This window comes from Drosophila teissieri, chromosome 2L, assembly GCF_016746235.2.
Source record: "Drosophila teissieri strain GT53w chromosome 2L, Prin_Dtei_1.1, whole genome shotgun sequence".
In the NCBI taxonomy this organism is placed as follows: Eukaryota; Metazoa; Arthropoda; class Insecta; order Diptera; family Drosophilidae; genus Drosophila; species Drosophila teissieri.
In genome coordinates, this window is record NC_053029.1 from 18,466,775 (window position 1) to 18,707,588 (window position 240,814).

At 44.2% G+C, this 240,814-nt stretch overlaps 25 protein-coding genes, 1 long non-coding RNA gene and 1 other non-coding gene across 45 annotated transcripts; 11 read left to right on the plus strand and 16 right to left on the minus strand.

Moving 5' to 3' along the window:
* Positions 1 to 970: 970 nt before the first annotated feature.
* On the plus strand, positions 971 to 81,057 carry LOC122624846 (matrix metalloproteinase-2). Of its 2 annotated transcripts, XM_043804582.1 has the most exons (8): positions 971 to 2,018; positions 24,339 to 24,440; positions 24,553 to 24,755; positions 76,916 to 77,056; positions 77,446 to 77,591; positions 78,601 to 79,328; positions 79,394 to 79,535; positions 79,620 to 81,057. In XM_043804582.1, the coding sequence occupies exons 1-8, from the start codon at positions 1,857 to 1,859 to the stop codon at positions 80,153 to 80,155; spliced, it is 2,160 nt and encodes a 719-aa protein (XP_043660517.1). In that variant the 5' UTR covers positions 971 to 1,856; the 3' UTR covers positions 80,156 to 81,057. The 2 variants fall into 2 exon arrangements, with proteins under 2 accessions (XP_043660517.1, XP_043660525.1); XM_043804590.1 differs by lacking the exons at positions 971 to 2,018; positions 24,339 to 24,440; positions 24,553 to 24,755 and adding an exon at positions 33,813 to 34,396 and having other exon boundaries at positions 79,620 to 81,056.
* On the minus strand, positions 30,696 to 30,767 carry Trnam-cau. The gene has a single exon. It is a non-coding gene; the product is annotated as a tRNA-Met (tRNA).
* A 933-nt stretch (positions 81,058 to 81,990) lies between the features above and the next one.
* LOC122612867 (alpha-tocopherol transfer protein-like) lies at positions 81,991 to 84,054 on the plus strand. Its single transcript, XM_043786735.1, has 4 exons — positions 81,991 to 82,144; positions 82,876 to 83,222; positions 83,282 to 83,654; positions 83,716 to 84,054. Exons 2-4 carry the CDS (start codon positions 82,909 to 82,911, stop codon positions 83,968 to 83,970), a joined length of 942 nt encoding a protein of 313 aa, XP_043642670.1. The 5' UTR covers positions 81,991 to 82,144; positions 82,876 to 82,908; the 3' UTR covers positions 83,971 to 84,054.
* LOC122612886 (glutathione S-transferase theta-1) lies at positions 84,005 to 85,040 on the minus strand. The gene is made up of 4 exons (XM_043786758.1): positions 84,843 to 85,040; positions 84,689 to 84,791; positions 84,311 to 84,627; positions 84,005 to 84,251 (listed from the first exon to the last, which is right to left on the minus strand). The coding sequence occupies exons 1-4, from the start codon at positions 84,958 to 84,960 to the stop codon at positions 84,103 to 84,105; spliced, it is 687 nt and encodes a 228-aa protein (XP_043642693.1). The 5' UTR covers positions 84,961 to 85,040; the 3' UTR covers positions 84,005 to 84,102.
* Positions 85,041 to 85,153: 113 nt separating this feature from the next.
* LOC122612876 (glutathione S-transferase theta-3) lies at positions 85,154 to 86,360 on the minus strand. Its single transcript, XM_043786746.1, has 4 exons — positions 86,148 to 86,360; positions 85,960 to 86,062; positions 85,585 to 85,901; positions 85,154 to 85,523 (listed from the first exon to the last, which is right to left on the minus strand). Exons 1-4 carry the CDS (start codon positions 86,263 to 86,265, stop codon positions 85,375 to 85,377), a joined length of 687 nt encoding a protein of 228 aa, XP_043642681.1. The 5' UTR covers positions 86,266 to 86,360; the 3' UTR covers positions 85,154 to 85,374.
* An 859-nt stretch (positions 86,361 to 87,219) lies between these two features.
* LOC122626749 lies at positions 87,220 to 98,347 on the minus strand. Of its 2 annotated transcripts, XM_043807122.1 has the most exons (4): positions 98,222 to 98,347; positions 88,163 to 88,474; positions 87,734 to 88,100; positions 87,220 to 87,672 (listed from the first exon to the last, which is right to left on the minus strand). In XM_043807122.1, exons 2-4 carry the CDS (start codon positions 88,459 to 88,461, stop codon positions 87,400 to 87,402), a joined length of 939 nt encoding a protein of 312 aa, XP_043663057.1. In that variant the 5' UTR covers positions 88,462 to 88,474; positions 98,222 to 98,347; the 3' UTR covers positions 87,220 to 87,399. The 2 variants fall into 2 exon arrangements, with proteins under 2 accessions (XP_043663057.1, XP_043663056.1); XM_043807121.1 differs by lacking the exon at positions 98,222 to 98,347 and having other exon boundaries at positions 88,163 to 88,586.
* Positions 89,118 to 91,291, plus strand: LOC122626750 (alpha-tocopherol transfer protein). The gene is made up of 3 exons (XM_043807123.1): positions 89,118 to 89,810; positions 89,871 to 90,243; positions 90,591 to 91,291. The coding sequence occupies exons 1-3, from the start codon at positions 89,512 to 89,514 to the stop codon at positions 90,843 to 90,845; spliced, it is 927 nt and encodes a 308-aa protein (XP_043663058.1). The 5' UTR covers positions 89,118 to 89,511; the 3' UTR covers positions 90,846 to 91,291.
* On the plus strand, positions 91,147 to 92,489 carry LOC122626734 (allatostatin-A receptor). Its single transcript, XM_043807109.1, has 3 exons — positions 91,147 to 91,173; positions 91,227 to 91,856; positions 91,916 to 92,489. Exons 1-3 carry the CDS (start codon positions 91,147 to 91,149, stop codon positions 92,459 to 92,461), a joined length of 1,203 nt encoding a protein of 400 aa, XP_043663044.1. The 3' UTR covers positions 92,462 to 92,489.
* Positions 92,599 to 104,518, plus strand: LOC122626746. The gene is made up of 13 exons (XM_043807117.1): positions 92,599 to 92,852; positions 93,933 to 94,786; positions 94,839 to 95,013; positions 95,067 to 95,233; positions 95,294 to 95,359; positions 95,413 to 96,147; positions 96,210 to 97,299; positions 97,357 to 97,739; positions 97,798 to 97,979; positions 98,586 to 99,358; positions 99,422 to 99,598; positions 103,670 to 104,087; positions 104,146 to 104,518. The coding sequence occupies exons 1-13, from the start codon at positions 92,684 to 92,686 to the stop codon at positions 104,468 to 104,470; spliced, it is 5,514 nt and encodes a 1,837-aa protein (XP_043663052.1). The 5' UTR covers positions 92,599 to 92,683; the 3' UTR covers positions 104,471 to 104,518.
* On the minus strand, positions 92,903 to 98,354 carry LOC122626751 (RWD domain-containing protein 2B). Its single transcript, XM_043807124.1, has 2 exons — positions 98,222 to 98,354; positions 92,903 to 93,777 (listed from the first exon to the last, which is right to left on the minus strand). Exon 2 carries the CDS (start codon positions 93,773 to 93,775, stop codon positions 92,909 to 92,911), a length of 867 nt encoding a protein of 288 aa, XP_043663059.1. The 5' UTR covers positions 93,776 to 93,777; positions 98,222 to 98,354; the 3' UTR covers positions 92,903 to 92,908.
* LOC122626747 (streptococcal hemagglutinin) lies at positions 99,594 to 101,501 on the minus strand. The gene is made up of 2 exons (XM_043807119.1): positions 101,046 to 101,501; positions 99,594 to 100,984 (listed from the first exon to the last, which is right to left on the minus strand). Exons 1-2 carry the CDS (start codon positions 101,315 to 101,317, stop codon positions 99,931 to 99,933), a joined length of 1,326 nt encoding a protein of 441 aa, XP_043663054.1. The 5' UTR covers positions 101,318 to 101,501; the 3' UTR covers positions 99,594 to 99,930.
* Positions 101,845 to 103,465, minus strand: LOC122626748 (putative N(4)-(beta-N-acetylglucosaminyl)-L-asparaginase GE19290). The gene is made up of 2 exons (XM_043807120.1): positions 103,217 to 103,465; positions 101,845 to 103,163 (listed from the first exon to the last, which is right to left on the minus strand). The coding sequence occupies exons 1-2, from the start codon at positions 103,324 to 103,326 to the stop codon at positions 102,086 to 102,088; spliced, it is 1,188 nt and encodes a 395-aa protein (XP_043663055.1). The 5' UTR covers positions 103,327 to 103,465; the 3' UTR covers positions 101,845 to 102,085.
* LOC122626752 (60S ribosomal protein L31) lies at positions 104,485 to 105,365 on the minus strand. Its single transcript, XM_043807125.1, has 3 exons — positions 105,250 to 105,365; positions 104,763 to 105,022; positions 104,485 to 104,699 (listed from the first exon to the last, which is right to left on the minus strand). The coding sequence occupies exons 2-3, from the start codon at positions 104,984 to 104,986 to the stop codon at positions 104,549 to 104,551; spliced, it is 375 nt and encodes a 124-aa protein (XP_043663060.1). The 5' UTR covers positions 104,987 to 105,022; positions 105,250 to 105,365; the 3' UTR covers positions 104,485 to 104,548.
* Positions 105,366 to 105,943: 578 nt separating this feature from the next.
* LOC122625462 (transmembrane protein 234 homolog) lies at positions 105,944 to 106,543 on the plus strand. Its single transcript, XM_043805548.1, has 3 exons — positions 105,944 to 105,962; positions 106,013 to 106,318; positions 106,376 to 106,543. The coding sequence occupies exons 1-3, from the start codon at positions 105,947 to 105,949 to the stop codon at positions 106,480 to 106,482; spliced, it is 429 nt and encodes a 142-aa protein (XP_043661483.1). The 5' UTR covers positions 105,944 to 105,946; the 3' UTR covers positions 106,483 to 106,543.
* LOC122625447 (uroporphyrinogen decarboxylase) lies at positions 106,480 to 107,968 on the minus strand. 2 transcript variants are annotated; one of them, XM_043805541.1, is made up of 3 exons: positions 107,799 to 107,968; positions 106,930 to 107,673; positions 106,480 to 106,876 (listed from the first exon to the last, which is right to left on the minus strand). In XM_043805541.1, the coding sequence occupies exons 1-3, from the start codon at positions 107,811 to 107,813 to the stop codon at positions 106,565 to 106,567; spliced, it is 1,071 nt and encodes a 356-aa protein (XP_043661476.1). In that variant the 5' UTR covers positions 107,814 to 107,968; the 3' UTR covers positions 106,480 to 106,564. The 2 variants fall into 2 exon arrangements, with proteins under 2 accessions (XP_043661476.1, XP_043661474.1); XM_043805539.1 differs by lacking the exon at positions 107,799 to 107,968 and having other exon boundaries at positions 106,930 to 107,757.
* Positions 107,969 to 108,374: 406 nt separating this feature from the next.
* Positions 108,375 to 110,875, plus strand: LOC122625404 (SET and MYND domain-containing protein 4). Its single transcript, XM_043805536.1, has 4 exons — positions 108,375 to 109,057; positions 109,113 to 110,133; positions 110,187 to 110,508; positions 110,564 to 110,875. Exons 1-4 carry the CDS (start codon positions 108,405 to 108,407, stop codon positions 110,830 to 110,832), a joined length of 2,265 nt encoding a protein of 754 aa, XP_043661471.1. The 5' UTR covers positions 108,375 to 108,404; the 3' UTR covers positions 110,833 to 110,875.
* On the minus strand, positions 110,791 to 113,329 carry LOC122625421 (5'-nucleotidase domain-containing protein 3). 2 transcript variants are annotated; one of them, XM_043805537.1, is made up of 7 exons: positions 112,791 to 113,329; positions 112,265 to 112,668; positions 111,887 to 112,182; positions 111,630 to 111,816; positions 111,432 to 111,572; positions 111,219 to 111,370; positions 110,791 to 111,152 (listed from the first exon to the last, which is right to left on the minus strand). In XM_043805537.1, the coding sequence occupies exons 1-7, from the start codon at positions 113,047 to 113,049 to the stop codon at positions 110,948 to 110,950; spliced, it is 1,644 nt and encodes a 547-aa protein (XP_043661472.1). In that variant the 5' UTR covers positions 113,050 to 113,329; the 3' UTR covers positions 110,791 to 110,947. The 2 variants fall into 2 exon arrangements, with proteins under 2 accessions (XP_043661472.1, XP_043661473.1); XM_043805538.1 differs by having other exon boundaries at positions 112,840 to 112,965.
* Positions 113,330 to 113,591: 262 nt separating this feature from the next.
* Positions 113,592 to 126,338, plus strand: LOC122625370 (CCR4-NOT transcription complex subunit 1). 4 transcript variants are annotated; one of them, XM_043805527.1, is made up of 10 exons: positions 113,592 to 114,412; positions 116,201 to 116,407; positions 116,468 to 116,995; positions 117,051 to 117,513; positions 117,576 to 118,793; positions 118,873 to 119,655; positions 119,789 to 122,361; positions 122,429 to 123,600; positions 123,663 to 124,022; positions 124,494 to 126,338. In XM_043805527.1, exons 1-10 carry the CDS (start codon positions 114,308 to 114,310, stop codon positions 124,600 to 124,602), a joined length of 7,518 nt encoding a protein of 2,505 aa, XP_043661462.1. In that variant the 5' UTR covers positions 113,592 to 114,307; the 3' UTR covers positions 124,603 to 126,338. The 4 variants fall into 4 exon arrangements, with proteins under 4 accessions (XP_043661462.1, XP_043661470.1, XP_043661454.1 ...); XM_043805535.1 differs by lacking the exon at positions 124,494 to 126,338 and adding an exon at positions 124,213 to 124,428; XM_043805519.1 differs by lacking the exon at positions 113,592 to 114,412 and having other exon boundaries at positions 115,940 to 116,407.
* Positions 126,339 to 128,766: 2,428 nt separating this feature from the next.
* Positions 128,767 to 131,159, minus strand: LOC122618578 (membrane-bound alkaline phosphatase). The gene is made up of 3 exons (XM_043795122.1): positions 131,003 to 131,159; positions 129,235 to 130,391; positions 128,767 to 129,166 (listed from the first exon to the last, which is right to left on the minus strand). The coding sequence occupies exons 1-3, from the start codon at positions 131,070 to 131,072 to the stop codon at positions 128,846 to 128,848; spliced, it is 1,548 nt and encodes a 515-aa protein (XP_043651057.1). The 5' UTR covers positions 131,073 to 131,159; the 3' UTR covers positions 128,767 to 128,845.
* Positions 131,160 to 131,692: 533 nt separating this feature from the next.
* On the minus strand, positions 131,693 to 133,169 carry LOC122626561 (odorant receptor 45b). Its single transcript, XM_043806870.1, has 6 exons — positions 132,646 to 133,169; positions 132,401 to 132,588; positions 132,169 to 132,344; positions 132,007 to 132,105; positions 131,800 to 131,952; positions 131,693 to 131,743 (listed from the first exon to the last, which is right to left on the minus strand). The coding sequence occupies exons 1-6, from the start codon at positions 133,167 to 133,169 to the stop codon at positions 131,693 to 131,695; spliced, it is 1,191 nt and encodes a 396-aa protein (XP_043662805.1).
* Positions 133,170 to 142,760: 9,591 nt separating this feature from the next.
* LOC122626156 lies at positions 142,761 to 143,816 on the minus strand. Its single transcript, XR_006326689.1, has 3 exons — positions 143,695 to 143,816; positions 143,411 to 143,595; positions 142,761 to 143,355 (listed from the first exon to the last, which is right to left on the minus strand). It is a non-coding gene; the product is annotated as an uncharacterized LOC122626156 (long non-coding RNA).
* A 2,223-nt stretch (positions 143,817 to 146,039) lies between these two features.
* Positions 146,040 to 147,953, plus strand: LOC122623459. The gene is made up of 2 exons (XM_043802639.1): positions 146,040 to 146,314; positions 146,824 to 147,953. The coding sequence occupies exons 1-2, from the start codon at positions 146,137 to 146,139 to the stop codon at positions 147,765 to 147,767; spliced, it is 1,122 nt and encodes a 373-aa protein (XP_043658574.1). The 5' UTR covers positions 146,040 to 146,136; the 3' UTR covers positions 147,768 to 147,953.
* A 3,687-nt stretch (positions 147,954 to 151,640) lies between these two features.
* Positions 151,641 to 185,803, minus strand: LOC122622921 (myosin-9). Of its 6 annotated transcripts, none has more exons than XM_043801723.1 (20): positions 185,493 to 185,803; positions 183,754 to 183,870; positions 182,942 to 183,375; positions 182,541 to 182,787; positions 182,423 to 182,478; positions 169,142 to 170,500; positions 165,992 to 166,081; positions 165,687 to 165,932; positions 164,756 to 165,244; positions 164,395 to 164,427; positions 163,202 to 163,318; positions 160,860 to 161,042; positions 160,397 to 160,717; positions 159,835 to 160,023; positions 157,806 to 159,572; positions 157,277 to 157,528; positions 156,751 to 157,193; positions 156,225 to 156,359; positions 156,094 to 156,157; positions 151,641 to 156,027 (listed from the first exon to the last, which is right to left on the minus strand). In XM_043801723.1, exons 1-20 carry the CDS (start codon positions 185,626 to 185,628, stop codon positions 155,992 to 155,994), a joined length of 6,714 nt encoding a protein of 2,237 aa, XP_043657658.1. In that variant the 5' UTR covers positions 185,629 to 185,803; the 3' UTR covers positions 151,641 to 155,991. The 6 variants fall into 6 exon arrangements, with proteins under 6 accessions (XP_043657658.1, XP_043657626.1, XP_043657616.1 ...); XM_043801691.1 differs by lacking the exon at positions 169,142 to 170,500 and adding an exon at positions 184,583 to 184,819 and having other exon boundaries at positions 185,493 to 185,801; XM_043801681.1 differs by lacking the exon at positions 169,142 to 170,500 and adding an exon at positions 184,583 to 184,822 and having other exon boundaries at positions 185,493 to 185,801.
* A 4,821-nt stretch (positions 185,804 to 190,624) lies between these two features.
* On the minus strand, positions 190,625 to 200,135 carry LOC122622933 (protein Wnt-2). Of its 2 annotated transcripts, none has more exons than XM_043801746.1 (5): positions 199,085 to 200,135; positions 192,560 to 192,772; positions 191,631 to 191,914; positions 191,372 to 191,559; positions 190,625 to 191,056 (listed from the first exon to the last, which is right to left on the minus strand). In XM_043801746.1, the coding sequence occupies exons 2-5, from the start codon at positions 192,750 to 192,752 to the stop codon at positions 190,744 to 190,746; spliced, it is 978 nt and encodes a 325-aa protein (XP_043657681.1). In that variant the 5' UTR covers positions 192,753 to 192,772; positions 199,085 to 200,135; the 3' UTR covers positions 190,625 to 190,743. The 2 variants fall into 2 exon arrangements, with proteins under 2 accessions (XP_043657681.1, XP_043657673.1); XM_043801738.1 differs by having other exon boundaries at positions 192,560 to 192,777.
* A 3,608-nt stretch (positions 200,136 to 203,743) lies between these two features.
* LOC122622911 lies at positions 203,744 to 238,685 on the minus strand. 6 transcript variants are annotated; one of them, XM_043801625.1, is made up of 20 exons: positions 238,227 to 238,679; positions 235,036 to 235,634; positions 234,450 to 234,975; positions 217,228 to 217,319; positions 214,191 to 214,258; positions 213,959 to 214,094; positions 212,790 to 212,861; positions 212,573 to 212,717; positions 212,261 to 212,316; positions 210,866 to 212,197; positions 209,807 to 210,796; positions 209,147 to 209,745; positions 208,961 to 209,074; positions 208,794 to 208,903; positions 208,573 to 208,689; positions 207,830 to 207,897; positions 206,995 to 207,767; positions 206,856 to 206,930; positions 206,504 to 206,617; positions 203,745 to 206,442 (listed from the first exon to the last, which is right to left on the minus strand). In XM_043801625.1, exons 1-20 carry the CDS (start codon positions 238,309 to 238,311, stop codon positions 206,367 to 206,369), a joined length of 6,147 nt encoding a protein of 2,048 aa, XP_043657560.1. In that variant the 5' UTR covers positions 238,312 to 238,679; the 3' UTR covers positions 203,745 to 206,366. The 6 variants fall into 6 exon arrangements, with proteins under 6 accessions (XP_043657593.1, XP_043657601.1, XP_043657560.1 ...); XM_043801617.1 differs by having other exon boundaries at positions 203,746 to 206,442; positions 209,807 to 210,799; positions 238,227 to 238,685; XM_043801647.1 differs by lacking the exon at positions 208,573 to 208,689.
* LOC122622944 lies at positions 229,783 to 230,491 on the plus strand. Its single transcript, XM_043801757.1, has 3 exons — positions 229,783 to 229,977; positions 230,042 to 230,209; positions 230,270 to 230,491. The coding sequence occupies exons 1-3, from the start codon at positions 229,783 to 229,785 to the stop codon at positions 230,438 to 230,440; spliced, it is 534 nt and encodes a 177-aa protein (XP_043657692.1). The 3' UTR covers positions 230,441 to 230,491.
* LOC122622949 lies at positions 230,684 to 231,334 on the plus strand. The gene is made up of 3 exons (XM_043801772.1): positions 230,684 to 230,878; positions 230,947 to 231,111; positions 231,164 to 231,334. The coding sequence occupies exons 1-3, from the start codon at positions 230,684 to 230,686 to the stop codon at positions 231,332 to 231,334; spliced, it is 531 nt and encodes a 176-aa protein (XP_043657707.1).
* Positions 238,686 to 240,814: the final 2,129 nt, after the last annotated feature.

Below are 240,814 nucleotides of genomic sequence, written 5' to 3' on the forward strand. Positions count from 1 at the left end.
AAGAAAAAAGCATACTTATTTATATATCATAAAACCAAATTTTGCTAAATCATAAAGTTTTCCGTCACTTCTTATATTTTAGAATTCAGTTTGGAACTACTCCATCAAACAATATTTAACGCCATCTGCTTTGTGTTTATTGTGCAATGGGTAAATGTGGTTCAAACTTGGCGGAAATTTGTTAGACTGACACTTTTTAGGTAGCAAACATCAAAAAGCATAAGGCAGCTAAGAAATATAAAACCAAAGAGCATAAACGATCGGATGCCCTCTTAAATACTCTGAAATAATTTCACTCAAGAAAATAACCTACACAAAGCCTTTATTTTTTTCAGTTCGAGTGAGGTATTCTAGACTCGGTATGACAGGTAAGTATGGTTAAGAACATTTTGTGTTTCAGTGTCACAATAAGCAACAGATGTAAAAACGTCATGCATGTTGAAGTATATGTATGGTATAAAATTATGATAAACTCATCAAAAACTAATGTACTAGAAATTTAATTATAAATTATGTGCAATTCCTTTTCCATTTTATTAATTTATTTCTTTATTGGGCTTGTTTGCAAAATATCAACAAGAAGAAAATGAGTACATTTTTATGAATCAAACAATATTTTGAGTTCTGAAGTCTAAACGATTTAATTAAAAAAACGTAATTTTTTGCTGCTTACTTTGCTACACTCATATAAATAACTTTAGTACCCATCACTACCTTACTACCCAAGGTAACTATTCTTTTTCTTTCTGTGAACTTTTAAGAGAGCGTAATAAATTTCTTACCAAGTTGAGAATGTATTTTCAAATTAAAACCGCGATCGCTCTCTCTTCTCCGCTCTTTTTTGGAGTATCGCGCGCAAATGAAGAGGAAGAGAAGCGACTCTTTGTGCCTTTTGTGCTCTTTGTGCCCGCTCGTTCAAGTCGCTTCACGTCGAGGCAAGTCAGCAGTTCAGTCACATTTAGACATCCGCGCGGTAAACCCGCTTTTCGGCGGTGTAACGAGATTTTTCAGTTCGAACTCGACAGAAACAAATAATGTAGAAGTAAAAAGCATCGAGATTTATGCTTGCACAAAACACGCAAATAAAAGAGCACCGCCCACTTCTTGAGTTTTCTTTTGTGGGGCGAACAAAGCCGCGTAACGGTTGACGGGAATCGGGTAACGCGAACCGGGAATCGCTATTGGTATCGGGAAAATACTAAAAAACGGATGAACAAGGAAAGCCTTTCCTTTGTGCTGTCACTGCGAGCTATTTAATTGTGTCTTGGTGGCCAAGTGGCTAGTGTGCATTCTATACATCAAATTTAAATTCTATCCAGCCCAACCCAACCCAACTCAACGCCCCCTGCTCCTTGTTTTCCCACCATTCGTATGCGTCATATGTAAAAGAGCGCAAAAGGGCGGAAGGAGAGAGAAAGAAAAGCCAAGGAAAGAAGCAGTGGCCACAACAAAGCGGCAGGCACAGAAACACAGAACGAGAAGCGCCAAACGGAAAAACTCCCCACCGCTCCCCGCCACAAACCAACACTCCTTCCGTTGTTTTTGTTGCTGCTGCAGCTGTATTTATGCTGCCGGCTATTTGTGTGAGTGCCGCCAATGCGCATGTGTGTCTGTGTCAACCCCCGCGGCCGAGAAAACAGCAACAACAACAGCAGCGAATCTAAAACAAAAGTGAAAAGTTCAATTCCCAGCTTAGCACTACGAATTGTTAGTCCACCACATCGGTTAATTAGGCCTCGAACAAAGAATAAAGATAAATACATAGTTGTGACCCCACTGATCGAGAAATACATACATTGTATTGTATTCAAGTGTTTTCTCACCGGGAGCGAAAGAGAGCGGCGAAAGCTAGCGAAATGTGTTCCAAATATGTTCTCGCTACCCTGCTCGCACTCGTTGCGCACTCTATGTGCATCCAGGACCTGTCCCCCGAAGGATCTGCACCCACCGCTGAACAGCTGGACATGCAGGCGACCAAGCCCAAGAAAGCAAAAAACCCCATCTCCGAGGATATAATGGTAAGGTTGCAATATTTCCTAAATATGTTTATATGTTTTGTGAGACGATATACCTCAAGGTTGGGACGTTGGGATGTTCATACATAGTGGATGCATCGACTAAACTATTTTAAAAGTAAAGAGTTCCCTAAAATAGCACGAAATGTAATCAATCATTTCATGGCTGATGGTAAATGCTTAAGCTCTGTTTGACCCAATTGCCCATTTCAATAAAAATGCATCAATAATTGACTTTTGAACCCCAGAGGGTTTGCAATAAAAATTGAAACAGCAATTATTGCATGTGGCATAAATAATTAAAGATTCTAAATAAGAAGATAAAGAGCCAGACGGTAAATTAGAAAGGGAACAAAGGTAGATATCAGTCTACTAAATCAGCCTATAGGAGACGCATTTTCATTCCGGCAGCTCAGATACTCAATCCGTATCTCTGCATTCGGTAGCAGACAGTAAATCGAGGGGCGGGTTAAGTACAATCGAGATATGGCGGATCTGAAGGCCCCTAGCACCCCTCCTCCCCCCGCGATGCAGATGCTGCTGTGGCTGCTCAAGCCTATGACCTCAAAATCCCAATGGTCTACATATGCATAGACAGCACGAGACATATATGTATGTATCTATGATTTATGACGACCTTTGGTTTTGGGAGAACTTTTGATCGGTAACATTAAATGTTTAAACAAAGGACCAGTATCAATATTTATTAATTTACTTGAATAACATTTACGACTTAATTAACGTTTCTGGAAATTTTGAAAAAGCTAAATGGTAAAGGGTGAGGAAATATAATATAAGGAAAAAACAGATTCCAATTAATTTTAATAACTTCTGATTTTTATTACGCGGAAGAATATACCACTTACTATATACTTACTTCACTAAATGAAGGCCGTCTTACTCGTTCGAAACGCACTGTACATGTGTGCATACAGACGCCACGAGATGAGGGCCCCCAGTAGTCTTGGGTTTGGCCACTGCAGTTTGTAGTGCACAATGAACGCTTATTGTTTGGGGCATGCATCCTATGGCTCTTAATGCATTTGTGGGTCTACCCCCATCTTTAACCCCCCTTATCTTACCCTTTACTTCGGCGCTGCTGCCCATGTGCCACTGGCCACTAGGACATGTGCTCGCGGATTTCTGGAGTTAATGAGCGCGGGCGCCTTTTTAATCAGAATAACAAAATATGACCAATTTACCCATTATGCTCGCCTTTTGTTTTTCTTGCTCGTGTGTGCCAAGGAGTCGCGGTGGCATTCTTTAAGGCGCGCCAGGACATTGAACCCGCGCCACTGACTCAGCAGCGCCAGACATGCGGCCAGGATGAACTATTTATGTACAGCCAGCCATTGCGGCGATTCTCCTCGTGTGGCTGTCCCAAATCTTGGTGTTTATTAAAGTACGAAAGCCGTAATTAAAGGGCCTGAAATGTTTGGGAAAATATAAGGGATTGAGCGAAGTAGGACGCACCAAAGGTTGTGTGGATTTTTCCACATTTTAGAACCAACAGAACTTTAAAATCGATTGATGTAAATAATACTGAAAATTTAACTCGAATTTTAAAATTTAAAATTTTAGGTGGGGTTCTCGGATTTTCTTTAAAATCACTTAATAACATTAACTTTAATTATAACTGTTGTAATATGTATTATATATAGAACTAAGCCCTATAGTTCGAATATTCCTAAAGTGGTGGTATCTCAGATAACTGATAAGATTGAGAGAGTATCCCTGGAACAGTGCTTCGGTCGGGGTCTTCGCAGACCCGCATTTTGTTTATTTAGTAAGGATACCGCTTCCCAGCTGCCCGTTGGATGAGCGAACATATGCCATAAGAGATAGGTATATGCATATGCATATATGGAGCACTATATATAGCTGCGATATGAGCGGAACTGAAAACAAAAAAAAAACCAAGAATCCGTGGCGGACCGAGCGGGCAAGTCGGCGAGTTGAGTTGAGTCTTACTGGGTTGAGTTCGCCTGAGTGTCGCCAGCTAGGCGATGCCATGAAGTCGGTTCAATAAACGTACTCATACACCCCCCCGCCCGCACACATACTGGCACACCCTCGGCCCACTCACACACTCAACGGATGGCTCGCATATACGCACGCACTCACGCTTATGAGTGGCGTGTAATCAAATAAATGATGGAAATGGAGCCAAGACGAAGTGCAAGATGCCGTACACGGAGAGAAAAATGCAGGACAATATTGGTTGCAGATAACAAATGGTGCTAAAAGTAGGACATGCTTACTCTCAATTGCAAATTTATCAAATTTCTAAACGAATAGCTAATTTTAAATATTTTTCTAAGTGCAATCGGTCCTTTTTTATCTTGGGGTGGCGGGAGTAAGCCCTTAGATACTAGGAAGGACGGTGGGTGGCGGGTGGCAGGGTCACGGCACGGCGCTGTTCTGCTCTGCTCTGCGGTTGCATGCCCCAACGGAAGTAGTCCGGAAAATGTACATATACATATAGAAAGTGAAGTGAAGTTAACTTATCTGCAGGCGCACAACCACACACATTTGCATGTCGCCACGCAGTAGCGTTTATAGAAATGGGGATATATCTGTCTGAGGGAAAGGGGCCTGCCAAGATGTATGTATAAGTTCCCGCTGCCGCTGCCACTGCCACTGCCACTGGGACAGGGACAGGGGCAGGGACAGAAGGAAGGCGGAGTGAGCAAACTGTTGCTATTTTCTTTGGAGTTTCGCAAAATTCTAATTGGTACAACTATGGAAGGAAGCGTTGTCATCCGCAGACTTCGGGGACTTTCAACTTTCGTGTTTGTATTTGTAATTGCTATTTGCGGCCGAGGTCTTTCTGCCACTCAAGGGTAGTTTCCCAATGAGTTTGGAAAAAGAAAGCACAATGAAATTTTAGTCAGCGACAAGAACAGGTGTTTCCCGTTCTTCATTGGAAATAAAAGTGATCGAAACATGGGCTTGATTCATTTCGAATGCGTAAAAAATCTCTTCAATATCAATAACGAATTCCAATCACCTTTTTAGAATATTTCCTAAAATGAGGCGGAGAAAACATAAAATGTATTGTGTATTAATACTATACCTGAATAGTTGTGATGCCTCACTGCTTTGACATCATTGTAATGGGGTTCGCAAATAAGAATCATATATACACTATTTAACTTCATTTATTTCTTCATATACAAAAATCACGTCTGATCGCTATGACCGCAAATTACAAGAGAGAAAGAAAGAATACAGTTCAGTTCAATTAGCATCGATATATAAAATGTTAATCCGCTGTTAAGACAGCTGAAGCACCGGGTGACTCCGCTCATAATCCGTACATGCCGCCCGCCAATGCGTCGTCCAGCATGAAGGCTCCTTGTGATTCTTGATCCGTGTGTTGATCATAATTATGTTGAAATCGGAAGTGGACAAAGCTTTGTGATTGACCTCTTTTGAATGCCAGATTTCGTCTTTAATGTAACCACTCTGACTAGCGAGTCCGATCCAGGGTGCAGTTCGACGACTCGGCCTATAGTCCATTTAGCTGGTGGTAGATTATCATCCTTTATAATGACTAAGTCGTTGATGCTAAGATTATCTTTGATTTGGCACCACTTTGGCCGAGTTTGCAAGTGTGATAACCAATCACGAGACCATTGAGACCAGAATTGTCGCGTCATGTGTTGTTGTGCGAGAAATAGTTCACGCAAAGGCTTATTATTCGGCCGACCTTGTGGCGGTGCCAGTAGTGCGTCACCAATTAAGAAATGTGCTGGAGTTAGTACTTCTAAATCGTCAGGGTCGGCGGTTAGCGGGCAAAGTGGACGTGAGTTCAAACATGCTTCAATCCTGATCAAAACTGTAGTAAGCTCCTCATACGTCTGCTTGTGGCTGCCGACGATCCGTTTAAGATGATGCTTCATTGCTTTCACGTTTGCCTCCCAGATGCCACCAAAATTGGGAGAATATGGAGGTGTGAAATGCCACCTTGTCCCATGTTGACATGTCGATTCGTTTAGGGCTGCCTTGCAAGTGATGGGCTGGTTAAGCGATGTACTCGCGCCAACAAAATTTGTGCCGTTATCACTATACATATGTTGAACTTGTCCTCGACGTCCGGTGAATCGCGTAAATGCTTGCAGGAAGTGCTCTGTTGAAAGTCCAGTGACGGCTTCCAAGTGGACCGCCTTGGTTGCTAAGCATATAAAAATGGCTACATAGCCTTTGTAGGTGGTTGATCCTCGTACACGCGCGGCTTGAAGTTCAATCGCACCAGTGTAGTCAACTCCTGTTGTAATGAACGGACGAGTTGGGGGGTTGACTCGATGTAATGGCAAGTCACCCATCAATTGCTTCGCTACGACTGGAGCTACTTTAAAACATGTGACGCATTTCCGGATGATTCGCCTGACTGCTTGTCTGCCTCTGGGAATCCAGAATTTGTAGCGTATGTGAGCCAGTGTTAATTGAGCGCCGCCATGTAGAGTGAGCTGATGAGAGTGTTGAATTACCAAATCTGTAAATAGGTGACAATGAGGTAATATAATTGGATGTTTTCGAGAAAAAGAGAGATTTGAATGCTTGAGACGGCCACGAATCCTCAAGATATTGTTGTCAAGAAACGGTGTAAGATTTGAAAGTGTGCTACGGGGTGGTAACGGCTTGTTCCTTTTAAGCGCTTGGATGTCGGCGTGAAATGTATCGGATTGTGCAAGGCGAGCTATGCAGCACAGGGCCTCATCCAGCTCGTCAGGAGAGAGTGATCCGTGACTTCGTTGTGCTCGAGCATGAGCATTGTGGCAGAATCGTAACATGTATGCCGTGACACGTAGCAGTTTTGTATACGACGAGAATCGGTCAATAATAGAATCCTTTGTGTCTGACAAGGTAGTGAAGGCTCTAATTTTTATGGATTTGGCCTCCAGATCCCGTTCTTCTGGATTGAGCAATTGTGATTGCGTGTTTGGCCAAATATTGTGTGGTTTGCATAGCCAGGATGGGCCATGCCACCAAATATCAGGTATTTGGCTCGGTGGTAAGCCTCTGGTTGCGCAATCTGCTGGGTTTTCCGATGTGTCTATGTGGTGCCACTGAGCCGCTGAGGTGTGGTCGAGAATGTAAGACACTCGGTTGGCTACAAACGTTTTCCACCTAGTAATGTCTCCTTTAATCCAGTGCAGAACAATGGTAGCATCGGTCCAGTAAAAGGTAGATATATGTGCATTGGTCCATCGGTTATTCTCCAGCACCCATTTGGTGAGTTTGGTAGCTAATACTGCACCGCATAGCTCAGTGCGCGGTATTGTTAACGGCTTGGTTGGCGAAATTTTTGATTTTGCGACGATGAGCGTTGTATAGAAAGTCCCATCAGACTGTTGGGTGCGTGCATACACTGCTGCTGCGTAAGCACTGGAGGATCCATCGCAAAAGGTGTGCAGTTGTATCTCACTACTAAATAGTGGCGTAAATTTGACGCTGCGTGGTATTTTGATCGTCTTAACCTTCATTAGTTGCTGTCGAAATTGTTGCCATTTGACGGCAATGGTGTTGGGAACTGGCTCATCCCAATCCAGTGATGTACTCGATCCGTCCTCGCGATATTGCTTCGCTAGTGTGATTTCTTTCAATATAATCTTTGCTGAAATTACAACTGGAGCGATTAATCCAAGAGGATCAAATAAACGTGCTATGGTCGATAGGATTTCTCGTTTTGTTATACCGGCTGGAGTATTTGCTAGTAATTTATAAGTGAAGCAATCTTGCTTGGGCAACCAGTACATACCCAGTGTTTTGATGGTGTCCGCATTGTCCCAACTGAGGGATGTCTGCTTGCATCGATGCTCGAGAGGTATCGTTGCCATCAGATCCTGGTCATTACTAGCCCATTTTCGTAGCTCCATGCCAGAGGATTTTAAAGCTAGCATAGTTTGCAAACTTTTCCGTATTGCTGCCTCTTGTGAATGATCGCCTGAGAGAATGTCGTCGACATATATCTCATTTTTGAGAACGTTGGATGCCATAGGATATTTTGTCTGTGTGTCTTCAGCTATTTGATGGATGACTCTTATAGCTGTATAAGGTGCAGACGCTGTTCCAAACGTGACGGTAGTTAAGCAATGCTGTTTGATGACTCCATCCGCCGCCCGCCATAAAATCCTCTGGTACTGCGTGTCATCAGGGTGGACATTGATACAGCGATACATTCGTTGTATATCGGCAGTGAAAACAAACTGATATTGTCTCCAATTCAAGAGAACGGCTGGCAGATCATTTTGCAGCGTGGGACCTACACATAGTACATCGTTTAACGATCTGCCATTTGAGGTCCGGGCCGATGCGTCAAAAACGATACGTTGTTTTGTGGTGAGGCTTTCTTCTTTGAAAACTGCATGATGTGGTAGCACGCATGATGCAACATGCCGACCGTAGGAATCCGTGGTTATGGTTGAGTTTTCGCTCGTCTCTGCCAACGTGATTTGACCTAGTTGAAAATATTCTTCAATTCCTTTGCAGTATCTGATCCATTTGTCTGGGTCCCTTTGAAGGCGCCTTTCGAGTTGAAGATATCTGTTCAGGGCGATCTGATGAGATTTTCCGAGCGTCATACTGGGGTCAAAGTTCCTCTTGAATGGCAAACGGACTTGATAACTGCCGTCTGGTTGACGTTGATGGGTCTGCTTAAAGAAAGACTCGCACCATTGATCTTCTTTGGAGAGCTTTGGGCGTTCTGGAACTGATTCTACCTCGCAAAATACCTTAAGCAGCTCTTCGGAGTTTATTATGGCATGATTACATCGAATGTGGCGTGTAATATGCGTGTTGCCAACATTGCCTAACAGAACCCATCCGAGTTGAGTATTCTGCGCTATGGGTTCGTTTGGCAAGCCAATCTTAGTTCCAGGTAACAAGAGTTGTGCCATAAGGTCGGCTCCAAAAATGATATCGATTCGCTTGGATCTATAATAATAGGGGTCTGCGAGCATGAGACCATGGATATGACTCCAGTTTCCTGCTGGAAAACTTTGACTTGGCATGTGTGATGTCAACGTGTTCAAAACATAAGCATCGTCGACCTTTAACGAGAAATTTGGGTTAGTTGCTGTTTGCACCGAACAACTTACGATGAATTTGCAGCGTCGTCCTGAATCTTGACCGACTCCGGTGATTGAAGTGCGAGTTGTGCTTCGGGAGAGCTGGAGAGACTGTACAGCATGCTCCGAAATGATAGTTGCTTCCGATCCTTGGTCAAGAAGCGCGTTTACCGTGGCCTGGCATCCTGTCTGAGTGTTACTGAGTACAACCCGAGCTGTTGCTAGTAGTACCTTTCGATGAGTCATAGATGAAGTTGTAGTTGACATGCACTGTAGAGTCGGCTTGGCATCTGAACTGGCTGCTGAACTTTGGCATGATGTCGAGGAGGGTATCAGCGTTGGCTGTGTTGCTGGAAAATGTAACATCGTGTGATGACGTTGACCACAATGAAGACAATTCTTGTTGCTGGGGCAGCTTGCTTGTGTGTGCGATTTTCCCAGGCAATTGAGACACAATTTTGCCTTGCTGGCCACTTCCTTCCGTTGGTAGCAATCCATTGAAAGAAATTGCGGACATCTTCGAAGTATGTGTAAGTTGCCACAATGATAGCAAGCGGACGCGGAAGCACCCGACCTGGTGTGGGCGCTGTGCACACGCACGCGTTTAGTACCGTCTGAAGTTTCATTTGACTGTTTCATGCCGCTGCACGCGTTACGGCTTTCAATAGCGTCTAACGTAACAAGTCGATCATTGAGGAACTGTTGCAGATCTTTGTATGAAGGAACGTCAATCTTGCTGCCCAGATGATGCTCCCAAGCTGTGTGAGTGTCTTTGGGTAGTTTGGTTGTTAGATAATGAGTCAACCAAAAATCTCCTCCCTGTAGTGGCGCCTTGACGGTATTGCAAGCGGCAATGCAGACGTTGACTGTGCTAACCATAGACCGTATGTCAGCAGATTTTTCTTTCGAAAGATTCGGTAAGTTGTAGAGCATGTTCATGTGGCTGGCGAACACAATTCGTGGGTTGTTATATCGTTGTAGAAGTGTGGTCCAAGCGACTTCATAGTTTGCTTCAGTTAAAGCGATTTGGCGAATGTCGTTGTCCAGGCCTACTGGTAATGCTTCCTTTAAAAAATGGAACCTTTGAATCTTATCCAGACGCTCATTATTGTGAATTAAGCGTAAAAATGCATCATGAAAACTTGGCCAGTCCGCGCAGTTGCCAGAGAATTTCGGAACTGGTAATTTTGGCAGTGGTATCCGTACTTCCTCTACATGTGTTGTTATTGTAGAGTTAGCTGATTCGTTGTGCGTCACTGTGCCTGGATAAATTCGTTTCTTTTCTTCGGCCACGAAACAGTAAACTTCCATGCCCAGGTCTTCGAATTGGCTGATTGTATTTTGTTGCTTATACACACTTTCTTCGTAGTCTGCCATGCATATAAGTGTGTGATGCGCCTGATGAAATTCTTTGTTAAACTCGTCGATTTGATTCAAACGTTTTTCGAAATATATTTCCGTTTTCCGCGCACTCGAGTCTTTTTTCACATTACTGAACAAGCGCTTCAAAGACTCAATGCGGTCAGTTTGAACTCGCACCAGTTGATCAAATTTCGACATTGTTTATACTGACGTTGCTCCACTGTATGTAATATGCACAAATGCTCGTATGTTATCGGTGTTCTTCTTTGACGTCTTGTTTTTTTGAGTTGGCAGAGATTCCGGCAAATCTAACGGAATCGAAGGGCAACGGGACTTAGCTCTGTCGTGATGAGAGCGAGCGCGAATGTTTGCGTATACTGCTCTGTCGTGATGAGAGCGAGCGCGATAGAAAACGTAGGCACGGTGATTTATCTGGATGAAGCCGACCACGAAGATAAAATTGCCAAACAGCTTTTAGCAATTATTAATTATGATTCTTATGAGCAAGGTTCCCCTCATGGGCCACCAATGAATAGTTGTGATGCCTCACTGCTTTGACATCATTGTAATGGGGTTCGCAAATAAGAATCATATATACACTATTTAACTTCATTTATTTCTTCATATACAAAAATCACGTCTGATCGCTATGACCGCAAATTACAAGAGAGAAAGAAAGAATACAGTTCAGTTCAATTAGCATCGATATATAAAATGTTAATCCGCTGTTAAGACAGCTGAAGCACCGGGTGACTCCGCTCATAATCCGTACAATACCTTTAAATAGATTTTCTCGACTCGAAAATTACTCTATATTCCTTGGGACAGTTCTTATTTGATCAATTTCTTTGGCAAAGAACCCATGTTTAGTGTAATTCAGTTTAATAAATCGGCTAAGTTGAGTTGGAGTATGTGGAAAAATGTATGATTAACGAAGGATTTCTAATTATGGAATATGTGCAGTGAGTGAGAAGTGGTGACTATACAGAATTAACAGAATCCCTGCATGAAATGCCCAATCCTTATTTATGCAGCCATTTAAGGCAATTCACACAGTGCAGTTATACGCTTTATTACTCATTTTTAATTGATCCATTGTCAGACCCACCAAATTCCTCATTTTCGGAATGCAATTAACGCTGTTGCAGCTGATGGAAGTCATTCTGAGCATTTTCGTTGATTGTTTTACGGCTTCCTGGTAGGAGAGCCAGTCCCCAGCTCGAGAGTCAACCCTCCCCGATCGGTGGCATTACTTTTATGGCACACTCAAGACAGGGAAGGGCACCCCCAAGTCTCCGGCAAGAACAATCAGCCTCTTAATAGGCTTATGACAATTCGTGAAGCGCCAGTTGAGTGTGTCGAGCGGTAACAGTCATATGTGCACGTATACAGCAGCAGCCAGATCAGATCGTATAATATTTTAATGCCAACTTCATACGCGATAATCAGACACAGGAACAGCCAGGGAGTGAATCGAGTCAGATCCAACTTGGAACAGATTAAATTTGCCGCTATTAATTAACTGTCGACGGTCTCCAGGCACATTAAGTCAAGTCAAAGCTGCTGATTCAGTGTGGGCCAAAAGCCCGGGAAATACAGGGGAGAATTTTAATAAATTGAGCAGCACATTAATGTTATTATCAATTACAATAACAGATATTTCCGCTGGAATCGTTGACACGACACCGATGCCGTTTCCCTCGAATAAATTATCATTTTTGTAAGGCAATTTGTCAGTGAATGAGTGCGACCCACTGACAAATGCCCCTTGACACCTGTAAAATGCCTTAATGAGACCTGCCCGGTTACTTAGAAAGTTCAATAAAATGATTCGAGAGTAGGAAATCCCAGATCCCGTATTAAGTCAGTGACTAACAGCGTGAATTTTGCGTGCGTTTCATGGGAATTGAAATCACTAAGAAAAATTAAGAATGATATGTTCATTGGGTCTACAAAAGCAAGGCAATATTACCAGAATCTTAATCTTTATTACAAAACTCAGTTAAAATTTCATTACATTTTATAACTCTTTATAACTCTTAAGTGATTTCTTTAATTAGAGTATTTTTTCGTGGAAAAGCCAATTTTCCACTGGCTCTTAGACGACAAAAATGTAATCCTGTGTGAAGCAAAAGGGCTCAGCTCACTGGCGCCCCCTGCCGGCCAGTCATGCAACACAGGCGTGCATTTACGTGGCTTAAAAAGCTTTTATTAAATTTCGCTTTCAATACATAATGTTGGTGGGAGATGCAGTTGCTGCGGGCTTGTTTCCTATTTATTTTTTTAATTGTGTCACGTAGGGACCTATAGAAAAATCCAGCTGCCTTTCTGGCATTGCTTGCTAGCAGCCCAGAAAAAAGGTATGTAAAATAAACTACATCCGATACGTGTTTGTGTGTGCGCTGCACCTAAACACGCATTGAAATGCAAGAAGCGGAAAAATTTTCGAGCCGAGCACAAGAACAAATAATGCCCAATTTGCATTGGTAAAGCAGCGGAATACAAAAACTGTGTTAGTACCAAACAGAAGTTTATGTGCTAAAAAAATATATATATGTATGTAGAATGAGAAATAAATAGGATTTCATCGAAAACATAACATCCATTTTTTACAACACGTAATTTATGTTGAACTTTTAAAATGATGTATTTTTCATTAATAAATATAATAAGTTGCATTTGAAATCTTGCGAAGAAATAAACCTCTTAATATTCTGTAGAACCTTAATACGTAAACATCTTCTCTTGATATACCCGTTACTCGTATAGTATTCTAGATTCGTTGTAAAGTACGTAATACGTGGGATGCTTTTTAGACCCTATAAAGTATATACCTATCGAAGTATGTATATACCAAAAACTGCATTACTTTTGAAGTCATTGATAAACTAACTAAGGACGTCGGTGGCCGCTAGGTGGCGCTCGTGTGACTCAGTTTGAAGTCGTTGCCTAGTAGTATCTGATAGTCGAGGATTTCTACCATTCATTATTATACCCGTTACTCGTAGAGTAAAAGGGTATATTAGATTCGTTGAAAAGTATGTAACAGGCAGAAGGAAGCGTTTCCGACCATGCTAAGTATATATATTCTTGATCAGGAACGTCGAGATCTCAGAAACTACAAAAGCTAGAAAGTTGAGATAAATCATACAGACTCCAGAGACATAGACGCAGCGCAAGTTTGGTGACTCATGTTGCCACGCCCACAAACCGCTCAAAACTGCCACGCCCACACTTTTGAAAAATGTTTTGATATTTTTTTATTAGAATTGTAAATTTGTATCGATCTGCAGAAAAACTTTTTGCCACGCCCACTATAACGCCTACCAGCCGCCAAAAGCCCACACTTTTGAAAAATGTTTTGATATATTTTCATTTTTGTATTAGTCTTATAAATTTCTATCGATTTGCCAAAAAAAAATTTTTGCACCGCCAACTCCAACGCCCACAGACCGCCCAAAACTGCCACGCCCACACTTTTGAATATGTTGTCGAAATTTTTACACATTTTTGTTGGTCTTGTAAATTTGTCTCGATTTGTCAAAAAACCTTTTTGCCACGCCCGCTCTAACGCCCACAAACCGCCAAAAACTGTCAGTGTGGAAATTTCAGCTTTGCACTTCCACCAGCTGAGTAACGGGTATCAGATAGTCGGGGAACTCGACTACAGCGTTCTCTCTTGTCTTTTGTTTTTAATTGCGATCTCAGAAATGCCATCTTCCTTGCAATTACGCGGCGTCGAAATAAAAACGTGCTCGTTTAAGCTAATATGTGCAAAGCCGAATAAATAGGAAGCATTACGGTTTATATACGTTTGAATCATATACTTAATTAATGTACTGATAACACAAAAAAGGCGCATCAAAAAGGAAACACTCAGCTGGGCGATAAGCCCGCAGGCAGAAGCATCAACAGTAGACCCCGATTTCCATTGTTGTTGTCATATTCATTAATTTAATGTGCCATTGATTGATTTTTAATGTCACTCGGGGAATGGGAAATTTAGAGACAGCAAGAAAGAGTATGTAGAGATTGAAGTGTTATCGTCTGGCCGACCCACGCGGCGTATGATTGATGCATTTATGTTGATTTTCTTTCGCTTTCCGCTGCTTTTTTCGTTGTCTCACTGCATTTTATGCATCATTATGGCTGCGTACCCAAAAATATGAGACATTTGTTGTGCATACACAATTTCTGACAGTCTGCCTGCCAACCAGCGCTCAAACTCAATCTGCATGCACATTAGCCGATGGAACGCCAACGCGGATACGGATGCGGACTCCAGCGCGGACATCCGTACGGACGACCAGTCCTCTTTAAACTTTCAGCAACATTCACACTGATGGGTGTATTCACATTTACTGAGCTGTCCTCAATGTCGGTTAGCAGTTGCCATGATTCATTCCCTTAAAAGGGTGAATAAAGGTAAAATTTCTGGGGGAAGAATCCGATAGCTCATATTTTAACAAAGAGGATAGGTGAAAATATGCTATAGGTATTTTTAAATGGTTAGGGGCATAAGCTATTAAAATATTTTATCATAAATACTTCATGTCTTGATACTAATTACTTATACTAAATACGCGTTATATAAATTACGTATACTCCTTAATTATTAAAGTTGGAGAATAAATATACCTTGGTGCCTTTTTGAGCTTTCGAGCAGAACAATCAATGATTTTCTAAACAGTCATGAATTTATGCTTTTGCCACTCGAGCATATCACTCAAATAAGTGCTGAAAAGCAAATAATGCATTATCGGAATTGCACAATCATTGCGGAAAGTTCCAGCTTTATCTGTTTTGCATTTCACTTACGCAGAGCCCGAGGAGGACTAAAAGATATACTCGGGGTAAAGTGCTGAAAGGAGCTGAAAACCGATCCGGACGTCCACCCATTAGCAGAACACATGCATTCACACTCCAAAACCCGTATGCAGATTTGTTTCCAACGGTCTATAATGGCAGGAAGAATAAAAGCGCAATAAATCCAAGAGGTTGGCGCTGGTAAAGGTGGAAATGCATAAATAAATTTATATGTATAGCCCAAGCCAGAAGTTCGTTGGTGGATTTGGTGGAGTTCTAAGAGCGCCACGAAAAGCTTCACAGGGAAGAAAAACATAAACAGAATATAAAACAATTGGATTGACCCAGATTCATTCATGCCGCCTGTTCCCCCCCCCCCCCCACCCTTTCTTTTTGGTTTTTTCTTTGTTTTTGGATTTTGTGCTTGTATTAATTATCACATTTTTGTGCCACGACGCGCGCCTTTGATTGCAGCAGCTCAAAAAAAACATCAACAATCGGAAGCATATAAAAAGCATTTATTTTCGATTTATTTATTTTGGCTTGCCTTGATTTGGGGGAATCGAAATGCCGAGAAGCACGCGAGCTAACGGGAGTTGTTAAGCCCCAGCGAGGGGTATACGTATACCCCAAAGAATCTACCCAGGAACTGACATCTTTGATATTTTGGCAGAAGGCAGCGCCAGAAGGCAGATCGGAGGAGTCTTGACTCCTCTGACTTGAATTTAATGATGCACAAGATGCCGCAGCTGCTTGGCCTGGCCTTTTCCAGAGAAACATCCAACCACTGACATCCAGCATGCAGCAACCAGCACCAAGCAACAATGGCAATGACAACGCCTTTTTTGGGCGACATTTGTGCAGCGAGCAGGTTTCCTTTTAAGCGCTGAATGTGCCATCAATTATGCGGCATGTTGCCGAACTGAGGCTTTAGCTCCAGCTGCACTTACAGCTTCAACTCAACGCGGCTTCAAACCACAAAGCCAAAGAAGGTACGAAAGGAACAACATAACACACATGTAGAAGTCATTCGTGCGCACTGAGAAAAACTCTTTTAATTAGCATTTATGGTTTCTGAAGCATTGTTAATGAAGACAGACCATGAAGACAGAGCAATATTTTACATCAAGTTCAAAAATATATATCGAAGTATTCAATAAATTTACTGAAAAAAGATTTATTTATTATAAGGTGTAGTAAGCTTTAATAGAAGATATAATTGGTATTCGCAATTGTATTACAGATATCATCTCAGTTGTTTTTGCTGGTTTTAAAAATATATCTTTTGAGTCATCCTTTTTTTAGCGGTGTGAATTGACTGCTTACCTGTTGGGCACCAATCATTTAAGCCCAGATCTCTGAGTCAGCGACATTCCCTCGAAGCTCTTTCTCATCCCAGTCTCATCTGCGCATCAAAGTGCACAAATATTGACCAACTCATTTGGCCGTTCGGGGGTTTTGTTTTTCCGCTTAGCCACCTAATTTTGCCACACTCGTCAGCTACTCAGCTAATTTCATCAAACGGCAGTCGTGGTATGGCCAAAACGGGTTTCAACGGTGCCGTAAAATTTATACATATATGCAGCAAAAGATACTGACGATGGTTATCCAGCTAGGTTGGTCAAATTAATAGCAGTTTGCAGCAGGTTTCTGGCCTTATTTATGTAAGACTAACTACACAATTGGCGCCAAACAACCAGTAGCACTGCAGAAGATAATATCTCGTCTCAGTCCGTCTAAAGTAATTTTAAATGTACTTTGCATTCCAGTGGGAGGCCAAGAAATTTAATCCAAACGAAATCAGATTTCGCAAAGGGGATGTTTCCAAATGAACAAACTAAACTAAACTAAATTACGGAAGTACCTATAAAGTCCAAAATAGTTTTAAGCAAAGTGAAATGTTTTATTGACCTTGTAAAGAGATTATAAATATTTATATGTTCAGTTATTTAATACTGCAAATTTTTTATTTAATACTTTAACATGTTTTTTATAATAATGCTCCTTCAACAACACTCTCCGCATGTTTTATATGTCTCCAACCCATGACGGTTGTTAGAGGTGCTGCCGCTAACCAAGGAAATAAAGTTGGCTAAAACATGGCACCCTCAATTGAATTATTAAGCGAATTTATGCACTATCCCCTGAAAGCAGAAAGCTGACTCGAAACGACGGGGCGCGGAGGATTCCGACCATATATCAGCGACCATATCGAGTTGCTTCGTCTGCAAATGGTCTTAATGTCAAAAGTTAAAACCTTTTAGCCAGGCTGGTTGCAGACTTTGCATACAAGTGTAATTGGCTAGCCATATGGCATATGCTGCAGCTATTCCAGGTCTCGGATCTCAAGGCGTTGAATGTCCACACATCGATTTCTGTTTATTTAACTGTCATGCCGAGTCATTGAACGCAAACTTGGATGCTTTGTTTTTGAGCGGAACAGAGCGCCGAAGTGCGTTGATATAAATAATGATTTATTTGTTTATTGCAAATTGCTCTCGGACACAAAGCGCAGTTAATCAAGAGTGCAGTTCGCCTTGGAGTCCTCACTCTTTGCCATTTCCATTTCCATTTTCATCTACCCATCTTTGCTATTTACGTCGCCTCTTCTGGGGATTGAACCTATTGTCTGGGGCGATTGAGGGCGGGTATAGACTGATTGGGAAGGGAATGATTGAGGTTGAGGTATCGTGGAGTTAGGGAGAGGGAAAGGGGGGATTGGGAAGTGGAAGTGGAAATGGGGTACGCCTTTGATGACTTGTTGCTCGGACGCGGCGACAAAGTAAACGGTCGGGCCTCGAGAACCTGGCGGCTGGCAAGTGGCGAGTATCTCATCACTTTCCCATAAACTCTGGTCCCCAGATGGGGCTGCCAGTGGGCCGTGGGTCGTGGGCGGGGATATTGCAATTTACGTCCTGTGGTCTAATTAAAGTGCAAGCACAAACACAAACACAAGCACCAACGGCCAACTGCCAACTCAACTTGTGGCAGGTTGAAAGACGGACCACGAGCTATTCGCCAGGCGCATTGAACGTTGCGTGTTTGCAGCTTTGCGGTGGGTTCATTTGATCGACTACACGGCGAGAAAATATATTCAATAGTGCCAGCAGAAGTATGTACATACGTCTAACATGGATGTATTTCGATATGTAAATTCGATATGCGAAATTGAAGGCAGTAGTAATAATAAATTGTCGAAGTCCTTCCTAATTGGCTATTCCTTTCTCCCTCTGTACTGGCGACGATGGGGCCAACAAAGCAACTTTCAATAATATAGTATCCAACCCTATCACTCTGCTCTTTCCTTTGGCTTCGTTGCTTTTCTTATCCCACATTAATCAATGTTGATTTCAATTAATTTAACCATCTCTTCACTTTGTCCAGCCTTTGAAGGAGTGCGTGGGTGGGTGTGTGTCTTTTTTATTAAATGTTTGCCGTGGTGGGCGTGGTCATCACTCGAGCCGCTAGCTGGCACATCCTTTTTATTAAAATTCGCAGTCTATAAATTGCTAAGGAGCCCATGTGGGATGGGCGGGCGTGGGATTCGATGGGCATGGGGATTCGATGAGAGGCGGAAATGAGGTATGACTGGCGCACATGTTTCAAAAGACGTGTGTGTATCCAAGACTTTTATGAGACAGCAGCAGGAAATGCATGGAAACGGTCTGGGCTGGGCCGCCGAAAAGGGGAACGTGTGTTGCTCTAAATGGAGCAGGTCAACCGAACAGTTTGGAAATCTGAAGAATGCTACTGAAACAGAAAAAGAGAGTCCGCAATTGCATATAAGAATAATTGTTACAAAATCTGCCTTGGCATACAATTACTTAATACTTTGCACCAGCTGTATTAAAAAAATTAAAGATAGAAGCTATTATAATCACGTCTTTGATTGATAAAGTTGCTCGAGTTTATAATATTAAATTAAATTGAGAGCCTAGAAACGCTTTAATGTAGATCTTGAACAAATATACATGATAAACTTCAAATTGTATCTTTCAATGCTATGCAAACCTCTCACAAAATGTGAATGTATGATTAAAACCAGATTCATTATCATTTTCAGTGCGAACTCAATAAAGCCATTAATATTATTGATGTGGAAACCATTTTACACACTCACTTGCAGCAAATTTGTTTGTGGCAAGGACCTGTTGTTCTGGCGACACATTTAGGTCCATATCCTGGCAATTTGGCCTCGATTTCATGCTCTTTGTGGTCTCTCCACTTCTAGAATCCCGCTCCATCTGCTTTCTTTCTTGCTCCTTTGCGCATTTTGCAGAATTTGTGGCAGGATCTGAGGCTATGTCCTTCTTGGCAAGCACAGAATGCAAGTGTTTCGAAGGAGGAAGGAGGGCTTAGATGGATGCGCTCGTTTGTTGCAGTTGCCTGTCATTTTTATTGGTTTGTTTGCCTGCCGATCCGACGACATTTGTAGGTGGTTTTTATTAGCCACTGCCGCATGTGGAGCACTGCGATATGGCCGGCATTTTAGCCATTATGATTTGTTTTTGCGGTTTCGATAAAAGCAGCTCGAAAACTTGTGATTGTTTTTTAAAATAAAGCTTACCACACAAATACGAAAGGGATGGGTGTATGAGTGGCGCTCTATTTCGTTGTGAAACATATATATATTCGTTCCTAATTACATTCAAAATATTTTAATATATAATTTCACAAACTTCCCCCTTGTATAGCTCACCGTATTGCCATGATTTTAATTACTTTTGTTTTTGCCTTGACCTCACAACACATTCTACATCCATGCCCTTTCCACACTAATGAAGAACACACACTCGCCTCGGAATTAATTGAATTAGGCGCCCGGATAAGGCCTTTATTTTTATTTCTTTGCGACCCGCGCTCGTATATTTATAATCCAATAAAATAATAAACATATCGCCTCGTCCATCGTTCAATTTACTTTCACACTTTCACCAGCAGTCGGTGGCGAGAAGTTTTCCTTGAGACACACCAACTTAACTAAATTAAGCCCCACAATTATTGGATGGCAGTGTGGAAAAGCCGTTTACCCATACCCATACCCATACCCATACCCACTCGCCCGTTGCCCCTTGCCCCTTGCCCAGCCATTCGCACTTTTCTCAATTGTTTTTCGTTATTGCTGTTCGTTATTATATTTTGATAACATGATTTTGTTTACACGACAAATACTCACGTAGCAATGTTTTACTGTTATTGTTTCTGATTCTGATACGATGCTCACCTCTGTTCCCCGCCTTCTTCCACTCCACTGGCGCTTTTCTATTAGTCAGAATCTTGGCTTGGCCACGTACGTAGACCCCACCGCCAGTTTCCCGCTTTCCCCCGATTTTCAAACACGTAGACCGGGCCACAAATTTCCCATTAAAAACGCAAAAGGCCAATGCATAAATGATTGATACCAAAGTGGGGGTGGGGGAACGCTGTGCAACAGCGCTGGAGGGGGGTCAAATGTGAGCACTTCCGTCGCTTGAAGACGAGCAATTCATTCACATACCCATCCATTCATAACTACGAATTATAGTTTATTGTTGTCGTAAAATGCTCGCTTCTCTGCCATTTGGCACACCTTTCCTAAGTACTGTTTACAGCCCGCAAAGCCTTCGATTAGCCAAATTGACTAGTTGCGTTCGCTCGAAAGGAAGCCAGGCTCTACCGATTCCCTCCATCAGTCAGCTCCTCGATGGACGGGTCTTCCATTCATTAAGAAACTTGAGGCGTATGTCGGTGTGCCCGCTGGCCAGACATTCGGCTTCCGCTGTGTGCCACATTAGTCTTATCCCCACCCACAGATTAAACAGGCAGGTCCGCCTAAGGAGAACCCAACAAAAACATGAACACATTGATACGATTAAACCTAACAATATAAGCAAAGAGAATAACAAAATAATCGAAATGACACTTCCCTATCTTGTTGTTTAATATTTTATATATATACTTTATATATATATATATATATATATATTTTATATATATATATGCAGCTATTCTGTTTGTAGAATATATAGCTTTACTGATAAGTTTGAATGAATACATACAAATTTATTTATTTTGAGAGAGTTGTCTTGTGGAGTTTCCACAGTACTTGGATTTCGCCTTTGCATTTCAAGCAACAAACATTTATTAATTGATATTGTTTTCGTGTAGCCAAAGAGGAGTGGGGGAGGGGGCGAGATAGATGGGGCATAAAGACAGTGGCGGAGACAGAGAGGTCCACATTGCTACGGGGATCGTTATGTGAATTTCAATTCGCTAGTGTGGGCTTTCTTACATTTATTGGCGTTACGTATGGCCGGTGCTTCGCTGGTGACGCGTTCCGAGCAACGTGACAGCAGACCCCTCGAAGGGAGGTGGGTCTAAGCCAACTTTTTGTGACGCACATTCGGCTGGGATCTGTGCTTTCCTGGGGTCAGGAGCTGGTTAATGCTTCACCTGCCCGGATCCACTGTCGGGTTTATTTCCATTGCTCCGCCTTCCTCCTTTATAACGGACCTGATGCACTTGCAGCGCTGCGGGAGTTAAGTAAAAAAACAAGAGAGACCGACTATCTGATACCCGTTACTCACCTAGTGAAAGTGCGAAGAGAAATTTCTAAACTGACCGTTTTTGGGCGTTAGAGTGGGCGTGGCAAAACGATTTTTGGTAAATACAGTTAAATTTACAAGACGAACAAAAATGTGAAAAAATTTCATAACATTTTTCAAAAGTATGGGTGTGGCAGTTTTGTGCGGTTTGTGGGCGTTAGGGTGGGGGTGGCGAAAAGTTTTTCTGCAGATCGATAGAAATAGACAATACTAATAAAAATATGAAAAAATATGAAAACATTTTTCAAAAGTGTGGCGTTGCAGTTTTGTGCGGTTTGTGGGCGTTAAAGTGGGCGGGGCAACATGAATCGATAAACTTGCGCTGCGTCTATGTGTGCATGCTTAATCTCAACATGCTAGCTTTTATAGTTCCTGAGATCTCGACGTTCATACGGACAGACAGACGGACGGACAAACGGACATGGCCAGATCGACTCGGCTATTGATCCTGATCAAGAATATATATACTTTATATAGTCTGCCTGTTACATACTTTTCAACGAATCTAGTATACCCTTTTACTCTACGAGTAACGGGTATAACAAGAGAGAATGCTATTGTCGAGTTCCCCGACTGGCAGAAACCCTTTAATTCGCTAGTGGCAGGGAGAAACGAGAAATTTCAACATTTGCTAAACTTTTATAGTTCCTGAGATCTCGACTTTCAAACATACGGACAAACGGACATGACCAGATCGACTCGGCTATAGATCCTGATCAAGATATAGGGTCAGAAAAGCTTTCTTCTACCTGTTACTTACCTTTTTACGAATCTTGTATACCCTTTCACTCTACGAGTACCGGGTGTAATAATAAATAAAATGGCAGAAGCATGCGAAATGCTATTCCGGCCAAGAAAGTTCTCGCCGGTTTAAACTACATGTGGTTTCTTTAGTGTTGCTTTTGTGGTCTTTTAAATGTCGCATTCGGGGAAAAAGTCACAAAAGTGGAATCAAATCTGCGGATTCACTTAGCAATCAACCCCTGTTTGCTTTTATGCTCCTTTGAGAGGAAACAATTCAAGGCGGAAGGGTTTCTCGAAGTCATAGCCAATCTGTATAATTTAGGACCAGCTGAAAGTTGTAAAACAAACAACTTTTCTCCGCCAGAAGTTCAGCTTGGAATTATTAAAGACCAGTTAGTAATGGGTGCATTGTTATGCAGCGCACATAGCTACTTTTCAGCACCTAAACACGATGTGGATAGGCCATTCATCATTCGAAATAAATCCCAACTAATCGCCACACATCACGTTGCCGCTATAAGAATACCACTACCACTACCAATACCAATGCCAATCCGGCCAGAACTTTTGGCTAACGATTCTTTGCATGAAATTTGCAAATCGTTTGGCCATTCAAAAGTTGGTACTCTCCCCTCTTTGTGCACAATTTTTTAAGCGACTGACAATAACAAGAAAGGCGAAAATCGAAAAGTTGCGAGCGCGGGGGGCAAGCGTGGTGCGAGTGTGACAATTTTCTCATATGTGGGAAAATGAAAGAGAAAATTAAATTTGCAGGTCACGTAATTTGCTGGTGTATGTGTCAAGTTTGCTCTGCGTGCCACTGTGTGCGTTAGTTAATAAATATGCGCGCACGCGATGTAAAAATATGTAAATCCAGAGGCAACGCACATATGGCCACTGGAATCGATTCGATATTCGAGCTGGGTTATATTTGTTTTCTGTTTTCGCACTTTACAGTTATGACCCAGTATTCATTCGTGTTTGGGATCTGTGCAGAATTCCCTAGGGAATACTGCCGTCCAACGGAGAATACATTTATAACATAGCACAATCCCAAAGATAAAGTTCAAAGCGTGCTTGATGTGTTAAGGAAAGGAATTCGAGTGCATATCCTATCATTATTTGTATAATAAAGCACAAGTCATGTGATTTTACAGCTTTTAAAACTCTTCAACATTGGAAAATAACACATTTATCAATACCACAAATAGATTTAGGCGTACTGGATCATAAACCATTTAAGCCAAGCGCAATTTGTTTTCCATAATACATAACAAACTTCGCTGATTGTTGTAAAAATATGCATAAATGTGTGGCAATGCCTTTAAGCACTGAGTGGCCCGGGAAAGCAGCTTTATGATTTCGGCCAGGAGATATGGAAATGGCTTACATCCCTGCCAAGCTTTCTTCCTTCGAGCACTTCTCCATCAGCGTTTCCTTGCACTTTTTCTGTGGCATACTTTTTTGGTTATTAATGTTAAAGTTTTTGTTGCTGTTTATGTTCGGTTGTTGTTGCCGCCCTATCTGGCGTTGCTTTTATCATTAACTTTATGCAAAAAGTTTTCGTCCTGGTCCTTTTTCGGGACGATGGGTATTTTTTCTTTCGTTTTTTGTTGATGCTGGCAGGCAGCATCATTTGCAAAACGACAAATAGTTTGGCTCACCGAACTGGCCATATGGCAGACAGGGCCATTGTTGAGATACCCGTTCCTTTGGCACACTTCCCTAATGTATCTATCCATCTCTCCTTGCAGTACAATTACCTCATGCAGTTTGATTATCTACCCAAGTCGGACCTGGAAACGGGTGCTCTGCGCACCGAGCACCAGCTGAAAGATGCAATCCGGAGTCTCCAGGTAAGAGCCATTCCATTCCATTCCCTCCCCGCCATGCCATGCCATCCCACTAGATACCATCCACCCTCGCATCTATTATGCACAATTTCACAACTAACATTACCGTCTGCAGGCTTTTGGCAACATTCCAGTTACTGGCCAAATCGACTCGGCAACGGCCCGGCTAATACAAAAACCTCGGTGCGGCGTGGGTGACCATAGATCCGCGGACAGCTTCTCGCCAGATAACCTGTATCACGACACCGGCTCCAATGTGCGGGTGCGGCGCTTCGCCCTGCAGGGACCCAAGTGGTCGAAACTGGATCTTACTTGGAGGTAAGTCAGCTTTTTGCAGCTCAATAGGAAGGAAAACGAATTGGGAGCACACGTTGAATGGTTATCAATGCGTCATAATATACGGACTTTCAATACTGTCCCCTCAGTAGCTTCTACTTAATATTACAATTATAACTATTAAATCCTAACAAGTCAACTTCTTATGGCTTTACTATCGTTCAAAAGACTTGTATACTAAATATGTATATTTTTTATTAACATTATGTTAACCCTAAGTTATTCGGATCATCTGATGAATTTTCCCAAATGGAATAGGTTTCTTAACCTTGCTCCCTAGCAACCCATCATTATGCACCTCCGTTGGCAACCCCCCATCGACTGGCTTTACTTTCCCTCCTGCGGATGTTCATTTCAATTAAACTGCATGCAGTTCATTAATTTTGCAGCGTTCATTTAGATGCGAATTTATAATTTACAAGGAGCTGTAAGGCGGAGGAGGGCTCCTGCTCCCGAGAATCCTGTTTTTGCTCGGTTGTCCTGTGCACACGGGCTGTCAATTAATTCAAAACTCAAACGTTGCGTAGCTTGTTAATTTTTATTACGGCCATTGCACTGGCCCCCAGAATGGGATTGCATAATTTGGTGCCCGAGAGCTTGTTTTTATTTTTATGTAAAACAATTCAGTGCTCACCGAAACCTTAGTTGGCTACGGCTTCCCGGTTGTTCCCGGTTGCTCCCGGTTGCTCCAAGCTGTTGGCCAAGATGACCCGCTGGGCAGGAGAAACTCGAAAGCCGGGCGGTGGGTGGTTGCCTTTCATTAAACACTTTGCGCCAAATTGAATTTTACGATGAGCCCAAACGAAGACTCTCTGATTGCAGCTGTCACTTTTAGTGTTGTGTTTGATTTTTAATGCGCAGCTGCATAATTGCGCTTGAAATATTAAACAGGACAGTGCGCCGGAGGAGTCTATCTCATTAGGAAATTTTCCAATTAAATTTGCATAGCTTCGAGGAGCTGGCTGGTCTTTCGCCAGCGAGCGTTGCATACTTTCGGGCTGAGCTGGTAAAGTGCAAAAGCTCATCACCACATTGCACATACGCCGTGGTGGCCCTTAAAGCTGCTGTTCTCTCTCCGTTCGGTTCATTGGGGTTCATGCAGCGATAGCTATTTAATTATTTCTTGTGTCGTCTACCCTTAATTGGCCATTAAGTGGCAAGCGACCAAAAGGGGCAGAAACGGCAGGACAATATTGCGACTAAATTAAAGCATTACGCAGCATCCAGGGTCCCCAGATCCCTGGACTCCCGGCATCCCGGATCACAGCGGTGGTTGCTCGCATCAAATTGACTTTACATGAAATATACATATACCGATGAGGTTGGCAATGGCATATCAATATGTATTGACCTGCTTTTCGCCTAGCTGCATGTGTTCTCCTTAATTGCAGCACAAAGCGAAAACGAGGAGACGAAATGAAAGCCGGGTGGCAGTGGCTTCAGTTTGGCTGATTGTGTGCTGGCAAGTGTTTTTCCATTTCCGCTCAGCATGGAAATTGTGGGACGGAAGTCGTTCTTAGCAGTTTTGTACTCATTTTGTTTTCACCGCGTTCTCGCGAAAACACACAATGACAACATCCTGCCACAAAGTTGTCGCCATCTCAGAATTCTTTGGGATATTAACTGTCGGAATTGCTGTTGGCTGCACCGAAAGAAATACATTACTTATTTACTTCTGTTTTTATAACCATATTTCAGAATTCATAATTAAATCCAAAATAAAAGTAAACAAATTGCCGCAGTAGGTTTTAATACATGCTTCAAGTATCTTTACTCATTTCAATATAGTACATTTAATACATTTCGATTGCAGTGCAGCCACAAATCAAGTGACAGCAGCAGCTTCAGCGGAAGTGACCAAAAACTTGCACTTTGCGCAAATGTTTAAACTAAATTGGCAATTGTCCTGCAAGAGAATAGGGGGAGAATCCTTGTTTGGCAGTGGCAATAGTCGTAATGTGGCATTTACTTGGCTGCAAATGAAGCTTCGCCCATTGTGAAGTGTTTACTCACTTTTCCTTTAACTTAAATCTGCCTTAATTAAGTCAGTTATGCAGTCGGGATTGTGCTTCAAAGTCAACTTGTCAAATAGCTATTGAGGGGAGGAAAAAATGCTTTTCCTTCATTCACTTCGTTTAAGTTTCAATTTTTCATTTTCCATTTCTCTCTTAATGCATCGGCAAACAATTGTCCAACCAGGAAAAGTGTCAATAAAAGGAAAACTGGTCTTCACACCTGTTGCTCCTTCCCATTTACCTTTTGTTCTTGCTTAACCGTTCGTAATTCTTTCTTCCTTTTTTTTTCTTTGGGTACTAGAAAAATTGTTGAAAAAATTCTTTAAATATTGCAAAAAGAAAGTTTGTACGAGCTTCAGAGGGTTTTTTTCAAATTGAGGCGAAGTTGTTTCATTTTGACCAGTTTTTTTTGTTCCCAATCCTTCTCTCTATTAGCAGTAACAATGTGGTCAAGAGCTGGCCATTAATTGCCGCTTTTTGTGGCATTAATAAAGAGCAGTGAATGTGCATTGCGCACTTACTGGGCATTTGTTAGATTTTTAACAACATTAATAAAGTGCACGGCGAAGCCAAAGGACCAATGTGCCGAGAGTCCTTAACACGCACATTCTTGCGTTTGCGTTTATGCTTATTAGCGTGCATGCGAGCCATTAACACGGTGCACAGAGAGAAAAAAAGGGACTAGCACGTGGGGCGACCTTTTAGCTCCAGCTGTTTAAAGCGGAGACGTGAACGGATGTCTTCGGGCAAATGTCATAAAAACTATGCGCCACTCGCCAAAATATCGAGCAGACAAGGACTTTCCCAAATGCGCCATCCTGCTGCCCATGTTACAATGATAAAAAGTAATTTTATGACGGACACTCGCACGCCCACAAAAGAAAAGGACCGGATCCTTGGAACAGAATGCAGCTCCACCACGAGCTGCACCACTTGGTTTCGGGACATTGTGTCCTAGGTCAGTTGGTGTTGGTGCTCCTTATGGGAAAGCTTTTAACCGAAGGATGTAACCGGGAACCTAAAATCTCTTTTGGATCAGAGCTTAAAGCGTTAATGCGTACTACACAGTTTCACAATTTTAAGTTTTATAAATTCTTTATTAATACAGCTATAAGCCAAAAAACCACACATAATAGTCATTTGCAACAGCTGTGACATATACAAATCAGCCAAAAAAGAGATTTGGCAAAATCAGTTTTGGATGACTGCACAGTCGCAACTAAATTGGGGTCTGCTGACTTCCAAAAGGAAGATACTAACTGCCTCAACTTGTGAAACATTTATCCCTCTTATATTGCCTTTATTTATAACCAATTTTTTACGATTTTTAATTTGCATATAATAATTTTCTGATCAACACCAGCGAGCGTTTTTCTCATCATAATTTATTCGCCAGGCATAGTAAATCACACGCACTAGGCCGAAAGAGACGGCAGCTACAGCGTGCGAAAGAGAGGGCTGTAAGGAGGGAGCGAGAGGGAAAGGGCATTTAATGCCGCAAACAGAACATGGCAATAGTTTTATGCTGCTTCAGCTTCAGCTCCTGATGCTGTTGCTCTTTATTTTGCAGCAGTCATTTGCAGAGTTGCCTTTACTGCACTTTGTCCTTTATCCGTCTCATCCTTCGCGTCCTCCGCCTGTGACCTCCAACCCCCCATTTCTCCTGACATTCCTCTGTCCGCCGTCGGTCCGTTGTGCATTTTTTCGGGGGGCGACGAGGGCTAATGGGCGTCCATTGGCCATAGTTTTCTGACTTTTCGTATGCTGTCAAGTGCTCGGCACTCGAAATTATTATCTGCCATTAATCATGGCCATAATGTTTGCCAGCTATAAAACGGAGCAAGTGCAGCCAGAACAGGACTGCAACAGCGAACCGGACTGTACCCAGTAACTGCTGGCAGTAGGCAACTGGCAGAGGGCAGCTTTAAGAAACTCCCCGATGGAATATTATAAGTACGAACTAAGCTATTCGGCAAAAATGGAATTGCACAATGAAAAGGCTCTTTTAGCAGGTGAATTTCAGGGCGCGTAATGGTAAATTGGATGCCACGGCAGGAAATCGAAAGCGGCTTATGCACAGTCCTTAAAAGTTCACTGGTACTTGAGTTCACATTTACCTGAAAAATTATGTGTATGTCATAGGAATAACTTTTCGATCTGCCCTTCGGCGGGTCAGTTATAATTTCGTACATTGCTTTATTACTGTGACAATTATTTTAACTGCTGGAGATTTTTATTATGATATTTTTTCATAAAATTCCGTATCTGTATATTTTTTAAGTCATTTGCCCCTTGTCCGGGTGTCTTTATGGGCCAAAAGAGTGAAAACACAGGGTACCAAAGAAACAAAAGTGCGCGTACAGTAGGGAACAAAAGCTGCTTGAGGTAAAGCTAGCAAGTATTGTAAACTAAGCTCGTGCATAAATAAAATCCTCAATTTGGGTTCATATTAAAATAGACATTTTGTGCTGAGCTCAGACGGAGCTCAAGGAAACTGTGTCAACATCTGTCTGTGTGCGGGCAGTGTCTGTGAAAGGATTGCACTGGCACACACCAAGACACAGCAAGCCACACCAGCACATACACCCACACACCTCGTGATATATGCCAAATTTATGATGTGGCATATTTTCTTATGCTGGCTTGGGCCTTTGAATTTTGCATGAACTTTGATAGCATATAGCTAAGGGTTTCCTTTCGTTCAGCACACACACAGATATGCACGTGCAGTATATCTTTTGTCTTAGCGATTACTCCTTGAGTCGGCAATCCGATACCGCAAAAGGTGTAGCATTTCAAAATTTAATAACCAAGTGGGCTGCAGGATTGCCACCGAACAAATGCCTATAAGTCCCTCGCTTCCTGTTCGAGCTGCGGGCGAACCGAATTCGAGCCGTCGAATCCTCGGCTGGAGGATTGGGCTTCCGAGGGACGGAACCCATTGAAAACCCATTTGCCAACCGCCCGCTGACACAGCCGCAACAACAGCAGCTGGCTGGTGATGGGTAAGAAGGGGATTGGTGGGGGAGGGAGGAGCGGATGGACGAGCGGTCCGCTTCTTTGTACGTGTCAATTCGGGGGCCAAAGACTGGTTTTTGCACACACAAAAAATATGTTAGCATGTCCAAATGTTTCGCTTCCCGCTTCAAAAAATTGGTAACTTGGAGAAAAAATTAAGAACTTAACTACCCTTTATGAACAAGAAGTGCAAAATTATCGATTAATTATTTAATTTATAAAACTGAATAAAACATTGTTTTAAGGCTTCAAGTTTTTCATTTCTTCATTTAAAGATATGTACTATTGCAACTCTAAGAAGTATACGATTTATTTTTCTAAGTGTAATGGGCTGGGTCTGTGTTTTTCCGCTGACTACTAGTCAGTCAGGCTGGGCATTTGGTTTTTGTGCCACATCAGTCACTGCGCCACAGAAACATCAGGAGCAGCACAAACACACCCGCCGTTGCAGATCGTCCTTTTTGGGCAACTTAACACTCGCAGCCTGTCGCTTAGCCATCCTGCCACCCAAAAGCACCCAGAAACACCCAACTTGCCTCACAGAGCCGTTGGTGCATCAATTTTGTGTGCTAATTTAACGTCTAATTTTCCATGGACAGCAAATGAGCAGCTTCAACTGACGATTTTCGGGTGCCTTTGTTCCTCTGTTGTGTCAAAACCATCAAAACGAGACGACGCAGCATTGAAGCCACGAAAGCGATTGCATTTTGTCACTTTTGTGATTTGACACTGAAATGTGCCCAACAAAACTTCATTAGTAGCATACAGAATGTTGAGCGACCTATAGCGGGTATACATACATTCCAATGTGGATTGCAGTAGGTGTTTATATGTTTGCGACTTACATAATAAAAAATAAATACATATTATACAAAAAATATTGCTACCCTAGCAGAGCAAGGTTTCGATCCTCGGACCTCTGGGTTATGGGCCCAGCACGCTTCCACTGCGCCACTCTGCTTATACGGAATGTACAAAATAGATTTCGAAATATCAGGGTGACACTCTGAAAATTAGCGTGGATAAACCAGATTTGATACCGACTAAACTGAAGGTTAGCGTGAATGTATGATAGGCAATGATATCAGAACGGGATTCTATTCGAGATTAGATTAAACAACAGGTTGGAATTTGATAAATCTATCAATGATAGTAAATAGAATGGCCAATAAAAACAATAGCACTTCAAGAAATGTCCTTAAATATCCAAGACAAATTAAAAGCTACCTGAAAATGCAGCTCCCAAGGCTGTTCCATACAAAATGCATCGGAAAACTGACATAAATTAGCAATGACACACTATATTCCATGACGCAAACGCCAATGACGCTGACCAGGAACCCAAGCTCACTATTTATATAAATGTATGTGCCCATACATATGATCCTGCGGTATTATTATACACGTCTGTATAGCATTGGCATCCGCGTAATTATGTTTGCCTCCGTGGCCAGGAGCAGCGGCAACCACAAGGATGCGGATGGTCAGGATGCGGAGTTCGGTCCTCGGTGGCGCGGGAGGAGGCGGAGCCAACAATGTGTGGCTTGAAATTTGACACTTTCACAGTTGGTCAGTTGATTTACTCGCCCCCGGAACCACTCCTCCAACCCCCATACAGGCTGTCTGCATTTTGTTAGATTAATGTCCTGTTCAATCATCAATGGTTCAGAGTACAGCGCCGTCTTTGTTTGTATAGCACTTGTTTATCGCTGTCCTGGATGAACGGAGACACTCGCAGGGCACGAATAAGGGTACATTGAGAAAAATTCTGTACGGCTTTATATCTGCTTTGAATTGGAATAGAATAAAGAAGAAGCGTTTAAAAATTCAGGTTAATTAAAAAAAGTAAGGACCTAAAGTAGAATCCTAAAAATAATTTAACAGTTTTACCATTTAACATATTCGTCATGCCAAGTTAAGCAAACACCAGAGCACGAGGAATAAATAAATATGATGGCTAAAATTTTTCTCAGTGGAGGACTGGACAACGATAACGGTCATCGTTGGTGTGACAGTGTGCGTAAGCGACCGCTGTTTGTGTTGGGTTTTATCCTTCGGTTGTTGCCGCCGCTTTTCGGTTTCCTTTTCAGTCGCTTCTTTCCTTTCGTTTCTCGTTCATTTGCTCCATTCCGCTTATCCCTGTTCCTTTGGTTCTTCTGTTTACTGTTGTGCCCCGTGCATTCATCCTTTGCTTTGTTCTTTCGTTTACTTTTAATTCATTTAGGTTTCGCTTTGATTGATGACCACTTTAATTGCGGATATTAAATGACAAGCGCCAGAATCAAATCGAACTGAAAATGCAAAAAATGAGCTCTCTAATTTTCTGCCATTTTTCCCGACTACAACCGTTCCCTTTGCTTGTAACATGATTTGCAGTATACATGGGATTTGAGGCTTTCCGCGTTCAGTTAATCAGAATGGGGGAATATAAAAGACAGGGCCTTTCTAGGAAGAAATGAGAAGATTTTTGTACTGGAATGCTTATTACCGAAGTAACACGGAAGTACTGCAGTATGTATGTTTTTATATCGCCTATGTATAGAGTTCTTTGCGACATCCACCTATGTAATGCATTCAAGGCACATGTTAGGAAGGTTAGATAAGAAGATAAGAAAAAAAATGGAACTTTAGAATTAATAAAATTTGTGGTTCCTAATGTTACTCAAGAAGTAGAAAATCTGCTCAAAAAAGCGGAGACCCTCTTTATTCCTCTCCTTATTTTTTCCCTATAATTTTCCGTCCTTTGCCCTGCGACATTCCTGTGAACTCTGCACTACGCATACGCCCAGGGAACTTTTGATTAAAGGTCTCTTGTCCTCACAATTTTACGCCTTTGATGTGGCCGCGATATAATGCTGTTGATATAGTCCTCTGGAGGAAGGGGCGGAAAGGGGGGCATTGCAATCGCAAGTGGGTTATACTCGCTGTAACTACATAATAATTCTAATGAAAAATGTCAGAAGGCAAATTTGATTACTGGCTTTGATTGTCAATTAAAGCCCAACAACAATTTGCCGTGCGGTGGAATCTCGTTACGTTTATATGGCCGCCAAGTCGCCCGGCAGACAATCTATGTATGTACATACTTTGTGCCAACACATATTTATGGCGCTATGTGACAGAGTTGATGACGAGCGAATCCTAATTAATTTTGCAATACATATGTACATACAAACGTAAATACGTGTGTTTGGGGGAGCCTTGCATTAAGTGACACAGCAACGATTCACAGTTCGCCCTCTCATTAGCCGCATTAATTGATAAATTGATATTGGCTTTGGGGCAAAAGTGGATGGGGCATTGCTCGGAATCCGGCGAAATGAATTCCTGGACTCCGTGTTACGCTGCACTGGCCTTCTGGCCGCAAAGTTTCCACTCCAAGCTGAAGTTTTGGGCGAATCGGAAAGAACAACATCAATTCCGGGCATCCTTTTCGGTTCTGTTTGTCTGGCTGTCAAATCAAACTTTGATTTGATTCGATACAGCAACTGGCCGGTGTCCAAACTTTTATTCAAACTGACAAGTTTCGTGGCCAGACCAACAACAATCAGTTAATGCAGGCGGTGCGGCATGGTTTACTACTTTTCCTTCATTTTTTTTATGTTTTCTGAGCCTTAGTTGATTAATAGATGGGCGCTTTAGTGTCACAACCGTCTTGATTAATGTTTGGTCCAGCAGAATTTGTTTGTTTGTTGGGCCCGGAAAAGAATGTGAGGGATGCCAATTGTTAATTGTGGTTAAGCGCTTTTAATTTTCACATGTGCGTCGAGGTGAGACAAACACGAACCGAGGCAAACGAGCCCGAGTCCGCCAACCGAACTCATTAAAAAGCCGAGCGGCAATTAAGGATGCGTCTGCGCAGCAATCTCTTATACTCTCCCGAAAGCTCTGCGAAAAAGCTCCGAGATCGAGCCGAGCTTGGTGACACTTTTCGTTGAAATACGGCGGCACACTTGGCACGGAGCTCAGTTACTGCCAAGTGGTCAGTGTGAGTGGTGCTCCCAGGGAAGGACCAGCCTTCTGGAGAATGGAATGGAAAGCCTCAGCCGGAGAAGGAGCCCTCCAGTCAGACCACCAAGATCATCTCGGCATGGAACTGGAAGTGGAGGTGTATGTGGAATTGATGATGGCGATGCAGATGGAGATGGAGATGGCAGAGGAAGTGAGCCACTCTAGACATGAATCGTGAATCAGCGGCGCATTCAGCGTCAACACGTAATCCCCGAAAGGACTCGTTCTCGTCGTTCTCCTCATCTTCGTCGAGGTGGAGGCATCATAATAATGCCCCCGATTAAAGAACAAAAAGCCAGGCTGAAGTGCTGCAAGTCATTTGTGTGCTCATTGTGCAAACAGATCCCGGGTCCTTGTTCCTGGTTCCTTCGCCGGAAACGCTTTAAGAGCCCCGCCAGCCGAGGGCTTAGTGCGGGCACATAATGTCTGCTAATATTTGAAGAGTGCGTCGCATTAATTGACATGAAAGAGTCACGAAAAAGAAAAAAACGCTAAAAGAAAAGGACCACCGAGTGCAGCCAGCAGAAAAGGATGTGCGCCTTCTAATGAGTGCACGACAAAGCGGAGCCTTCTTGATGGGTAAGTGCCTTTGGCTAAGACGACTTTAGACCCCAACCAACCAACCAACCAAACAGCTAGTCAAGCCAAACTCCTTCGAGTGCTGTGATTTTGCCCTGTGCAAGTGATTTATGCGCCAATAAATGCAGGCGGCCGCAAGGCATTAATATTAGATTGCAACCTCGACCATCGGGCGGGCCATATATTCTGGTCGAAATTAGCCTTGATACCCTCTGGATCTCCTATTCCCAGTGATTCCCGGCTCCATGTTAATTGAGTGTCGTGCGAATCTCTTCATAAATTACACAATTTTCACCCGCTTTTCCGGCTACGGCCATTAGCCTTGTTGGCATATGCCAGCAATCAATTTGAAATTATACGCCACAATTTCTCATCGCCACCACCGATTTCGATTTTGCCGCTGTCAGCCTGCCAATTAGGGGATATATATGCCTATATATATGGCACTAAAATGCAAATGGGTTTGCTGATTTTTGTTGTGTCCCCACTTTGTCTGTCTGCAATCAACCATCAATTGTCAAACATTTTCTAGTTGATTACTGACTTTTTTTGAACTGGCAATTCTAACGATTGTCATTTTTTGTTTGCCGTTCTGTTTGGGGTTTTAAATTTGGTTCAATTGATTTTTTCTCTGATACTTTGGCATGTTTGGTGAAATTAATACTATTTATTTTGCTTTTTTATAAAGTAATTATTCCATACGGCTGATTTGCATTCATAATACGCTCTTGATACTTAATACAAATATATGGTTATTGTTATGTCAAAGCGATTGGCAAAAGGTAAGAGAATTTAATTAAAATTACTCTATTAATGCGGAATTTTTAAGTACAGATTTCTATCTAGTTCAAATACCTAAATAATAGAAATAAATGAACAAGTTTCAGGCGTTGTTCATGTAGCAATTAATCAAGATTTTAACTTTGCAATTAATAATAAAAAGTACCGATATATGTGCCATTAATCAAAATCTCTGAAATTAAACCTGGTTCTTGGCTTATCATTTAATCCAGAGCTATAAGTCAGCTGCATTTAAAGAAAGATTTATAATACATGTAAATCACCCACGAAATATACAGTATCCTAGAAACATGCCAAATTAGCTAACAAACTTTGCTTTCCCGTCCCCCACTCTTTTTAAACCTTCGGCTTTGTTTATGGCAACTCCCACAAACAAAACCAAAAGATTTTAACCCAAAAAGTCAACCCTCCCCTGCCTTTTGGCCATTCGCCCCGAGACTTAGAATCTTTTGTAGATTTGCGTGAAAGACAAAGACTGCCTAAAAATTCAATTAAACAGAAAGGAAGTGAAAATCGTTTGTCGCCGGCACAAAATGTTCCATATTATATTTAAATGGAATTAGTTTTAATTAAGTCCCTGGCTAGGTTAGGCGAGGCCACAAAGAAAATTCCCATCCTGGCCAGAAAAATGTTAACAGACTCAAATTACCACCTCCCAGCCCCAAAAATCCCAACAAAAAAGAAGGACTCAACCAAGTTAAGCAACAGCAACAAACTGAAACCAAAATGTAGCCGCCGAAGGAAGTGATTAAAATTTTACCTAGCCCCAAAGCCCGAAACTCGGCCATCAGACCCAAAACCCAAAAATGAAGACCAAGGAATCTCACTGCCCTTTTGCTACCTTTTACCTTTGCTGGCTCTACTACGCATACATATATATTTTTTTTGTAATAAGTATTAATTAATGCAAAATGAAGACGAAACGTAAATAGGGCTTCTGCCGATTTTGCTCCCGCTTCTTCTTTTACAAACGAGCAGCCGTTTTGCAGTTGTTCCCTCATTTTTAGTTGTTGGTTGATTTTTTTGCCTTTTTTTTTTTTTGAAATTTGATACCCGCCGTCCAAGCAAAGTGACGCAAATTAAGAGAACCCCTGGTCAGGAGCAAGTCAAGCAGAAGCAACTTAATGAAAACGAAATTGACACCTCCCTACCTGGGAATGGGAATGTCTGTGCAGCTCCTTCGGTTCCTCTGCCCCGTCCTCCGATCCTGACCACAACTGTAAGGTTATACGCACGTCTGTCGTTACCCAGTACTATGGTACTGTGGTGTACATGGAAGGGCGGTTCGGTTTTTTTGTTCCGGGGGAAAGGACATGTCAATAGTTGCCCGCTTCGCACTTCCTGTGACATTCTGCTGCCCATCATCGGGCCACGCCACTCACATCCTTGTGTGTCCTGTCTGCTCATAAATCTTCCGCTCGCATATTTCTGGGTGTGTGTGCTTTTATCTGGCTTTCACGCTTCCGGGCGCTCTGCCATGACCCCCAATTCTCGGGGCTGGAGAACCCGGATCCAATACGAAAACCGAAAAACCGAATTGTGTCTCCAGTTATTTGAGTTTCGGTGTTTAGCTCATAAATCTGCTTATCTGGGGAGTCGGATCCATCCGCAACCCCTGGAATAGGACTAAAAGTTTCTTTCAGTTTCAGCTTCAGTTCGAGTCAGTTTTGTTTTCCCAGCTTTTCCAGCTTTCCCGGCAGCTGCGTGGCATTAAAGGCTAGGGCTTTGCAACTTGACCCTGTTGCAGTCATGCATAAATTTCTTAGATTCCCAGCCATTGACAAGCCGCACACACTCAAGAAATATAAATTAAAATATGTTTCAGTAGTCAGCAGCAGCCGTATTGGGCCCAAAGTTATAAATATTTTTGGGGGAATTAATTAAGCCCTTGCACGGGCCGGGACCGAAAGGAAGGACCAGGAGCAGGACCAGGACCAAAATATTCACAAAATGAAATTAGAGCCGAAAAAAGATAAAAACGTAATGAAATGAAATGCGGCCTAAATGTTTTTAGACATTTTGGGTTTGTCGCAGGCGGCAGAAAAACAATGAAGGGGCAATAAATTGGAAGGATGCGGCAGGAGGCAGTAGCCCAAGGAAATTGAAATATGTTCGGCCTACAAATGGGTTGGAAGGATGCTGTGTGAACTGGAGTGTAAAGTACAGGCTCCTAATGAAGGATTATGGGGCGGGGAAGTGCCGTAAAGATTATGGTTGCAGGTTCGAGATGATCCATTGTTATCGACAGAGAACAAGTTGGGGAAAACACAAATTGCCAGAGCGATATATACAACGAAGGATTTAGGATGCCTTGGTCTCAGGAAGGGACCGCCCAAGTAATGGGGCGTTAATTGTGAAAGAAGATGGCAACGATGTACCAATTATCTTAAGACGTTTAGCGCATTAAAGGCTTTTGTGTAATTAAATTATTAACTTTGACTGTTGCCAATTAATAACTAAGCCCCAATTAGTCGAATGACAAGCTGAGCTTATGAAAATTCTTAACAAAGTGTTCGAATACTTTCATTTATTTAGCAGCTTAACCTTTAATCCGGCATGCTGTTTAATTTAAATTTTTATGTGCGGTCGAAAATTCCTGCCCGGTCATATGCGACAATTCCTCTCCGTTATTTCTATTTTTATGTTGCGCACGTAGTTTTTCCTTGGCCGAGCAGCAGGATGCGGACAGGATGCGGACAGGGCGCACTGCAGGACACTTTCGGCTGCAGTCTGCATACGTCATCGAACTGTTGACCGAGTTGGCGGCTGGCCAACATGTTGCCTGTTGCCTGTCAGCACAATTTCCAGATAGGCACGGACTCCGGCTCTGGACTCCAGTTACAAGACTACCAAAGATTCAGAGCCCAATAGCTGAGCCAGGACACGCAGCTAGGACACACTGTTTTATGCATTGCATGCACTAAGGCGCAAAGTGTTGATAGAGCACACCCATACTCATACCCATACCCGCACTTACTCCCCAGGACACGGACTCCTCTGACACAGACAGATGCAGATTTCTGCTGAGGCTGCAGGGGGCTCCAGTGGCAGGACTCGAAGCATCCTGCAGCTGGCCTCGTCATAAAGAAGGAAACTGAGCTGAGCCAGAGCCAACTGCAATGGCAACTACAGTGGGTGCGCACAGAAAGGCAGCCATAAAATTTCAAAACTCATGTCTAAAAAACATGGCGAAAAACATTTTCTTTATGCAAGACAACACTGCGTTTCGGCTTGCCGGTAACTTTGTATTCTATCAACCATTTTCAACATTTTATTTGTCGCATTCAGAATCTTAGAATTCATGACAAAAATTATGTCATCATTCAGTATGAAATAACTTTCACTAGAATCACCATTTAAAATAATATAATAACTTATAAAAGCAAGCAATTTTTTTAACGAATTATGGTAGTAGCAATACCGGGAATATTAACATAGTAAGAGTTTCAGAGTCTATTGAAAAGCAACATTTCTGTATCCCATTTTTGAGAAGAAGCTTTATTAAATGTGTCACTTCTCATTTGTTAGCGGCATGCTCTAGATTTTGCAACACATTTTTCTGAATGTAAGAGTCTCTGGGCAACCGCAGAAAAATGAGTGGAGGCCAGTTGGCCATTTTTACCTGGCCGGCCACCCAGCTGGATCCCGCGGAATCCGGGGCTGCCGTTCGGCCACTGATGATGCTGCTCGCCTGGCATCCATCAAACACCGCCATATTGAATCAACGCAAAATAATTGCGTTTTAAATGGGTTTTTATGCCGGCACCGGGTGAGAGAACAGTAGCTGGATCCTGGACATGGCGGAGGGCCATAAATTCAAGGAATCGCCACCTTATAGCCGCACAACTGCCCCTGGGGTGAAGTTTTTCTCGGCACGAATCGGGATTCGCTTTTCTTCTTGAATTCCCGCCGATTTGTGAGCTTTAATTTTCAGATTTATGCCCATGGCTGCAAGGACGTTTTTAATGAGATTTCGCTTGGATAGTCCGAGAAGGATAATGGGTGCGAGGAAGGGCGGTGGCGGGAGCAAGGGGAAGTGGACGAGGAAGTGGAGTCCGAGGCGTTGACAGACACAGATTATGAGAGATATGCCAAAAAGTTAGTGCGGTTAAGCAGCTGCTTCGTGTGGAATGGAATCGGACTGGATGATGAGTTCGGGCCAGGATGGGGTCTGTGTGGACGCCAACTTAGGTTTCCCATCGGATGATGAAAGTATACATAATTTGCTGTGTCTTCGTTTCCCGCTGGGCCACAGAAGTTTTCCTTGTTTTCAGTAAATTTGCGTTCGGCGAAGTGGTGAAAATTTGCCACCCATCGCAATAGCCATCTTTTCTCGGCGGGGCATGACAACATAATTAGCTCATTTATCAACTGAATTTGTTTTGGTTAAGTTGGATAAATCAAACGGAGAAAATTTATGTTCCTGCTCATTTTTTAACTATTTTGATTTAATGATTTCTGCGCTGTTGTTGGTTGGTCACGAAAAAGTAACATCAATTTGGCAAAGACGTTACCATATATTCATTAGATTCTTGCAATCTGGTCCAAACATGCATTAAAAAAAAAAATATACACAATATGGGATTTGCTTAGCGTATTGCATTGTGTCCTTTCAGCTTAAATTAAAAATGCCATGTTGTAATAGCACGAAATAAAAATAGAAGCAGGGCCGAAAACAAATTGAATATTTTCTCGCTGACAGCAATCAAATACAATTTGCATCACGACCACGAGAAAATCTAGAGCGACAGGGAGAGGTAGACTGTTAGGGCAGAGGGAGCTATGCGAGTCATCGAGTTTGTTTATGCGCGGACTTAATTGAGATCAACTGAAAGTGTCAAGTCATGTGGCCGAACTTCAATGCGAGGCTCATACGCAAATCGAGGGAAAGACCGTAGAAATTGTATCTTGCAGAACAGCAATATATAAGTAGTTTACGGGCAGCCAAAGAGCTCATATCACTACCCGATAATTGCACACATCTGCAGAATAAAAGATAATGCCTGGCTATTACGGAAAGGGCGGAGTTGGCAAAAACGCAGCGTTTTAGCACTTCCGCTTTGGCGCCGGAAACGGAAGTGTAACTGCCGCAGAGGCGCATGCACTGGCTCTTTGTCCCGCCCTCCTGGCACTCCGCTCCTTTTAGGCCAAGCCGTAGTCGGTTGCATTTATAATTAACATAATGATGGCATTTTGCTAAACACCGTTTTCCGCATGTAACACACACGTCCAAAGAGATAGGTTGAGTGGCAAGGATACGGCGCAGGAGTGGGGGATTTGGGGATTCGGGGTGGCACTCAACAACGGCTGCATAGTTGACATGAAATGCCAACTTAATGTCAGAAAGTTAACATGCCACTTGAAATTAACAAGCCGCGCAGAGTCCTTCTCCTTCCCATTTCCCACGTCGGAAAACCCACCTCATCAACGGAATCCTTTCTGCATTGTTTTGCGCATACATATACATGTTTTACATACATATATATGTGCACTCGTCCTTATATGTGTCGTCCCGCTGAAGTGGCTGGCCCGACTTGACACAGGCCACTGGCTTGTCAGGTGAGGCGCATAAAAAAAATTAGAAATGTAGAATTTCATCTTTTAGTCAGCAATTGTAGCGTTTTTGTCGAGTGTTTTCGGCCCTGTCTAAGTCCCAGGACCTCGAGTGCATGGCTTTTGTTTCGAGAAACTGTCGCGCTATTTAAAAACCACATGCGAAAGGCCACGTTCTTTTAGCATGCGGACTCAATAATTAATTTTTTCGCACACACGGAATTTTACATTACTAATAAAGGCATCTCCACCAGGAAATGTTGTGAAACAAAGGAGATTTTGCATAATGAACCTGGGCGGGCGCCCAGGAGACTGGCACCATAGGTTCATTGGGCAGCCCGAAATTGATTGGATGCGTAAATGCCAACCACTTTACTAACACACAATGCAGTTTATTCAACTTGGATGGTTTTGCGATTGCGCTTATGATTTTTGCGGTATCTATGATCCCATAATGTTGGGTGTTTGTTTCTGCTGCTGAAAAGTGAACAAAATTCCTGGCGCTACTGCAGGAATATCAAATATGTACAAATTAAAATGACCAGCATGGAATTCCTTCATCAAGTACCCGGGATTTTTATTCAGCACGAGAAGCCTGAACTCACTTTAAAATACATTTAATTTAATATTCAGAATACAGTGATACAGCAGCATAAAAAACAACAATGGCTCGGGGAAGATATTTTAGGGCCCAAATTGGTCGTTAGCACATTGGCAGGGGGTAGTGGGAGGGCCTTGGGTGTGGGTGGTGCGTGGGTGGAAAAGGTCGCTGCAAATTACACGTGACATGCCAAATGGTTGGGGTTCGGATGGGGAGGAAGATGTTTCTGGGTTGACAGAGGCACACGTCCTGCCCCCGGTTACCGGGCCAAAATGATCATAAAATTAGCGCACCAAAGTAAAACATATGAGACGCGATTTGAATTTGACGTCATTACCTTCATTTGGCCACAGTCATAAGCAGTGAGAGAAAATCAATGCCTTCGTTACTTTCTGTGCGTTACTGCTTTCATAAAAGATATGAAGTTATAGCTCACAAACCACATAGATAAGATTGAAAAGAAAGCTTAAAACGTGTAGTTGTATCTACACTACATATGTATACTCAATATAAAGAGCACAAGATTTGAAAGACAGGCTTTGCTGAATGTGCTGTCTTCAGTCCTGAGAGCTAACCTTGAATAACATTTTGTGCAGTGCACCATCAGTGGCTGAAGAATCCAGTGCCCGAAGCGGGGGCGGCCGACACGCATAATGACGCACCAGGCGCCAAAGTCATTTGCATATGCCAACCTAACCAAAAAACGGCAAACAAGCGAGCACATCGCGCTCCGTGCTGATAGCCGAAGGATGTGGGGGTGGTGTTTGAGCTGTATTTTTATTGGCAGCTGCCTACGGCCGGAGACTGCGTCTGCCTGTCTGGCATACTAAGTGGGCTTTTGCCACCCCTGAGAAGTGGGGGAAGTGCCCCAAAAACCAACGCCCGCCCCCATCGCCCCCATTGATAATAATCGTACATTATAATGTGTTTGCTCACTGATAGCGTTAATTATGCAGGGTCCGCAGCACTAATTATGATTTGTAAGCCTCGAATGTGTTTTGCACTGCCTACTTGCAGGCAGCGCGTTTTTAATGAACCTGTCGTACGTGTTCGCCGGCCAATCAATGAGCCATTGTTGGATTCGAATTTCGAACTGAACTGAAAATGTGCGCAATCTGCAATCGCCGAGAAAGGATGGTTAAAATGCCACTTGAGGCGGACAAAAGGATGCTGCAACATCAGGAGCAGGAGCAGAACGTATCTGGCGGATACAGCAGTGCCGCAATTATGTTACAAAACGTTGCAATTAAGCAAACTGTAACAAAGGCATGACCGGGTGTTGTAACTAAATACGAAATGGGGGACCAGGACCAGCCAGGAGCTGGAAAAATCGGAGAAACAAAAAACTTCCGCTGTCAACGCCGTTTCTGTCCCCGTATCTCCTGTATCTGCCGTACTTTCAACTCAAGTGCACTCTAAGCTCGACAACTTGAGGCGGAATTCGCCCTGTATTGTGTGTGTGGAAACGTGTTCAATTGATATTTCTGAACGCGCAAGGGAAAAGTTATAAATAGCAAGAGGAAGCGGCAACTTGAGCCAAAAACTGCAATATAGCTTTTCCTTCGCTCTCCTCCGAAAAAAGGAAAGCCAGTCTAGTCTCAAAAAACACAAACGAGATATGGAAAAAGGGCCGTCGTACTCGGGGGACGGGGTCACTTGAGGGCACCTCCGGACCCAGAAAGCTGGTCGAGGCGAAGCTACTTTGCCTCAAGTCTTGGCCGTGCTAAGAAAGCCAAACAAGTGGCTGCTCCATATTGATTGCTGAGCCAACGCTCCAGGATGCACTCGACTCTTGTCCGCCTTACTCTCCACTCTACTTTGCACTCTCGTTGGATGTCACACTCCAACCAACACTAAATGAGTTCCAAAAAACAGGTGCGCACTCGGAGAAAAGCATTTAAATTTATCCTAGATTAAATGAAGAAGTCCTCCATTACCACAACATTTTCTTTTTATATTAATAGATTCTTAAAGAACTTCAAATACGTTCAAAAATACGTTTAAATGTATTTAAATATATATAAAGTTATCCTAATAAAGGTATGCTACACTACTTGTCCAATTACCAGTTTGCCCAGTGTAACAAAAATCTGAACCCTGACCCACCTGGTCCGATGCCCAAATGACTTTTACCAGCTGCATATTGAAATTTTATTGCATTCAGCCCCGGAGGGGCGGGAAGCAGGAGGACGAGGCGGAGGTTTGATCCTAGAGCCAGACTTTTGGGTCGCCAGTCAAGTCAGTCAAGCGGCACAAATTCAAACATTTGTATTGCTGAAATTGAAAAAGGTGTCGGGATGAAAATGAAAAATTATCCCCCCCGAGGAATGGGGACTTTGGGAGGCCGAGGTGGTCAGTCTGGCGACTGGGCAGAGATGATAGCAGCAATGTTTTGTCTTCATTGCCGGGTAGCCACCATGCCCCTGCTGATGGGATGATCGATGTCTGGCCAACCTGACGATTCTGTTCGGATTGGTTTCGTTGGGTTGGGTTGGGTTTGGTTTGGTTTGGTTAAAACAAGAGTTAACCGTTGATTGGCTGCTGCTGGTGGCTTAATTGTTATATAGCGCCGCAGTGCTGGGCTTAATGAAATGAAACACCAGCCTTAATTGATCGATTACATTTGCATATACATACAAATACGTGAATGATGAACTTTATTACGGAAAATATCGGCCACCGTCGTTATAAATCATCGTCGCCACATAGTTGCAAGTACATACATTAATACGATACAAAACGAAAATGGCCAGAGTTATATTTACGACTTTCCAAAACTATTAAAACTGGTTATTAACAATGTTGATTTATTGGGCGGCATGTGCCAGTGCTTTATATCAATTAATTTGTCGATGTCACGGGACTGTGAATATGGCTGCAATTATATTTGGTAATTAATACTTAAAGCTACGTGATTTAAAGGCTAATTGAAACTTCATATGTGTATAGTCCAAAGTTATTTGTACTTTTACAAAACACTTAATTAATATTTATGTTTAATCAACAAGCCTCCCAAAAAACTTTAAAATTGTTCCCTTTTTACCATATGTATATCTTTATGAAATCCCATTTTTGATTGCAACTTTCTTATTCAGTGATTTCCGCGCGTGTGCGAAATTTATCTTTCGTTTTGACGCTTTTGATGATACCACAGTTGGATTTTATGCAAACATATGCGGTGCGAAAGGCAAAAGTCGCGGTGCTGGCTGTTGGAAAAAAGCGTAGACATGCCAAAAAGTTTTTACCATCATTTTGAGGGCCAGGAAAACCCGCTCCGAGTCATGAGCCTCGGCCAGACAGCTGTCAACAGTCAAATATGCAGGCAGCAAACAATGCAGGACCAGAAAAGGGCAAAAAATCCTGGCTAGAAGGACGACAAACCTATGCGCGATTCCGTTTTTGAATTCCTGGCTGAGACTGACATATGTGGGGAATTCCGTTGGGCTTATTCCAGCCAGCTGGTCGAGGACGCCTTTTTCACACCTTTTTGGCCAAATGTAGACGTATACATACGTATTCAATGGTTCAAAGGAGCGGGCAATTTATTATTCAAGCGTAAGCCCCATTAAAACAGCTGACTCTGATGTCAATCCAAACTGAAGCTATGGCTTAAACGAAATTTCAATAATTCTAATTTAGCAAGAAAAACACGGCGGATGGCTAAAAACGCTGGGAATGTTTACTGAACGCAAACAATGCCCACAGACAGGGGATAAAATGAGGAAAATAAAAAGGGACTGGGGGATGCCACATCCACAGTAAACGTGCAACTCACTTCTCCGTTTTGTTATTTTGGCTTTTTCATGCTCCATTTATATAACCAGTGTCGGCAGCTCTGGCAGCTGAGACGGCTTCTCGGTTCGGGGTCCTGGGCACTCCGTCTGTGGTCCTTAGTCCTTGCCCTTAACCCAACGATGCCGTCTTCGGGTTGGCGAAGAATTTGACGTGTGCTCGTTTATCATTCATTTTGCGCTCGCTTACATTATTCGAACGGAACCTGAAACATTAAATTTTAGCACGTTTTGTGCTAACGTGCGCTCATTTCTACTTTGGCATTACGCACGCCATAATGCTTAGCCTTTTTCCTCGCCAGCTTTTCCTAGCTTTTCCTTTTACCCATTTTTCCCACCCTCTGCTTTTCATGGACCTGGGCATCAGCCGTAATGAAGTTAAGTGACGGCATTCTGCTGGCGGCTTAACAATCTTGTCGGATGAGGCGAAATTGTTACCACCATCATTGTAAAACAAAACAATAATGTCGAGTCTCGAGCAAATGGATTCAAGAAAATTACCAGTACTCCTCTTTGGCTTGGTTAGACTAAGGGATTTTCAGGGGAACTTTCAGAAAGTATTTAAATGCCAGTCCACAATCAATCATTACCTGATTGCCAAAACCTGTTAAATCGATAAATAAAAACGGCGCACTTGATTTCTAAGAAAGTATTTCCAGAGTTAGCAAATGGTTTTATCCCATAATTAGTTGAATATTTCGGAGTTCTTCGATAGCTTTTCACAAAACTATTTAATCTATATCTTCATTTATATTCATATTGACCACCAATCATTTTAAAATACACACGCGGTATCGAGCATTTTGTTCACTTTATTTTGGTCATAAATTTGTTTTATTAGCGAATATTCATTAAGTTAGTTGGCATGTATTTGTAAATGGATTTGCTATTGGCTTTTTGCTGTTTGCATTTTTTGAGTCGCTTTCAATGGGCTTTTATGTCAACATTTTTTGGCCTGGTTTATTGCGCAACAATGTTTTAGAGCTCTTTGCCGTGCGAGGTGTCCTCGTCCATTAGTCCTCCCATAACGGCTGCAATTTAATTATAGGACAGCGGGAATACACCTGATAATTTATTTATTACGCACATAGCGAAAGAAAAGCGGAAGCAGCATATGGCTTTAAAACGGGTAAAATGTGCCGGCCATTTCCGGCGTTTCTTGCCGCGCTAAAAGTGTGCAGAGCTACCCCCTTTTTGCGACATTTAAAATTCAATAAACATAATTAAATGGCCAAAATGCCGAAGGCAGTTGAGGAATCGCTAAAAGCTCTGCGATGAAATCCGAAAAATCATGCTCAGAAATCAGAAATGTGAACAGAGGCAGGAGAAACAACGGCGAGGCATAACTTTTAATGTTTCTAACTACTCGGCAAGCAAAGTTGCCTTTCCCGATCCGGATCCCGATCCCGATCCCATTGCCCCGTGCTCGACGTGCTGCCATATAATGGAAAACTTGTTTAAAACTTTTAAATTAATTTTATTTTCGCCAGCCAGCCATCCAGCCAGCCAGCTCTCCTGCACAACTTCAGATGCAGCGTTAGATTTAGTTTTCGTAGCGTACCATTCCGTTCAGCTCCCATTTCTCGCCACCCATTATTTCCTGTTCCATTTGTCTAGAATCTGGATTGCGGATTGTTGGCCCGCTTTTGTCGCAGTCCATGTCAGTCCGAGCCAGCAATTAAGACAACACAATTGCACACAAGTTTCGGTCGCACATCTCCATCTGCAGCTCCATCTTTGTATCTGTATCTGTATCTATGTATATATGCATCTGTGTTTCTGGCTCTGCACTCGCATTCGCATTCATTGAGCTTTAGATCTCGACCGTCTGCAGTTAGTTATTATAATTGCACTTGACTCCCGACTTGGCTATTTGGCTGGGGAAATTGCCCGGGGAGAGCGTCGTCCTCTGGGAATCGTGTTTAGTCTGCATAAATTTATAAATGGCTAGGATTTCTTCCGCACAAAAAGATACAAACTGTCACCATTTACTTTTGATCTGCATTTACAATAAACATAAAACAAAAGATTGAGGTCCAAGGATATTGAGTTTTCGCTGTTTTTGATAACACAAGCCTTAAAAGTCTATCTTTATCTATTAGTACTATAATCACTTAAACTTATAATTACTCAAACCTCATTTAGTCAAAGTTACCTTTAAGCTATCAAGTTTGGCCATACATTGTTGTTCCAAGGCTTTTGTTCTTTATTACCCAAAATGAACCGAAAGTTGTGGCCGAATGTTATTAATTATTACTCCTCGTAATACCATTAATATTGATGTATGAGCTATGGCAATTGAACCGTAATTATTCATATGTAATGAGTTCTACACGTTGGTCTTTCCCCGGAAATCGTATTGAATTAGATTGACGCAGATTGAGCCCGTCCGGATCAATATGGCCGAAGGTCTGTGTGGAAAAAGTTGAACACGCAAACAACGCGAATAGGAATCCTGGGGCAGCAGGATAACAGCAGTTAACCCAACCAGCCCCTGGGCGTGGTTGTCTGACCATTTTGCCACGAAAGGGGCGTTTTTTATGTGCGAGCATTTTGTTTGTTGTCGCGGTGTCACCGTCGACCCCCTCACACGTCCACATGCCCGCCTATGTACACAGACCCCTACCAAGAAGTGCGGACTGATGAAACACGCACAGTTTGATCAGTGTGGGCGAAAATCAGAAGGGGAGTGGCCGACGGAAAAAAAAGGAAGCCGCTGACCAAGTGTTGTTTGCCCGAAACAAAACGGCAGCAAACAGTTTTCAAATTCCATTTCGTGTTCTGCGATTTAACTTTGTTGCGATCTCGTGTATTCAAAACAAACTGTCTACATTTTTGAAACTATGTATGCATATACATAACTATATTAAATGTAAAAGCATTAATGTTGCCTAACATGCAATCTATTACAGCATAAAGAGTAGAGTAGGGTCCATCAAAGCCATACACTTTTAAAGATGGCTTCATCGCAAGAACTGTCCATCAGTTTGATCGTAACTTGTCTACCCAACACAAATCTAGGTACATACATGCACCATAAAACGTCATCATTGATACAAGTAAAATAACTATAGATTTAAGCAGAGTTCTTTATTGTACTCTTACTTCTTATACATGAACAACATCTGAATTTTTTTCATCAGAAATCACTGGCCATAAAATTTACATAATAACGTTTCCAGGGTCCATGGGCTGGTTCCACCGACTTAGCCAATATATCTATTTATAGGGATGGCATAACGCCACAAATTAAATAAACCCAATGTAAATATGGCCCCTAAACTTGTTAGAACGGCCAGGGGCGTCAGTTAACTGAAACTTGTAGTCGCATAGCCTTTATTAATAATATTTCCTCTCTTTCCGTCTCATTGCAGGTATGTATCTATCGATATGTATATGCAGGTATGTATCTATAAAGTGGGCAAACGTCAAATAGCAAAAAGGGTGCCATTTTCCGCTGCCGCAGCGGACTCTCATCCTTCCATTTGGCAGCGGAAAAACACGGGGCGAACGAGGGGCTTACAACATGCTGTCGTTATGGCCAAGGCGACAGTTTTCCGCTGCAGCAGACTTGCTCCATTTCGGCTGCACTTGGTCTTTAGTCTTTGCCACTCGACTCGCAGTAATTTCTTGGCGTTTATTTTTGTGCTTTCTGCGGTAAGTTTTTGCGCTTGCCGCTTGCCGGTTGACAAAGTTTCAAGTGTTCGCTTTCTAATGTAATTAAAATGCTTACAAATGTTTGCCAACAGCGATAAAATAATCATTTGAAGCTGCCAGTAAAAAGGGAACAGAACAGGAGCAGGGTAGATAAGGGTGGCAGCCCGAAAAAGGACCCAAATAGAATTATAATTTAAGTGGAGCATGGCAGCGTTATCAACATCTAATTTGTAGCATCAAATAAAAATCAAATAAAATTATCAGTGCAACGTGTGAATGCTTAACAAATTGACGAAAGCCAAGGCCCCGGGTTCAGATACAGATACACTTACAGATACTTTCTTCATACACTGGCCGCCACACACGTGGCGAGCTGCGACGCCAGCTGGCTGCTTCACTTGGGCTTCCAGCTCACGTAGGCGATAATGTTTGCCTGCCAAGTGAGTTCGGTTCTTGCGTGGAGGGGGCCCAGGATTCGAGATCCTTTGGGCGAGTCAGACGCCCCCAGGCTGACACGTCACGTTAAAGCCAAGGCAAAAAATTGCAAAATAGTGCGACGTGTTTTGCTGTGCTTTCTGTGTTTTTGTTATACTCGCATAAATCCTCTTGTTTAACATATGCAGGAACAAACATATCCCCATTGGTTTTATATATATAAATATATATATATTTTTCCATGGTGTCACAATTTTATTTGCCATAGCCGGGAAAGTTAAATTTTTCACATCGCTCGTAGGCAGACAAGCAATGCTATTTATTCATTGACTTGCAGTGCACTTCCCCAAAAGTAATTAAACCAATTTGTTCATTAAAACTGACCTTTTATTTATAAATGGCTCAACATTTCAATTAACCATTGACAATATTATGCAACCAGGGAGGCAGATATAAAAAAGTAATAAATGCGTAAAACTGAAATGCTGCAAGTGGGTTCCTTGCATAAATACCGGAAAATGGAAAGCAAATTTTATTATCTACTTAAACCGTAAAAATTAAATTACTGTCATGATTAAAGTTTGTACAGACACAGTTAAATAGCAACATATCTCCGGGTGATTTTATATACAAATTATTAGAAACATGGCCATAAGCGTTAAAGGATTCAAAGGACTTTATTCAACAGAACTCAGAGTCACCCAATAATAAATAAATCTCTGCATAATGCAGTACTAAAAAATCACACACGATCCTAGCTGATAGAATTGTTGGCATGCAGAGTACGTTATATTTATAGTTCACTGTATCGGCCATAAACCGTTTTCGAGTGCCAGGCCGACCTATCTCAGGCCCACTTGGCGCTCTCCCACTCCTTTGGCCATTGTCACGCAACCGCAAAACAAAGAGCGGAAAAAATGGGAATGACGAAAAAACGACCATAAAGCTGCTACAATGCCAGATATTTATCTGGCTTTATTGACAAAAGCGTTTTGTCGATTGTTCAAATAAATTATGCCTTTATCAATAAAGTCTAGGTTCCCGATCCTCGTGCCCGCCACACTTTACCCACTTTCCGCAGTCATGGCTGTTGCTACGTGACGTTGGCCGTAACTGGGGCGAAGATTTGTTATAGCAATAATTCAGTCCAGGCCAAAAGGAGAAACACAGAAACGAGAGTGGGAATATCCAAAATCAAGTGACTTTATGCGTGTATTTATGAACTGCGGAGCGCAAAAACTCTATAAATCTTTAAGCAGGAGTGCTGAGAGTCAGGCAAATCAAATATCAAATTGTTTAAGTGATTTTTCATTTTGCGCTTTCACCTTGTTACCGGTAACATAATTTCAGGGCAACAACTTTGCCATAAGTGATTCCAACCACCCATCCACCCAAACCACTTGCACCATTCCATACCATTTTTTCCATCAAGTATATTTTGCTGTTCCCACTTTGATATAGATTGTTCAGAACAGGGAAGTACTGGGATGTGCGGCAGCAGCCGTCATTTAATTTTATCGTGCGGAAGTTCTAAGTGCAATGAGGTTGTTGTTTCTGTCAGGTGGGGTGAGTGCCACCGCCACCTTGAACATTGCTTAAAAGCCCGCTAAAATGTTCAATTTACGTGTACTTCTCCTTATTTTTTTTACAATTATTTGAAACATTGAAAATAAATTGGAACTGCGGGCTGGCTGGCTGCGTGTTCGACTTTCCGCCCTCAAAAAGTAAATAAAAAGGCTCGCTCACTACATGGGACCCCCTCACATCGCGCTGTTTGCTTCCACAATATATAATAATAAAAACTGTATTTATTTATTATGATTTTCCATTTCGTGCGGAGTCGGCAAAAAATTTAAAAATTGGCACAAACTGCGCCCTCGGGCGCTTTTCTCCATTCTCCTGCGCCCCTGTGAAAACATTTGTTCCCTTGTTTAACAACGGGAATGAATAGAGGACTGAGTCGAAAGTTGAACAGAAATTAGTAAAAATATTTAAACTGTCCTCGGGGCCAACGAATGTAGGAAAGCCCGAAAAGGAAAACAATGAAAAATAAGTAAACATTGGTCACAAGATAATGTTGATTGCAGGAATAGCGTCGTGGGTTGGTGGCCATTTGAAAAAGGTTCATCATCCAACTCTTATTATTTTTATTTCGCAACAAGGAACTGCAGCCATAACAATAAATGAGCTCATTGCTCATGTCGGTCGGGTATAAAATGTAAATTTCTGTGTATCTATCTATGGCCAAATCCGTGGTAAAATATATACCCAGAAGTTTCGCAGCGCAGAACATATATCAAATAATTTTTCAGAGACTGGTTCAAGTACAAAGTCAGTTCAGCTGCAGTCTGGCTTCTTCGCTAGTCATACATTTATGGACGTGTCCTTAGCAGCACCAGGAACTCAATAAGCCAGGCCACAACTTGCTCGAAAAAACAGAGCAAAAAATAACAGCGGAGCAAAATCGCTGCAAAAAAATATACATAAAAATGGCGAGCAACAAGAACAACTTTCAACAAATTTCCCGCATTTTGTGCGCATATTTTAACTACAGCGCATTATGTTTTGAGTGATTTACGGTTGCGGATGGGGGGAATCGAGGGGTTGGAACAATGAGAGGCGAAAATACGGCAAATAAAAACTAAGCCATCTCCTCTGCCCTGTTGTTTCTGCACTTGAGCAAATGATTTGCGACGCCGCGGCGGCCAAGGCGAAATGCTTATGCAGGAAAGTATGCTACACAATCCAGCCGGCGAGGCTAATGCTGTAGTAGTTGTAGTGCCACTGCCATTAGTGTCGCCAACTAACTTTAGATAACTAATTAGGGGGCGACGGCCAGAGCCCGCTGACTTACTGTAGTTCTGTGTTAACCTTAGCGCAGCTAATTACATTTAATGTGTCTAGTAAGCAACTTGGCAGCGCGAATTGTGTTACTTCGGGCCAGAAGAAGTGCGAGTCGGAGTGGGTTACAGCCGGCTTATTAAAACACTTGGAGGCGGCACGTAGAGTGCTCCGGACTCTGGAGCAACGTGTCCTCCGACTTAATTATAACTAATTTGTAGCATATGTGTAGGCAGCAGGCGGGATGGAAAAGTGCCAGGAACAAACCTCAACTTTTGCGGCTCAAGTGGCCATTAAAGCATTAAAGCCATGCCCAAAGTGATACAGCAATTAGCCGGATGTACGTGTGTAGGTGCTGTACGCACATCGAAAAAAACCTATATTACATTTAGGAGAGAAGGCATCAAAGAATATGACCAGCAAATTATGAATATGTATAGTATTATGAATAATAATCAATGCATTTCCTTATACATTAAATACGTAGGATTTCGTTCAGTGTTAAATGGCAAAAGAAAACAGAGAATCTGTTTCACGCTAATCGCATTTCAGCGCACATCGTGATGGTATTTGCATAATTATTAACGTTGATTTTTAAGTGCGATTCCAATTTAATACCCCGCGCATTCCGCCCACTTCCGGGCTCTTTGGTAGAAACCAACTAACCGACCGACAAACTAACCAAGTGAACGAGCCACCATCCAAATGATTGAAATTAAAACCACAAACGAACATAAAAAATCGCTTACGTTAAAAGCTCATACAAGAGATACGGTGGAGAGCGGTTGGTCGGCAAATCGGGAAAGCGAGAAGACAGAGGAAGGGAGGGGCTTTGGGGTTGCCGGAAAGCGGCACCACTCGAATGAATTCACGTAACCGCATAAAATCAAACGAAATAAGCCAAGCGCCGTGGAAAAATGGCAACAAAATGCACTTTATGGGAAACTACAAGGGAACAACTCCACGCCCACTCAACATCGCGCTCTCAACTCACTCGACTGCCACCCACTTTCCCGATCGAGTGAGAGGTGTAATAATGGCCAACGGCACGCACATTGGACCAACCGCAAGACCCACGGACAAATGTTCCCTACGGGCTTCCATGTTCTCAGGTTCCCTGTTCAGTGGCCATCACACAATGCTGAAATGCATCGGGGTAGCGTGGTAGCGTGGTAGCGGGGAGGCCGGAGCAAAATCCAGAGGATAGTGGGTGAAAAAAATGAAAACTTTTAACCATAAATGTAGGTAGCCACCCGAAATGGGCAACCGAAAAAACACTGAGGCAGGAAGAAATTGCCAGAGCAAATACGAAAATCAAGTTTAAATTTGGTGAGCTCGAGTGCGAACACAGTGCCGGATAGCATGACATTGGGTTTTGCGTTTTGGGAAAAGGGGTGGCCCAGGTGCCCGAGCAGAAAATATTTAATTTTCCAGTAGTAGCGAACAGAGATTGCGTTAAAGTTTCCATTGCAGCTACTCCTGTTAAATGGCTGAGTAAACGCAGCTCTGGAAAAATAGTTCCTCAATTTAACAAAATTCACCGAAGCTCGAAGCATTAAATTCAAGAAAGATTTTTGTAATAAGCTCTCGGGGAAGCGCAAGCAATAAACTAGCCATTCCACTAATTGAAATCCGAAATCAATGTATAAACTACTGCTCCGGTAATAAGCCAAAGACTAAGCTTCAATCCGTCATCTCGACTCTTGAAATGCATTTCCATCAGTTAACTATAGAGCATTTAATAAATGGCTTTACAAAACCCCATATGTGATGAACAATTAATCAATCAATCGGTGCTTAATACCCTTTTGTGTCAGTCGCCCAAAAGCACACTCATAAAACCAAATTATCTTCAGGTGCTTGGAGGCTGTCGCCTGAAGCAATCGAATGAATATTGCAGCCGAAATCCCAGGCTAATGCCGAATAGTCAAATTCGATAAACATTGTGAGGGCTCAGTCAATTGGCCATGGACAGATATCAACATGTTACGTGCAACATACTATGCCAGTGGCAGATGACACGGCAGGCAGCAAAGATTGCTGCTCCCTTGAGCCGAATTCGCTTGCATTTCCAATTCCGAATGCAACTGGAGTAGAAAGACAATAACCCAAATGCAACTGCCAATATTAGTTACGGTTGCCAACAGCTTGCCTTCGAATAAAATCGAAAAATGCTGAATGGATTGGCTTCGAGTGGCTGTTGGAGACGACAGATGGAGTTGGTTCTGAATAGGGAGTTGGGAAACGACATAAACGACATATACGTGACAGAATCGCAACACAAAAGGCGCTGGAACGGGCGAGCACTGACAGCCAACCGTCAAAAAGTAAATATGCAACAAACAATAGCATTATATAACTTAAAGTGCACTTCGCTGCTCCAGCAGCTTCACAACTGCCAGCACAATGGCTCGGAAATCGGATTAATGCAGCTGCTGCTACTGCTTCTACTACGGACGCTCCTGGTGAAAAACGGGGAAACCCAATCCGCAATCCATAGAGCTGCTCCTCCGCTAAATACAATGAAAAACTTTCAACGAAAGACACACATTCGCACGGACTCGCCTCTCGCATGGCAGGGCCAATAAACAAAAGGACAAATGCGACGCGTCGCGCCGCCCCAGAGCCAATCAATCGCTATGGCACCCCAGGGGCTCAGAACCCCATCGAAAAGGGGACAAGTGGGTATAAGGGAGACTTGGGGTCGTAGGAGGCGAGGCGATTGAACGCAATCTGACACGCGACTAGTTCAATGCACGTTGCCCCTCGCATAGGTCAAAACCCAAAAGCAAGATCAAAGTAATCGATTTTTTTATACAAGAATGAAGAATTGAAACATGGCGGAAAATCCAGTTCCGAAATCCATATTTTTAAAATTTCGAACTAAATTTGTTTTTTGGCGCCCAGCGTGGGGCATTTGGATAATGGGTCATGCTATTTTTGTGTAAATTATCTATTAAAAGTGAACAAGATATTCATTAGTAAATACCAGTTTAAAGAAAAAAAAAAGTTAAAAAGTTACTTTTATATTTAGAATTAAAATGTGTTTCCTCAGTGTAAAACTTCAGAAAAGCACATTTCCTTACTGATCGATAAATGCATATCCTCCAAAACCATAAGCTACTCAGGTAATTCGATAAGTACATACAATTTAATGCAATCAGCTTACAACTGTTGACGACTTTAAATTCAAAGCTAATCGGAGCTAAATCCCAGATCCCCTTCAGCTTCGATTAATGGTGGTTCGTGAAATAGGTTTAGGTCTCAAATCAATTGCATCGAATGTTGCCCTAACACACCCTGCAATCGAGGACGGGTCGTTGTCTCTAGTCGCCTAATTCAATTACATACCCGGTACCCGGTAGCCGGCAGCAGACAGTATTCGGAAACTTTAATTTGTATGCAAAGTCAAAGCGAATGAAGGGGAATCAGTGGATACGAGGGGAGAGGGACAGGGCACCATGCCCACACGTTGACGCATCGCAGTACTGTCATGTCCTTGCGCACTGAAGCGCTTAATCCTTTGAAATTGCCACGCAGCACTCGCATGTGCATGAGTGATGCGGAATGTTCGGGGCCCCGGGGCGTTTGAATATTACGCATACGCCGCGTATGCAGCCACTCATAAACAAACTAGACGGCGAAATAACATTCAATTTTATGCAAAAGTGTTGCATAATAAGATTACCAGCGCTAACTGGCGGGCGAAATCAGTTAAAAGCCAGAAAAAAGAGCAGCAAACGGAGCCCCTCATTCATTTACAAATAATATTCGGCATTAAAATTGCATGGCATAAGCGGCAACAAGCCACCGCCCATCGTCCCCCGAGCTGAAATATTTTCTCATTTCCGCAACGGGCGAAACATATTTTTGCGATTTCCGCACGGCCATCGACGGGATCCTGGTGCCTGGTGCCTGGTGCCTGGTGCCTGGTGCCTGGTGCACGATGCCTGGATCCTGCTGAATCCTGAATACTGAATCCTGGTGCGGCGGCCCAGCATGAAATATAAATACAATACAAATAAACGCGTGTCGTGCATATTGTACAATCTACAATGTTGTATTTATTTACACGCCAACAGAAACGGCAACCAGCAAGAGAGCCCGAATCAACAGAACAGAAATGGCAACAAATGTAGCTTGTTTGGTTGTTCTGCTGTTCGGCTCTTCTACTGGCTGGCCGCGTTAACAATTTGTCTGCCACCCATTTAGCAAAGTTAGGGCCACATAAGCTGGGCAGAACAACGACCTCGCTGGAAAATGTTTGCAAATGTGCTGTGAAAATTTGTCGCGCGCTGCATTAAGCTCGTGTGCACGGGCCAAAACACTGGAAACAATAATAAAATGGCACTATAAACTATCTGGTGGGACAAACAAGAATAGGGTGTATTATGTGGGCAAGTCCTGGAGGGTGATTTAGATTTAGATATTTATGCAAAGAGAAGCGAGAATACCTCGGGCTGCTGGTATGTATATACTTGTGATTTTATTTAAAATGCAATTACACTTCAAAAATGTATAACTTCCTAACATTTATTTAATATTTTGAGTATTAGTATGTTTTTTTCTTCTTTCCAAAGAACGCATGATAAAGTAAGCTTTAACTAATACTCCCAGATTTTCTTGCGAACAAGCAAATTGTCTTCACGTTTTCGATGTGCAAATATGAGTCGTCGACTTAGGAATTGTGCTCCAAATTATATGCATATTTCTCCTTTTCGCATAACCCCTTCGTCATCCCGTTTCACTTTGCTTCTCGCAAAAGAAGCAGTGCAAAGGGCAAAGAGCGCCGAGGCAATGAAATGAATTTGCACGCGCTCATAAATATTTTACATATGCATATTGGCCAACTCAGAAAGCCGTAACTCAGTTCGCAACCTGAAGATGTTGGCTGCAGCTACGTGAAATGAATAGATAGACACAACACGGTCTCTCGCAACCAGGCTGCAAATTATTGTGACATAAAGTGCTTTGACAGCAACACCAGTTCCGAGTTCACAGGACACCAGCTCCAGATCCTTGGGCTTGCTACACTGGAAGAAAGATCTAGATCGGATTGTTAACTACATCGTGCCGGTAAAAGCGTTCAAATTAACAAACATTTTAACACTTATCGATATAAAAGAGTATACAAGAACTAAAACTCAAGAAGAATGGTCTTTAAGAAAGGTGTGAAAAAACACACAAGAACAAATCCTACCACATTACACAAGTATGTTAGCACTGCATAAATAAATCGTGCTGTAAATATCGAGGGGATAAATGAATAAAGAACATATTTTGAGTGCTCTATGCTTTAATTATAAAATACATTTTTATGGAAAGATGGTAGAGAAGGTCCAACTCTTTACCCACGAACACTATATTCAACACTATATCAGCATAAGCATCTCCATCAGCTTCTTTAGCTTGGATTTTTTTGCGTGCAGACCCTGAGCATCCACATTCACATCCACATTCACATCCACATCCACATCCACATCCTGGCTGACATTTAGCTGGATGGCGCTGCTGATGGTGACATTCATGCGCTACATATTTCATTGCACACTTGGAGGGGCGTGAGCCGGCATTGGAAATTCAAATGCTGAGCCGTGTGATTAGGCGGGGTGTCGTCGGTGTGTCGTGGTGTGCACATGACATATTTAAGTGGGTTATGTGCCGGCAGGCAGTGCGAACATTTTTGCTCATTACGCCCGGCGCGCCGGGTAGCGGGGACGGGGGAAGGGGCAACGGGTGGGTGGTGAAAAATATCGAGGAGAAGGAAAAGCTCGTAAGTCCTCGACAAATGCTGCACGCACTCGCATAGACAGAAGCAATTACTGTCTGCGTAAGCGTCTTGGTCTTGCAGACGCCTCGTCCTTATTGCATCGTCCTGACTTATATGCATATGAGCCAAATGCAAATTTATCCATTCGTATACGTTTAAAGCGATTTATGCCTGTATAGCTGTGTTTTTTGACAGTATAAAGTGTGAAACTAATTACAGTTTGGGCAATTCATTCAATTAGCACAGACCGAGTGGAGAGGCTTCCACTTAAATTGACGTCTCGATTTAATTACTCACTGTGAGGGAAAATTTTGACTCTTGCCGGAAAGTCTCGATTTATTCATTTGGAAAGCCAAGCATCAAGGAATCTCTACGGCTGCATTGGTGATTAATCACGTTGCATAACTTGGGAGCCCCAAGTGTTTTTCCTATCCGATTTCAGAACGAAATCCCGTAACGTAAGCTAATGAGATCAACATCTGCCCATTCCATTCGCTTACGCAAATCACTTAAGGCGGCGGAGACAACGGCGAAGCACTTTCCTCCGTCTTTTCCTCGGCTTTTCTCGCGATTTCCTTCTGACTTTCTTCGCACAGGACACTTTTCGCTTCGTGACGGCTTAATTTTTTCGTTATTTCTTTCACTTTGCCTGATCCAAAAGCAATTATTTTCCATTCAACGTAATAATGACGCAGGCCCAACGATAACAGCGAGGGTCCTGTGCGGTGATAAAGTGAGGGGAGAGAATTAAATTATGCGCTGGACTTTATTTTTTCCCGACTTCTGAGGCTGAAGCCGCAGGCGCAGACAACACTTACAACTACCGTGATGCTGGCAAAAAAAATGGCATTACAAAAACAAACAAAAAATATTACAAAAAAGGGGGGTGTGGAAAAAATCGCACAACAATAAGTGCTGGCGGCAATCTCGCCGTCGAGGTTTGTTGAATGTAGCCATAAACCGGCTCAGTGCACTTGATCGACGGCGAAAATGGCTTTAGCTTTGGCTTTCGAACACCCCGTTATTCGCCCTTTTAGGCCGGGCTAAAGTGTACGCCTCGGTGGCTTTGTATGCGTTTATCAGACCCGTTCGTCCTGCGTCCTGCGTCCTTCTTATGTATATGTACATACATGCTGAATAATGTGTGCCATATTTTGTACGTATTTTCCGCTCCACTCTGGCATTATCCGATTCGTCTGCTCCACACTCCATTTCTATGGCCTGCACATTATAACAAATTTCTCGCTTGCATAAGCAACACGCTCGACATGCATGCGTCTGTGTGGGTGTGTTTTGTTTACTTGTGTGGGTGAGTGAGTGTCCTGACGGATGCGACCCGTGCGTTCATATTTTTCAGAGGTGTGTGCGTGAGCAAAGCGGAACAGGCTATTTATGAAAACCATTACTCATGAATTTAGCTGTACCTAAGTATTCAATATCTATTAAGAAAGGTGCATGATATAGAAGCTTAATTTATTTTAAAATATATACTTTTAGGCTAAGTAATAAACAAACCAAATATGTAGGCATTGTATATTATGTTTATGACATCCCTTATCTTTATCTCATCTTTATTATAAAACAAGGCAGATTTCTCCTTTCTATGGGCAATCCAATCTGTCATCCTGTTCTGGCTTATCACGCACCCATCTCTAATGGGATTGTTATGTAAAGCACACAAAAAGCTGCTAGGCTAGCCTGATGCCATATCACTGTATAACAAATGGTCGACATACACACACACACACACCCGCAGACACCGTCTCACCCACACACATGCTCTTGGGGGAGCAGCACAACATGCTTAGAAGCGGAGGGGGACAGTCTGATGGCGGCAGTCCATAAAAATGGAACGGAACTGCAAGTAAATTAACAGGCAGGACGCATAAAGATGAAGGCGAAGGCGGTACATCCTGCGAATCTGCATGTGTGAGTGTGCGAGACTTTACACAAGCAACACGCCTCCCCTTTTTGTGCAACATTTGCCCGTCCGCCCACCCGATTTCCCATTTCCCCATTCGCATGCCGGCTACTTAAGTTACACAATGACATTTTTCAATGTGTCAGAATTTTATTGTTGCAACTTGGGGCATTGTTGTTGACAACTGACATCTTTCTTTCTGCAGCTGTCAGTTGGCTGCTTTTGTTGCCTTCGTTTCATGGCTGCTGATACCGTAGAAGCTGATGCCGCCGTTTCTGCTGTTTCTGCTGCTCTTGCTGTTTTGTCTTGGCTGGAAATGTTGACAACTGTTTTGCCACTTTTGCCGTAATTGAAAAAATGTATTCAAATTCAGTGCCTCGGCTCGGTGTTCCAGTTCAACAAAAAGTAAATACAGAGAGCTGGTAACACGCAGATTTGTATATTCAGCAGAATAATCAAATGGGGGAAATAAAAACACTTCCAAGCCTGCAGGGCATTGCAAGGCAATATTTAAAAATGTTCAAATAAAATGTAGTTGCAAGAGCAAAGATTGGCACTTGAAATTATCTATAACAATGTGCCCAGCAATGTTTATCTTTTAAATATCAACACTTTGCTTTTTCCCTACTACATTAATTCCAAAGTTTGCTTCTCTGATTCTGAATCCAATTCAATCAGTTTTAAGCAAACAAATCGGTCATATTTATTGTATTTTTCCTCTGGCCTCTTCTTTATGATGCGGCTTCTTTGTAATTTGCCAAAAATGTCCGTAAACTTTGCCCAAGAAAGTGACGGCTAAAAGGGGTCGTTAATGGATTAAGCCAAGCTGTACAATGAATAAATTTGTCAGATTGCTTGACAGAGAAGGCAGCCACAAGAACGTTTCTTTGGAGATAAAGCCCTCCAAAGTTGCAAAGCCGAAAAGGGGAGAGTTTGGCCCTACATTTCAATACTTTCCCACTCCTAACATTTCCGGCGGCCTTCTAAACGGTTGCAAATGCCAACTGTCAACTTCTTGTGCGTGGTTTTTGTTTTGAAACTTAACTTTTGCCGCTTGGCCAGATCGCAAAAGGACAAACAGAAAATATTTGCCATAAAACCAAACCGAATCCACCCATTCAGTTGGTGGCCACTTTGATTCGACTTTAAGCTGTGCGTGGGCCTTAACTGCCGGCCACTCCAATATCCAATTTTGCAAATCAGCGTGCAAATTACCCGAGCTGAGGCTGATTTGTTGAGCCGCCCTCTCCCGGAAATTTGCCTTTTGGTCCATGTAGCTAGCAACTGTATTAAGTTCATTTTTCATCCGGCACTCATGCATTAGGCAGCGAAGTAAGTTGCCTCCAGGATTCACACAGATACTGACACACACAGCCAGCAGTCGCACACACGCGAACGCCAAGAGAGTGTGTGTGTCCACACACACACACACACAGCCACATGGCGAGTTACTTTTTCACTTAGGGTCTTTGTGTGCTGCCTTTTGGCATGCAAATACATCGGGCAAGGCAACCCGAAACCCGAAACCGAGACCAAAAACCAAGCCAAGTTAAGCCCAACACGTTAGAGAACACAGCGCGCACAATTTGCTAGGAGCCCTCTTCTTGCGTCCTGCCGTTCCCGGAACAATAAGAAAAATGTTCAAGTGCCAGAATGTGTGCAAAGAACTCAAGTTTGCCGCACACAAGCGCGAGGGGCAGGCAGGACGAACCAGCAAGGACCAAGGAAACCAACTCCAAACTTGCTTTGGATAGTGAGTCCGGCTGCAAGTCCGTTTGCATCTTCAGCAGTCCGTACAGAGTGAAAAAATGATTCGGAAATACAAATTAATTGGACTCGCTGCTGTTTCACAGTATGGTTATCGAAAGAGTTTTAGTTCTTATAGTATGGTCTCTTTATTGATTGAAAGAAATTGAATGCAATCATTCTCAAGATCAAATCTCAAGATTTTTAAAGATATTTGAAATAAATCAATATTTAACTAATTATATTGTTTATTCTACGTTTAATAGAAAAATAAAAATAACCAATTAGATAATTGACCTTATGTATGCAAAATAATACATCAATCAATTCAAAATTACTATAAATATTTTGATTTCTTGTTCATAATATAAATTATAAAATGCCACATATGATATAGATTGTTCTTCAAAATTTTGATTTGAAATTTTAGGACAAGTTCCCATGTTTTAAAAAGACTTTTCTCACAGTGTACGGTATTGTTTCGCTGCATTTTCACCCATTTTGCCGCTTGCAGATAATTTGAATTTTTCCCATTTGCTGGCTTGGCTGTTGCTCCTTTTCAGAGGTCCTGCTCCGTTTCGAGACTCATTCCGCGTGCTGTTTGCTGGTGGCAGGTCAGTTTCGGTTCAGTTTCAGTGGCATGCCTCGCCGCTTGGCTGTTTTAAGAACTGTAAATTGCTTTAGTTGGCGCACATTTTCATCGCGAAAAGCGAGGGAAAGCGGGCTGCTGTATTTATGGATGCGCGGATGGTAATAGCACAGTGGTTCTGGGTTTTGTTCCTCTGCCAGTTATGCAGGAAACTTATAGCATGTGCTTATCTATGCAATGGAATGGCAGTCAGTAGTTCTCTCACTTTTTGCCATGTTTTCTTGGGCCCCCTTTATTTGCTCACAGTTGCACTTCTTGGGCACTCGAAAAATGTTTCGGGAAATTTCTTGAGCCAGGAGTTGGTGGCGGTGAAAGCTACTGGTGAAAATTAATTTTCAGCTCTTTCCTTGTGGGTTGAACCCTCAATAAATATTCCATTTCGATCCTCTAAAATGCATAAATTCCATTTCGCGTATTGTTTAAATTGCAGGGCGAGCTACTTGGCAATTCAGTTACAACTAAAGTTTTCGCCAATATTAAATTGATTAGCAGCTGCAGTTGCTTAAGAATTTAAAAAGAATTGTTTGCCGTTTTGCCAATACTAGTAATACAAAATGAAAGAGAGTTGCAGTTTGACCTGTTTCAAAGCTAAGTCCAATTTGATTTTTAAATAGGTTATATAACTTCTTTATAGTGAAATGCCTTTAGAGTTTTTAATATGAAAATCATTTACATGGTTAACTGTCTACTGGATAAGAAGTCTACTTTTCAGGACAATCACCCACGAATGCCAAGTAGTTGCCGCTTCTTACACAAGCTGACACATAATGCACTTAAAACTTCAGAGATGTCTCGTCAATGCTTGAATATGGCACCAGCAGCAAGAGTTGCAGCTGCATATGCAACTGCAACACCCCACCAGCGACTGGTGGCACTTGCAACACGAGCGGCGGCGACTTGAGTGCAAAATTCAATTAACTTGCTTAAGCACGGACACATGCAAACCACACACACACTCCAAAATGCACATGTGGGTGAGCTATCAATTTCATGTCCAATCAACCTGGCAGACAGGACACGCCACACCGACCCACCCACCTGGCCACTCTTCATTTTCTGGGTGGCACAGAAGCATCGGAATCTGCTAAAGGCCAGGTGCTCTGCCATGGCCCAAAACCCCGGGCCACTTAAGCAGATGTCAGCTTGATTTTTGCATATGCGATAGCACTGGGAGCTCCAAACATATATGCATATGCAGCTATACCTATAGCTCAATGGAAAAACCTTGGCGTGATTCCGTACTTTCCCTGCCAGAGGATCCCGACCAGCTGCGGCGTGGCTCCTGCGTGTCCTACCCAGTCTGCTAATTGTTTTGCGGTTCATTGTTTAATTATTATGTGTGTATGTGCAGTACACGCGGAACAAATAGTGCTGCATTTCCCAGAAAAATATTATAATAATACAATATATTTAGGTAGCACCTGAAAAAAGTTCAAATCTTCCAAAAGTTAAAAAAAAGGTTTACCTTATTCATTACCTATTTTCTGCTAGTTTGGATCTACATACAAATATTAAAAGCAGACTTGTTTGTTCTGAGTGTGCCATTTACTGTATTTTATATTTAGTAGAGTTCATTGTAAGTGCGGTGTTTTCGGCCAGATGGCTCCAGTGGAATTTTGGCCGAAGTCTAATTAAAGCGCTTTGCATAATAAATCAGGCGTGGCCTGCGACTATAATTGTGGCCCCGTCTGTGGTCGCAGCTGTTCGTTGTAACGGCGTGTCACTGCCAAATGGCCTGTCAAATAAGAAGTCATTTTGTCCAAATGTTGCCGTTGCCAGCACACGAACAACTGGTTCGGCAAACAAGTTTGACATTTTATGATATGACCACACTGCCAAGCAAATCCCCGAAACCTCACCCCCTGAACCGTGCTGCCCTTCTTGGCTGTCAATTACATCAAAATTGTGAATTTCTCTCGTTATGCATTTGACATTTTCGACTCAATATAAAACGGAAATAACTCACAAACACTCGCACGCAGTGGCTTCATTTCGATCGGATATACTTATATACAATTGAATCTGTCAAACAACGCTCTGTACACCTTTCGCATGCCATACATAAATAATCAATGAATTTGTGCCCATTTCAAATCGTAGCAACCTCGCAACATGCGGCGTATACGTAATATGCAGAGCAATTCGTTTGCCTTCCAAAGGATAATTTCACTTTGTTCTGATTTATACAACGGAAAATGACGAAGAAGGAATGGATATTGGCATTCTAAGAATCGGGTTGAGTTAAATTGAATTGAATGTTAAGTGCTTAATAAGCCGTTAAGCCTTGGGCCAAAATGGCTATTAAATGAGGGGATATTAATTCATCAGTTTCAGCTTAACAAGCGTTCATCACACATTCTACAAGGATTTTCAGCTCCACGGGAATTCATGTTTAATTCACAGTGAGATTGGAATTCATTTCAGTTCGCTTATCTCCCCAGAAGGCTAAAACTTGGCTTTGGCTTGCGCCAAAAACTGCACTCAAAGCCATTCGACTTTGTGACTAAACTTTTGCCAAACTTCTTGTTGGAGAAAATAGAAAAATCAACACCAGAAATAAAATGCAAAGTAAATATGAACACACAATGGCAATCCCCTGCGAATAAACTGGCAAATAGAAAAACGAAAGAGAAAAACTAAGGAGAGATTCAAATAAATGCTTTAAAATACACTTTAAAATAAAATACTCGTACACATTAATATATACAAAAAAAGGCTAATTGTTTAATGTTCACATTTTTATTTTAAGCAATCGAACTTCGTGTTTGCCTAGTTTTCTTCCCAAATACCTCTTATCCTGTCTTATACCATTTTCATTATCCTGTGGCGGGACAAATGCTATCCGCTTTCTTTGGGATTGGCTTTTGCCCACCAGTTATTTATTCCCACCGGCTTTGGTTTAGTTTTCTCTCGTTTCTTTGCACCTCCACCAACTGCAAGGCAAACGAACCAAAAACCCAAACAGCCAAAGGATAAAGCCGAGCAGAATGAGGCAGGCAGCACAAACTCGTGTTAACTACACATTTGGGTATTTGTGTATTAACACTTTGCCAGGGCGCCGCATAGACGGATCCAGGACTCAGGACTCTGGACTCGGGATCCAGTGGAGCAGGATCGGGAGTCAGTTTAACACAAACAGACAGTGGCCAGTTGGCCATTGGACTGATGTTCCTGGGGTTCAGGGGCTAAAGTTTAATTGGCTAGTTTAATTGTCAGAGGGACTGGCATACACACACACACACACAAACCCACACACACACACCCCAATAAAGACAACAAAGAAATTTAATCAAGCGGCGAACAATTGCAGGGGAACAAAAATAAAAAGTGCAAACGTTTATTGAGTTTAACGAGCGCCGTCTGCACTCAGTCGCTCTTGAATGCCTGCATCTGTGTGCGTGGGCCGCTGTCTGTGTGACAGTATCAGTGTGTACACGAAAGGACTTTTAGCGATGATGGGACTGGGTATTGGGAAACACCAACACCACCAACAACAACGGCAACGGCAGCAGCTTAATTTAAATGTCACCTGCACTAAACAAATACGCCAAAGGGGTGGCCATCGGGGGCCGGTGGACAAACAGAGTATGATATTGTTAGTGACACTCTTTCAGCATTAAGTGTGTACATGACATGCACACCCTCACACCCGCACTCACACACCCGCACAGCCAGGCGGGACTACAAACAGCATTACATATGGCCAAGTCCCGGGAAACGCTCTTCAGAAGCCACTCAACTCATCGAGCAGCCAATCGAACAGATAAACAAGCTCACAAAAACATTTGGGTGGTATTTCCCGAGTGATAGGATACTCGATAGTTTATACAAAGATACGCATGCAAAGATACCGAAGAAACCGAAAACCGCAATTTAAAGTTCTGCTCCTAAGTAGTTGGTTCTTTACATGAGAAGTTAGAAAGCGACATTATAACAATGCTTTTAAATATCAAGCTGGCGGGATGTATTTTATGTGCGAAAATCATGGTCATTTTACTTTGAGTATAACTAAAAAGTGATATTTTTAAGCTGGTCAGTAGAAGAATACTCCATAGATTGACACTATCCTATCCATATTCTGCGCTTCCTGCAGCTGCTTAAATATTTGGATTGAATGAAATTAAAATAAACAAAGTCCCTTGAGCAGGACTTCACCCAGCTCTATTTCCATCATCATTATCGCAGCCAGAAATCATAATGATGCCAATAAAAATAAATAATTGACAAGACGGCAAACTGTGCGGCGATGACACTGGCCATTTGGCTAAGCAGAAACGTCAAAGTGGTTAGCAGTGGGTGGTATTTACTGTTGGGTGGGGCTTATATACATACAGCATACAGCATAGTATAATGGCCAGAACTTAGCTCTTCAGCCCTAGATGTCCTGAGCCCTGTTCCCTGCGTGTGGGTAATGGGACGCGTCTCGCGTCCCATATCATTATGCATCATTAAGTTGAGGGCTCCCCGGCATCGAGACACTTCGATTTTATGGATGTAGCATATGGATGGCGGTCCAGTCCCTTTGCCAACTGCTCCACCATTGCTATTAACCACATATTACTCATCGAACAATGTTTTGTGGGTCCATTTGGCTTGCCCATAGTTTTATGCGCCCAACTATGTACAATGGACTAATATTTTGATGGGTTTTGTATCGTCATGTGCGTTTAGAACTGGAAACATCCGGAAGTGTTGCATCTTAGCACGAAGAAACTCAATAGGAGTTCGATTCTTTCAGTGGATATTTCGTTTAACAGCCACGTCTATAAATATTCAAATTTAAATGCTTGCCAAAGTGAACTTTTACCATCGGTTTTATAACATTATTGGTGCATTTAAATGCCCGCCAGGTCTTCCAATTAGTACGCAACCTTTGAGGTGAAAGTATAAGCTTCCTTCGACTGGCTGACGTAAGTCCTTGCGTCATTGCATTAAGGATTCTCGACTGTACTCTCTTGTTTGCCTCGACGCGCTGCTCCTTTCTGCTGTTTCTGTTTCTGTTTCTGTTTGCCTTGCCCTGTTTGTTTGTTTGTTTGCTTGCCATAAGTTACCCATTGGCTGGCATCAACTCTTGGCACATTTGCTTGACAAATTGTTTTGTTTTTTGGCCCCGTCGACGTCACTTGGTAATCGATATGTAAGCGAGGAAAAGGATACAGGACCCACACCTTAGACCCCATGCCGCAACCCCCACTTCTCAGTTGTCCCCAGCAACCAGTTTTCGCGAGCTTACGTCGTCAGCAAAATAAACATAAATATGTATATGGAGGGGTGCACAACTTATATATAGTACACATATAAGAGCAGGGAGTGTTTTCGCCATATACAATTGACTAAAATTTCAATTTCTTTCTCTGGTTTCTTTGCAGGTGAGTTTGAGTTTCTGAGACACTTTTCCTTCGCTTTTGCCTTTGCCTTCGCCCGGCGGGTTGTAAAATCAAAGTACGTACTTCGGCTGACACCTCCAACACTCCCCCAAATAGCACAATGGAAAAGTGGAGAAGCCGTAGCCTGAAATCAATAAAGTCGAGCGTATCCGGCTGATAGCTGTTTAATGTTTACAATATGTCTTTATCTTCCCACTGCCACCCGGCACCTCGCCAATTCGCCAAAGCGCTTCACCAAAGCCATGACTTTGACTTTACCTTGGGCCACAAGTGCGGGACTGACTGCCCCTGCAGCGAATGCCATGCAAAGCGCTTCGATAATGCCAAGCGTTATGGCCAACTGCATCTGCATCTGCATCTGCAGTTGTTATGATAGCCCTGGGTGTGAACTCCCGGCAAGGAAACGCACTCCTAATGCCAAACAATTTAGTGCAGTGTCGACGCCCCGGCAGGAAAAGGTATCCTCTGTTATCCGATTTGCATTTAGGTGAATGCGCTCAAATGTGCAATTCAATTTGGGAAACTCCATCCAAACAAACAAGGCAGTACAACCAGAGCAGTGCACTGCGAGAAACATCTTTAGCTAAGAAAAAAATCTTCATTTGAATATCCAGCTTTATAAGTTATTCTAACAACTTCTTGAATGCTTAGGCACAAGTTAGATACATGTTTAAATATGTTTAACAACTATCTTGTATCATATAACATTTGATAATCGTCAAACATATCCCGCTACAGAATTGAACTTTTCATGGAGCGATTCAAATTTCAAGACCTCATTCCCACATCGAGATCATTTTTAGCCGTGGCTTTTGGGGGCAAACCGAGGACACGGGTTCGGCATGCTGTTAACCAGAAAAGCAGCGCAGAAAGCAGCTTAGCCTGCCTGTGAACCGGAGGAGACCGCTTGCCGGGGTCGACTTAGCGCATAAAAAATTCAAAGTCAGTGAAACGCAGCTTAAGCTGTTTTTTACACAGCCAACAAAACACACAAAGAGGGGCGCACAAAATCGGGATAAACACACATGTACAACACAGATGCCGGCGGATGATGATGGGTTGCAGGTTGGGAGTGGGATCGGGACTGGGATTGGGGGTCAAGGGTCGAGTATTCCGGGTTCGCAGGCTCTTCCGAGGGAAATGCCGCGGAAAAGCGAATGGCAAACGGAGGGGGAGCTGCAGCATAAGCAAAGTAGATTAAACACCGCAAAGCAGTAAGCGCCCAATGAGTCGACAGTGGCTAGTGTAAATACCGGCAAAAACGTTGCTTTTTGAGGCCAAAGCAAAGCAGGGAACAGCAAGGCAAAGCAAGCCGACAAAGCGCGCTTAAAAATGTCCAAAAGCGAAACCAGGTCGTCCTGCTGTCCAACTGATGGAATCTCTTTTTGGACCAATCCCTGCGGCTCACTGGGCTTAAATATTTAGCAACAGTTTGCAGTCTGAAGTTTGTTGCGGGGTGGGGGAACCAAAAAAGTTATGGAACACATGATATATGTCTGATATTTCTGGCCGTTTTGGGACGAGTCGTAATAACGTAATTAAGTGGCTCACTTGTTGGAAGTTGGCAGTAAATGGGTTTAATTTTTTGGTTACTACACCGAAAGCGAGGCGAAAGTCAGCTAGTTGCAGTAATAATGCAATATCACAAACTTTCTAATGAGTTGTGGCAAATATTTGCAGAGTAAAAAGCAGAAACTTTTGAAGCACGGGAAACAGATTACTATTAAAATTGTTTAAAATATCAATATACTGTAAATAATTGCGAAAGCTCGTTTCTAAACTACCAATTATGATACGGACAACTCAATGTGCATTTAAGACGTAATTATATTATTATTTACTTACTTAAACTTTACTTATTTGGTGTTCTTTGTGATATTCCATTTTATTGCCCTTTTGGCATATTAGAGTACTCATTAAAATATAATAATTTATTTTATTAAAATGCAATTCAGCAGACAAACCACTGAGGGGAAAATAAGAACGCCCCATAGTAGCGCTCATGTTAATTATGATGCTTAAGAGGCTTCAAGTTATTTGCCAGATTGATTAAAGTTTAATTTTCAAGTTTATTGAGAGGCCTGACTCAAGACATTTTAATTGCATGTATGGATGGCCCGAAGTTATGCAAATTCATTTAAACATTTGCCACTGCTTGACGCACAGATTGCATATTAAATATGCATTAACCGCAGTTCACTTTGTGCCTTTCCCTGCTTCTTGGTAACCACCGCATATCCGCAGGATACCAGGATACTCCCTACCCATGCGGCCCCAATTTGTGCGCTACACTTTTCTCCGCTCGGTAATGTGTTAAATTTTCACAGTTGAATTTGTGTCTGTGTGTGCGCTGAGTAAATTTGAATTTGATTGAAAAGCGTGTGACAGCGCTTCGATCCTTTCACCTGGTGGAGAGGGAGAGGGAGTGGGAAAGGGAATGGGGTTACCTCTTCACCGCCCCACCCCACCAACATTTGTCGAAGTTTAGATAACGTTGCGCATCATTTGGCACCCAGGCTCGACTGCTTACTTTGCCACGAGATGTGGTGCGCCTTTGCTTGTCAAATGGTTTCGTATAGATTTCCCCCATAGTTTCCCATTTCCACGGAACAGCCAACCATGCACCCATCTCCGCCCACCCACTTTTCCATTTTTTCCACCGCACTCGTCTATATGGCATGGGTTTTTGTGACAGCTTGTTAGACGTATCCTGGCAGTTGCAAGAAAAACCGGAACAGCAATGGCTCGAACTGAATGGAGCATTGTGTCCTGACGGCGATGAATGTAAGCGATTTATTTTATGATTTATTGCGTATACTTATTGTGTATGCTGTCCGAGGATTCACTTCACCCACACATCTAACTGCGCCCTATTGTTAACACTTGCAAATCGGCCGGGCTTTGCAGCAATTCCTGTTCCGCAGCAGGAGCATTTAAAAATTTTCATTCAATCAAGTGTCAAATTAGTGGGGATTCTTAATTTAAGCAGCCATTCCACGTCATGTCCCTGCTCTTTTCACCCTACCTACACCCTTCATAAATAAACCATTCGGCTGCCACTCAATTAGGGCGTAAGTCCGGGTCCGTTTTTCGGGTACGAACTCGGATACGAATTCGGATTCAGACCCTAGTCCAAACGCCCAGCCAGGACCTACAAATCAAAAAATGTATAAAACATGCAATTTGTTTGCCAAAAGTCATGCGTAATGTGGTCCCTTCCCAGGCCCTTTCTTGGGTCCAAAGGATGCGGACTTGGTCCTTCCACTTCAAAATGAATCTGTTGCTGTTGCTGTTAGTGTTGGTGTTTTTGTTACCTAAGCCCCGGCAAAAAGTTGGCAAATGAAGTGCCAAAAGTTGCTTGTCTAGACAAAAGTGAAACCGATGCAAAGTTAGCAGCATTTTGTCTTGCTTTGACTCACTCAACCTGGGTGTGATGTTATTTCGATATGGTATCCATCACAACCTCCTTGAGTGAGCGATAGCAGGACAGAGTATCCACGAAACTAACTGGCACCAGTGAGTTATAATGAAAATATCACAAAACTATAAGTCATATAACTGACCGTTTAAAATGTGCAATCAAACGTTAGGAATTACAATTAGAAGAAGAAGCTTCATCCACTTTACGGATGTGATTTTATATCTTTTGGTTGCAATTTAACTTAAGTGAGTTAACTTTAAATAAAATTCCAGCAAGATAATTATAAGATAAAATGATTACCTAAAAAGCCTCGTTTGTTTTTACCATTCTGTTTCCCTGACTATCTATGTATATATGGGGAAAGTAATCAAATCAAATGTGAAATGAAAACAGACGACTCAGGTCTTAAAGCATCAAGAATTTAGAGGCCGCGGGCGAAATTCAAAAGCATGTCAATTTAATAATGCTTAATGGCAAGAATCATTTCGGGCAATAAATGTATAAGTGCATATGGCACTCGCAGGAAAGGAATGCCATTTGATACAGCCAGCTTCCGGAACTCGGAGGCTCCTCCTGCCCGCCACTCCTGGCTTTCGTTCCCCGGGGACAAACGGATGGGGGCATGATATGGATGTCATGGCATTCTCCGAGCAGCTTCTTGTGGCAAATATTTACCTTTTGGGGCCTTTGGCATCCCGCATGTGTCGGTCGTCGGTCGTCTGTCTGGCTGTGTGCTCTCTATGAGAAAATAACATTTGCAATTTTAAGCACTTGAGACTTGTCACTGGGAGGTGGCTCGGATATCTGTATACTCGTATGCATATATCAGCACGGATATACCCCTGTCGATATCTCGAATCTCTGGCTAATGGTAAATTTCCAGTTATTACTCTCTCGTACTTTTTCGTTATTACTCTAGTGGCTAAATTGCGATTATTTATTAATTAAATTTGTTATGACAACACAAGATGCAAAGTCATTTGTTTGCCTCGCTGCGTGTGGGTTTCTGTGGCTTTCGGCCAAAAGCCAGGGAAAACCACGTAAAATACAAGAGGACTGTCCGTTCGGGCTATTATGTCAAGACTCAGCCGGGTGGCCGTTCTGCTCTTAAGCTATTTTATTGAGTTTTCCCCTCCCATCCGTCCCTTTTCAAACCCTTTTTGGCCCACGCACACGCACACACACATTGCACAACAAAGGCTTTCATTTTTAATGCCGAGCAGACGGTTAAGCATAATTATGTTTGTCGATGGGGCGGAGTTCAGATTTTCGACCCCGAACAGGTGCACAAAGGTAAAATAATACAGCTCCGGCATTTTAAGCTGGCTTAAAGAGCTCGGCAAAGTTTATCCGCTTGCTTTAAATTAACCCCGATTCAGTGGCTCTTCGGCCGTAATATACAGAATAAACCAACTTGAGCTCGACACTTATAAGACATGTTCCTGCCACTTTGCACTTCTGCGAAAATTTTGGCCGCCAGCACTTTTTCCTCTCATGTCGAAGTGCGTCCAGCTGAGCAACAAGAGTTATGTAATTGACTCGAAATACCCTCGGAGCATTTGAAATTTTAAGCAGCAGTAAAGTTTCGCGTGACGACAAGGAAAAATTGCCGAAAAAGGAAGATTTCTCATTTTCCAAGCGTTTTAATTTGTGCGAAATTAAGCAAAAAATAAACTCATTTTGCTAGCTGCAGTAGCAGCAGCACAAACATGGCGAAACTTTTTCGATAGCTGTCTGACAACAAAGCGAAAATCTAAAAAAAAAAGAAAAAAAGCTGGAAAAACTTTCAGCGGAAGTTGATGGAGGGAAAACTCGAGTAAAATGTGCACGAAATTGTCTCTGCGCGGAAGAAAAATCTATGCGATTGAGGAGAAATTGCAAAATTCAATGCCCGCAGTAGTCTGAGCCTCCGGCCTTTTCCATTACGGCATCTTCATTCCGGCTACGTCTACGAACATGCCACGCCCCCCCCGCCACCTGACCGCCTCCGCATTTTGGCCATGACTTAGTGCCGACTTCATGCAAAGCTTTCCCGCTGCCGACGGTGATTTAGTTGTTAGCCTGCGGACAAACATTTCATGGCTCGGTGTGCTCAATTCAATCAATTGCCATCGACAGACGGCAGTCTGCAAGGATACCTCCCATCCGTCGACCGCCAACCCGGTGCAATTTTAATCAAAACTCGCATGTGTGTGTGCCAACTGATGTATGGCAAATCGGCTGCCTTTGCCTTTAGTTGTCACCGGTTGGCGTAATGGCGACATCGCACAGGATGAACAAGGATATCGAGGATTTGCTTGCGGGTCAAGCCTTTGTTAGCCCACTTGATATTTGGTTACGTTGTGCATTGCAAAAAAATTTAAAATCGACGAAATCAACTTCCCCTAACTCCAAAACATTTAAATTTAATGAATTTATATATATTATATATTCCATCTTTCTATTTGGCATCGTTAAACAGCAACACTAACTTGAAATATTCGAAATCAAGTCCTCAGATACCCAATAGCCAGCAAGTTATACATTTTCCTTAGATACTAAACTTAACAAGAGAGAATGCCATAGTCGAGTTCACCGACTATGCGAACGAGAAATTTCAACATTTTCTGAAATATCGGTAGAAATTGGAAACAGTTTTTGGCGGTTTGTGGGCGTCATGGTGGGCGTGGCAATATCATTCACAACATTGCGCTGTGTCTATGTTTCTGGAATCTGCATGCCTAATCTTAACTTTCTAGCTTCCTGAAATCTCGACGTTCATACGGACGGTCCGACAGACGGACATAGCCAGTTCAACTCGGCTATTGATCCTGATCAAGATTTAAGTTTATTTTTATAGGCGCGTAATAGATCTAAGAATTGGTTGTTCCGCCCAATTGTTTTTTATTTTCTCAGACCAATTTGCTTTCAGCTCGTCTTTAGATGTAACCACATACAGTAAAAAATCTGGAAGAACTCTTGATTTATGCCGAGCAGCGTTCAAAAAGCCTCAAAGTATTAGATTTTTTCTGCATCGAAACTTAAAGAAGAGATGAGATCTCCTCGGTCTAAATAGTATTTCAGAAATGTCACATACTCTTCCGTATTTGGATCGCCCCTTGCAGATATGCCCTCCTGCTCCAAAATAGATTTCAAAACATTCACCTGCATTTCAATCATATCGTGTCGGTATGTATCGACATCATTAAAAAACTCGCAAAGTGTTTTAATTTTTCATTCAAGGGAGCCCTTTTGGCCAGAGCCTTAAAATTACTGAAATCATTAATATAAATTGTGCATTTCTTTAAAAAAAAACAGACAGAAACGTAATGGCGAACATTCTCCTATAGCTTGTATACAACTGACAGGTTTTAAGCTATAGACACCATTTTTTTTACTTTCGCGAATGTAAATTAATTCTTTGGGTCAATGACGTCGAAGTAAACTTCAAGCTGTATGATGCAACTATAAGAAAGCATTTATCTTATGATTTATATATTGAATTTGCAAGGGCTAAGAATTAGATAGAAACAATTAGATAGAATTAGCGAATATATTAAACGAGTAAATTTACAAGGTAAAAATCTTACATTGATAAGTTATTACAATGTCTCGGCTGAAACATTTAGTTAACCCCAATGTTATATGTTCAAGCATTTCGGCTGTTGGTCATCACGAGTGTAGTAAGGACTGTTTGTCAGCGCAAAGGACTCGCAAGCAGCGCAGCCCAACGATTTCCTTTTGTTATTCACAGGCCATAGAGAGTGGGCTCCATCCATTTGGCTAATTGTTCAGTTTGTTTTACGTGTAAGGCTACAAATTGGCCGAAGCACACGTTTCCCCAGACAGTTAGGTAGTGCCGTAGTGCCCGTAGTGAAAACCCGAGTGCACGTTCCGCTTTTCCGTGCCACCCCACCCACCGAAATAACCAGCAAAGGGTCCTGCCGCCTGTCGGGTTCATAATAATTTAAATGCTGGGCACACAGAGTGACATGGCAAAGACAAACAGAGGTCAAGCTGCGTCAGTGGGGCTGTTGCAGCAGAAGCAACTGCAAATGGCTACGTGACCGGATGCACTGCAGCGGTCTGCATTTAAATCCAAAGGCGGCAGCATCAGAATTAGCACGACAAAGGGTTGCCAGTCGGAGTGTCCTAACAACCGGGGGATTTGGCAATCCGGAGTGAGCGGGAACCGGCTTGAGTTAATTTACCCTGGCAAGCAACAAGCTCTGCGCAAATACCAAACGACAAACGGTCTACAGTTCTGCCACCATGGCCTCCATAGCCACCCTGGAACCATGGCCACTCTAAGCCCCATTCCAAGCCCGAATCTGAATCCGAGTCCGAAAGGCTTGGGCCTTTCAGATCAACAGCCGAGCAAACAAATGGCGTTGCAATTGAGCACGTTTTTGTCGAGCAGTGGAAATGAACTGCGACACGGTGATTCAGTTTGGCCAGCGCCAGGAGTCGAAATGGAAGTCGGAGTCAAAGTTCGGGCTTAAGTTTTAGCCTGTCCATTCTGCCCAGTTCATGTGGCAGGTCAAGTGGCATGCGGCAGCTGACAGGACGTGCGCCCAAAGATGTTTTCACAGGATATATGTGTCACCGAGTAAGCATGCTGCTGCAGGATGAGTGGAAGCTGATCCGCGCTGAGTCCTTGTGCGCATTCCGACGGAAAATCAAAAGCTTTTAGGAAAATTCATAGGAAAATGGCACTTGTAGCACGCTGAACATACAGAAATGTATATTGGAAATAAAAAACACAAATCAATACTAATTCAAAAATAAACGGTTTGCAAATGTAAGACAAAAAACTGTGGGCTTTCTTATGCTTCCTGTTCCCTAACCAGTATGAAAAAGCTACATTTGAGGCCAGTCAATCTGCATGCCCCGGCTTAATGGATCGAACAATTTTAATTGGAAACGAGGCGGTTTAGCAGGGACAAGGGAAAGTGCAACAGCCCGGGTGTCCCATTTAAGTGGGGCGATCGCTCCGGCTGCAAGTGGCTAAATGCCTCAATGCATATTGAGGAACCACACGCACCTATAGAATCCTGGCCAAAAGACAATGGCAGAAAGTCAAACTAGGCAAAGAAGAAAAAACTGCGGCAAATTTGTATGGAAAAAGCATACGGCAGAGAGACAAACAAGGTCCTGGGTAAACCGCAAAAAGGATCAACTTTCGGCCCCTATTCTTTCTACGTTAGTTTACAGCAGCAGCAGACCGGGTACGGCATAAAAGAAACATAACTAATTTGCATAAAATGCGGAAACACGGCAGCGGCACACAGATATCTCAGTTTGTCCGGAGCGGAGGGAGTGGAAATACAGAAACTTTGTTGACGGAAATGGGGCAAAGTCGCCATTGGAGAGTTGACGCCAAAAGGCAAACCCGCTGCGGTTTTGAGCCAGGTTTTGGCTTCTCAGGTACTATGTGTGTTTCCCAGACTCTTTCAGACAGAATTCACAAAATTCTAAACTAAGTGCAGACCACCAAACTCTGGCCCGCCCATATCTTTAAGTAAGAGAAACTTTTGCATGCCAAAGTGAAAGTGGAGTCTGTCGGCGGGTGAAAGTTGGCACTGGCCACCATATTAGCGGTTTGCAAAATATTCCAAGATAAGACAGAGACTAGGTGCCTACAAGGCGTGCACGGGAAAGAAATGCTAACGCCAAGAACGTTTGAGTATATCTATATAGCACAGGTTGGGACTTTGTTAGCTGCTCAATATCCACAATTATAATTATGCTAATGTATAAATATACATTTAAATATACAATTGATATAATAGTGTAACGTTGCTCAGTATATCTGTATAAGCTCAGGTATATTTTATACCCTACAAATTTCTTCTCTCTGTGTGAGCCAAACTTACCCTGGCGTTTCGAATTATGCAAAGGAGAGAACCCTTACAAAGTGGAATATCTTAGCAAGCTGATATCATGTTTCCCTGACTTTCCTTGCAGCTTGGTCAACCGGTCGATGCCCGACGCCATAAAAGTCCAGAAGATGGTGAGCCGTGCCCTGGGCGTGTGGGAGAACCACTCGAAGCTGACATTTCGCCAGGTCCACAGCGACCAGGCCGACATCCAGATACTCTTTGCACGGTGAGTACTCAGAAATCTACGGGGATTGCGAATCGGGGATTGGGGATGCATGGATACGAGCACGCGTAGGTGGGGAGATCATAAAAAAGCGAGTCTTTAGTGCCATAAACAAACGCACATAAAATTGCACTTAAAAGCAGGCGAACGATAAATAAGCCAAGTATTAAATCCATGGAACGACGCCGATGATGAAATGCCACCGATGACAAAGTCGATGGGCGTGCGAGGAGCTCCGTGGCTGGCGTGTCTGAATCAAAGAGTTTATGTGGCAGCTGCTTGTTCTTAGATAAGCTGTGAATATGATTTCCCCCTGACCGTGCTCGTAATTCCTCCGAAACACCGAACTAATCCAGAACATCCACGCTGGACCTTTTCTTAACGCTTTGCAGGCGCCAGCACGGCGATGGCTATAGATTCGACGGACCTGGTCAGGTGCTGGCCCACGCCTTCTATCCTGGCGAGGGGCGTGGCGGAGATGCCCACTTCGATGCTGACGAGACCTGGAACTTTGACGGCGGATCCGATGATAACCGCGGTGGGTGCAGTTCATCAAGTCCGTTGGCCATGCCACATAATAATGTTCTTCCTTTGACGTATACTAATTGCATAAGAGGGCGATAGTTTTTTGGCTTTGCTGTCTGGTCCTTGGTTTTTTTGGGCTTACACTGGCGAAAATGTTATTATATTGATATAATGTTGTATACTCACACATTTTTAATAATTTGATTTATAAGTTCAACTTATTTATATCTATCTATTTGATCATTCACTTAAATAGTTTAAGTGTTGCAAGATAATGAGTGAACTGCTAAATAATGAAGTTGTATAATAACGTTTTTTGTGATGAGCCCTATATTTTTGTTAAGTGCAGGGCGTGATACGTACTTTTATAGATATTATTTCAAATTTCAAATCATTTTTATCAATTTGAAAATTGATTGTTAATACTATAAATTATAGTAGAGCACGATTTGCTTGTGAATCTAGCTTATTAGGTTGTACAATGAATTTGTTGGCATAATTGACCTCTGTTTTTTGCTAAGTGCAGGGCGTGTTACACCGAAACCACACGCGGGCAAAATCAATAAAAGCTGCATACGCTGCTGCGGTAGGGAATAAGGAATAGGTCGGGAAGATGGCCCACGTCGGAGGGCAGGAGGCAGTGGAAGAGAAGGCCATGACTGGCGACGCGTTGCCTGCAGCCTGCCGCTTGCGTTTTGTAATTTAGCACAATAAATCGTCAGGACATACCCCAAAGACCCCGTAGACCCCTGAAAGCCCTGAAACCCCGCGGACCCCGAATTGCGCTTCGGCATTTTTAATGGTTTTTAATGCCAATAAAAAATTGTCAGCATGACGCGTGACGTTGGCAGCCATTTTAAAATGTTGCAAGCGTCGCCATTTTTATGCCACTTACAAAGTCGTCAAGGCGACGAGCCCGTCTTGCCCCCCCTCCTGCCCCTTGGCACCCCTTTCTGGCCCCTTTTCGCCCGCTATTAACCAGTCAGCGTATTTATGTTGCATTCCGTGTCCTGTCGTTGCAGGAACCAATTTTCTGAACGTGGCCCTGCACGAACTGGGTCATTCTCTCGGACTGGGCCACTCCGCGCTACCGGATGCGGTCATGTTTCCGTGGTACCAGAACAACGAGCTGGACGGCAATCTGCCCGACGACGATCGCAACGGTATCCAGCAGTTGTACGGCTCCAAGGAGAAGACCTGGGGGCCCTATAGACCACACACCACGACCACCACAACTACCACAACCACGACGACCATGCGCGCGTTGATTTACCGATTTACAGATAAGCCGGTCTACCGGCCCAGGAACAATCCCAACAACAATCCCAACAACAATCCCAACAAGGAACGGAATCGGGCGAGGGAGCGTCAGGAGGAGGAGCGGAGGCGTCAGGAGCAGCAGCGACAAGAGCAGGAACGACAAGAGCAGGAGGATCGTCGGCGCGAAAGAGAACGTGAACGCCAGTGGGAGAGAGAGCGACAGGAGCGCGAACGGAAGGAGTGGCTAGAGCAACAGGAGCGCGAACGGAAGGAGCGGGAGTGGGACCGTAAGAATAGGGAGCGGAATGGAATCCAGGAACCAGTTACTCCTCTAGCCAGGACCACCCTTAGACCCACCAGCAAGCCATATCCCACTGCGGGACACCGGCACAACCATAACAAGCCCCGCAAACTCAAGCCAGACACCTGCATGACCTACTACGATGCCATCTCGATGATCCGCGGTGAACTATTCATCTTCCGGGGACCCGTAAGTTTTTCAACCTGGAACACATGTATATTACCCACGATTACCTATGAAATCTCGTTTGACAGTACCTTTGGCGCATTGGAAAGTCTGGTTTGTTACCTGGCTATCCCACGGAGACCAGGAGACATTGGTCCGCTCTGCCTGAGAATCTCACCAAGGTGGATGCTGTATACGTTAACAAACAGCGACAGATTGTCTTCTTCATAGGTGAGTCTTAAAACTTATATTTGAGCACATCTTATAAAAGCTTCTTGAAATAAACAATCATTTCACTGCTTTTTTGTGCCCTAGGTCGCCAGTATTATGTATTCAACTCGGTAACGCTAGCTCCTGGCTTCCCGAAACCACTTGCCAGTCTGGGTCTGCCACCCACTTTGACCCACATCGATGCCTCCTTCGTGTGGGGCCACAACAACAGGACCTACTTGACCAGCGGCACTATGTACTGGCGCATCGATGACTACACGGGTCAGGTGGAACTGGATTACCCGCGAGACATGAGCATCTGGTCGGGAGTGGGCTACCACATCGACGCGGCATTCCAGTACTCGGATGGCAAGACGTACTTCTTTAAGAACCTGAGGTACTGGGAGTTCAACGACGATCGCATGAAGGTGGCCCACCCCACGGCTAAGCTGTCGGCACGAAAGTGGATGCAGTGCGCCCGGAGTGCTAACGAGGTGGACGACGAGCAGCGCTGGACGGCCCCTTTGGTATCCGGGGAGAACGAAGACGAGGAAACGGGAAGAAGCGGATCTAGGGAGCTTAGAGTTCACCTATTCCTTCTTCCGATCCTTTTGCTAGCCATCGCCACTTGGCAGAGTTAAGATTGAAAATGGAGCGTATCCTAAGAAATGCCTAGAATTAAGAGCCATGGTTCGCCTCGTATTTTTTATAAAGAATAATGGTTTTGTAACCAAAAAAGAAGCATATTGATCTGTTATGGTATAATTTTTTAAAGAACTTTTCGAAATTAAAACAGGTAAAGCTACTATTCAAGGACCCCAAAACTGCTATGCTGCAAATTACTTAAGCAACAAAAGTGAAACCTAAGTATAAGCTTGGCCAGTTTTAAATTAGAAATTGAAAAGTGTCCAAGATTTAGCTGTAAAGTTTAGCGGCTTACGCAGATTTAATAGGATCTATACTGCAGAGCGCAACTGTGTGACAGTCTGGCGCTCCCATGCCCCCAAAGACGACACCGAATGGCCTTTCCTTAGATTTAAGGCAAATAAATGAACACACCAGTGAAAGTCGCACATAGATGACAAATCTGCGACTTGCCACTGGCCGATTTATTCATGGACACTTCCAATTGGGCACACTGGCGCCATCTATTGGACAAATAGCAGGGCTGTTTTACCAGATCTATATACCGTACATATAAGATAAGTGCACAAGACTATAAGGTAACTCTTAGTCTACTTAAACGTAACAACAAATATGTTCTATTTGTATACAGAAACAATCGAAATTCCAATGTTGAAATTCGAGACCACTACTGCCTTATAAATAAGTAAAAGCTATGCCGTTTATTAAAGAAAGTGGGACGCTATGGTCCGCTTTTCTTGTTTCGACGAACCTTTCTAATTATTTATATAGAAATGTGATATTATCATAAATTCTGAGCGATTGTAAGCAAAAGATAAACTGAACAAAACAATAACCCTACTTTTTGGTTAGTTTTTAATTGTATAAACATAAGATACTTAAGCTGCAAACTATCATTTTCTACTCGTTTTTACATAAGGAAAACTATATACTTAAATAAAGAATTATATATTGCAAAATTTCGACACGAAAATTTAATAAAGTCATTTATCTCTACTCGAGTGAAGGGTTTGAAAGGTAAATTTTTAGTTAGTTGGTTACTAATAGTCATATAGGCGACATAAACAAATACGTTTCCACGGATTGTGGGGTTTGTAAAAAAAAACCCCCGAAATGGTGGAAACCGACCCAATTTCACGGCCCTGATGGGCACACAAATTTGATATAGCCATGATGACGGAGCTAAAAACCCGAAGTGGGAGTTCACTTCGATCCAATATTATCGTACCCTATACATGTATACGTATTACTGAAATAAACAAATGTATCATACGCGATAATATCGTTATCTCTAGATATAGACAAGACTGAGGAGAATCTGAAAAGTTAGTGTGCCAATAACAACGACGGTTGCCACCCGAAAATGTTTGCAGCCCTGCAGGATATACAGGATATGCAAATTAGAGAAAATGTACAAAGCATGTCCGCTTAAACGGAGACTTCCGTTCGGCTCATCTTTGTGCCACCGCTATCTGGAGCACTTTACATCCGCTATAGATCCACGGCGATCGTAATGGTACTGTAATGATAACTCCGCTGTTAATGGCCTCCGATGACTTTATCTTATCGCCGGGAATTAGCTGCCGTTTGACACAAGGTGTTAATTTAGTGTAACAATCACCAGCTGTTTGGATCGGGCAATGGCAACGACATGCGAGATCTTTCGCTCGGTTCTACCGGCGTATATCGCTCCCGCTGCTCGACTGTCATTAGGCTTTGCGTCACCTCGCCTCGCAGCCGTGACGTCCACACAGCTCCACAGTTCCGCCGTTCTCCATGTAGTCCCGTCCCCAGAACCATACCCAGAACCAAAGTAGGCGATTCCACGGCGAGTCGGTGACAGTCGCGCGCCCACAGTCAAGCCCAGCGGTACAGCACTCGATTTTGGCGAGGAGGCGGCACTTATCAAGTATACGATATCTATTATATACATTCATATATGCATATATGCATATAGGCCAGCTCGTATTAAATTAAAGACAATTGTGAGTAGAGGTCGCGACAACGCAAAGCTAGACCCGAACGGTTGCTTTGATCCCGGTGCAAGACAACCTGGTATCTGGGTTTACGAGCACTTGAGAACTGATTGGTGATCCCTGCCGATAAGCGGTATCTTTTGTTGCCCCGGGGGCGGTGTGTTCTTGATTTCGGATAGGGTCTGAGCGCCCATACTAATTACCATGTAACACATACGGCAGTTAATAATCCGGATAGTTAAAATTACGTGCTAATCTAGAGCTTACTAGCTCCAGAAATTGCTTGTGGATCTATTGTTTCCTTATCCTTGTTTGCCTTTTAACATTTATGGCATAAAATTACCGGTTATTACACAAATATTTTGATTCTGGCTAAGCAGTTAATACATTGATAAGACAAAGCAAAGTTGATTGTTTTTGTGTTCCTGACTTAATACTACTGTTAACGGTCCTCGCATTTACTAATCGATTTAAGACTGTGACACACTGCAAATTCTACAGAGATTTAGATCTCTACTTAAGTAGCAGCTATTTCAATCTAATCGGAAACATAGCCAAGACCATGTCAAACTTCAGTGACGAAGAAATGGTGGCCATATGGCATGGCTGCTATCTAATCGTTCCTCAAGAGACACCAGTTACTGTCATAACTAGGCGGAAATCAGGGCCAAAAGCAACCGGTTGACTAATCGCACCTGGAAAAATTTCAATAAATCAAACCTATGCTTTGCATCGAACAGGTGGTGATAAGGGAAACCCAGCCAAAAGTAGCCATGTCGGAGGCCTATTCGAATTCCATACGCAGCCTGAGTCCAGAGCTGGCGAAAAAGGCGCACGACGAGCTGGGAGAGGTTCCCGAAAGAATCGATGAGGATATCGAAACGCTACGCACTTGGATCTCCAAGCAACCTCATCTCAAAGCCCGCCAGGATGCCCAGTTCCTGGTGGCCTTTCTGCGGGGCTGCAAATACAGCTTGGAGAAAACCAAACTCAAGTTGGACAACTTCTATGCGATGAGGGGAGCCGTGCCAGAGCTCTACAAGAATCGCATTGTGGGTGAGAAGCAGCTAAGTATTCTGGACACAGGGTGAGCTCTACTAGAGACATTCCACCAGACATATCCATTAATATTTTCTAATATTACAGTTGCCTGCTCCGATTGCCACAGCCCCTGCAGGCTGATGGTCCTCGGATTCACATCTCACGCTACGGCCAATACGACTCCAAGAAGTACTCCATTGCCGAGGTCGTCCAGGTAAACACGATGCTCGGTGAGATTCAGATAAGGGAAGACGACAACGCTATGATATCCGGCTTTGTGGAGATCATCGACATGAAGGGTATTGGGGCAGGTCACCTATTCCAGTTCGATGCGGTGCTGGTCAAGAAACTAGCCGTTCTGGGCGATAAAGCGTATCCCTATAGGCCCAAGGGCTTCCACTTTGTAAATGCGCCCTCCAGTGCCGAGAAGTTCATGTCCATTGCCAAGAGTCTGATGAGCGAAAAGATTCGGAAGCGGGTGAGTTTTTCAGACATATCTCGAAAATGTAACCACTAATGAACACTTTCTACCCCCTTAGTTTCACATCCACTCCAAACTGGACAGCCTTTACAAGTACGTGCCTAAGGAATGCTTGCCAGCTGAGTATGGGGGCAGCAATGGAACCATCCAGGACGTCGTCAGTACATGGAGGACCAAGCTCCTGGCCTACAAGCCGTTCTTCGAGGAGGAGGCTTCTTATGGCACGAATGAAAAGCTAAGGCGAGGAAAGCCCGTTAATGCCGAATCACTTTTTGGAATCGAAGGTTCCTTTAGAAAACTAGATATTGACTAGTCTAGAGCGAAACATATCAAACACAGTAATTTTTAATATTTGTACAAACGCAGACAAATCAAAACTAAACAACTAAAAACTAAATTGATAATTGTAAATTGATTAGCCCGGATCTGGTAAGTACTTCAGTCCTTACAACTTTGCTGCCGTTGCCTGCTTAGATTTTCGGTCAATAAAAGTCAGTCCCTCGTCATGGTAGGGATTTGTGGTATCCCTTACGCGTTCCAACCATTTAGCCACCTTTGGGAACTTTACCTCGTCCACTCTGTATTGGCAGAGCCCTTGAATGCAATAAAAATGATTAGTTTCATTAAGTTAACTCCACTCTAGCTTAACGCACTCAGCTGGTTAATTTCGGAAGAGCCAAGGATATCAGCCATTGTCAGGGTTTTCCCCACCAAAAAGTCATTTTCCAGCCAAAGGAGCTCCAGGAGACCCAGATTGGTTTCCACTCCCTCAATCAGTGCTTGAATCTGTTCTGGCTTGGGCTTCGGCGCTATTCCATTCATGGGAAACAGCCAGGCATCTCGGAAGTACAGGGAACAGGCCAGTCGAATGTTCAGGTGTTGCCACTCAAGGAACTCATCCACCCGGGCACGAGACTCCACTGACTTTGGGTAGAGCTTCTCATCGAACTGACCTTTGTCTGCAAGGTATCTGGAAGGGGCAATGTACGATCCAAATGAGAGAAGCAATCCCAATGTTGGCGTCCCCCTACCTTATAATCGCTATGGTCTCCGACAAGTGGAAGTCACCATCCACAATGGCGGGCACCTTCTGGAATCGATTGATCTTCTTGTACTCGTCGGTCAATTGCTCAACTAATAAATCGTAAATGAGTCGGGGCGGTGGAGATGATTACTTTCACTCACATTTTCGCAGGGCAATGGGGCAATACTCAATGGGCGAGTTGCCCAATTTTAAACCTAACCATAGACCACGGGCGATCGGGGACAACAAATCGTAATAGAATCTAATTGACTTGGACATGCTGCTCAATTGCCCTCGTTCCTCAATCCCAACTGCCGCTGCCAAACAGCCGGTAAACCAACCAGATGGGAAAAAGAGAAATCAACAAAGCTCCAGTCCAAAGATCATTAGTGCCACCTTGCAGCACTGGTTGGGCTATTATAGTTGTCCCACTCTAGGGGGCAAATTCAAAAGTGGAACCTAACTTCCAATGTTACTATTATATTATATCATCTTATATTATTTAGCTGTCAAATGATAGTACCCCAGTTCAGAGCAGTCGTAACTCTCTCTCGTATAATAGCCTAATTATATTTACAATTAGCGGTTTCGCAGCACAGAACTGAACACAATGAACATATAAAAAGGCACAACATGGATTTAAAATCCTAATAAATGCAATAAACTAAGAAACTAGTCAAAATCGTAAAGGAATCAGTTTTTGGCCTTGGCTGCCTGCTGAGAGGTCTTGTAGACAAAACTGTGGGCCTCATCATAGTAAGGATTGGTAGCATCTCGAACACGTTCCATCCACTTGGCCACCTTGGGGAATTGCTTCTCATTTACGTTGTACTGGCAGAGCTCTAAATTATGAATGATGATTAATGGAATTCGTTTTATATTCTGCAATAACCTCAGTCTTACTCATCTGATTGATTTCTGAAGCGCCAAAGATGTCTGCCACGGTAAGTTTGTCTCCGATTAAAAACTCCTTTTCCAGCCAGAGGCGTTCCAGTAGACCCAAATTGCCCTCTACATCCTTGATAAGCTTCTTGACAACCTCGGGTTTTGGAGCCGGCGCCAGTCCCTTTGCCGGAAGTAACCACACCTGACGGAAAAACAGGGAGCAGACCAGGCGGACATTGAAGTGCTGCCACTCCAGGAACTCGTCCACTCGCGCCCGATCCTCTAAGGCTTTGGGGTACAGCTGTTCACTGAAGACTCCTTTGTCCGCGAGATATCTAAAATATGTATCTGTTGTAGCACCGTATTATCCAAGCTCTGGAAACTTGAACTTACCGCACTATGGAGACACTCTCGCCCAACTGAAATTTACCATCTACGATGGCCGGCACCTTTTGGAATCGATTGATACTCCGGTACTCGTCGGTCAATTGCTCCTCTGGAATATAACGAGCCCATATGTTAGTAGATCAGCAGATGTACATATATGCTTTATATGTAAGTAACTTTTTATTTATTCTTACGTTTTCGCAGAGCAACTGGGCAGTCTTCAAAAGGGGTTTTGCCCAATTTCATGGCAATCCAAAGGGCGCGGGATGGCTGCGACAGAAAATCGTAATAGTACTTAATTGCCTTCGACATTTTGGCAATTTATTTCTCAGTTAAATTAAGCAAAACCGGTAAACACGAAAACAATATAGAATTTTTAGCCGCTGAGGAAATGTCAAAAAAGCTCGAAGCAACAAGCTTTATGCCGGTCCAAAGTTCAATTTGGTCGCTATGCAACACTGGACCTAAGTTGATATAGTCATCCCATTCTAAGTGGAATCGGAAAGGGCGGGCAAAAGTAGAAGTTCAAAATGGTCAGGTAGGAAGTATGTTAGAACAAACCAATGATCAATAACATGAAATACTTTCACCTTGCTCTTCACATAACCCAAAGTTTATTGATATTGCTTATCAGAACTTTAGTTCAAACAGCGATTTTTCAAGCAGACATCAAGCACCAAAGCGTTTATCTCGACCAGGTAAAACACTTTACCCCCATATATAAGGAATAGAACCCCAAGTAATACAATTTACGTTTCTGTTATACCGACATTTAAACAAATTCGTTTTAATTTATTAACGCACTCAACATGGGGTCTACAGTACATTGTCACTTTTAAATATAGTCATTTAACTATGTATGTATTATCCATAAATATAGAGATGCATGTATATGTGTAAACTAGTATCAAAAATTAGTAGAAACGACACTTAACCAACTGAAAAAATATCGAAAATATATATATACTCATGTACCGTATTTATAAAAGTATGCGATAAAATAAAAGCCAACAACAACTTAGCACGCAAGTAGAAGACGTTGAGGATTTCGTCATGAAAATGCTTTGTGGGATCATGGTAATATGAATCGTTTGGGGATAGTTTACACCCCGCGCGACCGGACGTTAGAATGTGTATAAGTATGTGCGTTGAAAAGGACAACAATAAATTAAAATCGACAAACTTGTGAGGTTTTTGTGCCATTTGATGGCGATCCATTTGCTTCTTTTTTCGTTTTAGTGTGCACTTGTCTATAATATTGTTCAATTTGCTTTGAGTTTCGATGTTCCTCCTTTATGGTTTCATTTATAAAATATCAGGTTCTGCTATGACCAAAGATCGCTGTAGTGTCTATACATTTCAGTGTGTATATATAGGGCTGTGTGTTAGAAGGGCGTATTTATAGGATGTGCATCAGAATATAAAACTAACTGCCCGATCATTGCCTCAATCGAAGTTTAGCTTCCGGAAAGTTCCGTCGTTAGGAACGCTGGCCGCTAACGGTGCGGCCCTATCCTGATTATTCTCACTGGCCGCCCGCAATTTCTCATCCACTCCATATCGCTCGTCTTCTTTAAAGTATGTGGAAAAGCTGGTCAACTGTGTCTCGTACCGCGTCATCGCATCCGCCAAAGAGCCATTCTCGCCGCCCATCTCTACGGGCAAATACTCCTTGCCAATGGCCTTTTGCAGAGACTCCACGTTAGAGTGGATGTGTAACTGCAGGAAGGGTAGCAAAGGGTTAGTAGTTCGAAATAGATTATTTTCCCTTTAGACTCACCAGCTCCTTTTGCTTCATGACATTCCGAACTAGGCCCAGGACAAACTGCGTCTCCCTGGAGGCATTAACAATGTGGGTGGCCACCAAATTCGCTGGAATACCATGCTCTAGGAATGCATTCATCCGCTTGAACATGCCAGGATCGAACTGCAGTAGCAGGGAGTAGGGGATCTTGGTGAAATCGATGATCTCCACAACGCCGGATACGTTCCAGTTGTCATCCGTGTTGATCTCGATCTCTGCGCGAAAAGCGTGGAAGCGGAAAATGTCGCTGACGCTGTGCTTGGAAGGTTCAATGTGGCCCATTCGTGTGTAATGGATACGGGGGCCACCAGGGCCAATAGGTTTGGGCAATGTGGCGAAGATTCTGCAAAAGAACACGATTTTCTTAAACACCCATCTCCAGAAAATGGGGAGTCCCCGACTTACCCTGAACGAGCCAGTTCTAGCAGCTTATCGTCTACCAGGCGACCCTTGAGCAGTTCTCTCTCCTTGGATTTGTAGGTGTAGTAGAAGAGTACTCTCTTCTTGGCCTCCTCCACGTCCCAGTGGCAGAAGCGCAGGAAGGCCACCAAGAACTGATCGTCGGTCCGCGCCTCCAGGTAGTTCTGTTCGACGATCCAGGTCCTCAGGGCCTCGATCTTCGCCACCATTAAGGACGGATCCTCGCAGAGCTGCGACCGAGCCACCTCGGCCAGCTCCGGCACCAGCGATCGTATCTTGGCCATGGTCACAGGGGATCTGCAAATCGATCGATACTTGCCTTAAATTTTGAGATACGATACCGAAGGCTTGGAGTGTGCTAAGGGATGTGTGTTCTATGGCCAGGTGCGAACACGACTAACAGAAAAGTTTGCGGTCGCCTGCTTGGACTGGTATCCGATTCTGATCGGATCGGGAACCCTCCCGATTCGATAGCGGGCACACTGGTGCAGAAGTACCCGAAAAACACTGCGACACGGAGCAAACTCACAGTGACAAGCCATTTGAGCACCAGATTATGCGATATCATTGACCGAAAGAGCAAACACAAATAGCAATGTTCCGTGGGAATGATAAGTACACTAGGAAATAGTGAACCTCACTAGTTTCGGATAAGCGCATGAATTGGTAATAGATGTCAGTACTTAAACTTCATTCATATTTCCTGCGTTGAAATAAGATATATAGTAGTAGTATGAAGTTTTAATTATTTGTATATGTGCTTATGATAATCATGTGGATATTTTAAATTTACTCCTAAAGCAACCCGCATTAAAATGGTTAATTCAGGGGGTTTTAAAAATTTCTTACTCCTTCGATAAACTAAAATTTTTTTCAATTATGTTTTCTATTTTTAGAAAACACATCCACTTAATATGACATTAACTTTTAAAACCCACAACTGGGTAATTCCAGCCAACTGTGCTTTTCCGATCCGGCGATAAGATACGCATACTCACAACCGTTTGAACTGTGGCGTGTTTCTATCCACAGACTCTACCGCCTTTTCGCCAGCTGCACTCATACGCGCCACAGATGCAGTCGAGCCCTAATCTTATCTCCTCCGGCAAGAGACTTCGACCGCCCACACAACAGATCGGGTTGGATTTGATGGGCCGTCGGAGCAAAAGAGAGTGGTGGAAATGGTCGTGCGCGCTATCAACAGAATGAGTGGCCATAAAAGCACCAGATTAGCTTTTAACGGTTCCGTTTCGGCCTGGGATTTTGGCCGCCATGCGATTAGGAAGAGCGTTTAGTAGCCGTCCAGCTGCCACGAAGCAAGCGACTTCCCAGAAATGGCCGAACTGCGACCCCTGAGCGCCGAACTTCGTCGCATTGCTGAAACGGAACTAAATGAGGTGGAGGAGCGAGTGCCAGCGGATCTGGCAGCTCTTCGGGATTGGTTGGCCAAGCAACCTCATCTGAGGGGCCGTCAGGATGACCAGTTCCTGGTTGGCTTCTTACGAGGCTGCAAGTTCAGCCTAGAGAAGACCAAGTCCAAGTTGGATCACTTTTACACTATCAAGACGCTTATGCCAGAGCTCTTTGGCAAACGATTGGTGGACGATAAGAACCTAATCTTGTGTCGATCTGGGTGAGTTTAGACGTCATCATCCTTATCAAGAATATTTAAAACACGTAATTTCCTATTTAGAACCTATGTTCGATTGCCCAAACCTTGGGGCACCGATGGACCACGCCTGCAGCTTACGAACTATGAGAAATTCGATCCCAAGAAGTTCAAGTTATTGGATCTCTTCCGCTACCAAACCATGATATCGGAACAGTCAATCCGTGAGGATGACCACAGCAACATTAGCGGCTACGTCGAGATCATTGACATGGCCAAATTGAGCCTAAGTTTTTTGGCCCAACTAGATTTCACGCTCATCAAAAGGATGGGAATATTCGCAGAAAAGGCTCAGCCCACTCGCCTGAAGGGAATCCACCTGATCAATTGCCCCAAGGAGGGAGTGGCGTTACTGAATCTGGCCAAGAGCCTCATGCCCAGCAAGCTCCAGCAGCGGGTGAGTAAGCTAGAATAATTGAATACTCGTAGCCACTTTTGCTAATTTATTTTCGTTCCCTTATCGGACACTTCACCGAGATTATCAGCTGGTCTAGCAGGCAGCTGATAGGCGTTGAAGAGCTCTGGCACTCTCTCACCCTTGAACTATTATTTAATATTTCTGAAATCAAAGCAACTAACTTTATACAGTGTGCAGAGCAGCATTGCCTAAGGTCAGTTGACCACGCCATGGGCTCTTATCATTGAAACGTTAGGCCGGGGTCTTAAGTAGGCACAAGGGGAAAGTGCAAGTTGGAGAATAATCTATTTGCCTGACTCATCCCATACGGCGCTCTGCTTTTCCAGTTTCACGTGTATAAAAACCTGGAGCAATTAAGTGAGGTGATACCACGCGAATACCTGCCGGAAGAATATGGCGGCAACAATGGACGTATAGCCGACATTCAGGCGGAGGCGGAGAAGCAATTGATGTCCTATAAGAGCTATTTCGCAGAGGACTCCCAGTACGGAGTGGACGAGCATCTGCGACCTGGAAAGCGTGTTAATGCGGATTCCATTTTCGGCGTTGAGGGATCCTTCCGAAAACTCGACATCGATTAAAGTCGAAACGTTTTCTAATTATATTAGTATTTGAAGAAATATGAAATTGGGAAATACCTCAATAAAAATCAAAAGCACTCCTCGAAAAGGCCAAGTATACTTCATGAGAAGCGCCGAGAGCGGCGCGACAGATGGTCAAATCACAGAGCCATTAGCTTTTAGCTAGCCCTATCTGTGACACCTGTTAATAGCTTTGTCAATCAGCTAACAAAATTAAGTGGGATCAAGTTTTGGTCATGTTAATTTGGCGAACGCGAAGGTAGTTCCTCTGCGGAAGGCGTCGAAGCAGGAATCCAACGGAATGGCCTTGTTTTCAAGCAGCGACGACGTTAGTATGAGCAATAGTATCCAATTGCACAGTAGTTTAACCTTTGCCCCTAGTTCGACTTTGGCAAGTGGGACTTCCCAGCCGAGCGCATTTGGCTGCACAAGTCCAACGGAGAGATCACCTGGAAGATCTGCACGTTTGTGCCACTGATTGCCTTTGGTCTGTATGGAAACTTCACCATGCTTTTTCTGATAGCCACCAACCGTTCATTGCGATCACCCACCAACCTGATTATTGCAAATATGGCCGTTGCGGATCTTCTGACCCTGGCCATTTGCCCTGCAATGTTTATGGTGAACGACTTCTATCAGAACTACCAGTTGGGATGCGTGGGCTGCAAGCTGGAGGGCTTTTTGGTTGTGGTTTTCCTCATCACAGCCGTGCTTAATCTCTCGGTAGTCAGCTACGATCGTCTCACGGCCATCGTGCTCCCAATGGAGACGCGCCTCACCATAAGGGGCGTCCAGATAGTGGTGGTCTGCACCTGGGTCTCGGGTATCCTATTGGCATCACCCTTGGCTTTCTATCGGTCTTACAGGGTGCGCGTCTGGAAGAACTTTACGGAGCGATATTGCAAGGAGAACACCTCCGTCCTGCCCAAGTACTGGTATGTTCTAATCACCATTCTGGTGTGGCTGCCACTAGGCATCATGCTTATCTGCTACATAGCCATATTTTATAAGGTAAGCAACGATAGTAAACTGATTTAGGGGTTTCTACTAATGAGCCACCTCAAACACAGCTTGATCGGTATGAAAAGCGGGTCCTTAGTCGGGAGAACCCGCTTACAGTGAGCTATAAACGCAGCGTGGCCAAGACATTGTTCATTGTGGTCGTGGTCTTCGCAGCTCTACGGCTGCCATTTACAATCCTAGTTGTACTACGGGAAAAATACTTCGGTGAGGATGTCTCTGTCAGCAGTGGAATGCAGCTATTCTGGTACATCTCACAGTATTTGATGTTTCTGAACGCCGCCGTCAATCCGCTGATCTATGGATTCAACAATGAGAACTTTAGAAGGGCCTACTACCAGATCTCGTGGGTTCGGCGATGGCGATTTGCTGCGAAAATGAAGAAGGTTTCGGGAACACCAAATCACTGCTGCTACTGTGCCTTTATGAAGAAGGGCAGACGGAGCCCTGAAGCAGCTCAACAGGCAGGAAATGTAAAAGAGGACATAAGCAAGGATATATCTTCGGAAAAACAGTCGGCCAAGTCCACTAAGATAATGCAAAATAACCCTACTGATTTACTTGCATCAGAAATCGAAGCAGACGGGTTTATATAATAGAAATCAAAGAGAAATCTTTAAAATGCTGATGCCACTAATGCAAAAATACCAAAATATACACCCACTATGAAATAGGGTACCCAAACATCTGACAATATCTTTAAATGGAGCTTTAAGAACCGTAGAGTATCATGCCTGGTAGTAAAAGTTATTTTGCAGCCAGTGCACGTGGAACAGTTTCAATGTTACGTTTTGTATAGTTTACAAATAAATAAATATATGTATCAAATGTGTCGCTATTTGTTTATATTGATCTTTGCTGGTGTGATCGCCCGCGCGATCAGTTTAGAAGTAAGCTTCCAGGAAACCTATCCCACACACTTCCTGAACTCAGATCAGACATCGCTCCACAAACGGGCGGCTGATGTGCCTCATTTTTTCGACCAAGGTTTGTAATGATATAACAAACTTTATTTACATTTCAAATTTGACTGGGCACTTTGCTCAGGCTAAACCAAACAATTCAGACTTCATGTAGCCAAATCCATGGGCTTCGAGGAACCGAATGAACTGGCCCATGTTCATGACGCCCTCTTCGGCATTGAAAAGCTGTTCGCTGAAATCCTCGAATCCCCGCTTGCGCTGCCGAGGCTCACTCCGCACCAGGCAGATCTTTTGCCACCGAAGGGCCTTGATTGAGCGCCAGAATTCGTGAACATTCGCGGAATCACCTTCCACGCATATGATGCCAGGTTTTCCGGGTCTACTGAATCCTGTGAGTTCCAACTGACGGGCCTGTCGAATCAGCTCCTGCCGCTTGGCGGTGGATTTAATGTGGTGGGAATAAATCCACATTCGCTCAAGATGCGTAGCTGGTGGTTGTTGCGCGTCTTGTGATGCTACTAGCAGCACCTCAAACTCGGATGCTGGTCGTTTTAACAGATCCTCTATGTGCTCCTGCAGCCAGCTCAACAGCTGGAAGATGTACGGCTCGGCGTCCTCTTCGCGCCTATCACTCTGATACTGCTCTAAATCACTCTTTAAACGCTGCTCCCTTGATTTTCCCAGTAGCGTAGTGTGTACACTGATGCGTGCCTGTTCCAAAAGTGGATATAAATGCGGCAGCTCCACTCGGACTTCCACGCACTGTTTGCCCGGTAGAGTTAACTTCACCACATACTCCAAATGGGAAAGAAGGCTAGTAGCAGGTTTGGTCTTATCTTCCTCCAGGAACTCATTGAAGTCAGCCACCACGCCGGCATCGAGCATATGCAGCTCTCCGGGCGCGCAATATATGGAGCTCAGCAGCTCCAGCTCCTCCAGCTGCAGGCCAACGCAGCGATGGTAGATTTGCAGCTCCTCCTCGGCCATGGCTAACGAAGAGTTAGAAAGAATTGTTTGGTTTAGTCAGCGGCGACGCATAACGTACTGCCCTATCCTAGGATGAAAGCGATTTAAAGTACAAAGAGCTGAAGAAGAATCGTATGTGATTAGTTTTTATAAAACTTATTGTCTATGCCTCTCCCAGCTAGCTTCAGTTTCGATGGACTAACACGAGTGGCCTCCGTGCCGGTGCCCTTTCCCCTCGATATTTGCGTCCTCCAACTACCCACAGTCAAGTACGCTACGGCTTTGCATAAAAATACCGCAGGACTGCGTCACTTTGCCGTCTATATCTGGCGTCCATCTGAGCAGGACTTCCAGCTCCTTGTGGAATGGGAAACACCTAAAGCCGTGGCACTGGATTGCCTGGCTTTCGCTGGACGTGGCTACGTTGCAGTGAGTTACAATCTTACAGAACCCGTAAGTCAGGCCCGTGAAGGATCACCCATCTATGAGATTTCCCCGGAAACGGGAATACGGACAGTGCAATATTTTTCGGGAACCCATCTGAGGGGAATGTACCTTCGGATCAGTAGCCAGGAACTTACTTTACTGCATGTTTTCGAATCGGAAGCTCAGTGTCCCTATTTCAAGTGGATGGGCAAGAGTTTCCAGAGACTGGGTGCGATTCGCTGCAGCAATGCTCGAAGAATGGAGGCCTTCGGCATCGACTACACCGACTATGTGGCCGTAGCCAACTACGCAGATTCAGAGGGACGCACTGCAACCCACTCAGAGATCTTCAGATGGGATGCCAAGTCCCAAAGATTCCAGCTCTTCCAGCGACTGCGCAGCAATGGAGCCGTGGACGTAAAGTACTTCAGTCTCCCAGTAAACGAGGTCAGCCGCAGGCACTTTCTCATCCTAGGCAACACATTTGGTGGAACTGGCGCCGAGGTGGGCGAAGCAGACACCGTGATCTATGTCTTCGAAAAGGGACAGTTTGTGCCTTATCAGCGATTGAGTTTCTATGCATTGGAGAGGGTTTTGCCAGTTCAGGTAATTTCGGATTAAACTTTTAATGGCGTTTAATATATGTTGAATCCCTTAGCACTCAATATCGGAGAAGTTTCTACTCCTGGTTGCTTGTAGTAAACAGGATGTCAAGATCTATAACCTCAACGACTGGAGATTCGAGGAATCTAAGGTGCAGTTCACTGAGGGAGCTTTAAGTCGTGGTGTGGCACGTATGAGAAGCTATGAGGAGAAGGATCATAGCTATTTGGGTATGCATTTTTAGCTTTCTTTACATCCTAAACTGATATTTTCCTATATACAGTGATTGCGAATGAGAATATGGCTGCCAACGAGACAAACATCTTCCAGCCTCTCTACAAACAAGATGAGCATGCCAACATACTCCGCCAGCAAATCATTGACTGGGCTCAGGAGCAAAGAAAGCGTTTGGAGCAAGTAAATTTAGAGCAGCTCTTAAAAAGACTGGACGTGAGTTTTGTGTTTTATAAAATTCGATAAATACATGAATTCTTTACCATGTATTTATAGGACAAGTTAAAGCACCGGGAGGAGAATCTGAAATGGTCGGTTATCAAACAAGTGAACGCCAAATCGGTAAGAAGTAGCAAGAAAATCAAATTATTTTGATAAAAAACTTTTATTTTCAGTTCGAGGATAAGCACATGAAGCTCACACCTAATTACTGGAAGGCTTTAAAGCTAACCAAGCAGGCCTTGGATAAAATCGAACAAAAAGCGATCTCAGCAGGTTCCAGACATCCCAATAAGAGATCCGTTGGTCAACCAAATGAGGAACTCAGCTTCGATGAAGTCACGGTGGACACTCTGGTGGTGCACGGCACAGTTAAAGCAGACCATATCAATGGAGTTGATACGAGGAACCCTGTTTACGACTCTGTGACTGCCAATAACGTTTATGTAAGCGCGAAATACACCGAACCCGCCGGAAAACAAAGAAAACCTCTGCTGGAGGAGCTATTAGTGAAGGACCTACAACTTGGCGGGCGACTGAATGGCCTCAAATGGACAGAACTTTTTGATCTCACTATAAAGCGCAGCAGCAAAGATGTGCAGTTTATCAAGGCAACTGTAGACTTGGATCATCTTGAATCCGACGCTGTCCAAATCAATAGCAACGAGATTAACGATCGCCCGTTGGGACAGCTGATTCCAGTAGATAGTGGAGACTTCATTGTCCAACACGATGTTCAGTTTTCCCAACCAATTCAAGTGAACCGGCTGCTCATCAACCAGCGGCTTAATCACATCCACGTCGATCGTCAGCGCTTTGATGTCCTCACCAAGCAGGCAAATCACACTCAGGTCATCGAAGGTGCTGTTCGATTCGAGAACGTTCGCGTAATGGAACCGATTACCATTGCGGTAAGCAACCACAGATATTTTATTCTTGGAAAGTAATAGGTTTTAAACATATATTTCTTCAGGGTCAAATTATGGGAGCTGAATTGAGAGCAATGTCACCCGCAAAAGTTACCCACAAATCGCTGCAACTTAATGGTGATTTTGTTGTCGACGGCGATGTAACCATTGGACGGCTACTGCAAATGAAAGATTTTGTGGACGAGTCTACTCAGAAATCCGCAGCAGAAGCATTGAGTCGAAGCATGCGATTGGATAAACCTTTGGAGGATGTGAGTCTTAACTTTGTAGAAACTCTTATAGCCAACAATACCGAGCTAAGCTTCCTCAACACAAGAGATCTGCAACATTTGGTTAAACTGAACGTTGGTGAAGTGCAGTTGGTGGAGGCCAGTAAAATATTTCCCCAGAATGTAGAGATTATTGATGGGTTCGGTGAGATTAAATGGCTAAATGGGATTGATACGGAAAGCCTCCCGGAAATGCTACTCAGCAAGAGTGGCAACCAAACTATTTTGAGTACAATTCAATTACAAGGCGTGCAAACGGACCAGGTCACTTCATCGCAGGTGTTATTGAATGGGTTGGGAGTTGAGGATTACCTTCAAACCGGTCAGGATCAAAAGTCAAATGGAACACTGTATATAGACAACCTGGATGTGGGGAAAATGAGCGCGGATGATCTGCACCTAAATGGCCATCTCTTTGGCCAAACACTGTCCTCCATCTACGAACATGGAAGCAAGTCCCTGGACAGCTGGCATCTGCCACCCGACTTCAATGGCACCCTTCACGCCCAGAACCTGTGGCTTAGTGACAGTATTAACAAAGTGAAGGTGATCCAATTGGAGCAGCAGTTGCAGCAACTAGCGGGCAACATCAAATACGTTGGCGACTTTACTTTTGAGCATGATGTAAACATTAGTTCCCTCACCTTTCAAAACAGTCTAAATGGAATTGAAGCTAATAAATTTGGTAGCTGTTGGTTGGAAAATGAGGGCGACCAGAATTTCACAGCCCCCCAGGAGCTGACTTCTTTGGACAGCCAACAAGGCCTCTGGCTAAGATGGCAGCTCAACAACCATACCTTAGAAGATCTGGAGAACCGAAGCTACAGGCTTAACGCACCGGAGCACCTGCAATTAGTGCGATTTGGTGAGTAGCATGTAAGCTAATACAATGTTAGTATCCTATAACAACATTACCTCTCAGCGAATCCCATTGTGTTGCAATCAGAGATACAGTTAGATCATTTAAATTTACTCCGCGTCCCAGAGGACGTTATATACCATAATGGTGGAGGTTACATCTCTACTCCAGTTAGCATAGAAGGTAACCTAGAGGCAGCAGAATTGTCTAACATAACCAGCCTAAATGGGTATCCTTTGGAGGCGTTGGAGATGTATTTAACTGGACGAAATGTACACACATTTGTAGCAGAGAATGTAAGGTTTGACGAAGAACCCTCTTATCACCTTCTAAATGGACACAATCTGGGAAACCTCCTAGATCAGGTGTGGCTGGACAACGAGCAAATTAATTTGGGAGAAATAAGACTGGAATCTGGGCAATTCGAAGGCCTGCTGGAATTCCAAGTGAGTGGGCTGTCCTCATTAGAAACCTTTACTGTTTACAAAAACGCCTTTCCCGTAGGGACCCATAAACGGACACCAAGTGGAACACATCAGACGTAACTACTTCAGCCGGACGCGAAGCAATCTGCTGAAAACTCCCCTTAGCTTCCAGCATGACGTCACATTCACACAGCCTCCTGTAGCCAAATACGTAAAACTTCGACGTGGCGGAAGCGACGTTTTAATGGAGAGCTCCAGTAGGTAAGTGAAATTGTCCAAATAATCAATGGGCAAGGGGTAATGGGCAGGGGTAATGGGCAGGGGTATTGTTGGTATCACGTTTCACTTTCGCAATTGTTTACGCGCTAACAGTTTTAGAGGCACTGCATCAGCACAAGTCAGCTGTGCATTCCGTTTGGCAGGTGAAATTTCTGTACACGTTTGCAAATAGCGCGGGGCGGGGGTTGCACTTGTTTCGGACACTGGCAGATGTGCTTAATTACCTCGTCAATTGGTCGCTTATTGGGTTTGGTTAAATGCACTTTTTACGGTCGGGCAGTTTCGGCAGAGCAGAGGTTTGTGATTTGAAACAACAAAAACGTCTTAGGAAGAATCCCAAACGCCTGAGAGCTAGAGATGGCATAAGCACTGGTCTATCGATTGTTTCAAAACTTGTATCGATCTTTACATGTATCGTTGAATTTAAATATAATTTATTTTCGGTTCATAAATATTAGTCCTACTATAAATTCTATAAGACATTTGTAAAATTGATACATTGCTTATTACCTTAGAATGTTTGGTAAAGAGTTCGGTGTTATTAAATGGCTTATACTAATATTAAAAGAAATCTTTATCTTTTCCCAGCAACTTCTCTCTAGATTTTGATGATTTTGTAGCTCACTCATTGAAAACAGCTGGATCTCACTCTATAAGTGGAAAATGGGAACTGGCAGAGGGCATAGTTTTCGGAAATTTGAACCATGTCAAGATAAATAACTTAAACCTAGCTAATGATATCGTGAGAATACCTCATTACAATGACAGTGGCAATTCTCCAATGACAATCGAAGCACTGAAAACCGTGCAAAGCTCCATTATAAATCGCCTTCATACTACCACTGAAAGCCAGGTGGCGGAGGTCCCTGTGGCCAAGTGGATCAATGAAGCAGCCTACCTATACGGGAACCACAGCATTGCTAGCACAACCTGTCTGAATAATGTTAATCTCTACAATGATCTTACCGTTAAGGGGCCTGTAAATGGTGTCCTCTGGCAGACGGACAAGCTCATTTTGATGGACAAGGAGCAGGATGTACCGGGCTCCCTGCTGGTAGAGAATAGTTTTCCCGAGCAGCAGCGAGTTATGAGCAATAATGTGAAGAATCTCTGGGTGGATTTCGTCAACGATCTGCCAGTAAACGAGTTTCTGGTCAACAAGGCAGAAAACCGCCCCTATCTTCATGTGGAGAGCCAACTGATCTTTACACAGCCACTAACTGTGGGTCACTATGATTCGGGCAACGGAAATGGGTTCCTGGATAATTATTACAAAAATAAGCGGGGTGTCAAAACGAATGACATTCAGGATTGGCAGCAGCTTCAGGAAAATGTGGCAGCTATCAAGAACAGATTGACCAGTATGTTAGAAACATATCAATTCAAATTCTCCTTTAGTTATGTGTATTCAACTCAACCAACAGAGCCGCCTAAAGTGCTGGAAGGCTTTTCAGTGCTGCAGCAATTGTCTCACAAGGCCTCGCATATGAAGATCATCTCCTTGGACAACGATGACGTCCTGGCCATCTGGGAGCATACGTGGAATAAAGTAGTCTCGTACACCTGGCAACCGGATAAACATCTTTTTGGCCGAACTTCAAGTAAGTTATGTAGATTTATTTGCATATGAACGTATTTAAAAATCAAGTAGCATATTGAACCTTAAATAGGGACAAATTCGAAATCTCAAATATTAGAAGTACATTTTAAATTAAGCTTTAAAATCTTTTCGTAACTGTAATGAACACTCATAACAGAACTGTGGGTAAATACCTCATACAAGTTGCCCAGTTTGCACACAACGCAGACGTTTAAACACGGATAAAATAATACGATAAATACGAGAAAGGGTTCAGGCAGACCTACATAACTACCTTCGATTTTGTCTAATAAGTATGCTGAGTAATCATTTAAATTGCGAGTATCAGTCGGGCTACTGCTCCAGTTCGTCGCTCTGCACATCAAGGATGGCGCGCAAGATGGACAGCTCAAGCTTGGCGGAGGCACGCGAAGAGAGTCTGTTCATCACATTGGCCACGTACAGCCCGAGAGACTCGTGTCGCGACGAGTTGCACAGATTCTTGAAAAAGGTCGGCGGCAGAGAGTTGTCAAAGTTCCCAAGGTTGATAATCTCTGGTGTATTGGAGGAGCCCGCGTTGATCTTCGGGTCGAAGATAATGTCATTCTTGAAATCCAGTTCCTCAATGTGTGGCGAAAAGCCGTTTGTGGAAGCCACTGAGGTGGAAGCAATGGTGGCGGCTGTCGACGAGTTCGGTCCTCCACTGCCACCGTTAATCTGTTGCGCCGCTGGAATGGTGATGATGTTGATGCCCGGCGGCGGTGTCTGGTTGTCTTCACGCTCCTTCTTTACTTGCATCAGTTGGGCAGTTGTTGTGTGCACCACATTACTTCCCGCCGGCAGTTGATCTGGAACGCTGGTGAGCGCTGAAGTGGAGGCTGATGATGAAGCTGCTTGTTTCGGGCTCGTTGTCTTGGACTGCTTTTTTGGCGCCGATGACGAGGTGTACTCCTCCGAGAGTTTGCGCTTTAGAGAATCTGGCAGCTGAATGGTGGTGCGCGAGGAGCTTGATCTCTGCCCACTGACTGGCGCCTGTTGCCCAATCGTCGGTTTGGATACAAGACCTGCTCCGGAACTGGGCGTCTTCTTCACAGTGATTCCCTTTTTTTGAAGTACTGCGGCGGCGGCGGACAGCGAGCTACTTCGCGGTGTGTTATTAGCCAGTGTGTTGAGCAGCTTTTTCTCCTCAATGGCTGGACGAGGAGTGTCGACGTTGGGTTTGGCGTACACCCGTTCTTCTTTTTCCGGCGAGCCGGTGCTGTGGGATTTCGTTGGGCTTTCGCCGTCAGAGGACGCCGAGCCGGTAGAGTTAGCGGTTTGTCCATACTGATGGGCGTCATCCTCGTCCTCAGGCTCCTGCACCTCCAGCATTTCGTACTCCTCCACCTCGTCCATGGGAACTTGATCACTGCGGGAAGTTTGAATTATTATTAGTTTTTCATGGTTTGAGGATTATTTACTCCACTTACTTCTCCTCCTTGATTGAGATCTTGGGCTCCTGGTGGATCTGATGCATCAAGCTAAAGAGCTTCCACGCGGAATTGCCCTTTAGCTTTTCCTGCTCGTACTTTTTCTGCAGTACTATGAAGATGGAGCGAGATTCGTGCACAGAAAGCTTGTTAAGACGCCCGATCCTGGCCCACGCCTCCTCCTGCTCCTGCTTGCTGGCGCCGCCATTGTTTGGATGCAGTACCTTTTCTTTAGCGATGTCCTGCAGAATCTTGTCCAGTTGAATTGCCATCTTAGTCAGCGACTTGCGGCCCGCTGGTTGCGCGTTCCTGATAATTTTGGAGGCTTTTTTGTTTACACGCGACGCACCAATAATATATGTAACTAAGATTCGCTTGTTTTTTCTCCGCTTTCGCACCGTTCGCTTCTCTTTTCCTCTTCTGTATTTGGCGTCGGTAAATTGGCGGAAAATGTGACCGTGCGACATCCAAATACCAGAAATGCCGCTTTTTGGTACAGTAACTTAGGGATGAGAGAGTTTTTGGCAACATATATGCTCACAGTACTCGCTCGATGTACTGAAGAAGGAAACACAATTATTTTCATTTAATTAATAGTAATACTTTTATTATTTTAAATTAAAAACTAATACACCACGAATAAAATAAATTTAGGAAGTACCCAGTTCTACATGTAGTCGAATTATTCAAGTATTCCCGTTGGGATCAGATATTATCAAATATTTCCAACATTGTTTTTTAATTTATTTTAATACTTAATTTATTTACCAACATTTATATTTCGATTATATAGTTATCACAGCTCGTGATACATAAGTGCGGATTTTTAACTGCACTTACCACTGTACTTAAGGGTGACCATAATGTTAGGATTCTTACACATCGATATTTTTAGTACCACCACTATACGGTACAACCACTCGCCTATCGTGCTGCCGATAGGCTCAAACAAATACCGGCTTTGTAATACCACAATGTTTTATGACAGAATTCCCAACGAATTATACATTTTATTGAAATCCTTTACAGTTTCCGCCATCTCACAATGAAACGATATTTACTTTGTCTTGACCAGCTATACATTTGACCGTTTCCAAGCGGGTGGGCCCATCTGTTCCGGATGGACTGCTTACCATAAAAGGGAATTCGTCCATTCCGTAGCAGGCGGCGCCATACCTTCCTAACCGATCCACGGCAATGAGGGCACCCATAAAGTCCTTGTGGTGCTTAATAATGCGGCGAAGGCTCTCCTGAGCTGCATCCGCCGGAGGATTTCCTGCTCGCATCGCTTCAACCGCGAGCAGTGAGGGCAGGAAGCGCATCATCACATCTCCGTCTCCGGTAGCTACGGCTGCACCCACCTCGTTGTCTGCATAAGCACCGGCACCCGGAATGGGGGAATCTCCGACCCGTCCGGGAATCTTGTGACGCGCCCCGTTGGTGGAGGTGCCGGCGTGGATGTTGCTTTCCACGTCGATAGCAATCATGCCAATGGTGTCGTGGTTTTTCCGTCCGATCTCGTACTCATTCCGGGCACGGTCCTCCTTCCAGCGGGTCAGGGGAGTCGGCCGCGGCTTGTACGGCCCGCAGGAGACCTTGGGATCCGGGTGAACGTTCTTCCAGAAGTTTGGCTGGCAGTTTTCCGCCGTCCACTGCAACCACATATCCTTCGACTCCGGCGTGACCAGCGACTCTGACTCAAATCCCATAGCATTGGCGAAAGCGGACGCCGCATCACCCACCAGCATTGTGTGTTGCGTGTGTTCCAGAACGTGCCGGGCCACCTTAATGGCATCCTTAATGCGTCGCAGGCCAGCAACTGCCCCCACTTCCATGGTGGCCCCGTCCATGACCATTGCATCCAGCGTGGTTTCACCCAACTCGTCCGGGGATCCGCCATAGCCCACTGTCCGGTCACACTGCAGTTTCTCACACTTCGAGCAGCCCTCCACTACTGCGTTCCGCGTCTGCCGGAGTCCACCCTTGCTCTGCTTGAGGATCCTCCAGGCCAGCACATTGGCGGCCGTGAAGTTCCAAGTGTTGATGACCATAGGTAGCTCACCCGCCGTCCTATTCGCCTTCAGGGCAGTGCTACCAGCGTTTGTTTTGGATTTTCCACTGCAGAGGGGTGGATCTTAGCGAACAAAGAATAGCTTGTATGCGTTGCTCACCTAAACACCGAAGCCAGCGTTGGTTTGGGCGAAGTGGTCTCCGCAAGGCTGGATAACGCCGTGGAGGCCAAACAAAGGAGCCACAGACATGCCTTCAAGTGCCTTTTCATGGTAAACTGTAATGGTCTGACGAGAAGTTGTTGGTCTATCGGAATCTGTTCTGTTTCTGCCGGAAAATGGTCGAGTTTTGCTTTTAAATGCTAGCAGTCTAACCTCACTGGTTTGCTTTCTTATCTGTTGTTTTGATATACCCTTTGAATGAGTCCTAATAATTTTTAATTGGGTCTAAACAACATCTTAAATCAAGAAAATATTTCAACCTAGATTAAGATATAGACAAAAGTTTGTCTTAAAAAAAAACAAAGCGCCAATTAATATCCACAACTTAAATGGAAATATAGGAAGGGTATCCCAAATTCCACATAAATATAACTGAATGCTTTGCATTTGTAGGCTTATTCACACCGACACAGCCAAAGAACACAAACTTGGATCAAATCGCTGAGGATTCACAAACCCCAAAGAAACTACATTTCAGATCATATGGATTTCAGTGCCGGGCACTACAAGAAGAGAACCAGATAGTAATCCGATGCCTAGATAAGCAGAACAACAGCAGGGAAGCAATTTTGCCCAGGCGGGCTGTAAAACAGTTGTTAGCGGTCGCCGATTCAGATGAGATGCCCATACTACTTCGTTCTCCCAGAGCGGTGGAGCTTTGGAAATGGAGTAGTGGCGATTACTCCCTATCGAGCACGCTGATGGATGGGCAGGTGGACCAAGTGGAGCTTAGTAAGGGAGGTGTTGGCATGGAGAGCGGATATGTAGCACTCATGGCTTCATCGCCAGCAGCAGAGATTCGTATTTACAGGTATATTCATGAGCACTTCACTAATTCTGCATTTATGAAGGTTTTTATCGCTTCGCAGCTTCGACAGCACAGACACGAGCGGCTTCCAACTGGACCAAGTCCTCGAACTCCAGGACGCTCAGCAGTCGCGGGTAATGCGCTTTATGCATCTGCCAGAATCCGATGATCTACTGCTCTGCGTGTCCAACGTCCTGCCACAGCAACCGATTAGCATCTACCAGCACCGCGGAGCAGCGGGATTCCAGCAAATCCTCGGCGACAGTGCCTTGCCAAAGGGTCATGCCTTGGAAGTGCTCCAGCTGCCCAGCCACAAGCTTCGACTGCTGTCCATGGCCACGCAGAAGGCAGTCTACTTGCTGCAGCCGCAGTTTACCACACTTTAAGTCACTTGTTTTGATTGTTTTTTCTAAATAAAAATTACTTTTTATTAACCGTGTTTTGTTGGCCGTCAATTACGTTGCTTAGTCGTCGCTGGACTCGACGTTCTCGGTCTGCAAGTTCTTGAACGTGGACACCGGCACATAGGTCACGTAGGTGTACAGCTTGTTGGGAGAGTCCTCATCGTCGTTACGACGACGCGCCAGGCGCACGCGGATGCGGAATGGAGTGGACCTGGAAGGGATTAACGGCTTATTACAGAAGATTCTAGTTCAGAGCAAAATTCGGACTACGCACCTGATACCCTTGGACCAGATGTGCTTGTTCAGACGGGTGTCGATCCTCACGTCGGTGGTGCCCATCTCCCGCTCGGCGAACTTGCGGATCTCCTTGATGGCGCGGGGCGCGCGCTTCTTGAAGCCGATGTTGTGGACACGCTTGGCCAAGTGAATGGTGCACTCGCGGGTCACGACTTCATTGATCGCGGATTTGTTGATTTTCTCGCCCTTGGTCTTGGTCATTGTGCTGTTTAGCCCGAAACGGTGCTACTCAATATCCTGCAAATGATTAACAACGAACTTTAGATGATGCCACAATATAAACAAAACTGCTATGGAATATTCCATCCGCAAATAAATGACTCCGAAATTGCTGCACAGGGAAAATGAACATACGCCGTGATCGGTTTTTCGACGCCGAACATTGTGCACACAGCTTCATTGCATTTACTTCGTGGAAATATTCGATGTTTCTCGATTTAAATATAAAATCGCAAACTACGAACCTCTTCCGGAAACGCAGCGAAAAGAAAAGGATAGAAGAAGAGATGCTAGAGGGGAGCAGAAAATAGTGTGACTGCGTTATCGTGACTATCGTATTGCCTGAAGAACTAGCTTGACGGTATTCCGTAACGAGGGTATTCCCAAAATAGTAATATTAAGAGAATAACGTCTTGAATTTTTAAACTAATTGACCCTGATACCAAAAGTTTAAGTTGTTTTTTGAATTTGTAATTTTTAAATTGTTTTGTCCAATTTTCAATTGTTTTGTTCCACTGTTCAATTCAATTGAAATGGCTCTGTTTTTCTTTTTTGAATGTGTCTAATTTAAATCGAGTAAAGTTCCTAAAATAAGCTAGCTTAACTCTTTTAAACAAATCAAATTCATTTTTAAAAAGTTAGGACATACCCAAATGCTGACTTTATAAAAACAATATTATTTAGCATAATGCTTTTAAATTCGCAAAATTTTAATCCAGAATTGAAAGGATTTACTTATCTTTTTTCGATTGAAATCTCTTGAAAAATCTCAAAAAACGTTTTGCACATACTTTAGTTCAACGTGTTGTTTATTAAATAATAATTTTAATACAATATAAAATTACTTTTGCATTGTTATATAGCTACTAATGGAATGCCCTAAATTGTTGTTTTAGAATATAGTCCAAACTGATGAGGTACAGCTGATGTAAACAAATTAGAATGCTGGAGATTGCTGGTAAATAATCCAAAATAAAATAGTTTTTAAAACTCAGAAACTCTTTCTAGCACAACTTCTTGCCGTGGGGCTTTTGTGGGGCGTTACCAATCCTTTCCTTCGCCTTGGCAGCCAGGGAATCGAGTCGGTCAGAGATACGGGCTCCAAGTGGAGCAACTTTGTCCAGGAAGCACGCACAATCGGCTCCCGGTGGCGCTATTGGATACCCTTTGGACTCAACCAGTGCGGGAGTGCTCTGTACGTATGGACGCTCCAGAGGGCCAGTATTACAGTGGCGGTACCAGTGGCCAATTCCCTGAGCTTCGCATTTACGGCAATAACCGGATATGCGCTGGGGGAAAAGCAGCCAGGAAGGAGTAAGCTAAATGTTTATGTATAACTTGTTGCACATTGTATACTATATGCTCCTACAGAGGTCATCCTGGGCACCCTGCTTGTCTGTTGTGGAAGTATCCTGATGATTTACGATAAGATTCTGCAGGAACAGGCTCAGCACCATCAAAATATAACATTCCAGTGAGGTTACCCTAAACCCAAGGCCAATTGTCTTTATTGCATTCGATAAAAGCATCATAAAATTAAAGGTTACAGCACGGATCACCTTAGAGAGCCTTATGCACCGCCTCAACAAGCACTTCCATGCTCGTAATCGGAGTCTGGGGCGTGATTCCGTGTCCCAGATTGGCGATGTAACGCGACTTGCCGAACTTGTGCACCATTTCGGTGGTCAGGTTACGCAGTTCGTCAGGGTCGCGGTACATGTCCTGAGGGTCCAGGTTGCCCTGCAACGTAATGTTAGGTCCGACCAAAGTGCGTGCCTCCAGAGGATCCACAGTCCAATCCAAGCCAATGACATCGTAGCCCAGTTCGCTCTGCTCCTTCAGTGAGTGCCCAGCACCCTTAGCGAACAGCGTCTGCAAAGAAATTCCATTTATTAAGCACGATAAGATGTTTTAGTCCGATTTACCATGGGGACCACGGGGATGGCCTTCTTTGTAAGACGGTCTACCAGCTCGTCACGAATTCTCTTCAGGTAGGGCACTCCCCACTGTAGGAACTGCTCCTTAGAAAGATGCTCGGCGGAAGATTCAAATACCTGCAGCATTTGAGCGCCAGCTTTCACCTGCATTTCCAGGTAGTCTACAATAGCGTCGGTCAGCAGGTTGAGGAAAAGTTTAGAGTCTTCAGGATGTTCGTTGAGCCAAGCTTTAGCTTTTGACATGGTCTTGCTGCCGCCACCCTCGATCATATATCCCATCAGTGTCCATGGCGCTCCTGTAAAACCGATTAGCGGCACTCGACCTTCCAGCTTGTGGCGCATCATGGTGATTGCGTCGCCCACGTAGCTGAGGCGGGACAAGGCGCCGTCCGGCGTAAGGCGCTTCAGGTCCTCCGGCACCACAATGGGCTGCGGCAGTACGGGACCCACGCCCGCATGCATCTCCACGGTGAGGCCAAGTGCTTGCGGAATGACAAGGATGTCCGAAAAGATGATGGAGGCGTCTAGGTCAAAGCGGCGCAATGGCTGCATGGTCACTTCGCACGCCAGTTCCGGGGTGCGGCAGACGGTAAAGAAGTCGTGCAGCTTTCGCAGCTCCTGGAACTCCGGAAGGTAGCGGCCCGCCTGACGCATCACCCACACGGGCACTCGGTCCACCACTTCGCCACGTGCGGCCCGCAGCAAGTTGTCATTCTTGAGTACGGGAAAGGGCTGAAACTCAAATCCAATTCGGTCAGTTTTCACGTTTTTCAGCAGGAAAATACAGAAACACAACAATCGAAGTCCAACCGACATGATGTAACTGCGGGGGCCTTCCGATCAGCTGGGAAACTCACCTTTGCGTCTTTCATAGTGACTATTGGCTGTCAAAAAGGTTGTAGAAAGCTACTGCAGTTATTTCCACTGATGAATCCCGTAAATTTGATGAAATCCGTGACGGAATTCTGCAATCCTGCATGAGTGTGCGTTCTGCCGACCTTTGTTTACGTTTTCCCCTGGTGGTGGGAGAAATCCGATAGTCGCCGGAAGATCGATAATTAGAAAATCTTGACAGCTTTTCGTTGGCGCTTCAATTATTCAGAAATCATTGTTCAGTCCAAAAAAAAGGCTGTACCTCAAGTGTACGTATTCGTTTGACTAATAAAAAATGAATTCGTTGTGTTTGAATGGGTTTACTTGTCGAGTTTTCGTGAAGATAATAAAGATTTTGATAAACGCCGCGATCCATAAAACCTTTAATTTTAACCAGTTAAAAGGATTTCTGGTTTTGACGGACTTTATAATTGCCTATTAGTTCAATAAAACGTGAAATAATTAAAGACCAAAAAGAACTGAAAACCTATTTGAAAAATAATCGATTCATTAGCGGCTACCCCAAAAGCACCTAAAAATTACCAAACGCCTGATTTTATTTTTGTAAACAATTTATGTAGCCGGTGAGCATGGAACGTTTGGCCAGAGTTTTCTCCCAGCAGGATGAACTGATAACTCTGGATACGGGTTACAAGGATGAGTTCGAAACCTTTAAGGCACTGGCCTCACTGCCGGCGGATAAGCTGCAGAGATTGCAGCAGCTGGCGCTCAAATTGCAGCAGGATTTAGAGCAACCGCACGACAGAAAAAGGTGCACAGAAAGATCGCGAAATCTGCGCGAGGAAGGCAACCTTGTGTTCAGAGGTTCTGCGACTGGATCCTCCCAGGACGCCGTCCTGAATGCCTGCAGGCTTTATACGGCAGCAGTTTTCGAGGCCGAGGATGCTGTGGATGAGCTGTCGCTGGCGTTTGCGAACCGAGGAATGGCTTTGCAGGAGTACGGGTACTACAGAGAAGCCTACGACGACTGCGCCAATGCGCTGGAGTGTGGATATCCGGAAAGGCTGCGGCACAAGGTGATCATGCGGCAGGCCTACTGCGCCTGGAAGCTGAAAAATATGGCTGCCCTGGAGGAGCACTTGGATTGTCTAGAGCAGCTGCAGCTTAACGAGAGCTTCCAGCAGCAGCTGGACAACCTGAAGCAGAAACTGAATCTACTAAAAAACCAACCCAACGAACAGGAAACTCAAGAGAAAGTGGAGGATAAGGCTTTAGCGGAAATGTAGGTTTTCAAATTGATACTGACCATTTTTTGGTTTGTTACCTTTACTATTCAGCCTTACAGATCCTGGTCAGCGTGGACGATATATGGTGGCTAAGGAAACCATTAGCAAGGGCAAAGTAATCTTTTCCGAGCGAGCCTCCTGTTTTGTTCCACTTGAGCAACTGCTTATTTGCCAGCAATGCGCCGCCAGTTTGATGAGCGCTCCCATACCCTGTCCCAAGTGCCATCAACGGGTCGTCTACTGCTCTCGGAAATGTCGGGAGGCACACTCGGCTATCCACAAGTTCGAGTGCGCCGCCTACAGAAAGGATCTGCTCAGACTGTTGGGCGTTTCGCATTTGGCCTTGCGATTGGTTTTGGCTTACATTCCCTACATAATGCCTCATTTGGAGGAGAGGACCACTGCAAAGGATATTTGGGATGAAATTATGAATCTAGCCCGGAAACCGGAAGCGAGTGAAAACGCTCCAGAGTACTTAAGAAGTCTTCGCATGGTCAGTCTATTGGGTCAGGCTTCCAAGGCGGAGTTAACTTACCACATCCTCTGTGCCAACTTCCTTCAACTTTATCTGAAAGGACACACCGATTTCTTCGATCAGTTCGACTCATTGTCAGCCAGCACTGAAGATTGGCAACTGATTATATCATCACTGATTCTTCGATTCGCTGGTCAGTTGCTGGCGAATGGGCATGTGGGCTATGCGTTACTACCTGTTGGCATGGAGCCAAAAGAGTTTGTCGGGCTGCAGCCGGATTTGTGGCAAAAGCCTCGACACCTGAAACGCGGGCAGCTGCACATTCTATCCCACTCGGAGCTTATTACAGCTATCAATCTGCCTTACTTAAGCTTGTGCAACCACTCCTGCGAACCCTCGATTCGCACCAAGTTTGATGGCTGTTCCGTGGTGAACTACGCTGCAAAGGACATTTTAGATGGCGAGGAGATCTTCAATTGCTATACAAGGAATTACATGAACAGCTTAAAGCTTCAGCGATGTGAACCCCTGAAGGACGTCTACAAATTTGAGTGCGCTTGCGCTAAGTGCACAAAAACTGATCCCGACCAAAACTATGTAGGTTTTTAATCCAAGCAAAGTCATTTGTAAATGTGTTTCTTACCTTTCAGCTTTCTTTCCATCGTTATCGCTGCGAAAAACCCAACTGCCGACAAGAATTCGTCCCAGACGCCAGAGTCCAAAGGAATAATCTCATCTGGTGGCTGGCATCCAATGCAGAGAACCCGATTATTTGCACAGTGTGCCAGGAGCGTCAAGATTTCGCTTGGTACAATGAGTTCCTAGAACTCATCTGGAGCTGCGCCGATTCGTCGAAACGGCAGGATCTTTTTAAGGCATTCAATGATCTAGACAAATGGCTTGTGGATTACCACAGTCTAAAAAGAATTATGGCCGATGAACTGGTAACAGCCTGTTTTGTGGAGATAGATGGTACGCTATAGCTTGCTTTAGTAATTTCGTAATTTATAAACTACTACTCAATTAGAGGGGACTTCCCTGGATGAGTCGGATTATGAAAATCTTGCGGGAATTATCCGAAAACAGCTGGAAGGAACTGCTACGCAGTGTGGCGATACCTCAATGGAATACATTGCCCGCATGACCTATTTGTGGGATATCATAGCCCAAAAGAAATGCCGCACCAACGAAAAGGAACTTCTGCAGATGAAAGGTAAGGTGGAATATCTGGCTAGCGAGCATCGCGAGGTGTTCTTGAACTATTACAACGATTTTATTGAGCAACAATGTAAATAACGATATACATACACGCATTAAATTCACTAGTTTCGAGCTACAAGCAGTATGCACTGGCACTTTTTTTACCTACAACTAATCTGAGTTTCCCAACGGGCATTCGTTTGCACTTTCTCTAGATGAAGTGGGAGGCATACTCGTGGGGCATTACACCCCGTCGTGGGTAGAAGGTGTGGGTGGTGGAGAACTTGAGCAGGTTGGTTATGTCGCTGGTGTAGATGTCGGCAAAGCGGAAGAGGCGTCTTGAGAAGTACGTAGGGTTATGGTAGGTGCGGAAAACGCTGCCAAACTGCTCGTTAAACACGTTCTTCGTGTTGTTGCTGTTAAAGGTTGGAGAGTAAATGAGGTATTATCGTTCGCTACTATACAAATGTATATTTTCGTACCGCAACTGATCACGCTCTTCCATCCACTCCTTCAGGCAAATCTGAGCTGCCTCGCTATCATCGTCCTGGGTCTCCTCGATAAGCTGCGTTAGCATTTGCAGCCAGTTGGCGCTCATCTTAAAGTCCTTACGATTGAGGGTTTTAATTTCGTGCTGCAATAGGGAAACACCCTTAGAGGCTTTTGGTTTTAATGGTTTTCTATAAAACACCCACAGCAAGTTCACTGATGATAGCTCCTGTCCTCCAGCTATGCTTAAGAGTAACATCTGCTAGATCGCTGTACGGATGATCTCCGAAATAGAGGACAGAGTGACCACGCCAGCCCTTGAGCTCTTGAAGCTGTCTCACCGAACCCTGGAAAGAACGTCAGACTACAGTCTTGGTTACTCAAATTGGAATGGGAAGCCTTACCTCGTAGTAGATTTTTCCCTTCTCCAGCTTGAATACCCGATCCCACAGGTGCGACTGAGTTCGCTCGTCGAACAGCCGTATAGGTCGAGATTCGTCTGTAAAGAACTTTGGTTTGCGAGCCTGCACGATGACCACATCAAAGAAATCACGCCAGTTGGAGCCCACCAGAAAGGACATGCCACAGTTTCTACAGATGCAGACATTATGATTAGAGTAATTGTTATATTGATAAAATTAAAGATTTTTAATTTCCTTACACAAACGAGTACGGGCTATTCGTGACTAGAAAGAGATTCTTGCCCGCCTGCTGCAGCTTCTCGAAATACTTGACCAGTTTCGGGTTTCGTTCTATGTACTTCTCGGTGTTCCGCATAACCTTGCCGTGCATTATGGGATGGCAGGAACCCATGGCGGTCCTGGTGTCATGGAAAACAATCTCCGGATTATAGTCGATGCGATTGCGTTCAAAATATTCGATTACATTGCACAGCAGGCACATTTCAGGTACAGAAAAAAGGTCTGCCAATTGAACCATTTTGGAGTTGGTGTTATGCTGTGCGGAAGGAGATTGTAAATCACTGATTAGTAAACACAAAACCCAATCGCAAGCCAGATGATAAGATATAGAAACGAACCCGGTAGCTATTGTTGGGCCCCTCCACGTAGGCAATGGGCAGCAGGCGGTTGTGGTAGAGCTTCAGCACCTCATCCGCCTCCACTTTAGTTCGACCCCTGTATACCGAGCCCAATTGCAGCTGCAGGAAGCTGTCCAGTTTCACCAGCAGCCCCTTCTCCACGTCATAGTGCAGACCGCGCACCGCAAAGTTCGGCTCGTATTCCAGCTGGAGAATGTCCTCCGGGTAGCGGAACCTCTTCACAAGCATCTCGCGGGCCAAATTGTAAAGTAGGTCCTCCAAGATAGGCTTATAGCAGGCCAGGGTGTAGTCGTAGTCGAATCCGTACACCTGCACCTCGCTGAGGTCGAGCTCGTTGCAGGCGAACACCGCATCTGGATGCACATCAGCGGGCAGCTTCTTGGCTGAAAATGTCAAGTGGTGCGAATCGGGGGTGTTACTAATGGGACCAATTTGTAGCTGGGTATTTATAGATCGTGCACATACTACGCATATATGCATATGCCTGCGACTGGTTGAGGCTTACATTGGAACTTCTTTTTGGTGGCTTCGTGAAGCTTTTGGAAATCACTCACTGTTTTTGGGTGCGAGATCTGAGCGGGCGCAGCTGGAGCGGAGGCTCCACCGTCCGACGCGAAAGCGCGCGCCTCGGATCTATAGTTCGGTTTGCACGGCGAGGCGGACAGGCTGGAGATGGAGTCCCAGCTCCGAAGGACACCCCCAGCTCGCAGGAGCACATTCTGCCGAAGGAGCGCGCTGACGATGGGACTGCCTGCCGCGCACATTTAACTGGTTACTAAATTGCCAATTAAGCCCGTTTGTTATGTACACTAAGTGGGGAGGAGTGGGTTGCTTGCGGATGGGGTGGGGTGTGACCGCACAGAGGGCCCCCCGAAAATACCGACTTGCGGTTTGACTTACTGTGGTCATAAGCGTATACAAATTCATTAACTTAGCATATTCAAAACTTCTGACTGTAATTAATCTAATTACCACCTAGATACTTATAATTGCAGACATGGATTACCGCAAACATTCAAAAGAAAGGGTTAAAACTAATAGGAGCTAGAATAGGAAACAAATATGTTATACTGCTTTATTTTAAAGGTGAGTATATGAATTAACGTTATTGCTTATTGTATATATTCAGTTACAAGTTTAAATTTTAACGGAAACATATCGTACATTTATTCGTTACTAATCGGCAAGATTGCAGGTTTTGGTAGTTTGCTTTTTCTGGTATAATTCATTGTAGGCGCTAGGGATTCCTATATTTCAATCACGAAATCGGGATTTGTTACCATTCGTTGTGAATGCCAAGTAGTCGTGACTGAACTATCGGTTTCTGAACACGCTTCCATGCGAATGCATAATATTCATTTTCGGCAATAATTAAAAATCCACGAGTGCAAACAAATCTGAAGTTATTTTCCCAGCAAACAAATACAAACGAACCCAAGGCACAACTAGAAACCCCAAAAGAACCGGAAGGAAGTTGAAAAGGAGGGCGACGAAGAGCCACCACATATTCTGCCCCCTTGCCCGTGTGTGCGTGCGTGTGTGTGGTAGTAGTAGTATTTTTTCATTTCTGTTTTCGCTGTACGTGCGGATTGATTCATATTGTTTCATTACGTGAGCTATTGCAATATTGTACATATTCAGCCGAGGACAAAGCCAATCGGATTTATACCAGACCATGAACCCAAGCTTATTGTTTATTTGATTTATGCCTAAATAGATGCCGCCTGCGATGTAGAGCTGCTGATGGCCCCTTTTATACGGGGGCCGCGGCCAACGAATCTACAGACCCAAAAACGAACAAAAAAAAAGAAGGAAAGCAGAGACAAAAACAAATTACGCCGTAGCTGAAAAGAAAAGCGCCAAGAAGCAGAAGAAGCAACAGCGAATACGTCAAATATCTCTAATCTCCAATACAAGTGCAAACTAAACGTGTGTGCTCAACAAAAAATTCTAGTGCCCCCCAACAAAAGCAACAGCAACAAGAAACATCCGCTGAGGAATTGACAACTGATACGTAGAATTATGAACGTAGAGAGCCAACTGAAGACACCGCTAACGCACATACGAAATCTGGTCAAGCACGTGAGCAAGCGAAATTTTAATGAGAGCAGCGAGCAAATAAAGCAGGTGGGTGCCCAATTTATTCTACTAAGTTTCCATGAACCATTTCCAATCCATTTTGTCAACAATAACAACAACAAGGTGGTGGGGGTTAGAGTTGCCAAACCGAAAACATATCGCACCTGGCCAGAGTTGCCAATTGTACGCACTCACGAGTTGGCTATTGTCGAGAGCACTATTGCCATTTCACTCGCTCGTGCATTTTTGCCGACGCCATTACAGTTTTTGGTAAAGGCAGCTGAAAAAATTTCTCTGCACGGCGTTGCGCGTTTTGTGAGCGTTTTGTTTAAGCTAAAAGTCTTCTAGAATGTGTAAAACCAGGCTAATTGTGTGCGCTTAGCCACGCACATATTTCGTGAGTGGTCGGCAGTGTGAAATTCGCAGCGGAGTAGTGCGAAATCGAGTTGCAAAAATCGAATTAGGAAGCCCAAGCCAAGCGAAGGGCTTTTCGGCCCCGAAACTTCTTTTTTTCATTGTCAATCGAGAGACCACGTTGAATAGTAAGTTAGTGGGGCAAATCGCGTAGGAATATTAATTGCGGCCGCTTTCTTTTCGCTAGAGTTGCAATATGTCGCACTTTTTCCTGTGACCCCCTTCCTTTCTCGCACCGTCATGCTCTCTCCTCTCCTCATCCATGTAACGTTTCGCCAGTGCGTGCGAGCGAGAGGGCGCGAGGGTAATTTGTTGTGGAGCAGCTGCGACGGCGGGGCCACAGCTGTTGTCTCGCTCCCCCGCTCGGAGAGGCCTTGAGTCCGGACTCCGAACTCCGGATCACATATTTCAACAGTTTTTGGTCCGGATGAGGGACAGGGGATATCTGGCAACCTCGCAGTTTCCCAATCAAATTGGTATCAATAAATACTTGATTTAGAATACCCAACAATCCTCTAAAAAGATATGTTTGGGATATAATATCTTACAGATCCTGTCTGACTGACAAAAAATATCCCTCTACATTTTTATTTAAAAAAGGATAATAACAAAACGAAATTGATATACTCCAGTATTCTTAAATACTCAACAATCTATGCTTTTATTTCAAACAGTCTAATAAGTTGCCAGTTATTATTTTTTTTTTTTTTACTGTTGGAACACTACGTTTGTTAGAGTACTAGAATAACACAGAAGTACACGGAATTTATAGTAAGAAGGGTCTAGTAAAAAGAGTCTAGCAGACAATTAGTCTAAATACATTCCACAACCTACCAATTAATGGTTAGAAAATGAATTAACATAGCTTAACGATAGCCCAATTAGTGATACAGTTTTCGAGTGGGCTATAGCAATGAAGATATTCTCAGGAACCTGTAAACCCACCTACAGTGGAATTCCCAGAGATAAAATTCATTTGTTAAAACTTAGATTCCGCGTTTAAATATCAAATAATCTAAAGAGTGATTTTAATTTTTCAGCGGAAAAGCAATAATGACTAAATGATTTTATTTTTGAAAACAGTTGCCTTGAATTAAAAATAATCCCTCCAAAATGTTAGTTTAGATCTCGCCTTGTATCCGAAAACACATTTCCAGCTGAACAGAAAAAATTGAGACACTCACAGAACATAATAGAACCTGTCAAAATTTCCAAGTTTGCGATGAAAATCATATAAAAAATCCCGGTCACCGCAGAATCTGAGGAATCGTTTGAAACATTCACTGTCCATTATACAGTGATATGTGTCCCAGATTGCGGGCAGTCGCTGTCAAGGCACTTCTACTGGTTTCAAAACCCTGTGCAATGCATCTCTCCGATACTAAACCAACCGATACTGATAGCTTCTCCGACTTCTTGCAGTTCGTTAAAGAGCACGGCCTGGAAGCGGATCGCAGCAGCCTGCGCCACCTGTTCTCCGTGATCAACTTCAGCGATCCCGCGCCATCAGTTACCGCCCAGCTGCAGGCGAAACTCTTGGGCGCCCAATTGCAGCGGCAGCTGCAGAGTTCATCGTTTGTTTCCAACATCTGCTACGCTTTTGACCAGTACTTCGCCAGCAACCAGAAGGTGAGTTGTGTGTAATGCCCAATAAGATTTTATTACTTATTAATACTCATTCTTGAGCAGTCCATAAAGGCTGCTGCGGTAGCGGATCTCGTTGGCCAAGTCGCCCGACTGACCGGCATCAACAAGGTTTGTGAGTGCGTCTTTGCCTTGGCCGTGACCCACTCCTCGTACACAGAACTCAGGCATTCGGCCAGGAACAACTTAAAAGGTAGCCTCAGCGAACTGATAGACTCTTATTTGGGTAAAAACAATAGCAGCCCGGCTAGCAGCGGTCTTCAGGAGATCTCCTTCGATCTACTGCAGTATTTATTGTGCTGCCTTAGCGAGTACGTAAAACCGCAGCTGGAAGCACAATTTTTAATCAAGCTTCGGGAGGAGTTTCCGCGCCAGGCGGTACCGCTGGTTTTAGCGCCGTTTCTGTACGGCTCGACGACGGCGACGATTGCGGGAGCAGGTGCCAGCGAAACGGATGCGGAGGCCGAAGCGACGACTAGCAGCAACAGCTCCAGTTCCGAGGCAGATGCTCTGAACGAGGTGGGAATCGAGGATATTTATGACCATTTAAGCGAAATAATATTTACCAACCAGGTTCGTAAGAAACTTATAGAAAAAGACAATTCGCTAAGTTAATCTTATGTTACAGGGCAAAAATAATATTATGGACACATCTTGGATTAATCTAATCCTTGAAATCGGTTATGAATTTACATCGAGCGTTGAAGAGTGCAAGAATCATTTGTGTTCCCGTGAACGAGAACGCGCTGAGCTCCAGTCCAAAGATGTCGCCAAGATCGTGGGTCTTATGTGCCGCCGGCACTCGTCCCTGCTCGATTGTAATGTGAATCTACCGACACCGGCCAACTTTTGGCCTGGTCAGGGGCAGGGCGCTGGCAGCAACAGCAGTGGGTCTTCGCAGACACAAATCACTCCGCAGCAACAGACCCCGGGCAGCAGTAACAACAACGATGGCAGCGATGGTAATTCGTCCAGTGATAAGAAGGACAAGAAGGAGACGACGGATGCCACGCAAACTTGGAAGCCAGATGTCTTTGTGCAGGCGCTCAAGGAGGTGGTGCCTCAGCTCAACTGGAAGGATGTGTGCATGGGTAATATCTAGTTAATTGCTTCGCCATCGTCAATCTAACAGAATATCATTCTTTATTTTTAGAACTTGATCATCCCGAATTCGTGTTGAAGGATCGTATTGGTTTGGAGCTATTGCTCACCATCCTTCGGCTGGCCACTGGCTCTAACATATTTCCACATCCAGAATGCATTTACCGTCACTGGGCAAACACGGAAGGTCAGCTGTCGCTTATCGCGACAATGCTGAAGAACCCCGATCTCTTCTCCTTCGCCGACTTTGTTTTTAGCCAACCAGCGTTGGATGTGCTTAAAACGGCTCCGGATGCGGACAATAAGGAGATCTCGGCCTGGAAGTCGCTTCACCTGGTGGAGGTGTTGCTCTCCATTGCGGACAAGGGATACTATACGCAGGTCCATGAGCTATTCAAGTTCCCAGCGCAGAACTGTCCCGATGTGCTATTTTTGGCCTTATTGAACACAAGTCCGCCTATGACGCCACTACGTCAGGATCTGTTTAACCAACTGATACCAACGTTCCTTGGCAACCACCCCAACTCGAACGTGATCTTGGCTAGCGCCTGGAGCTCAAACAACTTCCAACTTCGGTCCAATATCATGAATGCTATGTCAGAGTGGTATCTGCGAGGCAATGAGTTCGATCAAGTAAAACTGTCGCGAATTCTGGATCTTGCACAGGATTTAAAAGCGCTTTCGGCGCTGCTCAACGCCCGCTCGTTTTTATTCATCATCGACCTGGCTTGCCTTGCCTCTCGACGCGAGTACCTGAAGCTGGAAAAGTGGCTTACTGATAAAATTCGCGAGCATGGGGAGCCTTTTATGCAGGCTATAATCAAGGTTCTGCACCGCCGCTGCCCACAGGTTATCAACGCCAAAGTGCCAGAGGACCAGCTGCCTCCGAAGCAGGCGCAGCTCTTGCCCGAGACAGTTACCACCATGATCAACTGTCTGCAAACATGCATCAATAACTGCATGCAGCCGGAGATGGTCGAAGTCATCATGCAAATGACCGCAAACGTGGCCATTATGGCTAACAAGGCGCGTGCTCAACAGCAGCAGCCAGGATTAGTTCCGCCGCCTCCACCAACAATTCTGCGCGGCCATCGTGGTATGGATCTGCCAGGGGGCATTGTCCCTCCGCCACCGCAGCAACCGTTCTCCGGAAACCTCAACGCGCAGATGTTCGGACCTGGAATGGATCCGTTGACAAATATGTCCAACAACATAGCCGGCCTCAACCTGAGCGGCCCGAACGGAGCATTTAATTTTGGCAACATGCTGAGTAAGTGGCATTCATTTGAAAAAAAATGCTTAATCTATTACAGATGTTTCTTAATCTTACGTTCTTCGTGCAATTTCAGCCTCTCCATCGCGTCTGATGACTCCGGGAGCCAATCCCTATCCGCTGAACCTCATGCAGATGCCGCAGGCTCCACCACCACCCAATGTAGGCAACCTCGGCCGCATGCTGCCAGGGGGTCCACAACAGCAGACTCCAACGCCGGCTCCAACAGCCCCTAATCCAAACAACCCTGTGATGGCCGATCTCCAGATACCTGTGTCGAAGGAAGTTGAAGACGAGGTCAACTCATACTTTCAGCGCATCTACAACCACCAGCCGAATCCAACGCTGTCCATCGATGAAGTGCTGGACATTTTGCAACGATTTAAAGAGTCAAGTAACCGGCGCGAGCAGGAAGTCTTTTTGTGCATGCTGCGCAATCTTTTCGAGGAATACCGCTTTTTCTGTCAATATCCAGAGAAAGAGCTGCAGATTACTGCGCAGCTATTTGGTGGCATTATTGACCGCAACCTGGTGCCCACTTTTGTTGCCCTGGGTCTTTCTCTGCGCTGTGTCTTGGACGCTCTCCGTAAGCCCGATGGATCCAAGCTTTACTATTTCGGTGTGACGGCACTAGACAGGTTCAGAACTCGATTGCATACCTACAACAAATACTGCGAGCATATCCGCTCTATTCCTCACTTCTCTGACTTTCCGCCGCACCTTATTCAGTATGTGGAATACGGAATGCACGGCCAGGAGCCGCCGCCGCAGAAGTTGATTGGACTCAGCAATACGATTCCTTCTGCGATATCCAGCGGACCAGTAACGGAACCAATTTACAGGAACAGCTCCATGTTAGGTAATTATGAGTAATTTTCTTAAGCTGGTATTCGTAGTACTATACAAAACTAGCTCTTAATCGATATGGACACTATTGAAAGCTAGAAATAATCCTCAGATAGTAACGTTGACTTCCACTCTTGCTTTTGTAGGCAATATGCCCGCTGCCACCCCGGGATCGGGGCCGAAATCAAGCTCTGCTATATCACATGCCACGAGGATGAAGTCAATCGCCAATGCCACCAATATCGACACACTTTTGGTGGCCAACCAGGAAGAGAAAGTGACTGTGCCACCAGAACCTGTACAGGACAAAACTGCCTTTATTTTCAATAACCTGAGCCAGCTGAACATACCGCAGAAGTGCGATGAGATAAAGGAGATTATGACCAAGGAGTATTGGCCGTGGCTAGCGCAATATTTGGTCCTCAAACGTGCATCAATGGAATTCAATTTCCACACACTCTATTACAACTTTTTGGATGCCCTCAAAAACGGCGAGATCAACCGATTTGTAACCAAAGAGACCCTACGCAACATCAAGGTACTCTTGCGCTCCGATAAGGGAGTTATTAATTTCTCCGATCGTAGTCTGCTGAAGAACCTAGGACACTGGTTGGGCATGATGACTTTAGGTCGCAATCGTCCCATCCTGCAGTTGGACCTAGATCTTAAATCCCTTTTGGCGGAAGCTTACCATAAGGGCCAGCAGGAACTGCTTTTTGTGGTTCCTTTCGTAGCCAAGATCCTTGAGTCATCCGCCAAGTCTCGTATTTTCCGATCGCCCAATCCATGGACAATGGGTATTATGTACGTGCTTGGTGAGCTTCACCAGGAGCCGGACCTCAAGCTGAACCTCAAGTTTGAAATCGAAGTACTATGCAAAACACTTAATCTAGAGTTGGCCAAGTTGCGACCAGTGATCTACCTCAAGGATCCCAGTCGTGCTCTTCTTATTGAACAGCAGATGTCGCAACCAAAACCGAAACAACTTGAGGCAGTGGTTCCTGCACCCACACTACCGCGTGAACAGCAATCCCCGGCACAGCCCCCGCCGCCACCGCAACAGCAGCAACAACCGCAGCAGCAGGCACCTCCCCCGCCATCCTCTGCGGACGTGGACGCTCAAAATGCGGCCGCCATGATGATGGCAGCAGGAGGAGCTAATAGTACTCCTGGATCGGTATCTTCGCCCAATCTACCCACCGATCCCAGCCAGGTGGTACTACCGCCACCAGAGCCGCGCTATTCGTACGTGGACGTAAACGTGAGCAACTTCCAGCTTATTGGTCAGCAGTTGGTACTTCCACCCAATACACCGTTCCTGCACGCCAATCCCGGAATCAAACATATTGTGGTCAACGCCGTGGAGCGCACGATAACCGACTGGTTGCAGCCTATTGTGGACCGAAGCATCCGCATTGCCTGTGCTACCACCGAGCAGATCATCCGCAAGGACTTTGCCTTAGATGCTGACGAGAACCGAATGCGCACTGCCGCTCATCAGATGGTACGAAACCTGGCCGCCGGCATGGCTATGATTACCGGTAAGGATGAGATAGCGCGTGCTATTAGCCAGAATCTGCACAAAGCCTTGCTGTCGGCTCTAAATGGGATGCCCAGCATGGCGGAGATTCAAGCTGCTGCTATGCAACTAGCAAGCGAAAATGTTGAGCTGGTTTGCGCTTTCATCCAGAAAACATCGGCTGAAAAGGCAGCGGCTGAGATTGATAGGCGCTTAAGCACCGATTTCGAGACCCGGAAAATTGCTCGTGAAGAGGGCAACCGTTTTGTGGACGCCCAGATCCTCAGCTATCAACAGGAGCGTCTTCCAGAAGCAGTGCGCATCAAGGTGGGTCCGGCTCCAGCTACACTTTATGCTGTGTACTCGGAGTTCGCTAGAAGCATACCTGGCTTCCAGCAGATGAGCGATCGGGATATTGCTCTATTTGTGCCCAAGCCGACGGATTTGTCGCAGCCAAATGTGTTTGCTAATGATGAGAGCAGCATGGTATACGCGGAACTGGCAAGCAAAATGGAGACCTTTATGAACACGGCCATCGGAGTGCCGTCACTCCAGATCCAGGCTAGCAAGATGCACATGCTTCTCAACGCGTTGATGGCTACGCGTCGACTGCGTGACCAAGAGTCTGCCTTTAACCTGCTCACCCGCGCGGTGGAGGGTTTGACAGAAGGCTTGGTTAATATGCATGAAAACATGGATCAAATGAAGCTGTATCAAAATATCCATCTTCGTATCATTGGTTTGCTGCACAATAGTTTTGGTGCTCCAAACACAGAGCGAGCGGTAACGAAATGTTTCTTCGACATTCGAGAGGAGGCGCGATATAACGTGGAGGCAGCTCGCGCGCTGATTACGTCGCACTTTGTCAATCTCAATCAGTTTGACGGAATGCTACGCGACTGCATGGACAACGGAAACAATTATGTGGCCACATCGTTCGGTATCGCACTGCTGGAGCGCCTAATCATGGACGATCGAGTGATTAACATTGTTTCGGACAACGAATTCATGGCCACTGTTGAGCTTCTAGGTAGGCTAACTCAGCATCGCCATCGGTATCCAGAATGCATTGTAAATGCTATTGATACGCTCTGGAGCGGAAACTTTAACTCAAGCAGCGACTACAGCCCGTTCAACGGCAGTGAGCGTTACTTGTCGGGAGCCTCCCACTACATCCACTCCGGCATGCATCACGTCAGGGTAAGGACGAAATATCATTTTGTTTTATAAATTTAAAAGTAAATTGCTAACGAAACGCTTTCATTAGTCTTGCGATACAGATGATCCGCCGGGCTTGCAAGAGAAGACAGAGTTTCTTCTTAAGGACTGGGTTGCACTGTATACACAACAGAACCAGCAGTCTACACGCGATGCACGCAACTTCGGAGCATTTGTTCAAAAAATGAACACATATGGAATTCTGAAGACGGACGACTTGATCACCCGCTTTTTCCGCCAAGCCACACACATTTGCACGGATGTGGTGTACAGAATGTTCGCCGAGCCAAGTTTACCAATAAACCAGGCCAAGAACAAAATATTCCAATGGATCGATGCGTTCGTCCATCTAATCGCAATGCTCGTGCGACACTCAGGTGAAGCAGGTAATCCAACTACGAAGATCAACCTTTTGAACAAGGTGTTGGGCATTGTGCTGGGAACGCTGCTTAAGGACCATGAGATGCGCGGCGTGAGTTTCCAGCAGGTTGGCTACCATCGCTTCTTCATGATGCTGTTCATGGAGCTGTGCTCGGCCGATGTGATTCTCGAGTCTCTTATGCACAGCATTGTGTCGGCCTTCGCTTACACATATCACTTGTTAAATCCCAGCGTGGCTCCGGGCTTCTGCTTTGCTTGGTTGGAGCTCATTTCGCATCGCGTCTTCCTGGGCCGCATTCTCGTCCAGATTCCCGGGCAAAAGGGCTGGCCGCTTTACGCCCAATTGTTGCAGGACCTTTTTAAATATCTTGCGCCCTTCTTACGCAACACTGAGCTTGGCAAACCAGTCCAACTTTTGTACAAGGGGACGCTGCGTGTTCTACTCGTTCTACTTCATGACTTCCCGGAGTTCTTGTGCGATTATCATTTTGGGTTCTGTGACACCATCCCACCCAACTGCGTCCAGATGCGTAACATCATCCTGTCGGCGTTTCCACGCAACATGCGCTTGCCCGATCCCTTCACGCCCAACCTAAAGGTTGACATGCTGTCGGACAGTAGCAATGCACCTAAGGTGCTTAGCAGCTACATTATGAACATCCAGCCGCCGAACTTCAAGAAGGATTTAGACTCGTACCTCAAGGCTCGGGCGCCGGTTACTTTCCTATCGGAGTTACGTGGTCACTTGCAGGTGACTAGCGAGCCAGGAACTCGTTACAATATGGCACTGATGAATGCTCTGGTCATGTATGTGGGAACCCAGGCGATTGCGTTAATCAGGTGAGTTCTAAAAGTAACGCTACTCTGCGAAATTGTTTGCTAATCGAGATGAACATTTTCAGAAACAAAAACTTTGTGCCGAACACCTCGAACATAGCACACAGCGCTCACATGGATATCTTCCAGAATCTTGCTGTTGATTTGGATACGGAGGGTCGCTATCTGTTCTTGAATGCGATTGCGAACCAGTTGCGCTATCCCAACAGCCACACACACTACTTTAGCTGCGCTGTGCTGCATCTGTTTGCCGAGGCCAACTCAGAGGCAATTCAGGAGCAGATCACTCGCGTGCTTCTGGAACGTTTGATCGTGAACCGCCCGCATCCTTGGGGACTGTTGATCACTTTTATTGAGCTGATCAAAAATCCCATCTATAAGTTCTGGGACCATGACTTTGTGCACTGTGCGCCAGAGATTACCAAGTGAGTTCGCTAATACATGGCGTTTTTGATTTTTATTATTAATCAAATTGATCCACACCGAATTCCCGCTAGGCCTATTATATGTAGTTTGTCGTAGATTTGCATTACACGCAAAAACCGAACCCGGCTTATTTCATATTTAACCCAAATTCTTACCTAACTTACATTTTACCACCCCTTCTGTTTTCAGATATTTCGGTGAATGTTTGATTGTAGTTAAGCGGTTTGAGAATTCAATTGGCATTCAGTGTGCATCGTAGCAAGAAATCAAGTTCAGGTCTTAAAGCGAATCAACCAGCCCCATTCCACTCATTTTGCATGTTACCTTTCTTTGTATTCGTTTGTAAACTCCTATTTTATACAATTTAGCATTAATCTATGAAAATAGAACTTTTTAGTAAGCAAATTTATTCGTTTTACAGAGCAAAACGACTTTATATTAAACCACATCGTGTTTTTCATATTCCATAGGCTTTTTGAATCGGTGGCACGGTCCTGTCTGGCCAAGTCGAACGTCACCCAGCAGTTGAACATGCCCGTCGTCGATGGCGAGGCCCAGGAGGTAGCCAACATCAACTGAGAAAACGCCACCGTCCGACGCTTCTGCCTGGAGGTCTGCGCAAAACCCAGACGCAGGCAGTAGCTGCCTGGGCAGCACACACCACAACACCACACCACACAGTACAGCATTCATTGAATTCTACTAACCATTACTGTGTTTAGTTCTTAGCAAATCGTTTTAAGGAGACAGTGAAATCAGAAACAGCACACACAAACATTTACAAAACAACCGCAACAATAAGAATAGGGAAACAGCAGGCCAGGCCAACCGCTGCGCTGGAAACCGAAATTCGACATGTATTTAAACGAACGGAAGCGATATTTTAAATGCCTCCCCCTTCGCCGGGGAATGTTACAAATTTTTAATTGAGTTGTATTATAAATGGTAGATGAAGGCGTTAAAGTGTTGATGACAGATACTGTGTAAAGAAATCAATCAAACAGATTAAAACAGAAAAGCGAAAAACAAAAGAAAAAAAATGAAAATTGAAAAATGAAAAAATATTTTCTACAAAAAAAATTGCAAAATGTACAATGAAAATGCGAAAAAACTAACAAATGCGAACGGTCACATATGAAATTTGTGTACACATATTGAAAAGCTATGGAACCAGGAAGCAGAGACCGAGTTAACCTACTCTCAACGCCGCTGAGAGCGATATTTATAGACGTGAATGAAAGAGCAGGAGCAGAAAGTTGAAAAGATCCTCAAGTCAATAATAATTCGAGTTGTCAAAGTAGCTTACCTCCCAGCCAACTCAATGATGTATCATTTGCAAATTCGTAACCTCTAAGAGTCCTCAGTTAGTCTACTCGTATACGTTAACTTTTTAAAATGTTTCCGCACAACAAGAGCAGCCACTGCAACATTAACCAGAACCAACCAATGTTTGATCTTCTTATACGCAATGTAAGCGATACGTTTTGTTTTAACCTACATAATTTTATGAACTGATTATTAACTGAAATGGAAATACATTGAACACCTCTAGCTTGTTAAAAGTATAATCGATCCCCCATGTAAAGATAAACGCTGTTAGAATCAGAAAGTTGTAGAGAGAGCGCGGCGCTGAGTCGATGCCATTATCTATATAGATCAGATCTTTATATATATAAAATATGTATTTCTTAATATAAATACGTAACGTAAATCGAGTTTGAATGATGCGCAGTGGGTGCAAGTGGAAGAGCAGCAAAGCGAGATCGATTCTAAATTCATTATCCTACGTTAGGCAATTTGCGAGTTATGTATGTACGTGTTATTCAGTCCCTCTCCCACTCGACACTCGGCAGCCTGCAGCAAAGCAACTCTATTAGTTTGTAGTCTATACCGCAAATGAACATTCATTGTATTAACGCAAGTCAAATCTATTTTGAATTAAACTGAATTGAAGCCTGAAGCTTAGTGAAGCAAAGTGCACATGTAGAAAGCGAGAGGTGTAGAAGAGAGTAGACGATGGAAGAAGGGCTAGCTTTTTAGCCAAAGGCCCGGCCCAACTCATTTATAGACTAATTCCGTTTGCAATGGCTAAGAAGTATGTATATGATGGATGTACAGACATTCGTTCACCGATCGACCGACACATTCATTAACGAAAGCTGCGACACAAGAAACCACAACAAATCTACATTGATTAATAATAATCCATTAAAGTCGATATAAGTAACGGTATGCATTAAGAAAACAATATATATATAAAAATTAATATGTATACAAAACAAATATTAAATGTATAAATGGCAAAATTTTAAAAATCACCGTGTTTAAGCTACTTTGTTCCCCCATGGTCGGTCCTTGTGTGTATCTGCGGCCGTGTGTGTGGGCAAACACTTAAAAAAGCTCGTTTCATTGGAGCAAAGGCCCCACATACATGCTTAGTACATATGTAGCCCATTTCCGCACCCTGGCTTACATAACCCGCCGCCCCCTCTCTGGCTGGTTGTTGGGCGCATTTGGGTTAAGTAAACACAAACGTCGATAAATGCGGAGGGAGCGGCCGCAGCTTGGCAAGCCGAAATGTGCGGCTGTATCTATCTATTGTGCGACACGAATTTAGCATTAATTGAAATGCTGCAGTCATCGCAGTGTCCCCGCCACCGCTTGTTTTCGTTGCCAATTCACATGAATTTGTCATAAGGCTGATAAACGACGATTGTGTAGAGTGCACTCTTCAAAAAACTAACCCAGAAACGAAAAAAATTTGTTCTATTCCAGACTTTTTGTTTCTCGTTACTTCTGTACTTTGCGAACAAACATATATTTGATCTAGGCGTGAAATAAATAACATTTTCCTTTAGCAAATCTTCAGGATGACGAGGCTAATTTTTGTCAAGTGTATAGTGTAGAGTAAAAAATGCCCACCGAGCTGCATAAGTGTGTGTGGCGTATCTGTGAGAGCGCTTGGAAACAGAATGTGGCACACTTAGCGCTCTGCCGACGCGTCGCTGCGAAACAGCAAAAAAATTCCCCTACTGCCCTGGCCGTACATTATGTGGCCCCCAATCCGCGTCGCATGTATCCGAAAGATACAAAACGCGAAAGAGCGGCGCTGCAGCTTTGTGGCTCTACATGGCCATTTGAATCGGCTTAGAAGTGTGCGCGCGCCGTGCGAGAGAGCCGGATATGGAGTTTCGTTAAAAAGCTCGCCAGTTCAGTTCAGTCCAGTTGCTCCAACACAGTCACGTGTTTTTTGTATCTGTGACGGCGTATCTTTGTATCTTTGCGGCAAGCTTCTTGGCTGAGTCAGCTATAGCAGCACCATTAGTTGTGAGCACATTTTGTGTATGCTGCCATTAGTTTTTTCTCTTCTTCTGTCCCTGCAGATACAGATATACATAATTGGTAGAACCCCCCGTCCTGCGGTGGAAAACCCAAGAGCCAGACCGCAGCTGCATTTCTTTGGCGCTATTGGCCCCCTATTTGCCAGCGCTCTTGATGACCCAATTTCAATTTCTCTATGACCGTTGCACCGTCGCTTTGACCAAAACCCTGTGATTAGGCCCAGTCCAGTCGAATCTGGGCTTTTCTTGACCGCACAAATCGAGACTCAGTGAACTGGGGCTCCTCTAAAGCAGAAATTGTTGCGGAAATTGCCCGAAAATAAAATCCTCTCACAGAAAAAGTGAAATCGGAAATGGAACACATGCCATTACCAAATATTCCTGTTCGCCTTTGGGAATCGTCAGTCATCGCATGTTGACACCAAATGGGAATCCTAATTCAATCACTCAGGCGGGCTTGTTATGGGAAATTATTTTGGAAATAGGTTCAAAAGTTTAAAGTGATACAAAAAGGTTTATATCTCTTTAGATACTCTGGGGGTCTGGTTATCTATATAAAAATTACCGGTAAACTTAGCATTACAAAAATTTTAATTTAATTAAATTCTAAATTGATAAATTAAATATTCTTGATATATATTCAGATGGTATCAAAGACGAAGCAGACCTTATTATTTTTCTTAGCTGCTTCTGTTGGAATAATGAGAGAATATGTATCTGCGTAGATTTTTAATATATTTTCTTCTACTGCTGGAAATCGCTTGGCTGATATAATCAAAAACTAAGAGTAATATAGCGTAATTTCAACGTTTGGAATTACTGTTTTTTAGAGGTGTCATTGCGTGCTAAAGTTTTAGAAAATGACCTTTTTTGGATAATAATAGTATTATTGGCAATATTCCGAGAGATATGAGAACGAATTTTTGCACTGAATATTGTTTTCGAGCAGATGATTCCAGCCTCAATGCAATTTATGTATATATTTATTTGACAATTAAAGCCCATGACAAGCCCATTAGAGACCGTTAGATATTCATTGCCAGCTTTCACTCAGGGAATGCACGGATTATTGATGAATTCCATTTAAATGTCATATTTTCTCACTTTTATGATGAAACATGGAGGGGTTGATGACGTACCGTTCTTTCTGGCCGCGATTTTCTCTTCATTTAGCCAGAAACCACCTGGTCAATTGCCTCAGCCCCAAAGTGATTGCAGCTGACTGATTGAGGCTGCCTGCAGGTTTTCAGATGCCAGTTGCCATTGCTAGTTAATTGAATTTGCCGTCAGGTGGCATTTATTGGGGGGCAGCTCCCCTGCTCCACAGGAAATTGCACAGCTTGTCAGTTCAATTAGACGGAATTTGATTTGCCCCATACCCGGTACTGTTTCCCATGCAAGATTCGTTTGGCAATGATGCATTTTAATTATTCCATTTAAGCGAAAAGAGTTTTGCTTATGCCAAGAAACGCAGGCTGATCCTAGGCAAAGGGACCGATTCCCGCTGCTCTCGCCATCAAAGCCGGAATATTGCTCTGCTCGTAGTTGCCACTGAAGTACTGGGCATAGGGTCCCGAGGCGTACACCGCCACATCGTCTCCTCCGTGGGTTTCGGCATCCAAGGGCGCCAGCGTGGGATACTGATAGTCTGTGTCCGCCACGAACTTTTCCTTTAGAAGGGCACGTCCCTCAGCACGATTGTATCCTGAGTAGTAGCCAGGTCCATTGGCATAGGACAAAATCGTATAGGGCAGATTGTCATCTGCCAGCTGAGCCAACCCGGTGATCTCCTGGTCACGATACTGCCGAAATAAAGAATTTACAAGTCAAAAACCTATTGTTTAAAAAAAAGAAACCTCCAGCTACTCACAGGATAACCATTAATGGACATAACATGAGCATGGTCGGCGGTCACAACGATTAGTGTGTCATCCTCAGAGGTAAGTTCGCGTGCCTTCTGGACCGCCCTCGCAAATTCCTCGGTATCCTCGAGAGCTCTCCTGGCAAAGGTATCGTGGTGGGCCATGTCGATACGAGCACCCTCGACGAAGAGGAAAAATCCCTTTTCATTACGACTCAGAACCTTGATGGCGGCCTCTGTGAGCTCAGTCAGCGAAGGATCCGCCAACTGACTACGTTTCCTGTCCCGATCACCGTTGTACGGCAGGTGGTCGTTGGCAAAGAGACCCAAGAGATAGTCCGTGTTCTCGAGATCCACCAGACTGAGTCCCTTGCGACTCCAGACGTAATGGGCTGAGACATTGGCCTCCTTCTTTTGATCCAACCAGCTGCGGATTAAGTGGCGACCGTCGGTACGCTTCCCAGGATATCCCTCCTCATCGTTCACTGTAGTGTCGATGAAATTCTTGCGCCCGCCCCCAAGGATGACCTTCAGCTGCTGACCCACAGGCTGCTCTACGAGCTGGCGGGCAATATCTATGGTCTGTTCGGGATCGCACTTCCCGTTGGCCACCTCCCAGTCGTTCTCCCAATTGCGATCTGCGATGTGGGCATAAACGCCAGCTGGTGATGCGTGAGTCACCCTGGCTGTAGTGACCAGCCCTGCATCCTTGCCAGCCGCCTGTGCCCACTGGGCGATGCTGAGCACCTGATCCTCCTCGTTTGCGGCACCATCACAACTGTACCTGGACACATTGGCGTTCACGCCAATGGTTCCATAGTTCGCCTTCACTCCACCCAAATAGGCAGTGGCCGTGCAAGCAGAATCGGCCACCTGGCGGTTCACGCAGTAGGTCTTCGACAAGCCAGTGTAGGGAAATCCCTCGAAGTACACCTGCTTCGCACTGTCGCCCAGAAGGTTCCGTGTGGCCGTGACCGTGTGAACGGACATTCCGTCGCCCAGGAACATAATCACGTTCTTTGCCTTGTTTGTGGTCGCGAACTGCTCCTCGGCCAGTTTCGTTAATAGCTTCTCCTGGGCCTTGTCCACCCAATACTGGGTCTGCTGCTCCTCTGCATATTTGATGGGATGCGATTCGGCATCAAAGGATCGCCCTCGAGGGTGGTCTAAGCAGAAAACAAAAGCAGCTTATGTAAATAGTGCTGAGCATTGCTGGAAGCAATTCCTTGAACATAACACCAGTACTTTATATTGAGGAACTTAAATGGTAAAAATACTTTTGAAATTCTAATTGATTCAACAAAATTATGAAAAAATTGCACTTCAAAAATATAAAATTATAAACATTTCTGTATTCATTACTCTACCAATCAGGGGTTTTCGGTAAGCCATTGGTACAAAAAACATAAGGGTCATAAATAATTGAGTTTGGGTGTACTGTAATATATTAATGGGTTTAATTAAGTCTTATCTCTACACATGGCTTACCAGTACACATGGGCGATAAGAAGTTATTCTAAAGAACTTAATCTCAAAGTACCTCTTCCTACACGCTGAAACTTACTACCGCTAATATAAATTAGCTGCTGGAAAAAAGACAAAATCCTTTGGGATTTCAAACATCGAACTGAATTACTTTGGTTATATATAGTCTGTATACCAAATAGTTTTAGTTACTGAATCTAACTTAAGCAAAATACCCGAACATTTTCCAAATATTTTTAAAATACTTTTGAGGTATCGCAGGGTTCTAAAATCCAGGATCAGAGCACTTTACCTCTTTGACCGCTGGCACTTCCGTTCAGGCAGACAGCTATGACGAGGACAAGAATGAATATCCTGGCCATTTTCAGGTAATCCCAAGTGAACTTGGTGACTTGTGTGGAGGTCAGACCTTTGTTAAAGACTGAACCGACTGACCGACCGAGGAATTGGACACTGCCTCGCAGTTATCGCTCAGTATCAGAGTAAATCTAATCAAAGGGAACTAATCTAGACGGTTCAATCAAATCATCATTTATGGCTGGCCAAGAATAAATTGACAGAAGTTGTAGGACAGACCGAAACCGATGCCAAAAGCACACTCACGTGCCTTGGTCCCAAGCTTTATATGGCTTTGAATAACCACTTGCATATACGACCTAGATACGTAATCAATCTGAAGCCGGGCAATCCTGTTTCCCTCAACTTTCAAACATAGTTATTTGATAATGCCAGTAGCTTTGTAAAACGACGAAAAGTAAATGGCTTCACTGCAACTAGAAAACTTTCTGGTCTAAACTTCACCTCAAGCGCCTTAATCGCACCTTTGAACCCTTGACCCCGGCAAGTAATTGACTTTGAGTCTGTACAATTGTTCTTGTGTTGTGTGAATTGCATACTTTCGGGCTAGGCTGCAACCACAAACAAATACAAAGAGTAGCCATTGAACTGAAGTGCATGTTGGTTTTTTAATTCAGCATTCTTTTCACAATATAGTCTTAGCCAGAGCCACAATGGAACCTGTAAACTTGATGACCTAAAACAAGGTTTTGGTTAATGAGTGCACTCAGTGCAATACAGATTGCAACCCACCGATGTGAAGACTGGTAACGAAGGTGCAAAAAAAGGCACCCTTACTGTCATGGGTCGTTGAGCTCGCAGGATAATGAGGTATACCCTCCTGCGGGTCTCCCGATCCCAAGTATACCAGGCACTACTGTAGGCAGCTTCTCCCAAGGAAAGGCTCTAGAAACGAAAGAGGAATATCACAGGTCACTCAAGGGACTCGGCCTCACCCACCTCAGTTGACATTTCTGTGCCTCCATAGCAATAGAGAAATATCGCCGAGGAAACCGTGAAGGTGTACACCACGTAGCGGATGATGTTATAGCCGGAATACTAAAGGAATGATTTGTTTGAGGTAGTGCGCATAACACTGAACACTGAAATGACGGTTATTACCAATAGAATATCAATGACGCTGGTGGCTATTACTAGGCTGGCTGATACAAAGTGAACGAAAGTGGGAGCAGCCATGATTCCGGAAAATTCCTCGACAATCTTCTCCATTTTATTATGGCGATCCACGATGTCCTCCAATCGCTGACAGCAGATATTGGATTCCCTCACCGAGGGATCTATAAAGAACATACCCAAAATTTATTGCTTACCCTAAACATAGCGCACCACCCACCGCTTATAGGCTTGAGGGCATCCTGAATATCGTATCTTAAGGCCCGAAGCAAGAAGGCCATGTAGAGGGTAAAGCCAAAGAAAAAACCATCTGTTCCAACGAAGGCGTATACAGTGACCTGACCACTCCAAGTGGAGTAGAGGTAGAAAACTGGAAACCAGGGCATGCGATGGGCAAAGTCGTGGAACCTGTGGATCATCTAGTCAGATATGGGTCTTCACTGACATACATAAAACATCACACACAGCATGCGAAAAGGCATATCGAATTTGAACTCCTGATACCGCCGCACCCACATTTCCCAAAGCGATCGCAGGACGAAGGCTCCAGTGGTAATGCTGCCTAGGGTGAAGACCAACATCCCGCACCTGGTGACCATAAGATAGTAACTCCGTTGAGCCCCTTTTCTCCGGGAATCCTCTTTCTTTTCCTGCTCCCCGATGAGCAAGCGGATGCGGTCCATCAGATCAGCTACTTCCTGGCGACGCCACCACATCCATCCCAGCTTGAAGAGCGTGGTGAAACTGCAGGCCAGCGGACAGAAGGCATCCATGGCGTCCACGGGACTGGTGCGCAAGTGAGTCCAGCCGAAGACGAATTCCGCCTGGCAGCAGTGCGCCAGGTTCACGAAATTGAACACCAACCATGAGAGGTGAAGCCACGATTGCTCTTTGGCAAATCTCAGGCCCAGCAGGCCAAAAGAGTATCTTGTGACAAAGAACAAATGCTTTGCCAGTGGATAGTTACGGCCTAGAAATCGCGGATACATGATTTTACCCGCTTACAGAACCCTTAGCTTATATAGTGCTCCCAAGAATACCTCCTAATGGTTTAATTACTGTTTTGCAGCCAGAACAAACGACACCTGGCCGTGTTTAATGACGGGATTACTGGCAGGACCTATTTGAGTGGGCGATGATCCCTGACGGTCAGGACATGTTATTATGGTAATGAGCCAGCCCTTATAATTAAAAATGAAAATGTTCCCGTGGGTATTCTTGAGATACATTTGATATATAAGAAGGAAGAAAGCTTGTTTCGACAATCCGAACTTTATGAACCCATCCAGTAGTTATATATTAAAACAAAAGCTGGTGTATACCAAACTAGAGTACTTTGCGTTCAGAAATATCGAATATATTAACTTTATGTGGCCTCAAATGACTTCTTCTCTGCGTTGCAAACTTCTGACAGAAATCCAAAAAACCTCTGCAAGGGTATACAAATGGAACTAAATTAGCAAAGGAATCACTTCAAGTATATACAATAATATTTGATAAATAAAAGTTTGCATAAATGTTTTGTTTCTTAAGAATGAATAAAATCGCTTTACTATCGTTTATACTATATACTTGTACTTGTTCTTAGGGAAAGCGAATATTACATATGCTCGATTAAGGGAGAAGATATTCGTCAGGCATTTTAAAGCACTTCTTGGCCTGCGCCCAGCCAAACCAGCATCCATAAATATGAGCTCCTTTTGTTGTGGGTTCCGAGCATAAATTTGTGTTTGGCCTTTTTGCTGTCTTTTGGCTTGTTGTGGGAAGATTGCCGGAGTGCCGATGAACCCGCGACGAATTCGAATTTCAAATCAGCAGGAGATGTGGGTCAGGCGATTCCCTTCCCGGATTTGCATGGGATTCGCCGCACACAGATTTATGTTGATGCATGCAACGTTTGCTGGCTTTGGCCCTATGAGGTGAATCACTTTTGATTCAGTCCCAAGTTCTGTGCGCGGTTCACATTGCGTATGAGCAATGCTGCATTCTGCTACGGTATTGATTTCCAGTTCCAGTAGGGCACTCTTGATTATGATTATGCGGACTGAGGGTGGGTTTGGTCTTAGAGCTTCGTTCTCCGAGCGGAAAAACATCCACCCTAAGGCTGATATCATCGCACCACCCACCGAGAGCCCAAGCCGCAGAATTTCGGCGCCTCGTTTTATGGTTAACCACCCCCGAAAAAACGGCAACAAAGGTGACCCCGACACCGTGCTGAGCCACCCGGCCATCTCCTTGGAAATCTTGACTGGAAGGGCCCCATCTCATTACGTTTTCCCCTCATTTCGCCCCTAAGCCAGATCCTGCTACAGGAAAATGAGGAAAATCATCACAAGCACAGCACAGCAAGTGGAAAAGCTAGGAGTGCCAGTGCTGGAAGCGAGGAAAAAGGAGGCCAGCGTGTCAGCGAGTCGCCAAAAAACAGTTGCAGAACCCGAATGAAAAACCCGTTTTCCCACCAACACAGAAGACACGCTGGTTGGCCCACATTCGCCTTGTGTCGCTGTGGAAATTGGAAGCGAGTTTTCCTAGTTTCAAAGGGGCGGCGAGGGCGGGTGGGCACTTCGAAACAGGTTGATTTTCCTGCTGACGCCGTTGGCCATTAGCCAAATGGGATTTCACACGCTTCCTTTGGGCTCCGCTCTGATGCGTCGCCTCACGTCATGGCCCAGTTGGAGTTGGCGTCGCTGGAGTCGCCGTATTCACTGGATTCGGTGCCTGTCAGCACCACCATCCATTGGACACCATATTCCACGGCCCAGCCCCCAGTCCCCAGTCTTCAGCCCCCAACCCCAACCCCTCATCACATCCCGTCATAGACACCGAGAATAAAGGTGATGTAGTAAACTATATATATTTTTGATAAGTGAGTGATGCGAAGCAGATAATTCACTTCCTTCCCCTCTCTCCGTTCTACCCAAAAGAATTTGTCCAGTTAAAGTAACCTAATCATAATCTAAGCTTTCTCCCTGTGTAGCACCCCATCTCATCCGACCCACTCAACTGCCATCATCATCGCATCCAGCTGCAGGCGGGATCAATTATTAAGGCGCCGCTCGGGTTTCATGTGCGACAACCTGATTGACAACCTGTTCAGAGGCTTTCAGCACGTCATCCGAGTGGCATAAACTCATTCACGGTTGACAATCGGTTGGGACAGTAATAACAGCCTAAATAACAGCCTTAAATAAGTTGAAAGGTAATCTAGATATGATTTTCAATAGCTGTGATCCCTCCTAACAAAAAATCGAATATTACATAACTTCAATAAGGCTAACACAAAGTATTGGATTGGCAACTAAATTAAATAATACAAAGGTTAGGATCAACTCATAGTTACTATTCAGGAGACGGTGGAACCAGATTTCTGAGAACGAACCCACTGCCCTATAATCTAGATAGACAAAGCGAAGCTTTCGCTTTAGTTTTATAATGTTTTGACATGGCATTCCAGTTGGGTGTGCGTGATCACATGGACACGCCAGAAGCAGTTAACCCAAATGATTTTTATCTGAATGGAAGCATTACCTCCCGATACTTTCAGATGTTCTGCACTAATCCGAGCCAGCTAGTTTCCCTTGGGGTAGCCGACAGTACGTCAGATCAGATGCTTCGTTTTCCGCTGGTTAATTTGCAAAGCGGCGTTAATTATAATTAAAACAGGCCAACTAAATGAATAAACGTATAAATAGCATGTACATGACTATGTGGCCGAGTCACATCTATGTACTATGAGTGCTCGCATATACAGATATGTATATGTACATATGTATGTACTATTACAACCTAGCAAATGTACACATGAATATGAGGGGTTCATATCTCCGTTCGCATGGCCGCAGATCGAGCGTGACACAATACAATTTGTGGCGCTTTGTTCTAAGCGCTTGAAACTCTTCGTTCTGCCCCCGAGTTTCCCCCCTTTCGGCTGTGAGCAGACGTGACATAAGCTAAATTGTTTTAAATTTTGTTGAATCGCTTTTCCAATGACTGCCGAGCGTTCTCAGTACGATAAATTGGAACCGCTTCGCATGTCATGTGGTTGAGTGGTTGAGTGGATGAGGGGGTGGTACTATCTGGTTCTGGGAGGGTTGAGGTCTGCGGCTTGGGGCTAACTTAGCCAGAAGTGAGATCTCAAGGCGCTGCGTTTTCCCCGCGCCAAAAGTGCAGCGGATAATTACCGACCGAATGTAGTTGTCAGCTGACCGACAGGCACTCCTCCCCCCACTCTTCCTTTTTTCCCAGGCAAACGAACGCCGCTCATTAATGACAATTAGCGCGGATCGTTGGTGGATCGATGGTGGATCGGTGGACTTCAGTTTGGCCACATTACAGCCCGAAACATGAGTGTTCATTTCCGCTAATTCGGGGCGACAAATGTGCTGACATCAACATGCTCCGCATTACAAGGCTGCAAATGGGGCACGGGGTGGAGTGGTGGTGGAACCAATTCGGCATTAATTAAGGCCCGTTTAATGGAAGAATGTAATGAATGAAAGGGCCAGATAAATGACCAATCTTACACAAACCATGCTTTTGACTTATAAACAAAAACGTTTTATCAGCCAAATACTAAGCATCCAGATGGTAGTTGTTAAAACATAAACTTTCCTATCCGAAAGGAAATAATGATTTGCATTATATGGGCATCACCAGCATCTCTGTTTCTCTGATAAGTTTTTAGATATAACAACGTTAACTGCAAATAATGGTTTCAGGCTGAATTTTCTTGGGAAACTTCACTTGGCCCCTTTCTGCATCCGAAGCGAAGGGTAAAGCTCAAAGCTTCACTGGAGCCAAAGTCTAATTCAAAGCGAAGGCAGGCTGCTCCAACCGCAAGAATCCCCATTAATCACACACACTCGGCAAAAGTGTTGTATTCTCGGGCCGAAGTGCGGCTTAGAAGCACAGAACTCAGAACTCAGAACTCAGAAATTTGAAACTGGCTGCCTTCAAGGCCAACTTCTTATTAAATGCCAAGATGTGAGTCGCCGATGTGAGTGGAAGCCGCACCGAAAAGTTGCAAGGGGCAGCTGAAGGACTGGATTGTGGATTGGGTTATAATTACACACCGAGCAAAGATCAAGAGTGGGACGGGCATTAGCTAGTTCAGTTCTATTGGTTTATTGTAAAACTAGCTTTGAAGATCGTCAAATGCAAGATGGCGTCATTTCAACTTAGCAACTGATGTGGAATCTACCCGGATGGGTGCTTAAAGAAGGGGTTCGGTTCGGGGGTTGGGGGTTGGGTGTGTTGCTGCTTATGAGTAACAAGTATGGGCATATACTACAGTACGACTTCCAAAACCAGAATTTACTAAAATGCTTATATCACTTGTGAGTTGCTACTTTATGTTGCGTTTCCGTTCTAGTGCGATGTCTTATTTCTTAAAAAAGGAAACCCTATTCAATTCATTTGACAACTAAAAATAACTCTACTTGAACTAGAACTTCCGTTAATTGTGTTTGCTACTTTATCTAACTACTAAGTATAGTTACTATTACGGACCTTTAGTTATCATTATTGTTAATTGACAATTGGATAGAACTAATCGTTCTAATGTTCTAATCTTCGCTATTAGTAACTAGTGGTTTAGTGGAACTATCGAGTATCGGGTTATAGTAGTCGCACTGTAGTTATAGGTATGTCTGTTTGCCTGTCTCTTTCTCACCGCTTTGTTTGCCAGTCGGCTTTGCTTTGTCTCGTTCTCAAGGTCAGCTGCTGCAGGCGTTAGAGAGAGATAGAGCGGCTCGACTCCGGACTGCAAAGTCAAAGTTTCGAATGCAAAAAATAAATTATACATTGCGAATAGCAATAGTAATTGTGTGAATTTCCAAGGTCCAAACGCAATTAACTCGAACATTGTGTATTCTGTGCAAATATAATATCTCTAATCGAGTTGTTAACATGCCATTTCATATATGTATATGTATGCACATTTATTTTTTTCCAAGCGAATGATTCGTGTAATGGCCACCTGAAAATACAATTTATAAAATTTTTTGCGAAATAATTTCAGCGACGGCGAAAATTGCATCATCAGCAATTGCATTTCTTAGTCATATGGCCTAATTATTGGGAAAAATAAGTGCCTGCAAAAGTCGCATGACAAATGGAGATTGTTTATTAGTCTGAGCGACTCATGCTACGAAATATGAATCATTCCATCGATAGAAACTCGATTTTCTACTTCTCCTTTTCGAATAACTAGAAACAACATACAAGCGCACACACACACACAGTCATGCGTAGACATGCGTGTTTACGTAAGTTTCGCTTTTGTGTAGTTCGTATCTCCCCCTCTGTCTTTCTCTATGCTTCTCCGCCTCCTCTTCCTTGCCCATTGTCGCTCATTGTACAGTTTCATTTGCTGCCATACAACAATAATATATCATTCACTCTTGGCAACAGCAAAAGACCAACAACAAGCACGCGCTGTCGTAACGGTTCTTGGCGCGCCCTCACCCTCCCACCCGTTAGCTTTGCGCTCATACATCCAAAACTTTGTGTGCGTGTGATTATTCGTGGATGGTTGGTGTGGTTGTGTGTGTGAAATGATAAAACATAAAACGTGTAATATAGCGATTGGAGAGGAAAGCAGAGAAGAGAACACAATGGAAAGAGACAAACGGATTCGGTTGAATGGCTGTTGCTGGAAATATAGAGGGCATTTATTCATTTCAATTACAAATATATCTGCTTAATAATACGTCACAAAAACTATAGGTTTAGTCGTGCCATGATGATACGCCCGCAATTTGTATAGGAGAGAGAAAAAGACTGACTATTTAATAAGCACAGTGAGTCCCCGTCTCGCTCCCACATAGGTTGCAGTACGTTACGTTGTTGTTGGCTGATAAATAATATAAATTAGTCCACTGTTAGTTGACTGAAAACACTCGCGGTCGCAAAAAATTCCATTAGATTGGCGCGAAGGAGAAGCGAAAACCGCGGTAAAAACGCGGCCAACTTTGGTGGCTGTGCAGCTGCAAATGACGCGAGTTGACGAAACACGAAGCGAAACCAAGGCAACAGACTTGACGAAAGCCAAGCTGAACGAACCGAAAGCGTTTCGTTAGAATTCACGCGTGCGTAGGCATGTATAAGCGAGTGTTTGTTCCATAAAAATATGACGTCGCCGGAGCTTTTTCGCTCTCTCCTCTTTGGATTTGGGTGAAAAAATATGTACGTGTGCTTGTGTGAATTTTTTCCGACTTGCCGTTTGTCTTCCGATAATGAAAAGCACACAATTACGAGGCCTTAGAAACACGCGAGCGAAAGAGACAGCGACAGCAGGCAGCGCCATTTGCAAGTTGCGTAATTGATTCGGCAAAAGAAATGTGTCATCCAGTTCCTGCTGCCATCTCCCTCTTTTAGTTTTGTTCTCCTTCAAACTCCTGCTCTTTACGTAATCCGAGGTTTGATTATACATTTAAATTTTTTTTTGTAAATTAAATTGCCTGTTTTCTTAAGTTGTTTTTGATTTATGGCTCTGCAGGCAAAGTTCACTGGGAAAACCACCACCAATTGGACCGCCGCGACTATTTTCGACGTTAGCAACAGCGTAGGACGCGCTCTCTCTCTCCACCAGTAGCGCTCTTCTTGGGGTTTTCCCATGCAGGGTTTTATTTTTTTTTTTATACTGGTTTATACTCTGCGATTTGTACTTTGTATTTTGTATTCCTAACTGCAAGCGCTGAACCAACCGCACTGTTCGCCGTTCGACGACGAATGAAACGCAGAACGGAAAAACGCGAGCCAAAATCGCTTCCAAACGCGATAGTGGAGAGTTGGCGTCGACGTCGACGTTGTGGAGAGTTGCGCGCAAGTACAGTGCAGCGCTATATACTCCGCGCGAGTGCGAGCGGGAGGCAGCACAAAGCTTTCTGTGCTGTATATAAACGTTTTATATGTGCGACAGTCCGTGTGCGCGAGTGTGTGTGCTGCTTTGTCGCTGACACACATTTGTTGTTGCTGGTTTTCCATTGAAGTGTAGCTTTGTGGCCGTGTGGCGCATTTTTGATGAAATTTTCCGCGTCTCGTTGTTTTTCCATTGAAAGGCAACCTAACCATGTAAATTACGAAAGATAAACCTACAATCTAATTAGAAATCTGCATGTTGGCCAAAGAAAGTGGGTTAGTTTGATTAGTTGTAAGGCACACACTTATTCTTGGCAAAACATGTGTGTAAAAGTGTGTCATCACTTGCTATGTACTGAGTACATATGTAAGTATGCATGCATATACCAGTTTTTCCACTGCACACATACATACACACACATACATACACACACATATATGTACACAGATATTTCCTTGTGTGCTACTTGCCAACTAGAAACGGAAAACTGAAAACTGGGTTATTAGCGCGCGAATCTCTTCCTAATCGTGCCTCGCCTCTCTCTTGCTACATTAATCTGCTTCTTCTTTCTCGCCCTCCTCTTTTACTTGTTCTTCCATTTTCCACTTGGCACGCAAAGCTGCAGCTGCACCGCTGTGTTTGTTTCTGCTTCCAATTCTACATTTTCGGTTGCCAGGCAACGGGAGCTAAGGGGGCGGGCTTGGAAGTGGGCGGATGTTGATGCAATTTTTGGGATCTTCGCGATGACGACATCAAAATTAAATAAAACGGAAAACAAAAAACACAAACCAGTTCGAAAGCGAAACAAATTTTGGGCGATGACGCCACAATTGCCGCTGCCTTTTGCGTTTTATGTTTTTATGCTCAAAAATTAAGAGCCGCACGGAAAGAAAACGAGAAACGCAAAAGAAAGCTGTCAGAGAGCTATTGCCATCCCGCTCGCTCTGCATACGTGCGTTGCATATGATTTCTTTTAATTTTCGTCTCTGTTTACGTTTACTTAACCGCAAAACAGAAACCGAAAAAGACCAGAAAATCTCTTGTCTTTTTTTGGGTTAAAAGTTAATACGCTCCAGGCACGAATCTTTTGGTTCTTCCCCTCAATTCTCCGCAGAATGTCTTTCAATTACGCGGGACACGCATTGCACCTTAAAAAACATTATTTTCAAATTATAAAAAAGCTCGAGAATCTTACTTGAATACATATGTACAAGCATACATACATATGTATGCGTATACATACATTTGTAGATACATACATACAGTATGTAATCTTATTGTTCGTAAAAACCTTATACTATTTCAACGTTATCATTAAAAAATACATATATATAGGCAGTAAGCTGAGTAATTTTGTTTATCAAATATTTACTATAAAATTCGTTTACTATTTGTTTACAACAAAATCTGTCTTTTTCCATTACAATCAAATAATAACAACATACATGCATATGTACATAGATAAATCCCTGAAGTTCCCTTCTATAAAACCACCTTTTTCACGTTTAGCATAGTTTGCCACATTCATTGAATGAAGGGATTATGGTAGTACCATATGCTTGATTTGCTCTTAGGACCTCAGTGCACAACGCAAGAAGATTTGAAGAACACGACGCTGTTTGGAGCACTTTCAGTGGACTGGCTGGGTAGCCGTCTTGAAACAGGTTTCTCTAGCCCCACAGCAAGACCAGATTTTAAATTGTAGGCGAGCTACAGCCTTGTGGACCGAGCTTTTGAACTTTAAATTCTAATCCATCAGCTGGGGACTGGGAACGAAAAGCCGTACACCTTGAGCAACCCACACGTATTAATGACTAATTAGAGAGTCCGTCGCCGAGAACAGCTAGAAAAATCGATGTCGAATAATGCAGCTTCTCAGCCGTATTCGCTGAGTTCTGTAATTTTATGCAACTATCGTGCAGGTCTGCCGCTTGCCAATAGCTATTAATACTAATGGTATGTAGCTGTCCCGACACATGGGCATCTGGTCCAAAGTTGGACTTTAAACATTTAAACAAATGCTATTTGTTCGGGGTGTGAGGCGATGTCGATGGACGTAATGCCAGCGCTGTTATCAATATGCCTACACCATGGGGTCGACATTCCATAGCTATTTCTTATTTGTTGTAGAAAACGAACCAGTGCCAGATCCATACATTCAATAGTAACCAGGTACGAGTAATAGGGCAGAACTTTCTTTGGACCTTTTTTTGAAAATATTTGTTGTACTTTTTCTGCACTAAAAAGTCCGTTGAACGAATTTCCCACTTGAAACATAGAACCGCAGATGTTTTAAGGCACTACAGCTCCGACTATCAATTAAGATGCTGAACGGTAGCCATATAGAACGCACTTGGCATCGATGTTGGCACCGAATCGCCAATACAGGGTCAGATGTTTCGGAATAGAGACTGCCGACTGCCGACTGTCGTTCGATACTTACTTGGTCCAGATTGTCCAGGAACTGGTTTATCAGCCAACTGATAAGCGAAATCGCGCGCCACACACCCATACACTCGCCTCCGCGTGAGCAACGCGTCTAATGCCAGCGGATCAAGATTGGCGAATGCCCCATCGGACTCCAACTCGCATTCTGTTCGGCCAAAAACCTATCGTTTCTATATGCGTAACACGGACCCCACAAAAGCCCCTGCACATGGCCATAAAAGTGTACATAAAGTTAAGTTCTGTATAAGCTTTTTCATGTACTTTGTGGGAGGTATGTGTGTGTGTGTTTGGAGGGGGGGAGTGTTTTTGGGGCCTTTGGGGGTGTGCCAGTGTGTAGGTCACCGAGGCACGACGTCGACTTCGATTTCGCTGCTCGCGGGGCCACCAAGATGTCTGCGACAGAGTCTCAGACCTCGACAAGCCCCATTTGGCGCACAAAGCTCGACGTGGGACGCTCAATGGCAGAGATCTGAAGAAGGGGGACTGGGAATTGCGCACAAAAGGCGGAAAATCTTGGTCAGCTGCTGCGCAGTTGATAGGGAAAGCGAAGACTTGGTCACTTCCAGGCGATAGAAGTTCTGGCGTTTCCGCCTTTGAAATGATTAGGCCATTACGCCACTGGTGGATGCAGGGGGATTTACTGCCTTGAATGAGCTGCAGGCTGAATTTTGCGCGATAAGGCGCAGCTCGCTGTTTTGGTACTTCTCCGAAACAATGGCCGTTGCAACCGCTTTCCTTTTTGAGAAAATCTAGTCACCCCTGGGCTTTTTTCCCGCCTCAAAACCTCAAACCCTCCCTGGAAAGTCGGGCGGTACTGCGCATGTTTCCACATTCTTTTGCAGTTCCCTTTTGAGAAGCGATTCGGCCTGCATAAGTGGAACATATAGGGACTGAAAATGCCTCTTTGTTTCTTGTTCTTACCTGACGGCCAAGGAATTTTTCATTAGAATGATAACTTGACAAGAAATTGCGTCTTATCAAGGGGCTTCCGTTTCCTTTGTACATTTTTATTTTCCCCGAATACAATTGCAATGCCAGGGGAGGTTATTTTGGACTGGAACCAGTTTGGTGGCTTTTCCCTATTTGTGTACGTACATTGTACGTTCCTGTAAAAGATACAATATGTAGATCTTATAGCAATGGCTTGATTGAGCGAGTTTTTGGAGTTTTCATTACAATGAATGCAATCAGTTCGTTTCACTTACTGTGGCAAGTACACATGTCATTGGAAAAGTCGCTAACCTATTTTATCTTGCAGCCTTTTAAGGCATCTAAAAATCTAAAAATATTCGAAACTGACAACTATAAGGTGACTTAATGTGTTATATATACGGAAAATGAAAGATTGCGACGAATGAATAAGCACCATAGTCAGAAAATTTGTATATGTATGTAGATATGTCGTTTAACTTAATATATGAAACTAAGAACTATAATCTTGTATAAAAAGTAATATGATATGATAAAAGATTGAATCTTCTCAATATGTATGAATACTTTACGATAAGAAGTATAGTATATATTTGTAGCTATAAGAAATACATATGTACTCGCCATGGTCAATATACTACTAACTTGATACTCCAAGTCAGTACCTATGTATGTATGTACATACATACATACCTATTAATGACCCATTTAGGGATATCTTTTTGACAGTGCTGAATTTCCTGGCCACAATCTCGGTCGGGGCAAACAATCCTCGCCTAATTGGTAACCAAAGGAGCTGGCTGCCTCTGAAAGAAATATAATTAGAAGGTCTCTGCGTTTGAATCACGGATTTCGGGTATGAGTTACCGTATCAGCATCAACGGACTGTTTTCGGATCGGCGGTGGTGGGGGGATGTCCTGACGGGTCAGGTAGAGGTTGCGAAAATGTAAACCGAAATGATGGCGAGGGGAATGAGAAGGTCGTTTGCCCGAACTCTGGGCACTCTTCCCTTCGAGCGGGTCCGGGAATCCGTGACACGGAGTTTCCATAGGGCCCCCACATGCCCCCTGCCCAGTCTGTGTGCGTCGCTAATGAAGGCATTTGAACCGAACAAGTTGCAGTGCCCCTTCTTTGAAAGAGGAAACCCGAAAAAACAGAAGAAACTGCGACTCCGGAAAGCAGGCGTCCCAAAATGAGGGAAAAAGAAAAGGCAGCCGACACTCAGCGACTAAGCAGCTAAGTAAACAAAAAGAGGGGCCCAAAGAAAACAGGGAGCGACGGAGAGGGAGAGAGAGAGAGAGATAGATAGAGAGAGGTAGAGAGCGAAGAAAGGAAAACATTTACAAAAGAAAGTTCAATGAACCGGTGTGCCAGCGCGTTCGTCGCTGGCTACTTCACTTATGAGCCATGGATGTTGATGACGTCTCGAGGTTGAATTTCAAACCAATATGTGCTCCAAACAACCCAGAAACGCAGGAGTTTGAACGTCAGTGACCGCTGAAATTTCCTCCACCCCCCACTTTTCACAGTCGGAAAACTACTCTGCGAACGGAGATCGGCTTGTTCTAAGTAGAATCGGAATTTAACCAGAAATCAAAACAGTCAACCAATTCTGATGTAGAATCTAAAATCTTACAAAAAGCTTTTTTTTTTTAATTTTGATAAGAAATTGGAAGAATCGGGAATAACCGGTCAGTCGCACTCAGGCTAAAAAATTAAATATGTTCGTATATACATACATAGGTACATACATATGTAAAGATACTTCCACATCTTACAATACCAAATTATTTAAACAACAAACGTTCAAGCTGTTGAATAGAGACGCTATAGTCGAGCTCACAAAGTATGTATTAAGTACTCTGCAACCAGCTCATAAGATAATATTCCAAATACATATGTATGTATGTATGTATATTCATACGTATGTACATATAAATGTATATATACATGTTGTATGTAATGTCGGAAACGATTACTTATAAACGTTATGTATGTATGTATATACGTCTTATGTTTAACAAGTAATGTTAAACGAGATCTAATTTACTTTTAAATTAGAATACAAAATATTTTGACACAATATTGTAACATTTTTAAATTATGAAATTTCATGAATTACTTCATAATAAAATAAAAGGGTAGCGTTCGGTCGGCTTTTTTCGTGGGTATTCGTAGCACGAGCTTGGTGCGAAATTTTATCAATAAGCAGTCAAACAAACTTACGTGCAGCCACAAAAAACACACAAAAATAAACGAAATCAGTACAACGCTGCATTACACACACGCCAGCTCAGGTATGAATGTGTACGTACATACGCGTACATACCATGGACGTAGTCGTGATAAGATTAGTAGGTATATGCATGTAGGTGAACCAATACAACTCATTGCACGCACAAAGAAAATACGCTTATTAAATGGTCAGGTGTTTAATAGCGATTATTCTAAGCCACATATCCACGATGAACCCCTTCTGCACACCTGACTACGCCCATGGTACATACGCTGTTCGTTGAGTTGGCGAAGCCGACTACGAATGAACGAAACAAAAACGATGAAGAACAGAACAGAAGGCGATGAAACCGAAACGAAAACCGTATGTATGAGCGTGTGTGTGTGAGGCGAGGGACGGAAGAGAACAACGCGCCTGTTGCAAAATTTCAGTGCTGCACTCTCATTCGTGACGAAAGGATGTACGCCCGGTTGTAGTCGAATGAATCCGTGTACATCATCGCCCCCCCAGATGCCACGTGGCTCTGGATCCGTGGAAAACTCCACCCTGGAATCTCACGGCCTGCAATTGCTCGAGATGCCTGGAAAGGAGGACTACGAGGAGCTGCGCGACCTTCTGCAGTCGTGGGATGTCGCCGATCTGCTGCCCCACCTGCAAGGTATGAACATACATATATACATTCTTACGTGTGTATGTCCGTACTTATATATCATATGTAAACAAAGCAAAGCGTAGATGCCGATAAAGAGCGAGCAAAAGAGGCGGCGACTTGAACCCTGTGTTTTTCGCTGGCGGTTGGTTTTAAACTTTGGTTTCGTTGAGTTGAGATCTGCATACTTCGCTTCCGTTAGATTTGGAACTGCCTATAGTTGTTGTAAGGGTTAACACTTTTGTTTTGTTTTGGTAGATATGTATGGTGCAAGTAACAAAGATTGCGACATGACGGAAAAACATACTGTAAATGGTTTAATGTGCAATAATATTCTTAAAGCAAAAGTCTTTTAGGATGGCCCAACTCTATTTAAAAAAAACCTTATAGTCATTCCTCTGTCTTTATTGATAAGAATATAATTTCTTGATAGTAAAGTTTCCTCAATGTAGTTTTATCAGAAGAAACTATCGCTCAGCCCAGGAAGCCTAATACACTTTTGCCACCCCGTTTTTCAGATGAAGCCATCAACGTGGACGAGCTGCAGATGATTAAGCGTCATCATCTGTCCGAGTTGCTGCGAAACTTTCGCTTTGGAACCCGCATTCGCTTCGAGCACCACTTGGAGCGCTGGCGCCGCTGGCTGAACGTACCGCTCCAGGGCGCCCAGGGGCAGGGATCGAGCCACTGCTCCGGCTGCCGCTGCCCGGAGGTTATGGGCCAGTCACATTGCCAGGGACAGTCGCCGTTGCCCATGGACCAACCTTCAGAGCAGGATGAGGTACACAAACTTGAAGATCTGGCCAAGACAATACCGGCAGAATCGCTGGTGGCCCTCAGTGAGCACAGGGAGATGCCGGTTCCCTTTCCATTGCCCTTGGTTCATCCGCCTGCGCAGATAACCAACGACATGATGATGGTCAAACAGGAGCTGATGCCGATGCAGCAACCTAGGAAACAACCTGAAGCAGTATTGGTGGCTGGGTCTTCAGGAGGAGCCTCACTCGGCAAGGAGGATGCAAGTGCCGCTCCCGACCAAGAAGTTAGCATTTTGGGCATTCTGCGATCCTCGGGTATGAAGGCACAGAGCTTGCTGGAGCGTATTGGCCTGAACGAGCCCCTCGATGCAGTGCAGCGCCTTTTGCTCATCCAACTGGTGTGCAGCTACTACGAGGAGAACCAGCTGCACCTGACCCTGCAGAGGAGTCACCTGCTAGAACGCGAGATACTGCAGCTCTTCCCGCAGGAACAGCTCAGCTACTACCGCACCGAGCGGAGGGGCAAAATCTACGTGAGGTTCACCAACATGAAGCGAAGCAAGAGGCTCAGTTCGTCGCGCCAGGAGCTCAAACGACGCCGTTCCGAGCTGACAAGAGCGATTCCAACTGGTCAAGTGCACGATGCTAGTGCTAATGTGACCTTTGCGGGAGACCAAATCTCCAGTCCAGATCGCTCCGATTGAGCTGGCTTGTTATGCAGTTAAGCAGCTGAACCCAAAGCCTTAACGCAATGCTTATCCTAAGTCTAAGTAGCTACTCGATGTGTAATTTCTTGACTTTATATCTGTGAACCGACCATATATAGGGTATTTTGCGGGTCGACGCGATCCGCCGACTGACGAAACTAAATCGAAACTGAATTTTGGTTACATGGCCTGTTTTTTGTCTTGAAGGAGGGTTCTGTTCCATTCTGCTGTAGCTGGAAAAAGTGATTACATCAGCGGCGAAAATAGCTGGGCGACAGCGTGTTAACAATCGGCAAACACGGCAAGCGCGGCCAGCGACTTGCTGACTAACTGCTAAGTGCGGCCAAAAAGTGTTTTGCACTGTGCAAAAATATGGCTCAGTTTGGGACAGTATAGGTTTTGAAGATGTATCAGAGTAGTGCTGATGAAATGTCTAAAAACGTACGCAGTTAATGCTACGAGTTTTACAATCAATATTGCATATTTTTGAAACAAGGTAAAAATACCTTAAAAAGGTTCTTACTCTAGAAATTGGAATCTCGATAGCCGTTGGGCCGAGATACGGCGGACATTTGCTTGAGATACATGTCAATTTCAGCTCATTTTTGTCTTTGCTTTCTGTGTGCTGAAGATACGCGAATGGCAGAGGGGGCGTTTCGCTCGAAACTAATTAATTAAGTTGCTCGCTTAGCGCTGCGCTCTCAGTGTTTTTTTTAGTCAGACGTTCTGGTCTTTTCTACTCTCCAGTTTCGCCGCACATGTTCGCTGCTAATTGCCTTTATCAGTGTCGCGCCGGAGAGCAAACAAAACTATCTGCAGGTTCCAGAAGATAGCCTGTAATTGCTTTTTGGGGCTGCGTTTAACATTTTAGCTGCCACCTACGGGGGCGGCGATTTTTTGCATTGCCGCATTTTACATTTCCAGCATTGTTCGATTCCGCAGGCAGCGCATTCCAAAAGATCTCTCGGATACCCCTTAATCTCCTCCTTACTCTTTTCAGTGTTTCCAATTGTTCTGTGCATGTATCTGATGGATACGCCGCAGTAAATAGGTCGCCAGCCACATGGCTACAAAAGTGGTTGGCGACAAGGCGACAAACTATTTCAATTGTGGTCAGAGCGTATCTGTGAGCTTTGCTGGCGGCAAAAGCTCCTATGTACTTCGTATCCGCAAGATACTTTTTAAATTTTTCCTGCTTTAATTACACAAATTCTGGTTTATTACACACGATCGGGGTTCTTGCACATACATATGTACATCTGTGCTCACATCGCAGTGACTTTTGGTGAGTAATGCCGAACTTGTTTCGTTTATCTTATCTAGGTTTGTGCTTTTTCAGCCGCTGCTCGTACCACTCTTTCTTCTTCTTGTTTTTTCCCCACTTTTTCTATGGCATCCAAATAGCTGGACAGGCAACTCACACTCACAGTCACACAGATACAATTTTTCGAGTGGGGAAAGTAGGTCAATTACACGTGTCGTGTGTGTATGTACATCTGTATTTTGTATTTCGTATTTCGTGTTTGTGTTTTGTATCTGCGGCATTCGTTTGTACATAGGGGTTTTTATGCTTGGCCAGCATAATCAAACAAGCGCTTTGTTGTAGCTTCTTCGTGGCCCGTTCAAAAGTCTACTACTTGTCGCCCAGTGCTCCATTCTCCATTCTGCATTCTCCATTCTTCATGCTCCGCTCTTTGATTTCTCTTTCTTGGCCCCCCTTTTGGACTCTTTTCTAGGCCAAAACGCTGCAATGGGCGTTCTTCTTGTTTATCTTTCAGTGGAGTTTTATGGACGGAACTCGGACCAAAGATAAACCTGCTAGATGATAAATTGGGGCCACTTCAATGTAGCTCTTTGTTAGGCAGAGATTGGGAAATTTTCGGCCTAGAACATTGTTTTCCAGTCTGTGAGATAGCTTAACATTATAGACCGAAGCTACAGAAATGAATAGCTAGTAATTAGTATGTACATATGATATACTCGTATAATATAAAGTTTTCTAGCACAAAAGGGGTGCTGATTAGATATTGTCTTATATACATTGAACTTACCTTCAAAATGAAACTATTACTAGTTAGCAATGTTAGTTAGTTAGTTAGTTTTATTCTTAGGACCTTTTTTTTGTAAAAATAGTCTTCTCACTAAACAGTCCTTTGGAATGTATGCGTTTTTCCGAGTGGAAAGGAAAGGACGTTGAAAGGACAAGGAAACCATTGGAATCTGCGGGGGTGGCTACAAGTTACATACATACACACTGCGAATGGCGCAATTTGGTGGGTGGTTGGGTTGGGTTGGATTGAGTTGGGTGGGTGGGTGATATAAAAAAGCGCCCAACTACTTCATGCCCGCAAATTGGGTCAATCGATAAAAGAGGCAGCGACGGAGGCGTCGACTGCGGCACATGCGCCAAAAAGGGGCGGGGGATGGGTGGGTGTGGCGCCCAAGGAGCTTTTCCAGCGCTTTTCCTTTTTCCGAGAGCCTGTTGTTGGTAATCCAATTGTAGGTGGGCCAGAAGCGTGCTAGATACATGGGGCCATGTAATGTATACACTGCACATAGGAGTCATGTGCCTTATGTACGGTGTATATATGTACATAGGTGGATGTATATAGAGTACCCTTCCTGCGTTACATGGCTCCAGCAATATGGATTACATCACACGAGGCTCTGCAGCCCGTTCTGGCTGTGTGTATATGTGTATGTGCGACTTTTAATATTTTATAGGGCAGCTGTCACTGCTCCACTTGCCACCCAACGAAAACCCCCCAAACCCCCGAAAGCCCAGCAGAAAACCACCCGTCACACCCACTAACTGCGGGCTGGGAAATCGGAGTTTGGGGCATGTTGTCGTTGCAATCTGATAAAATACATAAGTAAGGAGCCGTAATGAATGTTTCTCTTCCAGGGCTGATTAAATTTTTGCCAGCAATTCTAAATATCTTATCCCCCAGGAATGTTCAACATTGCGGTGCAGGCAGGAGTTTCCCTGGAACTCGAAACCTCAAAATTGATTTTCTAAGTGCTTGGGGCCACTCTGTTTCAAAATTGGCAGGAGAATGTTGTGCTTTTCTGTAGTGTTCTTTGTACAATGCGATTTTTTCGTATTTGCTTATATAAACTAAACAGAATGCTTAGGCCGCGGGGAACGCTTGTTCGGGTCCTAAGAATGCGAAAAAGTCGTAGTTTCTTAAAAATAAGTTCTTCAAATTCTTGTTGCCGCCGCACTTGAACCTGCAACAGAGAACTGCACCAAGCCTCCGGCACTCTAAGTGAACCCGCTAAACACTCTATTTGCGGCAATTACAAACACCCACATGTTTTGTCACTCGGGTGTTTTTTGTTACTTGCATAGAATCCTCGAGTGCCTGCTGCGCAACAACGCTGCGGGTGCGCCGACGCACAGCAACACAGCAACTAAAAACGGAGGCTATCTACAGATTTTTGGCTTAATCGAGACACTCGAGTGCCTACGAGACTCGTAGATGTGTGTTTTTGGCACCCAAGCCGTTTTGCCTTTTTTGTATCTGTCCTGCAACTTCAACGTAACAAAAAGGCACATTATCTATGTATCTGCGTTTCGTCTATACTATTGTTATCAGAGTTCCAAACCATTGTACATACATGTAATTTTACATACAACTTACACCGCTCACTTACAGAATCCATGTAGAATTAGAAAAGGTTGATATGGCATCGCTGAATGGGTACGACGTGGCAGCGCTATTCGAAACGGCGCGTATTTCAAAAATGGTAGAATGTAAGAAACTTAGCAATTTTCATAAACTTAAACTTCCATTTGCTTAAACTTCCTTCCCTAGCAATAAGAATGCCTTCCGAAAGCATAGGCAGTAAATGGGACACTGGCTGATATTATTTGAAATATATTTTATTGGTAGGCAGTTTTGAAGAACATTTTTAATGACATTTATATATAATGAACATGTTTCAAATAATCATTTTCATCTCGCTTTCATTTTGCTCGACTTTCTCCCATTTGTAATATTCTTCTATGTATGTATGTATATAATAAATTTATTTACTTTATTATTATAATATTTTCCCACCTCACCTCTAATCGTTTACTTTGTTTAGTTGCTGCGGTTGCGTTTTTTTGTTGTTTACCTTTTTGTTGCTCTTTTTTGTTGTGGTTGATTCTTAATTTGGTTTTGTTGTTTTTGTTTCTGTCATATACCTTGTAAACTTATGTAGTTTCATATATGTATAATTTATATATATGTGTGTATATATAATGGCTTACTATAAGTTACTTAAAAAACATTATATAATAAATATTTACTCGTACTTTATGTATGCCTCCCCTTGTTTCCGTTCTTATTTTTTGCCTACTCCTGCTTAAAGTCCAGTGCTCAGATCGGCAAGATTTATCTGTTCCAGGTTTTAATCACAAGGTTTCAATGGAAATTTGGGAAACGAATTTGGTAGAATGGTAATTCTACAGCACAGTGTGGTCTCTTAACTATCGGTGATTTTTGCAATCTATTGACAAGTCACACTGTGCCCAAACATGACTTAGTCACTTCACAAGTCCAAATTGTCGTTCTGAGTACTGGGCTTTACCTCATATATTTGTATAATATATGTATGTGTATATATATATATCCTTTTATATTATTTTATTTATCAATAATTATTACCAATATCGTAGATCACCAAACTTGTTTAAAAAAATGTTACACGAAATTGTTGTTCTTCTTTTCCTTAATGCTTTTGTTGCTCATCTGCGGATATTTCGGTATCGGTTTCAGTTTGGGGACTTTGTTTCTGGGGGTCTGGGGTTCTGGTTGTCTGGGGATCTAGACTCCTCTGCTCTGCCTCCTCCTCTCCATCGAAGTTTTTGCTCTGACTACGATCTTCGGCTTTGATCTTGATGAGTGATGCAGTAGTAGTATCTATGTAATTTGCGCTCTCTTTCCATATCTGCTATGTATATGCTTTGTTTCCCTATATTCCTATATTCATCTATCGTATGCTTTGCTCTAGTCATAATCGTAAGTATTTATATATATAGGTCTATGTACAGAGAAGTACACACTGGGGCTATAATTCTTCGCTAGCATAATCGATAGGTAACGCTCGACTCCCGATCGAGACTCTCCCCTATAAATTCATTAATCTGCCATCAATCCTCGCCTGATATTCGGGGTTTTGTTTGCGAGAGAGTGTCTGCCTATATTGGGTTTACAATTTGCTAAATTACATTATACGAGAATTGGGGTTTGCTGTTTGCTCTTTTCTGTTTTCTGTTTTCTGTTTTATCATATATCTCTTGTTATTGTTATGTTCGCTAGATCTGTATAGAAAAAGTTGTCGAAGCTTTTCTTGCTATCCGATAGTTTCGTATTTGTATTTGTAAGTAGGGTACACGACGGCGGGGATAATATGATTAAAGTGTTACGGCAAATACTATAAGTAGATAGACCGTTAGTTCATGTTCTTAATCTCAGTTTGTTCGTCACTGCTGCTGCTGCTGCTGCTGTAATTGAGACTATCTAGGCTAACAATACGATACGTGGTAAGTTAAGTTAAGTAGTTAAAGGCAAACGTTTCTTCCTCTATAACTGCAAATCGAGATCAAGATCGAAGGTGAAAGTGACCAGTGGACCAGTGGCCCAGTGGCCCAGTGACCGGTGACCTACTAATCGAGTGACCAAGAAATCCACTCGTAGCGCTAGGAAATCGCTCCCAAAATGTCGGTTCGCATATGTGATATCTGGGGCTTAGTTGACATAAGATTAGCGCCACCTCGACTCGGATATGTTGGCTTCCATCTAGCGTCAATGGATCGTAATCGAGGGGTGTATATTGGGGGCATCCAAAGGGTGTTCAGTGTTAACGTGTATTTGTGGGTGATTGTATTGTCAACGTGGTGTGTAATTTGTTTGCAGCTTCGGTAGCCAAAGTGATGTGTCCTACGGTGAAGTTTGTTCGGTTTGATTTGTCGATAGTAATTGTTCTCGTGTTCTCAATGGTCTGGATATAGATTGATGATTACATTATATCGTAAATAGTATATTATTTCATATATTATACAGCTTCTGTTATGCTTACATAACTAGACACTTATGTACACTTCTGTCGAGCACGAAGATGTTGCTAACTTTTACTTGACTCGCGAACTCGTATGGCTTTCTGCCCTCCAGCCGCACGGTGCGTAAACCCGAGGTTCCTGGTATAGGAACTTTTTGGGGAACTCATTTGGCGAGAGAGGGGCAGGAAAAGCAGGACCCTAACTTATGTACACAAATCGAACGATTGCGAAACCGAAAAGAAAGCGGAGAGTGCAGCTCTATCGTAGTTTACTTGGTCGTTAATCGATTACCTAAAAGGTGGAGGAGGGTGCTTTTTCAATTCAACAATCGATCGTTCTAGAATGGGTGGAAGGATCCGAGGACAATGATAGCGCTAGGGTCAGCTATCCTTCGTTTCTGGGTCTATGATATAGGCTTGAATGATATGATTGTGGTGTGTCTTTTGCTGAATGTCTTCGTGGTTGGTTTCTTTAGTAACCGAAAGTCAAATGATATACTAATGATAGGCCCTAGGATTAATCGGATCTTACATTTCCCCATCTATCAATATTCTTGCTTACACTGGCAGTGATAACTCCATACTTCGTTCTACCTTCGTATGACTTGCTTCTTCGATTCTCTTCGATTTCTACTTCCTTCAAGTTTAAATTATAGGGAACGAAATGTACTCAATGAAAACACTAGTTCATGCTAGTCAATATGGTACTCTATAGTTTGTACACATTTGCAACTATTCCTCTATAGCTATGTATGCATTACAGGGGCATAAGTCCTTCATGTCTGATAACAATAACACACTTTCGCTCCTTATCTAAACCAAAAGCAACGTTTCGAGTGACCTGGACTAGAGTGGAACTATCGATCTACAATAAGTACTATACAGTAAGTACTACAAGTACTATACTCGTACTATGCGCATTCACAGCTGACTTGGGTAAAGCTTGCGTAGTGGACTCGATCTATTTAGTCGGGGGTTAAGGAACGTGGGGGTATCGTGTAGATTTAGCTAATTAAAATAGAGATTGCACTTGTTGTAGTTGACGTTCGAGTTTATTTTATCGATAATATCCATAATAGCTGAATGGTAGGTAGTGATCTTCCTTCGGGGTCTGTAGTGATAGTTCTTTGGTACACGGCTAAAGGCTAGGCAATATAATTTTATAATCGCAATAATTTTACATATGGTACTCGTATCTATATCATACTAGTATAATCTGTGGTCTATTATGTATTGCTCTACGTAGTGTATCCGTATCTGTATCTGTATCTATACTTTTCCGCCATGAGTCCGATGCGAATGACTTATGTACAGTGTGATTGATGGGCGTAGGATGCTCATGTTTGACTAACTATAACAGAGGCTAGCATACATATATGTATGTATATATCATCGATAATTGTAAGTACATGCTGCACTTTGGGCCCAAAGCAGCACTCAATGAATGCAATTACTGCTCTGCCTTTCTGCTCGTTTCAACTTCAATGCCATAACATTCGCCCAGTGGGAAAACTAATGACTAATGGGTGGGTCTTGCAGAAATATTACTGGGCTGATGGGAATGGGGATGGGGATGGGGATGGGGATGGGGATGCAGTGCCCGAGGACGTAGTCTACGTGCTGCAGCTCCGAGCGACAGAGAAAGAGTGAAGGACAGAAGGACTCTCGAGTTGGGGTAATTGGGCTAAGAAGGACTTGGTGTTTGGCTAACGATAAACTTTAAGTTGAGTTCGATTTTGAGTTCGAAAAGGATTGAGTTAGTGAGTTAGAGAGAGTTAAGAGAGTTTACAAAGTACGCTATACGAGCTGACTTTTAAATGCATCCACAATTTGAGTATAGCGGCAACCTAATTACACAATACACATAAATATCAAATAATATGCATTTCGCATTGCATTTACATAGTGTCATTTACAAATGTGTGTGTCCCTGTGTGTTTCAGTGTGTGTTTCCGTGTGTGTGTAGAGTGTATGTGTGTGAGAGTCGTAGAAATACTGCATAGTTGGTATTGGTATCGGCATCGGTAGTATACAAAATAGTAGACAGTGCTTTTGGTAACTTCTTGCTGTTTTTGGTTTTCCATTATCGCTTTGGGTAAGTAGTACGGGTAAAATCCTTTTGCCTCATCTGCATCACTAGATGTGTGTATCTGTGGCTTTGCGAGGGCACTGTTTAGAAAAAGCTCTTCAAGAAGCCAGCTGGCCCAGCCTGAAAAGGGATACGGACCGGGTATTAGTTATATCTTTGAATACCATTAAGTGGGTCCTAACTTACATCCTGCTGTTGCTGTTGCTGCGTTTGTGCTTGTTTGACTTTGGCTTGAGCGATCTTTAAGGCTCTGAAAAATAATATCAAGGAATGAGTTCACTGGGGGCGTTGAGGCGAGAAGCCACTGAGACACTCACTGTTGCAAATCCATGATGGTCTTCTCCTTGGCGTTCTGCTCCTCCTGCGACATTTGTACCAATTGCAGCAAACGCTCCGTCTCGGTTGCCGCCTTCTTGTGCTCCTCCTTTGTATTCTGAAGCTCCTTGACGCATCTGAAAAAGAGTTACAACAACATATAGTACGTGGTATTTGTTGAATAACAAAAAAACAAAAAAAACAATCAGATCCTATCCAATCTTTCCACTTCCGTTTGTCCGTATTTCTGTCCGTATAAACGTCGAGCCGTCCGTATTTAGAGATCTTTAACTTAAGTTTCTGGAGGCATATGAATGGTAGCTTTATATTCGAGCTAGTTGACTATAGCTTTCCTTATGTTTTCGTAAAGCTAAAGTAAATCGCATTTCGGGCTTTATCTTTATCTATGCTATCGCTTTTGGATGTCTTTGAAAACGCGAGCAATAATAAATATTAAATAGACGTATGTTTTGAAGCAGTGGATCTGCTTTGGTATGAAGATATTTCGCTGGCTTGTGAAACACTTACGCTTCCAGCTGTCGCTGCGTGTCCATGAGCTTCTTGTTCAGCTCGCCGGCGGCCGCCGCTCCGCCTCCTTGCGTCTGGAGGGACTTCTCCAGCTGGTCCATCTGCTCCTTGCGCTTGCGCAGCTGGACGTCGAACTCGGCCATCTTCTTCTCCTTTTCCTCGATGTCCTTGCGCTTGGCGTCGATCTGCTTGCGCTGCTCGTCGATGATCTTGCGCTCGCCCTCGGTGGCCTTGGCCTGGTTGTCGATCTGCTTGCGCACCTCCTCCAGCTGCTTCTGCTGCTGCTCCAGCTGCTGGCGCTGCACGTCGGTGGCGCCTGCTCCCGCACTGGCAGCCTGCTGCAGTTGTTGCATCTGCTGCTGCAGCTGTTGTACCTGCTGCTGCAGTTGCTGCACTTGCTGCTGCGCCGTTTGGAGCTGTTTTGTCTGCTCCTGGTTGGACATCTGGGAGGGAGAAAAGCGATTACCGGATATATGATTAATGATTAATATATGATTATAATGGCATGTAATGGTGGTTAACCCACCTTGCTCTTCTCCAGCTCCGTGACCAGGAGCTCCAGCTGCTGCTGGAAGCGATCCCGCTCGGTGCACGCCGCCTGCAGTTCGCCCCTGACCTTGTCCAACTCTTTGGCGTCCGCTCCGCCGGCACTTGCTGCGGACTGCTGCTGCTGCGCCGCCTGCTGCGCGGCCTGTTGCGCCGCCTGCTGCTGCTGTTGCATCTGCTGCTGCATCTTTTGCATCTGGGCGTGCTGATCCTTGATGTGTTGGTCCATAAGCTAAACCATTTTAATGCATTAGAATCATAGTTTAGCTTATTAAAGATGTAAAAGTGTAACGTGGAACTCCAATAAAGATTGATCAACACCCATTCAAAGTAACGTAATTTCAAACGCAATAACCAAATGATAACATGAAGTACTTACATATTGATATAAAAATGTGTGGAAATAAGTGATTTAATGTGTTAGAAAGTATCAGAATGTTTAGTTGTGTTAAGGACCAACTCCTTGTGCGCATTGTGTCCTGTAGCAATTCACCCACATCGATCCTCACCTGAATGCGCTTGTGCATCTCCTGGGCGGCCTTGTCGGCCATGTCGGCGCGACCCTTCTCCTGCTCGATGACCTTGCGCCATTGCTCGATCTCCTCGCGACTCGCTCCCGCCGCCGCGGCAGCCTGGGCCTGCTGGGGACCGGCGGCTTGCAGGGCGCGCTCCGACTCCTGTAGCTTCTGCTGGAGGGTCTGGATCTCCTTCTGCATGGCCTGGATCTCGGCGGGGGAGCCTCCGGCGGGTGGAGCGGCGGCAGGCGGCAGTTGGTGACCGTTGCGCAGCTTGCGGTTCTCCTCGCGCGTCTTCTGCAACTCCGCCTCTGCGTTCTGGAGCTCCTTCTGGAAGTTCATGAGGATCTCCTGGCTCTTCTCCAGTTGCAGGACCAGCTGCTCCCGCTCCATGGCCAACTGCTTGACGTCTGACTCCAGCTTCTGGACGTGCTTCTCCAGCTGCGGATGGGGGGCAGCGCCTGCTCCGCCGCTCCGGCTCGCTTGACGCAGGGCCTCCCGTTCAGCCTCTGCCTTCTCGAGGCGATCGTGAAGGCGACCCAGCTCAGCGCCCATGCGCTCGAACTCGATGCGCGTGGACTCGGTGTTCTCCTGCTGCTTGGCCAGATGCATTTGCGCCTTCTCCAGTTCCTTGGCCAAGCGACCGGCCTCCAGCTCGGTGGCGTCACGCGACTGCAGCGCCTTTTCAAGGCGATCCCGCAGGCGGTCGATCTCCTGCCGCTCGCCAGCGGACAGAGCGGAAGAGGAGGACGTCGACGCTCGGACCGGATCGCCGGGGCTCACCGAGGACTGTTGCAGGCGCAAACGATCGACCTCCTTCAGTAGTTTCTCATGCTTGTCCCGGGCCTTCTCCCGCTCGATGTGCGCCCGTTCCAGCTCGGATCGCTGCTTGTCCTGGTTGGCCAGCATCTTGGCCACCTCGCCCTTCGATAGCTCTAGCTGCAGGCTGGTCTCGTGCAGCTTCGACTCCATGTTCTGCACCTCCATCTCGATCTTCTCGTACTTGTCCTTGTACTTCTCGAAGGACTCCGACTCGTACTGCGACTTGCCGCGGATGGTCTCAAGTTCCATGAGCGTCTTGTCCAGCTTCTCGCGCAGCCGCTCGTTCTCCTCCTTGAGGCGTCGCGTCTCCCGGCCGAAGGTGTCTGTGTCCTGCAGTTTGCGCAGTTCCACCTGGCTCTTCTCGTAGCGGTCGCGCATCTTCTCAAGCTCTACGGCATAGTGGGCCGCCTCCTCCTTGGCCGCCTCCACGCTGGCGCCCGCCTTGGTTTGGGCGGCGTGTGCCCGCTCCAGTTCGTAGGTGACCCTCTCCAACTCGGACTGGAAGTGCTCCTTCTCGCCCTGGGCCCGCCGGATGTCCGTTTGTAGCTTGTCGAAGCGATCGCGACTGTGCTCCAGTTCGCTGCGCGCATTGTCCTCGCACTCCTTGGCGCGGCTCAACTGGAGCGCCGCCCGATCGCAGGCCTCCTGCAGCCGGGTGCTCTCGTCCTGCAGCTTGCGCAGATCCTCGCGAGCCTTGCTGGCAGCCAGGCCAGATCGCTCCGCCTCCACCTCCAGGCGGGCTCTGTCCGCTTCTGCCGTATCGCAGCGGGACTGAAGGCGATAGATCTCGTTCTGGGCCCGATCGTACTTCTCCAGCATCTTTTCAAACTCCTTGTTGGAGGTGTCCTTCTCGTCGATCAGCTTCTGGCTGGCGTACAGTGCCTTGTCCAGTTTTTCCTTGAGGATCTCGACTTCGGTGACCGCATCGTCACGCTCCATCTGAAAGGAAGCGATAGGGCACAAGGGGTTAGGTCTGGGAATTCGGGTTTCCAATGGCATGTAGCTACGGATTTACACAAACAGCCAATTGTTCTGATTTCTCAATTCAGTTCTCATGCGGTTTTTCAAACAATATGCAGTACAGACAACGTATTTTAGTATAGAGTTTAGTAGGGGTGATAGCCAATAGTTTTGGGTTTCGTTTTCGAAGAGGATACCTGAAGAAATTGCCTTCGCTGTCGGGGGTTTGGGTGTCAATTACCTGGAGTTTCTGCTGGATGGCGTGTGACTTCTCGTAGCGCTCCTTGAGGACCTCCAGATCCGTTTGCATCGCCTCCCGGTCGCGGGCGGCCTTCATCAGGAGGGTCTGTGCCGATTCCGAGCGCTCCTTGAGCGTCTCCAGCTCGTCGGAGAATTGATCCCGCTCCTTCTGGATGCGACCCAGTTGCACCTGGTATTTCGTAGTTGTGTGGGTGTTTTAGTTGTGAGTGTTGTGGGGTGTGACAGTCGAAAGATAGTTACGCATACGTAGAGATATATGTTAGGGATAAATAGTTTTAGTTATGTACAAGGCGGGTTAGGGGTTGAGGGTTGAGGGTGTTCTGGGTTAAGCAATAGCAATCACATCGATCTAAGCGAGGTTTTAGTGGCATGTCGGTTAATAGTAATAGTTTACTCGGGGGGTTAGCACAACACAGTTACGGCTACAGTCAAAGATTTTCGGTTAGCTAGTCTCTTCGAAGATGGGTGTGTGGTTCAGAGAGTGTGTGGTGTAGGTGGTTGTGGGGGCTGCGACTGGGACTGGGACTGAGACCCGGGCATACCTGCGTCTTCTCCAGCTTCTCGCGAATGCGGTCCGTGTCCAAGGAGAGGGTCTCGCGCTCCTTCTGCATCCTGGCGGCCTGACCCAAGGCCTTGTCCAGCTGCGACTGCAGGTTGTCGTAGTCGTAGGTGAGCTTCTCCTTCTCGAGCACCAGGCGGCGGTTCTCCGTGCTGGCCTTGTCCAGCTTATCCTGCAGATGATCGACCTCGTTCTGGGCCTTGTCCAGCGAGTTTTGCAGCTTCTCGTGCTGCAGCTGCGACTTGCCCAACGTGGCCTGGGTGCGCTCCATCTCCTCCTTGATCTTTTCCACCTCGGAGAAGGCCTGTGCAACGGATGGTGGTTTGGGTGAGTGAGTGAGGGTGGTTGGTTGGTTGGGTCTTTCATGGGGTTCATTGGGGGTTTTATTCGGATTTGGGTGCTATAGCTATATTGCTATATAGCTATAGCTAAGCGGTTTTGCCTACCCGATCGCGGTCGGCGTGGATGCGAGAGACACCGCTCTGCGCCTTCTCCAGCTCCTGGCGCAGACTCTCCTGCTCACCCTGGGCGTTCTCCAGCTTGGCCTTGAGTCGGTACACCTCGCCCTGGCTCTTCTCCAGCTTCTCCTGCAGGGCGGCCGCCTCCTCGCGTGCTCTTTCCGCATCCGACTGTTTTCGGGTTTTGGTTTGGTCGGTTTTCATTATCAATCGATCGTGGGGGATCGAGGGGTTTGTCATGTTGTCGGGGGGGTAGAGTGGATGTTGGATAACGGATATTATTTACAGGCCATTATGTGGGGCAAAGGTTCTTAAATGACTGATTCGACTGACTGATTGACTGACTGATTGACTGACTGACTGAATGTCTGACTGATTAGTAGACACGAAACAGAGAGGTTAAGGTGACAAACGACAAATATAACGACAAAGAGTACTTAAATTACGATAACGATTACGAACACGATCACAACGTCTAGCGAGCGATATAGAGCGATTTATGCTGCGAGCGGCTGACTTAGAGGGAGATATAGAGCAGGAATCAAAATGAGGAGCAGGTGGTTGAGGTAGTTGAGAGAACATAAAGGTGCTTGGTGCGAGCTTAGGAAAGATTTGGGCCAAGAAAAGCTTAACAGGAGCTATAGAAGGAGCAATACAGAGGGTGTAAACGGAAACAACAGTGGGAATAGGTAAAAAAAACTGTTGAAACAAAGGAATTGATAAAGATATCTCAGATTAGTATAAAGGAAACAAGCGGAAAGTTTGGAGAACTGGCAAAACAAAGACGAAGTTTTAACCGAGTGTAAAGAAGTAAAGAAGAAGAAGTTCGAATAAAAGGAAAGGGTGTAGCTGGGTAATGGGTTGAAACAGACGGACATAAAAACACTGGACGAAGTTGTTTTGGGGCACATGGCGGGATCTGGAGCATGAGTTCGCGATGGATTAGACGACCACAGATGGCTCATTAGTGCAAGAGGAAAATTAGGGAAAATTGGCGAAAGTGCGAGAGCAAAGTAAGGCAAAGTGTGCGTAAGAAATGCTGGCGGATGTGTGGGTGTCAATGTACTTGTGGGCGCGAGAGAGCAGTTAAGTCAATTAGCTGGGGATATCAGCGGCCTTCCGCTTCCTTCAGTCCTTGTACGTGTGTACGTGTACGTGTCTGCGTGGGTCTGTGTGTCTGTGTGTGTGTGGGGGTGAAAGTCCAAGAGAAAGCGCTCCTGGAACTGAGCTGCTCTAAGGATACTTTGTCATACTTTGCGTGCATCCGGTTTTCGGGGCAGGTTGCTCTCTTTTCCAAGCGAACCGGAACTGCTGTGACAGATGAGCTCGAGGCTTTATCGTACAAGGTCAATGATGTATGCGGGTGTGTTCGCTATATTACGAGTATAGGCACGTGTGTATGGGTATGTGCGTATGTATATGCTGGTATGGCAATGTTAGTACATCAGGCAATGCAAGTTACATTAAATTGAACAAGTGACAGATTGCAACTAGCTTTGGTTATCTTTTTGGGTTTCTTTGGATTACTTTGGCATAGTCAGATGCAGTTCAAGTTTGCAATCGAATTCAATTACGGTTAGTTGCGTTACTAAAAACTTGTTTGATTGATTGATTGCTTGGAAGCGGTTTACTCACAAAACGTTTTTCAGTTTCGCCCTATATTTAGAGAATGAATGTAAGCACAACGGTTTAGATAGAGTTTGGTTTTAGTATACATGGTCTCAACGGCGGTATTTGCGATAAATTTCTTTACAATTACGATTACATTTACAGTTTACAATTTACTAATACAGTTACGGTTACGTTAGAGTTAAAGTTAAAGTTAAAGTTACGAAAGAAGCAAACATAAAAGGATTTAAATCGAGTTGAACAACTTTATCCCTATCCTTTATCCCCCAAAAGGACTCAGCGTGTTTGCCATAGCAAGTGCTCAGGTGTGTGTGTATGTGTGTGTGTGGTTGGGGGTGGCATGTTGCAGCAGAGAAAGTTATAGACAGGTGGGTGGGGGTCCCTTCGACTCTGGTAGTTGTATTGGTGTTCTGTGTGGGTGTGTAGAATCTCCTCATTGCCAGGCGAAAGTTTTCGGTCCATCAACAAAGCACACGCACACCGAGATATGTATGTACATGTACAGCATATATACACACAGACAGTTGTATGTGGGAATTGCACTTGCAATTGCGAGTTCGCAGTTCGCAGTTCGATTTATACATAAAGTATACGTAAATAATATATGTAAAGCTAACTAAAAGAGCATTCAGATATGCATATCGATATATGTATATGGCTGTCTCGATTCGCAGGCAAGTGGGGGAGCATATGGACCATACCTGTGTGACTCTCAGCTCGGCCTGGGTGCGTCGCAGCTCGGCTGAGGCCTTGTCGGCCCGCTCCTGGGCTCGATCCAGTTCCTGGGACGTGGTCATCGTGGTCCTGCCAAAGGTTGTCTTTCGGCGGGAAACGGGAAACATTCAAATTAGTTGGTTGGCCATGGATGGGGCGATAAGGATAACGAGTGCAAGACAACAATCGAAAGCAGTTCAAGGCATTAGCAAATGTGGTCAAATTTAGAGAGATGGTTTCGGATACGGGTGACTTGAGGTGATGAGTGGGTGAGTCGGTGAGTCGGTGAGTCGATGAGTCGATGAGTCCAGCAGGCAAGCTGTTTACAATGGATCCACATCCAATCCATGAAGCTGTGAATGATTCAATGAGAGGTCGGCATTTTGGATTTCGACACACGTTTCTCTCATATTTGGGTGCATTTGACGCTTGGTTCTCTAAACTCGGTTTGTATTTAGGCTGCTATGGCGCTTAGTGAACTATGTGGTGGGTTAGGCTGGGTCAGCGGCTTTGGCCGACTTACCGATATCTTGCCCGTTTCGAACATTAACTTTTGTACATTCTGCAAAGTACGATACGAACATATTTATATCTTAATCTTAGGGTACGCTTATTCGAGGGTATGCATGTTCGGCGGCAATTCAACTTGTTCACACCTCCCACTGTCTGCACAGCGATTAAATCAAAACCCAGCTATGTAGGCGAGTGCTGCTAATCCTGTCTAAGTATCTAAGTGCGCAATATGTCAGGGCTTTATCGGATCTGAAATCGTTGTTGGTGGTGGGTGGTCGACTAAGTTCGACTTCAGCCTGCTGGCTCTAAATGGCGAGTGATAGTCGGTAGGGGGCAGGCAAACAAAGTACTACGTGTTTTGGGTGATGAGTGATAGTTATAAGGCTCTAAATTCAATGCGATACGATATATGTGTCGGCGATACATCAAATGTGCGATTTTGCATAATAGCGATACTCCATATTCGTTTCCGATGAAACTAACTAACAATATTACTTTTAGTTTGATCTTTGAACAAAGCCAGCTTTGTGACATTACCGATATATGTATTACTCGATCTTATGGAAAGTGAAAGGATTTCAAACTACGTTACTCGAAAACTACGATGCTCGATATTATGCAATCTAGTTGGTAATTGGAAGTTTGGAACTCGGATTTTTGGGCTTACTTTGTGTAGTGTGGTCTGTTCTTCTAGCTGCATCTATATTTGGTTTATGTCGGGTGAGTTTTAGATTTCAGGTTGATTGGTTGTTGTAGTTATTATAATTGTAGTTGTTGTAGTTGGGTAGTTGGTAGTTGGGATGCGTAATGTGTACATGTAAATACATATTCAGATACAGATATAGATATAGATGTAGATACAGATAGCACATAGATATGTGTTGTATGCATATGGGTTCATAGATTATCGATAGCAGTATGTATGCAAGTCTCTCGATTATATGTACACAGCGCAAACATACATACGAATAGACTGATGATAAGTTATTGGGTTAATGTTGGGAAAACTGGTCATAATGCACGAGTACCTGCGAACGCTCCAGATCGTGTTTCAGCCGCTCGTTCTCCAGCTCCAGGCGGGCGATCCTCTGCTTGGTGGACTCCCAGTCGGCGCTGCTCCTGCCCATCTCGCAGGTGGCCTTCTCCAGCTCAGCCTTCGACTTGCCCAGTTCGCTCTGCGAGGCCTCCAGCTTGATCTCCAGCCGCTCCCGCTCGGTGACCGCCCGCTCCAGGCGCGTCTGCAGCTTCTCCACCTCACTCTCGGCGGCCCGCAGCTTGATCTTGTAGTCGGCCACCTCGCGCTCGTGAAGATCCCGCTCCTCCTGCTTCTCGTGCTCGGCGCGATCCCGCTGATCCCGCAGCTGGGCCATCTGCTTCTCCTTGTCGCCGATGGCCTCCTCCAGGCTGGTCAAGGCGCCCTCGGAGCTGCTGTGGTGCGCCTGCATGGCCGACAAACGGGCCCGCGCCATATCCACCTGGTTGTCCTTCTCCTTCAGCAGGTCCTCCAGGTTTTCAATCTGGCGGAAGAGAGCGGGGATTGAGGAGCGAACACCCATAAAAAGGTAACCTCATAGTAAACTAAGCTCGGCTGACTCTTTTTGATCTGGAAAGCTTTGGTGGCTCAGCAGTTAGCCAAGATATTCTCTATCGCTTTCAAAGAAGCCTATAAATGTTACTATATATATTTAAAGATTGTTTTTGAAGATTACTGTAAGTAGGCTATATAATTGTTGTTTCTAAGAATTAAAGGGCTGAATGTAAACTGGTTTTCGATTCAGGTTTAAGTAGAAATTACTGACTATGAGTGATTTTATAGTATTGTTTCTTGCTTGCAAAACCTTCGAAATTCCCCCAGGTAGGTCTGCTTCTAATTAATATTTAAGCATAATAATGCTCTCTTTAGTCATAGCCAACAAAGTGGCTATGAAAGTGGAAAGGATGGGGGATAGGATGTCTGACCTTGCGCTGCAGCACGCTGATCTTGCGGTCCTTGATGTCCATGTGGTCCTTGAGCTCGGTGAGCTCGCTGGTGAGGCGATTGCGCTCCTGGACCGTCTGCAGGGTGCCCTGGGTCTTCTTCTCGATGAGGCGGTTCTTCTCCTCGAGGCGGGCGCGCATCTCCTCGACGTCCGTCTGCAGCATGTTGTAGTGCTCCTCTTTGGCACATAGCGACTCCTTGAGCACCGCTATGTGCCGCTGGTAGTCCTGACGGGAATTACTTTACTGTGCAAACGGAAAACTTGGACGCTAGCGTTTCAATTTACCTGGTGCTGCTCCTCGAGGGTTTTCATTTTGGCCGCCATCGCCAGGATCTCTTGATCCCTTCTCTGTATTTCAAGACGGAATTCGTCCAGCTGAGGTTCGATTCGGATGGGGTTGGGTGGTGGTTTTGGGGTGGTTGGAAAGGAACAAGTACAGATAACATTAGATCAGAGAGTGTTGCCACGCATGGTGTTGCCTGGGCTGGGGACTGATCCTTAGCCAGGACTACAAATACTTGGTGGTTGGTGTTCTTGGTCTGCTTGTTGTCTCAAAGTATCATTTGCTGTTGCAACTGAGTGTGAAATGAGCGAGTAGGAGGTGCGGACAGCGAGCTTACGCTTTGTATAGAATGAGAGTTGGTGGATGGGTGGTGGGTAATGCCTTGGGCCACCATGGGGATAGCCCAGTTATCGGGCTTAGTTTGGTACTTAACCTTAACCTAACCGCCCTGGTTGGGTGTCCTGTTCGGTGTTATCGTGTAGTGGGATGGTCTGTTTCGGTGTATGTCTGGTGTTTTCTTTCGGGGATCGGAGGTAGGAGGGTGTTCTGAACTAGTAGGTGACTTGGCTGCTTTTCCGTACGATGCTCGACGTTCGGTTTTCGTATGTAATTTTATTGTTTGCTTTCGAAAAGTTTCCATTTTATAATGCTTACAGCTTAGGTTAAGTTTAACAGATTTCGAGAATATTCTTGCTTGTCGGAATTAAGTCTGAATGCAATCTTAATTAGGTTTACAGTTAAATCATTGTATAAATAGTACATCCCGTGGGATCATAAATGTATATGCGTATAATAGAATATTAACCATAATTATTTAAATACAATACTAGTATATAGAGAGTTATGTATAATGTGTATATCTTATATCAATATTCAAATGCCTCGTTTCTTGTTCTGTTCGTCGTCTTGTAGAAAAGGGTTACAAATCAATCTGAGTCGAAGAGGAGAATCAAGTTTGGCTGAGCAACAAGAACAGAAGTAGGAAAAGCAAGTGGATAGTATCTTTGTATCTTTGTATCTAATTATCTATTCACACGCTCGCACATTGTGCTATCTTTCGAATTGGCTAGTGATAAGCTTTTATCTTTCGGTTACGCTCACATTCTTTGATGTACATATATCTATATGTATATATATATATACGTATATAAACAATTGAAAACAGTTTATCTATGAACACAATTTCTGTTTTTGTTATTCTTTTACGATTGCTGCATATTTTAGGGGTTCTCGAACTACGAACTACGACTAGGCAAAATTAAAGTAACTCCAGACTCACATCCCCGTATCAATTGATCTAGTATATATTTAAACACTACTTTAACAAGACTTTTTACTTTCTTTGAGAAATATCTACGCGTAATTTCGATTTTTAAGCACAAAAAACAGGTTAGCACGCTATAACCGATAGTCCGACTAAAGGGTTTCTATATTCAAAGGTAATCAGTAAAAGTAGTGAAGTCTAGCATGCATTCACTGTGAATTTCGAAACAATTTCCGTTACTTTGGGGCACAAAACTGAACCTAATGTCTGCCAGAGGTTGGGGTAGTGGCACTCTATATATTCCTTTGTATACTTATCGATGTCTACCGATTTATTAGTGTTTAAAGCGCTTCTTCGAATACGAAATACAAACACTAGTTGTGTACTCGACGTACATAATCATACACTATAGTATTATAGTATTCGCATAGACACATTTTGAATGCTTCTTCGATTCACTTTGCTTGATGTCTCAGACACACAAAAACTAATTCAACCAGGCGATCCAAAGCGATCCAATTAGATCCCCTATCACCTATCACCTATTCGGTTATAGATTGCACATACAAATTTCCATTGTTTCGTTCATAATTGACCTTCATTGCTAATCACACGCTAGTTTGCTCATAACTCTTGCATTTGCTTTTGCTGGGGAAGGCTTTGGGCTTTGACACTTAAAACGAAGTGTTGCACGGAGGAGGCGGAAGAAAGTCGAGTAAAGTAAATAATTTAGCAATGCACATTACGCCCACTAATGCGAGAGAGAAGTTATAATTGGATTAGGCTCCTGGTTAGTCAGGCTAGGAAGTTGGGTATAGTAGGTTGGGTATAGGAGGTCCTTGATGGCGCGGAAGTACTATGTCCATGCAAGGGTCGTTACTTACTCGCTTAAGCTTAGATTAGATAGAGTGTGTGTCTGTGCTGCACTAACAATTGGCTAAGTTGTCGAATGTTCATACTAAGTACGAGTTACTCTATAGGTTTTGATTTAATAAATTTCAAGCTTCGTTTTGTATTTGTTTTTCTTCTCGACTTCGATTTCGATTTTGTTTTTGTTTTGCCAGCAGGCAAAACTTGCTACTTTCACAGGCGAGACAAGTTTAAAGTAAACGTTATTTCATTTCGCTTTTCTCCTCTTGTGTATATATAAATTGTTGTTACGTGTGAGTAAATCTCAGTTTTAGTTTTATATACAGTCTTTTACTTCTGAGAGTCGAGAGCAAGGTTCTATAATTTCCAAAAAAAAAAAACATCCACAACAATTTGAATTCTCAGCCGAACTTTCGGTTCGGCTTTCGGTTTTCTTAATGCCCTGAGTGCTCTATGCAAAGAACGTAAGTCCAAATGTGTAACTAAAATCGGAGTAACATTGGAATTTGGTAGCTTTGTCTTTCGCTTCACTGTTTCTACTTTAAAATGGCACATGAAACAATAGTTCTCCTCATCCACATTCTCCATCGCGAACTGTCTTAGCTTAGCCTAGGTCTTCTAAGAGTATCCACTTTATTATCATATATGTTGTATATTGTTTGTATAATACTTGGTGTCTTTTCTTCTCCCTACGCGACAACTGGTTGATGCAGAGGAAAGCGTTAAATGCAGATCGGCCAGCCGTCTATATCTTCATCGCTATATCGTACAATATCGGTTATAGACGGTTAGCCCTTCCAATTTGGGGTCGTTTGCTCTCTGATTGTTATATATAGGATGCTGATGCTGATGCTGATTCTGATGCTGATTCTGATTAATGAGGCTGATTGATGATCATTTTAGATTTTTCGGGTTTCAATTTTTCGATGTCGGGGTCGTCAGATTTCGGGGAATAGGGTTTTTCTCGGTTTCTTTAGGAGTCTAGGGATAGCGTGTCTACGTCAAATTTAAAACTTACTTGTCGCTTATGCTCTTGCGGCAGTTTCGGGTAATCTAAGTCTAGTTTCGAGTATGGCAGATGGTGGTGATGGTGGGCTTGATGCGGCTGCTGCTGCTGATGGTGCGAATGCGAGTGCGGGTATGCCGTGTGATGCGAATGATGCGAGGAGTGGTGCGGATGCGAATGCGGATGCGGATGCGTATGGGAGTGGGCCGCATGATGCAGTCCATCCACATAGTCCCTGGCACTGCTGGCCAGCGTTCCTCCGAACGGACCGCTCGTGTTGGCCAGCGCCGCCAGCGGATGTGTCTGCAGATGGTTCTGGTGCTGGTGCACATGGTACTGGTACTGCGGATGCATCTGCTGCTGCACCGACGCTTGGATGTGCGAGTGTCCCAGCGGCGGTCCTTGGGATCCGCCGCCGTAGTGTTGCGTTCCCGCGAACTGCTGCTGCAGGTTGTAGGCCAGGGCGGCCGCCGAGGCTCCCGTTCCGGATGCGCCTGCCTGGTTCTGGTAGTACTGCGAAATGGCGGGATTGGAGGCGTGCAGCGACTGGTGGGCCATCAGCTGGCGCTGCTGGAAGGGGGCCAGGGGATTGCCGTAGCCCAGATCGGTCTGGTACGGATTCCCGTAGCCCCCGTACTTGCAGCCATAGCCCGTCGCGGTCGTCGTCGGGTAGCTGGACACCAGGTTCGTTACGGAGTACGCCGGACGCAGTCGGGCAGCCGCTGCAGCGGCACTCTGGGCCGCCGTCAGCTGGGTGGGCAGCACCTGCGCCTGCGGCTGGAAGTACATGTTGGGCTGCGAGGAGAAGCTCGTGGACATCTGCATAAGGTTATCGTTGAGGTACGGCGGCGAGGTGTCCCCCGGATGCAGGGTGGGGTAACTGGACACCACTCGACCCAGGCCCATGCCAACTCCAACTCCTCCTCCACCCAGTGGCGTGGTCACCAGCTGGCCCAATTGACGGGCCTGATTCGTGAGATTCAGGATCTGCGAGCTGCGCGATATCGACTTGTGTGCCTCGTTCAACAGATTCACAATGTTCGAGGAGCTGGTCTGCTGGAGCGGAGGTGCCGGATAGCCGTAGACATCATTGTACATAGTGGCCGAGGGCAGGCCGGCAATGCTGTAGCGCCTTCTCCGGATAGGCGAGGTTTGCTGGCACGGTCCGTAGATCTGGGGATCGTACAGTCCGTATCCACCAGCTGCCGTCGAGGTCGAGGGGCCGTACAAATCGTAGCCGGGCGGGCCGTAACCATTGCCCGAGCCGTAGGACAGGGGGCCCGGACCCAGACTTCCCGGCCCGTAGTACTGGCCAATAATGTCCGGCAATGGAGGACTGCTTCCGCTGGCGCCCGTGTAGTTATTGTACATCTGAAACGGGCGATTTCAAATGGTTGGTTGCTGTAACTGCTGTGACTGACTGACTGACTGGTAGTTGGGTTTTGGTTGGTTGGTTTTTCTGGTTTCTGGTTTTTCTGGTAACTGTTATCTGGTATCTGGTATCTGTGGTGTCAGTAGAGAGAGCTCTCTCCTTTTGGGTCTGTTGTTGGGTCTGGTGTTATCTGTTATCTGTTTCGATTTTCCGGCTTCGATGCGGTATCGCTCACACAGCTTTTGGCAGCTTTTGCTCTTGATTTCTTGATCATGATCGTGGCTTAACAAACATTAGCTATCTATCTGTGTACATACATACATACATATATATATATATATTTATATATTGAGGTGGTTTTCACATATATGTATAGTAGAATTGGCTTACATTTAACATAGCGAATGCGATTTTTGCCCGAAACACTTACGGACTATTCTGGCCCCATATTTGAAACGTGATTTATTTGCTTAGTTCTTGTTATCATAATTTTTGTTGTTTTTCTACAAGTTCTTCAGATTGTTTCTTGTTCGACTTTTTACACTTTTGCGCTTAATTTACAATAGGGTTTTGTAATAGAATGAGATTGGTTGATTATGAGTTATGTTTTTTCGGTACTGTTTGGTTTGGTTCGCTTTTCGTTTTTCCATTGGTTAACTTTCGTTCGGCTTTATATGGTTAGTTATATAGTTAGTTCTGAGGCACTTTCAACGGCTCTTGTAGGCACCCAAAAAAAGTTCAACAAGGGCGGGGGGTTGGGCTTAGGTGTTTGTGTGTGAGTGTGTCTGTGTGAGTGTGTCTGTGTGAGTGTGTGTGTCTGCGAAAAGGGGTGTGGTTTCGGTGGATTCGGGGGCGGAGAGGAGGCGCAACATGAAATGTGTGTCACTTGGTTGACAGCCACGAGGATGTGGCTGGTTTTTGTATCTATTTATGTGTGGATGCCTGTATCTTTGTAACTGAACATGTATGGGTGGCCCTGTAAGTGTGTCTGCGTCTGGGTGAATATATCTGTGAATGTATCTGTGTGTCGATGCTTCTCTTTTGTTGCTGTATTTGACTTGGTTCGTGTGATCGACGCGGCATACAAATGCAACTCGGATTCTGATTTCGTATTTCTCAGGTATATTCTTGGGTATTTGAGTACTTTAGTATTTCGGTATTTTTGTTTTGTACAATTTGCTTTCGGTATTTTGTTTGTACGCAGAAAAGAAACATAAATATTCGTATAACAATATATAGTTCAGATGCATTATAGAAATAACGTGCAAAAGTATATTTGTTAAATAATTTGGTTCGGTGTGTTGGAGAAACAAACAAAATATATATTCATATAGTTGTTTAGACAGACAGTGAAAGAGAGAGAGAATGTGTGTGTGAAAGAGACAGTCAGAGATTGAGATTGAGCTTGAGTTAGAGAGAGACGGTTACAAAGAGACTTATAGAGAGAGATGAAAAGAACGCAAGATGTGTGTGTCGTGTCAGACAGAGCAGAATATCACTTCTCTTCTTAATTCTTTTCTTAAACAGAGTGTATATTCCAGTGTAGGAGTGTTGGTGAGAAAGGGTCGGAACTGTGTGTGTTTTGTGTGTGTGTGCGAGTGGAACCCATCATGAGGATAGTGTTGTAGTTGTTGCATTGCGTGTTGTGTGAGAGTTCGAGTTTGATTTCGATTTTGGTTTCGAGTTCAAGTGGATCCGGTCAACGTTTGTAAGATAGTTGGTACGTTCGGTATTTACAAAAACCAAAAAGTAATATATCATACACAAACACGAGCGCACAGGGACACATTTGAATGTGTGTGAGTCGGGTGCAACGATACGACAACAATTGTTGCCTATTTTTCGGCCTCGAGATGGACTTGGAATCTGGGCTTTTTGGTGGGCGGTGGGTGGCGGGTCGGAAGATCGGGGTTTTCGGGGGTCTCAGTCTGTAGTAAGCGGAATAACGCAATCAATATCAAAAACAACATACTGAAGAGTAACATATTTATATATGTATATATATATGTAATTGAATTTGAAGATATTCGAATATATATATAAAGAGCGACAGAGACAGAGAGAGAGAGAGAGAGAGGAAGAGAGTGAGTGGGAGTAAGAGAGACAGAAACAGAGAGGTTGAGTATATATTCATATGTTTGTTAGCCATATTGTGGATATATATACACGTCATAATTGTTTTATCATTTTATCGTCAAAAAGTTGTCAGTAAATGAAAGATTTCCTTTTTTCATCTTTTCTTTCCTTTCTTCCGTCTACTCGAAGTATTAATCAATTTGTTATTGCTTTCCCTTTGGTCCTTTTTTTGTTATTTATATTTATGTTGATGTTATTTTTTTGGTATCGTGCGAAAATATTACAAAAGCATATTGTAAATAGTTGCATACGTTCTTTTCGATTCTTGGTAAACAAATTTGTTTTCATATTTGTCATAGCATTTCTTCAATTTTTTTTGTTTTTTTTTGGTGATCGCTTTTAGAACAACAACAAAATATATGTTTTTGATGTAATTAAAAAAGATCAATTCTGGAAACAAATATATACTTTGAATTCATTAATTGCGTCGCTTGATTGGTAATTTATTATTCAAGACTGGTTGCCTACGTTTTAAGACGTTTTTGTGTGGATTTAATTTTGGTTCATTAAGCCAATTATTGGAGCCATTACAATCGATAAGTTTCGTGAAAAAATCATCTGCATCTTTTGGCAATAAAATGACAAAAGAATTATTCTTGTATGCTAAACAGATCACAGTTCACTAATGGTTTGTTAATTCGTATCTGATCAATTCAGTTGAGGTTTTACTTTCTGATTTGCGATTAATGTTTTACTTTGATTTCTAAGTTTTGCTCTTTGGTGTGTTGGTTAAATGTTATATATTACTTTTTGATTATGTAAGAACAGTAAGAAAAAGGAGTTCAAAAATCAGCGTTCCGTTCAAAATGCTAAGTTTAAAGTTTAACAAACATTTCGTGAGTGTGTGTGTATGTGGTGTGTGTGGGGTCTCAAAGTAAATCGAAAGTACAAAGCGAGTGTAGAAAACTATACTATATACTATAATTAAACGATTACACAAACAACATTAAGACACAAAACATACATTTACATATTTTAGGGCTTGTAGTAAAACAAAGATTAGTATAAATTTGAAAAATGATGCCAAGAGAGATAAAAGGAGAGAGACAGAGAGCGAGGCAGAGAAGGAATACGAGAAAGAGAGCGCAGGTGAGCAGAACACTTAAAATAATGCCAAGAACTTTTGCTCACCCACGCACACACACACACACAAACACATGGAAATGGCGGACCGAAATAACAACATTTTGGTTACAAGGTTACGTATACGTCACGTGTGTTTGTGTGGGACTACAATGGAAAGAGAGGGGCTACAAAGACGGAAAGAGAGATGGATAGAACAAGAGAGAGAGAGAGAGAGAAAGGGAGAAGGAGTGAGAGAACAAAGGCAAAGTAAGAGGCGAAATCAAAAGCCGAGTGGGTGGATGTGTGGTTGTATGTGGGTGGAAGTGTGTTAAGTGCCAAATACATGTAGCAGAGTGTATATTTTGTGGCTATTCAACCATTTTGTTGCTATTTTCGTTTGTTGCGTGCCCAGCAGAAATCACAAAATTAAAAACAAACCCGTAAAGCGGAGTCTTGCAAACTGAAAAGAAAGCTTGGGGGAAACAATTTCAATTTTATGACTCCGTGAGGCAGAAGGATAAGGCCAGAAAAAGGAAGAGAGAGAGAGGAAGAGAGAGACTGTACCCCCACGACATTGACATGTGGGCACATCACGCAGGACAAACAAAGGGAATGCAAAACATTAAAACGGTAGGGGGGAAGTCCCGCTTTTCAATGGGGATCCCCTTTTCCTCGCGTTAATCATGACAAATCATCACGTTCACGTTTCGTTTCGTTTGTGCCCGTGTTTTTTGTAAGCAAGGCCAGACAGAGTCCCTTTCCCTATTGTGTCCTGTCTGCCATTCACTACCTATCGTCCCTCAGAATTCTCGCCTTAACCCATTGTCGGTTGCTGTCCCATCTCTCGCCTCCACGCACGTGCCTGATGGAAATGTATTTCAAGTGACATTTATGAAGTGCATCCCTGTCGGCTCTCGTTTTTTAGAATTTCGGTGCGCTAGGCTTTTCTGTTAATGAGCGTGGATACCGAAGGGTTAAGGCGAAAGGGGTGTTAAGGTTGCATGGCTGTGTATATGCTTCTTGCACTTTTCTGCAAGTTCGCCCTGTTGCCGAATTTCACTAATTACGCAGAAAAGCAGGCAATGCGCTTTCCCCATTTTAGCCAGTATTAGTGTGCGACTGTGTTAGTTAGAAAGTGTCCTGGTGTGTGTGTGCGCTGATATGTGCCACTGTGTGTGTGAAATTTAATTTGCAACTCGAGGCCACAAGAGGACAGGCTAAACTAAAGAAGTTTAACCAGTTTTGTTTGTTTTGCGTGCTAGTTGCAAGCACAGAGAAAAACTCTCAAGAACGTTTAGTTGCTCTTAATTTCGTTATTTTCAGTTTCTCTCGATATTCTGCGTCCTTTTCCGTTAGAAGAAACTATAATAGGTTTATAATTTTAAAAATATCAGAATTGTCTTTGCATCGTATTTTTAAAAGTAATGGTAACTCCTATCGTTACCAATTACAATGTTACTTTTGATATACATAAGTAATAACTTTTTCAACAAATGCAAATCATTCATTAGAGCAGTACCAAACATTTTTGGTTAAATACATTTCTGTGTTATCCTGGATACAAAATCTTTAATATTAGCCAATTTGTATGAAGACCTCAACCTTTCAGAGCCGATATATCTTGCATTTATTTGGTAAAACTTAAAAACTGATTTTCCTCTGCATGAAGTTTTTATGTGCTTTCCCTCTCTCTTCGAGTCGCCTTATTCCTGCCGCCCACCCTTCCACCTCCCCGCCCCTTTGGGAGTTGCTCATGTTACGCCTTGACAGGACATTTAAATGGCTTTCGGTGTCTGGGTGCCTTGCAGCGCCTACTGCAGCGCCCCATTGATGGGGTAGCCATCGTTTTGATTTACACTACACCCTGTGTACCATGACCATCGCCACCCTTGGAATTTTCGCCCACAGACATTTTGGTTAGATGCATTTCGTCGGTTTGGTTGGTTTGTTATGCGAACTGCCTTTTGGCTGATTGACTTTTGAATGGAGTTGAAGTTTCTGTTCTGTTCTGGTTCTGGTTCTTGTTCTTGTGTGCTAGATGATGAGTAATGACATTTCGAGCTGAGCTGATTTGATGACTGGATGATGATTCGCTGTTGGTTTTCGTGGATTTCAGTTGCCGCAGTTGTCTGACTGACTGACTGGATGGGGTGACTGTTTCCGGTAAAACCAGTGGGCGGTACAATACCTTGTAGTAGACATAGGCATTGTCCATAGATTTCTGGGTCTCTCGCCTGAGTCTTTAAGTGCTAATGTTGCTGCAATCGCAATGTTGCAGTGTTGCAGGGTTGCTGTATTGCAGAATTGCAGTTCGTTGTACTTGGGCTTAGTGCTGCCTAGCCGCTATTTATGTAATTTGAGCTGGCCGCCGTTGTTGTGCGCAGGTGTGTGTTATTGTAATACAATAATAAACTGCTGCTTCCCCGTTACTTTTTACTTTATACCATTCACTCTTCACTTCTCCCCTGTTTCTTGGCGCTGTTTCCTGCTTCTTAGCGCTGTCTGCTTAGTGCAAATGCAATGTGAGTGTGAGTGTGAGTGTAACCTTCTGGCTCACCATACACACGCACACATTTTCACCGGGGGAAGGGACACGTACACGTACACGTACACGTACACGTACACGTACACGCTCACTGCCACACAGACAGGACGAAGAGCTATAAAAAGAAATTGTTGTTGTTTTTCTCGCTGTCCTTTGGCGTTGTTGCTAGTTAATGTTTGCTGCGAAAGATTTTTTTGGCTGCTGTGGCTGCTTAAGCAAAAATTATTGATTTTATGCTGCTCTGCTTTTCTGCTCTTCTGCTGCTGCTACTGCTTTTCCTGCTGATTTTCCTACTGCTTTTCCTTCAGCTGCTGAACGATGGGATGCAGGGTTTGAAAAATTGCACTGGCACTCTCGATTTAAGCTATTATTTTCACACAGACACTGACATTCACAGGTAAAGGCACAATAATGAAATGCTCGACATTCCTATTTATCTACATCCTTTTGCGGTCAAGGAATGGAATTTTCATTTAAATATTCTCTTTTTTTCCTGCACAGCACACGCGTTCGCGCCACGAGTGGGATCTTCTTTCGCGATTCTATACGGACGATATTGGTGTTCGTGTGGTTTTTTGTATCCTAGCACAATCCTAGTTCACTTGGCTTTGGCTCGCTGCCCACTACCGAATTTTTTTGCCATTTGCCTGTGCCAAAACTTTATTTCTTCTGTACGATTTGCGACGCGCTCTGCTCGATTCAAAATCAGTTCCTTTTTTAGTCCGTTTCTCGGCTCGACGGCTGGAGCGTTGCGTGTACAACTGTTCGCGCCTGCGGAGCTTTTGCGACCACGAGGCTACTCAGCAGCATGCCATATCGCTCATCCGCACCGTTGCTCGGCCACTCCACTCTCTGCTCAGCTTTCACTCGTCGCTCGTTCTTAGGGATTTGAGTCACGTAGATTTCGGCACTTTGTGGGCTCAACTTTTGGCACTCACTCGAAGCAATAGCAATGCTCCTGGCATTGGGTTTTGATAAGATTTGCCAAAGCTCGTGCTTTCAACACTCCTTAGTTATCTGGTTCTTAGAAAAAGATTATATGTTCTAACCATTTCAGATAATTTTTAACTGAGTTTGTATTGTAAGTTTGTATTAAGCTTTAGATGCGGTAAATACACAGTCAATCCATAAATCTTTAAAAATTGGACTAAGGATTTGTATGATTTCAGCTAATATTGAGCAATGTACGATGTCCTATCTATATATCTTCTCGAATATGGTCCTTGAACATTTGCGATCGGCACATGCCCTCCTTGTTCGTTTATAATTCCGAACTTAGCGACATCATGATGTCGTTAGCTTTGAGTATTTAGTCCGCAGTCAATCGGCTTTCGGCACTGAGTTCACCACTCATCCGCGCAGCTTTTGGGATTCGGCTTTCGTCCCGATTGAGTCGCATTCCCGATTTCCGCTCTCAGGGCCAGTCATGTGGTCTGTGGCACGAGAAAAGCTTTCCAGGCCGAGCGAGAGCTTTTACGTTCATTTACGCTCAAAAGCTGGCGGCAATATTGATTGCTTGCCAAAGGCCAGTGGAGCGGAGCGAGGAGAGAGAGAGGGAGAGGGCGAACTCGCTTTGCAGCTACTCGCTGCGAGCTTAACCCTGCACTGGCTGCGGCTGGTTGAAACGGCCTTTCCTGCAACTGAAGGCCTGCGCACGACGTGGACTGCACTTCTCGAGCAGCTGACTTGCGGGCGGTCCCACCTCTGCTACCTGCCACGCCCCCTTACCGGATAAGCCTCCACCCCCCATCTCAAATTGCCCCAACGAATGGCATTCCGGGCGCGCTGGCCCACAAAAGTAGGCAACACTTTGCATATTAAGGCAGCTTCCATTCAATTATTATGCTAAGTGGGCAGCTCATTAGGCAGTCATTTGTTTTCGGATATGCCAGAACAAATTGAATTCCTTTGCCTCCTTCGCCGTGCTAATCGATAATGCGGAGTGCAAACTCCGCCCGGCACCTGTCCCTTATGCATTTGTATCTCCTTAACACACTTAACTTGCAGGGGTTTTTTCAGCGACTGCAAAATGAATTTTGCGGTAGGCCGCGTAATTATTTTATGCCCCCGCAAAAACAAAGAGCTCCGGCAACCAGCAGCATAATATATCAAGCGTTGAGCGAGGCCCACTGGCAACCATAACGAGCTCCCAGCACCCAGCTCCCAGCACCCAGCTCCCAGCACCCAGTCTCCCCTCGTAGCGCCATGGTAACCCCCATGTCTTCCGTGCTCCATGCCCATTATTATTTATGCGTATGCAGAGGACACAGGGCTGGTTCTTTCGCCGGCAACTTTGTGTGTGCGGGTGTCGTGTGAGTTTTATTTAGTGACCTGCGAGTGAAATGCCTGCCGCAATCGGTTGGCGTTGCTGGGGGAATTTAATACGGAGCGGGCAGTATTTTATGGGTTTTCTGTCATGAATTAAAGCCCTGCACTTTTAGCCTTTAAATTTACGACAGGCGAAATTTTCACTGCTTCCTACGGTTCTCTAGTTCATCCCTCATTTACAGCCCAATTTATGATTTATTCTCCCAAAATTGGGCAATTGCAAATGCGGACGTGCTCTACCTATGACATATAACTTGTGGCAAATTCCTTAGACCAACAATTGTGCAGCTTATACCCACTTATTGCTCTTTTACTTTTGTAAATATGGTAGAAATTACTATTCAATAATAATCTGAAATGGCTTTGCTAGAGCTGCTATTCAAACAACTTTTCAGACGCTCCTAAGTATCCTTTCCAGGACTGTCCCAATCAGACCCACTTCTGCGGTTCGGCCCCAACGCACTTAAGTCCGCTCCTGAGGCGGCATGTGCCAATCCCCGTAAGACATGTACAGCCCCGTTTACCCCGTTTACCCCGCTTCGGCCCGGCTTAGGTTGCTAATTAAAATTCAGCCATTGGCATCGTTTTGCATAGTTTCTAATTTGGCAGAGCGTTGCGAGAAGACGGAGGGAGCAGAAGAGGGAGGGAGCAGGAGGAAGAGGGGGACAGGACATGAAGCCGAGTGAGGGCGAGCCAAACAACATGAATATTTGAATATGGATCTGTGTGGTCTGGCATACTGAGCAGCATGCTAAGCTTTGGTCATCGGCAGTCGGGGGTTAAGCCGGGTTGGATTGGCCCTAAGAAGGTCTTTAGCTCAGAAGCGTTTTTTATATCGCATTTAGCATTTTTTGTTTCCTTCTACGAGTAGCAAACACACACTCACCCTTACCCCTTGCTCCTCCTGAGCAAATTTCTTGATTTCACGCTCCAAATCAAGCTGTCTCGTTGTTGTTGTTGCGTTTGTTGTTGCGTTTGTTGTTGTGTTTGTTGTTGTGGGTTTAGCCGAAGTGAGAAGGTTGAGTATCGCATAAGTTTGTTAGATTTGTGTACATATTATATATGTATGAGCGTGCCAGAGTGCTTGGTTTGGGGTCAAATGTAAGCCGAAAGTTTGAGCATCAAGCAGACAAAGTGGCGTCGGTTAAATGGCCATAAGAAGCCGACAATAAAACCAAGTGGGTCCCCTACAAAGTATATTCGCATATTCCAGCCGAGATGTGCACATACATGCGTGCCCCGGGCCTCTGGGCGGCTTACATAAGAGTGCCAAAAGTCAGGGCGGCCAGAGTGGAAAAAGTCGATTCAATGCGGCTCAACTTGGGCCAACTTGCTAAACAAGATGAATTATTGAAAGTTTTCCACCCGAAAGAGGGTTAAAGGGGTCTGCGGGGTCTGCGAGGTGTGCGGAGTGCGCCGGCAGCTGCAGCCTGCAATAAATAGAATCTGCGCCACCGAAAATAGGAAATGTAAAACGCAGTGGCCTCGAAAGAACTGCGCCCGCCGATTGCTCTCTTTTCCGGCCCTGTTAACGTGGCGAATACGCAACAACTTTTAATTGCTCGCCCGTCAGAAAGAACAAAAAACAAAAAAACGAAATAACAAAAAAACGAAGCGGTGGGCAAAATTTGTTTTCCTTTGTATGGTCATGTGGGCGGGTGTCTTTTTGCTTTAGACCGGTTTTGTGGGCTGATTTTTAATTACTGCTGTCCGGCCGTGTAACTATGCCGCATTTCCTCCGACCATTTGTGTGCTTTATCAGTGACAAATTAATTTCGAGCCTCGCCAATCGCCGGTCAAGGCGGTTGTTGTTCTGTCCCGCCTTCCATTCAATTGGTATAATATAATATACCAAAGCCAATCCCTGCAAGCCCTCTGGCTGCAAAAAAACGTACAAAGCCGTACGCAGAAATTAAATGCGCTTCCCGAAAAAAGCCAATGGGCGATGAGCCAAAAAAGACAGGGGGAAAAAAAACGCCTTTTGAATACTTATTGTGCAGGGAATGCCATAGAAATGGGGCCCAGAAAAGGATGCTGAGCTCATGCAAATGGCTTAAACGCCACGGGGACTCAGTGCAGAGCTCAGATAAAATATGAAGTTCAGAATTCAGTGAAGAGTAGTGGCCATTCTTAGCTAATATCAGTCATTTTTATGGCCAAAGCACATGGATAAGATGCAAATTTGAATTTCGAGGCTGACCCTTTTTGACTTTTGCTAGCTGTTAAATGGTCGATATCTATCTAGGAATGGCCAGCTGAGTGTTTAAAGTGTTAGTAATTTGATGACTTCACAAAGAGACTCCATTTCTGTTTTCTCGAACACTTGAATGCCAATCGCACAATGAGAACATTTTCCATTTGCGCAGGGTACTCCCTTTGGGTTGTTGCCTGGCCGGCGTCTGTTGTCCTTAAATAGATTTTGTTTCTGTATCAAGGTTATTTATGCTGCCCACTGGGAATTTGCCCAACTGTCTGACCAAGCTCTGGAAATGCTTTTTCGTATTTTCTTCCCCTCCCTGGTTTTCCCTTTTCCGCACTTTATTTTTTCTGTGTGCTTGGCTGGCTGCCTTTTGTTCCGTTTGAGCTGGATATTACGCATACGCCGTGTGTGCTTGTGAGGGAGTTTAGCTCGGGGCACACATGTAATTAAAGGGGGTGTACGAATTCGGATCAGTAATAAGCAGTTGGCTGTTTGCCGTGTCCTTGGGGAGGTCGACGGGTAGAAAGTTAAGCTGCAACTGCAGCAGCGACTTCGGACTTATTTCAGATTGATTTCCCGGGGGGAGGCATTACGTATCCGCCCAGGCCTCGGGCCCCCGGCCCTGCCCCCGCCCGCGCCGATAAATAATGGAATGCAACAATGGAGGGGTAAATGCACTTTTCCAGGAACTGGCAATGCATTACTGCAGCATGCATAAATGGGGCACGCGAAGATGCCTCCATTGTGGCGCCGAAAAGTGTGCAACAAAATCGAGATTTTATTGGGTGGCGAACAAAGAAATGACTAAGCTGCTGTCGGAGTGTGAGTGTGTGCGTGAGTGTGAATGGGATTGTGAGAGTGTGTGTGTGTGTGAAGGTGTAGGTGTAGGTGTGTGGGATACGTGTATGGGTGCACTGCACTTAATGTTAATTTGAACGACGTTCATTGATGTTGACTGCCTCCACTGTCCTCATTCGCGTCGGCACAACGTTGCAAATTAATTAAGCGACAACGGCAACAAGAACAAAACAGTACAAAATATGCAAAACATGTAGCAAAACAAATGGAAAGTGTCAGGCTCTGTGGCCGTGTGTCTGAGTGTCCATGTGGGAAATGAAAAATCAACAGTGGGAAACAGTGTGAAAACACTACGTACAACTCAAGCTTTAGTTGGCATAAAAGCGAACATTTTCTAGGCTCTACATTTTCTTTTTTTTTTAACTATATTGTAACAGTTATAAAGCGGTGTGTATTTATAAGATGTGGTATAAGTGTAGGTATATCGAGTATATATGGCTTAAGGTCTGCGTGTGTGTGTCTTGGGTTCAACAAAAAGTGGTAAAAGTTCTGATGCTGCATCAAATGTATCGAACTCAAGATGCATAAAAAGTGTTTTTCGTATTCGGAGGGAAAGGCCAGGCGGGGAGAAAGGGAGAGGGGAAAGTTCTCCCTTTCTCCCCAGCTGCCCGTGTACGAAATCATTCTCTAGAGCATTGTTTGCCGAACGAAAGAAAATTAGAGAGATAGATTGACAGAGACATATAGAAAGGTAGTCTGAGAGTCGGGGAGCGAGAGTGGGGCTCGACCTCGTCCCTCGTATCCGGTGAAGAGTGGCAAGGGGCTCCAAAGCATATGATCGGGTCTTACCTGCTTCTGGGCCATGGCCTGCATCTGCTGGAACATCTGGCGCTCCTCCTCTTTGCCTGCAAGCAAGTAATGATATCGTAAATAAAATAACGCGCCCATGCCAAATCCATGGACTCACCCATTCCCTTGGCCTGCAGCATTTCCAGCAGCTTCTTGATGCTCTCGTCGCGGGCGATCAGTGTTTGCTTCTGGGTCTCCACCCGGCACTCGAGATCCTTGATCGTCTCGCGCAGGATGCTGATCTCCCGCTGCAAGTGGTCGTTCTCCGCGTAGATCGCCTCCATCTGCTGCTGCATCTCCAAGTTGGGCTGTCGCATTCGCAGGCGCAGCTCCTCCTCCAGCTGGCGCACCAACATCGCTTGTTTCTGCGGAGCGTATCGTTTAAATTATTAACGAAACATACTTATTATATTTTATATTTTAAAATGTATTGTGGCATTGAAACCTTATGTTCTAGATCAAATCAGAACTATCAGTTAGCTTATCCTGGTTCATTGAGTGCAAAATACCCGCACTCACCTGGTTCTCCGTGCTGAGCAGCTTCAACTGATCGTTGATCAGACTGTACTTGGCGCTCTCCTCCTTGCGCAGTGCCCGCTCCTTCTTGAGCTCCGGCGACCAGAAGGTCTTGATGCTGTGCATCGAGCTGCCCAGCTTCTGGTTGGTCAGCTCCAGTTCCCGCTTCAGGTTCCCCAGCTCCCGCTGCAGGTCGGTGTTCTGGTGCTGCAGGTCGCCCAAATAAGCTCGATCCGATGTGGGCCCCATGCCCGTATTGTATCCACCCATGGCGCTGGGACTCTGGCGCGCTGATCTGCCATAGAGCTCGTCCTCTAGGTACAGGCCCCGTTCGAGGGATCTGTCCCTGGAGCGGTCGCGGGGCTCCCGAATGGGTATGAACTCGCGATCGTGGGGATCAACGAGTCCGCCGCGATCCAGCGATTGGTAGCGGGTTCCTAGGTGGGATTAGTTCGAAGCGTGCTTTAGTTGTGGGCTTGTGTTTTCTATTTAGCAACTTAGCTAGGGTTACTTCACTCTTAGATAAAATAATAGTACTTCGAGGTCAATTTGAAAAGGCAAATTTTATTATTATTCGTTGCGCCCTGGCTTCATATGCTTCAAAAGTTTATGTCTTCTGCCTTGTAAACATTTTGTTTACAAATCATTGTTATACTCTTAAGACAAGTACAAATTGATTAAAAGCTATATTTTGCCTTAGCCATACGAGATTATATCTTATGTCTGATTCAGCCTGCCTTAAAAATCGGAACAAATTGACCTCGAAGATATAAAACTTATTCTGTGCCCCATTCGAAAGCTGCGAAGGTTATTACTTGGATAGTCCATGGCATGGGCCATCGGTGGTCTGCTGGCGCTCCGGCTGCGATGGTGACCCGCTCCGGCCGGACTGGTTGGCTCATCCATGTCGCGGTAGTATGGACTGCCCATTGCTGAAATTCACACACACACAGAATTCATGAGGATGACCAAATGAGGATGACGGAACGGGCGGAACAGGTGGTGGTTTTATCTCTGGTGGTGGTTCAGGTGGTTGTTTCGTGTTTTCGTTTTGGCCACCAGAACAAAAGGAACGCAACCAAAGAAAAGTATACAGAGTGACTTGCTAGAGGTGGCAACTAGTGCAGTGGAGTCTCTGCCTCATTTCCTTCCGTTTTTTCTAATTTCTCAGTTGGGTTTGTTTTGGTTTGGTTGGGTTTGGTTTGGCTGGGTTAGGTTAGTGGCAAGGAACGCAGGTTACTAAAAAGGAAATGCAAAATGAAAAGCCAACAAACGAAGGCGGGTAGGAGTGTTTGTCGTGTCCCGGCTTTGCCCTCCGCCCATACAACCCGGTCGTAAGCCCGCTACCCTGTATGTCCTGGCCCCTTGTTCATATTTCATATCCCAGCCCACCGTCGAGGGCCATAAACTAAGTTTGGCCCGGCACGAAATCATTTTGCACGTCAGAGCACGAAACTAAATTTGCGGTTCCGCCAACGTCCTTGTCCGCCACTACTCACTACTCAGTGTTCAGTGTTCAGTGTTCAGTACTCAGTGTTCGACTCATAAATGGTTTATTCAAGCCCCCCGCAATGGCGGCCAAATGCTAATTAGCTGGCGTAATCAAGTGCTGACCCCGTTCAAGTGCAAAACAGTTTAGCTAACCATAATTGTAATCCAGTTTGAGGCTTTGATATCAAACGCGTGGCTCCGGGCAAAGTTTCAGATGCAGATTCAGTTCAGTTTCGGCTGCAGTGATAGTCGTTGGTGATATTTTCCAAGGTGCACTTCTCCGCAGTGGTTTTCCTAGTGTTTCCTAGAGTCAAACGGCTCAGCTGTGGGCCATTTCCCAGTTCTGTTGTCCCGGTTCCTGGTTCTAATGCAATTTCCCGGCAGCGGCAGCTGCTTCACGGAAAATTCCCATCCAATCCCCGCGTGGAATTCAATTTGCATGTGTTGGAGTGTCGGGTGTGAAGTGTCGGTTGTGGAGTGTCGAGTGCCGTTTGTGGGTTTGTGTGGGTTAATTGAAATGAAAATCGGTTGAGATTCGCAGGATGAGTGAAGCGAAACGGAATACGAAATAAATGAAAATCGAATCAAGTGAAATGAAATGAAATCAAATTTATGTACCATGCGCATGCGTGTGATGTTAGACAGAAATAATAGACTTTAGTTAGAAATTGCATTAGTTGAGTCGACTACAAATAGTACGAAATGAAAATAGTTATATATGGCGGTAACAAGTAGAGAGCTAGCGAGCGATATACAAATCTCCAACATAAGCGTTAATTTTGCATAATGAATTTTGGCGAATCGAATTTGGAATTTGGAATTTGGTATGACATCTGCGTGGAGTCCGCAGAGGGGTTAGTACTTTCTAGATCGGAGAAAGCAAAGCCAATTGATCGTAATCGTAATGGGGGAAATAATCAATGTTCGCAGGGCTCTCGCACAAACAATATACTGGCCAAGTGCTGGACTACGTTTGTGCTCAGATTGCGTGGACTAGGTCCAGAGATTGAGTTCGGTTTTGGTTTAAGTTTGGGTTAAGTTTCGGGATGGAGTGGTCATTCACCTAAAGGACTTCCGCGTGGCGCTCCGTAGTCCCGGGATGGGGATCGATCGACCGTCGGCAATTCCTGGAGACGCCGCACGCGACCCGGACTGCGCACACCAGAGCTAGTTACTGGATTATATTCGTCACGTGACATAATCCGCGGCTCATCCGCGGCATGCAATCACACACGGGGTGCAAGTGGAATGTGGTACGTGGAACCGGAGGTTGCAGTTGGAGTTGAACTGGGCTACCGGGTGCAACCTTAAATGCAACGTTGAACTTTGATTTCGGTTCTCTGGTTGGTATTGGCCTCTCGGTTGATATGCTCGGTTTTGATTGATTAATTGATTGATCTATTCGGCACTTTCTCTCTCTCTCTCTCTCTCTCTTTCTTGTGCGGCATCTGCAAGTGGAAGAATTGAGAAGAGAACGAAAAACATACACACAATAGTACAATGGCAGACAGCACAATCGAGACGCTCTCTCGTCATAAACAATATATTGCATTACGCATACGCCCCGTTGCACACTAAAAGCCAAGGCTTCCTTTGCTCTCCTTTGCATTTAAATTGGCTGTAGCTCAACTTGCATATCCTTAACCTTTTTACCTAAATCTCGGTCGGGAGCTGTCCCACTACCGGGCCAAAAGCGCATAAGCGAATACGATAAACAGACTTAACAGGACTCAAAGGACAAAACTGGCTGTGGTGAGGCGGGCGCATCCCGCCTAGCAATGCACTAGGGCCGCTCTATGTAAATTCGTGTTCTACGGCAACAAATCGCATGCAAATTGCCACTCGAGCGGTTGCCTCTCGGTTGCAGGAAGTCTCCAAGAAAAGCTGTCAGCCGGAGTTTATGCGGTTCATCTTAGAATTGGCATAGGCCTTTCTTTAATAAGACAGATGTGGCTGCTTCGGGCCAAAACATATTACTCAATTATAATGGAAAACAGGAAGACGGACCTAGTCAATGTTTCTTTTATCGCAAAGTATAGCAGTCCTGGGATTTCATTTTAAGTAAGAACGAAATGAAGGTACTAAAAACTTAAACTGATAACTTACGTGTTTAGTACTTTCAACCTATAATAATCAGAAAGGCTCCATTTTGATACCGATGGACTTAAATCATCGTTCTTACTGCTCTAATTTTTACACTTGGATGTCATGAATAGCGAGTTGCAATTAAGGCGTCCGCATAAACAATGCGGCCCAGTGATAAGACGCAGCGAAATGTTGAAGCTTCGGCTGCTGTGAATTATGTGAATGGGCCAAGAGTGCGGATATCAACGGCAGCAGCAGTACGACAGCTGCAGCGGCTCAAATGAGTGCTAAATGAATCAGCAAGCCGGAAGCCCATTCACACAGCCATGAGCCATGGGAAGGAAGCCTCCGTCTGATCCTGTGGATGTGGATGTGGATGCGCCTGTGCCTGCTCTATGTGTGCGGCAGAGAATGGGGACATAAAAAGATGGAGGAAGCGAGGCAGATGAGGTCAGGATATGGCAGACAGGCCATAAAATATCAGGCCCAGATTCGATTACATCGCCATGCCATTAGGGAGCCCCAGGCAGTGCACTTTGCTGGGCAAACATATCCAGATACTCGTATATACTGCCAGATTTATGTAGATGCGGAGAGGGAGACGGATTGCACTTCGAGCTGCATACTTGGGGGACCTGGAGCTGGAGCTGAAGCTGAAGCTGAAGCTGGAAGCCACTACGATTGTTGTCCGTCCGGAGGCCATCTTATCAAGCTATCTGCTCCGGGGGCCTCCACCCCAAAACAAACATGTTGAATAGGCCCGAAAAAAACGAGAGGCGTCCCCGGAGAAAGCCGGAGAGAGAACTCACCACACTGGAAGCAGTGCGCAAATGCGTGCCATCTCACCTCTTCCCTTTCCCTCCATTCTCCTATCTCCCTTCTCCGTTCTTCTTGCTGCTTTCTCCATTCGCTCCCGCTCACAACAATAGCGTCATCGTAAAACATTTGCCGTATTTTGTTGTTACCACTGCCCCAATATATGGATTGGCGGCGTTTTCTTTGCCCGCACACCCACACCCCCACGCACAGACACAAACACACACTGACTCAGACCACATGTAAAATAAGGTTGAAATTTGAAATCAATAAAAGTTATTCGGCTGATCTAAAATTAGAGCAGGCAACTCAAATAACAGCCGAAGGAAATAAATAATAAAGGCAAACACCGCATCATTGACACGCAAAGGAGGTGACTGGGCCGGACCCCAAAAAAACGGGGAACAAAAACTGACAAATCATGCGAGCATTCGAATGCGTCGAGCCTGCCCCGCAAGGCACCATCCACAGATCTAATTATAAGTTTCCAAATTGCTTGCCAATCTGCGAATGATTGATTGATTGAACGGGGCGTATGGGTAATGCATGGAAAACAGACTAAAATTACTCGCTAAACTAAGTTACTCGGCTACGTTCTAGGACTGCAACTAGGTCTAGGATAATCGGGGATCGTACTTAATATTCAGCTGGAAATATTCATCGGTGGAATAAAAGAAATCACAACAGATACGAAAAGGAGATATAGAAGTTACACAGAGAGAACAAAGGCAGGCACAAAAACAGATTACTCATAACTGATTACGGTTAAATTATGGCGGATGGCGGCTCCTGTTACACAAGGCATACGCACAAATCAGAAATCAATATCGCTTATGGTTCACATCACAAATTGAAGTTTTTGCTGTGTTTCTCTGGTTGTGTCTGCGTGTGTGTGTCTGTGTGTGTGTTACTTGGTGTCAGTGTGAGCGTGGGTGTCGTTACGTATACGTAATACGGTTAAATAGCTCACCCGCTTTGCTTAGGCGATGAATTTTGAATGATTTTCCTTAACGAACTGCTGGCGAATGAAAAACTGGCTAAGCTAGCTGCAGCTCCTGGTGCTCCTGCTCCTCCTTCTCCGGTTAATCCTCTTGCTGCTCCCCGACTTCCGCTTCCGGTTTTCAGAGCCCGCACACACTGACGCACTCGCGCTGCAACTACATGTGTGTGTGGGCGATTTGTTGCTCGTCCTTATGGCCGTTGCCAATGCAATGGTGTTGGTGACTGCGATTGCTATTGCGATTGTGATTGTGTTCGTGGTTGTTGTCAGGCGGCTCAATGGGCATTTCCGGTTCCGGTCGGCTTGCTGCTTGCTGCTTGCACTAATTTAGTTGATGACACTGGCTTAGTTAGTTTGTTGACTTTCGTGGCGTGCGCTCGCTGGCTAATTGCATTTTGTGTTTATGATTTAAACGGCTTTTGTTTTATGTACATGGCTGTGTGGAAGGATAATTAAACCGCGTGAGTTTGCAGCTAAACTAATTAAAGTCTTCATTCACTGAGAGGGTTTTTTGTGTTTCATTTATTTTTTCAAGTGGTTTGGTGGCTTCGTGCCCAACGAGGATATTTTTTACACTCGTTCCCGCTGACACACATTTGAGCCCCACACACACACACACACACAGCGATACGGAGAGATAGGGAGTTGAAGAGTGCTCCGCAAAATGGAGTGGAGAGTGTTCTACGCACGAGTTACGCTCACGAACAACGTAAGGCTCGACGTAACGAAAGGGGGTTGTGGGGCGGAGAGGTGAAGTGGCAGAGGGGGTTTGGAGCTGAGCGGGTGGTTTGTGTGGCTCAACATTATGCTGGCGCCCCACCTTCCGCCACTTCATTCGCTCGACTCTAGGCTCTGTTATACAGCTTATAGCTTTTCAAACTTAATGTCTCTTTGTAGGCGTATGCGTGTGTTGGTATGTGTGTGTGTGTGTGTGCGGTTTTGTGGGTGTGCGAATGCGAGTGTGTGTGTATAACTCGCATGGCTTATATGTAGGTTGAAGCAATTTATAATAATTTTTTTGCTTTCGCCCCAATCGATAGGCAGCGTTTAGTGGGGCAGATGACTCCTTTTGATTGACAGTGTGTGTTTGTATAGTACGAGTGTGTTACACACTGATACACACAAATGCACGTATATACGTATAAAGGGTGTGCGTTTAATGGTTTCTTGAGTTTGTCACACGACTTCGAGCGCTATAGGCGGCTTTTTGGACTGCTCGATTTGCTTTTGACTCGCTTTTTTCGCACTTTTTGCAGGAAATCACTTTTCTGTATCCAGGGAGCAGCCTCTAGCGCTATTGCTGCCACTCACGCACACTCACTCACTCGCACACATACACACACATTAACGGGGACTTTATGCATTTGATCGAAGCACTTTTCGCCAGTCAATGGAATTTTCTCGCGCTGTTCTTTCACTTTTCTCCGCTGCGAATGCAATTAAGTTGGACTTTTCTTGGCCTTATACATTTCTCGGCCAGATACATATACTGCGCGTGTGTGTGTGTATGTGTACGTGTGTATGTGCATGCGGGAGTGTATTGGTATTCGTGTCAGTGTACGCGTGTATGTGTATGTGTGTTCCTAACCCAAAAATGTATTGTGCGGCAGCTGAGGTGGCCCGTTTTCGGCAACGCCGTTGTCCAACTAACTACCCTCAAAGAACTGAGCGCCGCTCGTGCGAGCCAGTCGCTAATATAGTCGCCGATTCGCTGGCAAGTGGTGAGTTTTCCGACTTTTCCGTACTGCCACTCACCCCACTCTTCCCCTGGCCTAGGAATGGTGAGAGCGAGCTGGAGAGCGCGGGATTGCAATCAATGAATTTTCCTTTTGGCGCTCGCGCAGTTCAGCGAGTGCTGGCATCTCGAGCTGCCAGCTTAATGGATTCCGGAATTCCAATACCAAAATATAAAGCCAGCGCATTGCGTTACGCCAACCGAAAGTGGGTCTTACGTATTGCTCCACACTCCGCGTTGGCAATGCTGCGCGCCAACTATTTAAACCGCCCTCTTAGGTAGGCTATGGAATCGGTGATCTGAGAAACGGGTTTTAATATAATGCTGATAAAAATAGATTACGGATTCTCAAAGTTTTCACTTCCTTGGTGGGAAAAGTTTAGGTGATGTCATCATTCTTAAAATCCTTATTCTGAAATAAGAAACCGAATGTATTACATTCTAAACAGCTAATTGTATGGAACATTGAAGAGTGTAGTTTTGAAGAAACACTTTAGTAACAGTTTTGATCATAGGAACTTAAACACATTCTTGATTGTGGATGTTAACTTGTTATGTTTATTCTGGAATGTGGCTGTATGGTGGCGCGGAGCGTGTCTGTATAATACTATATATAATACTTAATAAACGCATTTCCTATGACATAGCCCAAGTCTTAGCGATCTGGTCCCGCCCCCTCTATTTACAGGTGAACTCCTCGTAGCTCTCGTCGCACTCGTCGCACTTGACCTCGCAGCACCAGCGGAACTGGCAGCGGCACTGCGTGGTCCGCCGAATGTGCTGCGTGTTGTGGCCACGCCCACAGCAGAGCAGGTCGCAGCTCTGGGGGCCGTGGCCGGTCCGCTGGCAGGTGCGGCCGGCGGTGCCCTGGCTGCCCGTCTGCAGACTCCGCTCGCAGTAGTTGGGCGACGCCTCCAGGTAGATGAGCTCCATGCGCTTCGGCCAATCGAGGACCGGTTTCTGGGCACGGGCGGTGCCGGCATGCTTCTTTCTGCCAGAAATAACGGGGAAAGGAACGTGTTAAATACTTATGAAAATATAGTGAAAATCGATACGAAAATGAAATATTTCTTGATACATATTTTCTTTGTATTTTCTAGAATATATTTTGCACTTGATTTACTTGGTTTTTTAAAATTATTCATGTAGAGCTTGATCGAAAATGAGTTAAAGTTAAACCACACCAAACTACACCCAACAAACATTTTTGATTTTTGAAAAGGACATAGTGTTATATTATTGTAATACAACATTATCTTTTATGAATACTGCAAATGAGTTCCTCTCCTAAAGGTTCATTTCTCACCTGCTTAATACTAATCTCAGTCCGCGTTTGCCTTTGACGGCTTGAACAGTTTTGGCTTTTTGATACTTCAGCATGAGCCTATCGCCGATCAGACGAAAGGGCGGCAGGCTCTTCCAGCAGGTCTTCATCACGCAGGAGCCACTGACGCCGTGGCACTTGCAGTCCGTGCGCAGCATCTTCTTGACCAGCTAAAAGGGGTTAATGTTGTTTATTAATTAATGGTATTTAACATATTAGAATTTATATTTATCATACGCACCGTTCTCCCTGCCCGGTTATTGTGCAGGTTCATCAGCGTGCGGGAGTCGCGCTCCAATTCGCGGGCATCCATGAATCTGCGCGCATACCGCATCCCGAAATCCACGTCCGCCGAACAGCCGCCCCACTTCCAGGGCTCGTCGGGCGTACCTCCGCCAGTGGGCGTGGCCTTGTGCCGCACATCACAGCCGCAGGTGGAGATGTTGCCGCGGGCACAGGCGGCGGTCACCGCGTACGCCGCTCCGGCACTTGCTATCGCATAGGTGTAGGCAGCCTCACGTGAAGCTGGAACAAAATGAGTGGTTAGAGTTTAGGTTATTACGACGAATATGATTTGATATATAAAACCAATAAGAAACTTTGTATTCATGTACAAATTATTAGGGAAACCTCCATAACTACATAGAATGATAGTTATAGGATCTGTGTGGAATACAGATATTGATAATTAATTGCCAGTCAATTGTTTCAGTTGAACGTAGATTCAGTAAGTTAATTTGAAGGAACAGAAGAAATAGCTACTGATGTTATGTTGTAATGTTTATATTGGGTCAGGAGCTTAGAAACTCTGAACTGAACTTATACTTGCAAGACAAACAAACCTTTCTGCAAATATAGGCTTCTTTTAGTTAGTTTGTTAATAATTAAGACTTTAAAGCAGTACAAAGTAGCTAAGGCGTATATTTATTTAAGAATCTATTGCCTATTACTTCTTAAAATGTCTTTATCACGCGAGCTTTAAATATAAATACTTTCTCATTTTACAAAAGTTTCTTGCAATGGAAGTCAGCTTAAGCTTGTATTGTCGACCGATTTTGCTTGAAACTGCACTCAATATGCACTCCGGATGGAGACTGTATGAAGGTGTTTGCATCGAAATGGGAATTGGGATGCAGATGCAGATGCAGATCCAAATGCAGATGCACTCACCTGTGGGTATGACATGGGCGAAGACGTTGCGCTGCCACACCTCCGAGCAGTTCCAGCGGTGGCCCCGGAACTGGTGCTGGCACTCCTGGGCGCCCAGTTGGTGGCCCTCGCCCAGGGCGATCAGGGCGTCGGGCATCTCGCGGCACATATTGCGCTGGCCCGGGGTCAGGCCGGGGATCCGGCCACAGAGCATGGCGGATGTAAAGCTGGACACTAATCTGACAAGAAGGCAAAACAAACAGAACCATAAATAACACGCTGTAGAGCCACAATAGGCAAATAAATAAATAAATAAACGACAAACGAACGCCGATCGCTCGATCGATCGATCCCAATCCAAATCGATCGTTCGATTGGCAATGGCTGCAAAGCTGAAAAGCTGAAAAGTCGTGCACAGCAAACGCCGCCGGCTCTTTTGGGCTGGCTGAATGCATTTCCATTTCGTTTGCCATTGGAGGGTTCAGTTTCTGCTCCGAGCTGTGAGCTCCAAGCGGCGAGCCGCAGCTCCAGATCTCAGCCAATCGAGTCGAGTCTGTCCAAGATTAATGCGCTGCAGTTGTCTGCCGCACAGGGACAAATTTTGTTGTAATTTATCAATCGAACTATATGGGTTTTGGTTGAAAATAAAATATGTTATGAAGAGTTTGTGAATATGGGATACTTAGTTACGTTTGGGTTTTTGAACTTCAAAACAGCTTGTCTTTATTCCCAGGAGTTGCAAAAATTGTGTAAGTATACGAACAATTAGAGCTAATCCTTACAGAAATTTAAATGTTTGAACCTAGAAATATTATCAAAATTGGCAATAAAGTCTGATTTAAAGTCTATTTAAAACTTAAACGATTTGTATTCTCTATTATAACTGATTAAAATTGTTTAGAAGATATTTATGTATGACTCCTAGTTTTTTCTATATATACCTTGTGTCCCTAATTCTTTTAATATCAATGTGCTCTGCCTACCTATACCAGTAGTTCTTTTCTTCCTGTGCATCTATGGCAGGTGGCTGTGGGCTTGGGCGTTGTACTGTCAGCTTTAGTCAAATCCCAGCCGCCAGCTGTATTATTAGCCATAATTGCACGGAGATGCAGATGGAGATGCAGATGGAGTTGGAGATGGAGAAGCATGGCCATCCGTCGTGACTCGCTGGAGTGTCTAATCAAGTCGCGTTTACTTGAGCTTCAGCTTCAGCTCCACTTGAGTTGTCGGGTTAAATGGCGGAATTAATGCTCGCAGTCAAAAATGGCAAATGGGATTAATGAGTTTTGACAATGAGTTGCAAATTGCCAATTTCAGATATTTCTCTCCCTCAATCGCGCTGCACTGCCTCCCACCTGCCGCCCACCTACCTCCCACTTGCCACCCACTCCCGAGACGTGTCGGCTGTCTAACCTGTCGACTCGCGGCTGCCAAACCAATCAGCATCAAACAGCTGCGGCAATAATCATGCGATCGATCGATCCCCTGCTCGCCTTTTGGCCATGGACCGGGTTACAGCCAGGAAAAGCCAGAGAAACACATCCCGGGGCCAAACAACTGGCGCACGGGTGGGCAACCCCGATATTAAAATCCAAATGCAACGTAAGCGTAAACTCCGATTGCCAGCCACATGGTTACACCGAAACATATGTATATCCATTGCTTGTGATTAGATATTGTTGAAAGCAACAAGGGCTTCTAATACTATAAAGCCAGTGTGGGTAGGAAAAACAGAGGTTTTAACTAAGAAATTTGGCACCTAATAATGTCATTTTGGTTTTAAAGGTAGCCTGAATACTGAAACGTACTTTCTTGCAATAAATAACGAAAAAGACTCCAATTTATCCAGAAATTTAAGATTGAAAACCATTTTCTGGCAGCCCTAATGGGAATTTTGTAGAGATCTTTATGCAATATGTCAAAAACCTAGACATGTGCACTTGGCATTTCGATTCCAGATATATATTCGGTTATATATTATTCTAAAAGTCCAAAACCGAGTATGTATTTTTTTACGTGTCCACAAATGTAAATGGCTTTCGATACCTGCCACTCGAGTGTCTCCACTCCAGCTCCAACTCAGCTCCAAGTGGAGCTGGAGCTCCAGCTTACGAGGCACTCTTAAACGCAGCAATTAAATCAATTTACAGAAATTACACATTTTACCAACCGCAGAGGAGCACGAAGACATGAGCTCAAACCCTCGGCAAAACGTCGATGGTCGAACGCTGATTTCTGATATGGGATCGCCTTTGTTGTTGCAGTTTTGTCGAACACGCTGTTAACATGGCTCAAACTGGAGTCGAGCGTCGGCGATCGACGGCGAAATTGGTGGTAAAACTAATAATTAGGCCCGTTTAACAGGGCCGAAAGGAAGGCACCGCAGACCTTCAGCCAACTCTGTGGCCAAAGCTGGCCCGAAATACGCGATCGATCTGTCAGCGCATCCGCTTGGCCAGTCAGTCATCCAATCAGTCAGCCAGTCAGCCAGTCAGTCAGTCAGTCAATAGCTTTTACGTGCGTTCGCCCAGCGTGACCGTCAAGCCCCCCGCACCACGATACACATGGTGGAGGGTATACAGTACTCCAAAAGCAGCCGGCAATCAAGGCGGCCATCTCCAGCTCCTCGCAACCCTTTTGTTTTTAGCTGCTTTATTTAATTTGTCGCTTGGCCCGCCCGTCTGCTGTTTGCCTGTTGCATGTCAACGCCGACAATTTCATCATCATCATCGCCATTACCAGAACAGATTTCAGTTCCAGACCTATGCACAGCGAGAAAACTATGCGCACTCCACGACTTTACACTAATAGTTTCTATAGAGATTCAACTATCTGCTTTGAATGCTCAACCGGTAAATTATTGTTAATCATTTTGGGTATCAAGCATTCATAAGATACAAATTGAGATCACATGCAAGCTATGACTCAAATGGCTTACAAATACCTCGATTAACCTGAATATATGCGGCGTATTGTGTAACTAGGCGGCAATTTATTAAAAGATTATTAACTTTCCAGTTAACTACAAAACTGTAGTTATACATTGTTTGAGAACAGATCGGACTTCTCATCCATTAGCTTTTTCGGGACATCGTATTCCACTAGTTTCTTTCTGTGTGAGCCCTATCCCAATCCACTTCATGATCTTCAGGCCCTCGAGGAGTCCGAGTCACGTGTGCTTGATTTGCGCTTTGTTTGGAGTACCCCTTTATTGTCGCAGTCCTTGGACTGCTTTACTTCTTCATTTATCTCTGGTTCTGTATCGCAGTTCTCAGTCGCTCCACGACCCTTTATGCTGCGTAAGAGCAAGGACCTGCCATGAACTTGATACCACTTCCGCCTCCGCCTCCGCCTTCGCCTCCGCCATGCACCATCTCCCCGCCACAAGCCTCTTGCAGCGAATCCCAAATAGAGCTGGCATTTACAAAATACCAAACTAGTTCCATTGACAGTCTTATGGCTTCTGCTGTCCGACAAATTGGTGATTCCTCAGGCACTAACTTGCACAAAAATATTTGCCATATTTGCCACGACGACGTGGACTCATTAAAAATGGATTAAGCCTGGTGCATAATTCAGCGGCAGCTGAAGCGCAGCCACTTATGAGTTGGCCGCAAGCAGCATAAATGGCCAATAGCAAGCTCCAAGGCAACAGCAACAGCAACAGCAGCAGCGGCAGCAGCAGCAAGGAAAACTAAAAACCCAGAAACGCTAACTTAATGCGCACTTCGGAGCCTCATAAAAATATGGCTTTAATATTTTCACGCGCAGGCGTAGCAGTCTGCTCCCCACTGCAGCAACCGGTGATCCCCGATAGCCCCAATGCCCCGGATGTATCCCCGGACTTGAGGCTAGGGCCCTGTCATAATTGTGCGAATCTAGTCGGCCAAATAGTTTCGACCCACCGCTGCGCAGGCGGCTGTTGTTTGGGCCTGGCTGTCCATGGAAACGCGGCTCTTGACCAGTAGCGCCTCCAATAGCAGGCAGATATATATGGCCGGCGCTCCGTCTGGTAATTACATGCCTTGCTGACATGTTCATGGCCCTCCTCGGACTCTTTTACTACTCCTCCCCCTCCTCCTCCTCATCCTCCTGCGCCAAAACAGGCACACAGCCCAAGTTGGAACAAGAGGCAAGCGCCAATTGGAGGCGGAAGCAACAAAGGCGCCTTAATCCGGCCAAAACAATGCGTTGGTCCAGGGAAAAAATGTTCACTGGGCTCCCTCGATCCCTCAAACCCTCAATCCCTCCATCCATCCATTCCTCCATCCCCCCGTCCCTCGGTTTTCGGGGCATTTGAAAGTTTTGTGCGCGCTGATAAAACAGCTTTGCTCTACAGCTGCATGTAAAGTGGGCGGGGCCGGGAAGGAGTGGTCGGCGGTGGGAGCGGACAAACCGAAAACCCATAAAGGCTGTTCAACATGCCATCAATAAAACACAAATATTCCAAAGCCGGCAGGGAGGAGCTGGTCGGAGGCAGCAAGGAGCAGTGGAGCGGAGCTGGGCGAACCATGGTCATGGCCAAGAAAAATGTCGCTGCCACGCTCAGCCAAACGGCCGGCAACAATTGCTGGCCATCCTGGCCACAAAAAAGACGACGTAATTGACCAGAGAAAGACATATGTACGGCACTGGGAGAAAAGGTACGAGTACGTGCAGGTTGGAAAAGTGCCAACATTGAAAGGAGATTCTTAGATACGAAGTAGTTATGCTTTAAGCATAGTTCAAATCATTCCAAATTCTAATGGGCATAAAACTTTAGCATGGTAGGTAATTATATCGGTGCACTTTTAAACAATTTGGAAGATTATTCCCACTCCCTTTCGCTTAGTGTGCGCATGCCGCGTCCATGTAACAGGTAAAAGCCAAAACGGATCGTTCGTCATGGACAATTGGCAGAGACCAAGTGGTCGAATGGCCACTCAGGCAGTTAGCCAGTCGGCCAACCACTCCCGCCCTTGCCATCCCATTCCCTCTCATTCCGTCCAATCCCATTCCAGCCCATTCCAGCCCATTCCATCCCATCACGCCCTGGCAAACAGATCAACGCAGATAGTTTTGTTTGGGCTTTGAGGTTTGCAGTCGATCACTCATCCATAGCCGCAGAAAAATGGTAAGAGCAAAATGCGGCAACAATGCCAGCCGACCAGTGACCAGGCACAGATTCCTCGACCACCGCGCCGACGGCTCCCGCACAGAGACTCAGTTCTGCAGGTTGGCCTGGGAAACGTGGAAACCTGGCAACCTGGCAACCTGGCAGCCTGGTAACTTGCAACTGGCAACAGGCAAGAGTTTATGCCATTTTGGGCTTGTAAATGCAGCCACAACTGGCGCAGAGTGATCTTGATCGCAATTTGAGCGTTTGTCTGCACGTTCATGCGTTCCAATTGTCCATGTAAGAGCACGAGTACGAGTACGAGTACGAGAACGAGATGTATCTGGAGGATGCAGCTGGTTTCCTGCCTTGAAATTGCAGTAACCTCAATTACACGAGCTAAGCATTTCTGGGTTAAGACCCTTTGAAGGTTTCTGTGTTCTTTTCGGTGAAGTTCAGGTTCTGTTCGGCGAAGCTCTGCCCACAAGACCAGCCCACTGACAAGAAGGGAATGAAAGCCAGAAGAGGAGCTAGATTGGGCAATCGGAAGTGTATATGCCCTTGCGGGCACAAATAACTTCTGTCTTAATTGGATGGAAATTTTATATGTATATTAATATTTACGTCGAAGTCCAAAACAATAATTTAAAATACTCATTTATACGAAACAAAACTGACCAAGTGATCATATGGACCTACATCATTTACGGTGTTTGAGATCACGGATCCTCTCCAAACATTTCTCCAAAATCAAAATACCTTCCTCGAGGGTATAAAACACAGAAAGTGGTGGGGGGAACACAGCGCATATCTTTGAGATACACTCAACTTATTGCAACTGCAACTGCATCAAGGCAATTAGATAGCAGTTGAAACACACACAAACACACAAAGACAGAGAGGCAGAGGCACGTTGATGAGTTTATGGCAAAAATTGATTTCCAGTTGTCGCAGCCCCGCCTACCGCCCCAATCCGATTTTAGACGCGGCTCTTAGCTGCTCCTCGCTACAAATGAGAGACCGCTGTCTTTCTGTCAGTTTTGTGCTTTACTTGCTGCCTGCCATTTAATTGCCAATTTTAATGAGATTTTTTCCAGCGTTTTCCAGCGCTCCCAGCGCTGCGCCCCCCGTAACTTTCGATCGGCCAACAACTATATAGAACGAGGCGTTTACTGTTTGGGCGTTCGATAAGGATTTAACATACATCGCGCCGTGGCTTCGCAGATAAAATTAGCGATCGTGTCCGGCGATGTGCGCGATATGGCGAAAGGTAACGAAAGAGTTGTCAACTCGTGCAGATCTGTCAGCGATAAACGGAAAAGCCGCAGGAAATCCAAAGAAAAGCGAATGAAAAACCCAACCCAACGCCGCCTGGGGATCATAGCGTGGCATAACTGTTCGACCGTTAAAGTTAATGGGCATTCCGTTTATGGGGCTATACTATACTATACCTTATTTCCATAATCCAGAGTATGTAGATTAAGAGCTTGTTATGTATTTTCCACATGACGATGCAAATCCGAGGCACACAACACGAATTCGAGCCCAGCAGCTGGCACTATTATCATCATATTCTATTCGCACTAAAAGTCTCAATACTCAATGCATTTGAGGCTTAATTTCCCTTCCTTTCTGGTTTCTGCTGAGCTTAGCAGGCTCCGATTTCCACAGTTCCACAATACTACAGTCCACAATTCCGCAGGGCCTGTGTTTTTACCCATAAAACGCCGCCATAGGAGCCGAGAATCAAACTATTGGAAGTAAACCGAACGATCGGCTCTGTTGTTATTAATGAACCGAAAACGCAGACGGCAGCATTCAATACTTCTGCGAATATGACCAAATCCAAATCCAAATTCAAACCCAAAACCAAAACCGACGTTCGAATACCGAAATACAATATACGGAATATACGAAATACACGCGAGCTTTTGTCCATTTGTTCGTATGCTAATTAACACCTTCTTCTGCTCCAGCCAACGGCGTTTCAATTAAGTCATCGCGAGATCGGATCACCAAACAGTTTTCGGGCAACGCGTGCGTTTCATTCATGCAAATCTCCGACCTGGCCCGACTTGGCCATAACTCAGAGCCGAAACTGCCATCAGCGGCAACATCATCCATCAGTGGATATCAGGGGGCGGGGCTGTCCACCAGTCCAGCGGTCCAGCGGTCCCTCGCCGACTACACGATTTTTTAATTTATGATAAAGCGCCTCCGACTGTCACAACGGAATTGCGGCAATAACCATAAACGGCTCAGCAGGTGAAAACTACCAAAAAAGAAAAGCACAAGAAGTGCCGAATGCCGCGAAGATCCCAAATCTTGGGATCGTGTAGCGCTTAGACGTCCCGGGTGCGGAGATTAACATAAATGCAGCTCATTAGTGACGCAATTAAAGAGCCGAGCCGCCAATCGGAGTGGTCCAGGAGCCCCGAGATGGATGTGGATCGTTCCGACTTTTTCGAGTGGAGGTACGAGTGATCGCTCGACCGACGGGTGCGAGTGTCGTATAAGAACTGAGCGGACTCCGCATTCAAAAACTATCAACACACGACCTCACTCACTTGGCCAACAAGTTGCAGTTCGATGAGGTTCAAGTGGTTAAAAGGTTTTTCGGATGCCGTCCTCAGCTGAACCCGTTTCCGAAAATCCGTTTAACCTCATGTAATTGAAGGTTTTCAAAAATATTTAAAGAATGCATAGTATTTAATCTAATCCCAATTTGTAATCAAAGTCTCTCTTCTTCAAACAGTTCAGAATATATTAGCAATACAAAGCGAATTTTGTATTTCAAATGATTCTTGCAGAAATAAGATTCGTAAGTTAAAATATCGAGTTTGTTGATTTTTATGATTAGGTTCAATCTTCTAAATATAATAGGTTTCTTGATCTCGAAGTTCATACGGACAGAGGGAGTGATAGACGCTGGTTAGTCAGCTCGCCTCGGTTAGTGATGCTGATCATACTACTACTACTCAGGTTTTCAACGAATCTAGTTTACCACTTACTCTACGAGCAATGGCAAATTGGGCAAACTTTAAGGATGGCTATATCTGATCTATATAATTTGTAAAGCTGTTTTAAAAGAATTCACCCTTGTATTTCTAGACGAGATCTCAAATTTCCTAGGCTAAAGCTGCAACAGACAAATACAATTTTGAACGAAGCTGACAAACTTATGAAAGCCGTCTGCGCGATTAGGTATAAAAACATTCAACTTAATAAAATTAATTTGAGTTCGAACAGGACCATCGAACTACAACTCAAGCCGCGACACAGGTATGAACCAAACTCAGTTCGCTACGAACAGGTTCGTCCAGCATGTTGGAGCCCTGTGCGATGAAGCTGGATGCAACAGGCCGTATTTTAAGTGAATCTCCAACGATGGCTAATAAGCGATCCTGCACGTGACTCGGGCTTTTGGCTGAATGATAATGACGCAGACCTCAATTTGATGGTCTGGCCTTTTTTGGGGGGAGCAACTTTCATCGGCAATCAAATCAATTATGTGGGTAAAAGTCGTGTTTCCTTGGCCGCAGAATTTTTAGAGTGCCTAAATGCTGCGGCTCCTCTTCGGAAAGTGATCGGATCTTCATGGTCCCATGGGTGCTTTTGGTGATTTGTCAGCGTGTCGAACAAAACACAAATCATGTTCATCAAAGTGTGGCTGGAAATGTGTGTTTTGTGGCGTTTTTTGTGCCAAATTTATAACTAGTTGTGCTGACTCCAGCTTCAGATGCGATTGCTGCAGTTTGCAGTTTGCAGTTTTACAAATTGTTTTTGAACATTTGTTCAAAGTGATTTATTGTCGGTTATTTACAGTCCGCCTCTTGGCTAGCTGGCAAAACTGTTCATTTTTTATTTTCCACGCGCCTCGGCTTCTTCACTTTGGCAGTGAATACTGCGGCACACGGTAGCCGCGTGGCCTAAAGGAGGGAGGAGTGGCTAAAACCTTTGGCCAGCATCTAATGCATTTCTTGGATACGAGTGTCGCCTTAATTGATATGTCATTTATGCTAATTCCTGGCCAGAGAGCATAGGAATTCGCTATCTTGACGGGCTACAAGATGTGTTTAGTGCATTTGGAGTCGAGTAACACTCGTCGGCAGACTATTAAATGCAATTAAGTTAATTTAAACAGTTTTGTGGAAAGCGCTGACAGCTAACGCTAACAATAAACAGGTGCCCGCGGTTCAGGCTCGAAAACAATTGAACATCCATTGTTGTTTACTCGTTTTACTTGGTTTTAGCCACACTTAGGTCTGACTCACTGGGATGATGTGCTGCTAGTCCCAATAATGGTTGACGTCAATTATCGGAAGTTGCACTCGTCTCCGGCTGCCTTAAGTACCCGTACTTCAATCGCAGCTTAGTTTAGCCTGACCCAGATTGCAGACGGAGTTGCTGGCTCAAGTACTTATACTACACATTCTTGATTGTGTGCCGAGACTTTTAAATTCCAGATAATTGTTTTATGGCCCCTCAAAAGTATCTTTATGGCAGCGAATCGATTGTTGATTAGCCGCAGCAGCGTGAAAATGTCGCTGGCAACATTGTATTACCAATTTCGAGGATTGTGGGGTTTTCAGCGTGAGCGGAGGTTCAAATCATGCATTGTTTTAATCTAGCTGTGAATTGCATTTGAGTTGCTAAACCTGCATAATAACATTAAAACAATCTTTTTATATTTTAAAGCTGTTTCTAAGGCCTACTCGAACATCTTCCCTAATGACAACATCTCTCTTTGTATAAATAAATTATTATAGCCACTATAAACACTATTATGTTTTTTAAAATCTACGCAGACTTCTATCAACTCGTTTCATTGAACAACTTTTTTTAGTTTTATTTAAAACTCCAAGTTTTTTGTTGAAGTCTTTCGATTTATCTTTGACGTCTTACCGGGGAGTAAACTAATTTTAGTTTGGTTTGTCTCAATGGTAACAATTAAATTGGGTAGAAAGTTCACATATAAGCCTTTTGTTTATGCTTCAGCATTTTTAATGATGTAAATATTTTACATTTAAGTAGACTAACCCAATTACTTGCCATAAAACTAGGAGCTAAAAAACCCATTCTACATTTTATTGGATACCTTTGGCCTTTTCAATGAATTGAAGCCGGCTTACGCCACTCCAGTGGCAGCGTCAGTCAATGACCATAAAATAATGTATAAAATACACAAAAACAAAGCACCGCCATGAAACAATCGAGAATGGCCCGAAAATTCCAGCTAAACAACAACTTTACCAAAAACCGAAATACAATAAAAATGCGGAGCGTGGAGGAGAATTGCTTTCGGTGTTTATTGTTGCGGCTGGAAAGCGCTAGCCGAGGGCAACGCATGGTTTCACATTACACCCAGCTTCCGCTGACAGACCGAATGTCAAGCAGCCAAACAACCAAAGAGCCAGGCAACCAAAGCAACCTAGCGAAGTAGCAACCAGTGAAGCGATCCGTCCTCCGAGGAGCGAGAAAATCGCATTCGGAAAATGATTTTTTGGACTTAACTACGATTGCCCATAAACAAGTGTAAATTGAGCTGGAAAAGCGGAAAACGCAACCAACGCAGCATCCGATTTCAGGCAGTGGCAAAAGGTCGAGAGCCGAGAGCAGGCCGATTTATTAACAAGACACTGCGAACGCCTTGGCATTTTGCATTGTGCTCGTAATTACGAAACAACGCAGCCAGCAGATACAGATGTATCTACGCCCCATTAGCTCATCCTCACCCCCGCCACGCAGCAAGTGTTAATTGAGCTGAGCCAGAAAAAACGAGAAGGTGCAAAAGGAAAACTGGGGAAAAAAGGAAAAGGAAATGCGCGCTGACCCAAGCAGCTGGAGGTTTCCTTTTTTCTTTGTTACCTGCAGATACTTTCTCGGACCGATAGGGTTAGCGTTAAGGACAATTCATTGATAATGACTGGCGCCAGCTGGTTGGCGGCTCACTTAGACAAATTGATTACTAATTGGTTTGTCAGGACGCAAGAAGAGAGGAAGATAACCCAGGAACTGCACAGGGACCAGTTAAAGTGTTGAATTAAACTTTATTGGATGTAATTACAATTTTACAGAAACTGGAAAGTTGTTTTACAATATATATATATATATATTTATATATATAACTCTATGTTTCGTATGTGGTTGGGGTGTATCAGTGTCTGTGTCTGTACATATACATTTAATACGTTGATTTGTTAAACATTCTTTAGTTTTCCGATATATGTGTATAGTTCATGCTAAGTATCCCATACAAGTAAGGTATAATATTTAAAAAGATTACTCTCTAGGTATATTTCGCTTAAAAGTTTAGTTAACAGTTTCATATCCGTTCCTATTTGCTGGTCTACTAAGCTGAAAGTCGGAAACAAACAGTTTAAGTAGCTGAATTTGGATTTCTTGGGACAAAGTTGGATGGTAGGTTAGTTATTTAGTTGAAGTTGAAGAAGAATGCTTGTTCCGTACATGCGCCGCACTTAAAAGTTCTATTAGGACGAAGATAGGTATAAATTATCTAACAGATATGTGAGTACCGAATATCCAATTACATTAGTTATAATAGTTTTCCTATTGTATAGTTTCGTTAGATATCAACAATTTTGGTGTCGCATTAGATTTAGTTCAGTTGAAGAAAAGAGTACAAACAAAACTAGGTTGGGGGAATTGCCCTACGTTCGCAGACACCCACTTCGATATAGATACATAGTCTGTTGTAAGTATTTTTAATTGTTTGTTAGATTTAAGATTAGTTTTAGTGCCAATTGGCTTAAGGTACTTAAGTTTTCTTTGCCTTTTGGCCTCCCTCTATCTAAAAAGACTTCATTCCATTAAAACACACTCAGGTTGCTACTTTGAGGTTTGTAAATTGTGTGTCTGTGTGTGTTCTTTTTGTGAGCCAGAGCGTGTCTTGTGTGTATCTTGTGTAGTATGTGCAAATATTGCAATTAATTGGATGTAGTATTCAGCTTAGACATGTAGTCTAACACCCTGCCTAAACAGTTAACAAAATTGATTGCAATTCTTAAGTCAGTTGAGTAGTGAAATCGTATTTAGTCTTCATTTCGAATCAGTTGATCAGATTTAAACATAGTTTAGTTAGAGCAAAATGCAATCAAAGTTTCGTATTCGTAGAGTAATAATAGTGCGAATTAAGTATAATAGTTCGTAGTTTAATAGTTAACAATGTGATAGATCTAAATCCCATCCATACTCAACAGCTGCGCATTTGGTTGTGACAAACATTCGTCGAGTAAAAGTTAACTTACAGCCCACTTGCACATCGCAATGCGCAGATTTTACACTCTCGCACTTAAAGTTGCTTTATTTGCACTTGGGTTTTTGTGAGTTTGATTTCTTGGTTTTTATTTCATGTTGTTCGGGACTGCTAGAGGTAAGTGTGTCCGTTCCTACGTACAGGACTTGGTTTTGGAGCTGGTTTATTTACACCTATCGCCCATCATTTGCCAGTGTTTATTAACTTGAACTAGAACGATCCTTTAAAAATGGTTTCTTAAGTTTTCGAATCAGTATCGGCTCTTTCTATATTATATATGATGTATATTTGTAAGTATATATGTTCTTGTTGGTATGTTATGAAAGCTAACAATGTGGACGGACAAAAATAATTTACAAAAATTCATTTATTGTTACATTTAGTTTAAAAACTTTTCTCTCTTGCTTCATTTTGTGTTTTGGCTGTGTCTTCAAGCAGTTAAGATTGACTGGCGCGATCAATCGGTTAATGGGTTTGCAGCAGCAAAAGTCGGAAATTCCATGTATCAATACTTTTATCAGTTTTCTGGCTGACTGCACTTTGATTTGGATGTGTGCCCACGCAACACTTTAACCATTCGTGTGATTTAAACTATTATTAGCTATGCTTAGTCTGTATAGTCAGATAAGTTAAGACTTAGTAGAATTAAGTACTTTCGTATTAGAAATTAGAATAGGGTTTTCTTTCTTTGAAATATGATAAATCGGTATCTGCTGCGCTGTCCACACGAATTCGATTTTAGAAATCAACAACAACTTTGGACTTTCAGTGGAGTCTTATTATTAAACCTAAGGAGCAGTTAGCATCTAGTTAGTATCGAGGATTAATGTTTTAGGTTTTCGTTCTTTATGTATTTTGCTTTAAAGACAAGCTTAGCCGCATCGCAGAGCTTGGTAGTACGTTAAAATAGACTAGAATTTAGTTAGTTAGGCAATATCTATATACAAATGTAACTATATAGATGCATACACATGCGTAATATTGGTTTAAATTGTATGTATATAATATGTATGTATATAGCAGGCTACTTTTTTTTTACTACAATTGGAGTTAAAAAGTTGTTAAAGGCTTCAGTAATAAGTTCTTTCGAGTTGACAAATGGAAAAATTGCGTTATCATCTTCTCCCTGGAGTCCGATCTTCAGTTAAGTTTAGGTTTAAGTAATACCTTAAAAGACCTCTTGCCTAAGCTACATTCACTTCGAAAACAATGTGTGATTCTTAAAATTCGTTAGGCAAAATAATTAAAGTGCAGGTATTTGCTACTAATTTAGATCTTTTGTTGTCTGTGTAAAAGAGAGTTTGAAACAAAGTTTCACTACAGAGGTGCTTGGGATTATTTTTCCTAATTGGAGCAAATACGAAAGTAGAAAGTTTCACTCGGTTGTTAAAGCTATTCATAAATTCTTATGGAACCGTGCAGCTTGTTCCTATGTTAAAAGTTCACTCAGTTCACCCTCACTGATTGGATTGTATTTGGTGTAGATTGTTGCTGTTGCTTGCATTGGTGTTGCCACTGCTTGGCGCAGAAATGCTATCAAAAAAGTGGCATTAGTTTGGGCTCATTAAGTAAAATTTAAGATCAGTTGGCTTACCTATTTTCGTGGCACACCAACATTTCCTGCTGCCCTTGAAACTGCAAGTTTTGAAGGTATTCCGCCCTGCGTTGGTGCACAAGCTTCTCTTTTTCGGCTCGCTCTTTCTGTAGTCTGTTGAGAAAAAAAATGTATTAAAATCAAAAAAAAAGAAAAAGCTAAATAACAATATTTATAATTTGTTACCAAATCACTAAAAGAATTCAAAGCTACAAACAAACCAAAAGTATACACACGGCCTTACCACAGTCTCCAAATTGCCATCCCAAATGCTTGCGTGCAATAACATCACCCATGAGTTAGCTTAGTATTCAATTAATTCTAATTAGTCGGCCCAATTAGTCGTACTTACTTGATGCGTGATTGTCTCATAAACTGTTGAATTTTCCTGGCAGCTTGATTTTGAGTAGACTGCGAATAGGTTCGCCTGAGAAATTTGTTTTAATTTAATATGTGCATATTTTAAAAGACTATTTAGTTCTCTAACTCACTTTAAGGGACCCGAGGGGCTGGTTTCCTTAGGTGTGCTGGGCTGGGAGCCCATATCGTGAAGCTGCTGCTGATCCTGTTTGTAGTGATCGTAAAAGCTGGACAGGCACTGGGAATTGCTGCTCACACTTCCATGATCACTGGAGCTGCTCAAGCACAAGCCGCTCTTCTTGAATCGCTTGTTGCGTCTGTAGGAGCGGTAGCCATGTTGAATCACCAGGGCGGCGTTTGTCATCTGCCTGTAGTAGGCGTACTGCTTGTACCGCCTGTAGTAGTTTTGGATTACTGTGGCAGCGCTCCGTTCCTTGTTCTGCTCCTCGAGCTTCTGTCGACCCTTGTACGAGCGATACGCCTTCTGAATGCACTTGGCTGCCTCATAGAGCTCTCGCTGCTCCGTGTCTGTTAGGGTAAGCTTGGAGAAATCCGTCTCAAAAGGATAGGACGAGATACTGGAGGCGTGCAGAAACTCGGTCAGCTGTTTGGTGGATGGCGGGGGACTGGGCGAACTGACTGAGGGATCGGTTCCCAAAATAGAGTAACTGGCTGGAGACTGCAGCGGTCCCGAGCTGGCGGGACTCAAACTGGAGCAGGGCGTGCTGACGTCGTGATAGCGGTAGCTATGGTCATGGAAATCGAAGCTGAAGTCGCTGTCGAAATGTGTGTTGGGCAGCGAATCGAGCAGGGGATCCATAAAGCTGTCCGTCAGCGCAGAAGATTCTGAAGTGAGGGGTTCTGTCAAGGGACTGCCCAGCACCATCATTTCATCGGCTTCGTTCTAAGGGAAATAATCACATTAGAACCACTTCCAACAAAGCAGTAGCGGTAATAGTAGCTCACTTTGATCCGTTCTGGCATGGCTGCTATTATGTGTTCAGCTAATGTTAGAACTTTGGCATCGGAGTCCCCTGAAAGTACACCAAACTCATTACAAAATTATTTCCAAACAAATCGCTCATACAAATACATGGCAAACGAGTCTACATAATTGAGTTGGACACTTTCATGTACACATATACAGTATCGAATATTTTCTTTGTTATTTTAAGCTCGATTAGCCAAGAGATCTAATGGAGCTTAAATTGACAAAGCTACGTCTATGACTCTCCAAATTGATCACGATAATCAAAGTCGCTGAACACGGCTAATTATTATTTGTATTATACACCGACAAGCAATGATTTTTGTGTTTAGGGTGATTAGCTAGCTATTTACATACACCTCGGATTTATATTTACAACGATCAATTCGTGGTTAATTAGGCGGCGAGTGTTTGTTAGTTTAAAATTAGTAGTAATCGGTTAAATGTAGACATCGATAAAAGCGCCCATTTAGGGCGCACAACCAGCAACCAATATTAATAACGAACATTTACATTGATTAAACGAGCTTCCCCCCAAATACGTGATTACATATAACAACAAACAGCAATAGCAACACAACATCAACAACATTGAGAGCCATCCCCACATGGTTAGTATGTTTTTAGCTACAGTACAGATAACGGGTGAGTTTGTTACGGGTTGACACTTTGATATTGGATTGAGAATGGAGCATGGCTCCATCCGTCTGCCATCACTGACCTACAACGGCATCGGGCAGGGCCAAATCATTGCCAATGGTCACGTCGGTCGCGCTCGTTGAATTGTCGTCGCAATCTTTGTCGTGCACGGGACTCGATTCGCCCGTAGATACCTCGCCTAGTTTGAATTTACCGAGAAAATTTGAGCATTTGGTTCATTCCATAAAAATATAGTCTATGACTAGGAGTTGGGAACATGCATAGTCCGATCCCCAAACTTACAAAGGGCAAAGTCCATTTTGCGCATCGGCGACAGCAGACAGTTGGTTCCAGTCAGTGAGTCCAACGGCGAATCAACGCCCAGAGCATAGCTGTCATGGCTCTCAAAGTTGCTGAAAGATTAGAACGTGAAAGAGTGGACGTCTTATGCGACTCAGTTTCAACCATACCTATGGAGCCTGGCGAGCGGTTTACCAGACTTGCTGCGTATGTCCATGTTAATGCCACTATCTATAGAGGAACGTTTGGAGTAACGACTGCTACTATTGGGTGGACTTTGATTGCTGTGGGTTCGGATGGAAAAAAAACAAGTATATAACAAATTATTGAAAATCGAAAATGAGGGACTCCCTTACCTATGCACTGCAACAGGTCTCAGGAAAACGCCATCATGCTTCCGCTGGAGTTCCAAATCAAAAGCGCTGAAACTCTGGTGCTGTTCTTCCGCCTCCGCTTCCACGCCCATGTTCATGGAAAGATTGGCCAAGCCTCCGCGCAGTTGCGGCTTGCGGCAGCGCTCCTTCTCCAAGCGATACATCTGCGCCAGTAAGGTTTTGTGACCCCGCATGCTGGCCAAATCCAGAGGAGTTTGCTGTGCCTGTGTTTTGATCTTCAGCGCATTGTGGTTCCATTTGTAGAGTAATAGCGAGCACTCTACATGGCCACGCACACAGGCCCAGGCGAGCGGAGTAAAACCGTAGACATCCTGGCTGAGGGCGTCTAGTTCGGTTTCGAGAATGATATGTGGATTTTCCGAACGCCAATTGAGCATGGCGCCCACGAGCTTGGCATAGCCCAAGGCAGCGGCCAAGTGGAGCAGAGTCATGCCACGTAATCCCACCGTCCAGGAGGCGGCTGTGCTGGGCATGCTCCAGGCGTGCTTGATCAGCTTGTGGCAGTATGCTACAAGCTTCTCTTCGAAGTTTGGCTCCAGGCAGAGAGCAGTATTGTCGGTCTAAAAGTCCAAAAGATCTTAATGTAGTACATGAATTCACAACCAAAACAATAATACTTACCGTGAGCTCAAGCTCCGTCTTCACCTGTAGTTTCTCGTCAATGGTAGACAGGCGGTTAAGCAGCGTAAACTTGTACAGGCAATCGTTGGAGCTGGTGGCATCGAATGGAGCATCCGCCAGCAGGGAAAGCTTGTACTCGAACATCACGGAGTTGGAAACAAGGAATCCACCACAAGCCACCTGCAGAGTCACAAATCCGGCCTCGTGGGCTGGACAATAGCAGCGGAGTACTCCTTCCTGGACAAGTTGCGTGGGTACGGGCTGCGCATCAAATAGCACCGTATAGGCTCCGCCATTCGAGCTCGTCCAAGGTCCAGCCACCAAAACCTTAACGCCTCCCTCCGTGTACGACCATTCGGGACTAAAGTCGCATATATTGTGTACCTTGCGTGGCTGCAATGGTGCAGTCTCTCCCAAAAAGGAGCCCTGCTCCAACGCCGTGTTATTCAGGGCCTGCTTGTCATCCAAATCGAGTTCTGGAAACTCTACGAGCATATCGAAGGCATCCAGATTGGCAAACACATCGTCGGTTTCATCGTCCTCAACCTCGGCTGCGGGTTCTGTTCTCATCGAGGGTTTCTTCTCCGGCTCCTGTTGATTTAACTCGAGTTTGCCTGTTTTGTTGCCCGTTGTTAACGTTGTACTGGGTGCTGTGGCTCCCGCTGCTGTCGTATTGTACGGCATATTCGCTATCAAAGTGCGCTGGATATCCTCGTGGGACAGATCCAAGGTCTCGTTGAAAAAGCTCAACGTTTCCACCTGCGGCTCCTCCTCGCTGCTGCTGCTGTTGCTGCTGTTTTGATTGTTACCGCCGAAGCTGCTGCTTTCGTCACTAATTTGGCTGCTGTTATCACTGGAAGCACTGTAAGTTGCACAACCATTTTGGTTCAGGGATTGAGATTGAGATAGCGACTGCGACTGCGATTGCGATTGCAGCTGACTCCTGTTGGGGGCTTCTGTGGCCTGATTGTTGACTGTGTGGCTGTCCTGCTGCTGAATAAGTTTGAATTTAATCAACATAAATACAATGATTGCAGTCGATTTTGCGGTTGCACTCACCTCAGAGAGCGCATTGGCGCTCATTAAATTATCACAAGTTGCTGCCGTCGACGTCGTTGTAATTTGTTGCTGCTGATTGCCATCGATAATCGATTGTAAGGAACTCGAAGTGGACGAAGTGCCCGATGTGGGCGTGGATATGGTCGTGGGAGTGGGTGTGGATGTGGATGTGGATGCGGACACGGATATGGATACGGAGGAGGGCATACTACCAGCGGAAGACGTTGCAGGTGTGGCCTGGCTGCTGCTGCGATGCTCGGGTGACATGCACATGGCTTCCACGGGAGGTTGGGCCAAGGAGTGGGGTTGAACTTGCGCCAGAGGAGGCGGCTGACCACTAGTTGGGGTTGCTGTTGTCTGTTGCAATTTATAATAATGTTGCTGCTGCTGCTGCTGCTGACTGCTGTTGTTGCTGTTGCTGGAAGCATTAAGTTGCTGCTGTTGATTGTACATAAAGTTATTGTTGCCGGGGTCGTTATTATTTACGACATTTAATTCGTTGTTTGTTTGGGCTGCTAATTGCTTGCTGGCATTGCTGCTACTGCTATTGCTGCTGCCGGAGTTTGTGATTTTGTTTGCGGTCATGTGGTTTTGGTTTTCAATTAGTTCGGTGTCCATAATATTCGAGGCGACTGCTGCTGCGCCTGAAGCTGCCGCTGCTGGAGTCGTCGCACGATCTCTGGGTGTCGCTGTGATCGTTGTATTGGCTATTTGCAGCCTGTGCTGCTGATTGAGATGCACCGAGTTCTGGCCTTGACTGGCAACAAATCGCTGTAGACTCAAGTGCTGCTGCTGCTGTTGTTGCTGTTGCTGCTGTTGTTGGTGCTGCTGCTGTTGTTGCTGGTGGTATTGCTGCTGCTGTTGCTGGTGTTGCTGTTGCTGCATCACCAGATTACTCCTTGCGGCGAGCATTTGACTTGCTCCGCGATACTGCTGCTGCTGCAGGTAGTTCCCATCCTGCTGCTGCTGTTGCTGCGGCGGAATGATCTGAAACTTAATGGCCGATTCCTGCGGCAACTGCTGTGTGACGTTGTGGAACTGGCCGTGATTGTCCACGTGCTGCCTGGGCCGCTCCGCCCATCGGGAGTAGAGCTTGCTGGCCACCACCACATTGGGCGCGTTGCTGTTGAACGGCTCTCCTAGCCGTTTCTCCTGCACCGAGGACTTCAGCATGGCTGCCGATCGCCGCATCACGGGATGCGTACAGTTCTTTCCGTCCACACAGCCTCCATCCCCGCACCCGCAGTCCAGCTGCTTGACCAAGGCAGCCTGGCGCGACAACCTCTGCTTCTCCATCAGTTGGCAAACAATGGACTCCACCGTCTCCGCCGTCTGAATGAGAAAAATGCAATTCAGTTGGCTCTACGACTGAGTTCTAATCTGTTCTTAACTTACTGATATTTCTATATCGTTTCCCGAGTCGGAGTCGTCATCGGAATTAATTGTGGATACTGAAAATTGTGTAAGTGAGCTTCAATAATTATATTGTTTTACAGCTATTACTTAACATCTCATAAGAGAATTGTTTTTTGTTTAGCGGATAAAAGAAAAACTTGTTTTTCTGCGGATAGGTTTCCTAAAAAGTTAGGACCAAACAAAATTAACGGATTTTCTAACTGCCTGTTCATTGCAGTTTTAATTGTTATATATATAAAGACAGTGTTATGCTTATGAATCAAGTACTATGCTCTTCAAATCTATACTTACGCATGGGCTTGAGCTGGCTGACCAGCTCCTCCTTGGTCCACTCCTTTTTATCGCCCCAAAGTGTGATACTGGGTGCAATCACGGCCATTTTGTTATCATCCGGATATGGGACGTTCAGGTAGTGCACCAAAACAATGTCGGGATTCTACACGGAAAAGATGGGCAATGTCCTCCCAGGATTTAAATATGTCAAGGGAGAAGAGGATGGCAAACCTACCTGCAACAGCCAGTAACATCTGCGATGAAATGTGGGCAATATGGCCGAGTGTACATAACAACCATAGATGCACTGTGGAAAAGAGGGGGCAGAAATCGAAGGAAATTCAATTTATCAATTCGGCAACACAAACAAGAGCATAAAAAAGGACTAAAACTTGGGGAGTTCCTACTCGGCTCCACACGCAGCTCGTCTTACCCCGTGGAGAAGAAATCCATTTAATTGGAAAACATAAAAACGAAGAGCAAGTGGGGCTCAAATTAAATTACCAACCGCCCACGCTAGGGGGCGCCACTTGGACTTGGTAAGTGCCAAAAATCAGAACTCAGACTCAAACCGAAAGCCAACGAATCGAAACGGAAGAGCCGAGGAAAAGGGTTTGGGTTTCCCTGTCTTATAAAACATTTCGTTGCGCATTTTTCTTGTTCCTCACAGTTTTTTCCTCCTTTTTCTATCATGGTTTATTTTTTGAGAGCTTCTTTTACCCGCTGATAAATTTGTTGGCTCTCGTTGGCCGCGATATGCCGCTGACTTCTTCTGCTTCGCCATGGCATTTCCTTTGTACTATCTGCCTCGTTTGGGCCCAGTTATCATGTAAGAAGACGGCTCCCCGCCGGCACTGCCAACTGCATAAATCTTCGCCGGCCACGTTTACTTGCGAATGTATTAAAATAAAAATTAAAATAAAAACAAATGCAAAGGCAAAAGCAAAAACAAACGCCCGAGTAACTGTGCAAAAAATTGGCGTGAAATTGCCAAATGTTTTTATGTTTCTGTAATGGCTTGGCCGCGGGGATGGATACTCCGACAGACAGACCTTATAAATAAGCTTAACCCTTGGCAAGACTTATTTCATTAGCAGACAACGGCGGCGATGCACACATCCTTAAGCAAACACTTGCCGCGGACGAGTTGCTCCACGAGCCAAGGGGAGGACACCGTAAGTTTCTGTCAACTTCCGGCGGGAAATCATAACTCACCCAAAGGAACCCCACACGGTCAAGAACGAAATGGAAAAAAATGGAGCTCCAAGGGAAGTCCGCGGAATCGAAGACACTTTTTACCCCCTGACAAATGATGGCCATAGCTGGAAAACGATTCCGGCTAATTGCCTAATTGTGCAGCTACGAAAGCCTCTAGACCACGCAAGAAATGCTCCTCCCACTCACCTCAGTGCCTTGTACTTTCAGCTTCATGTGATCCTCGCGCGTCGTCTTGCCGTCCTTGCGTTTCTTCCAGCAGTATCCATCGCGTCGGTAGCGCACCTTCTTCCTTGAGTAGAGCAAGAGCGATCCGCTCTTGGGTCTACAATCATAAATACGTATGAAAAACGAAAATTAATAATTGATTTTGCGCCTAGGGACAACTATGTTAGATCAACTGTTTAGTTTTATTACTCACCTGGTTCGAACCTCTTTGGACTGCCACTCGCCATGTTTATCAAAGCTGATAAGAATCGCAGCGATTTCCTGGAATATACACACAAAGTCTGTACAAGAAATTTCTATATTTGCATATGAAAAACATCTTAGCGAAAGAATTCACAGATAGCGAGAGAGGCCTTCACAGCGGCCCTACTGTCGCTGCGACACGGCAAAGTTATTTCCCAAACCCCATTACTTCTCTGGGCCCCCAGTTCACCCGCTAACTTGGCTAACTGGCCTTAACTAACGTGCTAACAATTTCCGGACTTAATGGGCAAACGGATCCGCTGCCCAGTCACGAAACTCGCGGCATTTCCTCCGCCAAAAGCTGGAGAGGAGGGATTTCTGCGCCATAAAACAAAGGGAAACATTTTAGAAATTTCATTTGACCGCAAAGCGGACACTGCCACCGAAAAAAGGAAGGTAGATGGTGGTCGTGTGTTAACCACAATTTACAGGTGTCGCCGGCAGTTGACACTTAACCAGCTTGGCGGCCAGGAGGCCAAAAGCCAGCATAGACGCATCCCGAGTGCCATTTGTGTGCATACTTGAAGTGCCCTGTCACCAAGGAATATAAAATCTTAAAAACGCAGCAGCTCAAGATTTAGACAGTCGAAAGCGATTCGAATGCAAATCACACAACAGTCAGCGAAAGTTCAGAGGGAATTCAGCGAATTTAGACATTTCATTGCATGTTTTGCCGATAAAGTTATCAATTTGTTTGCTTCCTTGACGTTGCATGAATAATGCAAAGTGGCCATCCATCCATTCCCAGCGTCCTCAGCATCCACAGCAGCCTCAGCATCCTCAGCTGTGTGCAGCCAAACATTCGCCATGTGCCTCCGGTTTCGGGCAAGATATCGCAGCATTTGCGAGTGTCATAAAAATTGTATATCGGGATCGAAGGAGGGAGGCTGAGCAAATCACAGGCGCGTGTTTGTCAAGTGGCAAACGTTTGCATTTTGGCCAAAATTGCCCCTGACTGGGCTGTTTCGCCGCTGAAGAGCATATGGAGGATGTGGAAGGACATATGGAAAGATAGATAGATATATGGATGGATGGCTGTTGCTTACTTATGCATGGCTCGAGCGACCTACTCCAAACCCTTCCTCGCCTCATGATGAATTCCAGGCACATACTGCGAAGGGCGGGGCATTAAGAATTTATGCCCACCTCAGCGCATAACCCGCCATTTTTGGCCATGGGTGTGGTCCTAGTCAAATGTTGCTTCAACACTCAACACTTTCTCCGCAGAAGTGAGCAAACGATGCATCCATCATATGGATGGATACTATGAGGACAAGGATGACGGACTTTTTACAAAACATTAATAAGTTAAAACCAAAAACTGTACCGAAATACTATAGCAATCATGTGAAGGGAATCAATGGCTCTGGCATAATCAAAATGCAATGGCATATTCAAAATAAAATCCTACGGATTTTGACCAGATTTCGAACCCACTTCTAGTCCAACACTTACACTTGCCGTCCCAAAAGTAACCGGGGAACTAATTTAAGGCATGCCATTTAATCATTCGCAGTCAAGTGGTTCTTTTGGGTGACCAAGCGCAGAAGGACCACTTCGGGTCACCCAGAAAACGAATGGGGCGCAAAAAGTAAACATAAAATTGCGACTCATTATCAATTTAACTTTTTGATTTTTAAGCTGCGCCCTTTCGCAACCACACACGGTCGGCTGTTTCTTTTTCAGTTTCTGGTTCGGTCTCTGTTCCTGTTGTTGCTATTATTTTGCAGTTGCTTTATGAGCCGGGTCGAGAGTTCTGGCCCCCGGCTACTGCTTAAATGCCAAATTAAAACCATGTGGTTAAAGCGACAGTCGCTGGTTCGAGTGGGGTCATCCTGCCGCTTTCCAACCCCCCCACTCCGTGGCATCCGCTGCCCCATCTGCCCCGTTTTCCCTGTAAGCAGACTAAAATAAGCGTGCGTAATTTTATTTATGCCCCGTACACGGCCACATTTTGTAATTTTTGCATCCTGATGCAGAAGGAGGGAGCGCGGCAAGTCCTGTAGGTAGTTCAGTCCACGAGTCCTGTCGCTGGACCCCGAGTTCTTTGCTTTCGGTAGGTAAACTGTATTTTAATCAACTACGAGATGCCCTTACGGCGCGGGAATTAATTCATTAAACACTGGAAATGGGTGGAATTTTTATATAATTCTTTGAATAATGCATTTTGAATTTAAAAGTTTGAGCAATTCTAAATTGTGTTTATTTAACTTGTTTGATTACTTGATTTCTTGTGTAAAAGTGACTTTCAGCCGCATTTAATTTAGTCAACTCTCTGGCTTTAGTGAGTGTAAAGTCCGCTAACCGTGAAACCCCCGTGCCAGATAAAAAACCCCACGAGCCCCAACTTTACAACTGTCCAAATGAATATTTGCGGTTGCGCTTAATTCACAAGTAAAACAACAAGCCAAGCTCATTGCAAAGAATTTTCCCTGTTTTGTGTTCTCATTTCCCGCGAGCGAAAACTTTTATTGCAAACCGAACTGGATCCGCGGGATAAAAAAAAAGAGGAGAAGCGAACTTTTCGGCGACGCGTGGCCAGGTTTTTAAAAGCGGCTCCCCGAGCAGAGATCCAAAGTTCTAGTTTTACTGGTGTTTGCATTATAGTTTGTGGCGCAATAAAAACGTCGCGAGGTCCTTCCTAATGGACTGACCACCAGACCGCCATCTCGTTAATCTGCATATAGGAACTCGCAAGTGTGTGCGCCCCAAGGAAACGGGGCATGGCAAGGGAAGGCAAGGCGGGGAAGAGCCGTCGTCGAAGGCTGTCAAAGTGTCCTGGCGGAGGACTGGCAGGCTCATCCGCCCGTCAACCGGCCAGGGCCCCTGGCCCATGGCACATGGCCCCCGGCTGGAGTCGTCGACTTCCTTTTGGCTTTCACTTGACTTGCCCGTTTCGACAATTTTATGTGCAATCAAATGCAAATAGAAACACAAACAGTGCCGGATAAAGCAAACAGCAATACCAACTTAGAACTAAAACTGACCTCATTTGTATTCCAACGATGACGCTGTGATGGAAAACTGTCGGCTCTTGGCAGGCTCTCCAAATTGTCGGGCAGCTTGATGGGTTCGCCATCTGGAAAAGGGGGCAGAAAGAAAAATAGATGTTAAGTGCACCGAAAGCGCAAGTCGGGAAATCAATTTCGCATATCTCTGGCAGCAGTTTTCAGCCCACTCCGGAAAACCCCAGCCCACTTTTCCGCCCGACACCCAACAGGTGCAACTGTCGGACATTCATAAATGCGACAAAAATGTAAATCACTTTGGAGCGATGATTTATAGTTTATGCACACACATACTTATACACATACAAACCAAAAAAAAAAAATAAAATAAAAAGGGGCAGAAATCCTATAATGTCAACATTAATAAACGAGTTTCTGCACTTCTCCATTTATCAAATCCAATCTTCAGCATTAGCTGGGCAGAATGCGTGGCAAAGTTTTCAGTTTCGGCTTTGAGTCATTGAATAATTACCCACACTTAATGGAGCTTGCAACGTAAATCGAACCAACTTTCGGTTTATTAAAATGCCACGCAACTCGCGAGGGTAAATAAACTTTGCGGCCAAACTGTAATTTAGCAAAATGTGTAATAAAAGCGGACATCTACGCGACATCCCGCTCCTCTTCCCCTTCCCCTTCCCATTCCCCTTCCTCGTCGTATATCAAAGAGCCAATAGGTTGCACTCGAAGAGCCATAAAAAGTATTTGTCCACAATTTATATAAAGTGCTCGGAGCGGAGCGACTTCGCTTGCCATTTTGCCAGTTTGCCATTTCGCCAGCAGAGACCGCGTAACCGAAATGTGTTGCCAAATTGCAAATGCCAGACGTTGGGCGGCAGCGGAAGGGGGCGGAATGAGGCGGATGGGGAGGAAGGGGCGGCACTTTGGGGTGCGTGGGGTGCAGTGTCTCTGCCCCTCGAAGAGGTGAGCACACACGACCAGGGATGTGCCGCTCATATTGTGATCGAGTAATGCGTGTTGAACGAAGTGCTTTAGTGGCCTATCGAATTGCAATGTATACTGAATATGAGAGATTCAATCAAGAAAATAAGATCGCTATGTACATATGTATTACCTGTAAAGCCTCAGTTGCCAGAACTTCCACTCCCAAAGTAACGAACTTAAGTAAAACATCCCCGTGGACGGAGATTACGTAGTGACGAAGGAACCAGAGGCGTGGGACGCATAACTGAAAATCTGCTGTGGCTCTCTTATCATATCGACTAACACACCAATCAAGGAGTATTGCAAAACCCTCGAATGCCTTTGCTGGAAATCCTTTAAAATCACGCACGCATCCCTGACGAACCAAGGATTCTCCCGGCCCCTCGTCACGCTTTGGTCACAATGATGACGTTGATGTAGTTACTTTTTCAGGGCGTTGTTGTAGTGCCAGCTGAAGTTGTTTATGCGATTTTTATATGGCGCACGTTTTGGCAGAGGACACACGCTTCGAGGAGCAGACGGTAACCCGGGGGGCAGTGGGTTGGACCGGCGACAAACTGTTTGCTTTGATCGCACTCTCCAGTTTTATGGCCAAACTAATTTGTCATCGCTGCCTTGGGCTCAGGCCCACCCCAAGCCAGCGAGAGGCCATTGAAAAATGCTCGAGCGATAATTGTCAAAAATGTCGAAACAATCACAGCACCTTGCTCCCTTGCCCCCTTGCCCCCTTTCCAGACAGTCCTTGCACCTATTTATAATGCAGTTGCTGCCATTGTTGTCAAAAGTGCGGGCTGTTCGGGGGGAGGAAGGAATAACTCTGTTTGATTAATACAAATAAAAAGTTTTTTAACTGCTCTCTGCATATTTCATGGCGAAGAGCTTCAAAAACTGACGTTGCCCGCCATCATAATAGACTGCCACAAAAAGCAAAAGGAGCTGGGCCAAAAAACGAAGGCCCAGCAGCCGGGACTGCCAAAAAAGAAGGCAAACCGCAGGTGAGAGGACCTCGGTCCCATGTCGCCAATGTCGATGGCAACGTCAACGTGGCAGAAGTTGCCCCCCATCGTTTTTCCTTCTTTTCGGCTTTTTCGGTTTTGCATTATTACAACTTTAACGGGGGGGAGCACACAGGTAACCAACCCCTCGCAGTTTTAACCGCCGCTTAATTGTGACAAATGCGCTTTGGTACACAAGATTTTCTCATAATTTGGCCGAGGAATTTAAACAGCAGCCGGCGAGCTCTGGGGAGGGTGAATGGATAAATGGGCGGATGTCCATGGGCCATGTCCCCAGAATTGACACGGCAAATAGCACAAAAGAGTTGAAATAAATAATAAATTTCCGTTTTATGAACCCCCCTATGAACCTCGAGGTGGGCTGAGTGAATCGCGAGAGCTGCCAATTTGAGCTGCCTGCCAAATTGTGGCTAATAAATATCTCACCAAAAAATACCAGGTAGCTAGGCATGTCTGGGTGGTGGTCGGTCAGTTGCAGTTTGTTTGGGCCCTATAAAACATACAAAAGAAAAATTGTTTTGCACTTTCGTGGCCGCCGACGTCGCCGAAAAGTCAGCGAGTGTGAAATTACTTTTGTTCAGTCACACACTCTAGCCACAATTAAAACCCATTAAAGTGTCTCGGAAATAGCTACACAGCGACTGCCAACTGGAGCCCGTGGCAGAGGTCTGGTCTACGCAATTCTTTATCGCACCAGAAGTGGGGAAATAAATATCGCTGTGGAGGGATTTTGGAGATAACGCATGATGACGTTCCCGGCGAAAACAAAGACCAATAATAAATACAGATAGTCGAAGATAGAGTGTGTGGAAGAGAAGGCCAGAACAGACGTCATGGTTGGAGCAAATAGCCGAGGGGTGAGGCCAAGTAAAAGTTTTTCACGATAACAGGCACAAATATTTGCTTATGTGTAAGCTGGGCAGAGGCTGGTCGGTAAACTCAACACGATTAGGTAGAAGATGTTTATTAATCATAGTTAGGGTATTATTATCATACATTGCAGTATAGTTATACCCGTTAATAGTAGAGTAGGAGGTATATCATGTTGGTTCAAAACTATGTAACTATGTAACGAGACTAATCTATAAGTACATATATTCTTGATCAGAATCACCAGTCGAGTCGATCTAGCAATGTCAGTCCGCCTGTCATCAACGAACTCGCTCAGGTTGTTGCCAACTTGATATCGCTTAAGTGCAAGTCGAAATGCCTTCTTTATTAATACTCATAAGATAGCCAAAAGTTGCTTTGACCAATATAAAATAAATGTAATCAATGTAATCACCGCTAGATGGATTTTGAGTGTAATCTCGAAAACATTCGCTTTTTATAGCCCTATCTGTACGCAGCTTAGATTTTATTACCCATTATATTCCTCAAAAATCCGGAGCACCAAACTTAGTTGAGTAGTAGGAATACCAGGAAACGTCACTGCTTAGCAGATACCACACTTGGAAAGTCTCTTCCCAGGCGAAGTCCGCAACAATGACAGATGTGCGGATGATTTATGGCGATAGCAAACCCAAGGCAAACACACACTGCTCCACACGCTGCGGTTGATAAAAATCACATTTTGGCAAACGGCAACGACTAAGTCACTCATACACTCGCTTTGCATTTTCCTCAGAGCCGCTGTGGCATTACAAGGAAACATTTCTCATCCAGTTTTGCATATTTCGCCCAAGAACAGCAATTAAAAGACACATAACAGCAAATATGCATGTCAGGCGCGACGGGGCCAAACAATAATTAGCCCAAAAGCAGCAGCAAAATGCAATTTCACCTCAAATGAGGAATATTTGCACAGTCCATGGTAAGCAAAACAAAACTGAACACAACAGCGATTAACATAAAAATGCAACAAATGGGGGCCACACGGGCAGGTCTGAAAGTCATAAAAGTCCTATTAATGAATGAAATCTAAACAGAAAATATGAAAAACAAAGCCACAGCCAGAGCCAAACAAAAGTTTGCAAAAATGTTATAAATTATTTACAAGTTACGGCTGGGTCAAAGGGGGTACGCCGAGGACTGCTTAGTAATGGTAAGTAATGGAGTGAGGGTTAGGTCCTAACTCAAACTCAAATCGTCTTTTGTGTCTACGGGCAATGCAATTACGTGCGGATTTCATTACTTTTCCGTACTACTTGCCCCCCGTAAGGTCTAAGGATTTAGTGCTCTTTGTATGGATATTTACGATTCCTCAATGTTGACTGCTCTATAAGATGTGAATTCAAAGAGGGAATTTACTTAATGTTACATTCATTTCAATATACAAAACCACACGTGCCTTTAGTTTTGAACTACAACATAGTAGTTGCCTTCTGCCTTAAGCCAGTTTTTTTTCAAGGAGTAGTTATCCCCTTATTGGTGTAAACGCCTCGGTGGAAACCGCGAAAGAATAAATTTAATGCACTTCGGGAAAGGTGAACTAAAAGGCTGCCTCCCTTGGATGTCTGATTCGTCGACAGGAGGGCAAAGGATAAAGGGGAGACACTCAGTTAAGCTGCCTGCAAATTATATTAATATTGGGGCTCTTCATATCACATATTTTTTCCGGATTCATTCCCCATTTTTTTGGATCTCCGGCTTGCATGCAACGTTTGTATAAGTTTCCCCAATTTTCCGCTTTCTGTGAGTATATTAAAAATATTTTTTCTAGATACCTTTAAAGGAGCGAGAGGTGCAGAGGCACCAGAAAGGTGTAATTTATTTTAATGCCGGGTATTTATCATGATACACATACGTTTCTCTTGCCGGTGAATAAAAAGAATGTTATTTCTATGTGGCTATTTTCGGTGTTTTGTTTTTGCATAAATTGTAAATTAAACATTTAAAGTGCCATGAAATTGGCACCGCCTAACCGGACCCCAAAAACACATGGCCTCCGGTGATGGCAGTGGCAATGGTTCATTAAAAATACATAAAATCGACACACAGTCAGTCCACCGTCCTCCACTGCCGGATGAGCTAAAAACTAATATTTATCTAACAAAATTAATATGGTTTGTAAGCCAAATAGAGACAGCGAGTGGAAAGAGCTGGGAAATGTGGCAAAAACTGTTTGTCTAACCAAAAACAAACGACCGAATGTAGCACAATTTTCGGTAACGCATCCTGCCGCCCGGAGGCGAAACCCTTTCGACCGATAAGCCAAATAAATAACGCAGGACGAACGGGGATAGGCGGCGGCCAGGCTGGGAGCATCATGCAACAACGTTGGATGCATTGTTCAATAAATCTATTTGGCCTCTAATCGAAAGCACACAGAGGTGGGGATGCTACCTGGAAAAGGCAACAAATTGCCATTGAATAGGCACAAGACCGGAAGCAGCAACAACATATTAATCCAAATTAGCATCAAAGTGATTTAATTGCTTGGAATTTCGGCGTTGGCAAACACTTTTCGACTTTTCGGCCCCGACGAAGGACACTTGTAAACATGCCCAAAAAGGAGTGGCCCCACCTGGCTGCGTTTTGTCAACATTTGGCCATCGATCAGGCTAAAAACAGGACTCGCATGCACACACACACACAGCTGCTGCAATTTAAAGTCCTTTTGAGTCTGCTTCAAACTCTTGGAGCTAAATGGGCAATAGAAGCGCTCATCCAAAGCCCTTGGCACGATTTATGTGGCTTTTAGTAATATGAGCAAATATATTACGTGACGGATCAGGAGAGGACCTGAACCAAGGACAACTAATTGAATTGCTGCCGCGGAAAGGGAACAAACTCGAAATTAATAGGCGCACATCAAAGGGAAAAAATGAGCAAAGGCCCAGCCCAAACGCCCACCAGCTGGCAGCGAAATTAAAGGGAAACCTATAAAAGCAGGACATTAGGTCTTGGCCGAAAGGATAACAAGTGTAGCCAACTGTGTGCGAGCATTCGAAGCTTGAGTAATATTTATTGAGTACGTGATCTTCTGACCAAATCCGAATGTGAGCGAGAGTTTTGAATTTTTTATTGCGCCCCGGGATGGCCGGCACACACACCATCAAAAGTGTCCTCCCCACATGCAGGGGTATGTGTGTGTTTCCTGACAGCTGCCAACTTCTGGATTTCTTTGGTGGCTTTTTTTTGGCATGCAAAAGGCGGACAGCAAAGTGGCTTATTAAAAATTTTGTCAACTTGCGAGTTTGCTCCACCAGCTCTCTCCGCTCTTCCACTTTTTTACGACTTTTTCACACTCCCCTGGCCATATGCATATATATTAGGCAGGAGACGCCTGAGTTTTGGTTTTCTCAAATCATTAAAGGCCAGAAACGTTCTGTTTTTAGGAAAATCGTTTTCTGAACTTCCCCAATTACAATTGTTTAAGAGATAAAAGTACAAAATGAAATAATTTGAGGTAAATTTGTAAAAAATGTAGTTCGTTTGAGAATGAAAAACTATTTCCAGCATGTTTTCCGAAGCCATGAACTGAGATTGAGCTTTAAATGAGGCATGTGTTATTAAAGATGTTAAGTTCGCAAAGAAGACAACGAACTCTTGGGTGTCACAAAAACAATCCAATTGACTGGGAACAACAATGGCCCCACCCACACGAGCACAAAGCAGCGCACTTGTTGGTTTTTCACAACCCCAAAAAGTGTGCTACAAAAAATGAAGCGCATAATGAAGCTACTCATAAACGGAATGCCTCTGTGTGCGTGTGCGTTGGTGTGTGAAATGTTTACTTGCAAACGAGTGCTGCCACACCCACACTTGTGCCTCGGCGGAGCCATTGTTTTGCCATCTCATAAAAAACACTTAAAACGCCATTAAGTTAAAATAATAAAGTTAAGCGGCCGCCGGGCAGCAACAAAATCTAATGTGACAATGGCCACACGGCAACAACAATAACAGAAACCATTGGAAAAACAACGAAAGTTGCAACAATTGCTGACATATTTCACATTGTGCAACAAAAGACAAGGAAAAGGGACAGGTGAGGTGACAAAAAACTAAGCCAGCACAAAAGCTGAGGGCCCATCGCAATGAATGGAAAAAAGACGCCGAATGTTGGGCATATTTTGCATTGTTCCCTACACACACTCACACACGCACAATAAACACACACACACACACACACACACAGCGAGAGGGCAAGGGAGGGGAAGGAACGAAAGGTGAAAGCCTCTCCTTTGGGCCTTCTTTCGGCGGCCTTTTGTTTCAATTGTCTGTAGTTTAGGTTTTAGGCGTGCGAGCCTCGTTATAGGTAACTGTAACTGTAACTGGTTTTACGGGCGTACAGCACATGTAGGTCATTCTTGAACCACAAGGCCTAAACCCGTCAAATTTGAAATGAATACTCATTCTTGAGGTGTGTACTATGTGTTTCTACTAATATGTTGCTTAGTTTGTGCGCTTAAACTTAACAATTTGTATATTTAGCAAGTGATGTTATCGTCCAACTTTCAAAATAAAATTTCAACTTTGAGTAGAGTTTTAAAAAATTGTTGAAATTTGTTTAGTAAGTGTGTTAGTCCATGTTGTAGAGTGATTAATTCCCTATTTAGAACATATAGGTTTCATTTGCAAATTTTTGCCGCTTTTCGCGAAAATTAAATTATTAGGTAGCAACCTCTCAATTTTCAATGCGGCCCTCCTCGTAGCGTGGCGCACGCATAGTTGGGCATATCGACGACAGTCTTCTTGAAATTAATCAAGGTTACTTATGGCATGTTTTATAACACTTTTTTGCATAAATGAAAAATAAAAATAAATAAATAAATGAAATAAAAAGCTTTATAATACCCGGCCTGGACGGAGAAGGCCGTGAACATATGACTACATGACGCTTGCCTTATGACTTGTATGACTTATCAAGGGCGGGGGTGTGGGGGTGTGGGGGCCGACATGCCATGATTGTAGGTGTTAAGAATAACAAAAAAAACACGTATTAAAAGAAAAAAAAAAAAAAAACATAGTGACATGTAGCAGACAATCCTTGTGCCAGCGTGTGTGGCTGATCCTGTCAACATATGCGCGAGCCACCCGTGCACGCGTCTCTGGAATGGCGTGCGAATTATTGCCCAGGAAGATATGACATAAAATTTAATGAAATGTTCAGAAAATGCTAAAATCCATGTTCTCGGTTCCCCCAAGTGTGTGTTTTCCCAAAGGGGTGTAACTTAAGTGAAAATCGAAATCGCGGTGAAAACGTTGTTTAAAGTCCAGTTGGGTTAGATTTAAAATCCTTTGAATATGTCACAGCACATTTGAAAATGGGAAACGCAAAGTTCAGAAAATACAAATAGTTTAGTAATAATATTGCAAGTATAGTTATTTAAATCGTAGTTTGATAATCGTTATACAACATAGAAGAATACACGGAAACAACATTTAAGATAAGAATGGTATACGTATTTTGGCATATTCATGAGTAATACAGAAACACACACACACAGATATACTTAGTTATGAATATGATAAATAAGCACAACATCGATAGTAAGAACACTCTACAAAGGACAGATCATGCGACACCAATAACACCTCAGACTTATGGTTCTTGCAAGTTGGTAAAGAAGATTCGCACAGAGCCACATGGAAATATTTTGGTCCATTTTTAGTTGAAAGTTCAATAAAGTTCCATTTGATTTCAAAAGATAACTGTTTAGTTTTTAGTGAACTCTTTTTAATTCCTCTTTACCAACTTCAATAGCCACCAAGGCTGCAGATATATTCCAACCTTGTTTTTCGAACCCTCCAACGGAACAGGACCTGCCACGCCCCTTTTGGGAGGCCTTGAGGCGGCATACTTACTGACACTCAGAGGCATTAGAGCGCTCTGCAGATGACTGAAGATCTGCCGATGGTGATGGTGGTGACCCAAACTGGCACCGCTGAAGTACAGGTGGTTCTGATGCAGCGACAACTGCTGATGATGGTGGTGGTGATGGTGGTGGTGGTGCTGCTGCTGCTGCTGAAGATGCTGTTGCTGCTGCTGCTGCAGGTGGTGGTGTTGCTGCTGCGCCACAGAGTGCTGCTGCTGGGTCATCAGTTGCTGCTGCTGCTGCTGCGCGAGTTGCTGCGGGTGTGCCTGGTGGTGCTGGCCGAGATGTTGCTGCTGCTGCTGCTGGAGGTGCTGCTGCGGCTGCTGCTGACCGTAGCCCGCGTGCTGCTGCGGTGCTGCGGCTGTGGCTGCTGCCGTCGGAAGGGCCACCACTGCTGCTGCCGCCGCTGCAGCGGTTGCTGATGCAGCTGCTGCCGCCGCTGTTGCAGTCGCCGTTGCTGTGGCCGTGGCTAGAATGTGATGATGGGTGGTGGTTGAGGATCGGTGCTGGCTCTGGACCGTATTGAGGCTGTGAATGGAGGCGTGCACCGCCGACTGATAGATAATACCGTTGTTCGACATGGCCGTCATCGATTGGTGGTGGGCATAGGCGGCCATCGTGGGCGGCACTCCTCCCATCGTCGGCTGCACTGCCGCCGTTGCTGCCACCGGAGCCAAGGGCAGCGATCTGTAGCCCGCCATAGCTTAACAGTTAACTGGTCACCGATCACTGATCACTAATCACTGATAACACTATATACTGTATATACTTTATGTCCGGATATTGTTTTTGGTCCGCCTTGAGCGTCTGATCGCTTGGGGATACGGGAGTGGACTGAATGGACCGACCGTAGCGGATTATTTCCTACAATTTTGTCGTTAAATTTGTAAGTTGTATTATATTTTTCTCAGCCATAAATTAGTAGGGGCAGTAGATTTTAGGCTTAGTTCGGGTTGATAATGTCACTCCGTGATGCTGATAAGGTAGGCCGCCTATCTCGACATCTCCTTCTGTGCATCTCGAGTCGTGTGTCAACACAAATCTCAAAACAAGCGGCACTGAAATTTCACAAATTTCCTGGACAACCGAACCAACTATGCAAATGGATAAATATTTATGTACGTAACCTTACACAAACGTAATTCTTACACTGGTTTTTATTTTCCCATGCTGACGAGCTGGGATCCAAAAGTTCAACCTTAAACAAGTTGCCTAAGTCGCTACTGAGCTTGGCCAATTTCAAAAAATGTATATATTTATTCGGGTTATCAAGTGACAGCTGCCAGCTGAAAACTAGACTCAGATAAGCTCTAGTCTCGTGTCCCTAAGCAAGGTCCAAGAATTTCGTGATTCACATTTAGCCGGTGCTAATCAAAAACAATTCTTATCTTAATTTTCCTTAAAATATATGCCATACAAATAGGTCTGTTTGCATTAAAACACCAATTAACAACAGCATTCAACCAATAAATCACTACATAAATAAACATCAAGTACACATAAAACACATATTGGGATATACATATATATGGTTCGGAGATCTTAAGTACACCAATTTAAATTGACCACACAACATCGAAAGAAACAACAACCAGAACGAAAAGCAAACAACAAACAGAGCCGAAGGGGCTTGAGTGAAGTTTAAACAAATTACATAAACAAATTGAGGGAAATTGGAAGATTCCGCGAGCGAACTCTCCCGATTAAATCATGTTTGTGTGAACCTTATTGCCAGATCAACCACTCTGCGCTGTGGACACTTAATGCCGATGCACGGCCAAATGCTGGATGAGCCATCCGCACGTAAGCATGGCGATGTACGTAGAGCGGTACGTAACGTATCTGGTTTCTCGCGCAGGGCCAAGAGAAAGCCACGTCCGACACGCTTGGCCAAGGTCTGAAAACTGAAAACTGAAAGCGCACGGCTGAACGCTGGCAACTGACAACTGGCAGTGGAAGGCAAGGACATTCGGCTCGCCGACAGGATCCGAGTCCTGCTGTTCGGGCCGAGTCATTCATTTGGGCCCGGATTCGTCGGCTGCCAGCAGCTTTAAGCCTAAGCAAGAGCGAGCGAGAGGGTCAGCGAGATGATGGATTCAGTAGGGGTGGCACCGGGGGATAGGTCTCCAAAATACCGAACATGTGGGAGGCAAGGTCTGAGTCTTCAGCAAAACACTCCAAATATTTAGCTTGCAAGCTGCAGCTTATCTTGGAAGCAATGCACAATGCGTTAGGCAAAGCTTACCATAGTTTACGTTTGAAATGCTCTGATTTCTATCCCGTAAATAAGCCATTAACGAACGACATTAGCCTAATTTCGGCGGAATGCCAAAGCGCTGTGTGGGTTGGTCCACCAAAGGCACCTACACACTTCTATTGCACAACAATATTTAGGGGTTGTTCCCGACCGTTAGAGACCTGCGCAATAGATTGACCCCCTGCCGCCGAACATCGCCCCCCTAAAACGGAGCGGCTCGTTGTCGGCTCCACTTGGTCCTACCCCAAAGGACCCGGCGGAACCAAAACAATAACAAAATCCAGGAAGCACGACAAAAGTGAATCCGAGGAGGGGCAGGTGAGGAATGTGCACGTGCCTGGAAAGCCTTCGCACACCTTCCGGTGGGCAGTCAAGTTGGCGCTGGAATTTTTAATCAAACCTAAAGCGCAACTATGCCACATGGACACGGACGCACCTGCAACACACGCCACAATCCGTGAGGTTTATTTAATATATTTGTCATTATAAACATATATTTTAGAGTGAAATTAATATTAGGCAAATATTTGGGCTATTGATAGAAATATTCCATGGAGGAATTCTAATATTACTCTAGCTTAAAATGAAAGCGACAAAGCGCTCAAAAAGTTAGAAACCTTTCTGAAATTGGGTCAACTGTAAAACGTGAAGCACATTAACATACTAACAATGGTGTAAATGTAATAACATTTTTAAATGATTATGTTATTAGAAATTTAGTCAGTCGAATACATTCCAATCAGACCAAAACTTGTTAGAAAATAATTATTATAATAAGCGATTTCATCCGCTTCACAAATTCCTTTGCTTCTACTAATTATTTGTGTCTATTTCGGCGGAGAAGGATGAAAATTAAATGGGTCTATTTCGAATCATACGAGTCCTTCCTAACAATAATTTACAAGTTAGCATGAGGTTAAATTGTCAAAGTAATCATAAAATCAGAATATGATTAAAATCGGCTTTTATCTAACAACGTTGTTTCCATTTGTAGTTTTTTTACGGGCTCGACTAATACACATTTTAGATTTTAACAACTTAATTTAGCTGAATCATGGGCGATTACAAATTGGGGTTCACTTCATTGAATATTATTTCAAAGTTTATGTTCCTTAAAACTGCCCTGAACGTGAATGGATTTAGTTTGCCGATAAGGGAAATCTTCTTTTTTTATACACGTTACTTGTTGAGTATAAGGGTATACTTTCAGATTCTTTGAAAAGTATGTAACACCACCCTTTCCCACCATACAATATAAGGTATATGTATTTTTGATCAGGTTAAGATCTCTCTTGTTTTTAGCTGTAAACATGTAAATGTTTCCTTACTCTAAAATAATTGCTTAGCGAATATGTGTGCTCATTATCATATGCGTTCGCTTTTGTGTTTCATTTTTATGTCTCGCTCAACAGACAATTTAACAGGTTGATTATAAGGTCAATTTAAGTGAATTCGACGACTGATATATATCTGATATAATCAGGCGACTACAATATGATATAATCGCGCCTCGATTTTCACGCTAGTTCAGTACTCCATTCGTCATCTAGAAGTCATGTTAGCAGTTCTGATCTTGGTCCTGGTGCTCCTGACACCTCTGCAGGTGGAGGCCAAGTTCAAGAGTCTCCACTGTACCAACTACGACAGAAACTATGGCGAAATTTTGCTGTGCAAAATCAAGGCCATCAATCGGTACAGGAACTCGATAAGTATCCAATTCAGGCAGTTAAGAACCGTCAATAATGTCCATGTTAGTGAAACCATTGCCCGTTTTGCATTTTCCACGACGTTGATATCTATGTGTTTATTATTAGATGCGTTTGGAGTTTTTTAAACGAGCCAACGGCTGGCGTCCTTTTCTGTACAATATTTCGTTTAATCTGTGCGACTTCCTATCTAAGAGAAACAATATGATCGTGAGCCTCGGATACGAGTATCTCAAACCGTACATCCCAATTACGAATTACACTTGCCCGTTCAAGGTAAATGTGCTTTAGTATCAGAAGACCAAAAACCGTTCTCCATCCCACTTTATGTTTCAGAAAAATCATTTAATTAAGTGTACCGACCTCGAGTTCGATATCGAAAAGTTCCGTGTTCGATTTCCTATAGAAACCGGGGAATACGCTCTCCAGCTGAGCTTCATTGTCCAGAGAAAAGTCACGCTGACCCTCAATGGATCTGCAGAATACTACAACTATCGAGAGCACTAAGACGTAGAACTATGTAGTTCCTACAACCGAATAATGTTTCCAAAGAGGTAACACCAGCACATACATGTATGTTATTGTGTATAAGTGGATATTAATTAAATGTTTTTAATGTATTTACCACGATATCTGTTTTTAACGACAATAAAAGATTGGGGTGGGGATTATTAAAAATCCATCAACTCTACATATGTTACAGACTGTATTATTCAGCTAGATTAGTTTTTTATTGACTTTTGGCCAGCCATGTTGGCTTCTCTGCTTTTTGCTCTCTTGGTATTGACCCCCATGGAGGTTGACGCCAAGTTCAAGAGTCTTCACTGTACGGCGCTTGACCAGGATTATGGTGATATTTTGATTTGCAAACTTAAGGCAATCAGTCGGCTTAGGAACTCAATCACTGTGCAATACAAGACGAAGCAGTCCATTAGTAAATTATTCGTAAGTTATGGATTCCTAAAATCTGTTTTTATCTTTCTGAAGTCTTATGCTATACATTTATTTTGTAGGTTCGCTTAGAGTTCTTCAAGAGAGCTAATGGTTGGCGACCCTTTCTCTATAATTTTACAGCAAACCTGTGCGATTTTCTTGATCGTAACAACAACTTGATACTGAGTATTGCATATGCATACCTAAGACCTTACCTTGCCATGAACTACTCTTGTCCCCTGAAGGTATTGTTTCTAGATGGGTTAACGATGGGATTATACAGTTTTGGTATTTCAGGAAAACGACCTATTAACATGTGACAATTTCGAATTGGATATTAATAATGTACGCCATCGCTTTCCGATTGAGACAGGTGAATACGCTCTGCAGTTGACCTTTATCGTAAAGAATAAAGCCGCCTTGACCATAAATGGATCCATCGAGTACCAAAATTACAGAGAACACTGAGTAACCAAACCTCAGATTGTTCAGCTTACACCAGACTACTTTATCTTAAATCAGCGATTGGATTAAGATTATAACTATTGCAAGATGCGATAGCTTCGAGTAGTCAAATGAATGTAGCAGTGGATTAACAAACGTTGGCATTACATTTTTTAACAATAAATACTTAAAGCTTAAAAAAGTTCCCAACCTTCTTAAAAAAGTGAGTAACTGGAGATGGTTTCTAAATAATATATCCATTAGCTTGTGAGACATTCTTCGTTACGACAGCAACCTCACTAATCGTAGAGTAAAAGAATGCACAATATACATTGAAAAGTATGTTACAGACAGAATGACCCTAAAGAGAATATACAAATATTCTTGATCAGGATCACAAGCGGAATCAAGATTGTCTGTCCGTCCGTTTGTCCATTTCCTGTTTGAACTCTGTGATCTCGGGAACCATTAAGGGTAGAAAGTTAAGATTAAGATTAGGCATGCAGATTGTAGAAACGAAGACGCTACGCAAGTTTGTTGTAAAGGATTGCCCCGCCCTCACTTCTGAAAAATGTGTTTATGTTTGTTTCATTTTATTATTAAGTGTATTAAAAATATATTTTTTATTAGGTGTAATAAACTGTGACTGCTCTATTAAAAACGTGAGGTCAGAGACTGTAACTAAACTGCAGTCTCGCTTGAATAAGCATCCGAAAACAAGGAAAACGATTTTGGGAAAATAATGTGTGATTAGAGTTCTAAATGAAATGCGGCACAAATGGCCAAAGCAAATCAGGGCATGGCAAACACGGACTAAAACTGGGCAAAAGAGCAATGAAACAAGAGGCAGGCAAGGGACTTTGACACAATAATCAAACCAGGTGTCCTCTGTGTGTGTCCGCAAAGGAAAAACAAGTGAAAAGCAAGGGCGTATGGAGGGCGTGGCAGCGTCAAATTAGGCCCAGTGTTATCTAATTAGCCACCTACAGGACGACACCTTTCTGGAACCCACCGGTTCGCCCCCTCTTCTTTTTGTTTTCAGCCCTGTGTGAAGTGGTGCCAGGCGCCGGCCATCATATTTTGCAATTTAACTCACACGAAAAGATTGTTGTCGGCCCTATTCTTTCTTTTTCGGCCAATTTTTTTCACTCATTTCTGGCACTCACTGCCATATCTTTCCCTTTTTTTGGACGCGCTCAAGTTTCATAACAACGGAAATGCAAAAGTTTTGTGCAAAACAAAGCGCCAACTTTTTTATTTCTCTTGGCAATTATGTGCTCAAGGAAAGAGACAGAGAAACGGACTCAAATAATGATAATGAAGCACACAAGGCTCGTCCAAAAGGATCTTTGAAGAAAAATGCACAAAAAGTGGAAAACGAATTGTAACGCTTTTTGTGATTTTTTAGAACTCCTCTTTTCAACTTGACTTGCATGCAAAAGTATCTCACGGATCCACATGTGTGTGGGGGTAATTTGTTTAATTTGCTTGCCTTTCGGGCGAAAAAAAAGTGATAGAAGACCTCAACGAAAGGCAAATTTCGTGGCTTTATTTCAGTTTTCTTTTCCTTTTTCCTTTTTTTGAAGGTTGGCCGCCTTTTAGCTAATGGCCATGGCGAATATGATAGGATAACAGGAGAAACAACAACTGGTGCCGAAAAACTAAAGCCAAACTAAATTAAAATATTTTAAATTCAGAGCCGGCACAAGTTTTATCAATAAAATGCAAGCGGGCAAAGTCGTCTGTTCAGTGTTTTTTTGGCCGCTTTGCTTTTGCATTTGTTTAACTGCAAATCAGATAGGGATCTTCTAAAAGTCTGCATTCAACACGGATGTATGCACATACATATGTATACCTACATACAGTCGAACGGCAATTGAAACATCAGCAATACTTGAGCTTTGCAATATGTCGACAGCTCAACAGCCCGACACCCCCACAGTAAGGGATGTTGCCTTCGGCCATAACTCGAATCAGGCTTAAAAATCACTTAGACACTTTGCCCATCGTTTTGGCCCGTCAGCAGAATCGCCGGCCAAGACGACACTCGTGTATCGAGTGCAATAATCATCACTGCTCCCCCACGAATATTTCGAATGCCCTCTTTTCTGTGGACCTCAGCACATTGCCATTGCCCGTTTCCCATTGCCATTGCTTTCGAGTTGTCGACTGGCTAATCTGCTTTCTTTGATCTCCAAGGAGTTTACTGGATATTTATTAAGCTCTGCCAAAATGCAGGGTCGTCAATGTAGTTGGACTAGTTGAAATGGCTAAAATGCTAGTCGGGGAAGAATAATAACTACATTTCTAGTTCATAAGCTTTAATTCAGCTTAGTGTCAGAAATTATAAAGTTAATAGATATAATTTTTCTAGATCAATAGTATTCCTATCAAAAAGTAAAAGGCAACCTGCCATAAATCATTTAAATATATTGAAATAGGCTTTTCAGCAAGTATACATTTCGAAAGACAGCGAAATAATTTTCCAAGTTGCGTTGCAACTTTCAATTGGCTCAAATTGGAATCATTGAAAGTCTTGAAAACTTTACGCCAAAAGAATGGATTTGTTTTCATTTTTTTTGTTGTGTTCCTTAAGAAATCATTGAGCCGGCCTCCACTTGCCGAAGCTGGTGGAAACTTTCTGATAACTCGTAACTTGTTACTCAGCGCACACAGCGCTAATGAAGACGGCACACACACAACAGGGTGTCTTGTTGGCTGTTTGTTTTGCCCCGGCCAAGAGCAAAGCACCGGACACCAGGGAGCAGCGGACTGACTCGGGTGTTAAAATCAATGGGATTCACGACTGAGTGCAGCTGAACCCCCGAGGGGGCGGTCAAGACGTTCCTCGATTTAATTGAATAATTGTGAGGCAGGCCACGTTCGCCGAATTCCTGGTAAATCAGCGAAAATTCCGAAACTAAACAGAAATAGAAGTCAGCCGCCCAAAGAGCGCCTCTAAATAGACTACAAAGATGGGGTACAAAAGCCCGGAAAATCTTCAGCCAGGAGACTGCGTCAGGCTTTGTTTTTCGGTCCCGATGCAAATGCAGCTGCAGCTGCAACACCTGCCGAAAGCCCCGCCAGCAATTTATGCGCCGCATTTGAAATTCGGTGATACCAAATCCTCGAGACTTACCGTTCCCAAGTGGCACATTCGTTTGCGTTGTTGTCGATTGTTGCTGTTGCTGTTGCTGCTCGGTTGTCACCGCGTTGGACAATTTATTTGATGTTGTCGTGGTCGCCGGTGCTGGCACCGCTGTGGTTGTGCTCGTCGTTGCCTCTAGCTTGCTTCCTCCATTAATGGCCACTGTGGTGGCGCTTTTTCCCAGCCTAAGAATGGTGGTGCCCGTAGATGATGTTGCTGCGGCTGAAGCGGCTCCCCCGCTCGAGGATGTTGTGGCTGCTACTGCCTTGAGCTTGTGAAGCGCTCCTGCCACGCCTTTGGCCGCCTTCGTGGTGCGCGTCACGCTTAGAATACTTGAGGTGGCAAGACCGTTGCCATTTTGTGGCGAAGTGGCCATGGAAGTGTTAGTTGCAGAGGACGACGCTGTGGAGTTGCGTATGACCAGTATGGATTGAGACTTCTCCAGACGCTTCAATGTTTGCAGCACAAAGGGAGACTTGCTGTCGCAGTTGCTCTCGGAACTCAAGCTGCGTGTGGCCTGTAAAAGTGATTGAATACGTTAACGAAATATACCACAAATCTCACTGCACACTCTTACATGCTTCAGCATAAAAGGCCTCTCCACCATCTTGGGTTGCGTGGCGTTGGCCTGCTTGGAACGCTCCTGGGCCTTTAGAACACTCTCCAACTGACTGGCATTGATGGGGGTTTGCAAGAGGATCGTGTTGCTGCTGGCCTCCTTGTTGCTGCTGTTGGCCACAATGGAAATGGTGGAGCTGTTGCTGCTGGCTCCACTTGAGCCCTGCACAATGGTCTTCCTAGCAACCGTTGTGGCCGTGGGCAGTTGGTTGAGCGTGATGGCCGCGGAGGAGTGGCTCTTCTCCTGCTGCTGCTGCTGCTCGCTGAGCAGGCTGAGTATGTCCTGCTTGTTTTGGATGATGATCTGGCCATTCTCGTTGCGAGTGCCGCGCAGCAGGATGATGTTGCCGCCGCTCGGGGCCTGATGCTGCTGCAGGTTTTGCTGCTGCTGCTGATGTTGCTGCTTCTGCTGTTGCATGGCCCCGATCTTGAGCTTGGCCGCTCGCAAAGTCGTCGTTGTACTGGTTGTTGCTGTTTGCTTTGCTGATTTTGCTTCATTGCTGCTTAGCTTGCCACTGCTCTGCGATCGGATCAGGACATTTTTAGAGTTGATTTGGCCTAGAAAGGAATAAGAAAAATAAATCAATAAAGAATTCTGCACCATAGACTGAGGTAATCAGTTCAGGGACCTAGAATTCTGTAAATAAATTATATCAAGGTATAACAATACAAATAGAAATTTGATTTAAAGATAAATCCTTAAACTTCCGCATATGTCAAACGAGAAAGTCTTGTTTATGTTTTTATATTTATTTAAACAGCGTGATAGTTCATTTTGGGAGTAAGAGCAACTGTAGCGTGTTGTTCTCGATTTCTTGAATTGAGCAATTTTGAGTGGCCCCAAAAAGCGGACAGTCCATTGTATGCAGATTCAATGGAAACTTCATGAGCGGCGCAAGATTTATGACTCCATCTTGATCGAATTTGGAAAGCTTTGCATTAGAAGCGCATGTGACAGAGCAGGAGGCGTGGCTGCCATTGTTGCACTTTCCCAGCACCCGTAAAAATAAACTGAAAGGGACGTCGAGCATTACGTATACGCCGCGTATGCCTAGAGCGGTCAGTGGCTCGGACACTCCATTTTGTTGGCCAACAATTGGGGAGGATGGGCGGTAGCCAAACGCTAAATCAAGCGAAAGACGACATGTTTATGGCAGGGACGAAGGACTACTTAGCCGAGGAGCCCCGGCACAAACGCAATAAAAGTGCAACAAACAAACAGCGAATTTTCAGCCAAGAAAGGAGGAGAAAGTAATGGGGTAGGTTCAGGGGTGTAGGCAAGCGGGGGTCTCTGCCCTGGCATGCGTTGCCAAATATAGACTCTCAAGGCTGAAGGCGACACGGAACGTAAAGTGCGCGCCGGAAACATTTCAAAATGTAGCCTAAACACTTGTCCAGCTCCCCTGCTTCTCCCTGCCTTTCCCTCCTCCACCCCCTGCATCCAGCACCCTTCCCTGTGTTCCCACACCCCCAAACCATGTGTGTTTGTTTTCGCAAAAACGTGCGGGTCATAATTAGCCGTTGACGCCGCCTTCAGTCGCCTGTGTTTTGGGCAAAAGCGGAAAAGCGGGCAGGGGAAAGCGCCACATGCGACCATCTGACCCCAAGTGGACAAGTGTCTGCGCCCCCTCGCCTTCTTTGGAGTGTCTGTGTGAAAAGGTCGCCTGCCGCCAGGCAAAATAAACCGCCTGAATTGGACCAGGATCGGAATAGAATAGGTGGGGCCACTGGCTGTTGGCCGTTGGTCGTTGGCTGGCCATCCATTCGGGCGCACATACTTCATTGTAATGTATGGCAGACCAGCCACAACAGCACTGAGATCCCAGGATTCGGGGCACTCGGGGATCAGGAAGCCGCGTAACACATAAAACACTCTTGGCTGAAGCTTCGCATATTTTTGCGTTCGTCGCGGCTTTTGATGTGCAACGGACCAGTCACAGTGGGCTCGATAATTCTTATTGGAGTAATAGAAAAAATATATAATATGTATACAGGATATATACATATACAAGTAATTTGAAGCGAAAAAAGAGTTTTGTAATAATTTAAAATTCATTTGCTTATACACATATATATTTCTTTTTCAGTAATAAATACTACTAAAACCAGTTAAAACATAATATTTCTAAAATAGGCAAATACAATTTGGTTGAAATATTTGGAAAAAATGCGGGATTTTATTTTTATTTTGATACAAGATTTTGAGCAACATTTTTTGTATATTACCCCACTGTGGTATTCCACGTGCTTTGCACTACTTGCTTAGTTGGGAACTGGGGGAAACAAAAGTTTCTGGGTAGCTGGACAAATTGCAAGTCTATTGAATTTTTATTAGAAACATAAATCAAACAGCGTTAGATTTGCCAGCTGGGGAAAGAGTTCGATAAATATGTCAATAGATTCTGCACGTAGATAGCCGTCAAAGGGTTAAGAGTGAGAACAAATCAAAGATGAGCAAGCCCCAAGATCTTTTAATGGGAAGTTCATATCAATCATTTCATAGTCTTTATCAGTCTACAACTGATTGGGCTAAGTGTCTGGACATTACTTTGCTTTTCGGGTTAGAAGTCATTTTACTTATATTTATTAGAATGGTGTATGGATTTGATTATTCCTGACAACTTTCCAATCTTTTAAACAATCTTTGTATGTGTACATTTACGTCAACTAGTTTTGTTTGTGGAAAGGAATGCTTTTATTTATCTTATCTACACTCATAAATTTCAGACCAAATAAGAGTTTGTTATTAATACAATTAAAATTCTAAGCCCGCCAATCGAGCAGAGCTGCCATACTTATGTTTGAAAATCCTGATAACAGCTGATTGTGTCTATAGGAATTTCCATTCCTAGAATCCCATCTTTAAAAACTATTGAGATTTGAGTAATGACAGTTAAGGCGTAACAAGGCACAGCGGCCACCAATGGGTTAATGGCCCAAAGAAACCCCCAACAACGTGAAAACAAAACGCAACGCAAAGCGAAACTGAACAAAACAAAAACTAATTGGAAAACCAATATCGAGGAGAGCATGGTTATCAGGTCAAAATCGGGAGATACGGGGCTACAGCACAGATATAACTTACATATAAGTATGTACAAGAAGAGGTGTGGATGGGGGAGGGGAAGGGGGAAGTTGGGGATAACTTACTTTGGAGTTTCAGTGTGGAAGTTGAATTAGAAGTAGAAGTAGAAGAGGACGAAGCGCTGGTGGAAATATCGGGCACATTTTCCATGTGCGCAGCTTTAACAACCAATTTTAGAATGCACTACTCTCTTAGCGGTTGGCACATTTATTTTGCTTTATTGAGAATGCATTTTCATTTTTGCACACCAGCTCGCACACACACACACAGGTAACAGGGCGCTCGCACACGCACACAGTGGCACCGAAATCGCAGAACTCTGGGATATCGAAAAAAGGTAAACAAAACTTTTTCACTGCCTCCCTGTGCGCAAGCCGTGGAGTCCCTTGGCGGTTTTCGATGAGCTCCAGCTGGACGATGGATAAAATGCAACAAAAATCAATAATATCACCGTTTTACACACGAAATTATTAAAAAAAAACGATAGCGAAAATATTTTGAGTTACTCCAAAACTGTGTGCATGTCAAACTGTTAAACATATGACGGCAGAGTTGCCAGAAGTTGGAAAGGGCGAGCTCCCACGATATTGTACGACGTTGAGTTCGTATGCTTTAAAATTGATAACTGTGCATAAAAGTAAAAAAAAATACTTTGACAAATCAAAAACAATGTCACATTAGCGAGCTTACAGTCTTTTTATCGATATAAATTAGCTTGAACTATATCTGGCCATCTGGCAACACACCAAGCTGAAATTTATCGGTGTATCGGTTAAACAGTGACTGGTGTAGAAGTCAAGATGACAACTCAAAATATATAGGGCGCCAATTTGAAAATGTCGAATTTAATTATAAGTCTGTGTTTTGTCATTTTTTATATGTATGCGTTTGATAATTATTTTCTTTCTGTTAAATTTCGAATCTAATCTAATCTAACAGATAGCCAAGGTTTCGCCTATTCATCCAGAACTACAGTTAGTGTTTCGGATTACTGTTTTAGATTTTCTTAATGTTCGTTTTAAAACAATCTAATCCCAATTAAAAACAAAATTTTCTTCAGTTCCTAACACTTAATATATTTCTCTTACTATATTCACGGAGCTTAAGACCCTCAAGGAAAATCCGGTTTGAGTTTTATATTTAAGTAATGTTTCTTTACAATAAATGTTTACACTTGGTCTATATATTATACATTTATACAATATTGTTTTTAATATGATTGCACTATTGTTGCAACAGAATAGGAAATATGCGCATATCTATCAGCATCTTGTCGTTCTGATTTGTAACGATATTACACTAATATTCTGCTTTGATTCCCATCTTTGAAGTCTGTCACACAAAATTAGGTTATGGTTAAATGTAAAAAAATTGTGTTTTTATTATACCCGTTACTCGTAGAGTAAAAGGGTTTACTAGATTCGTTGAAAAGTATGTAACAGGCAGAAGGAAGCCGAGTCGATCTGGCCATGTCCGTCTGTCCGTCTGTTGAGACTCCAGAGACATAGACGCAGCGCAAGTTTGTTGATTCATGTTGCCACGCCCGATCTAACGCCCACAAACCGCCTAAAACTGCCACGCCCACACTTTTGAAAAATGTTTTGATATTTTTTAAATTTTGTATTAGTCTTGTAAATTTCTAAACTAAACTGGGATGCGCTTTTCATGTGTGTATACTGCTTCATGTTGATATCGACGTTGACTATATGAACTATGAACTTGACACTCCAGACGCATACATCGTTTTCCAGAAAGGAGTCGATGTCTAAGTTGGTCCCTCTAGGGGACCAACCTCTGCACCTCTGCACCTCTGCAAGGTGCACTCCCTATTTGGGGACATTCAGAGAGATAGAGATTCCGCACTAATGAGGTTTCGAGGGCTATCTTGGGTGATTGCAAATTCAATCAAATCAGGAATTGTGGTTCGGATACATTAAAAGAATTGGGACAGTACACCGCTGAAAGGGTAAGATTGCCCTTTCCTAGTTGTAGTTGTATACAAACTCGCTATGTTAGTGGTATTTGAGGCGATTTCTAATCAGGATACCGGTTCCGCCACGTATTTTTCCGTCTGGATGATTTGTTCCATAGAACAAATAACCGCATATTGGGAAGAAGTATTTAGCAGTATGCATGACGTCAATATGATTGCCCATGGAGAAATTGAGTTACTTCAAGTTTATACCGTGAAACGCCGTTTTCGTTCCACAATGATATTTGTAGGGCAACTATTGATTATTTGGAACGTTGTAACATTAGCATCTCCATGAGGAGATTTTGGTCCGCATGAACGACATGAATTTAATCCAATGCTGCTGTGGATGAATCCGGCTTTTGAGGTTGGTTCGCTTGGTCGTTAGCAGGTAGTTATATTCTGGCGATTTTTGATAGAACCCAATGCAAATATAATAAAATATTCTAGTTACACTGCTTATAAGAGACTAGCTTAGCTTATTTCAATCCTATTTACCATCTTGTTTTCAGCTTCATAAAGTGTAGTTGGGTAGTTAAATTGCAGTAACCGATTAAAGTGGTTTTCATTTTGCCTAAGCGACATATACATATATGTATGTATATTGTAAGCTGTTCTGCTATCGAAATATACATACATACTGTAGTAGCCCTTGACTGCCTATTTTGATAGGCACCGACT

Coding starts and splice junctions, on each gene's coding strand:
- LOC122624846 (XM_043804582.1), top strand. CDS start 1,857: ATGTGTTCCAAATATGTTCTCGCTACCCTGCTCGCACTCGTTGCGCAC. Junction 2,019..24,338: donor CCATCTCCGAGGATATAATG/GTAAGGTTGCAA, acceptor CTCTCCTTGCAG/TACAATTACCTCATGCAGTT. Junction 79,536..79,619: donor ACAGATTGTCTTCTTCATAG/GTGAGTCTTAAA, acceptor TTTGTGCCCTAG/GTCGCCAGTATTATGTATTC.
- LOC122612867 (XM_043786735.1), top strand. CDS start 82,909: ATGTCGGAGGCCTATTCGAATTCCATACGCAGCCTGAGTCCAGAGCTG. Junction 83,223..83,281: donor CTAAGTATTCTGGACACAGG/GTGAGCTCTACT, acceptor CTAATATTACAG/TTGCCTGCTCCGATTGCCAC. Junction 83,655..83,715: donor GCGAAAAGATTCGGAAGCGG/GTGAGTTTTTCA, acceptor CTACCCCCTTAG/TTTCACATCCACTCCAAACT.
- LOC122612886 (XM_043786758.1), bottom strand. CDS start 84,960: ATGTCCAAGTCAATTAGATTCTATTACGATTTGTTGTCCCCGATCGCC. Junction 84,792..84,842: donor CCCCATTGCCCTGCGAAAAT/GTGAGTGAAAGT, acceptor ACGATTTATTAG/TTGAGCAATTGACCGACGAG. Junction 84,628..84,688: donor GAGACCATAGCGATTATAAG/GTAGGGGGACGC, acceptor TGCCCCTTCCAG/ATACCTTGCAGACAAAGGTC.
- LOC122612876 (XM_043786746.1), bottom strand. CDS start 86,265: ATGTCGAAGGCAATTAAGTACTATTACGATTTTCTGTCGCAGCCATCC. Junction 86,063..86,147: donor CCCAGTTGCTCTGCGAAAAC/GTAAGAATAAAT, acceptor GTTATATTCCAG/AGGAGCAATTGACCGACGAG. Junction 85,902..85,959: donor GAGAGTGTCTCCATAGTGCG/GTAAGTTCAAGT, acceptor TACATATTTTAG/ATATCTCGCGGACAAAGGAG.
- LOC122626749 (XM_043807122.1), bottom strand. CDS start 88,461: ATGGCCAAGATACGATCGCTGGTGCCGGAGCTGGCCGAGGTGGCTCGG. Junction 88,101..88,162: donor CTAGAACTGGCTCGTTCAGG/GTAAGTCGGGGA, acceptor GTTCTTTTGCAG/AATCTTCGCCACATTGCCCA. Junction 87,673..87,733: donor TCATGAAGCAAAAGGAGCTG/GTGAGTCTAAAG, acceptor CCCTTCCTGCAG/TTACACATCCACTCTAACGT.
- LOC122626750 (XM_043807123.1), top strand. CDS start 89,512: ATGGCCGAACTGCGACCCCTGAGCGCCGAACTTCGTCGCATTGCTGAA. Junction 89,811..89,870: donor CTAATCTTGTGTCGATCTGG/GTGAGTTTAGAC, acceptor TTTCCTATTTAG/AACCTATGTTCGATTGCCCA. Junction 90,244..90,590: donor CCAGCAAGCTCCAGCAGCGG/GTGAGTAAGCTA, acceptor CTGCTTTTCCAG/TTTCACGTGTATAAAAACCT.
- LOC122626734 (XM_043807109.1), top strand. CDS start 91,147: ATGGCCTTGTTTTCAAGCAGCGACGAC. Junction 91,174..91,226: donor TGTTTTCAAGCAGCGACGAC/GTTAGTATGAGC, acceptor CTTTGCCCCTAG/TTCGACTTTGGCAAGTGGGA. Junction 91,857..91,915: donor ACATAGCCATATTTTATAAG/GTAAGCAACGAT, acceptor CCTCAAACACAG/CTTGATCGGTATGAAAAGCG.
- LOC122626746 (XM_043807117.1), top strand. CDS start 92,684: ATGTATCAAATGTGTCGCTATTTGTTTATATTGATCTTTGCTGGTGTG. Junction 92,853..93,932: donor GCCTCATTTTTTCGACCAAG/GTTTGTAATGAT, acceptor TGCCTCTCCCAG/CTAGCTTCAGTTTCGATGGA. Junction 104,088..104,145: donor GCAGAGATTCGTATTTACAG/GTATATTCATGA, acceptor ATCGCTTCGCAG/CTTCGACAGCACAGACACGA.
- LOC122626751 (XM_043807124.1), bottom strand. CDS start 93,775: ATGGCCGAGGAGGAGCTGCAAATCTACCATCGCTGCGTTGGCCTGCAG.
- LOC122626747 (XM_043807119.1), bottom strand. CDS start 101,317: ATGGCAATTCAACTGGACAAGATTCTGCAGGACATCGCTAAAGAAAAG. Junction 100,985..101,045: donor ATCTCAATCAAGGAGGAGAA/GTAAGTGGAGTA, acceptor AACTTCCCGCAG/TGATCAAGTTCCCATGGACG.
- LOC122626748 (XM_043807120.1), bottom strand. CDS start 103,326: ATGAAAAGGCACTTGAAGGCATGTCTGTGGCTCCTTTGTTTGGCCTCC. Junction 103,164..103,216: donor ACGCTGGCTTCGGTGTTTAG/GTGAGCAACGCA, acceptor ACCCCTCTGCAG/TGGAAAATCCAAAACAAACG.
- LOC122626752 (XM_043807125.1), bottom strand. CDS start 104,986: ATGACCAAGACCAAGGGCGAGAAAATCAACAAATCCGCGATCAATGAA. Junction 104,700..104,762: donor ATCTGGTCCAAGGGTATCAG/GTGCGTAGTCCG, acceptor AATCCCTTCCAG/GTCCACTCCATTCCGCATCC.
- LOC122625462 (XM_043805548.1), top strand. Junction 106,319..106,375: donor GGAAAAGCAGCCAGGAAGGA/GTAAGCTAAATG, acceptor ATGCTCCTACAG/AGGTCATCCTGGGCACCCTG.
- LOC122625447 (XM_043805539.1), bottom strand. CDS start 107,757: ATGTCGGTTGGACTTCGATTGTTGTGTTTCTGTATTTTCCTGCTGAAA. Junction 106,877..106,929: donor CCATCCCCGTGGTCCCCATG/GTAAATCGGACT, acceptor ATTTCTTTGCAG/ACGCTGTTCGCTAAGGGTGC.
- LOC122625404 (XM_043805536.1), top strand. CDS start 108,405: ATGGAACGTTTGGCCAGAGTTTTCTCCCAGCAGGATGAACTGATAACT. Junction 110,134..110,186: donor CTGATCCCGACCAAAACTAT/GTAGGTTTTTAA, acceptor CTTACCTTTCAG/CTTTCTTTCCATCGTTATCG. Junction 110,509..110,563: donor CTGTTTTGTGGAGATAGATG/GTACGCTATAGC, acceptor CTACTCAATTAG/AGGGGACTTCCCTGGATGAG.
- LOC122625421 (XM_043805537.1), bottom strand. CDS start 113,049: ATGTGCGCGGCAGGCAGTCCCATCGTCAGCGCGCTCCTTCGGCAGAAT. Junction 111,817..111,886: donor AATAGCCCGTACTCGTTTGT/GTAAGGAAATTA, acceptor CTGCATCTGTAG/AAACTGTGGCATGTCCTTTC. Junction 111,371..111,431: donor CTATCATCAGTGAACTTGCT/GTGGGTGTTTTA, acceptor TCCCTATTGCAG/CACGAAATTAAAACCCTCAA.
- LOC122625370 (XM_043805519.1), top strand. CDS start 116,081: ATGTGTCCCAGATTGCGGGCAGTCGCTGTCAAGGCACTTCTACTGGTT. Junction 119,656..119,788: donor CAGGAACAGCTCCATGTTAG/GTAATTATGAGT, acceptor TTGCTTTTGTAG/GCAATATGCCCGCTGCCACC. Junction 123,601..123,662: donor CAGGCGATTGCGTTAATCAG/GTGAGTTCTAAA, acceptor GAACATTTTCAG/AAACAAAAACTTTGTGCCGA.
- LOC122618578 (XM_043795122.1), bottom strand. CDS start 131,072: ATGGCCAGGATATTCATTCTTGTCCTCGTCATAGCTGTCTGCCTGAAC. Junction 130,392..131,002: donor AAGTGCCAGCGGTCAAAGAG/GTAAAGTGCTCT, acceptor TTTTCTGCTTAG/ACCACCCTCGAGGGCGATCC. Junction 129,167..129,234: donor TGTCCATTAATGGTTATCCT/GTGAGTAGCTGG, acceptor TTATTTCGGCAG/TATCGTGACCAGGAGATCAC.
- LOC122626561 (XM_043806870.1), bottom strand. CDS start 133,169: ATGTATCCGCGATTTCTAGGCCGTAACTATCCACTGGCAAAGCATTTG. Junction 132,589..132,645: donor GATATGCCTTTTCGCATGCT/GTGTGTGATGTT, acceptor GATGATCCACAG/GTTCCACGACTTTGCCCATC. Junction 132,106..132,168: donor GCGTCATTGATATTCTATTG/GTAATAACCGTC, acceptor TCATTCCTTTAG/TATTCCGGCTATAACATCAT.
- LOC122623459 (XM_043802639.1), top strand. CDS start 146,137: ATGAATCCGTGTACATCATCGCCCCCCCAGATGCCACGTGGCTCTGGA. Junction 146,315..146,823: donor TCTGCTGCCCCACCTGCAAG/GTATGAACATAC, acceptor CCCGTTTTTCAG/ATGAAGCCATCAACGTGGAC.
- LOC122622921 (XM_043801723.1), bottom strand. CDS start 185,628: ATGTCACGTGACGAATATAATCCAGTAACTAGCTCTGGTGTGCGCAGT. Junction 182,479..182,540: donor GCTGCAGGCCAAGGGAATGG/GTGAGTCCATGG, acceptor ACTTGCTTGCAG/GCAAAGAGGAGGAGCGCCAG. Junction 170,501..182,422: donor AGGCCATGGCCCAGAAGCAG/GTAAGACCCGAT, acceptor CGCCCGTTTCAG/ATGTACAATAACTACACGGG.
- LOC122622933 (XM_043801738.1), bottom strand. CDS start 199,140: ATGTGGAAAATACATAACAAGCTCTTAATCTACATACTCTGGATTATG. Junction 191,560..191,630: donor ATAACCGGGCAGGGAGAACG/GTGCGTATGATA, acceptor AACCCCTTTTAG/CTGGTCAAGAAGATGCTGCG. Junction 191,057..191,371: donor CTGAGATTAGTATTAAGCAG/GTGAGAAATGAA, acceptor TATTTCTGGCAG/AAAGAAGCATGCCGGCACCG.
- LOC122622944 (XM_043801757.1), top strand. CDS start 229,783: ATGTTAGCAGTTCTGATCTTGGTCCTGGTGCTCCTGACACCTCTGCAG. Junction 229,978..230,041: donor GAACCGTCAATAATGTCCAT/GTTAGTGAAACC, acceptor GTTTATTATTAG/ATGCGTTTGGAGTTTTTTAA. Junction 230,210..230,269: donor ATTACACTTGCCCGTTCAAG/GTAAATGTGCTT, acceptor TTTATGTTTCAG/AAAAATCATTTAATTAAGTG.
- LOC122622949 (XM_043801772.1), top strand. CDS start 230,684: ATGTTGGCTTCTCTGCTTTTTGCTCTCTTGGTATTGACCCCCATGGAG. Junction 230,879..230,946: donor AGTCCATTAGTAAATTATTC/GTAAGTTATGGA, acceptor TTTATTTTGTAG/GTTCGCTTAGAGTTCTTCAA. Junction 231,112..231,163: donor ACTACTCTTGTCCCCTGAAG/GTATTGTTTCTA, acceptor TTGGTATTTCAG/GAAAACGACCTATTAACATG.
- LOC122622911 (XM_043801617.1), bottom strand. CDS start 238,311: ATGGAAAATGTGCCCGATATTTCCACCAGCGCTTCGTCCTCTTCTACT. Junction 214,095..214,190: donor TCCAAAGAGGTTCGAACCAG/GTGAGTAATAAA, acceptor TTATGATTGTAG/ACCCAAGAGCGGATCGCTCT. Junction 207,768..207,829: donor CCATGCCAGAACGGATCAAA/GTGAGCTACTAT, acceptor TATTTCCCTTAG/AACGAAGCCGATGAAATGAT.